This window comes from Pristiophorus japonicus, chromosome 16 (assembly GCF_044704955.1).
Source record: "Pristiophorus japonicus isolate sPriJap1 chromosome 16, sPriJap1.hap1, whole genome shotgun sequence".
NCBI lineage: Eukaryota > Metazoa > Chordata > Chondrichthyes > Pristiophoridae > Pristiophorus > Pristiophorus japonicus.
In genome coordinates this window covers 41,806,693-42,095,050 of record NC_091992.1, presented here as the reverse complement: position 1 = coordinate 42,095,050, position 288,358 = coordinate 41,806,693, and the positions used below count along the sequence as shown (strand labels likewise).

General features: G+C 44.8%; 1 protein-coding gene and 1 pseudogene across 8 annotated transcripts; one reads left to right on the top strand and one right to left on the bottom strand.

Annotated features, from left to right (window-relative positions):
- The first annotated feature begins 46,353 nt into the window (after positions 1–46,353).
- Positions 46,354–54,970, top strand: LOC139226160 (fibrinogen-like protein 1-like protein; annotated as a pseudogene).
- A 30,233-nt stretch (positions 54,971–85,203) lies between these two features.
- mtmr4 (myotubularin related protein 4) lies at positions 85,204–283,705 on the bottom strand. 8 transcript variants are annotated; one of them, XM_070857244.1, is made up of 20 exons: positions 283,628–283,705; positions 228,118–228,193; positions 189,706–189,795; positions 167,696–167,812; positions 162,354–162,386; positions 160,503–160,585; positions 153,732–153,898; positions 153,304–153,400; positions 127,043–127,156; positions 124,301–124,485; positions 122,200–122,328; positions 119,765–119,876; positions 116,308–116,503; positions 113,606–113,791; positions 112,369–112,539; positions 111,978–112,129; positions 103,449–104,955; positions 98,845–98,955; positions 98,117–98,205; positions 85,204–87,243 (listed from the first exon to the last, which is right to left on the bottom strand). In XM_070857244.1, the coding sequence occupies exons 2-20, from the start codon at positions 228,130–228,132 to the stop codon at positions 87,066–87,068; spliced, it is 3,732 nt and encodes a 1,243-aa protein (XP_070713345.1). In that variant the 5' UTR covers positions 228,133–228,193; positions 283,628–283,705; the 3' UTR covers positions 85,204–87,065. The 8 variants fall into 8 exon arrangements, with proteins under 8 accessions (XP_070713345.1, XP_070713346.1, XP_070713347.1 ...); XM_070857245.1 differs by lacking the exon at positions 283,628–283,705 and adding an exon at positions 238,870–239,207; XM_070857246.1 differs by lacking the exon at positions 283,628–283,705 and adding an exon at positions 232,389–232,473.
- Between the last annotated feature and the right edge of the window lie 4,653 nt (positions 283,706–288,358).

The window sequence follows — 288,358 nt, the reverse complement described above, 5'->3', positions numbered from 1 at the left end:
GGGAAAATGTGGCACTCTGTTACAGCGAGCTGTGTGATTTATGGATGCAGGAAGGGAAGGAGTGAAAAGTCTTAAGTGATTCTTGGAGTGCAAAGGGGTGCTGCACACGTGCATGCAAGAAAAGGACTGTGTTTTTAATAATCACTGAGTGGAAATCCAGTACCTGTACAGCAATGCAAGAACATGCAGCGAGAACAAAGAACTTCTTGCATGACGAAGTCGAGACTCTAGTTAATGTCATTGAGGGTAGATGGCAGGAGCTGGACACCAGCAGCAGAGGCCGCACAAAGGTGGCACTCAAAGAAATCAAGAAACGCTGGGACCTGCTTGCAGACGAATACTGCAGTGGTGAATACCAGGAGATCTGGAGCCCAGTGTAAAAAGAAATGGCAGGACCTTGGTCAAGTCGTTAGTGTAAGTAATATCTTCATTTTCTCAATGGAATTGCAATTCTAAATGTGACTAGCTGTATATGTCCCACCCGGCAGAAAGGCACTCTCTCTTAAAAGTTATATTTTCATCATTGCAGAAGAAATTGGCTCACAACAAAAGGGAAAGAACACGAACAGGAGGAGGCCCGCCAAATCTGCACCCACTGACGCCCTTGGAACAGAGGGTCGCTGCCATGATGAGTCGTGCCTGGAGAAAGGCAATCAGTGATGCACAAGCTGGGCCCACTGGGAGAGGGTAAGTCCTGAAAATGCATCGTGACCCTTTAAATCAACCTGCTGCCTCGCCTGCTATGTGCGAGACTCCCCATGTCACCCATCCTGCCCACTCCTGTGCTGCTAACCATTTGACTGTTCGGTTATATTTTGCAGACCATGATGTCAATCCAGAAGATTCAGAGGAAGAGTCGGATGCGTGCGATCAAGACCAAGGTGGTGACGGGGAGGAGGGGCGAATGGATATGTGTTCAGGGAAGAATGTCGATCGTAATATGGATCAGTTCATAGTGCAGGGCCTCACTATCCCAGAGAATACCATGAATTCTCCTACAACATTCCACTCCTTCATCCACCCCCCCATCCTTCCGTGGTGCTTTAAGTTCTGATGCGGTATGTCATCGTCTCCTCACGTACCCATCCACGCTTAGTGATGCAAGTTCTGGTAAGACGTTCCATGGTTTCACATCCTTTGAGGTTGAGAGTCACAGTGGTAGTGGTGGAATGCAGCTTGTAGCACCTAGGGCCCCATTCTCAGAGGTAGAGGGTCACAGTGGTGGAGGTAGAACGCAGTGTGGAACACCCAGGGCCCCAGTGTCCGAAGAAGCGGGTCCCAGTGGTGGTGGTGGTGGTGGTGGTTGTAGAATGCAGCTTGTAGCACCCAGGGCCCCATTATCAGAGGTGGAGGGACACAGTGGTGGTGGTAGAATGCCGCGTGGAATACCCAGGGCCCCATTATCAGAGGAAGCGGGTCCCAGTGGTGGTGGTGGAATGCAGTGTGGAACACCCAGAACCCCTCTGTCCCACCCTGCGCCTCACACTGGAGGGGTGCCACGAGGCAGAGCCGGGGGGGGGAGGAAGGAGAACCCGAGTAGGCTCTCCTGAGATGCAGCGTTCAACAAATGGGCTTGACGTTATTGCATTGGGTGTGGAGGGTAATGACCTTACCCGTTCACTCGAGGACACCATCAGAGGAGTTGGTGATGAGTTGACAGCGCTGTGTGAGCAAATAGCAGTTATGCCACGTGAACTGAGTGCGGGAATGGCACAGCCAGTGCAAATGCTGGCAGAGGCCATCGAAAAGTTAGCAATAAGCGCACACCTCCCTACCAATCAAATGCCCCTCCCACTGCAATCCCAGTATCAGCCTTTGTAGAGATCCAAGCAGGGACCCCCCCTCTCCCCCCCCCCCACCCTCTCTCTTCCCCTATCCACCCTCTCTTCCCCCCCCCCCCAACCCTTCTCTTCCCCTACACCCCACCACCCCTTCTCTTCCCCTACACCCCCCTCCCCATGAGGCAGTGCACATGCACCGAGATGTGGATGAGAGCTGGGTGCAGCCTTTCTTTGCTGCTGGTGTTGATGTAGTAGATTTGATGCCACTGTTGGAAATGTTTACAAATTTAAATTGTGTATTAAGTTTTGTAACTGTACAAGTATATAAGTGATCAAAGTTATCTTATGGTTGTTCAGTAATTCTGTTTACAGATTGAAATTGTTTACTACGTTTTCTAACTTTAGAACTATATAAATGTTTGGGGTTGTTAAGTGATCGGAAAGAGTCAAATCAAAATTGATACAACAGTGATTTTATTGCAGTAAAGTACATTGTAAAGATTTCATTGAGACAGAATCATGACAAGAATGGTTTTATTATTATTGCACTAAAGTAAAGTACATTGTAAGCATAACAATAAAGTTCATTACTTAACATTACAACTGATTCCTGGTCCATTAACATACCAAACACAATCTTTAAGGAACACCTGCAAAAGATATACATTCCTCATCCCTTCAGTCATGCATGCCTCCTGCACCTAGCTATGACCGAGGGGCATGCTGGTGTGGTGTGTCGTGGCTCGGAGATCTCTCCTGCTGCAGTGGGATGGGTGTCCGTGGACTGAGGAAGCCAGTGACTAATTGCACTACAGTATCTGAAACACACAGATTGGTCCTGCTGCTGGCTGCGAGGGGTTGGGTTGGGGACTAGGGGGTGGTGCGGGGAGGGGAAGAGTGCTGTTGGGAGTGCAGGAGTGAGGAGGGACACACGGAGCGAAGAGTTGGGACGTGGGGGGGGGAAAGAGTGCTGCTGGGGGTGTGGGAGACAATGGTGGGTTAGGGTGGCTTACAACATGTTACTCTAACAGTCTGTCCCTGACGGAGGCACAATGCCAAACAGTTAGTTTTACAAATGAGGTGAGTCATTCAAGTAATAGGTGAGTCATTCAACTAGGAGCAACTCCACCCGAAACTTGGGCCCTATGATTCTAGTGTTGTGTGGGCAGATATCCGACATAAAGGCCCTGATCTTATCTCAGAGGTGGGGCGGGAGCAGCATCCATTAAAACTCGAAGTGGGCGGATTGGAGGAGGTTTGGGAATGGGACTCAGATTTGTAACTTTTTACGTCTCTCTCAATCGAGACCCACCCGGTTATATGGGGTTAAAATTTCCCCAATGGGTTTCTTTCCCACAATCTCCTGCTTTGCACCCAGAAGCTGAATGTTCCCTGAGCGCAACAAAGAGGAAAATCTCCCTTCACTTGTTCACACACTGTTCAATTCTGTCCGTTTCTGTTTGCGGTGATTCAGTCACGACTTGCTTTTCAGATTGGATGGAAGCCATTGTTTGTCATCTGCAAAGTGAATCATACTGACAAGCATGTTTCCCTGTGGGACCCCTGCACACATATTGTGATAAGAAGATGGATGCTCATTTGTTATGAGCCAGTGTTTGCATCCTCTGTGGAAAACACTGGACTGAAATCATACTGCATGATATAAGTAATTAATGCATTTACAAGTTCAATCAGGTACTCACAGGGTACAGCACACCAGGGCAGCTTTTCAGGGAGGCTGGGGTGCCACACACTATATCAGGTTCTAGGAATGTGAAGGGCTGCTGCTTTAACTTTGTGTCGAACATCCCTTTGTGTGCACCATGAGCTTCTCACAAGTCAAATGATTTGCTCTGAAACCAACAAAGTGACCAGATTGCAAGTTATCATTGGCATATCATAACAGTCATCATCATCATAGGCAGTCCCTCAAAATCGAGGAAGACTTGCTTCCACTCTAAAAGTGAGTTCTTAGGGGCCAGACTTTCCTTAAAGACCCTCAATGCCCGATTGCCCACTGAGATGCACCGCTATCGTTCGGCGAGAAAAGCTGGCGAGAATTTGCATTTTAAAAGTAAATGTAATTAAGAGTAATCGCCCAGCGAGAAAATGTGCATTACACACTCATTCTCAGCGGTTTTCTCGGCGGGTAAGTGGAAAGTTAGCCAAATGGGCGGTTGTTACTGGAATGGACGGTAAGTAGTAAAATTTAGTCCGAGGCTGCAGTTGGGCCTAGGGAGGGTGGAAAATTTCATTTAAAAAAAATAAACACGTACAAAGCATTCCCAATACAGTTTTAACCCTAATCGCCATGTGAAAATTTAAAAAAAATAATTAAATAACCTTTAACTTACCTTTTTTTGCAGGGTCCCCCATTACCGCCTTCAACCGCCAACATCTCGGCGATCTGGATGTTGACAGTTGAGGCCAAACTTATGCCCTGGCCATTGTTTTCAGCATTGCATGTGGGCGGTTTGATCCCGGCGGGCGACTTCAGATGTGGGTGATAACATTCAAAAACTTACGTGGAAACTCTCGCTGGGCGGAAAACCAGCTGTAACGCCGAGAAAATCGCCGACAATGAAGCCGAAAGTCTGGCCCTAGGTGACTGTACAGTCCAATACGGGAATTACAGACTCTGTCACAGGTGGGACAGATAGTCGTTGAGGGAAAGGGGTGGGTGGGACTGGTTTGCCGCACGCTCTTTCCACTGCCTGCGTTTGATTTCTGCATGCTCTCGGCGACGAGACTCGAGGTGCTCAGCGCCCTCCTGGATGCTCTTCCTCCACTTAGGGCGGTCTTTGGCCAGGGACTCCCAGGTGTCGGTGGGGAAGTTGCACTTTATCAGGGAGGCTTTGAGGGTGTCCTTGAAACGTTTCCTCTGCCCACCTGGGGCTCGCTTACCGTATCGGAGTTCCGAGTAGAGCGCTTGCTTTGGGAAACTTCTGTCGGGCATGGGGACAATGTGGCCCGCCCAACGCATACCATAACAGTACAACAATAATAACAGCACCACCTTCAATCTATACAGTGCCTTTAACATAAAAAATATCCCAAGACACTATGGGATAGAAATTTCCCCCCCCGCCCGAAATGGGGTGCACAATCCCGTTTCAATGTTTTTACCACAGCTGCGGTTCAGGTCAACTCTTTCGGGAAATCCCGCTTTTTTTTTTTTGTTTTGATCCGGAAGTCGGTGTAAATGGGGGTGGTGACTACACCCGAGAGGCAACAACGTGGCGGTGACAGCAAATGAGGGGCGGAAGTTGAGGGTTGGTGCGTATTCATCGCCGCGATGACGTCATCGGGGCACCGTGTCACCACGGCACTCCCCTTCACTTAAAGTGGAGAGCCTCTGCGCTTTTTAAACTTCGGCCTACTGGGCCACCAGTGGGCCCTCCCGTTTCAGGGAAGCCACACCACCACAGTCTCACTGGACCATCAGGAAAAAGTTGTTTTAGGACCGCCGAGTGGGCTGAAGATTTTCAGAGGGGAATGTCACCGTTGGGGCGGGACGGGTAAATTAGCAGTGCACACGGTGATGATCGGCACTAGCGGAGCGTCAAGGTGGGGGATCAGGGCACCGCCGGGAAAACTCGGGAGGGCAATTGGGCTAGCAGCGGCCATTTCACCAAAAGTAGGCGGCCACTCCACTCGGCAGCGTGGCCGCTGATTTTGCGGTGGTAACAGGCCTTAAGGAAAGGGGCAATATAGCCCCCTATCCATTTGGTATATAGTTTCCATGAGTTTATAATTAACAGTGAGGATACTGGTCTGTAGTTATTAGGATCTGACTTTGATCCTTTCCCTGTGGATAGACACAAAGGGCCCGAAATGGCCCCCTGCCTGAAATGGGACGCACACACCGCATTTGACCGTCCGTTACAAATGCAGTGTTAATAAGATAGAAATTGCCCTTTCTCGGGCCCAAAACGGAGCGGAGTGTTAATTGCCGGTGGTAATGGCTGGTTTCAGCAGTTGGCCTGTGGAGTGGCGTTTGGACCACAAAATTCCCCTCTTATCCATTTCCTGCAAACCATCATGCTCACGACCCTGGCCTTCTTAAAGGGCAGGTTTTGCAGCTGTGTCTCCAGTACGTCGTGACCATTCTTTGCACAGGATGGCTGCTGCCCTGGAAGCTCAGAATGCTCTCATGCATTCTGGGCAACAGGGCATGGAGCCTCTGACTGCTTTTGTCTCTGATGGCTTCCAGAGTGTGGCTGCTGTCATGCAGTGTCAGCTGGAGGCTAAGCGACATCTGACTGCTGCCATTGAGGCTGTGTCCACGACGGTCCACCAGGGGACTAAGGGTTCCACCACACCCCACCGACCTGTGCTCCAGCAGCTTGGTGGGGGAGGTGAGGTCCTGTCCCGGGGGAGTGGCTATGGCTCCTCGGACTAGGATACTGATGTTGCCTGTGCGGCTCACAGCAGCCCTGAGCCAATAGATGCCACTGCGCAATTGCTGCCAAGCGTGGCTTTCCCCCAGCCACTTCTGACTGAAGGCACACAGGAGGATGCAGCCCATTCTTCAGCTGGCCAGGGCTGGTCGGGGCATCCGAGAAGAACATCTGCAGCTTCCTCTACACACACACAGCCGCCTTCCCAAAGCCACGAGGCAGCTATAGGGGAGATACTGCAGTGTAAGAGGGGTAATAAGGAGTTGGACAAAGGTGATAATAGATGATGTGAGTGTTTTTGAGACCCATTGTTTGGGTTGTAATAAATCTTTATTTCGTGTTTGGAATTTGTGATTAGGTCTGTCATTTCAGTATGTGGGAATGATTTCAGGTTGGCCCATGGTAATGGCCAGATGCAGGCTTAAGTGGGCATTTGCTTATGTGAAGCGGGCAGCTATGAGACGGCGTTGTGCTTCCTTTGCAGGGTTTCCTTTCCTGCGTGGCTGCCAATCCACTTCCTGCTTCTCCTCCTCCTGAGCCTTCTCCTCCTCCTCATGAGCCTCCTCCTCATGGGCCTCCTCCTCCACCTGCACAGGTGCCACTGCTGCATCGTCCCCTAATGATTGCGCACTCATGATGGCGAGGTTGTGGAGCATGCAGCAGACCACCACAAATCTGGAGACATGCTCAGGCAAGTACTGCAGCACATCCTCTTAGTGGTCAAGGTGACGGAACCTCTGCTTCTGAATGCCTATAGTGTGTTTGATTATTACCTTGGTGGCTGTCAGACTGAGGAAAAGAGTGTTCGAAGACCAGGCCCTCAAATCTACCACCAAGCTCATGATCTACAGGGCTGTAGTAATATCAGCCCTCCTGTATGGATCAGAGGCATGGACGATGTACAGAAGACACCTCAAGTTGCTGGAGATATATCACCAACGATGTCTCCGCAAGATCCTGCAAATCCCCTGGAAGGACAGGCGCACCAACATCAGCGTTCTCGCCCAGGCTAACATCCCCAGCATTAAAGCACTGACCACACTCAATCAACTTCGCTGGGCAGGCCACATAGTTCGCACACCAGACAAGAGACTCCCTAAGCAATTGCTCTATGCAGAGCTCTTTCACGGCAAACGAGCCAAAGGTGGGCAGCGGAAACGTTACAAGGACACCTTCAAAGCCTCCCTGGTAAAGTGCAACATCACCACTGACACCTGGGAGTCCCTGGCTGAAGACCGCCCTAAGTGGAGAAAGTGCATCCAGGAGGGCGCTGAGCTCTTCGAATCTCAACGACGCGAGCGTGAAGAGGTCAGGCGCAGGCAGCGGAAGGAGCGTGCGGCAAATCAGTCCCATCCCCCTTCCCCTGACAAATGTCTGTCCCACCTGTGACAGGGTCTGTGGCTCTCGTATTGGACTGTTCAGCCACCAAAGGACTTGTTATGTATGTAAACTTTACCAATGTGTAAGACTTGCCACCAGGGGGCGCACCTGTGGGATACCTAAGGGACACCTGCACACCCCGGGCAAGCAGGTATAAAAGGCAGTCTACCATGCTGTTTCCTCACTCTGGAGTTACATTAAAGAGACCAAGGTCACAACAGTTTGAACTTACAATATACAGTCTTGTGGAGCTAATTCTGAACATAACAGGACTCACTTTAGGACTGGAAGCAAGTCTTCCTCGATTCCGAGGGACTGCCTATGATGATGATGTCAGACTCTCCTTATAGGCCACCTGCCCATCAGTTCTTGGGTTGAGCAGAGGAGTCATGAGTCAAGTACTCAGCTTGTAGCCCTTGTCACCCAGCAGCCAGCTGCTATGTTCAGTGGGACCAGTGAAAGTGTGTGACACACCGCTCTGGTGCAGTATGGACGTGGGTTGCCAGGTTGCCGGGCATCACATGCATGATCTTGTGGTTGTGGTCTCAAACTAGTTGCACATTGAGGGACAGGAAGTCCTTGCAGTTTCTGAATTACTCAGCAGCCTGGTGTGGTGCCCTGAGAGCTTCATGGTGCAGTCAATCACCCCCTGGATGCATTCTGGCACGCCAACTGCTGCTCCCTGGTCATGGAGAAGGAGATGTAGTCAGCCCTCCTCCCATAAAGAGCATCTGTGACCTCCTGTATCGCTGCGTGGGCTGCAAACTGGGAAATGTTGCAGATGTCCGCAGAGACAGCTTGGAACCAGCCTGTGGCATAGAAGTTGAGGGCTATAGTGACTTTCGATGCCACGCTCAGGACTGTCCTCACCCGTGTCTGTGGCTCCAATTCCGGTTGCAGGTGTTTACAGATCTCAGTGATGTCATCTTTCCGGAATCTAAGTCTGCGAAGGTACTGATCATCACATATCAGTGTATGCAAATTGATGGCGGAAGACCCTTCTGTGATATGCCCTCTCGCCCCCACTTCTGTGTGGCCATCTTGCTATGCAAGGTGGCTCTTTGGCTGCTCCCTGCTGCTGTTCTGCCTCCTCCAGCTCTGCAGGCTGCTGCTGCCCAGCATCTGGCTCCTGTGCAGGCTGCCTCCTGGGCTGCTCACCCATTATCTAGTGGCGGGGTTGACGTACTGGACTCTCCTCCTTGCTGAGGGCCTTCGTGTGGCACCTCTCTTTCTTGCCCTCTGTGGCCATCTCCCTGGCCCTCTCCATGCTGGTCTGCTATGATGCCTGCCATCCTTGCCCATTGCCTTTGTAGCCATTGCCCCGGTGTAGCCTTCTCCTCCGTGCCTCGGTGGCAGGCACAATGCGCAGGAGGCACTGGCCTGCAAGCACTGCCCCCATCTCAAGACCCTCCACAAGCGCAGTGTCCTCGAAGTGGCCTCCCTGCTCTGCAGGTGGAAAGGTGCCTCCAGCACTCAAAGCAGTGCGCACTGTAGCCTTGCACTGCTACTCAAAGAACGCAACAAAGTCGCCGACAATAAATCAAACTAAATTACCAACCCTTTAAGCCTCTCCGGTGGTGTGAATCAGCAACAATGCACCACTCGAAAAATCCAATTCTTGGTACCACCGAGCGGCCGGATGACTTTTGAAGGGCAATGCGGCTTCCAGTCGTGACCTCGGCGGTGCGTGCAGTGATGATGCACCTAGGAGTGCTGTCCATCACCGCCGCGGAAGTGGGGGGCGGAAAGAGGTGCAGTGCTGCACAACGTTGCTAAGCCGAGTCAGGGCAATACCTATTGCGGCGGCCATTTCACGAGAACTCAGCGGCCACTGCACTCCGCAGTGCTGACGGGCCTTTCTCAGAGGGGCAATTTCGGCCCCAATGTTTGCACTGTGTGCAGCTGAACCAGACTGTTCACAAGCTTTGTGTCATATTTGACCCCAAGCTGTGCATCCTAAGACTGCCTACTTCCATCTCCGTAACATCGTCCGACTCCACCCCTGCCTCGGCTCATCTGGTGATCAAACCCTCATCCATGCCTTTGTTACCTCCAGACTTGAATATCCCAATGTACTCCTGGCTGGCCTGCCATCTTCTACCTTCCATAAACTTGAGCTCATCCAAAACTCTGCTGCCTGTGTCCTAACTTGCACCAAGTCCCGTACACCCATCACCCCTAGATTGACCTTGCCCTAGATTGCCATTCGTTGAGCAACACCTCGATTTTAAAATTCTCATCCTTGTTTTCAAACCCCTCCATGGTCTCGCCTCTCACTATCTCTGTAATCTACTCCAGCCCTACAACAATCCAAGATATGTGCTCTCTTCTAATTCTGGACTCTTTCGCATCCCCAATTTTAATTGCTCCACCATTGTTGGCCGTGCCTTCAGCTGCCTGGGCCCTAAGTTCTGGAATTCACTCCCTAAACCTCTCCGCCTCTCTATATCTCTCTCCTCCTTTAAGACACTCCTTAAAACCTTCCTCTTTCACCAAGCTTCCATTCATCAGCCCCAATATCTCCTTATGTTGCTCGGTGTCAATTTTTTTTTGATAACAGTCCCGGGGAGCGCCTTCATATGTTTTACTAACTTAAAGGCACTATATAAATACAAGTTGTTGTTGTTGAATCAGGTAACATCACGGGGGAATTGCTTGCTCTGTTTGCTCAAACTTTCTGTGGTAAAATAGCTAGTCAGCGGGGGTGTGCTGTATTGTTCCTACAAGAGATGGGAATTGATCAATGGCACCTCAGCATCCATGAATAGATATTTAATGCTTGTGAAGCAGATAAAAACCTCACTCATGGTTTCAATAGCAAAACAGTAATTAATCCACTGGGTTACAGCACAAAACTTGTAGGTTGGGGTACAACACTACCAGGGAAAGTCAGGTTTACTAATGCTGTCCTGCAGGTATCTTCTGTCTTCTGTCAGTGTTGCGGGCACAGTTAAGACAATGCTGTGTGTTAGTGTGTGATAGACGCATTGAATTAGTGTGGGAAATATTTGCAAACAGGATCACGAACTTAGAGAAAAGGTATACTGCGGGCCGTCAATATAACATTCAGTTTATACAATCAAAGCTATTCTCAACAGGTAAGAAACCAAACAAATATTGGTGCTCGAAATTCAAGACTTTGAATAATGATTAGCATCAGGGAAAAAGTGTTATTACAGTGTCTGGAAGAGGTGTTCACATTGACTTCCCAAAAAATAATTAAAACAATTAAAATTTGTTACGTCACCATGAGAAATTATTGTGACAATTCAACAAGAAAGCCACAAAAAGTTCCGAGAAACTATATATGCCCTCCACTATTGGTACATCTCGCTGTGATTAAATGGAATCATGGGCCGCCGTCAAAGAATATTATAAACATATTGTGGTTGAAAATCCACAGCAGTAATACTGGGATTGAACCAGTAACTACCCTTCAACACTAATCCTGTTGGAATTTGTGGGGTCAATGGGTGGGCACCTCATTTGTATAGCGCTCGCCAACACCTTCATCACTATGCGTGCACCTCGGGTACCTGCCCGCCCCAGCCTACTGAAAACTCTCATTTCTGCCAGATATCTGGGGAAGGAGGTAGGAAGATAGGATAGGACGATAGGAACAGGAGTCAGCCATTCAGCCCCTTGTGCCAATTCTGCCATTCAGTTAAATCATGGTTACTCTGCACCTCAACTCCATTTACCTGGCTTTGCTCCATATCCCTTGATACTCTTACCTAAGAAAAACCTATTGTCTCAGTCATTTGAATATCAGGCACCAGAACAGTACTTCAGGCAGAATGCACTTCCACTTTCAGAGGTGCTGGCTGCCTTTAACTTGCGTCGTTGCCTCCTGATATGGGCCACCCCACTTGCATGCTTGCTGCCAATGATCATGGCGGGTAGTGCTGGAAATGAACAGGCAGCAAGAATTTTACGAGCTGCCTGTATTTCTGTCAAATGGCGCAGGTCAACGGCGCACCATGAGCCCCGAGCGCAGCAAATACCACACACGTTTTCTCATGATCATTTATCTGGTCATTTATCTACTCTTTGCCATTTGTGGGCCTTGCTGTGAGCACAATGGCCGTTGAGCTTGTTTCCAAAACAAAAAAGAGAAACATTTCCTCCAAATAGATATGTAGCATTGTCATAAAACTACAAGGTGTGTTCCACGATACATAGAGGAAACCAATGAGGGTAAAGCGATGGACTTGATTAAAAATTTCAACATGTTACATTCCTTAAGGGAACATTGTTTGGATAAGAAAGGTTTTACTTTTAGCTTGTTGGTTTTTCAGAGGAATCCAGTAATGAATGGTTTCAAAATTCCTGTCAGGTTCAGAAAGCTCAGCTTTACTTTGTTAATTCTGTTAATTGTAGATATACGAGGAAGAATGGTCAATATATTGCCACAAATTAAATGTTTGTTTTTACCAGCACTGAATTAGAACTCCTTGGGGCAATTCTGACCATTGGTGCCAGTGTAAATGGGTGCTAATGAATCGGCAGCCCGTTTTTAGTTTCCATTGACTGTAATGTCCAGGTCACAGTGGTTTATGCAGTGTATGACTGTCATTGTCATTGCCACTCAACACCCTATTCGATGGTAAGTACAACAAAGAATAATAACAGAAAATTCCATTGCAACCATCAGCCTCAATTTATTCCTCCTTGGCATTTTCCCTTTAGATCGACAGGAGGAAACATTAGTCATTTGATCTCGGATTCTTATAAAGAAGTTGCAGTTTTTTCTGCAGCATTTGCTCCACGTGTTTTCCCACAGTAACAGAAAGCTACATCCTCTTTCAGTTACCATCGGCCTTTAAGACTTGCAGAAGAGCTCCAATTTCCTGTCCCTCCAGCTCTTTGCCCAATCACAATGTGTGGTGCCTGGCCACAGATTGCCTCCTAGATTATGATGAGCCCTGGCAGGAAATGGGGCCACTAGTCACTGGCTCCGGGTGAAACACACTGGCGGTGCCCCAGGAACATGGCCCTCACTATTTTTAATACATTACTCGTGGAATTCCGTGATAAAGGTCAGCCATCCAAAAACTTCAATGGGGGGGTAGGGGGGAAGGGGCGTGCGGGGGTGAGATCTTGGCCCAGAAATGAGGATAATGGAAAGAATGAAAAAAGTTTGAAGTAGCAGGAAATTTATAGTTCGGGATATTGGAGAGCTGGTAAATAATTATGTGGATTGAGGACAGCGAGGGGATTAAGGCGGAAACAGGTGTACTCTTTGTCTGAATGAGGAGAAAAATATAAGGGCTGATTCCATGAGTGGCTTCTCCGGGCAAGGAGTGGTACTCGCAGGGTGTAGTGATGAGCAAATAACGTTCACAGTGTCTGATTTTCATATTGTTAATTTAAATGGATATTGTGGCCCAACCAGCAGTCCCAGTGAGTATTTCTGTTACTATTGTGCTCATCATCATAGACGGCCCCTCGAACGAGGATGACTTGCTTCCACGAGTTCACAGGTGTTTGGATGAAGGACCTGATGTTCCAGTCCTGAACTCCAATTGAGGGGGTGGAAGATGCCTGTGCGTGGATTTTTTTAACATGTGGTGACCGTTGCACACCAGCCACCACACGGGCTTGACAGAGCTAGGCCTTTATCCAGTGGCAATGGTTAACCAGGATGACTGGAGACCTGATCTGCTGCACGGACCTAGCGCGCACACATATCGCAGTGTGCGCTGGCTCGTGCTGCCCCTGGGCCCTCAGCTCTTCTGGCCCCCGTACCCTCATCTGTCGCACCTCCGCCACGATCTCTCACCGCTCCTCCACCATAAACATTCACCGCATCTCGCCACAAACACTCGCCGCTCATCCGTCCCAACCTTCCCACTCCTCTGTACTTGGGTCCTGCCGATGTTCCTGCCCATGCTCCAAAACAGCGACCTCGCTCCAGAGATACGGAGGATCTGTCAAGCCAGAAACTTGACAGATCGGAAAAGCCGGTTTTCAGCACGTGCGCATTGTGAGGACTTAGACAGGCTGGTAGAATGGGCGGACAAAAGACAGATGAAATTTAATGCAGAAAAGGGTGAAGTGATAAATTTTGATAGGAATAATGAGGCAAGCTAAATTGTACTTTTTTAATCGCGATGCAAGAGGAGAGAGACCTGGGGGTGTCTGTGCACAAATCCTTGAAGGTGGCAGGGCAGGATAACAAGGTAGTTAATAAAGTCTAAGGGATCCCAGGCTGTATAAATAGTGGCAGAGAGAACAAAAGCCTGGAAGCTAAACCTATCTTAAACACTAATACAAAAGTAAAATACTTCAGATGCTGGAATCTGAAATAAAAACAGAAAATGCTGGAAATCTCAGTGGGTCAGGCAGCATCTGTGGAGAGACAAACAGAGTTAATGTTTCGGCCGATGACCCTTGGTATATACTATATATAAAACACTAGTTCAGCACAGCTGGAATATTGTTTCCCATTCTGGGCACCGCACTTTAGGAAGATCAAGAAGGTTTTGGAGAGGGTACAGAAGAGATTTACTAGAATCGTTCCAGGGATGCAGGATTACAGTTATGGGAAGAGTAGCACAGTGATTATGTTACTGCACTAATAATCCAGAGGCCTGGACTAATGATCAGAGATGCAAGTTCAAATCCCACCACAGCAGCTGGGGAATTTAAATTCAGTTAATTAATTAAATCTGGAATAAAAAGCTAGTATCAGTAATGGTGACCATGAAACTATCGATTGTCGGAAAAACCCATTTGGTTCACTTATGTCCTTTAGCGAAGGAAATCTGCCTTCCTTACCTGCTCTAGCCTACATGTGACTCCAGACCCACAGCAAAGCAGTTAACACAGAAAATAGGTGCAGGAGTAGGTAATTCGGCCCTTCGAGCCTGCACTGCCATTCAATGAGTTCATGGCTGAACATGCAACTTCATTACCCCATTCCTGCTTTCTCACCATACCCCTTGATCCCCCTAGAAGTAAGGACTACATCTAACTCCTTTTTGAATATATTTAGTGAATTGGCCTCAACAACTTCCCCATTCTACAGGTTCACCACTCTCTGGGTGAAGAAGTTTCTCCTCATCTCGGTCCTAAATGGCTTATCCTTAGACTGTGACCCCTGGTTCTGGACTTCCCCAACATTGGGAACATTCTTCCTGCATCTACCCTGTCTAAACCCGTCAGGATTTTAAACGTTTCTATGAGATCCCCTCTCATTCTTCTGAACACCAGTGAATACAAGCCCAGTTGATCCAGTCTTTCTTGATATGTCAGTCCCGCATCCCGGGAATCAGTCTGGTGAACCTTCGCTGCACTCCCTCAATAGCAAGAATGTCCTTCCTCAAGTTAGGAGACCAAAACTGCCCACAATATTCCAGGTGTGGCCTCACCAAGGCCCTGTACAATTGTAGTAACAGTTGACTCTTAACTGCCATTTGAAATGGCCTAACAAGCCATTCAGTTGTACAAAAAACAATAATATGAATAAAACCGAATGGACCAACCAGCTACCGGCTACGAACACAACAGCTGACCCTGCAAAGTCCTTCTCACGAACATCTGGGGACTTTTGCCAAAATTGTCCCACCGGCAAGACAGATCCACCTGAGGTAGCGGTACTGTCGATAGGGACTGGCCCTGGGAGTCCTCAATGTTGACTCCGGGCCCCATGAAGTTTCATGGCTTCAGATCAATCATGGGCAAGGAAATCTCCTGCTGATTAGCACCTAGTGCCCTCCCTCAGCTGATGAATCAGTACTCCTCCATGTTGAACACCACTTGGAACAGGCACAGAGTAGCAAAGCAACAGAATGTACTCTGGATGGGGACTTCAATGTCCATCACCAAGAGTGGCTCGGTAGCACCACTGCTGACCGAGCTGGCCGAGTCCTGAAAAATATAATTACCAGACTGGGCCTGTTGCAGGTGCTGAGAGAACCAACACGGGGGAAAAACCTACTTGACCTCATGCTCACCAATTTACCTGTCACAGATGCATCTATCCATGACAGCATTGGTAGCAGTGACCACCGCACAGTCATTGTGGAGACGAAATCCCATCTTCACACTGAGTACACCCTCCATCGTGTTGTATGGCACTACCACCATGCTAAATGGGATAGATTCAGATTAGATCTAGCAGCTCACATCCATGAGGTGCTGTGGGCCATCAGCAGCAGCAGAGTTGTATTCCACCACAATCTGCATCAAACCAGGGTGCCAACGCTAGTTCAATGAGGGATGTAGAAGAGCATGCCAGGAGCAGCACCAGGCGTACCTAAAAATGAGGTGCCAACCAGGACCACATGCATGTTGAACAGTGGAAGCAGCATGCTATAGACAGCGCGAAGAAATCTCACAAACAACGGATCAGATCAAAGCTCTGCAGTCCTGCCACATCCAGTCGTGAATGGTGGTGGACCATTAAACAACTAATGGGAGGAGGAGACTCCATGAATATCCTCATCCTCAATGATGGCGAAGCCCAGCACACGAGTGAAAAAGACAAGGCTGAAGCATTTCCAACCATCTTCAGTCAGAAGTGTCGAGTGGATGAACCATATCGGTCTCCTTCTGAAGTCCCCACAATCACAGATATCAGTCTTCAGCCAATTCAATTCACTCCATGTGATATCAAGAAACGACTGAGCGCACTGGAAACAGCAAAGGCTATGGGTCCCAACAACATCCCGGCTGTCGTGCTGAAGACTTGTGCTCCAGAACTAGCCGTGCCTCGAGCCAAGCTGTTCCAGTACAACTACAACACTGGCATCTATCTGACTATGTGGAAAACTACCCAGGTAAGTCCTGTCCACAAAAAGCAGGATAAATCCAATCCGGCCAATTACCGCCCCATCAGCCTACTCTCAATCATCAGCAAACTATCAAGCACAACTTACTCACCAATTACCTGCTCACCGATGCCCAGTTTGGGTTCTGCCAGGACCACTTGGCTCCAGACCTCATTGCAGCATTGGTCCAGACATGGACAAAAGAGCTGAATTCCAGAGGTGAGCTGAGAGTTACTACCCTTGATTGACATCAAGACACCTTTTGACGAAGTGAGGCACCAAGGAGCCCTAGTTAAACGGAAGGCAGTGGGAATCAGGAGGAAAACTCTCCACTGGCTGCCGTCATACTTAGCACAAAAGAAGATGGTTGTGGTGGTTGAAACTCAATCATCAAAGCCCCAAGACATCGCTGCACGAGTCCCTCAGGGCAGTGTCCTAGGCCCAACCATCTTCAGCTGCTTCACCAATAGCCTTCCCTCCATCATAAGGTCAGAACTGGGGATGTTTGCCGATGATTGCACAGTGTTCAGTGCCATTCGCAACTCCTCAGATAATAAAGCAGTCCATGCCCTCATGCTGCAAGACCTGGACGATATTCAGGCATGGGCTGCTAAATGACAAGTAACATTCGTGCCAGGCAATGACTATCTCCAACAAGCGAGAGTCTAACTACCGCCCCTTAGCATTCAACAGCATTACCTAAAATGACTAAAGAGTCTGGTTACTGTAAACTCACTCAGGTACAACCTGATCCATCTTTATCCCAGCCCGAGAGTGCCTGCGTGACAAAGACACCCCGTTTATATACAGGTGACCAAGCACACACACCACATGCGTACAGCTTGATGACCTCCGACCGTGGCGCCCTCTGGTGTCTGATGACCCCAAAGCATTAATACATAACAACATCCCTCTTTTAAAATCTTAACAACAGTCTTTTTACAAGTTAAGAAGTCCTGGGGCTTTCCTCTCACGAGTTGATCGTCTCAGTTCAACTTTCGCTCTGGGCGAGCGTTCTGAGTCCGTTGAGACTGAGGGCTGAGTAGCCGATCTGATGGGAGTAGTCATGACCACATCAGAGACTGAAGGTTCAGAGTCAGTAATGTCAGCAGAGTCCTCTGATGAGTGAACAATGGTTGGTTGGTCACTGACTTGCATCTTCCTCACTCGGTTCCAGTTCATCCGTGTGCCGCAGTTTAACCTGGTCAAAGTGTTTCCTGCATGTTTGTCCATTCTTGAGCACAACAATAAACACTGTTACCCTCCTTGGCTGTAACAGTGCCGGCAATCCACTTTGGACCTTGACATTTTAGGACCTTTGGTAGCGAGCCAATTAAAGGTTAACAGAATATCAATTGAGCCAATACGGTCAAAGAAGTTATTTTCTGTAAACTGATCAGGTATATGAACAGCCATTTTGGCCATACATTCTCAGAAGGACAAAGGCCTGGCTTAAAGCCAAGAGCTGCCAGAATAAAAGTTATGTTAAAACTACAACCGGAGTTCGTATTTCATTGGAAATTAAGAGATCTAACACAGGGTTTTCCAGGAGCAGTTCTCCTATATTCACCTCCCAGAGGAGCAGTGCCTTAGGAGGCTCTGCTTCAGCAAGGAGGTGGTCACTGAGCTGTGCCACCTGCTGCAGTCAGACCTCCAGCCTCAGATCAGGACCAAGCACCTCTCTCAGTGGCAGTTAAGGTCACAGTTAAGCTCTCAATTTCTACACTAGCGGCTCCTTCCAGGCTACAGCAGCGGATATAGAAAACATTTCACAGGTCTCCACCAATTGCTACATTCGGGATGTTACAGACACTCTCTACAGTAGGAGAAGGGAGCACATCCCATTCATCATGACCAGAGAGAAACAGGAGGAACGCTCATGTGGTTTTGCAAGAATATTGGGCTTCTGCATGGTTCAAGGTGCTATTGACCTATTGACTGCACTCGTGGCAGTGTGGGCACCTCATCACAACGTAGAGGGTGTTCCGTAACCGCAAAGGCCATCACTCATTAAACATTCATTTGGTGTGCGACAAGAGGCAGCTCATCCTGGCCGTCATTGCCCGCTATCTTGGCAGCAGCCGTGATGCATTCATCCTGCAGCTGACCAGCGTCCCAGCACTGTTCCAACCACCACATGAAGCTCGCGGCTGGCTGCTCAGGGACAAGGGTTCCGCTGGACTGGGGGGGAACCCAGGGACGATGGCGGCAGTCAGTGCTTGAGTGGCATCAATCTGAGTCTGCATGAGAGCAGACTGAGTTTGGATACCAGCAAGCACTGACTCCATGACAGCACTAAGACACTGCATAGCTTTGGGCTGTGCTGCAATAGCTGCTGCCACCTCACCCATGACACGTGGCATGAGGTCAAGTCTACACGGTCTCTCTACCATCCTTTACAAACTGCTCGAAGGTGGGCTGTGAGACAAGCGCAATGCTTGAGTTGGACTCCATAAAGCTCATAGCAAGTGCATCCACGCTCTTGGGCACCCTTGCCATTGCACCCAGAAGCTTGCTGTGCATCTACCCATTGACCGTCTGGCCAAAGCCTCCACATGAAGGTGCTCATCTTTGTCCTGTTGAGCAGGATTCGCGCACGAACTCACCCTCCGGTTAGATGGCCCCGAGCTTCCCTTGCCCCGTGGCATTGCTGCATGCCGCTAGGTCCCGGAGCTTCACCCACTTCAAAGCCCTCAGGCATGACCTCCTCCAGCGATGTTGGCCCAGTGTCCGAGCCAGCTTGCTCTGCAGACACAGGCAGTGATGCTGTCTCGTCTCCTTCCTCCTCCTCTCCCGCGTCGTTGCCAGTGGGAAGCTGAGAGACAGCCTGCTGTGGCAGTGAAAGCATAAAGGCACAAGAGTGTGGTTATCTTCAGAGAAGGGGGGCAGGAAGGGAGCAAGGAATGGAGACAGCATAAGTGGGAAAGGCTTGTGGTGTGAGGGGGAAGTGGCATGAGAGAAGAGGGGGAGGTGATGAAAATATTATTGGCCCCAGGGGGGGTCGGCCTATCCGATTGCTACAGCACCCAAGTTGTGCCCTAATGATTCGGACCACTCGCTCCTCCAGGTCAGTAGGGGCCAGAGGTTCATGTCACATCCTCCTGTCCGCAGCTGCTCACGTCTGTTATGAGCAAGAGAGTGAGCGAGTGTGCAGCTATGTGCTTGTCAGATGTGCCTACCATAGTTGAATAGCTGTCAATGTGTGCAAGGCATGAGGTGCGGATGTCACTTCCATTAGGTGGGCACAGTTTGTGAAGGAGTGCTGGGATATGGCGGTTTCGACAGTGTGTGCAAATAGTGAGGTTGACATTGTGGCGTGTGGAGGTTTTTGATGAATGTACTCACCCTGACCACCTGAGTGAGGTAGTTGAATTTCTTGCTACATTGAATGGCAGTTCTGTCCACCACACATCTTGCGGAGATGTACTGCGCCACCTCCCTCAAAAGCCGTGGAGAAACATTTGGCAGTGGCCTCCTGCCAGTGTCCGAATACATGGAGGCCGGTCGCGTCTCCACTGCTGCCACCAGAGCCTCCAAGGGCATCGTCGCTGAAGCAGAGAGCTCTCTGGAAAGGCCTCAGCGCTGCCACGATGCTCCTTCAAGGCCCAATGCACAGGCTGCAATGGTGAGATTGAGGCTGTACAGCATCATTGAACCTCCCCTTTAAGAACCAGAAGGCGCCAGTATGTCTGATTAGCGCGCCGGCACTTGATTAGCACTCCGACGTTAGCCCCCCCGCTTGTTAACTGTATCGCCCTAAGAGAAGTGAGCGACGCTTGATTTCGCACTCCACTTCTCTCTTGGGCGCTAATACTGAAGTTCACGGCCGCAGGCAATAATTATCACGAGGCGCTAAACTTACCAACCAGTTGATGTTAACGCCTCAAAATGGTGGATACTGAATTTTTAGCCCTATGTGGTTTTTTTCAAAACTAATTTTCTTTCTCGTAGGTAGGCTTCTCAGATCAGGACTCCTTCCCTGCCAGCCAAGATGTTCCACAGCCTCACGGATAGGAGCTGTTTGTCTGTCCCAGAGTAGCTCCATTCAAAACACGGAGACCACTGCATCCCCACCCATACGATGGTTTTCTGGGGCTGTACAGCCCCTGACTGGCTCTTGGTGCAGACTGAAGCATCCACAAGAATCCACTATGGGACAAAGAAACATCGCAGAAATAACTGAGAATAAGTGGTTTTCGGAAGGAGGAAGAATAAACATGAAACTGAAGCAAACACTGAAATCCACAGTAGGTAGTTACGGTTACAATAACTGTTTTTTGGGGAGGGGATTTACTTGCACCTTAAGCAAGTTTTGTAAAGATAATATTACAAATTTTATAGGTGAGGCCCTGTAGCTTTCAGTATTAATGAGCTGTGTAATATTTTTACCCTGTCTCAGTCATGTGTTCTATAGCTCCACCACGGTTATTGGTGCTGAGCACCTCGAGTCTCAACGGCGAGAACATGCAGAAGCCAAGCGCAAGCAGCGGAAAGAGCCTGTGGCAAACCTGTCCCAACCACCCTTTCCTTCAACGACTGTCTGTCCCACCTGTGACAGAGACTGTAATTCCCATATTGGACTGTTCAGTTACCTAAGATCTCATTTTTAGAGTGGAAGCAAGCGGCAGTTGGCGAGAGGTGGGAGCAGCGTCGGAGCGGCCTATAAAGGCCCAGCGGGAGCTCGAGGGTCAGCGGCAGTTGGCGAGAGGTGGGAGCAGCGTCGGAGCGGCCTATAAAAGGCGTACTTGTGCAGCTACAGCGGGAGAGAAAGCAAAATAGAAGTAGAAAGGAATCAAAAGGTGACGTCACAGCCAATGGGGTAAGTGATTGGCTGGTGATTGGTGAGTAGCTTTTCTTTTTGTTTTTTATATCAATAAGTGAACTGTAACATTGTTATTACCAATTTAAGGGTATCTAAGGGTTAAGGCATGGCAGGAGAGATCGGTCACGTGATATGCTCCTCCTGTGCCATGTGGGAACTCAGGGACACTTCCGGTGTCCCTGACGACTACGTGTGTGAGAAGTGTGTCCGCCTCGAGCTCCTGACGGTCCGCGTTACGGAATTGGAGCTGAGGGTGGAGTCACTCTGGAGCATCCACGATGCTGAGAATGACGTGAGTATCACGTGTAGTAAGTTGGTCTTACCGCAGGAGAAGGGTCCACAACCAGATAGGGAATGGAAGACCAGCAGGAAGAGCAGTGCAAGGAAGGTAGTGCAGGGGTCCCCTGTGGTCATCCCCCTGCAAAACAGATACACCGTTTTGAGTACTGTTGGGGGGGATGACTCATCGGGGGAGGGCAGCAGCAGCCAAGTTCATGGCACCGTGGCTGGCGCTGCTGCACAGGAGGGCAAGAAAAGGAGTGGGAGCGCAATAGTAATAGGGGATTCAATTGTGATGGGAATAGATAGGCGTTTCTGCGGCCGCAACCGAGACTCCAGATGGTATGTTGCCTCCCTGGTGCAAGGGTCAAGGATGTCTCGGAGCGGGTGCAGGACATTCTGAAATGGGAGGGAGAACAGCCAGTTGTCGTGGTGCACACTGGTACCAACGACATAGGTAAAAAAAGGGATGAGGTCCTACGAAACGAATTTAAGGAGCTAGGAGCTAAATTAAAAAGTAGGACCTCAAAAGTAGTAATCTCGGGATTGCTACCAGTGCCACGTGCTAGTCAGAGTAGGAATCGCAGGATAGCGCAGATGAATACGTGGCTTGAGCAGTGGTGCAGCAGGGAGGGATTCAAATTCCTGGGGCATTGGAACCGGTTCTGGGGGAGGTGGGACCAGTACAAACCGGACGGTCTGCACCTGGGCAGGACCGGAACCAATGTCCTAGGGGGAGTATTGCTGTTGGGGAGGAGTTAAACTAATATTGCAGGGGGATGGGAACCAAAGCAGGGAGACAGAGGGAGACAAAAGAGAGGCAGAGGCAGGAGACGGAGGGGAGATGGGGGGGGGGGGGGGTGGGGGGCGGAGAGGCCCGGGGCGGGGAACAGGAAGGGTCACTGTGCGGCAGAATTCTAAAAGGACAAAGGTGTTAAAAAAACAAGCCTGAAGGCTTTGTGTCTTAATGCAAGGAGTATCCGCAATAAGGTGGATGAATTAACTGTGCAAATAGATGTTAACAAATATGATGTGATTGGGATTACGGAGACGTGGCTCCAGGATGATCAGGGCTGGGAACTCAACATCCAGGGGTATTCAACATTCAGGAAGGATAGAATAAAAGGAAAAGGAGGTGGGGTAGCATTGCTGGTTAAAGAGGAGATTAATGCAATAGTTAGGAAAGACATTAGCTTGGATGATGTAGAATCTATATGGGTAGAGCTGCAGAACACCAAAGGGCAAAAAACGTTAGTGGGAGTTGTGTACAGACCTCCAAACAGTAGTAGTGATGTTGGGGAGGGCATCAAACAGGAAATTAGGTGTGCATGCAATAAAGGTGCAGCAGTTATAATGGGTGACTTTAATATGCACATAGATTGGGCTAGCCAAACTGGAAGCAATACGGTGGAGGAGGATTTCCTGGAGTGCATAAGGGATGGTTTTCTAGACCAATATGTCGAGGAACCAACTAGGGGGGAGGCCATCTTAGACTGGGTGTTGTGTAATGAGAGAGGACTAATTAGCAATCTCATTGTGCGAGGCCCCTTGGGGAAGAGTGACCATAATATGGTGGAATTCTGCATTAGGATGGAGAATGATACAGTTAATTCAGAGACCATGGTCCAGAACTTAAAGAAGGGTAACTTTGAAGGTATGAGGCGTGAATTGGCTAGGATAGATTGGCGAATGATACTTAAGGGGTTGACAGTGGATGGGCAATGGCAGACATTTAGAGACTGCATGGATGAACTACAACAATTGTACATCCCTGTCTGGCGTAAAAATAAAAAAGGGAAGGTGGCTCAACCGTGGCTATCTAGGGAAATCAGGGATAGTATTAAAGCCAAGGAAGTGGCATACAAATTGGCCAGAAATAGCAGCGAACCTGGGGACTGGGAGAAATTTAGAACTCAGCAGAGGAGGACAAAGGGTTTGATTAGGGCAGGGAAAATGGAGTACGAGAAGAAGCTTGCAGGGAACATTAAGGCGGATTGCAAAAGTTTCTATAGGTATGTAAAGAGAAAAAGGTTAGTAAAGACAAACGTAGGTCCCCTGCAGTCAGAATCAGGGGAAGTCATAACGGGGAACAAAGAAATGGCAGACCAATTGAACAAGTACTTTGGTTCAGTATTCACTAAGGAGGACACAAACAACCTTCCGGATATAAAAGGGGTCAGAGGGTCTAGTAGGGAGGAGGAACTGAGGGAAATCTTTATTAGTCGGGAAATTGTGTTGGGGAAATTGATGGGATTGAAGGCCGATAAATCCCCAGGGCCTGATGGACTGCATCCCAGAGTACTTAAGGAGGTGGCCTTGGAAATAGCGGATGCATTGACAGTCATTTTCCAACATTCCATTGACTCTGGATCAGTTCCTATTGAGTAGAGGGTAGCCAATGTAACCCCACTTTTTAAAAAAGGAGGGAGAGAGAAAACAGGGAAGTATAGACCGGTCAGCCTGACCTCAGTAGTGGGTAAAATGATGGAATCAATTGTGGGCAGTTTTGGTCTCCTAACTTGAGGAAGGACATTCTTGCTATTGAGGGAGTGCAGCGAAGGTTCACCAGACTGATTCCCGGGATGCGGGACTGACATATCAAGAAAGACTGGATCAACTGGGCTTGTATTCACTGGTGTTCAGATGAATGAGAGGGGACCTCATAGAAACGTTTAAAATCCTGACGGGTTTAGACAGGTTAGATGCAGGAAGAATGTTCCCAATGTTGGGGAAGTCCAGAACCAGGGGTCACAGTCTAAGGATAAGGGGTAAGCCATTTAGGACCAAGATGAGGAGAGACTTCTTCACCCAGAGAGTGGTGAACCTGTGGAATTCTCTGCCACAGAAAGTGGTTGGGGCCAATTCACTAAATATATTCAAACGGGAGTTAGATGAAGTCCTTACTACTCGGGGGATCAAGAGGTATGGCGAGAAAGCAGGAAGGGGGTACTGAAGTTTCATGTTCAGCATGAACTCATTGAATGGCGGTGCAGGCTAGAAGGGCTGAATGGCCTGCCCCTGTACCTATTTTCTATGTTTCTATGTTTCCTAGATTTTGAGGGACTGCCTATGATGATGATGACAGTTACTGTATTTCAACGATGGGTGAACTGTTGCCACGTTTACACTCCATGGGAGTATGATCATTTACAGAAACTGCAGTTTAGGTCCCGGAATACCCGCAAGAATGCTCCAGGATATCTGCTGCTATTTTCAGATGACATTTCTTAGAACATTAATAAATTCTATTGCAATTTTATGAATCCATCCTTATCTATCATACCTTCCTTATTGCCTCAGGAGATCTTTCGTTGTTTTGTTTTTGATCATTGCATGATTGCCATATTTGGTTTTATAGAAGTTGTCATACAATGCGAGATTAATGAGGAAGAGATTTTCTAAAGAATCCACCTTTGCGTGGCTTCTACATAATTATGGTTTGGTCTTTGTGCCAATGATAGCACCATCGGGCCAATTTCCTTCTCCAGTCCCTCACTAGGCACGTAAGTGAAGCGTACCTGAGGAGTTGTGCTCATGATTATTCTGGTCTGGGTCAGTGTATGGTCTGGGAAGCAGCAGCCCGAAGTTCTCAATATCCAAAGATTGACCTGCGAGCAGGGGAAATATTAAAATTAAATGACCACTGACCTGATTTTCTTCTTGGGCTTCTCGAAGGATCGCAGCAGATCGTCCTGTCCGCCGGCCCAGTGATGTTTATTTGGGGGATGCCCGGGGAGTCTCAGGGCAGTGTTGTGGGGCAGATTTCTGACAGAATGGCCCCGATCCTGTCTCGGAGGCAGTGAGGGGGCGGGAGGGCAGTTTTGTGGTCAGGAAACCCGGAGGAACAGCTTTCCCTCAGGTCCAGCTGAATTTAAAGATAGGAGCCGATTACTATTTTTTGACTCTGTTTCCCGGCCGCAGCGGGGTCCATTAAGAGGCTGTCTGGCTGTCAGACGGGTAAGTCTTTGGCACCAGGCCACAGCTGGAGAGCAGGGAGGAGGGAGGGAGGTATCAGAATGCAGGAGAGGAAGATTGGGGGCGAGAGGGGAGATCGGAGACCGGGGTAAGATTGGGTCCAGAGCGGAGTGTGGGGAGAGAATGTACGCCGGGGTTGGGGCAAGATCGGAGGCCAGCGGGTGATCGGAGGCTGGAGCTGGATGGAGAGATCGGAGGCCAGAGGAGCGATCAGAGGCTGGAGATCGGAGGCCAGAGGGTGATCGGAGGCTGGAGCTGGATGGGGAGATCGGAGGCCAGAGGAGCGATCAGAGGCTGGAGATCGGAGGCCAGAGGGTGATCGGAGGCTGGAGCTGGATGGGGAGATCGGAGGCCAGAGGAGCGATCAGAGGCTGGAGATCGGAGGCCAGAGGATGGATCGGCGGCCGGATCCGGGGTCTGAGGCCGAACAGATTGCTCACAAGTTTTATGTCGTATTTGACCCCAAGCTGTGCATCCGACCACATATCTGCCCCATCAGCAAGACTATTAACTTTCACCTCCGTAACATCGTCCGACTCCGCTCAAACCCTCATCCATGCCTTTGTTACCGCTAGACTTGACTATCCCAATGCACTCCTGGCTGGCCTTGCATCTTCTACCTTCCATAAACTTGAGCTCATCCAAAACTCTGCAGCGCATGTCCTAACTTGCACCAAGTCCCGCTCACCCACTACTCCTGTGCTTGCTGACCTACATTGGTTCTGATTGAGCAACACCTCCATTTTAAAATTCTCATCCTTGTTTTCAAATCCCTCCATGGTTTTGCCTCTTGCTATCCCTGTAAGCTCCTCCAGCCTTACAACTAACAGAGATATGTGAGCTCTTCCAATTCTGGATTCTTTCACATCCCCGATTTTAATTGCTCCACCATTGTTGGCGTTGCTAAAACCGATCTCTTTCACCAAGCATTTGGCCATCAGCCCCAATATCTCCTTATGTGACTCAGTGTTAAATTTTGCTTAATAACAGTCCTGTGAAGTGTTTCGGACATTTTACTACATTAAAGGCGCTATATAAATACAAGTTGTTGTTGTTGAAATCAGGTAACATCACGGGGGATTGCTTGCTCTGTTTGCCCAAACTCTCTGTGGTAAAATAGCTGTTGTATTTATGTGGCAAAATTGTCATTCACAAAATTATTCCTTCAAGTGATGGGAATTGATCAATGGCATCTCAACATCCATGAATAGATGAAACAGGTAGAAACCTCACTAATGGTTTCAATAGCAAAGCGGTAATTAATCCACTGGATCACATCACAAAACTTGTAGGTTGGGATACAACTCTCCCAGGTAAAGTCGGGTTTACTAATGCAGTCCTGCAGGCAACTTTTCTCTGTCAGTGTTCTGGACACAGGTAAGAAAATGCCGTGTGTTGGTGTGTGATAGGCACATTGAACTAGTGTTGGAAATATTTGCAAAGTGGATCACGGACTGAAAGAAAAGGTATACTATGTTTCGGCAATGTAACATTCAGCTTATACATGCAAAGCTATTGTCAACAGTTAAGAAAGCACACAGGACCCTGAATAATGATTAGTACAGTGACTAGAAGAGGTGTTTCACATTGACTTCGCAAAGAAACAATTAAAATTCATCACGTCATCATGAGAAATTATTGTGACAGTTCAACAAGAAAGCCACAAAAAATTGAGAAAATGCATATGCTTTCCACAAGTGGTTCATAGAATCATAGACGTTTACAGCACGGAAGAAGATCATTTCAGCCCATCGTGTCCGTGTCGGCCAGTAAGAGGCTATCCAGCCTAATCCCACTTTACAGCTCTTGGTCCGTAACCCTGTAGGTTACGGCACTTCAAGTGCACATCCAAGTGCTTTTTAAATGTAGCGAGTGTTTCTGCCTCTACCATCCTTATAGGCAGTGAGTTCCAGACCCCCACAACTCTCTGGGTGAAGACATTTCCCCTCAAATCCCCTCTAAACCTTCTACCAATTACTTTAAATTTGTGCCCCCTAGGTGTTGACTCCTCTGCTAAGGGAAATAGGCCCTTTTCATCCACTATATCCAGATCCTGGTTCATCTCGCTGTGATTAAATGGAATCCTGGGCTGCAGTCTGAGAATATTATCAAACATAGTGCAGCTTAAAATCCACAGCAGTAATACCAGGAGTGAACCAGCCAGTACCCTTCAACACTGATCCTATTGGAGTTTGTGCGTTCAATGGGTACCACCACGCATTTTGGGTACCTGCCTGTCCTACGCTATTGAAAACTCTTGTGCCTGCCAGGTATCTAGGGTAGGAGGTAGGAAGATAGGGTAGGACAATAAGTATAGGAGGCAGCCATTCAACCCTTGAGCTTGTCCCATCATACAATTAAATCATAGTTACTCTGTACCTCAACTCCATTTACCTGCCTTTGCTCCATATCCCTTGAGACTCTTGTCTAAAAAAAAGCTATCGGCCTCAGTCTTAAAAATGTCAATTGACCCAGCATTCCACAGCCTTTTGGTCAGGAGAACCGGTGAATGTATTGCACTCTTGATCTGGCAGTAATGTCGAAAAAAATTAACTGATCATACCAGAACTTTTAAGGTAAGCATTCTACTCACATCACTCTTACACTCTGCTTAGCTCTGGACCAGCTGTAACCCCAGCTACTTCCCTCCCCTGATGTCCATCACTCTCCTCCAATCAAAGGAAAAGATTAGCGAAAGTAAATGTGGGCTGAGACAGGAGAAATTATAATGGAAATTATAAGGAAATGGCAGAGAAATTAAACAAATACTTTGTTTGTGTCTTTACGGAAGAAGACGTAGAAACCTCCCGGAAATAGAACTAAGGGTCTAGCGAGAATGAGGAACGAAAAGAAATTAGTATTAGTAACAAAAATAGTACTGGAGAAATTAATGGGACTGAATGCCGATAAATCCCCTGGACCTGATGGCCTACAACCTAGGATTTTGAAAGAGGTAATGGGTGGATCGGTTGTCATCTTCCAAAATTCCATCCAAAGGTTCCCGCGGATTGGAAAGTAGCAAATGTAACCCTGCTGTTTAAGAAAGGAGGGAGAGAGAAAACGGGGAACTACAGACCGGTTGGCCTGACATCAGTAGTACAGAAAATGCTGGAATCTATTATTAGGGACGTGGTAACAGGGCACTTAGAAAATAATAATAGGGTTGTGCAGAGTCAACACAGATTTATGAAAGGGAAATCATGTTTGACAAATCTGCTAAGAGTTTTTTGAGGTTGCAACTAGCAGAATAGATATGGGATGAAGTGGGAATTAAAGAGTTAAATACATTTTAGATTAGGAAGGCAAAAACACAATTTGTTGATGTGGTGAAATTAGCAGGTGCAACTGTAGGACAATGGTGCAATTCCTGCTATTCAGAGCTAATGTCGTAGGCCTAGGAAATGGCTTCCTGTTGTTATTCAGAACTAAGAAATAGATTGAGGCAGGATGCAGGATATATATGTTCATACCCAAGGAGAATGTTGAAAAAATTGTCACGCGGTAGAAAGACTGACCAGTGATAAAGTAAATAGTGACTTTGCAAAGAATTCTGGATAAAAGAAGCAGCTCCTGAAGTGTTAGACGAGAACAATGGGAAGGTATCCAGTTAAGGAACTGGTGTAGACCGTGTCTCCCTTGATCAAGCAATTAAACAATTCTTTTCTCCACAACAGGCCTGTGTTGAGGGTCTTTGTCATACTCCACATCAAATGGCGTAGTCTGGCAGGACGCACCCGGGCGAAAGACAGACGAATGTTTGCAGACCATCACGAGTGAGTAAATATTTTAAATACCACTCCTAAATCCGATGTAATCTGCCGCAAAACGTGTCGGTCGCCTGGGGTGTCCGAACTTGTGAGAAAGGTCTGTAATGGTGTAAAAGACTTGAGGGTAGTTAAACGGTCACAATAGTAATTATCAAAGTAGGATCGGCTTCGTAGGTTTGTAATTGCAGACCCTAGGCTCGAGGAAACCAGGTTAAAGGGGACAACGAACCGATGGAAGGGTAGACGTACCAAACATAGATAGTGTGCAAAGATATGCTCGATCAGGGGCTGGAAGGTTCGCTGAGTAGGTATTTTGCCGACGACCATAGAAAATTGATAGTTACTATGTTAAGTGATGGATGGGACCCCAAAGAAAACCCCGCAAAACAGAAATTATGGTGGGAGAAAGGCAAATAAACAGACGGCCAAAACAGATTTGATGGTGGTCAGTCAATGTTTGCAATATAAGGCCATGGCCAGGTCTCAATTAGAGGAATTGCACAAATTAAGAGTAGGAGATAGAGTGGGTAGATCTAAGAAGAATATAACACCGACACAGAAGTTTCAGCTTTTGTGCGGAGGAAGAGAAAGATAAGCTTTGTTGAATGAAAGTGGTTGCGTGGAGGTCTTCTTGACCGTAGAATGTTTGAGGTGGGAGTTAATGAATTTTTCATTTGGCTGAAAGACGGACTTTTAAAAGAGAAATGGTATATCTGTTTGTTTTAGCTCCACCCACCTTTTTCGGGCAGAGAGCTGAAAGTTTTTAACCTTTGTAGTGTTGTCCTAGATGTGGAAAGTTTAAGAAATGTGAAGAAGTTGAATTGTGTACCTAGAACTGAATGACACTTTAAGTTGGAAACACAGATGTGGATTTATTTTGATGATAAGTTACAGAGTTAGGAAATGCACAAAGGGTGGGTTTGTGTAACAAAAGATAAAACTTCAATTAAAAATGTGTGGCTCATTTTAAATCAATTAGAATCGTAAACAAAGTGTTGTCTTTTCAATTTGGTTATTGCAGGCCGAGACGCCCAATTACTTGTGTAAAAAAAAAACACGTAATCATTGATTACATTGGGTTGAAAGATAATAAATTTAGTCTATGAGTGAAATAAAGTAAGGCGAAGAGAAGAGTGTAATGTCTTTTTTTTTTAAAAAGCCTGCGTGGGTTTCTTGAGGCTACAGGCTGGAGAAGCTCTGCCCTCGTTTCCTTTGTGTAGGATCTTATTTTAAATGACGTGAAAGCTTCTAGTTTAGCAAAAGAGATTTAAATAAAAAGATTTGCAGTACAGTATTTGAATTGGGATTTTGAGATGTTCTTCTTGGGTTTGGAAACCTTTGTAAAAGAAATAATATTAAACAATTCAGGGAAAAAAATACTAAAAGTTTGGAAACAATCTAAAAATGCCATTTTCTCTGATGAGAGACAGAAATGCACAGGGACAGAATGAGACCATAGCTTACTATTCAACCCAACAATCACCAGTAGCCATGGGCTTGTCCAGATGCGTGGCTGCACTAGACTGCGCCACATGGGCAGTCAAGGTCAGCGAACCTGTCGTGATGACAGGCGAAATTGTTCGACACACCAAACACACTCTGGTAGAACTATTGAATACTGGAAAGCGCCAGGCTGTCTCCAATGTCCGCTGAGCAAAGTGGGAAGCCATTTTACTGCCCCACGATGAATCAGTAAAGATAGTCAGAGACACCGGGGAAAACCCGGCAGAAGGAATCCTCACTAGCGGGGAGCCCCACGAGTGTAACGCATTAGAATGGAAAGATTCCCCAGGGAATGTAAGTGAGGTAGCTCTCGAAAATCCAGATCTCATATTGTATGTGGACAGATCCCGACGGCCAGCCAAGTACGGGATGGGCGGTATTAAACCAGCATCTTGAGATAGTGATGCAGGGATCGCTGGATGGTGTAGAAGAATTAACTGCAACCACAGTAACCCATATATTAGCGGAAGAGGTAATTCCTAGATGGGGGATTCCCATTCAGATAGATTCGGACCAAGGGACTCATTTTACAGGAAAGGTAATGAAGGAAACTTGTAAAATACTGAACATTAAGCATAAATTCCACATCCCTTACCATCCCCAGAGTTCAGGAATGGTAGAAAGAATGAATAGAACCCTCAAAACCTCCCTGAGTAAAGCAATCCAGGGAACTGGACAGGCATGGCCGGAACTACTGCCCACCCCATATTGATGAGACTGCGTGCTATATCGAATCGCACAACAGGACTCACCTCTTACGCACTAATGACTGGATGAGCAATGAAACTCCCTGAGGGAATAGTTACAGGAGGAGTAGAGTCAGGACCTTTACACCATAGAATTAGGAAGTATGTAATGGAACTGAGTAGGCAGTTGAAAGGTGTGCGACAGGAAGTGCGAGATAAGCAGGAAGAGGAAGACGAGGATAAAGGAACAAAACCCCCAGGGGTAGTACCCCAGATGGGGGCAAGGGTAATGGTTAGGGTATTACCAAAAAAACCTGGATTTGCCCCTTAACAGATCGGACCTTCTGAGGTACTGATTAGCGGAGACACGTGTGTATGCGTAAATATGAAAGGTGAGGCTGATGGAAACATTGGTCCCAGCTGAAAGAATAAGGAGTGGAGCGATGCATTGATCGATGTACTTTTTGGGGGACTAGGATTAATATTTGCAATACTAGGGGTACTTGTCATAATAAAATGGTCCTAGGAAAGGTCACGTGCCCAGAGAAACCGTGCAAACAATCCGATAGAAGTAGAAATGGTAAGAAGCTAACTAAAAGCCTGGAATATCCAGGATGTGTTTTATCAACAGAATGCATATAAACGTGATCACAACCACCCTTATAATTCTACAAGGACAAGGAAGAAACTAGTAGCCCATCACCCGCCCCAGAGGGAAGTACAAGTTGTGACAATCATACAGGAGGGGGAACGATGTTCCTGTGTATGAGGAGAACTCCGAGGTGCCCTCACATAACAAAGGGAGCCAAAGTGGGGTTAGTAATGAAATATACAAAGGAAAAAAATACACTAGAATATGCCAGGAGATAATCACGATATTTCTAAATCTGACCAATCTAATGATTCCCAGTTCCTACGGGTCAAAAACAATAAGCATGTATAAAAATCTGACACTACGGGCCTTAGATGGACCCGAGTCTAAGACCCTGAGGTTTATCAGATTAAAAGGGAAGGTTAGACGAAAAAGTGTGATATTAGAAATGATAGGCGCGGGATATGCGGCGGGCGTAGCCACAGTAAACACTATAGATCTCCAGATGGTAAAAGAGCAGGTTGACACAATCACCCAAACCCTAAGAGGGTTGCTGGAAAGGGGAAATGATAATGAGAAAAGGCAGGCCCAATTGGTAGATGGGGCCGAACAAGAATTGGTACAAGTGGCCCACACACTAAGGGATCATGCCAAGACAATTAACTTAATAAACGCGAGTCAAAAGTAAAATAGCAAAAGCGGACGAAACGCCGCGGTGTGCGCCGAGTATGGAGCATGGATGATAAGTACAGTAGAACATAACTTAGAACAACTACAAAATGGGGAGGTCCCAGATTGGATAACCAATGATGTATTCAGGGAATGGACCTTGAGAAAAAAAGAAACAAACGCCTGTGAAATCAGGCGAAACAGCCATGCATGGATTCCTAAAACTAAATGTATAACTGGTCATCAGAATATAATTGGATTTGTACTGTCAATACCACAATATGATGTGACCAAGGGAAACCTCCTGTATAAAGTTGACAATATAGGAGAAATAAGAAACCAAACACGGCTCAGATACCATAAACTGCACCAATACGTTATTAAGAAGGAAGATGATACCAAGAGTGTGTGCATTAAAGATTGTTATAAGAAAACCAGGTTGTTTTGTGCCAAGAACATCCCAAATTTGATCAGCTGTGGATACAGCCATACAGAAGGATGTGTCCTGAGCATAACCCCGCTAATGCTGGATTTCGAGACAACAGCAACATCACGAAGTAACGGGCAATGGTGTGTCAGCACCACAGCCACTAACATGACTGTGGGAGGAGTAACGCACTGCCCCATCACTACCACTGACTTTTGCTTCATGACCAGAGAAGAGGTTAATATTCAGGGACATATTATATACCCAGAATTAAAAGAAGAAATTATCAGTGGAATGGTGGTAGACACTATAAAGGCGGGGTATGAGGGCTTTGAAGAGCCTCAGGGAAAGTCCATTCCCAAACTAAGTGAGGAACAGACAGCGTTGGAGAAGAGTGTCCGTGAGCAACGACAAAAATACATCATCGTGATTAAAAGATTGTTAAGCTGCAAAAAGACACAAAGAAAGTGTTGGCCAATGGAATTTTGAACTTAATGTTCATGTACACCCTTGGATAAGAATTATATCATTGTGATAGTGCAGATGTTGATTGTACTTATGTTACTGTTTGAATGGTGCTTTAATTGTAGGAGGAGAAGGATGAAAACGCTGGTAAAAGCCGCTCAGAAATCCAAAAGGAAGCCTTTGCTGAAAATAAGTAACGGGGAGACGAACCAAACCAACACAAATACCTGATATGAGTCATGAGTGTCCCAATCCTATCGACTGATCAACAAAATTGGGGTGGGAGACACACAAGATGAGTAAGGTAAAAAGATTGGTCACGGTGGGTTAATAGAATAACTATGTGACCAAAGGGGGGATTGAAGTGGGAATTAAAGAGTTAAACATGTTTTAGATTAGGAAGGCAAAAACACAATTTGCTGATGTGGTGAAATTAACAGGTGCAACTCTAGGACAATGGTACAATTCCTGTTATTCAGAGCTAATGTCGTAGGCCTAGGAAATGGCTTCCTGTTGTTATTCAGAACTAAGAAATAGATTCCTTTTAGTGGCAGGCGGCAGGATGCAGGATATATATGTTCATACCCAAGGAGGATGTTGAAAAAATTGTCACGCGGTAGAAAGACTGACCAGTGATAAAGTAAATAATGACTATGCAAAGAATTCTGGATAAAAGAAGCAGCTCCTGAAGTGTTAGACGAGAACAGTGAGAAGGTATCCAGTTAAGGACTGTGTCTCCCTTGATCAAGCAATTAAACAATTCTTTTCTCCACAACAGGCCTGTGTTGAGTGTCTTTGTCATACTCCACATCATGGGGGAACCAGTGGATGTGATGCATTTGGATTTTCAGAAGGCATTCGATAAGGTGCCACACAAGAGGTTATTAAACAAAATTAGGGCCCATGGCATTGGGGGCTAATATCCTAGCATGGATTGAGGATTGGTTAACGGACAGAAAACAGAGAGTAGGAATAAACAGGTCATGTTCGAGTTGGCAGTCTGTAACTAGTGGGGTGCAGCAAGGATCGGTGCTTGGGCCTCAGCTATTCACAATCAATGATTTGGATGAGGGGACCAATTGTAATACTGTATATCCAAATTTTCTGATGATACAAAGCTAGATGGGAATGCAAGTTGTGAGGAGGATGCAAAGAGACTTCAAGGGAATATAGACAGGCTAAGGGGCCGAATTTGGTCAAGTGCCGCCCAAAGTGTCGCCGAGATACTGGACTGTATATTCGGCGGGGTTTTCATCGCTGAGGTCCCGCGAAGGTCGGCGGGCAGCACATCAACGATGTGCACCGCCAATCTGGGCGGCAGTGGACGGGAGGTCTCATTCTCGGCGGCAGAGGCGCTTGCCGTTCAAGTGCCACCAAAGGTGGAGTCGGGCCCACAGAGGGTCGAAGACCTGAAAATAAAAATCAACAACAAAAAAAAGAAACATCTGAAGACGTTCAGGGGACCCCATCCAGGTAAGTACCTATAACGAAATCATTTAAAAACATCCCACTTACCTTTTTTACAGGATCATGACACTCACCATTCAGGACAGAGCAGCCTTCACGCAGTGGCCAATCGCCGTCCAGCCGCCAACTCCCGCCCACACCAATCTGGTATCTCGGCAGGTGGGAGTCTACTTACACGCATTGGCCGTCCGCTGAAGTCAGCGGGCGCTTCCCGGCGGCTTTCCCCTCCCGCCCGCTCCAGGCCACGTCAAAAGTGGCACTGGATGGTCCGAGCAGAGGAATGTCGGCGGCAGTGGGCTGTACGTTAATCAATTTCGGCCCTTAAATGAGTGGGCAAGAACATGGCAAATGGAATATAATGTGGAGAAATGTGAAGTTATCCACTTTGCTAGGAAAAATAGAAAAACAGAGTATTTTTTAAATGGTGAGAGATTGGGAAATGTTGGTGTTCAGAGGGACCTGTGTGTCCTTATACACGAATCACTGAAAGTTAACATGCAGCTACAAATCAAGAAATTAAGAAAGCAAATGGTGTGTTAGCCTTTATTAGAAGAGGATTTGAGTATTAAATGGGGCCGAAATTCACCCCCGCCGGAAACGGGCGCACCTACCGTTATTGTTGTGTTTTGGCCGCCGCAATGGATGCGGGGTGGAAGTGGAGGCGGGGCAGAGTCTCTGCCGCTGACAGTCATCAGCGCTGACGCGTCGCAACGTCTCTTCCCTTCAGTTAAAAGGAAGAGCTGCTGCAAGCTTTGCACCTTTTTAAGTTAGGTCCACTGGGCCGCCAGGGAGGGTTTCGGTCGAGCCAGTGGCCTGGCACCCAAGAGGAGGTGCTAGGCTGCCTGTTAGCGGCCAGGCCGAATCCGGGGCATAATTGTTGGGCCGACCTGGCAGCCGGCCGACAAAAAAAAAATAAGATGGCGGCCGCGGCAGTGCACCCTTTCCTTTAATGTTGGCCGCACTGCCATTTTACACACCGTGCACCGACAGAAAAAGATGTCGGGGGCACCGACCAGCAGCCGGAAGACTTTCTCAGCTGAATTTCGCTTCCGGGGCGGGACATGGGCGGTGCGCGCTCTGATGATGCACTTAGGAGGCTTCAGCAGTGGTGGGGCGGAAGTGGTGAGAGCGGGGCGGATATGGCAAATGCTGGAAAAAATCAAGGAGAATTTTGCGAGCGTCAGCCAGTCCGCTGCAAGTCAGCGGCCATTCAACACCGCCCCTTGGCCGCCCATTTCCAGAGGCCTTAGCGGGAGCCTGAATTTCTGCCCCAAGGCCTCCTACTACGATTATATAGGGCCTTGGTGCGACCACACCTGGAGTATTGCGTAAAGTTTTGGTCTCCTTACCTAAGGAGGAATATATTTGCTATAGAGGGAGTGCAACAAAGGTTCACCAGATTGATTCCTGGGATGGGGGAGGCCATTGAGGAGAGATTGAGTAGACAAGGACTAGATTCTCTCGAGTTTAGAAGAATGGGAGGTGATCTCATTCTTACAAGGCTTGACAGGGTAGATGCAGGGAGTTTGTTTCCCCTGGCTGGGGAGTCTAGAACCAGGGGTCACAGTCTCAGAATAAGGTGTTGGCCATTTAGGACTGAGATGAGGAGAAATTTCTTTACCCCAGAGGGCTGTGGAGGCTCAGTCGTTGAATATATTCAAGACACAGATTGATAGAGTTTTGAATATTAAGGGAATCAAGAGGTATGGGGATAGTGCAGGAAAGTGGAATGTGATAGATCAGCCATGATCTTATTGAATGGCGGAGCAGGCTTGAGGGGCCAAATGGCCTATTCCTGTTCCTAATTCTTATGTTCTTATGTCCGCAACTCCTTCTGCTGCTTCTGCACAATCTGTGTCTGTGCTCATAGAGATCGCTAGATTTTTGATTTACTACTCCTCTGGCAACTTTCACGCACCATCAACACCATTCCATCCTGACATTTACATCTTCAAACCCCTTCAGCAGGATAGTCACTAACACACTCTTACTTCCTACAGGGCCAGCATCGTTTCAAGTGCTCTCCCCAATATACGAGACTGCCATTGATGTCATGGCCAAAGGGTGAGCCAGAAGTACGGTAAGGTCGGAGAACATGTTCTGCAGGGTGTTCAGCCATCTGACTTTCCTTTACTCTTCTCACTGAACTCTCTCTCTCACACTCTGCATAACCTGGTACTGGTACTGGTCTGAACTGCGATTCATCTCTTCCTGCTCCATTACAAGGCTGAGATCGATAGAGTTTTGGACTTTAAAGTAATTGACAGAGAATTCAAGCTCTGCAGCCCGGCTGCAGTTTCGAAAAACAAAGACCACATTGCATTAAGTCATCAATCAACTTGATATTTTAGGACCTTGGGTAGCGAGCCAATTAAAGGTTAAAAGACTATCAATTGAGCCAATAAGGTCAAAGAAGGCGAGTTCTTTTCTGTAAATTGAACCAGGTATAAGTACAGCCATTTTGGTCAAGTGGTCTCAGAAGGACAAAGGCCTGGCTTAAAGCCAGAAGCGTGTTGCTGCTGCCAGAATAAAATTACATTAAAACTACAACCGGAGTTCGTATTTCATTGGAAATTAAGAGATCTAACAATTTTGGCGTCACGAACACGATCGCTGAGGGAAGAAACTGAATTTTGGACATCGGACCTACATACTGAGGAAAGGACTCCTCTTTATAAAAGTCCTCGGTCAAAAGTCTAAATTCGCCTCTCCTTCTACGCGATTCCGAAAGCCTCCGGTTTGCGAACCCTCCGGTTGGTAGTCGGCTCGAGGTCCCATAGATGTCTAACTTCGGCGGTGTGTTAGTTAATTAATTACCGACCTACTGATCGGCTGGAAAGCCTACGACTCGAGACCCCAGTAAAGAAATCAGTATTATGGCAGCAGGAGATAAGAGCAAAGAATTGCCTACAACTGTTAAAGGCGGGCGGGCAACACCTGAGGTTTCGATAGATGAAATCCTCGAACAGTTGAAAGAATACATAGAGCAACAATTCAATTTATCAAAAACCTGTATTAAGATTGAACAAAAGTACGGAACCTCCAAAGGACAATGGTCCTTGGACGAGATTAAAAGGGTCTGGGGAAAATGACCCGTATGAAAAATAAAGAGCGAACTAGATGGTCCCTAGCCATTATGGGACAGATCCAAAAGTGGAATGAAATTATAATGCGTTCCCAACATGATTGAGAACTGACCAGTACAAAGGACCAATTGCAAGCTGTTTGTGCACAGCTGCGACAGAAAAGACTTGAGCTTGAAAAATCGGAAGCAGAAGTTAAAGATCTTAAAGGTGAAATTAAAGAATAGAAAAAATCATTAGGTCAAGAGACAGTAATAGGAAAAGGAAAATGTATCGGTCAATTCCCAGGGTACCCATGTTTGGATAAATTAAAAGCGCAAACCCGAAGACACGACCAAGGAATAGATACGGATTCTGAATCCTCCGACAATACAGGGTCGGAGGATGAAGAATTAGGGGTGCGCTTTGCCCCATTTAAAAAAAGACGAGTTGTAGTCAAATCAGAAGAGACTGCGGATGAGGGCGGAACCAAAAAAACAAGGAAAAGGGTGTATGCAGAATACTTAGTTCATGATCCGGCAGTCCCAGAGAAAATTGATAAATTGTCCAAGGAATTGCCCAATCCAAAGAAAGGAGGAGTAAAAACGTGGGACCAATTGGACCGCTTAAGAAATATATATCAACTTCATCCCTGGGACGGAGTGCAAATTTTGACCATAATGGTGCCAAAAACACAGGGAAGAAAATTGCACAAGGTAGAAGAAGCTTTGGGGCAGGATGAGCAAGAATTAGACGCAGGGTGGGAGGCGAGTAAACACTGGCTGCAAGCCTTCAGTCCAGCTAAGACAGACTGGGGAAAAATTGCAGCTTGCCAACAGAAAGGAACAGAGGAGGTCCTGGAGTATGACGAGCGGTTTAGATGCACGTGGCTAGAACATTCGGGTATGAATAATATGGATGAGGAAATGGATGAACAAGTGTTTGGACCCCTGAAAGCAGCTTTCGTGGCAGGTCTAAAGCCAGAACTGTCCAAAATGCTTAAGGTAGTGTTACCGGACTGGGAAGGTAGAGGAACTACCTTTGCAGCATTGGTGGATCGATGTAACCAATTAGACAGGGATATGGGAGCTTAAGTCCGAGCTGTACAGGCTATGGGATGGAAATCCTAGGATTCCGATAAACAGTTATTAGGAAAATTACCCGGAAAATATCATTATTTTGGGAAAGAAGGTCACTGGGCCAAGACGTGCAGGGCAAAACAGCAAGGTCGTGGCCGGGGAAGAGGACGCAGCCAGGGATACAATTCAACCAACAAACCAGGCTTGTCACAAGATAATCAACTCATAGAAACATTTAAGCGACTGACAATACAACAACAGAAGGAGTTACTTGGGATAGCAAAAAACGATGAGAGCCCACCCTGGTCCACCTCCTCGCACTAATACAACAAAGGGAAGATGGGCTATATATAACTGTGAGGGTGGGCGATAAGGATGTGAACTGTCTTTTAGACACAGGGGCGGAATTAACATGCTTACCCCTACAATATGGAAACTTTTTGTCGTTGGATGGTAGGGCACGTACAGCCTATGGAGTTGGGGGCCATAAAATGGAAATTAAAAGGACAACACCAGTACTTATAGGGCTGAGTCCACATGAACTACCCACGCCGGTCTGGATAGGTCCAGTAGATCAACCCCTTTTGGGAATGGATGTTCTAATCCAAGTAGATTCATCGTTGCATTTCGAGGATGGTCGGGTGACATGGTCAATTAGAACTTTGAAGAAAGAAGAATTGAAGGAACACCCGATATGGGCTAAAGATAAGAATGATTGTGGCCTATTCCAGATGGAGCCTGCGTCATTTACCGGGACCAAGCCTCCATGCACTAAACAGTATCCCATCAGTCCAACTGCCATCACGGGAATCTGACCGGTTATTCAGCAATTGGAGAAACAAGGGGTGCTTATTAAAACGCATAGCTCCTCCAATAGCCCTGTGTGGCCGGTACAGAAATCTAATGAGACTTAGAGTTTGACTGTCGTTTATAGGAAAGCTAACCAGTGTATTGATCAAAAAGCTCCTTTGGTCGCAGATCCCTCCACCATTTTTAATGCCCTCAAACCGGAACATAAATATTTCTCGGTTATAGATATGGCCAACGGAGTTTGGTTGGTGCCTCTGGCACCAGAGGTTCGACAGTGGTTTGCTTTCACCTGTTACTGTATATAATGTATCGACAAATATTTCTGTATTGTTCATTTAACCATAAATTACTTCCAAAACAATTCAAAACAGAATACAAACACCTTGGACTGTCAGATCTGAAAAACCTCAAATCAAAACAGAAATATCTTCCTTGTTATTGGAATGTTGTTTTCAACAAAGAATTTAGAGTGGACAATTAATTTCTATGACATACCCATCACATTATGAAAAAGTATTTCTGACAACTTAAGTCAATTGTCTCAATTTAACATGAACTAGATTCATCAAGGGTGATTCATGACAAGTGATCAGAGGATGAATGTAATGCCAATTTTATCTGTAAAAAGTCTTCCTCATTTATATACAATGATCGGAATTTTAACTTGAAGGTGGGTGGAGAATGGGGGCTGGAATGCGGTTGGTAAACTCGGGGGAACAGGTTTCCCTCAGGCCCTGCCGAATTTAACGGCAGGGCCTGATTAACATTTTGATCTTGTTTCCAAATTAACAAGCTGGCTGATCAGGCGGGTAGCAGAGAGGATGGAGGGAGGGATTGTGTAGGAAGGGGGTGGGGGTGGGTAGCAGGTAAGAAGGCCTTGGTTTGAGAGGATAGAGATCGGGGGGGGCGGGGGTAGGAAGACAGGGGATTGGGGGGGGCTGGAGACCTGAGGGGGTGGGGGGGAAGCCAAAAAGACTGGGCCTTTCAAGGGGCCGGAGGTCAGGGAGGGGAAGATAAGAAGGCTGGGGATCAGAGGTGGTCGGAGATTGGGGGACGGGATGTAGGAAGGGTGGGGATCGGATGGGGCAGGGGGTCAGAAGGCCGGAGTGGGACCTGGGAGCGAAGAGGGGGTTGGGAGCCTGAGAATGAACATGGAGGCCAGAGGGGGGGACAGGGCCAAGAATCGGAAGGTCGGGGCGGGGTGGTTGGGATCCAGGGGCCGAGAATTAGAGGCCAGAGAGGAGATCGGAGAGTAGGTCGGAAGCCCAGTGCGAGCATCGGAGATCGGAGGCCTCGTCGGGGGTGGGTAGGAGACCTTTGGGGCAGGTTGGGGGATCGGGGGGGGGGGGGGTGATCGGAAGGGCCAGCAGGCTGTCCGTTCATGGGGGGTTGGCGAGGCTGGAACGCTGGATCCAGTAGGTAAGAGGGAACTCACTTAGCTCCTGGATCCAGCAATCCTCACCTTCCTTTAGCTTCCCGAGCCAGACAGTTGAATTTAAAATGGAGGTTCAAAGTGAGCCATGCAGTCTCATTATAATATTTAAAATGCTAATCCGCCTCCTGGGACTAGGCAGGATGGGGTCAGGATTCAGATTTTTAACATTTTAACCTCCCACCTGATCCAACCCATCTGTGTTTGGGGGATTAAAATTCCCACTACTGTGTGTGTAATGGTCCATTTAACACAGACCAGTAAAAACAGCATTTTTAACATTATCTTCAAGGAATACAGAATCATTGAATGGATACAGCACAGAGGAGGCCATTTGGCCTGTCAAGCCCGTGCTAACTCTCTTCAAGAGCACTTCAGCTAATCCCCCCGCCTTTTCCCCGTAGCCCTGCAAATCCTTTTCCTTCAGGAACTTATCCATTTCTCTTTTGAAAGCAAGGATTGAGTCTGCCTCCACCACCCTTTCAGGCATTGCATTTCAGACCCTAACCACTCGCTGCATAAAAAAAGTTTTTCCTCGTGTCACCTTTGGTTCTTTTGCCAATCACCTTAAATCTATGTCCACTGGTTCTCGATCCCTTCCACCAATGGGAACAGTTTCTCTCTATCTACTCTGTCTAGAGCCCTCGTGATTTTGAACACCTCGATCAAATCTCCTCTCAATCTCCTCTGTTCTAAGGAGAATAACCTCAGCTTCTCTAGTCTATCCAAGTAACTGAAGTCCATCATCATTGGAATCATTCTTGTAAATCTTTTCTGCACCCACTCTAAGGCCTTCACATCCTTCCTAAATTACACTGCTCAGAATTGGACACAATACTCCGGTTGAGGCTGAACCAGTGTTTTATAAAGGTTCATCATAACTTCCTTGCTTTTGTACTCTATGCCTCTATTTATGAAGCCCAGGATTCCGTATGCTTTTTTAACCACTTTCTCAACCTGCTTTGCCACCTTCAACGATTTGTACACACATATATCCCCAGGTCTCTCTGTTCATGCACCCCCTTTGGGATTGTACTCTTTAGTTTATATTGCCTCTCTTCGTTCTTCCTCCCAAAATATATCACTTCGCACTTTTCTGCCTTAAATTTCATCTGTTACGTGTCCGGCCATTCCATCAGTCTTCATGAAGTTTATCACTATCCTCCTCATGGTTCACTATACTTCCAAGTTTGTATCATCTGCAAATTTTGAAATTGTGCCCTGTACAGACAAGTCTATGGCCGCGATTTCCCCAACCTCGGCGTGGGTCTCCATTTTGGTCCCAAATCAACCCCACCCCTCCTCTTACTACCCAGTTACTAATTATATGCCTATAGAAGACCTTTGGATTCCCTTTTACCCTTGATCCCTAATCTATTCTCATACTCTCTCTTTGACCCTCTTATTTCCTTTTTCACTTCCCCTCTGAACTTTCAATATTCAGCCTGATTCTCACTCGTATTCTCAACCTGACATACGCCCCCTTTTTCTGCTTCAGCTTACTCTCTATCTCTTTCCTCATCCAGGGAGCTCTGGCTTTGGTTGCCCTATCTTTCCCCATCATGGGATTTAAAGATTTCCCCCTCGACTGTACCCAAAGCGTCTCCTCTTTAAATACAGCTCATTGTTCCATTACAGTTTTGCCTGCCAGTCTTTGATTCCAATTTACCCAGGCCAGATCCATTCTCAACCCACTGAAATTGTATTTCCTACAATTAAGTACTTTTACTCTAGAGTGCTCCTTGTTCATTTCCATAGCTAGTCTAAACCTTATGATGCTGTGATCACTGTTCCCTAAATGTTACCCTACTGACACTTGACCCACCTCATTCCCCAGAACCAGATCCAGCAATGCCTCCTTCTTGTTGGGCCGGAAATGTACTGCTCAAGAAAGCTCTCCTGAACACACTTCAGAAATTCTTTTCTCTCTCTGCACTTTACACTATTATTGTCCTAGGATCTAAACAATAGTATTTACTATCAGATCATTGGCTTACAGCATCATGGCATTCAATAAATTCATCGAGTGCTTCTTGATCTAATGAGGCTACAATAATTTGTATTTCTACTGCATTTTTCATGCGCAGTTAGACATCACAATGAGCATTAGGAGGACAAAACAGTGTTCACTGAGCACTGAAGGAGAGGGATGGAGAAACCAAAGGTACAAAGAGAAGGGTCTTGAGGTTTTTAGAAGCGTGGAAGAGGTTGAGAGTCTCACAATTAACACACAATTGTGAAGCTAACCAGATCACAACAGCAATAGTATTGCAGAATCACAGGTGAACCATTCAAATAAACACATAACTGGTATAAATAACCACATAGGGGTAATCAGGGGAAATTAGAGTCTTCATGGAGGGTATAAGGATTTGGAAAAGGCCTATTTTGTTGATAGAAGTCTGGAGAGTGTTGTAGACAGTGTGAAGGATCAGCAAATGCTCATGAAGCAGAGGATTGAAAATTACTGGAATAATTGTAGACAGAGACAATTAAATACTCGGTGGAACACAATGGTTCATGTACTGCTGGGAACAGCCACCTGTTTAGTTAAGGAGGCCAGTGATAAACTCCACAGAGGTGCATCTTGAAAAGTTTGCCTGTGATGACTCAAGATACAGTGCATGTTAAGTTGCACTTTGTTACAAAGAATAGGCTCAGTGGGCCATGAATATTTCATGTTCTTTCATTGTGCTGTCGAAATGTTTCATTCACTATAGTTTCATTGAGTATTGACAGGATTGGCAGTAGTTACTGACTCCTGACATTCATTCCTTGTTCATGCACACAATACTCTGTGGTCTAACCACTATTATGTGTAAGATCTTCATTATTTCTCTACTCGGCGAGGCGGCTCCGACCTGCAAGGACCATCAGTAGGTCGGACCACTTCAAGGTACAGCGCGAGCTGGTGCAGGAGAGCGACGGCTCTGAAGAGGGCAACTGGATTGGACGTCACCAAGTTCCAGGTCGCTGATTGGAGCGTGGGCAGCTGCAGCAGGAGCGGTGAGGTAGGGGCGCAGGAGCGGTGAGAGATCATGGAGCGATGTGATCGGGGCACAGGAGAGGAGAGGGCCTAGGGGCAGCACAGGTCAGCCCACACTGCAACATGTGTGAACACTAAGTCCGTGCAGCAGAACTAGTCTCCAGTCGTCTTGGTTAATCCTTGTCACTGGACCAAGACCTAGCTCTGTCAAGCCTGTGTGGTGGCTGGTGTGCAACAGCCACCACACATTAAAACAATCCACGCACAGGCATCTTCCACCCTTCAACATGTAGTTTGGGATCTGGAATATTAGGTCCTTCATTGAACCTGTGAACTCATCCCTTTTTGGCGATGAAGTAAGTCATCCTCGATACGACGATGATGACGACTCTTGCACACTATGTCCTTATTTATAAATTCTAAATGTTATTGCCCTTTTTATTGTTTCATCTACTTGTACGTTCAGGGAATTATGACCCCTAGGTCTCTCTGCTCATCCATGTCCTTCAGCATTTTTCCAATTCCTGTTTTATTTCTTCCAAAATGTTTTACCTCTCACTTACCCACATTAAATGGTATCTGCCACTTGTCTGCAAATTCTGCTAACTTGTCTATATCTTCCTGAAGTAATTTACAGTATTCCTGACTGTTTTTTAACTTCAACTTTTGTGTCATTAGCAAATTTTGAGATTGTGTTCCATGTACCCAAATTCAAGTCATCTTTATATAGCTCTGAACCTGGCGTGCACCACTGCCAACCTTTCTGCAATCCAAACACCCTTTATCCCTGAATCACTGTTTATGTCCATCAGTCAACTTTCTATCCATTCTGTTATAATTCCTCATACCCAGAGCTGGATTAAGAACTTTTGTGATCCTGGGCATCTGCACAGACCCCTTGAGCCATTAAAACCTAAACAAATAGTAAAATGAATACAACCATAGAATGTTTACACAGTGTATTAATAATAAAGCATATCACAATAGACTATGCCCCATATTTGCACAGAGCCGCACATATGGCTTGAATTTTTCCTAACAAGTCTATTGTAATACACCTATTCTGTATTCTGAAAAATGTATTTTCAGTATTCTGAAAAATCCGTAGAAAATCTTGTATTCAGAACCACTGCCTTGTTGTTCAGACTCATGCCTTACATTGAGGAACCCTCCCTTCACACTCACCACCCGTGCACTCTCACTCACCGCCCGTATACTCAAACACGCTGTTCGATTCTTGACAGTCTCAATTATTTTCTTTTTTCTCTTGTGTTACATAGGTTAAGACGTTGAGTGATGGAAGAAAATGAGAAACATAACACATCTGGTGCTGGCAATTTGCCCATTTACTTTGTCTTCTTTACAAAGGCAATGGATTAAAAAATATGATGGATGACACAATGCCCATACATTCTATAACAATAAATTAATCTATCTATCTTACTGTGTCAGTACCCTTCTGCCTTACACCCAGATCCATGTTGCTCTATTTCCTGCTTGAGCTTAATTATTGTTGATTCATCTGTTTTAAATGTCAATTAGTTAAGGGAAAAGGAATTATACAGCAAATGATATAAAGTTGTAAAGATCTGGATTATAATCACATCACTCGTTCACTTCCTCCAAGACTCCTTAGATCCAACCAAACCCTCCCCAAACATCTTTATTCCAGAAAGACATTCACCTCAGCCGCTTGTGTGTGATGGCAGAAGATGGCTGGTACCCTGGATTTGGGTCACAGCATAAGCCAGAGAACAAGAGATTAGGAAAAAATAGCAAATATGACTGCAATGCTGAAAGGGTTAATCCTAGTAAAAAAAAAGAGATTGGTAGGTTTTGTCCCGGTGTCAATATCAAATTACCAAATATCTCAAGTGTTTGCACTGGAAAGGCTGCTGAAAATAATGTGTAGGTGTGTCTATGCAAATGCATTGGTTTCAGACCCATAAAATACAGAGGGTTTGGTGCTGAGTTCAATCCGTGCTGTTTGAGACAGGATGGCAACCAAAATGGGCGAGTCCGAGTTTCTGTGTTGATTGCTAAAGAAAAACATTCTTAAAATTGAGTTTTATTTTGTCTCTAGTTTTTTCCTCTGCTCTCACTGTTGACTCTTGCGGGGCACATTTCTACAGGTCGCAGCGATTCCCAATACCTCAGTACCTCACCCAACAGACCATTCTTCACGTGTCAGTCTACACAATGAATGTCAGCAGGCTATTTGATTGTGCAGGGCACCATGGTCAAGCCCAATTCTGTCCTCACCAACATCCCCATATGCAAGCACTTTCCACCAGGAACGCTGCACAGCAATCAGAAACAGGACAATAGGAGATGTAATTGGCCTCAAATGTCCCTGGGTTATAAAGGGAAGAATCAATTGTTCCTGCACCTGTCATCCAACAGCTAAGTGCAAATGTCAGAGGACAGAATTGGGAAGGGCTTTGATGCCTACAGTGAAATGACCGATTGAACTCACTGACTAGGCTCAGACATAAAGGATAACCACTCGGGCAAGATACTAGAGAGTGACTGGTGGTTGTGAGGGTGTATAACACCTTCAGGAGAGCAGAAAGGGAGGGGAGAAGTGGCAGTAATAAAGACCATCAGCTTGTTGTTTCAATTACACAAACTATTGAAGGACGAACACAGGAAAAGTGCTATCACTGTATCTGGACCACCTTCTCTGCTGCTCACAATGAGAACAGCGAAAGCTGCAATATACGAGCATAATGAGCAGATCACCTCATGTTTAAAATCTAAATGTAAGATTTTTTAAAGCTAAAACGAAGAGTTTAATTAATCAAATCTATATATCTAAATCAGCATGTTATGCTATAAACCTATCACTTAACTCCATACTCTCCAACGTTCACTTTCTCAGGCTGCCTCGCGTGTACTTTCACTGTCTCACACTTGCTCTGTCTCCCTCTGTTCTGTCTGTCTCGCACTGTCTCTGACTGACAGTATCTCTCTCTCTCTCTCACATTGGCCCCGATATTTACCGTGGCGCCAGTCTGGAGCGGAGGGGGGAGTTAAAGTTGGGAAAGCCACAATTACAGCTTTCCCCGAGACTGTGGGGTTTGAGTCCAGGCGGGTTTCAATGTGTTTCTGCAGGTTCCCGCCCAATACCCAGCCTGACTGACAGGCGCAGGGCCGCAGTCTCCGGGCAGCGGGGTCTTGTGGAGGCGGGTGGAAATTGAGGGAGGGGGAGAGATGGCGGGGGGGAGAGATTGTGGGAGGGGGAGAGATGGCGGGAAGAGATGGCGGGGGGGGGGGAGATTGTGGGAGGGGGAGAGATGGCGGGGGGGGGGGGGAGAACTGTGGGAGGAGGAGAGATGGCGGGGGGGAGAGATTGTGGGAGGGGGAGAGATGGCGGGGGGGAGAGATGGCGGGGGGGGGGAGATTGTGGGAGGGGGAGAGATGGCGGGGGGGGGGGAGAACTGTGGGAGGAGGAGAGATGGCGGGGGGGGGGAGAACTGTGGGAGGAGGAGAGATGGTGATGGGGGTGGGGAGATGGTGTGGGGAGGGAGGGGGGGGGGGAGACTGGGCTCGGTCGGATCGTGCGCTGGGTGGGAGGGTGGGGGTTTACGGTCCCTCTATCTGACTCTCACACTGTCTCTCTATCTGACTCTCGCACTCTCCCTCTATCTGACTCTCTCACTGTCTCTCTATCTGACTCTCGCACTCTCCCTCTGTCTGATTCTCGTACTCTCCCTCTGTCTGACTCTATCGGACTCTCGCACTCTCCCTCTATCTGACTCTCTCACTCTCCCTCTATCTGACTCTCTCACTCTCCCTCTATCGGACTCTCTCACTGTCTCTCTATCTGACTCTCGCACTCTCCCTCTATCTGATTCTCGCACTCTCCCTCTATCGGACTCTCGCACTCTCCCTCTATCGGACTCTCGCACCGTCTCTACCTCGGACTCTCTGACTTTTACCCTCTCTCTGGTTTCTGGAACTGATTAACGTTTGTTTTGTAAATCTCAGGTTCTGCATTAACGGCAATCATTTTTCTTGCGTTGGGTATTGCAACTTGTGAAGCACAAATCGCGAACGAGTATATGTTAGATGAGCAATACCGGACCGTCAGAGCCCTCACAAGTCCACCTCGATATGGTTAGTATATGGAGTTCTCATTGGTATATGGAGTTCTGGTTAGTATTATGAGATCAGTATTTTCTCCAAATTATGAGCCCTGTTACGAGATAATTCCCAAACTTGGCTGGCCTCACCCAAAAACTGATTGTGAGAATGGACAGATCGAATAGGTCAGAACTACAATGGTAGTAGCCAGACTACTGCATGATGTTGGAATTACACTGCAGGATAACAGCATCGGTAAATGCAATTGTCTGAAAATCCCTATTTCCACTATTTTAGCCAAGGTATAACTAACCTGTTTATTTTAAATATATTAACACTTCCAGTAAAATAGTGGATAGAGACTTTCAGACAAATCCAATAAGTTTTGCTAGTTTATAATACCACAATATAATTTCACTGCTGACACTTCGAGACGTTAGCAGACTGCAACGACTCTTTAAAAGCTGCAGCTGCCATACATGCCAACTAATGTCATACTAAATGGTGCAGGAGAAATTAGTGCTGCGGACAGACCATCACCAGCAAATATATTTTTCTTAAATGTTTGAAAAGTGTCAGTGACCATATCACTTAACTCCTGAATCCAGCGTCCGTACCTAACCTACAACCTGCGATTTGAGACGCCCCCAGAAGGCCTCCAATCATCTCCCAGGCTTCCTCCCCAGGCCTTCCCTCCAAATCACTTCCCCAGGCTTCTCCTCCAATCACCCTCCCCTCCAATCAGCTCCCTAGGCCACCCCTCCAATCACCTCCCCACCAATCGCCTCGCCTCCAATCATTCCCCAGACCTTCCCTCCAATCACCCTCCCTAGGCCTCCCCTCCAATCACCTCCCCAGACCTCTCCTCCAATCACCTCCCCTCCAATCACTCTCCCCAGGCCTCCCCTCCAATCACCTCCCCAGGCCTCCCCTCCAATCATTCCCCAGGCCTTCCCTCCAATCACCCACCCCCCAGGCCCCCTCCAAATCACCTCCCCAATCACCCTCCCCAGGCCTCCCCTCCAATCATCTCCCCTCCAATCATCCACCCAGGCCCCCCTCCAATCACCTCCCTTCCAACCACCCTCCCCAGGCCGATGCCACCACAGGGCCTCCCACACCCCGTCTTCCTCCCGCCCCCGATCCCTTCAAACCCCCCCAAGGGCAGTTCCTGCAGCCACCCCCCAGTGCTGACCCCAGCTCGCCTGCCATCGTCTGGCCCCATTCTCTCTCCTCGAGCCAGCCTGCAATATCCCGGCCCGCGATCACAATTATTGAATGGAGGAGTGGGTGAATCATCGACTCAGTTTGCACTCCCATTTTCTCTATCGCATCTGCTCTGACGATGCCACCTTTCACACTAGTGCCTCTGACATGTCTTCCTTTTTCCTCAACAGAGGATTCCCCTTCGCCGTGGTTAACATGGCCCTTGATCATGTCCGTTCTATTTCCTGCACCTCTGCTCTCACCCCTTCCCCTCCCTCTCAGAACCATGACCAACCGGGTTCCCCTTGTCCTCACCTTTCACTCCACCAGCCTCCACATTCAACGGATCATCCTCCGCCATATCCTCCACCTCGAGCATGATCCCACTACCAATCACATCTTCCCCCTTCCCTTTCAGCATTCCAAAGGGATCTCTCCCTCCGCAACACCCTGGTCCATTCCACAGTCACCCCCAGCACCCCCTCCCCTTTCCACGGCACCTTTCCATGCAAGCGCAGGAGATGCAACACCTGCCCTTTTACCTCCTCCCTTCCCATGATCCAGGGCCCCAAATGCTCCTTCCAGGTAAAAAAGCGATTTACTTGTACTTCTTTCAATTTAGAATACTGTATTCGCTGCTCACAATGTGGTCTCCTCTACCTTGGGGAGACTTAGCGTAGATTGGGTGACTGCTTTGCGGAGCACCTCCATTCAGTCCACAAGTGTGACCCTGAGCTTCTGGTCGCCTGACGTTTTAATTCTCCACTTCATTCCCACTCTGACCTCTTCGTCCTTGGTCTCCTAAACTGTTCCAACAAAGCTCGAGGAACAGCACGTTTAGGCATTTTACAGCCTTCTGGACTCAACATCGAGTTCAACAATTTCAGAGTGCTGCCGCTGCCAAATGTTGGCTCTCTTTCTCCAACCCCCAGCCCCCCACCGCACCGTTGTGGAATATTTTTACAATACTCGACACAAGTCTGATAGAGAGTTCAAACAGTCTTTATTCACAAGCATAGGGAGACCACCTGCTCTCTGTCTGTAGCCAAGCTTCTCCAAATTGATGCAGCATACACAGGATTATTATAAATTCAAATGCCACAATGTAGAATGTCTCCTCCCACCTTCTAGAACATTCCATCTTACAACATTAGTCTTTTACAATCAGGTGTCCACCTTAAATGATGAGGGGTGATGGGGAGCGGTGGGGAAGTGGATCTGAGTCCATGATCGGATCAGCCATGATCTTATTGAATGGTGGAGCAAGCTCGAGGGGTCGTATGGCCTACTCCTGCTCCTATTTCTTATGTTCTTATGTTCTTATTTTAGATAACAGACAGTAGGCAGTTGCGGTTAGCATCAGATAGCAGTTAATCAGTCACTTTTCAGACAATTGTGGTCAGCATACTTGGCCTAACCGTTGGCCCACATGGGTTGCCTCAAGCTATTATACGATCAACATATCTAACAATAACACATTTTGCTTTACTTGTTGTAGCCTTGTTCCCCGTTTTGCCGCACAAGCTATTACTGAATTCTGTTCACACAAGCTATTGCCCAAACTAAAGCAGGCCTATGGTTTCTTGTAGATTATTTCTCAGTCTTTCTTGTGCTCCTCTTTCACCCCCGCCTCCCCACCTCGCCTGAGCCTGTTTCTTTTTTTTCTCCTCGTCTCTAATGGCAGCTGGTCATTATCCTGCCATTCACACCCCATCTTGACTAACTCCTGGCATTACCATTTCAATTTGGCCCATCATCCCGTTTGTCACTCTAATCTCTCCTGTCTTCCACCTTATCACAGACGTTCCCTTTTGTTCTTTCTTCCCCTCCCCCTTTCAGTGCTTATTTAAAAATTTGTTCCTTCCGAACACTCTCCAGTTCTGACGAAAGGTCATCGACCCGAAACGTTAACTCTGCTTTCTCTCCACATATGCTGCCTGACCCGCTGAGATTTACAGCATTTTCTGTTTGGCTGTGGATGGAAAACAGGTTTCCCATTCAACCCGTTCTCTCGGGTTTCCTGAGCACCTTGGAGCCCCCTCCCCCATTCCCAACCCACCTTACCTATTAAAATTCAGCCGTTGGTATCTGTGGAGGAGCGATTTAGGTGCCTATGTACAAAAATCACTAAAAGCTAGTGCACAGGTACAAAAAGTAATCAAAAAGGCTACTGGAATGTTACCCTTTATCTCAAGGGGTTTGGAGTACAAAAGTGAGGAAGTTATGCTTTAGCTGTACAGGGCCTTGGTCAGCCCCCATCTGGGTTAATGTATTCAGTATGTGCACCGAACCTTAGGAAAGATACATTGACCTTGGTAAGGGTACAACCAGATTCACCAGAATTATACCAGGGTTTAAATGGTTAAATTATGATTACAGGTTGCATAAACTTGGTTTGTGTTCACTTGGGTTTAGAAGGTTGAGGGGTGCTGAAATCAAGGTCTTTAAAATAATAAAGGGATTTGATAAGTTAGATACAGAGCAACAATTTCCTCTGGTGGGGGAATCCACAACAAAAGGGCATCATAAAATTAGAGCCAGACCAATAAGGAGTGAAATTAAGATGTATTTCATTAACATAAAGGATAGCAGAAATCTGCAATTCTCTCCCAAAAGGCTGTGGTGCTGAGTCAATTGAAAGTTTCAAGACGGAGAGCAATAGATTGTTGTCAGGTAAGGGTCTCGAGGAATATGAAGCAAAGGCTGGTAAATGAAGTTAAGTTACAGATCGCTGCAGCCACTGGAAGAGATCCCTGGGTTCGGGACAAAAACATCTGCTGTTGTTAAACGCTTGGCCAGGCGTAGGTTTGTCAATATGAGGCCACGATGTTCCCAATTGGCAATGCACAAATTGGCCCCTGGCACTTCACTGACATCATCCACTGGCACCGGCTTCCCCACTGAGCCCAAACTATCACCAGCAAAGCCCACTTGGTTAAGTGGCTGCAGACTGGCACTGAGGTAGACTCTCCCTTTCCACTTTCACCTCCCGCTCTCGGTCACTACCCCCATGCTCTTCCCCTTCCATCCCCATTCACCTCTCCTCATTGTCCCCATTCCACACTCCTCGCTCCCCACTCCTTCGTTCTGCCCATCTTTCAGCTTGTCATTCCTCTTCCCCATTCTACCCCCCCTTAGCCCCGTCCCTTACCTCCCCATCCATTCCCCGCTCCCTGTGTTCTTCCTGTCCTGTCTCAGTTCCTCTCCACCTCTCTCCCTACCTGCGCTTTTCTCTCCCCTATTCTGCCCACAATTCTCCTTCTCTACCATTCTTATCCTCCCCGACCCACCCACCATGATCCTGCCCTTCCTCTCTCCATGTCCTTCACCTCTACTCACTATTCCTCCCCATCAACCCATTTCCCCCTTTCCTCTCCTCCCGTCCCTATTCCACCCACCTCATGTTCTGTCCCCATTCCTCCTCTCCTTCTCCCACACTTCCCCTATTCACTCTCTCCCTCCATCCTGCCTTCAGCTCCTTACTTTGTCCCACCCTTTCCTCTCCTGCCTTACACCTTCTGTTCTTCTACACTCTTTCCCTGCTACTGCCCCTCATCCCCATCCTCTTCCCTCAACCCTTCCCCCTCCTCTTTCATTCTCCTCCCTTTCCCTCACCTCTCTACTTATCATCCTCTTCCTGCACCCCTCTCAGCCCCTTCTTGCACTCCTTTCCTTCTCTTGTCCTTTTCCCTCACTCCTCCATCTCATCCTCTTCTTTTAGCCTCCACTTAACATTCACCCTTCTTCTACTTTCATCCCCTTCCCTCACCCCTCTCCCTCCCCTTCCCTCACCCCTCTCCCTCCCCTTCCCTCACCCCTCTCCCTCCCCTTACCCTTCTCCTTTCCCTCACCCCTCTCCCTCCCCTTCCCCTTTCCTCACCCCTCTCCCTCCCCTTACCCCTCTCCCTCACTCCTCTCCCTCCCCTTCCCTCACTCCTCTCCCTCCCCTTTCCCTCACTCCTCTCCCTCCCCTTTCCCTCACTCCTCTCCCTCCCCTTCCCTCACTCCTCTCCCTCCCCTTCCCTCACCCCTCTACCTCCCCTTTCCTCACCCCTCCCCCTCCCCTTCCCTCACCCCTCCCCTTTCCCTCACTCCTCTCCCTCCCCTTTCCCTCACTCCTCTCCCTCCCCTTTCCCTCACTCCTCTCCCTCCCCTTTCCCTCATCCCTCTCCCTCCCCTTTCCCTCATCCCTCTCCCTCCCCTCATCCCTCTCCCTCCCCTCACCCCTCTCCCTCCCCTCACCCCTCTCCCTCCCCTCACCCCTCTCCCTCCCCTCACCCCTCTCCCTCCCCTTCCCTCACCCTCCCCCTTCCCTCACCCCTATCCCTTCCCTCACCCCTATCCCTCCCCCTTCCCTCACCCCTATCCCTCCCCCTTCCCTCACCCCTCTCCCTCCATCACCCCTCTCCCTCCCCTTACCCCTCTCCCTCCCCTTACCCCTCTCCCTCCCCTTCCCTCACCCCTCTCTCTCACCTTACCCCTCTCCCTCCCCTTCCCTCACCCCTCTCTCTCACCTCACTCTTCTCTTGCTTCCCCCTTTTCTCTCCTCTTATCCTCTTCACTCACCCCTATCCTGCTTTTATCTCCTCCTCTCACCCACTTCCCCTCTTTCGCCCCCATCCCTCGACCCTCTCCCCTTTCGTCATCAAATCACTAAAATCATCTTGCATATTGCAAGTTATCTCAAGGATTGCAGTGGTGTCAGAGGTCGAAGTGGACTTTACGTTATCCAGCCCAGCAGCTGCCCCCCCCATTGTGGTGTATTGTGACATGACTACAGATGGTGGTGGATGGACCTTGATTCAAAGAAACACTCTGCATTCCGAAATTACCTGGGCAGAATACTGGACGGCTTACAAGTATGGTTTTGGCAATATCCTTCGGGATCACTAGCTGGGAAATGAATATATATATAAGATCATAAGTCAGGGATCTTACAAAATAAAGTTCTTGCTGAGGAGTGCAAGTAATGTTCAATGTTATGCTGATTATGACTCATTTTCTATAGGAAGTGAAACAGATGGTTACAAACTGAATCTAGGTAGATACTCAGGAAATGCAGGCAATGCTATGATGAAATATGGGAACAATTACATACATGATAACATGAAGTTTTCAACATTTGACCGAAACCAGGATAGGTCATCGTCAAACTGTGCAAATAACTACAAGGGCGGCTTTTGGTTTAATAAATGTTACAAGGTTAATCTGAATGTAAAAAATTCAATCTATTGGTACCCCTTTTGCTCGGGTAACTGCAAATCTTCTCAGATTATGATCAAACCGAACACTGTGTGTAGGCTGGGGTATAAAGGGAAGTAGCTTAAAGCTGATGAGTCCAGGGTGATCCTTCACCTTGGTGCAGGGAGAGAAGCCCTGAGTGTTTTATATCGACACAGCTCTTACTCTGTCAGTCTGTGCATCACTCTGACCTATCTCGGTGCCTTATCGTCTCTGGCCTGTCTACAAGAAAGCAAAATGATTGGGATAGATTTTTCTTATGGATCAGAACTTTACCTATATTTCTCTGTTGGGGAGGACTCCTGAGAGTGGGTTGCTGAATTTCTGTGTGAAACAGAAAGACTTAGAGTGAAGAGTGACCCAGGCCTGTTACTACACTGCTCACAGAACCAGAATCATTACATAAAACAATGCTCAAAGTTCACTCTCGGATTTATACCAGTCTGGAACTTAGTGTTTCAGAAATTACAGATTTCTTCACTGTATTTCTAACAATATTCAAATGTTCTGTCTTATTTAAAGAAAAGTGTCATTTTCTGATGGTTGTGTGACTGTTTATTTTTGTCACCCTGAATGCCAGCCATTGGCAGGAATCGGAGCCAAGATTTAAAATCAGATGATATGTGAAAATGTAATGAGAGGCACATGACTGACTGTTAACAGAAATTGGTGTTTCATTCTGTATTTTATAATGTTTCAAATGCTTCTGGTTACAATAAAATCTACTGCAATATCCCTCTGATGGTTTGTGTGTAATTTCTGCTGGGCTGGGGTACACGGGTTAACTACTGCAAAATAATAGTCATTAAAAGAGTGCACTTTTCATTTGGCATTAAATTGTCAATCTCGCTCTAAGACAGTTGATGTGAGGAACGGAAACACAAAACACATCACATTGGGCTTTTTGTGACCCAAGTGAGATTAGTCATGTGGTGTCCAATGTGAAAACTGCCCATTCTGTCACACAATGTTTCTATGCAAGCCCACACACAGCACCACACCAAATATTGGACATGTGTTCCTCTGATAATGGGAAAGTAGTAGAGAAGGCACTGCAATGTTACTGGAATAGTTTGCACTTATACAGCACCCTCTACTGAACTGAAATGCCACATGGCCCTTTACAAAGATGAACTGGACACTAAGGTAATATACCAGCAGATTTTGCTTGAGCAAGCAGCCAAGAGAAGGATGGAGTTAAAAACAAAGGAGAGATGTTTCGCCGAAGGTGGTAAGGACATAAGCAATAGGAGCAGGAGTCGGCCATTTGGCCCTTCAAGCCTGCTCCAACATTCAATAAGATCATGGCTGATTTATCTCAACTCCACCTTCCCTCACAATCCCCATATCCTTTGATTCCCTCATCCAAAAATTTATCAATCTCTGTCTTGAATAGACTCAACAACTGAGTAGCCACAGCTCTCTGGGGTAGAGAATTCCAAGGATTCACAACCCTTTGGGAGAAGAAGTTTCTCCTCAGCTCAGTCCTAAGTGGTCGACTCCTTATACTGAGACTGTGACCCCTAGTTCTAGACTCCCCAGCCAGAGGGAACGTCCTCCAAGCATCTACCCTGTCAAGCCGCAAAATAATTTAACATGTTTCAATGAGATCACCTCTTATTCTTCCAAACTCTAGGGAATATAGGCCTAGTCTATTCAATCTCTCCGCATAGGATAATCCCTTCATCCCAGGAATCAGTTTAGTGAACCTTCGTTGCACTCCCTCTAAAACACTTATCTTCCTTAGGTAAGGAAACCAAAACTGGTGTGGACTCAGCAACAACAATGACTTGTATTTATATAGCGCCTTTAACGTAGTGAAATGTCCCAAGGAGCTTCACAGGAGTATTATGGGAAAAAATTTAACACCGAGCCACATAAGGAGAAATTAGTGCAGGTGAACAAAAGCTTGGTCAAAGAAGTAAGTTTTAAGAAGTGTTTTGAAGGAGGAAAGAGAGGCAGAGAGATTTAGTCAGGGAATTCCAGAGCTTAGGTCTAGGCAACAGAAGGCACGCCACCAATAGTTGAATGATTATAATCAGGGATGCTCAGGAGGGCAGAATTAGAAGAGCGCAGACATCTCGGGGGGTTGTAGGGATGGAGGAGATTACAGAGATAGGGAGGGGCTAGGCCATGGAGGGATTTGAAAACAAGGATGAGAATTTTGAAATCAAGTCGTTGCTTAACTGGGAACCAATGTAGGTCAGCGAGCACAGCACCATTGTAGTAAGACTACTTTACTCTTATACTCCAATCCCTTTGTAATAAAAGCTCGCATACCATTTATTGTACTAATTGCTTGCTGTGCCTGCATGTTAACTTTCTGTGATTCCTGTATAGGAACACCCAAAAGCAATACTTGGTTTTGCCAGTGTCGAGCTAGAGAAAGCACTGGCTCATCCACAATTTCAGTTTGGGCAGCCATGGCATAAAGAACAGCAAAACTCATTAAGTTTAGCATGTTGGTGTAATGATAAAAGTTGGGTATTGTTGATGTACACTCAGACGCTGTTCCTATGCTTATAGATTACAGGGGAGAAATTGGGCTCCATATCGTAAATTTCTTTTTTGGTGCTACGTAGCCTCCTAATGGTCAAAACGTGCATGCACATTTCTGTTGGGAAGTGCGCCGGACACCATCTTGGTAAAGGGATTTGCTTACACACAACTAACAACTGCCATTAGCATTAAAAACAGGCAGAATATGACGTCAATCAGTGTGCAATGCTGCCATTTTCGAATGCCACACTTCAGCCTGCTCCCTATATTAATCTGACACAGCTGAACAAGATGTTAACAGCATGAAGGACTTAACACCAGTGCCACTTAAAGGGATCATGAAGTACTTAAAAGTTCATTGCTGGTGCAATTCCACGTGTTCTTGGAGCTTTCGTATAGAATCGTAGAAATTTACAGCACAAGGAGGAGGCCATTCGGTCCATCATATCTGTGCCAGCTGAAAAAGAGCTATCCAGCCTAATCCCACTTGCAGGTTATGGTACTTCAAGGGCATATCCAAGTACTTTTTAAATGCATTGGGGATTCTGCCTCTAGCACCCTTTCAGGCAGTGAGTTCCAGGTCCCCACCACCCTTTGGGTGAAAAATGTTCTCCTCAACTCCCCTCTAATCCTTCTACCAATTACTTTCAATCTATGCCCCCTGGTTATTGACCTCTCTGCTGAAGGAAATATGTCCTTCCTATCCACTCTATCTAGGCCCCTCATAATTTTATACACCTCAAGCCTGAGCCTCCTCTGTTCCAAAAATCAACCCCAGCCTTTCCCCATAGCTAAAATTATTCAGTTCTGGCAACATCCTCGTAAATCTCCTCAGTGCAATCATATCTTTCCAGTAATGTGATGACCAGAACTGCACACAGTACTCCAGCTGAGGCCTAACTAGATTGTATACAGTTCAAGCATAACCTCCCTGCTCTTATATTCTATGCCTCGGCTAATAAAGGAAAATATCCCATATGCCTTCTTAACTATCTTGTCTACCTGCCCTGCTATCTTGAGGGATCTGTGGACATACACTCCAAGGACCCTCGGGTCCTCTACATTTCTTAGTATCCTACCATTTATTGCGTATTCCCTTGCCTTGGTAGCCCTTCACAAATGCATTACCTCACACTTCTCTGGATTGAATTCAATTTGCCACTGCTCTGCCCAGCTGACCAGTCCATTGATATCTTCCTGCAATCTATAGCTTTCTTCTTCACTATCAACCACACAGCCAATTTTTGTATCATCTGCAAACTTTCCCAATCATCTCCCTCCAAAAATTTCTCCAGGATGCCCACTGTTCTCAGCATTGTTGGGCTAATCATCTGTATCTCATCGCCAGTTGTTATGTATGAATAAAGAGCCTGACTGGATACCGTGAGCTCAAGGTAAAGTGTGACCTTAGTCTTTTATTGCAGGTCTCCAGAATGCCTCTCCAGCCTGTGAGACCTCCTTAAGTACCTGTGCTCCCAAGGAATTGTGGGATCCCTTGGGACTCCAGGGGATGAGCCATCTGGTGGCTACACAAGATATATACAGGCTTACATATATAACAGTATCCAATTAAAAACAAGGGCATACAAAGTGGCCAAAACTAGTGGGAGGACAGAAGATTGGGAAGCTTTTAAAAGCCAGCAAAGAATGACTAAAAAAATGATTAAGAAAGGGAAGATAGACTATGAAAGTAAACTAGAACAAAATATAAAAATAGATAGCAAGAGTTTCTATAGGTATATAAAATGGAAAAGAGTGGCTAAAGTAAATGTTGGTCCCTTAGAGGACGAGACCGGGGAATTAGTGATGGGGAACATGGAGATGGCAGAAACTCTGAACAAATATTTTGTATCAGTCTTTATGGTAGAGGACACTAACAATATTCCAACAGTAGATAGTCTAGGGGCTATAGCAGGGGAGGAACTTAACACAATCACAATCACTAAGGAGGTGGTACTCAGTAAGATAATGGGACTAAAGGGGATAAATCCCTTGGACCTGATGGTTTACATCCTAGGATCTTAAGAGAAGTAGCGGCAGAGATAGTGGATGCATTGGTTGTAATTTACCAAAATTCCCTGGATTCTGTGGAGGTCCCAGAAGATTGGAAAACTGCAAATGTAACGCCCCTATTTTAAAAAGCAGGCAGACAAAAAGCAGGAAACTATAGACCAGTTAGCCTAACATCTGTGGTTGGGAAAATGTTGGAGTCCATTATTAAAGAAGCAGTAGCAGGACATTTGGAAAATCAAAATTCGGTCAGGCAGAGTCAGCATGGATTTATGAAAGGGAAGTCATGTTTGACAAATTTGCTGGAGTTCTTTGAGGATGTAACGAGCAGGGTGGATAAGGGGGAACCAGTGGATGTGGTGTATTTTGATTTCTAGAATGCATTCGATAAGGTGCACATAAAAGGTTACTGCACAAGATAAAAGTTCACGGGGTTGGGGGTAATATATTAGCATGGATAGAGGATTGGCTAACTAAAAGAAAACAGAGTCAGGATGAATGGGTAATTTTCCGGTTGGCAAACAGTGACTACCGCAGGGATCGGTGCTAGGTCCTCAACTATTTACAATCTATATTAATGACTTGGAAGAGGGGACTGAGTGTAACGTAGCCAAGTTTGCTGATGATACAAACATGGGAGGAAAAGCAATGTGTGAGGACACACAAAATCTGCAAAAGGACATAGGCAGGCTAAGTGAGTGGGCAAAAATTTGGCAGATGGAGTATAATGTTGAAAAGTGTGAGATTATGCCCTTTGGCAGAAAAAAAAATCAAAGAGCAAGTTATTATTTAAATGGAGAAAAATTGCAAACTGCTGCAGTACAGCAGGATCTGGGGGTCCTTGTGCATGAAACACAAAAGGTTAATATGCAGGTACAGCAAATGATCAGGAAGGCCAATGGAATCTTGGCCTTTATTGCAAAGGGGATGGAGTATAAAAGCAGGGAAGTCTTGCTACAGTTATACAGGGTATTGGTGAGGCCACACTAGAATACTGCAAGCAGTTTTGATTTCCATATTTAAGAAAGGATATACTTGTTTTGGAGGCAGTTCAGCGAAGGTTCACTAGGTTGATTCCGAGGATGAGGGGGTTGACTTATGAGGAAAGGTTGAGTAGGCTGGGCCTCTCCTCATTGGAATTCAGAAGAATGAGAGGTGATCTTATCGAAACGTATAAGATAATGAGAGGGCTTGACATGGTGGATGTAGAGAGGATGTTTCCACTGATAGGGGAGACTAAAACTAGAGGGCATAATCTTAGGATAAGAGGCCGCCCATTTAAAACTGAGATGAGGAATTTCTTTTCAGAGGGTTGTAAACCTGTGGAATTCGCTGCCTCGGAGAGCTGTGGAAGCTGAGTCATTGAATAAATTTAAGACCGAGATAGACAGTTTCTTAACTGATAAGGGAATAAGGGGTTATGGGGAGCAGGTAGGGAAGTGGATCCGAGTCCATGATCGGATCAGCCATGATCTTATTGCATGGCGGAGCAGGCTCGAGGGGCCGAATGGTCTACTCCAGCTCCTATTCTTATGTTCTTATGTAACGTCCCAGACTCCTCCATCACCATCCCTGGGTATGTCCTGTCCCATCGGAAGGACAGACCCAGCAAAGGTGGCGGCACAGTGTGGTAGAGTCAAGGGGATGTATCCAAGGGAGTATGCAAGAAGGCATCAGACCAAACATGGGCAAGGAAACCTCCTGCTGATTACCACTGCCCTCCCTCCCTCAGCCGATTAATCAGTTTTCCTCCATGTTGACCACCACTTGAAAGAAGCCTTGAGGGCACAGAAGTTCGACAACTTCAATGTCCAAGAGAGTGGCTCGGTAGCACCACTACTGACTGAACTGGCCGAGTCCCGAAGGACATAGCTGCCAGACTGGGCTGCGACAGGTGGCGAGAGAACCAACACGAGGGAAAAACCTACTTAACCACGTTCTCACCAAATTACCTATCGTATCTGCATCTTTCGATGATGGCATTAGTAGGAGTGATCACCGCACAGTCTTTGTGGAGACGAAGTCCTGTCTTCACACTGAGGACACTCTCCATCGTGTTGCATCGCAGTAACATCATGCTAAATGGGATAGATTCAGAACAGATGTAGCAGCTCAAAACTGGGTATCCATGAGGCGCTGTGGGCCATCAACAGCAGCAGAATTGTATATCATCGCAATCTGAAACCTCATGGCCCAGCATATCCCTCACTCTACCATTACCATTAAGCCAGGGGACCAGCCCAGGTTCAATGAGGAGTGCAGAAGAACATGTCAGTAGCAGCGCCAGGATTACCAAAAAATAAAGCTCCAATACAGGACTACCAATAGATCAGAGCAAACTGCTGCAGTCCTGTCACATCCAGTCGTGAATGGTGATTGACAATTAAACAATTAATGGAGGAGACTCCATGAACATCCCCATCCTCAATGATGGTGGAGCCCAGCATGAGTGCAAAAGACAACACTGAAGCGTTCTCAACCATCATCAGCCAGAAGTGCTGAGCGGATGATCCATATCGGCCTCCTCCTGAGGTCCTCACAATCACAGAAGCCAATTCGATTCACTCCACGTGACATCTAGAAATGGCTGATCGTACTGGATACAGCAAAGGCTATGGGGCCCGACAACATCCTGGTTCTCGTGTTGAGTTGTGCACCAGAACTAGCCGCGCCTCTAGCCAAGCTGTTCTACCCGATAATATTGAATATTGCCATGGTATGTCCTGTCCACAAAAAGCAGGACAATTCCAATCCAGCCATTTACCGCCCCATCAGTCTACTCTCAATCAGCAAAGTGATGGAAGGTGTCGTCAACAGTGCTATTAAGCGGTACTTAGTCACCAATAACCTGCTCACCAATGCCCAGTTTGGGTTCCGTTAGGTCCATTTTGCTCCAGACCTCATTACAGTCTTGCTCCAAACAAAAGAGCTGAATTCCAGAGACCTTAAGGCAGCATTTGACTGAGTGTAGCTTCAAGCAACCCTAGTAAAATTAAAGTCAATGGGGATCAGGGGGAAAACACCCCACTTGCTGCAGTCATACCTAGCACAAAGGAAGATGGTTGTGGTTGTTGGGAGGTCAATCATCTCAGCCCCAGGATATTGCTGCAGGAGTTCCTCAGGGCAGTGTCCTAGGCCCAACCATTTTCACCTGCTTAAAATCATAGAATGGTTAGAGCATGGAAGCCCATTCGGCCCATCGAGCCCGTGCCGGCTCAGTTAGTCCCACTCCCACTCCCCCGTAGCCCTGCAAATTTTTTTCTTTCAGGTACTTATCCAACTCCCTCTTGAAAGGCATGATTGAGTCTGCCTCCACCACCCTTTCAGGCAGTGCATTCCAGATCCTAACCACTCGCTGCGTAAAAAGGTTTTTCCTCATGTCACCTTTGGTTTTTCTGCCAATCACCTTAAATTTGTGTCCTCTGCTCCTCGACCCTCTGCCAATGGGAACAGTTTCTCTCTATCTACTCTGTGTAGAGCCCTCATGATTTCCATCACTTCCATCATATCTCCTCTCAAACTTCTCTGCTCTAAGAACAACCCCAGTTTCTGCAGTCTATCCGCGTAACTGAAGTCCCTCATCCATGGAATCAGAGTCATACAATACAGCATGGAAGGCGGCAGTTCGGCCCATCGAGTCCATGCCTGCTCTCTGTAGAGCAATCCAGTCAGTCCCATTCCCCTGCTCTATTCCCATAGCCCTGCAAGTTTATTTCCCGCAAGTGCTGATCCAATTTTCTTTTCTAATCATTGATTGTCTCTGCTTCCATCAACTTCGCGACCGCGAGTTCCAGGTCATTACCACTCGCGGTGTGAAAGGGTTGTTCCGCACATTCCCCCTGCAACTCTTGCCCAAAACCTTAAATCTGTGTCCCCTAGTCCTTGTACCATCAGCTAATGGAAACAGCCTTTCTCTGTCTACCTTATCCAAACCCATCATAATCTTGTAATCAGGGCCTTCAAAGGAGCAGCGTGCAGCCCGACCCAGCATTCGGTATGGCAGCCCCGACCTGCAAGGATCAGCAGCAGGTCGGGGCCTTCAAGGTACGGCGCGTGCTGGAGAGCAGAGGCTTTGAAGAGGGCGACTGGATTGGACGTCACCAAGGTCCAGTTCGCTGATTGGAGCATGGGCAGGTACATCAGGAGTGGCGAGATCAGGGTGGAGGAGCGGCAGGAGATCGTGGAGCGTCATGATTGTGGCCCAGCAGAGGCGTGAGTTCTGGACCAAGAAGAGGCGAGGGCCCAGGGGCAGCACGGGCTTATGTGTGCACACTAGATCCGTAGGGCTAGTCTCCAGTTGTCTTGGTTAATCCTTGCCACTGTACCAAGACCGAGCTCTGTCAAGCCCGTGTGGTGGCTGATGTGCAGTGGCCACCACACGTTAAAAAAATTCCATGCACAGACATCTTCCAGCCTTCAACATTTAGTTCAGGACCTAGAATATTCGGTCCTTCATTGAAACACCTGTGAACTCATCCCTTTTTGGCGTGGAAGCAAGTCATCCTCGATACGATGGACCGCCAATGATGATGATGATGAATCTTATACACCTCTATCAAATCTCCCCTCAATCTCCTTTGTTCCAAAGAAAGAAAGACTTACATTTATATAGCGCCCTTCACAACCACCGGACGTCACAAAGCGCTTTTTGAAATGTGGTCACTGTTGTGATGTGGGAAACGCAGCAGCCAATTTGTGCACAGCAAGCTCCTACAACCTTCTGACCCAGAGGCGAGAATGCTACCCATGGAGTCACAGCTGACACTGGAGAACAGTGTGGATACCAAGGAAAACAACCTCAACTTCTCCAACCTAACCGTGTAGCTAAAATTCCTCATCCCTGGAATCATTTTAGTTAATCTCCTCTGCACCCTCTTAAGGACTTTCACAGCCTTCCTAAAGTGTGGTGACCAGAAGTAGACACAATACTCTACTTTTGGCCTAACCAGAGCTTATAAAGGTTTAGCTTTATAAAGGTCCCTGCTTTTGCACTCAATACCTCAAACCCAAAATCGCATATGCTTTGCTAACTACTCTCTCAATACGTCCTGTCATATTCAAAGATCTATGCACCTGAAACCCCAGGTCCCTCTGTCCCTGCACCCTCTTTAGAACTGTGCCATTAAGTGTCAGCTGTGACTCAGTGGGTAGCACCCTCACCTCTGAGTCAGAAGGTTGTGGGTTTAAGTCCCACTCCAGGGACTGGAGCACAAAAAATCTAGGCTGACATTCCAGTGCAGTGCTGAGGAAGCACTGCACTGTTGGAGGTGCCATCTTTCGGATGAGACGTTAAACTGAGGTCCTGTCTGCTCTCTCAAATGGACGTAAAAGATCCCATGGCACTACTTCGAAGAGGAGCAGGGGAGTTATCGCTGGTGTCATGGCCAATATTTATCCCTCAATCAACATAACAAAAACAGATTATCTGATCATTGTCACATTGCTGTTTGTGGGAGCTTGCTTGTGTACAAATTAATTACCGCGTTTCCTGCATTACAACAGTGACTACACTTCCAAAAGTACTTCATTCGCTATAAAGCGCTTTGAGACATCCGGTGGTCATGAAAGGCGCCATATAAATGCAAATATTTCTTTCTTTCTATATTGCCTCTCCCTATCCCTTCTGCCAAAATACATTACCTCACACGTGTCTGTATTAAATTCCGTCTGCCCATTCTGCAGACTCATTTTCTGCACCCTCTCTAAGGCCTTCACATCCTTCCTAAAGTGCGGTGCCCAAAATTGGACACAATATTCCAGTTGAGGCCGAACCAGTGTTTTGCACAGGTTCATCATAATTTCCATAATGTCCGTCCATTCCACCAGCCTGCCTATGTTCTCTTGAAGTCTATCACTATCCTCTTCACTGTTCACTGTACTTCCAAATTTTGTGGCATCTGCAAATATTGAAATTGTGCCCTGTACACCCAAATCCAAATCTATAAGATACATCAAGGAAAGCAGTGGTTCTCGAACCGTTTCCTGGGGAACACCACCATGAACCTTCCTCCAGTCCGAAAAACAACTGTTCACCACTACTCTCTGTTTCCAGTCACTTAGCCAATTCCATTTCCATGCTGCCACTGTCCCATTTATTCCATGGGCTTCAACTTTGCTGGTAAGCCTATTATGTGTCGAACGCCTTTTGGAATCCATGTACACCACATCAACCACATTGCCCTCATCACTGAGGTTAATGATCAGCCATGATTATATTGAATGGTGGTGCAGGCTCGAAGGGCTGAATGGCCTACTCCTGCACCTATTTTCTATGTTTCTATGTTTCTATCACCCCTCTCTGTTACCTCATCAAAAAACTCAATCAAGTTGGTTAAACATGATTTGTCTTTAACAAATCCGTGCTGGCTTTCCTTAATAAATCCACACTTGTCCAAGTCACTGTTAATTTTGTACCTGATTATTGTTTCTAAAAGCTTCCCCACAATGAGATTAAACTGACCGACCTATAATTGCTGGGTTTATCTTTACTCCCTTTTTTGAACAAAGGTGTAACATTTGCAATTCTCCAGTCCTCTGGCAGCACCCCCATGTCTGAGGAGGATTGGAAGATTATGGCCAGTACCTCCACGATTTCTTCTTTCGCTTCCCTCAGTAGCCTAGGATGCATCCCATCTGGAACTGGTGACTTATCTACTTTAAATACAGCCAGCCTTTCTAGTACCTCATCTTTCTCAATTTTTATCCTATCCAGTATCTCTTCTACATCCTCCTTCACTATGTCTATGGCAGCATCTCCTTCCTTGGTAAAGGCAGATGCAAAATACTTATTTAGTACCTCGGCCATACCCTCTGCCTCCAAGCGTAGGTCTCCTTTTTGATTCCTAATTGGCCCCACCCCTCCACTTCCTACCCATTTACTATTTATATGCCTATAGCAGATTTTTGGATTCGCTTTTATGTTGGCTGCCGTTCTATTCTCATACCCTCTCTTTGCCACTCTTATTTTCTTTTTCACTTCTCCTCTGAACTTCCTATATTTAGCCTGATTCTCAGATGTATTCTCGACCTGCCATCTGCCATTCGCACTCTTTTACTGCTTCATTTTACTCTCTATCTCTTTCGTCATCGAGGAAGCTCTGACTTCAGTTGCCCTGCCTTTTCCCCTAGTGGGAATGTACCTCGATTGTACCCAAACTATTTCCTGTGTGAAGGCAGGCCATTTCACTACAGTTTTGCCTGCCAATTTTTGATTACAATTTACCCGGGCCAGATCCGTTCTCATCCCACTCAATTTTGACTTCCTCTAATTAAGTATTTTTACTCTAGATTGCTCCCTGTGCTTTTCCATAGCTAGTCTAAACCTTATGATACTATAATGTTCCCTAAATGTTCACCGACTGACACTTGCTCCATTTATCCTACCTCATTCTCCAGAACCAGATCCAGAAATGCCTCCTTCCTCATTGGGACAGAAACATGCTGATCAAAAAAGTTCTCCCGAACACACCTCTCTGCCCTTTACACTATTACTATCCCAGTCTATATTGGGACAGTTGAAGTCCCCCATTATCACTACTCTATAGTTCTTGCATATCTCTGTAATTTCTCTGAAAATTTGCTCCTCCATATTTTTCCCACTAGTTAGCAGCCTATAGAATACACCAGTAGTGTAATGGCCCCTCTATTATTTCTTAACTCTAGCCATATAGGTTCTGTCCTTGACTCCTCCAGGACATCCTCCCTCTCCAGCATTGTAACATTCTCCTTAGCCAATACTGCCACACCACCTCATATCTTTCCTGAACATCCTACATCCAGGAATATTTAATATCCAATCCTGCCCTGTTTTGAGCAAGGGTCTCCGTTATTGCCACATCAAATTCCCATGTGGCTATTTGCACCTGCAGCTCACCAACCTTCTTTACCAAGCTTCGCACATTCACATACGTACACTGTAAACCTATCTTAGACCATCCTGTGTTCTCTTTTAGTCTGACCCCACCTAATACCTTATTATTTCTTGCTTTAGTGCTATCCATCTCTTCCAATCCTTTCTGCCCTTTGTTCCTCCTTTCTAATGCTACATTCTGGTGCCCATCCCCCTGCCAACTTAGACCCAACAGGACCAGCAAAACTCCCGTCAGCATATTGGTACCGGCTCTGTTGAGGTGCAGCCCATCCGGCCTGTACAGGTCCCATCTCCCCAGAACCGGTCTCAATGCCCCAGGAATCTGAAGCCCACCCTCCTGCACCATCTCTCCAGCTACGCATTCATCTGCTCTATCCTCCTATTTCTATCCTCAATCGCGTGTGGCATCAGGAGTAATCCAGAGATTACTACCTTTGAGGTCCTGCATTTAATCTCTTTCCGAACTCCCCTTCAGGACTTCATCCCTCTTTCTACTTATGTCGTTGGTACCAATATTGACCACGACCTCTGGCTGTTCACCCTCCCCCCTCAGAATGTTCTGCAACCGCTCAGACATCATTTACCCTGGCACCAGGAATGTATTTGGAGCAGATGCAGGACATCTTGAAGGGGGAAGGCAAACAGCCAGTTGTCGTGGTGCATATAGGCACCAACGATATAGGCAAAAAATGGGATGAGGTCCTTCAAGACGAATTTAGGGAGCGAGGAGCTAAATTAAAAAGTAGGACCTCAAAAGTAGTAATCTCAGGATTGCTACCAGTGCCACGTGCTAGTCAGAGTAGGAATCGCAGGATAGCTCAGATGAATATGTGGCTTGAGAAATGGTGCAGCAGGGAGGGATTCAAATTCATGGGACATTGGAACCGGTTCTGGGGGAGGTGGGACCAGTACAAACCGGACGGTCTGCACCTGGGCAGGACCGGAACCAATGTCCTAGGGATAGTGTTTGTTAGTGCTGTTGGGGAGGAGTTAAACTAATATGGCAGGGGGATGGGAACCTATGCAGGGAGACAGAGAGAAGTAGAATGGGGGCAGAGGCAAAAGATAGAAAGAAGAAAAGTAAAAGTGGAGGGCAGAGAAACCCAAGGCAAAAAGCAAAAAGAGCCACATTACAGCAAAATTCTAAACGGGCAAAGGGTGTTAAAAAGACAAGCCTGAAGGCTCTGTGCCTCAATGCGAGGAGCATTTGGAATAAGTTGGACGAATTAACTGCACAGATAGCAGTTAACGCATATGATGTAATTGTGACCAAGGCTGGGAACTCAACATCCAGGGGTATTCAACATTTAGGAAGGAACGACAGAAAGGAAAAGGAGGTGGGGTGGCATTGTTGGTTAAAGAGGAAATTAATGCAATAGTAAGGAAGAACATTATCTTGGATGATATGGAATCAGTATGGGTGGAGCTACGGAATACCAAAGGGCAGAAAACGCTAGTGGGAGTTGTGTACAAACCACCAAACAGTAGTAGTGAGGGTGGAGACAGCATCAAACAAGAAATTAGGGATGCATGCAATAAAGGTACAGCAGTTATCAATGGGCGACTTTAATCTACATATTGATTGGGCTAACCAAACTAGTAGCAATGCAGTGGAGGAGGGTTTCCTGGAGTGTATTAGTGATGGTTTTCTCGACCAATATGTCAAGGAACCAACTAGAGGGCTGGCCATCTAGGCTGGGTGATGTGTAATGAGAAAGGATTAATTAGCAATTTTGTTCTGCGAGGCCCCTTGGGGAAGGGTGACCATAATATGGTAGAATTCTTTATTAAGATGGAGAGTGACACAGTTAATTCAGAGACTAGGGTCCTGAACTTAAGGAAAGGTAACTTCGATGGTATGAGACGTGAATTGGCTAGAATAGACTGGCAAATGATACTTAAAGGGTTGACAGTGGATAGGCAATGGCAAACATTTAAAGATCACATGGATGAACTTCAACAATTGTACATCCCTGTCTGGAGTAAAAATAAAATGGGGAAGGTGGCTCAACCGTGGCTAACAAGGGAAATTAAGATAGTATTAAATCCAAGGAAGAGGCATACAAGTTGGCCAGAAAAAGCAGCAAACCTGAGGACTGGGAGAAATTTAGAATACAGCAGAGGAGGACAAAGGGTTTAATTAGGAGGGGGAAAATAGAGTATGAGAGGAAGCTTGCAGGGAACATAAAAACTGACTGCAAAAGCTTCTATAGATATGTGAAGAGAAAAAGATTAGTGAAAACAAACGTAGGTCCCTTGCAGTCAGATTCAGGTGAATTTATAATGGGGAACAAAGAAATGACGGACCAGTTAAACAAATACTTTGGTTCTGTCTTCACGAAGGAAGACACAAATAACCTTCCGGAGATACTAAGGGACCGAGGGTCTAATGAGAAGGAGGCACTGAAGGAAATCCTTATTAGGCGGGAAATTGCGTTAGGGAAATTGATGGGATTGAAGGCCGATAAATCTCCGGGGCCTGATAGTCTGCATCCCAGGGTACTTAAGGAAGTAGCCCTAGAAATAGTGGATGCATTGGTGATCATTTTCCAACAGTCTATCAACTCTGGATCAGTTCCTATGGGCTGGAGGGTAACTAATGTAACACCACTTTTTAAGAAATGGGTAATTATAGACCGGTTAGCTTGACCTCAGTAGTGGGGAAAATGTTGGAATCAATTATTAAAGATGAAATAGCAGCACATTTGGAAAGTAGTGACGGGATCGGTCCAAGTCAGCATGGATATATGAAAGGGAAATTCTGCTCGACAAATCTTCTAGAATTTTTTGAGGATGTTACTAGTGGAATGGACAAGGGAGAACCAGTGGAGTGGTGTATTTGGACTTTCAAAAGGCTTTTGACAAGGTCCCATACAAGAGATTGGTGTGCAAAATTAAAGCACATGGTATTGGGGGTAATGTACTGACGTGGATAGAGAACTGGTTGGCAGACAGGAAGCAGAGAGTCGGGATAAACTGGTCCTTTTCAGAATGGCAGGCAGTGACTAGTGGGGTGCCGCAGGGCTCAGTGCTGGGATCCCAGCTATTTACAATATACATTAATGATTTGGATGAGGGAATTGAGTGTAATATCTCCAAGTTTGCAGATGACACTAGACTGAGTGGCGGTGCAAGCTGTGAGGAGGACGCTAAAAGGCTGCAGGGTGACTTGGACAGGTTAGGTGAGTGGGCAAATGCATGGCAGATGCAGTATAATGTGGATAAATGTGAGGTTATCCACTTTCGTGGCAAAAACGCGAAGGCAGAATATTATCTGAATGGCGACAGATTAGGAAAAGGGGAGGTGCAACGAGACCTGCATTGAAAGTTGGCATGCAGGTACAGCAGGCGGCGAAGAAGGCAAATAGTATGTTGGCCTTCATAGCTAGGGGATTTGAGTATCAGAGCAGGGAGATCTTACTGCAGTTGTACAGGGCCTTGGTGAGGCCTCACTTGGAATATTGTGTTCAGTTTTGGTCTCCTAATCTGAGGAAGGACGTTCTTGCTATTGAGGGAGTGCAGCGGAGGTTCGCCAGACTGATTCCCGGGATGGCAGGACTGATACATGAGGAGAGACTAGATCGACTGGGCCTGTATTCACTGGAATTTAGAAGGATGAGAGGGGATCTCATATAAAACATATAAAATTCTGACGGGACTGGACAGATTAGATGCAGGAAGAATGTTCCCGATATTGGGGAAGTCCAGAACCAGGGGACATAGCCTAAGGATAAGGGGTAAGCCATTTAGGACTGAGATGAGGAGAAACTTCTTCACTCAGCGAGTTGTTAACCTGTGGAATTCTCTACCGCAGAGAGTTGTTGATGCCAGTTCATTGGATATATTCAAGAGGGAGTTAGATATGGCCCTTACGGCTAAAGGGATCAAGGGGTATGGAGAGAAAGCAGGAAAGGGATATTGAGGTGAATGATCAGCCATGATTTTATTGAATGGTGGTGCAGGCTCGAAGGGCCGAATGGCCTACTCCTGCACCTATTTTTCTATGTTTATATGTAACATACCGTCCTGGAGTCACGTTAGGCCGCAGAAATGGTGTCTGCTCTCCTAACTATCGAATCTCCTACCACTATTGCTTTCCCTATCTTTCTCCTCCCCCCCTGTGCAACTGTGCCTTGGCTCTGGCTGTACTCCGCAGAGGAACCATCACCCCCACCAGTACTCAGAACAGAATACTAGTTGGAGTGTGAGATGTGCTCAGGGGACTCCAGTACTCCCTGCCTGGCCTCCTTTTTTGTCTGGCGGTCACCCATTCCCTCTCTGCCGGTCACCCATTCCCTCTCTGCCTGCACACTCCTTAGCTACGGGGTGACCACCTCCTGAAACATGCTTTCCACATAGTTCTCAGACTCACAGATACACCGCATTGACACCAGCTGCTACTCATGCTTCGAAACCCAGAGCTCGAGCTCCTCCAGGTGACGACACTTCCTGTACATGTGGTTGTCCAAGAGTTCCCACATGTCATGGGATGTGCATTCTGTCAGACTGAGTTGCCCTGCCCTGCCTCTATTTAATAGGCTATGAACTAACTTGGCAGAAATAAACTTAAAACATAAAAAAACAGCACTCACCAGCTACTCACCAATCAGCTCCTTCCCTTGTGCCAACATCACTTGAGGTTTTTTACTCTGATGTCACTCTTTCAAATTCTGCCTATGTTGAGCTGCTCCCAGCTCAGTTCCCGCTGCCCCTGGTCTCAGGCCTGCTCCGTCGCTGTGCTCTTTATCCCAAGCTCAGCTCCCGTTCAACTCTCGCCACGTCTGGTCTCTTCATCATAAAGTCAGAAGTGGGGATGTTCACTGATGATTGTACAGTGTTCAGTTACATTCACAACTCCTCAGATAATGAAGCAGCCCACGCCTGCAGGCTTGGACTGACAAGTGGCAAGTAACAGGCAATGACCATCTCCAACAAGAAAGAGTCAACGGCAGTACCATCACCGAATCCTCCACCATCAGATTCCTGGAGGTCACCATTGATTAGAAAATTAACTGGACCAGCCGCATAAATACTGTGGCTATAAGAGCAGGTCAGAGGCTGTGTATTCTGCATCGAATGTCTCACCTCCTGACTCCCCAACAGCTTTCCACCATCTACAAAGCACAAGTCAGGAGTGTGATGGAATACTCTCCACTGAACTGGATAAGTGCAGCACCAACAACACCCAAGAAGCTCAACACCATCCAGGACAAAGCAGCCCATTTATCCCAACTCTCTGCTTTCTGTTCGCCAGCCAATTCTCGATCCATGCTAATACATTCCCTCTGACTCCGCGTACCTTTATCTTCTGCAGTAACCTTTTGTGTGGCACCTTATCGAATGCCTTTTGGAAATCTAAATACACCATATCCATCGGTACACCTCTATCCACCATGCTCGTTATATCCTCAAAGAATTCCAGTAAATTAGTTAAACATGATTTCCCCTTCATGAATCCATGTTGCATCTGCTTGATTGCACTAATCCTATCTAGATATCCCGCTATTTCTTCCTTAATGATAGCTTCAAGCATTTTCCCCACTACAGATGTTAAACTAACCGGCTTATAGTTACCTGCCTTTTGTCTGTCCCCTTTTTTTAAACAGAGGTGTTACATTAGCTGCTTTCCAATCCGCTGGTACCTCCCCAGAGTCCAGAGAGTTTTGATAGATTATAACGAATGCATCTGCTATAACTTCCGCCATCTCTTTGTAATATCCTGGGATGCATTTCATCCGGACCAGGGGACTTGTCTACCTTGAGTCCCATTAGCCTGTCCAGCACTACCCCCCTAGTGATAGTGATTGTCTCAAGGTCCTCCCTTCCCACATTCCCGTGACCAGCAATTTTTGGCATGGTTTTTGTGTCTTCCACTGTGAAGACCGAAGCAAAATAATTGTTTAAGGTCTCAGCCATTTCCACATTTTCCATTATTAAATCCCCTTTCTCATCTTCTAAGGGACCAACATTTACTTTATTCACTCTTTTCCGTTTTATATATCTGTAAAAGCTTTTACTATCTGTTTTTATGTTTTGCGCAAGTTTACTTTCGTAATCTATCTTTCCTTTCTTTATTGCTTTCTTAGTCATTCTTTGCCGTCGTTTAAAATTTTCCCAATCTTCTAGTTTCTCACTAACCTTGGCCACCTTATATGCATTGGTTTTTAATTTGATACTCTCCTTTATTTCCTTGGTTATCCACGGCTAGTTATCCCTTCTCTTACGGCCCTTCTTTTTCACTGGAATATATTTTTGTTGAGCACTATGAAAGAGCTCCTTAAAAGTCCTCCACTGTTCCTTAATTGTGCCACCGTTTAGTCTGTGTTCCCAGTCTACTTTAGCCAACTTTGCCCTCATCCCACTGTAGTCCCCTTTGTTTAAGCATAGTACGCTCGTTTGAGATACTACTTCCTCACCCTCAATCTGTATTACAAATTCAACCATACTGTGATCACTCATTCCAAGAGGATCTTTTACTAGGAGATCGTTTATTATTCCTGTCTCATTACACAGGACCAGATCTAAGATAGCTTGCTCCCTTGTAGGTTCTGTAGCATACAGTTCTAAGAAACAATCCCGTATGCATTCTATGAATTCCTCCTCAATGCTACCCTGTGCGATTTGATTTGACCAATCAATATGTAGGTTAAAATCCCCCATGATTACTGCCATTCCTTTTTCACATGCCTCCATTATTCTCTTGCTTATTGTCCGCCCCACCGTGAAGTTATTATTTGGGGGCCTATAAACTACGTCCACCAGTGACTTTTTCCCCTTACTATCTCTAATCTCCACCCACAACGATTCAACATTTTATTCATTAGAGCCAATATTGTCTCTCACAATTGCCCTGACATCATCCTTTATTAACAGAGCTACCCCACCTCCTTTCCCTTCTTGTCTATCTTTCCGAATTGTCAGATACCCCGTATGTTTAATTCCCAGTCTTGGCCACCCTGCAACCACGTTTCTGTAATGGCCAGCAAATCATACCCATTTGTATTGATTTGTGCCATCAACTCATTTATTTTATTTCGAATGCTCCGTGCGTTTAGGTAGAGTGTTTTAATACTAGTTTTTAAACCATGATTTTTAGTTTTGACCCCTCCTGCAGCCCCTTTATATTCATACATATTGTCCCTTCCTATCACCTTATGTTGAAGGCGCTATATAAATAAAAGTTATTGTATTATTCTTATTTATGCATATGCATGGGAACTCTCCCCACTGCCTCCACATGACACAGATGTTTCCAAATTACTGATCTTTTGAAGATTGGGCTCCTTATAGATACCTCTGCTGAGGGCAGTTGTTTCGCCCCGCTTATGGAGGAAAACGCTCTCATGTCGGAATCCTTACTCTCACTGTGCTCACTCATCTGGTAATAATCCATTAGACAATCTAATTCATTGTTAGTGGGTCTCACTGTGCTGGAGCTTGCAAGGTAAGATGGCAGCACAGAGTTGGTGAGGACAGGGGAGCAGTTTAGGAGCTGGAAGTGCCTGGGCGGTCATTGGCGTGGATGGCCTTTGATGTGAGAAAAAGACAAGCTTGTTTAGCTGTGTACCCAGTGACATTTCCCCTTGAAGAAAGAGTGGGTGACAGGAAGGGCATTGCACTTCCGGGCAACACATGAAGCTGGAACTACACATGATGAACCTTGTCCAACTTTACCAACCTTCTCTTGTCAGCATGCTCCCAACCAAGTCAACAAAGGCCAAGTGAACCGAGAGAGCGGTTTTGATTGAAGATGTGAGTTTTTGGAGAGATTACCCTTTGCAGAAGCGGGTTTCCCTGACACCCAGGAACTGAGAGAGAGAGTATGATAAGTGAGGGCGCGACTGTTACAGGATGCATACTCGCACCAACTGGGGGGAGGGGTGGTAGATATGGCCAGGACGACTACTAGGGTGGCAGGGCCTAATGTAGCCAGCAGGGAGAACTCCATGGAAGTCAGAACCACAGCCAGCATTAGAATCTTTAAAAATCACCATGTGTCAGACTGAAACCGTGGGGAACAGGTCCCAGTGGATGAAGGCCAGCATGGACAGCACCAACAGCTGGGAACAGGTCAACTGGTTGGAAGCTGGAATCAGCAGAGCCAACAATAGTTGGGCAGCAAGTACATCCAGTGGAGTTGGAGCTGGGCGGGGGTTAAAATATTGGCAGCACTAGTGAAGTAATGGACAACAGCCAGCCAATCATGGTTTAGATATACGTACACTTAACGGTCAATCTCAATTATTGTAAGTCTTTAATCCCAACTCATTCCTTCGCTGCCAACCAGTGGCTTCTTAGATGAACTGCAGGCAGACTCACGATTAAAAAATAGCGAACCAGTATTGGGTTTGGTGTTAACTTTACATGAGACATTTTTTCATTGTAGCTAATACTGTAGCTAACGATTGACACTTAAAATTGATTTTCTTAGTGACAAATGTAGAAATATGAATTTTCAATATATTTGAGATGGAATGCTGCAAGTCACTCAGCATTTTTAAAGACGTGCATTTATATAGAGCCTTTCACGACCTCTGGACGCCCCCAAGTTCATTACAACCAATTATGTACTTTTGAAGAGTAGTCACTATTCTAACGTAGGAAAAACAGAAGGCAGTCTGCGCATAGCAAGCTCCCGCTAACAGCAATTGCATAAATGAGATGAGCTGTTTTGGTGTTGGTTGGACAGCGGCCGAACTGCCCTGCTCTTCTTCAAATAACAGCGTGCATCTTTTACATCCACCCGAGAGGACAGGTGGCGCCCAAATTTTTTTTTACATTTGACATTTTATAGCTTACTCTCATTGGGCGCCCTGGTCTTTTTCCTTTATGCAAATATTCTGCTCATTACGAGAAAGGATGTTAGTGCTGGAGAATGGACACCTTCCGCTTTGACCACGCAGTGTCAGCATCAGTTACTCGAGGTCTATTAAGGCATGGATTAGATTCAGAGTAAAACGCACTCTACATTGTCACAATAAAGCTCTTTGTCGTATCAACTGCCCCAGGTTATGTATACCACAAAATAGACCCAGTGACAACGTAACTCTACTTTGTGCAAACAATGTGCCTCAGCCGCAACCTCAGGACTGTCCCCCTACTGTACCAATGCAATATTTTCCACTTCCTACATTGCCGTCCTGTGCCATTTTTGAGATTGACAATTTAGTGTTGAATGGTGAGATTTTGCACTGTGGGCCTATGCCCATTAGAAACTGGATTGAATCCATCTGAAAGGCTAGGGTCTAAATCGCACTACCAGCTGATCCCCTAGTTTCCAGTTCTCTCTGTTTAGGCTGTGGTAGCATCACCCATGGAGAAAAGAATTACAGTTACATAATGTTAAGCAATTTGTTCCATGACAAGTCATTAATGTTTGCGTATCAGGGCAAGGAACGTTGAATCATCTTATTGGAAAGGTCATTGTTTTCTGCCAGCACTTTGGGGAGTTGTTGCTGAGCATCACAGCCCAGAGATTGATTATCCTCAGACCAACTGACCCGAAACCCATTGTTCTCAGACCAACTGACCCGAGACACATTGTCCTCAGACCAACTGACCCGAGACCCATTGTTCTCAGACCAACTGACCCGAGACACATTGTCTAGAGACTCATCCTGACAATCACTGACTTGAAGTTCATGGTCTTGAGATCTATTACTCGAAGACCAATCATCCCAAGTCCCATTGTCTCCAGTTCAATTGACCTGTGACCAATGGAGATCCATTTACCTAACATTGTCTCGAGACTCATCGTCCTCACCATTCGACCAGAGACCTGTTGTCCTCAGATCAATTGACCCGATCATCATTCAGACCCATTAACTGGAGATTCACTATCCTGAGACTCATTATCCTGAGATCGTCTTCATGTAATCCATTGACCAAAGACCCATCGTCCTCAAATAATTGGCTAGAGACCAATCTGAGATCGGTTTATGTTAATCACTATTAATGGCCTTTGATTTTAAAGGGGCAGCAGATCCATCTGTGACTCAGCTCTGACTATTGCAACTGGAACATTATTTGATCGCTTCATGGAACCCTGGTGCTCGACTGGATTGCAAACTAATTGGGAAGGGACTGAGGGGAAGAGAATTAACAAGGTAACATCCACTTATGGCCCAAAGCACTTTTATGCCTTAACACCTAATACTGGAGCCTACAAAATCAGGGGAGATATTCCAGGTTTGATATCACTGAGCGTTCGCAGAGAGTCTGAGAAAAAAATATTTGCATTAGAAAATAGATTGATACAATTCAAAATGGTAAAATTATGAAAGGAATCCATAAATGTAGGGGAGACCAGAGACCAAGGCTATAAAATATCTTCACACTTCAGATTTGCTGCCTGAAAGAATAGATTGTCCGTTGCTGGCTTTGAGTATGCTGCCATCTAGTGTTTACAAGGGGAAAATTAAATTAATTCCAAATTTGACAACAAGCAGAGGAACAATGATTTGCGGTAGGAAAAAGATGATGGGCCAGAATTTGTTGTACCAGGGCATCTACCCTTAGTTAGACTTTCCCCTGCAACCTTCAGCTCAAAGATTGCTGAATGCCGCGAGGGAAACAGGGCATCTGGGACCCGAGTGAGCAGGGAAACCATCAGGCTATCTGCTTAACCATTGAGAGTTAGGGTTTGGAAAATATACACAGGAAGGACTGAGAAGGAGGGTGAATTAAAGAGGCTGAATTCAAAATCAGGTACAGAAAGAGAAATAAAGAGAGGGAAAGAAAGACTGGATTGAGAGGAAAAAGAGACAGAAAGGAAAATTAAAAAAATAACATTTAACATCTTTTAAATCTCTGGAAAAATTCAAAACCTGAAGGAGTGAGATGCCACATTTTAATAATTCATTTTCGGTGCCAGAGGGGTTAATTGGCAGTCATTAACTTATCACGTTGTTAAAAGGGAACTTATGTTTGAAATGACCAGACCGAACTTTCTGTGGTGAGTTTAATTGACAATTAATGGACAAATACAGCAAGTTCCTAAAAATAAAACGGGGAGGCCTAAGGCAAGTTTTCACGAAGCTAATGGCGGGGCGGCACAACTCGGACAGCAAATGTTGGATATTCACATCTAACCATGCATCTGCTTCTCGCCTGAAGTTGCTGTAACATTTTCCCCAAAATAACATCATCCTGACAGCAAATTCTGGCCCAATGCTTGAATTGCCTTTATTGCTCCTATACTTTAATGTTCCAATGAAATAATCTAGATTATGTTTGGTCCATCGACCACCGATGAGTAATTATATAGGGCCTTGGTGAGACCACACCTGCAGTATTGTGTACCTAAGGAAGGATATACCTGCCATAAAGGGAGTGCAACAAAGGTTCAATAGACTGATTCCTGGGATGGGGGGAATTGTCTTATGAGAGGTTGTGTAGACTAGGCCTATATTCGCTCGAGTTTAGAAGAAATGAGAGGTGATCTCATTGAAACAGACAAAATTCTTACAGGGCTTGACAGGATAGCTGCAGGGAGGATGTTTCATCTGGCTGGAGAGTCTAGAACCAGGGGTCGGCCATTTAGGACCAAGATGAAGAAACATTTCTTCACCTATTGGGTGGTGAATCTTTGGAATTCTGTTCCACAGAGGGCTGTGGAGGCTTAGTTGCTGAGTATATTCAAGCCAGAGATTGATAGATATTTGGATATTAAGGCAATTGAGGGATGTGGGGATAGTGCAGGTAAGTGGAGTTGAGGTAGATCAGCCATGAATGGCAGAGCAGACTTGAGGGGCCGAATGGCCTACTCCTATTTCTCATGTGACTAGTTCCAAAGTGAATTCAGACCACAAATTATTTAGTTAAATGCTGAAAACCCTTACAAGTCAGGCAGTATTCTGTGGCGAGAGGAAGGCAGGGTTAAATGTTGTCAAAATCCATTTGCTGTTTTTATTTCAGATTTCCAGAATGTGTAGTATTCTGCTTTTCATTTCAATCACTGGTTAAGCCTCAGCTGGAGTATTGTGTCCAAATCTAGGCACCACACTTTGAAAAGGATGTCAAGGCCTTGGAGAGGGGCAGAGGAGATTTACCAGAGTGGTACCAGGGACGAGGGACTTGAGTTATGTGGAAAGACTCGAGAAGCTGGGATTGTTCTCCTTAGAGCAGAGAAAATTAAGGGGAGATTTAATAGAGGTAATCAAAATGATAATAGGGTTTTGATAAGATTTTGATAAGGAGAAACTGACTACTAGCAGGAGGGTTGATAAGATACAAATTTAAAATAATTGTCAAAAGAACTAGGATTTTTATTATTTTACACCGAGTTATGATTTGGAATCACTGCCAGATTCAATAGTAACTTTCAAAAGGAAATTAGATATATACTTGAAAAGAAATAAATTGCAACGCTATGAAGCGAAGGGAAGTGGGATTAATTGGCGAGCTTATTCAAAGAGCCAACACAGGCACGATGGGCCAAATGGCAGTCTTCGGTGCTGTATGACTATGATGTGAGGAAGAGGGGTCATTATTCACCACCAGCATCCTGAATCTGGGAGTAAACTAACTAGGAGGTTGTGTTTGACGAGTACTGATCACAATCCTCTACCATACCCCAACAGTAAGGAAAATGGCAGAAGACTCACTCCAAGGTGGTAGCTGTAACACACTTGCCATTTCTGGTCTCAGAACTCATTTATCCCCAGGACAAGTCACCTGAATTATCAGCAGGGGGTGGCCCATGTTGTGGCAGAGGTGAGAAAGAGAAAACAGAAAATACCTAACAATGAATTGCATCAAAGTATTATTCTAAATAGATTGAGTGCTCTAGGTTGCACAACAATGGAACTTATATATTTTAAGAAAAAAGCAACAACTTGCTTTTATATAGTGCCTTTAACATAGTAAAAGGTCCCAAGGTGCATCACAGGGGAGGGTTATCAAACAAAATTCAACACCGAGCCACCTAAGGAGCTATGAGGACAGACGACCAAAATATTGGTCAAAGATAGTATTAAGGAGTGTCTTCAAGGAGGAGAAAGAGGAAGAGAGTCAGGGGTGCTCAGGGAGGAAATTCCAGAGTTTAGGGCCTCGGCAGTTAAAAGCACAGCTCTCAATGGCAGAACAATTAAATCGGGGGATGCGCAAGAGGCCACAATTGGTGGAGTACAGAGATCTCCAAGGGTTGTAGGGCTGGAGCAGGTTACAAAGGGAGGGGTGGGGCCATGAAGTGCTTTGAAAACAAGGATGTGAATTTTAAAGCAGAGTTTGGATGAGCTCAAGTTTATGGAGGGTGGAAAATGGGAGACCAGCTCGGAGTGTATTGGAATAGTCCAGTCTAGAGCGAACAAAGGCATGGCTGAGGGTTTCAACAGCAGATGAGCTGAGGTGGGGCGGAGTCAGACGATGTTATGGAGGTGAAAGACGACAGTCTTGGTGATGGTGTGGTCGCAGGGCCAAATACAACACCAAAGTTGTGAATGCTCTGGTTCAGCTTCAGACAGTTGCAAGGGAGTGGGATGGAGTCGGTGGCTGAGGAATGGGATTTGTGGTGGTTACTGAAGGCAGTGGCTTCGGTCTTCCCAATATTTATTTGGGAAAAATTTTCTGCTAATGCAGTACTGAATGTTGGACAAGCAGTCTGACAATTTAGACAGTGGAGGGGTTGACCTACATTGGCTTCCATTTCAAAAATTCTCATCCTTATTTTCAAATCCCTCATGGCCTCCCAACCCCCCCCCCAAAAGATGTCTGCACTCCTCTAATTCTGCCCTCCTGATTGTAATCGCTCAACCATTGGTGTCCGTGCCTTCTGTTGCCTCGGCCCCAAGCTCTGGAATTCCCTACCTAAACCTCTCCACTTCTCTTTTCTCCTTTAAGGCATTCCTTAAAACATACCTCTTTGACCAAACTTTTGGTCACCTCCGCTAATTTCTACTTATGTGGCTCGGTGTCAAATTTTTAGCGCATAATACTCCTGTGAAGCACCTTGGGACGTTTCACTACGTTAAAGATGCTATATAAATACAAGTTGTTGTGATTGAGAGAGGTGGTGGTGAGGCAGAGCTGGGTGTTGTCATGTACATATGGAACCAACACTTTGTTTACGGATACTGTGGAAGAAAACGATCTATGTCCTATTATAAAGGAAAGGGTTAAGTTCACTTTTTGCTGAGTTTGTAGAATTAGTGGAGCTAGAAAACACCCAAACCTCTCAGATCTTGGAACAAAGAATGTTGTAAATACATGACTGTCTCGTGTTTACATGAGTTTCCAGATACCCTGCTCATCAGAAAACGGACAGGGAGAAACTATGCAAGGACAAGATAAAGTGTGCCTCCTGGAATGACCTTTGTATTTACAGGATGTATGATTAATGCTCATATGAGGTGTTTTAGATAAAGTTCTTGCTTTAATTGCATTTACAAGAATGTATGATTAATGTACTTGTGTGGTGCGTTTTAGATAAAATTCCTGTTTCAACTGTATAGAGAGCGGCTTTTCTTGTAAAACTCAAGAGTTTTGCCTCAGTGCGGACTCTCCGAGATATCGTTAGAAAATAAAATTCTCTCGAAGTGCAACTCTGAAAGTCTCCGCCTGAGTTAATTTAAGCTAAAATTTCCTCGACAGATTCTGTCATCGAAGGGCTGCGTATAGATTTTTTTTTTTTTAAAAAGAGGGGGGCCAGGGATAGATTCTGGGGGACTCCACAGGTAAGTTGTGAGAGTGGGAAGAGAAGCAGGTGATTCTCTGGCTACGACTAGATAAGAATAGAACCAGGCCACTGCAGTCCCATCCAGCTGGACGACGGGAGAGGCGCTGCAGAAAGGTTGAGGGGGGATACTTTACCAGTGTCACATAGGATGTAATTTGTGACTTTGATAAGAGCCATTTCAGTACTATGGCAAGGGTGGAAACCTGATTTTAGGGATTCAAACATGGAGTTCCGGGAAAGATGGGCATGGATTTGGGAGACAACAGCATGTTCAAGGACTTTGGCGAGGAAAGGGAGGGTGGAGATGGGATGGTAGTTTGCAAGGACAGAGGAGTCAAGGGTGTTTTTTTTTGGAGGGACGGGTGGTGACAGAAGATTTGAAGGGGAGGGGAACAGTACCTGAACACTCCTGAATGAGGAGGGGCAGGGAACGTCATTTTAGCAGGCAAAGGATAAGACTGCCCACATTGGGAGAAAGTGAGAGAGAGAATGTGGAATACAAACAGACAGAGGAAATTATAAAAAGCCAGTTGGAAGCAAATCCATAACCTTTTCACACAAGGGATTGTGAGAACATGGAACACACGACGTCTGACAACGATAGATCCAGAATCAATGGAGGGAATGAAAAAAGAAAGAGGCAGATACCCAAGTAGGCTCACTCGGCCCACACCCGTTTCTAAATTATGACTTTTGCTGGGAAGTTACTCGAATTAACAGCATCTGCTTTTAAGTTAACACTGCATAATTTGAATGATCTGATAAATTCCATGTTCCTTAGCACTAAAATCTCACTTTATAGTGTCGCTTACATTGCTTTATTCAAATTATTGGATAATTCAACTTTTTAGTGCAAAGAAACTCCTTTGAGTTCTTAGGACGAGCCTGAAGTGCCTGGGTGGCAAGTGGTCTGTTTGACTCACATACAGATTATGGTCACTGAGAATTCAAAGGCTCTTTAGGCCTAATGAAAAGTTCTGCCTTGCAATTTTGTTCAAAGATCACAGAATGAGTAGAAAAATACAGAAGTTTATCACACCTTGCTGCATAGTGAAAAACCATTATTAAAAATTGATCTTTTGGGAAATTAGGGTGATTGATCAGTCACCATCGTCGAGGTCAGGAGCTCTTTCTGCAGCACAAACCCTTGCAGTATTGCAGCAGACAGCATCTGTACATTACTTTCAAACAGCTTCCTTGCATCCCTCGTCCAGCAACTTTACTGTATTATGAACAAATGCCAAGTGTTCGTGAAGCACTCAAACTGCAGCTTGAAATTCGTGCGTATTGGATATACTGAACAGCTCTTATTTAATCACTTACCCCACAGTGTGTTAAGTTTATTGAAGAATTCTTCCGGCAGCATCAAGTCCCAGTCCAGCAGGGTTAATAATTGATCAGCTTTTACTGCAACATGAAGCCCTGTTGCCTTGGTTTGTACTGAAAAGCATGTGATTTTAGGAACATCTTCGTGACCATGACCATATGTGTTAGTTAGCCAGCCATTGTTTCATGTGCCCTTTGTTCACAGAGCTGTCACAGTTGACTGATTCCAAGGGCAAATGTAGTATTCGGCAGACTGTGTGCATGGCGTGTTTGAGAGTCAATTCCAGCTTAAGGTTAGGAGTATTTTCAAGCTCCATCGTCAGTGCCTTCAAGGAAAAATAATTCTAAGGCGGAATTTTTACTCCCAATTACCAGAAAAATAAATGACTAAATTCAGTTTATGTGCTACAATCCAATTGAAAAAAAAAAGACTCCTCTCTGCATCTTCAAGACAAATTGTTCTAGATTCAAACCCCTTTCCAGAAATATTGGAAGCAGCACGTACATACAGGATACTGCCAGCCCCCTCAGACACTCCAAGACTGAGGAGTAAAAAGGTGTCTATACCGAAGGTGTCTCACTCCCTTTTTCTTCATGTAGCCAATCCATTCTCGATTTCCTTATTAGCCCTACAATGGATTGGTGAACTGTTATGTCAGGAAGTGAGGCCGATTTTGTCTTCACCGTGAACACATTGGGCCAGACTTTGGATGAGCCGAACTCCAGTGTTCAAGTTGACTCTAACACGACGCGTGATTAGTCAGCATCTGACCATGTACTACATACGGATTTGTAATGGAGTTTTGTTGTAATTCCATTATTTGTTACACCCTCACTGTTGCTGTATGTACTAATACAACTGATATTCACATGATTTTTTTTTAATGAAACATCTACAATAAAGATTAAGAAAAGTTGCACTGTGCATAAAACGTGTCTGCTTCTCTAGCTGTGAAAGAAGCACATTCCAATCAGACACTGATACGAGTCAGATTTGAACCTGCAGACGGCTCATGATCAATTTACTGGAAACAGTTTCTCCAAATAAACACTAGCATTCCACCCTACAGAACACTAAGTGCATGGGCCCATTCATCTCAGTACAGCTAAAATTCCATTGGCCTGGTCAAAGTATAGCTGGCTGCAGTCACATCCACTCAACCCACTAAAACAAAGACTCCAATTGGCACCTTCCTAGCATAATCAGTAGAGACGATGCTGGATGAGCTAAATTGTAGCATTTGCAGAATAAATTTTAAAACCACAATCTCGATCTAGATATTATTGTGGTACATAGGAACAGGAGGAGGCCATTCAAGGCCTTCAAGCCAGTTTTGCATTCTATTAGATCATGGCTGATCTATACTTTAACTCCAATAACTTGTTTTTGCTCTTGATCCATGGATATCTCTTAGCTAACATAAATCTACCAATCTCAGTCTTGAAAATTTCAATTGACCAAGCATCCACAGCCTTTGGGAGGGGTGGAGTGTGCTGAAGAGAAATAGAGTTCCAAATTTCCACCACCCTTTGAATGAAAAAGTGCTTCTTGATTTCACTCCTAAATGGCTAAGCTCTAATGTTAAAATTATGCCCCTTGGGCTGGATTCCCCCACCAGAGGAAATAGCTTACCTGTTGAATCCCCGTTTTGAAGTTTCCTGACAATAACAGAGATCCCTTGTCTTAATCAATGTCTTGAAGTGTGACTGAAACGTTGAATCACCAGTGTTGCACAGGTACCAACTAAACTACACCAACCTCTAAGTTGGAAAATTCTAATCTCTTATTAAATGCAATCTCAACAAGTGCATTCATTTACTGTACAAAACACTAGAGACTTGTTCTAGCGCTGTTACAAATCTTATGACACCTCTTCTCCAACATCTCCATCTACATTGTATCAGCCCAATAAATGAAAAGAAAATGGAAAAAAATTAAATCTGCCACAGACTTTTATTATCAGCAGCAAGATTCCTTCCCAGCCAGCTTCATCCTGGGGCCTGTGAAATTCACTACATTTAGTTTGGGAAATGGACAGAAACAAATGCAGTCAGACAAGCAGAAAGGACTTACTGTTGAAGGTCTGTAAAATAAAATTAAAAAGCAGTGTTGATGATCATGAACTCCCTTGTCAATCCGTTGAAGGTTCCCAACTTTTCCATTTCAATGTGAGCTGAGTAAGATGTTAATCACAAATCCTCATTTGTACTTTTTAAACACTGGATAGTGCTTCAAAGATGTGCTTTTAAAATCACTTATGTCTGTCAATTTCTTAGCATTATAAAGAAGGTAAAGAAATGCACAGACCTACAGACTGTCCAGGCTTGCAAAGTTCCTTACATAAAGTGATCTTGTTGTAGTAGCCCATGGTGCCCAATGTACAGACCACCGTGACAGCCCTCTCCAGCAGTGGGGAGAAAGGATTGTTTTAATGTCACAACAGACTTCAACCAACAAACACACATATCAGACTGATAGAAAAATGTCTGTATCCAGGACCCAGCAAGTGCACAGTGAGGGAGAAAAAGAAAATGAAAGGGAGACCCCATAAGGGAGGGACAAAGGAGTGCTAGTAGGAAGAGAGGCACAGAGGTGAAAGAAAACAGACTTATTTTCCCCTTAATAGACTGTAATCCCATGTTTTAATTTACTTGAGATGTACAGTTGGATCTGTATGTAATTTACATAGAACCAGAGCTCTGATAGAAGTGTCAATAATTAGGAAGTTGGGTTAAACCTTTTCACCCAAATAATAATCAAATGTGTAAATAATACCAGGGAAAGACATCAAAGCAAACAGTACAAGTGGACAAGAGACAATTATAAGGATGTTTTGGAGAGAAGGGATAGACTGAAAAGGCAGGTACCGGTGTGGTTGATCTATGAAAAAAGGGACAAGCTTGTTGGGCCTAATGGCTTTTTCCTGTTTGTAAAAAATCTTTTTTTTTTTAAAAAGAGAAAGGGGAGGAAAGAGAAAGAAAAGTGGAAGAATTAATAGACTGAAGAGGGACAACGTGTTTCCCCCAACACAGTAGGCCGTGAAGTCTAATTGGAGTGATATTACTGAGCGCCCCCCCCGCTCCCCATCATCGAGGTTTCACATCTACATCCCCTGCCTTCCATCAACATTTTTTTTTAAAGTAACAAATGAACACAGATTGGAGCCTTATTCAGAAGCGTACATCAGAACCAGAATGATATTATTGTCACACATCTCTCAGAGGAACCCAGAGAAATAAAATTTAGGTTGCCTGTGTCACTTAAACAAGCAACTGCCAATCCCTCAAAAACAGTCTCTTTGCAAACTCGAATACAGATTGAAAGGCTGATGGAATCAAGAGGTCTCACACCTTGTGTTATACAACTAGATTTTACACAATTCTACCTCTATCACATTCGCTACTGAGGCACAGAAGCTGCTCACTCTTGTAATGGCTGTTTAAACAATTGAGAAACAGGACACTACAGTCTCCACTTTATATCTCAGAAGCTCTTTACACAGGAATTAGAATTTCTTTTCAAACCTAAGTAGCTCATTAGTTAGAGAGATGGATTTGTTTCTTTTCTCATTAATATTTTGGTTATTTCGCTCCCCTCCCCCCTCCCGAAGTTCATAGTGCACAGGTCAAGAGCTTGTTGTAGCAGCATTTTCACATCAGTACTTTAAATCTTCCAAACACCTATCCAGCTGGGATTTGCATTTTTTTTCCCTGTGGAACCCAGCAAACCTTCAAGTGTCAAGTTTCCAGGATAACAGAAGCTTCACGGCACAAGTTAGGGAAGGCAGAGTGCCACTTTAACTGGATGCAGTAGCAATGGGCTTCTTCAGCTGCTGATTCATAATCTCCCGGGTACGGCACGCTTGAACCTGATCATAGCAGGAGTTACACACCAGGACAGGGTCATATAGCTGCTGATCTGGAATGGGCAGCTTCAGGTGGCAGCAGTTGGCACAAAACACATTCCCACAGTTCCTAGGAACAAACAAACATAAATGTTAATCCATGAACTTGCCCACACACTGAGGGAAAGGGGACTGTTGGTCAGTGCTATACTGCATACTCAAATCAGCCTTTCTTACAACAGTCCGCTCTCATCTCCTGAAGGTGCTGACATCTGCTGGGAGAGCAAAGGCCTTTCAGTACCTCACCCAAGTCATTATTCTTTATGTATACTATGTCGGCATGATACTTGTAGAGGCAGAGCATGATACTACTTTTACCCAACACAATATGCACACATTTTCCATTTGGGTCACTGGAAAACAATCAGGAATTATTTTTCCTTCTCTAGTCCAATAAATTAGTTTTACACAAAACTAACACCTACAAAATCATAACGGAAAGGGAATTATCCAGACGATAAAACAACTTCACACCGACAAAATACACACACAATGTTAAATTCACATCCCTCAAAACATATACACAATTGTTTTGTACAGCTGAACAACACAATCAGCAGTGCTACTGAGCTGGATGGCAGGGCCAATGTGGTAATCAGCTATAATGCAGTGAGACTCACTGATAGCTAATTGAAAGAATGTTGATTTATATATTGCTGCATCACATCCTCAGGACATCCCAAAGCACTTCAGTCAATAAATTTTTTTTGAAGTGTACTCACTTATGTCAGCAGGTTAAGTCAGGATTAGTGATGAATAATGATACTAGAGGGAGCGATAGTCTTGAGTAACACTACTGGAGTGATTTTAGTGTTGAGAAAGCTATTAAAGTGAATTAGGATTAGTCTTGAGTAACAGTACTGGCGGGAGGGCTAGTGTTCAGCCATGAACTCATTGAATGGCGGTGCAGGCTAGAAGGGCCGAATGGCCTCCTCCTGCACCTATTTTCTATGTTTCTATGTTGACCAATGGCACTGGAGTGGGTACTTCACAACCAATTCATTTTTTTGTGTGTACTCAGTTAAGTAGGCAGATTAAGTCAGATAGAGTAATGATGCTGGAGTGAGAGCAAGTGTTGAGTAAAATTACTTGAGTGCGTGTTAGTGTTGAGTAACATTACTGGAGTGAAGACTGGTATTGAGTAACAGTATTGGAATGAAGGCTAATGGTGACTGAGGGCTCAATTTTCCCCAAGCCTATTTTCTGGTGTATTGCCAGAGTTACGGCCGTTTTTCTAGGCCAGAAATGCACTGGAAATAATTTGCCAAAGTTTCCCTGATGTATAATTTGAATTTGGCGTCCGCAGCGTATCCAGTCGCCTCGGGCCTGCTGTCTGCACCGAAAAACTATGCCACACCTTCTGCGGATGCGCGGGGGGAAAAAAAGTTACATATCTGATGACATTGCAATGGACACGCATGTGCAGTACAGCTCCAAGTTGGCAATCGGCCATTTTTAAAGAGCCAGTTGTGTGTGTGAGAACGTTGAGTGCTGTGAGAGCATTGGAAAAATCGCAGCTGCAGCAGTAAAAGATGCAACGCGATGCAAGGACCAAGAATTTCTTACAGGAAGCAGTGGAATACTGTGAGAGCAGATGGCAGGAGCTGGACACCAGCAGAGGTCACAAAATTCCACCCAAAGAAATGAGGAAACGCTGGAAGCAAGTTGCAGAAGATTACTGTGCAATGGTGACCACCACGAGATTTGGAGGCCAGTGTAAAAAGAACCTTGGTCAAGTAGTTAGTATAAGTAATATTTTCATTTATTCAATGGAATTGCAATTGTAAATATGACCATCTGTATGTCCCACCCAGCAGAAAGACACCCTCCTTAAAATGTTAGTTTTTCATCTTTGCAGAGGAAGATAGTACATAATAAAAGGGAAAGAACTCAAACAGGAGGAGGCCTAGCAAATCTGCACCCAGACACCCTTGAGTTGCTGCTGTGATGGGTGCTGCCTGGAGAAAAGCAATTCCCACGGGACAAGCTGGGCCCACACTCGAGGGAGAGGGCAAGTCCTGCAAGTTCATCATAGAAACATAGAAAATAGGTGCAGGAGTAGGCCATTCAGCCCTTCAAGCCTGCACCACCATTCAATAAGATAATGGCTGATCATTCCCTCAGTATCCCTTTCCTGCTTTCTCTCCATACCCTTTGATCCCCTTAGCCATAAGAGCCATATCTAACTCCCTCTTGAATACATCCAATGAAGTAACAACTCTCTGTGGCAGGGAATTCCACAGGTTAGCAACTCTGAGTGAAGAAATTTCTCATCAGTCCTAAATGGCCTACCCCTTATCCTAAGACTGTGTCCCCTGGTTCTGGACATCCCCAACATCGGGAACATTCTTCCCACATCTAACCTGTGCCATCCCATCAGAATCTTATATGTTTCTATGAGATCCCCTCTCATCCTTCTAAACTCCAATTTATAAAGGCCCAGTTGATCCAGTCTCTCCTCATAGGTCAGTCCTGCCATCCCGGGAATCAGTCTGGTGAACCTTCGCTGCACTCCCAATAGCAAGAACGTCCTTCCTCAGATTAGGAGACCAAAACTGAACACAATATTCCAGGTGAGGCCTCACCAAGGCCCTGTACAACTGCATTAAGACCTCCCTGCTCCTATAATCAAATCCCCTACCTATGAAGGCCAACATACCATTTGCCTTCTTCACCGCCTGCTGTACCTGTATGCCAACTTTCAATGACTGATGAACCATGACACCCAGGTCTCGTTACACCTCCCCTTTTCCTAATCTGCCGCCATTCAGATAATATCATGGTCCTTCAAATCAGCCTGCTGCCTGACCTGCGATGTGTGAGCCCACTCATGCCACCCACCCTGCCCCCTCCTCTGCTGCTAACCATTTGACTGTTCTGTTATATTTTGCATAACTTGAGGCCAACCCTGACGATGCAGAAGATTATTCAGATGCGGACGATCCTGAAAAGGAGAACATCTTCCAATCCAACCCTCCAGACAAAGAACATGGGGGTGAGGAGAGGATGAAGCTCCCACTGTTGTATTGACTTTGGAGGAGGTGCTGCTCATTGAGGTGACAGCCCCTTCCTTGACTAGTGGTTTGAGTGCTGGCGGACATTCCATGGTTCCACACCTTCTGAGGTTGCGGGGCCCAGTGGTGGGATGCAGCGAGGTACACCCATTGGGAGGAGGGGAAGGAGAGCTCCGAGTTGCAGGATCTAACAGATGTGGTTCAGATGATGTCACTGAGTGCGGGGAGCATTGACCATACCCAATCACTCCTGGATGCCATCAGTGGGGTGGGTGATGAGGTAGCGGGACTGTCGGGAGAAGTAACAACAATGACATGAGAAATGGTGTCCGGGACCGGTGGCCATGAGGGATGGAATGTCAGAGGTAGTGCAAACCACATCCCTGACCACGAGGGAAGGAATGTTGCAGGTAGTTCAGACACTGTCAGGGTGCATGAGGGACGGCATTTTGGAGGTAGCTGCTGCAATAAGGGAACACGCCCAGACCTCGCGTCCATTGACAGAATCAACTGTCACTCCCACTCTAATCCCCACACCAGCCTCTGAAGAGCCCAAAGCTGGGCCCTCCAACTTGCCCCCCACCAATAGGTGCGCAGTACCAGAGATCTTAGAAAAAATAAGCTTGGTGCCAAGCCCAGAAACACTGCGTCACCGCCTGTGGGCAGGGGTGGTGGAGAGTCCAAAACCAAGCGCAGCGGGCAGTCTTAGAATAAGGTGAAGGAGAGAGGTGGGTGCAGCCTTTCTTTGCTGTTATTGTGGTTACTGTTGTAACTGTTCTCAAATTAAAAGTTTTTTGTAAGTTATGTAAATTTACAAGTTTAAAAGTTTGTAAGTGATCTTAAAGTAAAGTTTGATACAAGAATAATTTTATTGAAGTTAAGTACAAAAGAACTGTTTGTTAAACTTTTGAATAAAATATATTTTACATTAAAACTGAATCATGTTCCATTAACAACACATTACAGAACAGCTCCAAACAGTAAACATGGTCCTTGTGGAATAGTTGTCGGTGAGCCCTCAGGCATCAGTAAAGTGTTCACAGATGAGCTGCTGGCGCAAGGCTCGAGCAATCGATAAAGGGCCTGCCCTCGTCCGCCGTCATGCTCTGGCCCCAGGCACTTGCATGGCTTCTTCATCCTCGTCGTCCGCCTCCTGCTCGTCATCTGCATCTTCCACATCATCATCATCAGCCACTCTCACCGCAGATGGGTTTGCCACGACCAGGTGCTGCTGCCTCATGATGGCCAAGTTATGCAGCACACAACAGTGAACTGACCGACAATCTCAGGGGAGTTCAGCAAGTAGCATCCGGAATGGTCCAGGCATCGGAAACGTTGTTTAAAGATGCCAATGGTCCTCTCTATGATGCTGTGCGTTGCAGTGTGCGACATGTCTTCACGATCAGCTTCCATCCAGGTTATGCATAGGAGCGACATGAGCCAGGTGGCGAGGCCGTACCCTTTGTCTCCCAGTAGCCAGCTCTGCCCTTCTGGCTGCTGCTGCTGAAACATGGCAGATATAATGTCACGTAGGATGAACGCATCACGAGTGCTCCCAGGGTATCTTGCATTGACTGGCGTGATATGATGCATGTCGTCACCCACGAGCTGCACGTTAATAGAGTGGAAGCCTTTTCTGTTCCTGTACCTCTCCCAATCCTCCAAAGGTGCTCGCAAGGCGACGTGGGTACAATCAATGCAGCCCATACCTTGGGGAAGCCAGCAATCCTGGAGAAACCTACAGCCCTGTCACGCATTGCTTGAAATCATTCCTACACCCATACAGTGCAGCCATCACCTGGCGATTGCAGACATGTGTTGCATGTTGAGAGATGGCGCACACATCCCCAGTTGTGGCTTGAAACATGCCGGAGGCATAGAATGAAAGTGCAGCTGACAAAGCAGTCCTCCTCCTCTAGGTTGCAGGTCTGTTTTGACCAACTCGCAGATCTGTTACAATTTCTTTGCGGAAACGCAGCCTTCTGACACAGGTGGAGGTACGAACGCCTGTCCCGATATACCCGAGGTGGTTATGGCCTCCTGGCCAGCACCCTATGGGCTCTGATGTTCCTGATGTGATGATATCAAATCAATTGTCTCCTACATAGCACCACGATGCAGAAGACTCGCACAAGGTATGGCATTGTCAGTATTGCCCCCATACTTAAATTTAACCTTTGAAAGAAGCTCAAAACGGCAGGAAAGCCGGCAGCACAGATTTGCAGTTCTCTCTCACTCCCCAAGGTCTTGTGACTCTCTCTCACAACCCCCCCACCCCGCCCCCCCTCCACCAACTTAACTGATTGCAGTCTTGTGACTTCTCCCCTCCACCCCCCCACCCCATTGCGGTCTTCAGAAGCCTTCCGATCGGCACCTCGCTCCCCGGGCTCAAAGCCTTCCGGTAACTCCTCCTCCTCGTTACTGTCTCTCTCCTCTCCCCCACGTCTCATTTTCGAGCCAAACCCCGAGCCCAGGTGCGGGGCAGATTCTGCCAGCCAAAGCTACGACCCTCCAGCCCTGCTTCAGGATGTTAGGTGGTGCCGTCTGAGCGAGTAAAAATACTGAGCTAAAAAAAAAGTACTGGAGTGAAATCCAACAAATTTATATTTTTGACATAAAAAAAGTTGAACTTTATTATTGATTTGGAGTGTTCTTGACTCCCTCCAAAACCTTCGATTTAAAAACAATAGCGTTTTTCAGCGCCGATTTGTCAATGTGCGCTGGTTTTCTTAAGTGCTCAGGTTTTTCCGGGAGTGGCTAGATATGCTGACCTAGGAAGAAAAAATGTTAGCCAAACTGTGAAAAATTATAAAAACCGGTAGACGTAAAAAAAAAAACTGGCCTAGAAAAATCGTAACGAAGTCAGTTACGCCGGCGCAGATCGCAGGAGGAAACTTGGAAAAAAAATAAATATGCCAAAAAAATGGCACGCACCAAAAAAACAGCGCAAATGACCGGGGATAATTGAGCCCATAGTATTGGAATGAGAATTAGTGCTGGTTAACAGGACTGGAGTGCGAGTTAGTTAGCCCTCTAGAAGCCAATCTCACTAACGTCATTCTGTCCCATTCACCCCATGCCTTACTTGTGAACAAAGACCTTGCCATCCATCACCTTTTTGTGGATGATTGCACTGACATCAGGACTTTGATGGAAACTTGACTCAAGGGTGGCGACACCGTGCCCCTTACTGAAGCCTCCGTGTCTGACTCTAATTTCCTCCAAATCACACCCTGGTCACTTCCCCCTATTCTTCTTTCACCCCTCGTCTCTTTTAAAATCCTCGTAATCAAATCTCTCTCTCTCTCTCTCTCTCTCTCCTCTCCCCCCCCCCCCACCCCCAGCTCTCTCTCTCCCTCCCCACCCGGCCCCAAATTTCTTACCGAGGTACCTTCACACCTTTCCTTTCAGTCCCTGCAGTGAGCAACTTCATCCTCGGTGATTTCAATCTCCAACTTATTTCACCTTGTCCTCTCTCCTGTCCTCCCTTAACCTTTCCCTCCATATAAACTCTGCTACCCATTTTAACAGCCAACTCTTCAGCCTTGCCATCTCATGTTACCGCTCTATTCCCATCACAGCTGAAACCATCTCCAATCACTTCCTTGTATCGCTCATCACTCAAACCCCTGCCAATCCTATTACCTTCTGTATTCTACGTTATAGAAAGCTCTCCCCCAAGTCAAGTACAACTGCACTTTCAAGCTTCTAAATGTCTGGTCTTGGTACAACACTTTTGCATGTTGATCTGCTCACTAACTCATGAGCCTTCATCGTTGATACTCTCATCCCTAGAAAAAAACACTCCCACTCTGATCACTCCCCCTGGAATAGCCCCCATCTTCGCTTCAAGTTCAAGCTACGTAGACTTGAACATATCTGGCACATAACCTCACACTTTCCAACATTATACTCCATCTGCCAAATTTTTGCCCAGTCACTTAGCTTGTCTATGTCTTTTGCAGATTTTTTGTGTCCTCCTCACACATTGCTTTTCCTCCCATCTTTGTATCGTCAGCAAACTTGGCTACGTTATACTCTGTCCCTTCTTCCAAGTCATTAATATAGATTGTAAATAGTTAGGGTCCCAGCACCGATCTCTGCGGTACCCCACTGATTGCCAACCAGAGAATGAACCATTTATCCCAACTCTCTATTTTCTGTTAGTTAGCCAATCCTCTATCCATGCTAATATATTACCCCCAACCCCGTGAACTTTTATCTTGTGCAATAACCTTTTATGTGGCACTTTGTCAAATGCCTTCTGGAAGTCCAAATACACCACAGCCACTGGTTCCCCTTTATCCAATCTGTTTGTTAGATCTTCGAAGAACTCCAGCAAAGTTGTCAAACATGACTTTCCCTTCATAAATCCATGCTGACGCTGCCTGACCAAATTTTGCTTTTCCAAATGTCCTGCTACTGCTTCTTTAATAATGGACACCAACATTTTCCCAACCACAGATGTTAGGCTAACTGGTCTTCAGTTTCCTGCTTTTTGTCTGCCTCCTTTTTTTAAATAGGGGCGTTACATTTGCAGTTTTCCAATCTGCTGGGACCTCCCCAGAATCCAGGGAATTTTGGTAAATTACAACCAATGCATCCACAATCCCTGCCGCTACTTTTCTTAAGACCCGAGGATGCAAGCCATCAGGTCCAGGGGATTTATCTGCCTTTCGTCCCATTATCTTACTGAGTATCACCTTCTTAGTGATTGTGATTGTGTTAAGTTCCTCCCCGTCCATAGCCCCTAGACTATCCACTGTTGGAATATTGTTAGTGTCCTCTACCTTAAAGACTGATACAAAATATTTGTTCAGAGTTTCTGCCATCTCCATGTTCCCCATTACTAGTTCTCCGGTCTCGTCCTCTAAGGGAGCAACATTTACTTTAGCCACTCTTTTCCATTTTATATACCTATAGAAACCCTTGCTATCTGTTTTTATAGTCTATCTTCCCTTTCTTAATCATTTTTTTAGTCGTTCTTTGCTGGCTTTTACAAGCTCCCCAGTCTTTTGTCCTTCCACTAGTTTTGGCCCCTTTGTATGCCCTTGTTTTTAATTGGATACCGTCCTCAATTTCCCTAGTTAGCCACAGACTGCTATCTTTTCTCTTATAAATAATAATTTAAATATATTCCAGTGTAAGTTATTATTTAAATGGAGAAAGATTGCAAAGTGCCGCAGTACAGCGGGACCTGGGGGTACTTGTGCATGAAACGCAAAGGAAGGCAAATGGTATCTTGGCCTTTATTGCAAAAGGGATGGAGTATAAAAGGAGGGAAGTCTTGCTACAGCTATATAAGGTATTGGTGAGGCCACACCTGGATTACTGCGCGGAGTTTTGGTTTCCATATTTACGAAAGGATATACTTGCTTTGGAGGCAGTTCAGAGAAGGTTCACTAGGTTAATTCCGGGGATGAGGGGATTGACTTATGAGGAAGGTCGAGTAGGTTGGGCCTCTACTCATTGGAATTCAAAAGAATGAGATGTGATTTTATTAAACGTATAAGATTATGGGCCCAAGTTTCCACACGATAAAAAACGGGCGCCCCTCCGAGCTGGGTGCCCGTTTTTCTCGCCGAAAAGGGCACCGGAAAAAAAACACGCGATTCTGGAGCGCCCTGCAGCTCCATGTCTGCTTGGCGCGGCGCCCAGGGGGGCGGAGCCGACACTCGCGCCGATTTTGTAAGTGGGAGGGGGCGGGTACCATTTAAATTAGTTTTTTCCTGCCGGCAACGCTGTGCGTACGCGTTGGAGCGTTCGCGCACGCGCAGTGTGAAGGAAACATTGGCACTCGGCCATTTTTGTAGTTCTTTGTAGCTGTTTGTAGCTGTTTGATTTTTGACCATTTTTTAATAAAAGCACATTGCCATCAGCACTGAGGCTTCTTGCAGCAGTGAGAAGGCTGCAGGAAGCCTCAGAAAGTTGAGGCAGCCTTCCCCCCCCCCCCCCCCGCGAGGCTTACTCCTCCCCCCCCCCCACGGGAACGAACGGCTGCTTCCCCTCCCCGCCCCGCCCCCCCCACGGGAACAAACGGCTGCTCTCTCCCCCCCCCGCGGGAACGAACGGGTTCCCCCTCCCCCCCCCCGGCTGCCTCAACTTGTGAGGCTTCCTGCAGCATTCTCCCTGGCACTTTCACACAGGTAGGAAGATGGTTTATTTAATCTTTTCTTATAAATGTTTATTCAGGTTGGATTCATTTGTATAATATTTGTATAAGTATAAATAAGGATTTATTATAGAATTTAATGACTTCCCTTCTCCCCCCCCCCCCCCCTCCCCTCGTTCCCGATGCCTAATTTGTAACTTGTGCCTGATTTTTTAATGTGTAGACAAGGTTTTTTCAAGCCTACAAAAATCTTCACTTGCTCCATTCTAAGTTAGTTTGGAGTACGTTTTCACTGTGGAAACTTTGAAATCAGGCGTCAGTGGCCGGACACGCCCCCTTTTGAAGAAAAAATTCTGTTCCAAAGTGGAACTGTTCTACCTGACTAGAACTGCAGAAAAAAAAGTGGAGAATTGCGATTTCTAAGATAGTCCGTTCTCCACCAGTTGCTCCTAAAAATCAGGCGCAAATCATGTGGAAACTTGGGCCCAAGAAGTGGGGTTGACAAGGTAGATGCAGAGAGGATGCTTCCACTGATGGGGGAGACTAGAACTAGAGGGCATGATCTTAGAATAAGGGGCCGCCCATTTAAAACTGAGGTGAGGAGAAATTTCTTCTGAGGGTTGTAAATCTGTGGAACTCGCTGCCTCAGAGTTGTGGAAGCTGGGACATTGAATAAATTTAAGACAGAAATAGACAGTTTCTTAAATGATAAGGGGTTATGGGGAGTGGGCGGGGAAGTGGAGCTGAGTCCATGATCAGATCAGCCATGATCTTATTGAATGGCGGAGCAGGCTCGAGGGGCCTTCTGGCCTACTCCTGTTCCTATTTCTTTTGTTCTTATTAACTGGTTTAGCCATCCATCATCAGATCTGGATGGTTCACATCAGGTACTATTGGGCCTTGCTCACCTATGCCTATTCGACAATCATTCTAGAATGCAAAGTTAACCCTGGCTTCTTTTCTCCACTACCAACCAACTGCTTAAACCCTGTTCCCTTGCCCCTTCCCGCCAACAAGTGCAAGGACCTCATGGATTTCTTTTCCATTAAAATTGATACAATCCATTCAGCTACTTATGCTTGATCCTCCCATTCCCCTTGCTTACGAAGCCAAACCACTCCCTAATCTTTCCATGTCAGAGCACGGAAGCCGCATCCTTCTCTAGTTTCTCGCCTAGTTCCCTTCAAATTTATGACCAGCTTTCCCGTAACTTCATGTTTTAATCCCTACAATCAGGTTTGCACAGCTGTCACAGTACTGAAACGGCCCTAATCAAACTCGCAAATGATATCTTGTGTAACTGTGATCGCAGTACACAATCTCTCCTCAACCTTTGCCACGGATAACTACACACCACGCTCCTCCGATGTCCAGCTGAGTGGGACAGCCCTTGCTTTGTTCTATTCTTAGCTATTTAATCATAACCAAAGCATCTAGCACAATGACTACTTTTCCTGCCCCTATACCAATGCCTAGAGGATCTACCCTTGGACACTCTCCTCTTCTACATGTTTCCCCTTGGCAACGCCATCCGGATAAATGTGGGCAGATTCCACATTTACACTGACAACTCCCAGCTCTATCACACCACCTCCTCTCCCAACCCCTCCAATGCTTGTGTGTGGTCAGCCCGCTCGTCTGACATCCAGTCCTGGACGATTGCAATTTCTTCCTGTTAAATACTGGGGAGACAGAAGCCATCGCTTTGGCCTCAAAACACAGAGTTGGTGATGAGTAACAAAGCTGGAGTGAAGATTTGTTGTGAATAATGGTTCTGGGTGAGGATTGGGGCACAGTGCAATGCTCAGATTTCTCACCTGCAGTGGTGTCTCCTTTTGGCTAACCAGAATTCTGAGTCACAGTTAAAGCAATGCGACGCCATGTGATCAGGGACCCACCGTGTCACCTGTAATAAATTAAACAGTTAGAAAATCATCTCATCCGTGATGTATACAAATCTCAACTAACCCAACATCCAATAATCAGCATCTATATCAGCCACTTCAGGGGAGAGGGGAGAGGGGAGAGGGGAGAGGGGAGAGGGGAGAGGGGAGAGGGGAGAGGGGAGAGGGGAGAGGGGAGAGGGGAGAGGGGAGAGGGGAGAGGGGAGAATGAAGGACACACACACCGGCGAGAGGGTGCAGGCGAAACAGCAAGATAGAAAGAGAGCGAGAAGAGAAAGAAAGAGCGCGCGAAACACAAAGACAAACAAAGAGGAAGAAACAGAGGAAGAGAGAGCGAGAGCGGCCGAGCGAGAGGGAGAAAAAAAGAAAGTGCAAGAGCAAAAGAGAAGGAGCGGGAAGGCAGGCGAAAGAGAGCGGGAGAAAATGATGACTGGCTCTGCCTACAGCAGTATAACTACTGATAGAGGGACTCCCTGTTCAAGCCCCAGCCATTTAGTAGTTCACATTTGCAGAACTTAACTAAAAATACAAAAAAAAAATTACAAATCCTAAGGCCCAAAAGAACAGGAATTTTCTTGACCTGCATTTTCCATGTTACTGTTTCTATTGTACAAAGAGTGATGAATAACCTCCACTTCTACCTCAGTCTCCTTTCTATCCACAGGTTCCCAACTTGCTTCCGAGCGCTGGTCGTCACTGTGGACAGACAGAGATTCCTCAATATCACTGTCATCTGACTCTCTCAGGCAGGTCTGCAAATCAGAGTAGGTGAAATATTTACCATACAACAGCACACACTTATCAGCAATAAAAGCAGTGAACCACAGTACGTCATCACTATTAACACCCATACTGTACCAAACTCTACTATTGTATTCACACCATACACTGAATCAAACCATGCTATTTACACAGGGCACTGAACCAAATGCTGACACCATAATTCACCAAATCTGCATCATTTACACGACAACTTGCCCTGAATCCCAGAATGTTGACACCAGATTCCATTTACGAGGCCATAATGTTTTGTGGGATCATGCTGTGTACAAATTGGCTGCTGCGATTCCTACATTAACAGTGACTAAACTCCAAAAGTACTTCAATGGCGGTAAAGCGCTTTGAGACGTCTGGTGGTCGTGAAAGGCGCTATATAAATTCAAGTTTTTCTTTTCAAAGACACAGATGGTAGCTTTAAGAACATAAGAAATTGGAGTGGGAGTAGGTTGTTCGGCCCTTTGAGCCTGCTCCGCCATTCAATAAGATCATAGCTGATCTTCGACCTTAACGTCACCTTCCTGTACTATCCCCATATCCCTTGGCTCCATAAGTATCCAAAAATCTATTGATCTCTTTCTTGAATAGATTTAATGGTTGAGCATCCACAGCCCTCTGGGGTAGAGAATTCCAAAGATTCACAACCCTTTGAGTGAAGACATTTCTCCTCGGCTCAATCCTAAATGACAAACCCCTTATTCGGAGACTATGTCCCCTAGTTCTAGACACCCCAGCCAGAAATAACCTCCCAGCATCTAACCTGTCAAGCCCTTTAAGAATTTTGGGGAATCTAGGCCTAGTCTATTCAAGCTCTCCACCCCATCTCAGGAATCAGTCTAGTGAACTTTCGTTGCACTCCCTCTAATGCAAGTATGTCCTTCCTTAGGTAAGGAGACTAAAACTGTGCACAGTACTCCAGGTGTGGTCTCACCAAGGTCCTATATAATTTGAACAACATTTCTTTACACTTATACTCCAATCCTTTGGTAATAAAGGCTACATACCATTTGATCTCCTAATTGCTTGCTGTACCTGTGTGTTAACTTTGAGATTCGTATACAAGGACCCCTAGCTCCCTCGGAATACTAACCTCTCACCATTTAAAATAATGTCCTCTTTTCTATTTTTATTACCAAAGTGGATAACTTCACATTCTGCACATTGTACTCCATCATGCCACTCACTTAACGTGTTTATATCCCTTTGCATCCTCCTCACAACTTACTTTCTCACCTAGCTTTGTATCGTCAGCAAACGTGTGGTGGGTTAGGACTGCTGCTTGCTCTTCTGGATCTGCCCAACACTGACCCTTTTCACTGAGGATCATTCATGATGCATGTCAGGCTTCGGGTGCAATCCCTGTCACCAAGAGGATGACTGCCAGTGTAAGGGGAGAAAATCCCGACGGGAACTTTGTATCAGAGGAGGCAGCGAGAGACCTTAAAGGGACAAATGCGCCCTGAAGATCAGAGTTCATGGCCGACTCAAGGCCTCGCCGGAGACCGGTGTAGTCAGTAGCTAAGTGCTTGGGGCTAGACTGGAAGTGAGGAAAGAAAGATTTGCATTTATATAGCACCTTTCATGACCACCGGACGTCTCAAAACGCTTTACAGCAAATGAAGTACTTTTGGAGTGTAGTCACTGTTGTAATGAAATGTTGTCTATAAGACCATTTCCCTTCATTGGGGGAAACTTTCCTGCCACATGGCAGCCCCAGGAAGCGACAGAAAGCGAGACGGACAGTAAGAAAATTGCCTGGGAACTTTATCAGTTGCATACAGCGGGCAGGAAAGGAATAGCGTGTGGCGGTCCTGGCAAGACTGGGAGATAGGAATTCCAAGTTGGAATGATGGGCTTCGGTAGCTGAATTTTCTCTCATTCTCTACCGACACTGCCAGATTTGGGGTAAGATCGCAGAGGGGAATCTCCCCCATACGGTAGGGTATGAAGCAATACGCAAACATGTCGGTAAGGAGGAGGCATAAGGAGGGATCACTATACAAACAGACTGCAGTGAGGGGACATGACACGGAGAGAGGGGAGGTTTACACAGGCACACCTGGAGAAGAGGCAGAAATTACAACAATGTAGGAGTCCCATCCAAACAAACACTCTCCTGATTTTAAATAGTCATTTGATTTCGACAATGGGATGTGATCTATATTGTAAAATGGCAATCTCAGGGTATAATCCTATTTAAAATATGGTCACGTTAACAGTAGACATTGCAGGTTGCAGCTCGCAGCTCAGAGCGCATTCTGCGTTATATCTCCAGCTCCCGCACCAAATGTAAAACAGGGGCACTGATCAGACAACTTCAACAATAGGCTTCTGATCCACAGTTACAGGGTTCCACTAACAATGGTCTTACAAGGAAAGGAAGGGCTTGCATTTACAAACTTGTAACATGGGATGTTCCATCTTCTAAACGGACTGCAAAACCCAGCGGCACAGGACATTGCATGTCTTGGGGTGGAGTTAAAAGTGGAAGTGTAGGCTTCCCAATGGCTGAGTGATAAAAGAGCAGCACCTGCTGCAGCACAAAGCCAAACAGACCTGAAGGTCGCAGGTTCAATCTCTAGTCTGTGCTTAGTTAGCTGATCGCAGCTAGCTGCCAGTACAAGTGGCCCCAGTAACCTTGGGATAGGGAAAAGAGGAAAAAAAAAAAAATCAGCCATAGCCCCCACTCCTAGCTGAAATCCAGTGACAATGATGGAAGGGTGTGACACAAATGGCTGTGGTGCATTATCCCTAGTTGACCTCTGGAATTTTGACAGTCAACCACACCATCTTCCTCCAATGACTCTCCTCTGTCAGCCAGCTCAGTGAACCTGAACTCACCTGGTTCCACTCTTACATACGCCAAGATCGTACCTAGAGCATCTCCAGCAATCGCTTCCCTGCACATTCCAATATCTCTGGAGTCTCAAGGATCTATCCTTGGCCTCCTTTTTCTCTTCTGCGTGCTGGCTCTTCTCTTAGCAATATCTTCTAATGACATGGCATTAGCTTCCATATGTACGTTCATGACACTCAGCTCTATCTATCCATCATTTGTCTTGATCCCTTCATTGCTTCTGTGCTGTCAGACCGCTTGCCCAAAATGCTGTCTAGGATAAGCTACAACTTACTCCAGTGAAGCAGCAGGATAGGTTATTTCCTTTGAGCCCTCAACACAAACTCTGCATACTCGCTTTCGATTCCATCCTCCTCTCGATCACTGTCTCAGACCATACTGTTTGTAACTGCAGCATCTGAAGAGACATGAGGTGAGCTTCCATCCTCACATCCTTTCAAAGACCACCTACTTCCACCGCTGTAACCCTGCCCCTACCACAGTCCATCTGGTGCTGAAACCCTTATCTAGGTCACCTCCAGCTTTGACTATTCCAATGCTGGCTCCCAATTTCCACTGAGTGAACTTCAGCTCAACCAAAACTCTGCTGCCTGTATCCCATACACCCGTATCTCTATACTTACATTGGCTCTTGGTCTCGCAATACCTCAAACTTAAAATGTTTAAAGCCCTTCATGGCCTTGTCTCTCACTATCTCTGTAAACTCCTCCAGCACGACAACCCCCTGCCTCTGAACGTGGCATGTTGTGCAATCTGCTCTCTTCACCCCACTATTGATACCTATGCCTTGAGCCAACTAGGCACCACACTCTGAAATTCCCTTTCTAAAGTATCTGCCTTACCACCTCCCTCCCATTTCTTAGCGAGAAATAAAAACCAAGGTTAGACATGGCTGAGATACCCTCAAGATAAACTGTCCAGAAACACTGAACCAGCCTTACAGTGGGAGAATAGCCATTTGGGCACGGTAGTGGTGTGAAGCTGTTACCATGGAAATGTTACCATGGCGTTTTACATTCCAGGAGGAATTCAACTTTAGTTGACATGGGGAGAAAATGGGGGGAAAAAAAGTGGGAAAAATGGACATCATTGCTGAATCATGTGATGTGCTCTTTAAGTGAAAGTCACAATTGCTCATTTCCTAATGGTTTCAAGTGTTGGGCATCAGCCGTGGCCCAGTGGTAGCAAACATGCCCGCATCAGAAGGTTGGGGGTTCAAGCCCCACTCGAGACTTTAGCATGCAAGTCAGGCTAAAAACTTCAGTGCAGTACTGAGAGTGTGCTGCATTGTTCGAGGTGTCGCCTTTTGGATGAGAGATTAAATAGAGGGCCCATCTGTCGTTATCTGTGGACGTAAACATTCCCATGGCACTTTTAGAAGATCAGATAAGTTCTCTGTTCTGGCAAACATTTATCCCTCAACCATCATGAAAGTAGTTTGTAGGATCGTGTGTGCAAATTGCCTGCCGCACATCCTTACATTATAACAGTGCCCATTAACTGTGAACTGCTTTAAGACTTTGAGGGTGTAAAAGGCACTGTATAAATTCAAGTTCCTTTCTAACACTGGGCTAGAACTGCCCTTAGAGGCTAAAGATTCTGTTCACTTACAAAGTCGTCCCCATAGTCAATGTCAAGCTCCGCAGGGGACGTACAGTACTGCTGACTGTCCAGTCTCATCTGGAGTTCATGAACCTGTCGGCGAAGCAACTCGACCTCCTGCTTGTAAGTCGCCTCGATCTGCCGCAACCTCTGCTGAACTGCATCCACGGGAAATGGCAATCCATCATCATCCACATAGCTCGGGGATGTCTCCAAAGTGGTGGGGGCAGTCTGCCGAACCGGCTGAAACTGTCTCCAATGTGATGAGTGAGTGAAAAAACCACAAGTCTTTACGTTTGACCCCAATGAGTAAAGGCTGGAATGGATCTGGTGGGATTGTCGGAGATTTTTAAGTGCTCCTATTTGTTCCTCCTTAAGCAGGTACTGTCCATTCACCGCAGAACTCACTCTCAGGTGCTTATTGTTTAGTCTTTTATAATGACAACCATTGAGCTTGGCTCTCCGGTGGCCTGTATCCCCACTGTAGGCTGATTTTACCAAGCCCTGTACACTGTCCCAGTTGGAGCTCAGCAATGAGAAGTCACTTAACTGACTCTGACAAATGTGTTTTCTGATAGTCCTCACATTCTCGATCGCTGAGCGCCCAACCCTATACTGCTCTGCTTCATTCTGAAGTCCATTTACAAGCAGGGTACCGTTCTTCCCAAAGCTCAGGTCCTTGGGGAGGGTAAAGGCATCTGCTTTTGTCCTCTCCTCAGTCACCGTCTCTGTGGAGCTGTTCATCACAGAAACTTTCTCCTTTAGGTTAAGCATGTCTGCCATGGAATGGAGGTAGGGTTGTAAAGCAGACGGGCTGCCATCACATTCTGGTAACTGGTCAGTGCCCGAGACGATGGTCTTTGCAGGTGGGTTCGGTACAAATTGATCACACTGACCTGGGAGATTTTCATCAATCTTATTTTCTTTCACTTTTGCCCCAGTAAGTTCAACCTTTGTAGTAATCCCAGATGCTTTTTCCTCTTGTTCGCTGCTTGCTATTGCATTAGTGCTAAGGTCATTTAAAGGCTTCTCCTGTTGGGTGTCTTTGGGATGGGTCAATGGTTCAAAGTTTCCATAGTGCTCTACCTTTTCATTCAGATTTCTGGCGTCTGGCGATTCCTCCTCTTCTGCAGCAAGAGATAGGCTACTGACTGGATTTTCCTCTCTAGCCTCCTCTGCTGTTTCTACTGGATCTATCAGGCCATTTATTTGTGGTACAGGAACGGATGTTCCAGCCCCAATTTCAGGGACATCATGTACATCAGGGACATCATGTACATCAGGGACATCATGTACATCAGGGACATCAGGGACATCAGGGACATCAGGGACATCAGGGACATCAGGGACATCAGGGACATCAGGGACAGCTAGCACAGGCATGTTTCTGGGCTCTGGAGTGAGACGTCCTTCCTGACAATGTTGGTTTATGTTGGGATCGCTGGATGTTCTTGTTAGTGGAGCTCCACTGTCACAGGCCAAGGGAAGATTGTCCACAGAGCGGGCTTTTGGTAATCTAGGGGGGAAAAAAACCCACAAAAAGAACTCTGATTATTTCAGGAACAAGAGAATTCACAGTGAAACCTAAAATTAAAACCAAATAGCAACATGATGTTTGGACCCTGTTTCAGCCTCAGACCTAGTGAATCCCCTCTCCCCAATGCTTCTCCACTCAAGGTCACGGAACAATCAGGGAGGATGTGTTGGGACAGAGAGCAGTTGTGCAGCAAGACCTACCTCAATGAACAGAACAAGAGGCTGCAACCTCGGGTCACCGTTAGGAAGGAGTGACTGAATGGAAGGTTAGGCTTGGAGGACGTTAGCCAAGAGACTGCGACCAGAACAGATAGTGAAGCAGAAGAGAATCATAGAAGCCTATGCTGGCCCCATATTGTTAGGAGAATTTGAGACGAGGGCAGCAAGTTATAATAGAAACCTCTCTACACTGAGGGAAGAACTTCCAGGATATCCCACAGAAGGGACAAACCTTATAAAATCTGTATGCAGCAACAGACACAGCTGCACCCATAAAGGGAAGAGCTTTAACACAGGAGAACCAATGAAAGTGCCGACAACAGAGTCTTGTGTCTATTGTGGAAGTCTAATCTAGGAATGAACAAACCTCAAAATAATGGAGAAACTCTGATTCATCATTTGGAGCTTCCAACAGTTTAAATCTGCTCTATAGATGTCTATCACTCCATAGTAACTGTAGCAAGTTTCAATCCAATTCCAAAAGATGGGATGGAGAATATGGAAAGGGAGCATTTGAAATAAAATACATAATTATTTTGCTTCGGTCTTCACAGTGGAAGACACAAAAACCATGCCAAAAATTGCTGGCCACGGGAATGTGGGAAGGGAACCAAATCACTATCACTAGGGAGGTAGTGCTGGACAGGCTAATGGGACTCAAGGTAGACAAGTCCCCTGGTCCTGATGAAATGCATCCCAGGGTATTAAAAGAGATGGCGGAAGTTATAGCAGATGCATTCGTTATAATCTACCAAAACTCTCTGGACTCTGGGGAGGTACCAGCGGATTGGAAAGCCGCTAATGTAACGCCTCTATTTAAAAAAGGGGGCAGACAAAAGTCAGGTAACTATAGGCTGGTTAGTTTAACATCTGTAGTGGGGAAAATGCTTGAAGCTATCATTAAACTAGAAATAGCGGGACATCTAGATAAGAATAGTGCAATCAAGCAGACACAACATGGATTCATGAAGGGGAAATCATGTTTAACTAATTTACTGGAATTCTTTGAGGATATAACGAGCATGGTGGATAGAGGTGTACTGATGGATGTGGTGTATTTAGATTTCCAAAAGGCATTCAATAAGGTGCCACACAAAAGGTTACTACAGAAGAAGGTACGCGGAGTCAGAGGAAATGTATTAGCATGGATCAAGAATTGGCTGGCTAACAGAAAGTCGGGATAAATGGGTCCTTTTCGGGTTGGAAAACGGTGGTTAGTGGTGTGCCACAGGGATCGGTGCTGGGACCACAATGGTTTACAATATACATAGATGACCTGGAAGAGGGGACAGAGTGTAGTGTAACAAAATTTGCAGATGACACAAACATTAGTGGGAAAGCGGTTTGTGTCGAGGACACAGAGAGGCTGCAAAGAGATTTAGATAGGTTAAGCAAATGGGCTAAGGTTTGGCAGATGGAATACAATGTCGGAAAATGTGAAGTCATCCACCTTGGAAAAAAAAAACAGTAAAAGGGATTATTATTTGAATGGGGAGAAATTACAACATGCTGCGGTGCAGAGGGACCTGGGGGTCCTTGTGCATGAATCCCAAAAAGTTAGTTTGCAGGTGCAGCAGGTAATCAGGAAGGCGAATGGAATGTTGCCTTCATTGCGAGAGGGATGGAGTACAAAAGCAGGGAGGTCCTGCTGCAACTGTACAGGGTATTGGGGAGGCCGCACCTGGAGTACTGCGTGCAGTTTTGGTCACCTTACTTTAGGATATACTAGCCTTGGAGGGGGTACAGAGACGATTTCACTAGGCTGATTCCGGAGGTGAGGGGGTTACCTTTTAATAATAGATTGAGTAGACTGGGTCTTTACTCGTTGGGAGTTCAAAGGGAGACCAACTGTTGATAACCAGATGGAAACTTAGGCAGGTAGGGAAAGAAACAACACCAGCACTTTAAAACATGATCAAAAATGGCACATCAGGGGAAGAAGTCGACTGCTACTGTTCACATCGACTGAAAAAGGATCTGCAACAGCTTGCCACCTCTACCTCCACAGGTACATTTTGGCAATTTTACTGTCCCCAGCCACATCGTAATTCTGATCATTCCTCACAGAATTGCATCATAAGACTATCAAGGACAGTTAGTCACAAATTTGCAAACTGATCATTCTGACACCTGACTGGCCCAGAGGCTGCCAAAAAATAGCAAGTCTGAGGATTGGGAGGGTTTTAGAAATGAGCAAAGGATGACCAAGAAATTGATAAAGAGGGAGAAAATAAGAATGTGAGCAAACTAGCAAGAAATATAAAAACAGATTGTAAGAGCTTCGATGGGCCAAAAATTGCAGCCTCGCTGGGTCCGTACGAAGTGCGCACACACCCGACGAGGCCGGGCAAAAGCCTGTTCTCGGGGCGCGATGCATATGCGCCAAGAACCAGCTTCTCCAATCTGTCAAAATTTCTTGAGAGATTCTATACATTCCCAGGAGAAGGACATCCGTGCGGGAGATTGGGCTATGTGCCCAACTCATGCCCAGCAAATGATCTTCAAACTTTTACGATTGGTAAAAAGCAGGCTCATAGCTTACTTTTACCAGCGTAACATTCTTAAAACAGAGAAAAAAATTTAATTTAATCATTCAATTTTATATTTAAAAACCCCGTCCATTAAGGCAAGTTTATTTTGAACCCTAGTAAAACACATTAAAAAAATGCAAATTTTTTTTGTCAAAAATGTAAATACATTTAATTTCAATTAATTTTTAATATACTAGGTGTTTTTTAAATTTATTGTGCTCTGTTTCTTGTTTTTGAGGGTTATTCTCAGATAGTAATAGGAGCTCGTACAAATGGAGTTCCCATTTTTATCAATGAGAATACGAGACAGTGATTCCAGCAGATACGTTGATATGTGGAAGACATCTTCCCATGCGCTGTGCAGTGAATGAAGGCCTCGGACTGAATTCTACGTTCCTCCGGTTCCAACAGGTAGTTTCAGAGATTTTTTTCCGGGTCAGAAGCGTTCGTACAAAGGAAGCCTCTGACTGCAATTTTTGGCCCATCAAGTATGTGAAAAGAGTTGTGAAAGTAAATCTGGGTCTCTTAGAGGCTGAGACAGGAGAAATTATAATGGGGAATAAGGAAATGGCAAGACTTTTAACAAATATTTTGTATATATCTTCACAGTAGAATACTCTAAAAACATTTCAGAAATAGCGGGGTAACAACTAATGAGTGAGGAACTTAAAGTAACTGATGTTTATAAAGAAAACGTACTGTTTCTAAAAGGATGTTTCCACTGATAGGGGAGACTAGAACTAGAGGGCATGATCTAAGAATAAGGGGCCGCCCATTTAAAAAGAGAGATGAGGAGAAATTTCTTCTGAGGGTTGCAAATCTGTGGAATCCACTGCCTCAGAGAGCTGTGGAAGCTGGGACATTGAATAAATTTAAGACAGAAATAAACAGTTTCTTAAACGATAAGGGGATAAGGGCTTATGGGGAGCAGGCAGGGAAGTGGAGCTGAGTCCATGATCAGATCAGCCATGATCTTATTGAATGGCGGAGCAGACTCAAGGGGCCGTATGGCTTACTCCTGTTCCTATTTCTTATGTTCTTACTAGATAAATAAATGGGACTAAAAGCCGACAAATCACCTGAACCTGACAGCCTACATCCTCGGGCTTTAAAAGAGGCGGCTACAGGGATTGCAGATGCATTGGTTTTGATTTTCCAGAAGTCTTAGATTCTAGAACAGTCCCCGCAGATTGGAATGTAGCAATTGTAACCCCACTATTCAAGAAAGGAGCGAGGGAGAAAATAAGCAACTATAGGGCAGCCAGCCCGACATCAGCAGTAGAGAAAATGCTAGAATCTATTAGGGATGTGGTAACAGGGTACTTAGAAAATCATAATATTTTGAATGTAACTAGCAGGGTAGCCAAGGGAAAACTGTGGATGTAATATATTTCTTTCTTTCTGTGCTCGCTGACCTACATTGGCTCCTGGTTAAGCAACGCCTCGTTTTTCAAAATTCTCATCCTTCTTTCCAAATCCCTCCATGGTCTCTCCCTTCCCAATCGCTGTAATCTCCTCCAGCCCCACAACCCCCAGCGATAAGCTGCACTCCTCGAATTCTGCCCTCTTGAGCATCCCTGATTGTAATCGTTCCACCACTGGTGGCCGTGCCTTCTGTTGCCTAGTCCCTAAGCTCTGGAATTCCCTGCCAAACCTCTCTTTCCTCTTTCCAGATGCTCCTTAAAACCTACGTCTTTGATCATCCGCCCTAATTTCTGCTTATGTGGCTCGGTGTCAAACTTTTTGTCTTGTTTTATTCCTGTGAAGCACCTTGGAACGTTTCACTACGTTAATGGGACTATATAAATACAAGTTATTGTTGTTTTTCTTTCTGTATATTTAGATTTTCAAAAGGCATTCAATAAGATGTCACATTAATAAGGTTGTCATACAAGATTAGGGCTCATGGATTGGTGGCAAGATATTAGCATAGATTCAGGATTGGTTGACGGGCAGAAAACAGAGATTAGGGACAAACGTGTCATTTTCAGATTGGCAGGTTGTAACTAGTGGGGTACCGCAAGGATCAGTGCTTGGGCCCCAGCTATTTACAATCTATATTAATGACTTAGATGAGGGGGGACAGAGTGTAATCTATCAGAGTTTGTTAACGATACAAAGCTAGGTGGGAAAGTAAGCTGTGAGGAGGACACAAAGAGGTTCCAAAAGGGATATAGACAGGTTAAGTAATTGGGCAAGAAGGCAGCAGGTGGAATATAATGCGGGTAAATGTAAAATTATCCACTTTGGTAGGAAGAATAGAAAACCAGAATATTTTTAAATGGTGAGACGAGTAAATGTTGGTATTCAGAGGGATTTGGGTGTCCTCGTACAGAAGAATCACAGAAAGTTAACATACAGGTACAGCAAGCAGTAGGAAAACAAATGGTATGTTAGCCTTTACTACAAGGGGGGTTGGAGTATAAGAATAAGGAAGTCTTGCTGCAATTATATAGGGCTTTGGTGAGACCACAACTGGGAGTACTGTATACAGTTTTGGTTTCCTTCTCGAAGGAAAGATATACTTGCCTTGGAGGGGGTGCAACAAAGGTTCACTAGAATGATTCCTGGGATGGGGAGATTGAACTATGAGAGAGCAAGTAAAATGGGCCTATATTCTCTGGAGTTTAGAAGAGATGTGATCTCATTGAAAAGTAGAAAATTCTTAGCGGTAATTGCTGAGAGGCTGTTTCTCCGGGGTGGAAAGTCTACAACTAAGGATCAGTGTCTCGGAATAAGGGTGAGCCATTTAGGACTGAGATGGGGAGAAATTTCTTCACTCAGAGGGTTGTGAATCTTTGGAATTCTCTACCCCAGGGAGCCTTGGATGCTCAGTCGTGGAGTATATCCAAGACTGAGAGAGATAGATTTTGAGACACTTAGGGAATCAAGGAATATTGGGAAAGGGTGGGAAAGTAGAGTTGAGGTAGAAGATCTGCCTTGATATTGAATGGCGGAAGAGTCTCGAGGGGCTGTATGGCCTACTTCTGCTCCTATTTCCTATGTTCTTATATTGGTTGGTTCAGCACACTAAAGCAGCAAGACTTAGAGGTACAGCTCTAATCTGTGAATGATGACAGATCTGCAAAATATAAATGAAACAGGAGCTCACAGTTACAATAGAGCCTACTGAGTGAGTAACCAATTGCCAGCAAAACCTACTCATTTAAGTGGGATCGCTTACTAGTCAACTTTCCCATTTTGTTACTTTAATCTGGTTAACAGAAACAGTCAAAGAGGACACAGAGTCAGGGAGATCAGTGAGGAGGGGCAGAGAAAATGATTGGGAGAGGCAGATGACAGATTAAATTAAAGCCCACCTATCTGTTCATAGTTTCTTAATACTATGTAAAGTCAAGCAGGGAGGGCTCCCAGTGCACTCTCTCCCTCAACGAACATCACCAAAACATATTAAGTGATCATTGCTGTTTGGAAAACAACAGCTGTATTTGCATACATAAAAGTTACTACACGTCATAGAAACACAGAAATTTACAGCACGGAAGGACGCCATCCGGCCCATTGTGTCTGTACCCGGCAAAGAGCTTTCCAGCCGAATTCCACTTTCCAGCTCTTGGTCCGTAGCCTTGTAGGTTACGGCACTTCACGTGCCTATCCAAGTACTTTTTAAATGCAATGAAGGTTTCTGTCTCTACCATCCTTTCAGGCAGCGAGTTCCAGACCCCCACCACCTTTGGGTGAAAAAAATTCTCCTCAAATCCCCTCTAATACTCCTACCACTACTTTAAATCTATGCCCCCTAGTTATTGACCCCTCTGCTAAAAAGGTCCTTCCTATCCAATATCTATCTAGGCCCCTCAATTTTATACACCTCGATTAGGTCTCCCCTCAGCTTCCTCTGTTCCAAAGAAAAAACCCTAGCCTATCCAATCTTTCTTCATAGCTAAAATTCTCTAGTGCAGGCACAACGAGTGGATAGGATGTGAAATGCATTGCCTGAAAGGGTGGTGGATACAGATTCAATAGTAGCCTTGAAAAGGGAATTGGATAATTACTTGAAGGAGAAAAAATATTGCAAGGATATGGGGAAAGAGCCAGGGGAGTGAGACTAACTGCATTGCTCTTCAAAAGACCGGTGCAGACTCAATGGGCCGAAAGGCCTCCTGATCCTATGCAAAATTAAAATTTCACTAGAAGTTAATGCACAAACGCAAGCCGAGTTGGAATGGCTTAATATAGATTATTTGTGTTTCAATACAGCCAACTGGAATATTGAATCCTGTCCACATACCTGTCCAATGACTTTCCAGCTCGTTCCTCTGCTGATCCACCTCGGGAGAGGCAGAGCTCAGCACTGTCAGTGGGTGTACATGGGGAGGAAATAGGCAGATACACAGCTGTCCACACGTGAAGCGCCCGAACATGACATACTGGGTGTAAAACCTGTCAAGTATAAAAATTTATAGCACATTTTAAATGTCGATTTATATTTTTTGTAATCTTTCTTCATAACATCTGCCATAGTGTAACATTTAAGATTACCATTAGCAGACCATACAGTGTAATACTAATCGATACACACTATCTCAGGTTCGATTCCTGGTCTACTCTATGCTGAGGTAACTCTAAACCAGGCTGCATTTAGGGTGGCCTGGGCTCGGGTAGATTTGCACGTTGCTCACCGTTTCATTGCTGGGGATGTACAGGTAGTTCTGGAAGTTTTTGTTGCCAGTTCGTAGCAGTGACCAGACTGAGCACGTGCGCTTGTAGATGTTGCGTGCCTCCCGCTCTCTGCTATTGTTACAGAGGAACGTTCCATACAAACAAGAATATGTATGTTGAACCAGCTTCACCTATGGAGAAATTAGACAGTGGGCTCAGACACAAAATACCAAAACACTGGTTAATATTAATACTGAGAAAAAAATTGAAGTGTCAAGGACCAAGTAATGGGTTTTGCGATCGTGACGATTATAGCAAATACTGAGGGGGTCAAATATTTCCATCGTTTTGAGAACTTAGTAAAGAATTAGGAAACACAGTAAGCAGTGTCTTGGCTGGTATTTGGAGCACAGAAAGAAGAAAGTTCAGAGAAAAACTGACCACAATAATATTGATAAAAGAGACAAGATAGATAGCAACAGAGAAAGAGATTGGAGATTAGTGGTGAGACAGTGATTGTCCATCAGGCAAGCTTTTTCTTGTGTCCTGTCCAGGTGTGAATCATAGAATCATAGAATGGTTACAACCCGGAAGGCAATTTGGCCCGTCGAGCCCGTGCCGGCTCTCTGCAAGAGCACCTCAGCTAGTCCCACTCCCTGCCCTTTCCCTGTAGCCCTGCAATTTTTTTTCCTTCAGATAATTATCCAGCTCGCCTTTGAAAGATAAGATTGAGTCTGCCTCCACCACCCTTTCAGGCAGTGCATTCCAGATCTTAACCACTTGCTGCGTAAAAAGTTTTTTCTTCCGTCGTCTTTGGTTCTTTTGCCAATCACCTTAAATCTGGGTCCTCTGGTTCTCGATCCTGCTGCCAATGGGAACAATCTCCCTCTATCTACTCTGCCAAAACCCCTCATGATTTTGAACACCTCTATTAAATTTCCTCTCAATCTTCTCTGCTCCAAGGAGAACATCCCCAGCTTCTCCAGTCTATCAACGTAACTGAAGTCCCTCATTCCTGGAATCATTGTGAGAGAGAAAGCTGTTGCAAGAGCCTCCCAGATATGGGAGTAATATTCTAGTCTTGAAATTCAGCTTTACAGAGAGTTAAGAGTTATTGTGGGGAGATGAAGCATGGCTATAAGCAACTTATATGGGTATCTTTACAAGTAGGCTGTACAGCTAATTCATGCTAAATAAACACAAGGCATGTTATCACATGTGGATCTTCTGCATGTTGCCGATATTTAGAGCCATTACCAGGAATGCGTCGCTGAACTCGAAGAGACATGGGAACTGCTTCAAAAGCTGATGGACACAGTCCAGCCACTGCAGAAATACTGGACACTGCTCACTCAGGTCATCCAGGTTTTCAGAGTGACCACACCGGTCACCAAACTTATGACCAAAATCCAGCCACTCAGTTTCCACCAGAACCTGGAATCCCTGTAAAATAGAAACAGTAAAACACTGTATACAGTATTCAGAGAGCCAGTGACAACACACAGTAAAATGTCAATATTGTACAGAATAGATTTAAAAATTATAGACTTTGCATCAGTAACTGAAAGAGATGAGACGCCAATGTTCGGAATGGTGACCTTTACCATTTTGATGGAGGGTTTCCACCTAAAACGTCAACCTGCCTTTTCTGTTTCAGATGCTGATGAATCCATTTATTGCTAACGTTTCAAATTAACAGTATTTTCACATTCTATTATCTTTACCTTGACTCAATAACATAAGAAATAGGAGCAGGGGTAGGCCATTTGGCCCTTCGAGCCTGCTCCGCCATTTAATAAGATCTTGGGCTCAGCTCCACTTCCCTGCCCGCTCCCCATAACCCTTCACTCCCTTATCCTAACAACCAGAGGCATCAATATATCAATAGGAGGTGGGTGGGGTGGCTTGACCCATCCACCTCCACGGAGGTGTGTGGGGGGCCTGACCCATCCACCTCCATGGCACGAACCTGGTATTGCAGTACTTCCAGGAACGGTGCAGTAGCTCTAGGCCTTTTGGCTAAGAGCATTGGCGCAGAGTGATCCTTGATGTGTGCAAGACCTCTGGCGTTTGTGATTTGACAAAGAATTGGAAAGATTGGCTACGAATTTAAAAAAAAACAACCAGAGGCATCAAATGTATAACAACAACGTCGAGGATGGGATTCAAACTCACGCATGCAGAGTACAATGGATTAACCGTCCTTTGCCTTAACCTCTCGGCCATCTCATCTCCCCAATGATGGATTAATGTTCTGATGATCACATTCCCATGAAGAAACACACAGAACTTTGAGAGCAGCTTGAACTCATTGAGCAGCGTGCCCACAGGTTGTTATAGTTTGATAATAAATGTTTGACCTTTACATTACTTGTATGCTAGATTGTTAATCCAGAAACCCAACTCAGACACCCTGAATTATTCCTTCAAAGGAATACCTGGGGATGACAACAGCAGTTTTATCCTGGGTGAAGATTATTACCAGTTACAGCACTTCCCATAATTACAAAGCTCTCGGTCCAATTGGTTAGCCACGTGCCTTTCATTTCCACCCACTGATGGGACCGAAGTCTTCTGGTGTCAGTTGTGGCTCAGTGGGTAGCATTCTCACCCGAGTCAGATGGCTGTGGGTTCAAATCCCACTCCAGGGACTTGACCACAAAAAGCTAGGCCGACACTTCAGTGCAGTGCTGAGGGAGTGATGCACTGCTGGAGGTGCCATCTCAGGTGGACGTAAAAAATCCCATGGCACTATTTCTAAGAGTAGGGGAGGTATCGCTGGTGTCCTGGCCAATATTTATCCCTCAATCAACATGAGAGAGAGATTATCTGGTCATTATCGCACTGCTGTTTGTGGGAGTTGCTGTGTGCAAATTGGCTGCCCATTTCCTACAACAGTGACTACACTTCAAAAAAGTACTGTAAAGCGCTTTGAGAAGTCCAGTGATTGTGAAAAGCATTATATAAATGCAAGTCTCTTTCTTTCTTTTCCTGACTGCTGGCTGGAAGCGCCCTTTGTGAAATGAGTTTATGCAATCTTAATCCAGTTCTGAGGCACAGACCCAAAGAACAAAACTTCCCTGAAAAGCACTACTTTGCAAACTCAGAGGCCACAGGTTGGTTGCTATGAGTGGAGAGTGTCACAGTACTAAAGGGTGCTTGATGCAGACATGGAGTACCCTTGATAAACCCAACGTTTACAACAAAAGAAGCTTAAAGGTTGAGAAATGGATTTTATAAAAAAGGGATGTAATTCTATGGCTGGCCTTGATCAGTTTTTCTATTATCAGTTGACTTCCTACTTTTATCCAAGTGTGAAACTCAGCATTTAGCTGATGTTCCCAGCTCCTCCCTCAGGCCCAGCTCAGGCATCAGCAATGAGTTAAAAGTTGGTTTAATGGAAACAAAAAACAGTAGTCTCCAGGACAACGTTTGTAAGGAATTGCACCCTAGCGTATTCTTTCCATTACTTTATTAGATCCATTGAAGAGAAGTTTGCTGTGGTTTAAATTACTTGCCTAGGTTACTCATGGCTTTAAATTTCTGGTTTCATTCCAGCTTTTGGACTTTGTTCTGAATTCTGAAGAAACTGTCATCCAAATATAAGGTGTCGAAGCTCAGTTTGCTAGTTATTGCTCACTCTCAAACACAAACTATTAACAGGAACAAAGCATTGTTCACTTCAGTTGTTAAATGTGCAGCCCTCCTTTACATATTGTCCAATTGTCTTGGTTCAGTGAAGCTAGAGAAGTTCCGAGAATGACCCTAAACACAGTGCCTTCACTTCCAAGAGCTGGGTCTCATTCTCAGACAGAAGGGATGAAGACGGCCTCGCCAATGGGCATTAGACATTCTATGAGTTTGGATGATCTCAAGCCAGTTTCGTGTGGATGTAAATCATAGCTCGAAACATGTAGTAACTTGCACCATAAACGGAGGAACTTGGGTAAAATACATACTTCAATTGTCCTATAATATGGGTCCAATAGGATCTTGGCCAACGCTACTATCTGTGGAGTGCGATCCCAGCCGTCGGAGCAGTGTACAAGGACTGGCCTTCCTTCTCTGTCCACCACATTTGCCACCAGCATAGCTGCCTTCAACATCACAGATAAGTGTTGTAACCACTTGGTGCTCTCCAGGGCTGAAAGCCAACTGTCAACAAAACACAGGGGAACACATCCCATTTAATATGTGCAAAAGAAAATGGGTTAACATAACAAACCACACACACCACACCAGAGAGTGAAGAGTGTCCACTGCGCACAAGACATAGAAAGTTGGTATCTACTGTAAGCAATAAATAGTGAACGGACATGTCTAATAAAAGCAACATAGTTTGAACTGATGCACCTACTGCACACATGGAACCGGTGTTTCTACTGTATGCAGCGAATGTGTTTACTGTACACATCGTGTGCACACACACACACACTATATACTGCACACAACACACACACAAAATCTGCTGCACAGAATGGATACACGCATCTCACGCCAGATACCCATCTCCTGCTCCCGTCTCCCCATTATTAAATTGCTGACCAGCTAACTTCCCTTTTGGCCTCCATGCTAGCTGATATAAATAGTTCCCTCTCCTCAGGTACTGTCTCCCTCTTTTTCAAAGCCACTGTCTTCAGCTCCCCTGCCCCCCTCCTCAAAAAGCCCTCCCTTGACCCATGTTCTTGCAAACTACCTTACCATTTCCAATCTTTTTCTGTGTTGTTGCCTCCTAAATTTGTGCCTGTATTTCCCACAACCTGAGGGATGGGATAAATCTTCATTTGAAAAGACATGGATTAATCAAGGACAGTCAGCATGGATTTGTCAAAGGAATGTCGTGTCTGACCAACTTGATTGAATTTTGAGAGGAGATAACCAGGAGGGTCGATGAGGGCAGTGCATTTGCTGTAGTGTATATGGATTTCAGCAAAGCTTTTGATAAGATCCCACATGGCAGACTGGTCACAAAAGCATAGCCCATGTGATCCAGGGCAAAGTGGCAAGCTGGATCCAAAATTGGCTCGGAGGCAAGAAGCAAAGGGTAATGGTCGACGGGTGTTTTTGTGAGGGCTCAGTGTTGGGTCCCTTGCTTTGTGGTATATATCAATGACTTGGACTTTAAAGTTAGGGACATGATGAAGAAGTTTGCAGATGACACTAAAATAGGTTGATGAAGAAGAAAGCTGCGGATTGCAGGAAGATATCAATGTACTGCTCAGGTAGGCAGAACAGTGGCAAATGGAATTCAATCCAGATAAGTGTAGGTAATGCATTTGGGGAGGTCTAACAAGGCAAGGGAATACACATTAAATGGTAGGTCACTGAGAAGTGGAGGAACAAAGGGACCTTGGAGTGCAGGTCCACAGATCCCTGAAGGTAACAGGCTGGGTAGATAAGGTGTTCAAGGCGGTATATGGAATACTTGCCTTTATAAGTCGAGGCATGGAATACAAGAGCAAGGAGGTTATGCTTGAACTGTATAAAATACTGGTTAGGCCGTAGTTGGAGTACTGCGTGCAGTTCTGGTCACCACATTACAGGAAAGATGTGATTGCACTGGAAAGGGTGCAGAGGAGATTTACAAGAATGTTGCCTGGACTGGAGAATTTTGGTTATGAGGAAAGATTGGAGATGCTGGGTCTGTTTTCTTCGGAACAGAAGAGGCTGAGCGGAGACCTGATTGAGGTGTATAAAATCATGAGAGGCCTGCATAGAGTGGATAGGAAGGACCAGTTTCCCTTGGCAGAGAGGTTAACAACCAGGGGGCATAGATTTAAAGTAACAGAGGGGAGACTTAGAGGAGATAGGAGGGGAAATGTCTTCCCCCAGAGGATGGTGGGGGTCTGGAACACACTGCCTGAAAGGGTGGCAGAAACCCTCACCACATGGAAATGCACTTAAAGTGCCGTAACCGAAAGGGCTACGGACCAAGAGCTGGAAAGTGGGATTAGGCTGGATAGCTCTTGGTCGGCCGGCGCGGACACAATGGACCGAAATGGCCTCCTACCGTGCTGTAAATTTCTATGATTCTATGAACATCCTGTTTGAATTTCTCCAATCAGGTTTCCGCCACAGCACCACTAAGGGACAAATGAAAGTCACAAATGACATTTTCTGTGACTGTGATCATTGTGCATTATGTCTCATCAACCTCTGCAGCCTTCGACAGTCGAACACCATCCTCATCCAATGCCCCTCCTCTATTTTTCAGCTTAGTGTGATTACCCTCACTTGGTATCACTATTGCCTATCTGATCACAGCCAGAATATCTCCAGCAATAGCTTCTCTACCCATTCCTACACTATTACCTCCGGAGTCCCACGAAGATCCATCCTTGGCCTCTTCTCTTGATATCATCTGCAGTCATGAGGTCAGCATCTACATATATGCTCTACTTCACCACCTGCCTTGACCCCCCCTCTGCCTCGGGGTTGTAGGAGCGCTTATCCAACATCCAGTCTTGGATGAGCCACAATTTCCTCCAGTTAAACATTGGGAAGACCAATGCCATCGTCCTCGACCACACAAACTCCGTCCCCCTGTCCCAGACTTTTCACAACTTCAGTACCCTACTCGACCCTGAGCTAAGTTTCTGACCCCATAAATCCTCCATCACAAGGACCACCCACTTCCACCTCCGTAACATCGTCTGCTGCCACCCCTGCCTCAGCCCACCTGCTGCTGAAATCCTCGTCCATACCTTCGTCAGCTCCAGACTCGACTGTTCCAATGCTCTCCTGGCCAGCCTCCCATCCTCCTCCCTCAATAAACTTCAGGTCATCTAAAACTCTGCTGCTTTTATCCCATCTCACACTAAGTCCCACTCACCCATCACCCCTGTCCTCATTGATCTATATTGGCTCCTGGTCACCCAATGAAAATTCTCATCCTGGTGTTTAAATTCCTTCAACGCCTCGTTCTTCCCCATCTCAGGGACTTGCTGCAGCCATGCAACCACACAATACCCTTTCGAACAACCCATTTTTCTAGCCTTTTGTGCAATTCCCTTCCCTTTGCAGCCATGCCTTCAACTGCCGAGGCCCCACACTCTAGAAATTCTTCCTTAAACCCCTCTTCTGCCCTCTCCTCCTTTAAGACCCTCCTAAAAGTCCACCTGTTCAGTCAAGCTTTTAGTCTCTCTCCTTTAGCATAGCGTTCATTTTTTCCTTACATCTCTGTGGGCCATTTTTTCTATATTAAAAGGTGCTATATAAATGCAAGTTTTTGTTGTTGTAGATACACAATACAGCCAGCACACGGTTTGTATAATCAAGGCAGTGTGTGCATGCGAATACGCACATTAGTTAAAGGCGGTATGTTCTGCAGGTGACAAACACAGCAAAGTATTGAGATAGATGGAATTTTAACTCTGCCTCTGAAGCGGTTAAAATTTTATAAGGTGTGGCACTCACTTTCCAGGGTCTGGCATCTGGCTGCAGGCAGCCCGCAGTGAGTGGAAGCTGTTCCTGATTGAGTGAATGTTGGCCATTCCCATGAACATCACTTCGCAGTTTGGATAATATTCTGCAATAAAGAAAGAATCAGTTAATCAGGTTGTAGAAGGCAGCAACATCTGTGATTCTATCCAGGATTAGGAGTCAGAGAACTTTCACACACTGGGTGTAATGGATATCTATGTCTTCAGAAAAGACTTGCAGCCAAACCCTGATGCCTCATTAGGTAACTGAGTCATACAGACTAAAAGATTCCAGTTTACAAAGATAAGTACAGATGAGGGAGGCCATTTGGCCCATCAAGTTCGTTCTTTCATAAATGCCAATGGTCCCCACTGCCATTGCGTCCAAATCCACTTGAATGATTCCACAATTCTACATTGGTGGTAATTCCAAGAATTAATCTGTGTGTGAAGAAGTCCTACCTTATATTAATTATGGTCATGTCTTTAACTAGTTTGTGCTATTTTTACAACCTGGGCTAGGAAGTTGGCATTTGGTTCTAGTTCGTCACAATTTAAGACAAGCAAAATAATTAATCCCATTCACAACATCATTCCAGCTGAGGCCGAAGGTTGCACTGGGCGCAGTGGAGGCGGTGTTGGACTTCGTTGTCGATGCCTGCTATTGTTGATAGGAGGCTCCCGAGCCTGAGGAAGAATGTTTGAAGACCAGGCCCTCAAAACTGCCACCAAGCTCATGGTCTACAGGGCTGTAGTAATACCTGCCCTCCTTTATGGTTCAGAGACATGAACCATGTACAGTAGACACCTCAAGTTGCTGGAGAAACATCACCAACGATGTCTCGCAAGATCCTACAAATCCCCTGGGAGGACAGGCGCACCAACATCAGCGCCCTCATTCAGGCTAACATCCCCAGCATTGAAACACTGACCACACTCGATCAGCTCTGCTGAGCAGGCCACATAGTCCGCATGCCAGACACGAGTCTCCCAAAGCAAGTGCTCTACTCGGAGCTCTTTCATGGCAAATGAGCCGAAGGTGGGTAGCGGAAACATTACAAGGACACCCTCAAAGCCTCCCTGATAAAGTGCAACATCCCCACTGACACCTGGGAGTCCCTGGCCCAAGACCGCCCTAAGTGGAGGAAGTGCATCCGAGAGGGCGCTGAGCACCTTGAGTCTAAATGCAGAAATCAAGCGCAGGCAGCAGAAAGATGGTGCAGCAAACCAGTCCCATCGACCCCTCCCCTCAATGACTATCTGTCCCACCTGTGAGAGTCTTTGGCTCTCGTATTGGACTGTTCAGCCACTAAAGAACTCACTCAGGAGTGGAAGCAAGTCTTCCTCGATTCCGAGGGACTGCCTATAATGATGATGATGACAGCTAAGGAAGCCATGTGGTCCATCATTCATCCAGAATGACCCTAAAGGCTCCTCATTTCAGCATCCAATAGGTTCTTAAATCATTCCAGAGATTTTGCTTCCAATACTCTATCCAGGAGACCATTCTATGATTTGATAATTTTTTGTGTTGAGAAACTTTGATATTAGTCCTAAATTTGCATTCTTTTTACCGATTTAAATCTATGACCCGTAATCCCACTTTCAACATTTAAAGTCATTTTAGAGGATACGAGTCATTGCAACATTACCCAAATGTACCAACTGTGACAAACCTAAAAATTAAGTATTTTTAAATATTAGATTTTTTTCCCCAAATTTCAATCACACCACCTCCCTCAAACTACACTTAAAATCACAAAGCCTATACATATAAAAGTTATGCACTCCAACCTGTATCCTAAGAATCTACATTCTCATTTATGGCACTCGAGGAACAAGAAATCATAGATTCAAACTTACACTCTACCTTATGAGACATGCGCCCCTCTGGGTAGCTAACACGGCCTTTAGGGGAGGAGTCCGGAGAACATGCAGGGGTTGCTTCAGTTTGAAAACCATTTCTTTAGATACTTTAATTGCTGAAAAAGTAACTTTAGAGTTGTTGAAAGTCCTGTAATCTGCAAAGACATGATGCTTTAGGATGCTCCCAGGAAGGGGAGTCTCAGCCTTTGCTATGGTTAGCCCTGGTTTAAAGACTTGATTGGACATGCCACCTACTGAGTGTTAGCCAATCACTGAAAGGTACTCAGTAGAACCCACAGTTTCTTGCATCTTTGTGCCTCCCTGCAGATGGGGAACAAGTTGACAGGAATACTTCTCTATGTAATGAAACACGTGTACAGTAAACTTGCTCTGGCCGATTAACCTTACTGTGCACATGGGTACACAAAAACTCTCCTTCCACAATCCACTCAAGGCTTGTTCAGTATCGACTGACTGGGGCAGAGGATTCGAGATAGCGGTCTTGGGATGCAATTTCACTTCAGGTTCAGGAGCTCAGCCAGTGTGCCATTGTACAATGCATACCTTCACACTCACAACCTCCACCCTTCGCTCGGTTGGCTACAGCTGCTGTGTATGATCTTGCATCCAAAATAAGCAACTTCTGTGGTGTCCCTCCACTTTCTGCTACAGACCCAGAGGTTATGGATGAATCTAGAACAAGGGATTGTTACATTTTAATTCACAACTTTATTGCTTTGAGCAGCTTGATCCTTAATGGATAGCGACATCAGCTACATTAACTCTCAGACAAATAATTTAACCGTAAAAAATATACAGATCTTTGCAAGGAGGTAGAATTGCGGCAGAACAGGACATACATCCTGGAGACATGACGATTTAAATATTTGGGGAAGATGCTTCCCTCCCCCCTGCAGTACTGCACCAGAGGCATCTGTCCCACTGAAGTGGCACACTGGTCTTCATAGGTCAAAGACTTTAAGTCAAAAAGTAATTTCATGGTCCACAGGGAACTAATGGGCAGTAGTCAATCGTTTGGCAATTAATAACCTTTGGGTTCTTTATTGTTGGGGTCTTCAGAAGGCCAAGAATGGAACCGTGCCTGCTCTCAGCAGGGGTGGTTTTCCATAATCTATCCCTGGGTTGAATTTGTGGGATAGCCCTTGAATGCCCCCAAAGCTGGCCGGGCACAGAATGGGGGAAAGCCCAAGAACTATACTTCCACCTGGTGCGCAATTTCTGGGAGTTTTTAATGTGGGCACAAACATGGTGGATCTGGGCTCTGCCTCATTTTGTCGCTTCCGCCAGAAATGCATTGGAGTTCCACCCCCCGACTGGTATTCCGAGCCTTTTGCTCTTTATAGGATCAAGCTGCCTCTGTTTATCTCCTCAATCTTTGTTGTCTATGCACCAGATATAGTTGGTGGCAGGGTGCTAGGAGGAAGGCTCATTTCCAGGTCGCTGACTTTTCAGATCTGACCAAGCATGGCAGATGCCTGCTTCAGCTATCCCTCCCTTCCTGCATCAAAACACCTGGGTTTTGCTCAGTGATGTAGCTGGGACATATCTCTGCACTGTTGCAGACCATGGGCATGAAGCAGTATTCCAGTCAATGGCATTGCTCTCTGGTGAACCAAATTTCTAACCTGCCTTGGCTAGCTCCTTTTGATGCATTTTTTTTTTTAAATAAAAAGATTTCCTATTCCTCTGCACCCTGGGCATCATCTCTAATGCAGCTGCCCATCAAATTTTAAATCAAACAATCCTGTTCTGGGGCCAAAATTTTGAATCGTTGGATTGCAAAACCAGAGGTGCAAGCACAATTGTACTCATTTTGCATCCATGAGCTTGGGAGGTGAAAGATCAAAAAATCAATCAAGATTGTGCTGCTTGTCGCTATCTAGTGGCGCCTGCTGGGAAGTGCATGGGTGAACATCGGTGAGAATAAGGGCCGGATTTTCAGCTTTCGGGGTTTTACGGCGAAAACGATAGCGATGCAATGACCATTTTTAGGCTCAACTTTCGGCCTTTGGATAGCAATGAGGAAGGCGATACACGATTACTCATGGCACAAAATGCGAGTTTCGGCAACTTTAATCTGGGATCGTTTGCAGGGGAAATTCCAAAAACATTTACAAGACCCTTAACGAAGTAATCGCTGCAAAATAACTCTAACTTACCTTTTTTGCAGGTTTTCTGACTTACCGCTGCTGGCAAGGCTGCACAGATAGCTTTGACCTGTTGCGATTCTGGACACAGCGTACAGGGTCGGGAGAATTCCAAAACTTTATCGCAAATGCACATCGGCACATCTCTCCCCACCCGATGGTACTTGGAAGCGCCGCCGCAAACAGGTATCGGAGGATCCCGCCCTGGCTTTGCGACCGGGTTTTCACCGCGGAGGGTCAAGTCGCAGCGAAAACCCGGTTGCAAACCTGCCGGAAATTCAGCCCAAGGGTTTGGCTGTGATGCCCCAACACTTGCATTTCACTATCTAGGCTCATTTATGTTGAATGGACACTTGAACGATGTGCTGGAGAGTATTCATGCTTTAATACCGCATGGATTTGTACTAATGGAAGGGGAGATGGAAGAAATCGGGACAATAAATTGCTCTCGAGCTTCCCAATTAGGTATAAGGGAGCTTTCCGGTCTGCCTTCTCACCAAAGTCTGTGTCGGACAGATCAGTTCCCTCATTCTTGCTCTTTCCACTCATTTTGGTTCCTCTGTCTAAGATGCAGGCTTTAGCAATGGACGTTACCAGATATTCATCATCTGCGTTCCTCCAGCCCCACCAGCTGATTTCCGGCTGACTGCAGCGTGATATCACAGCACCATTCCGCAGATGTCTGGGGAAAACACCACACTATGTTAGTGAGCGCGCACATTGTAACCAGATAACCACATAGCATCGAGTATTTCAGTGCTTTTTCATTCCCAACATTTAAACCGTATTGAGTTCAATTAACTGTCGCACAAACATGTGGAGCGCTCTCTGGGCCACTTAGTAGGGGGACATGGTGCTGCATTATAATGATATACAGGTATCCTGATTGATGACACATCACTCTTCTTGTGGCTGAATGCAAGGAAACTTAACTTTTAAAACCAGAATTTTGAAACTAAGATCTGATTTGAAATTAAAAGCATATAGTTCTGCTTGTGCATTCTGGTGTGGAGCCTCACCTACTAAGGAGTGCATATATGCAGTTCTCAATGTTCTCAATTTATTTCTGAAAACAGAAAACTTATCAAGTGTTTAAAACCTCAGAATTACCAGTCAACACAAACATTTCTTCGACAGCCTTTTGTGTTTACACTCCGTTTTTAGAAAGTCTCTCCAACGCTCCTGAAATCATTTGCGCTCGCTGTAGCATTGTTGCACAATAAGCCTCTGGTGCCGTGCTTAAGTGGCCATTCTTAATGTACGAGCCTAGATGCTGCTATCGAGCGATCAATCACACAAAGCAAGAATGTTCAAAGTAAACTCGTCGCAAAAGCAGTGAACTGCAATTAAAAAAACAGCCAAAACAAGTGTTTTGCCGCTGGCGCACATCACTGAAATGAAATGCCACAGATTAATCCTTTTGAGTACTGAATGTCTTTTGCAACTAGCACATTTGTCAACAGCCAAAAATAATTTTTCGTTACAATGCTAACATATTGACAGGATACTCAACCACAGGACGTCAAAGCCAAGCACACTTTCCAACAGGGGCCACTGGATAATGTTCAGGCGCAGAAAGCTTGATCTAGCCCAATGACACGGAGGCCAAATGTGGTATCAGATTGCTCCTGCAGAGATTAGGGTTTAAATCTGGTCCTTTTAATCGGCGAGACTCAGTACTACATTGAGCAGTGCCTTTCCCCTCAGCGATCATGGAAAGTCTGCCCTCTTGTACATATACCTGCACAGCCCCACTTCAGCATTCTGCCTACATAACACCGTCTGCACTCCAAAAATAATTCATAATGTGATGCGCTTCATGATGTTTCAGTAATGCAATAAAGTATTATTTAAATGCAGTTTATCTTTAATTTTGTGCGTGATCATAACTAACAAACATGACGCCTGTTGGTATTCTCCACAATGCATTTCAAAAACAATCACCTTTTTACAAGCACAATAACGTCATGGGACCATGTGGCTTTGAAGCTCATTTTTAATATTGGCAAATGCTGCAGGATGACTGCAGCTGCAGTTCAAATTACGAGAATGTCTATTTAAAGCCAAGCTGTGGGCAGTTTATAAGCGGTTAGAGGGATCTACCGGACATGGGACAGGTTACTGAAAAAGGTGCCATGTTTAAATTGGCTTATACTATCTGTTTTCCTCGTGATTTATTTCACAACTCCATTACCCTTTAGGTTAACAGAATACTTACCATTTTACTCATAACTTACTAATTTAACTTATGAACCTTGGTATCTGAACCTTCAGGGAAAGGCTGGAATGCAGCAGCAACAGTAACATAGGCTCCTTTCCAGGAGTTTAGCTTGGTGAGGAGAAAAAGAAATATAACCTTAAAGTGCACTTCCAATCTCAGGATTACTTAAAGAAAATTAGACTTTTAAAAAAGTGAAATATTCTGGAGTTTTCCCAGTGTCCTGGTCAATATTCCTCCCTCAAACAGCACCAAGAATAGAACAACAGGTCATGTATTAATTTCCTGTTTCTGGGACCGTGCTGTGCACAATTTGGCTGCCACATTTAAGAATTTGTTGGTTTTGAGGAGCTTTGGATTATCACGAGGACATAAGGCACTATATAAATGCACGTTCTTTCTATTTTAAATCATAGATGTTTCAGCAACGGTTTAGAGCAGATATGCTCACAACACAACCCTAAATGTCACAGAAGCACAAATAATTAACATTCTATGACAACATTATGAAAAAACTTGCATTTATGTAGTGCTTTATTGTGTCTCAAGGAAACATGTCAACATCACATACAACTACTCTTATGAATTATGATCATATAGTTGAACATGGCAGCAGAGTCAGGTCCCACAGCAGCAATGGGATAAATGAGCTGTTAATCTGTTCTGCAGTTGGCGGAGGAAGAAATGTTGGCCAGGACACTTGGAGAAGTCACTGCACTTCAAATAGTTGCAATGGAATATTTGGCTTGTAGATTGGACCCTAAATAGATTCTAACTCCCCGTGAACCATGAATCTCCAAACAAACTATGCTGAATTAATCCCCTCTAGTTTCTACAAGGAAAGAAGTTTTCAGAGATCTTTATTTAATTATCCACTGTACCAGTCATTAAACGGACCGAATTAATAACGTGGTTTATTGCACATGGTCTGAAACTGAGAAATCTATCGTATTTGATAGTTCTCAAGTAGGAGCCTGGCACTGAGAATGAAGAAGTCATAATCAACATTTTAAAACTTCACCTGTAAACAACCACAGGAATCCTTTTCCATGACCTGAAGGTCCCAACACTCTCCAGTTCTTTATCTGTGATCCACACTGGAACTAGCAGCTTTTGGGGGTAACTGGCACACAACCTGGAAAGGCAAATGCAATAAAAAAATGAGTTTTGTCAAAGCCACTTTATATGCTAGAGATAGACAATAAGGGGTTAATATGAAGGCACCAAACAACTTTACAATACAGATATAGGCAACTGGTTAAATTCCTAAACAACTTAATCCAAGACCTTATAATTGAGACACAGGCAGTACTGTGCCTATACATTATATTACACTTACCGTGATTTCCAGAGCCCACGCAAACATTATAATAGACAAGTTACAGTTCTAATGCCCCATATGTGCCGTCCACTACACACACACATTGTAGTCCCAGTACTCCCGTGTACACACTGCAGTCCGTGTCCCACATCCCAGCAAATTCACACACACTGTGGCTCAAAGAGTTCCTTTATATATGCATTATATCTCAGTGGTTCCAGTGCCACTCATGTATATATTACATTATAAACATTGTGGTCCAGGGTCCCTTGTGTAAATACTACATTACACACATTCTATGGTTCTAATGCCGTTCACATTGGTGGCTTTGGTAGGAATGTGATGTCTCCACCAGCCATCCCTTTGAACTGCAGGCCCTTTTTGTGATGGAGTTTAAAGTGATGGGGCAATTTCCAAAAGTAGGAAGACCCTTTCCCTTTCATTATTCCACACTTGATGCTCAAGAACATTTAATAGGAACATAGAAACAGGAATAGGCCATTCAGCCACTTGAGCCTGTTCCGCCATTCAATTAGATCAGGGCAACTCCATTTACCTGCCTTGATCCATATTGCTGAAAACTCTTACCTAACAAAAATCTAGCGATCTCATTGCTACCAGCTGAACAGTGTTTGCACAGTGCAGCCGCCTTTTAGAATCTTGTGGAGAGGGGCACAGGGAACCATAGGGGGCAGGGAGCAGCCAGTGAGTGGCAGAGGGTAGAGCGGGGTGCAGTGAGGAGAATTTGAGCGAGCAGGGTGCAACCAGTGACTGATAGAGCGCGGAGTAACCGGTTTGAGGGAGCAAGGTGTAGAAAGTGACTCGCAGAGCATGCACAGGGAACAGTGGGGAGTTGACCATAGGAACAAGAGTAGGCCATTCAGCCCCTCAAACCTATTCTGCCATTCAATTAGATCATCTACCTGTCCTTGTAACCCTTCATATCCTTGCCTAACAAAAATCCAATTCTCAATTTTGACATTTTCAATTTATCTAGCCTCAACAGCTTTTTAGAGAAGAGTATTCCAAATTTCTACTACCCTTTGTATGAAGTCATGCTTCCCGATATCACCAGAGCTCTAATTTTAAGGTAACGTCCCCTTTTGTTCTGGACTTCCCCCACCACAGGAAATAGTCTCTCTATTCTGTCAAATATTTTAATCATCTTAAACACCTCAATTAGATCACGCTCAAGACTTCTATACTCAAGGGTACACAAGCCTAGTCTTATCATAATTTGATCCTTTTAGCCCCCGGTGTTATGTAACTCAAAAATTTGAAAGCATCAAAATAATGATAATCAAGACAGATGCATAAACTATGTAAGAATGCATTAAAAGGACATTCATTATTGATGTTGAAACGTAGCTCAAGGCTATTCAGTTGCAAACAACTAAATGGTAGTTAATGTCAGTGAATACATTCTGCCACACACATGGGTCTTGGGGAGGAATTTCTGTGGTTATATGCAGGTAAGGGATTCTAATCCTGATCGATACTGACAGACAGTCCATACATCACTTAAATGAAAACTAAGGGCTCAATTTTCCCCAATGCTGTTTTTTTGGCGTATTGCCAGAGTTCTGCACGTTTTTCTTGGCCCTAACTACGACAAAAAAAAAGCAAGTTTCCCCGTTCTATTTTTTGAAATTGGCGCCACGCAGCCTGTCCTGGAGCCTTGCCATGAGGGGTGGGGGGGGGGGGGGGGGGGGGAGGTGGAGCCTAACGTCTGCACTGAAAAACGATGTCGCCCCTTCTGCGATGCTGCCCATCCTGCAGAAGGTATGGAATTGTCAGTATTGCCCCCATGATTATACTACAACTTCGCAAGGAGCTCAAAACAGTAAGCAGGACAAGGTTCTTTGTTCTCTCTCCCCAAGGTCGAAGCCCTAGTTTGGATCACACCCAGATCTGAGCAGGCACAATGATCGGGAACCCCCCCACCCCACCCAACCCCCCAGGCTACATTTGATGCGTAGTGTAGAATTCTCATGCCTTCCGTTTGCCTTCCACAGCCGTTCACACACCCCCCCCCCGGGCCAGTGTCCAGGTGAGGGACCAATTCTGCCGGCCGACACTCCGACCATCGAGCCCAGTTTGGAGACATTCGGTGGTGGCGTGTCAGTTTTTAAAAAAATGAAAACTGAAAGAATTCAATTAAACATCCATTTCCTGTGTTTTAAGTTTGAAAACATTAAGCTTGATGATGCATATTTAATGTGTTCTTGACTCCCTCCAAAACTTCGCATAAAAACAATGGTGTTTTTCTGCACCGATCTTTTAATGGGCGCTGGTTTTTCTTAAGTGCCCAGAAGGTTTTTTTTTTGGAAGTGGTCACATACGCTGTCCTAGGAGAAATTTAAATTGGGCAAACTTACATAATTGTGAAAAATTGCCGCAGACATTAAAAAAAAATGAACCTAAAAAAATCGTAACAGAGTTACGCTGGCGCACAAAGATCGGGGGAAACTTGGATTTTTAAATTTAGACCAAAAAAAGCGTTGCGCGCCATAAAAAAGGCGCAAATCACTGGGGAAAATTGAGCCCTTGGTGTCTGGATCTTCGCATACAAGAGTAAACCACATGAACCGAGTCAAGCAGGCAATCAGCTGTCACATTGGTGTATCCGTTCAAAATATACAAGCACTTTCTAAAATCAATCAATCTTATCCATTTTAACCACAGAAACAAAATATAAACCGAATATATGCCATGGACTCTTCTAACTAGTATGATGTTGCAAGTAGTGTATTTATTGTACTCCATGACTGCCAAGTTATGTAAGCGGTGCAGAAGACACTTTCAACTTGCTAGTGGGGTTAAAAAGTCAATAATATAAATTATGAAAAGCAACCCAATTCCACTTTATAATGGAGGCGCAACTTCAGTTTCAACACTTAAAGCAGGAGTGACAAACAAAATGCTAAACATTGAGTTTCCGGACTACATGTTCCCCTCAACAGAGGTTGCTCCTAGTCACACAAGTGTCTGACATTCTTTTTTAAATTAATTTGTTCAAATGTTACTGAATGTTGGGTCAATTCTTTTAATTCCTTACATAGCATGGAGTCAATATTAAGGACAATCACCTGTACACTTCAAAACAGCAGCAGAAAGGTTTAAATCTTTAATATGATCAATATCTAAAGCAACCCACTGATGGAGCAGCACTATAAACGGAGATGAAACTGCTCACTGTTTATTAGAAGGCTTTAGGATTCAAGGCCTTATCATTGGATCTCATTTGCCAAGACTTTCATATTTTCCCAAATATTTACATGCAATTCCCCAACACCTCCCTCTGTTCCTCTTTTGGTTGTTAGGAATGTTCGGTTAGAATCGCAAACCACCACACCCCAGTCTGGTTAGGTGATATGGATTAAATGTTGACCATAACGCTCACACCTCTCAACCGTTTACATTTAATGGTATATCCCAGCATTACACATCATCGCTGCAAAGTACAAGGGTCCCAAGCAACCAAAACCAGCTGAATTGCTAGTTTTACAAGGCACTGCACTCCCAACCGAAGCACTGACCTGAATTCCAACCTTTCAACAAATTATAGATTGAGGCATGGTTACGCTAATGGCTTCAGATTTCAGCACTGAGTGGATTTAATTTTTAAACACATTCCATTCAGCCATCTCCCTGATTTTAGGAGGTTATGAACACAGCCTTGCTGATGCAGCAGTGCAGAAATACATGTAGTAAAGGTATTTCTGTCATGAACATTCTTCCATTTAGGACTGATGTAAAGACAGTGATGACAGAACTTGGCCTTGGGAATTTAAAAGTATTGAAGATTTGGACAGGTCCTTCAAAATGCCCTTGTTCCTTATATACTTCAAGGTCTTGCTTCACTATCACATTTAATTATAGAAAATGCAGCATATTCCAGTGCAATGCGATCTGTTGCTGCATAATCATTCCAACTTCTCAATTCAACTGGTAGACAAAAGAAATGAGATGAAGGAATATTGATCAGGGTGGGTAAATATGATTTAGACTATTTGCACGCATGATGAGCAAACACTGACTGGTTGGGCCAAATGTTGCAATTTGTATGTACGAGCATCTTAAAACACACAGGTTGGTCCATCTGCAGCTCCATTGCAGCTTTCTTGTACAGAGGCAAAAAATATTTCTTCTGGCAAGTGGGTCAATAACTAGAGATCATGGATTCAAAATCACTGGAAAAAGATCCAGAGCGAAGATGCAGAGAAACGTTTTCAGAGAATTGTCAGGATCGGGAACGCTCTCTGAAAAGGTGGTGGAAGCCGATTCCATAAATCATTTTAAAAATGGAGTTGGACATATACTGGAGGACGAGGAACTTACAGGGTTACAGATAAAAAGCGTGGATATGGGACTAAGCACTGGCACAACCAATGACCACCTTCTGTGCAGCAAGTTCCTATGATTCTACATCAGATAGTATAATAATAGGTGCAATAGGGTACCAACGATATAGGTAAAAAAAAGGGATGAGGTCCTACGAGACGAATTTAAGGAGCTAGGAGCTAAATTAAAAAGTAAGACCTCAAAAGTAGTAATCTTGGGATTGCTACCAGTGCCACGAGCTAGTCAGAGTAGGAATCGCAGGATAGCTCAGATGAATATGTGGCTTGAGCAGTGGTGCAAGCAGGGAGGGATTCAAATTCCTGGGGCATTGGAACCGGTTCTGGGAGAGGTGGGATCAGTACAAACCGGACAGTCTGCACCTGGGCAGGACTGGAACCAATGTCCTAGGGGGAGTGTTTGCCAGTGCTGTTGGGGAGGAGTTAAACTAACATGGCAGGGGGATGGGAACCAATGCAGGGAGACAGAGTGAAACAAAATGGAGACAGAAGCAAAAGACAGAACAGAGATGAGTAAAAGTGGAGGGCAGAGAAACCCAAGGCCAAAAACAAAAAAGCCCACTGTACAGCAAAATTCTAAAGGGTCAAAGTGTAATCGGTGCCTCAATGCGAGGAGTATTCGGAACCCAGGAGAGGGCTCTGAGCTAGTTAGAGTGGGTGAGAGCTCAGATGAACAGGACCCCAAGAAAGAATGCAAAAGGCAGGAAGCAACAGAGCAGAGTAGCACTGGGGTAAGTGTAAACCACAAGGTGATAGGAAGGGACAATATGTATGAATATAAAGGGGCTGCAGGAGGGGTCAAAACTAAAAATCATGGTTTAAAAACTAGTATTAAAACACTTTACCTAAATGCACGCAGCATTCGAAATAAAGTAAATGAGTGGACGGCACAAATCATTACAAATGGGTATGATTTGGTGGCCATTACAGAAACGTGGTTGCAGGGTGGCCAAGACTGGGAATTAAACATACATGGGTATCTGACAATTCGGAAAGATAGACAAGGGAAAGGAGGTGGGGTAGCTCTGTTAATAAAGGATGATGTCAGGGCAGTTGTGAGAGACAATATTGGCTCTAATGAACAAAATGTTGAATCATTGTGGGTGGAGATTAGATATAGTAAGGGGAAAAAGTCACTGGTGGGCATAGTTTATAGGCCCCCAAATAATAACTTTCACGGTGGGGCGGTGAATAAGGAACGGCAGTAATCATGGGGGATTTTAACCTACATATCGATTGGTCAAATCAAATCGCACAGGGTAGCCTTGAGGAGGAATTCATAGAATGCATACGGGATTGTTTCTTAGAACAGTATGTTACAGAACCTACAAGGGAGCAAGCCATCTGAGATTTGGTCCTGTGTAATGAGACAGGAATAATAAACGATCTCCAAGTAAAAGATCCTCTCGGAATGAGTGATCACAGTATGGTTGAATTTGTAATACAGATTGAGGGTGAGGAAGTAGTGTCTCAAACGAGCGTACTATGCTTAAACAAAGGGGACTACAGTGGGATGAGGGCAGAGTTGGCTAAAATAGACTGAAAACACAGACTAAACGATGGCACAATTGAGGAACAGTGGAGGACTTTTAAGGAGCTCTTTCATAGTGCTCAACAAAAATATATTCCAATGAAAAAGAAGGGCGGTAAGAGAAGGGATAACCAGCCTTGGATAATCAAGGAAATAAAGGAGAGCATCAAATTAAAAACCAATGCGTATAAGGTGGCCAAGGTTAGTGGGAAACTAGAAGATTGGGAAAATTTTAAACGACAGCAAAGAATGACTAAGAAAGCAATAAAGAAAAGATAGATTACGAAAATAAACTTGCGCAAAACATAAAAACCAGATAATAAAAGCTTTTACCGATATATAAAATGGAAAAGAGTGACTAAAGTAAATGTTGGTCCCTTAGAAGATGAGAAGGGGGATTTAATAATGGGAAATGTGGAAATGGCTGAGACCTTAAACGATTATTTTGCTTTGGTCTGCACAGTGGAAGACACAAAAACCATGCCAAAAATTGCTGGTCACGGGAATGTGGGAAGGGAGGACCTTGAGATAATCACTATCACTAGGGGGATAGTGCTGGACAGGCTAATGGGACTCAAGGTAGACAAGTCCCCTGGTCCGGATGAAATGCATCCCAGGGTATTAAAAGAGATGGCGGAAGTTATAGCAGATGCATTCGTTATAATCTACCAAAATTCTCTGGACTCTGGGGAGGTACCAGCGGATTGGAAAGCAGCTAATGTAACGACTCTGTTTAAAAAAGAGGGCAGACAAAAGGCAGGTAACTATAGGCTGGTTAGTTTAACATCTGTGTGGGGAAAATGCTTGAAACTATCATTAAGGAAGAAATAGCAGGACATCGAGATAGGAATAGTGCAATCAAGCAGACGCAACATGGATTCATGAAGGCGAAATCATGTTTAACTAATTTACTGGAATTCTTTGATATAATGAGCATGGTGGATAGAGGTGTATTGATGGATGTGGTGTATTTAGATTTCCAAAAGGCATTCAATAAGGTGCCACACAAAAGGTTACTGCAGAAGATAAAGGTACGCGGAGTCAGAGGAAATGTATTAGCATGGATCGAAAATTGGCTGGCTAACAGAAAGTCGGGATAAATGGGTCCTTTTCGGGTTGGAAATCGGTGGTTAGTGGTATGCCACAGGGATCGGTGCTGGGACCACAACTGTTTACAATATACATAGATGACCTGGAAGAGGGGACAGAGTGTAGTGTAACAAAATTTGCAGATGACAAAGATTTGTGGGAAAGCGGTTTGTGGAGAGGACACAGAGAGACTGCAAAGAGATTTAGATAGGTTAAGCGAATGGGCTAAGGTTTGGCAGATGGAATATAATGTCGAAAAATGTGAGGTCATCCACCTTGGGAAAAAAAAAACAGTAAAAGGGAATATTATTTGAATGGTGAGAAATTACAACATGCTACAGTGCAGAGGGACCTGGGGGTCCTTGTGCATGAATCCCAAAAAGTTAGTTTGCAGGTGCAGCAGGTAATCAGGAAGGCGAATGGAATGTTGGCCTTCATTGCGAGAGGGATGGAGTACAAAAGCAGGGAGGTCCTGCTGCAACTGTACAGGGCATTGGTGAGGCCGCACCTGGAATACTGAGTGCAGTTTTGGTCACCTTACTTAAGGAAGGATATACAAGCCTTGGAGGAGGTACAGAGACGATTCACTAGGCTGATTCTGGAGATGAGGGGGTTACCTTATGATGATAGATTGAGTAGACTGGGTCTTTACTCGTTGGGAGTTCAGAAGGATGAGGGGTGATCTTATAGAAACATTTAAAATAATGAAAGGGACAGACAAGATAGAGACAGAGAGGTTGTTTCCATTGGTCGTGGAGACTAGAACTAGGGGGCACAGCCTCAAAATACGGGGGAGCCAATTTAAAACCGAATTGAGAAGGAATTTCTTCTCCCAGAGGGTTGTGAATCTGTGGAATTCTCTGCCCAAGGAAGCAGTTGAGGCTAGCTCATTGAATGTATTCAAATCACAGATAGATAGATTTATAACCAATAAGGGAATTAAGGGTTATGGGGAGCGGACGGGTAAGTGGAGCTGAGTCCACGGCCAGATCAGCCATGATCTTGTTGAATGGCGGAGCAGGCTCGAGGGGCTCGATGGCCTACTCCTGTTCCTAATTCTTGTGTTATGTAACTAGAAACAAGGACAAGATGTCAAGGACAAAGTTCACCCTGGTTTGTGTTAGGGGCACAGAAAGATGTGGCAGTAGATGGATCAAAGTACAACGGACAAGTCAGAGCTCTCTCTCGTAGCAGCTCAATTTCCAAAGAATTATTAACAAGATTTCTAGATGACAGGGTTGTCTGGGTCTGTGCTCTGCAAGCAGGCAGCTATGGGTGAGGTTCTTCTGCTAAAAAGATATATACACTTATGATGTTACAGAATACTGAGGTGCAGCAACGTTTTGGAATCAAGACAGAAGCGTGAGCAACTCGTGTGCTTTTCCAGACAACACCTAGCCACACCTGTATGATATTCGGTAAGATGGGTATGGTGTCATCCAATCTCTCCGGGTTTTAATAGCAAATTAAGTAGTAAGCAAATAATGTTTTTGTATCCTTCCAAACATGGCTACAGCCAACGAAGAACAGGGCCACTATACACAGACACCGCATAACTAAAGAAGTGCAAAGACATTATACAGATAGAATCCAGCTGAGGTAGTTCAGGATCATCACGCACAGATGCTGCACAGTCAGAGAAAGGAAGGGCCACAATATAGATATGGTACAGCTGGAGAAAGGTGGTGCCCTGTACATAGGTACTGCAGAGACAGAGATTTAGGGTGGGTGAGGGGTAAAAACACTATAGATATCGCATAGCCAGAGGAGAGCAGACCAGAACAGAATGGGATCACATTTTATGGATACTGTGCAGCTTAAAGTATGGAGCTACTGCATAAGGATACTATTCAGCCAGAGAAAGGGAGTCATCATGGTACAGATATTGCACTGTAGAATATACAGGTGGCAACAGTCACTAGAACTGAACCACATCTTCCAGCACAACTGTTTCTAAAGATGTACCATATCTGTGTACGGTACCCACTTCTACATCTGTACAGCATTCAAGTAGTAACTCACTTCTAATGCTGTGCAGTATCCATATACACAGCTCCACTTCTACAGCATTTGTGCACAATGCCTCCCCGCTACCTTTGTACAGTTTAGGTGTGCAGTGATGCCTGCTACAGTTGCACTGTATACCTGTTGTCTTTCCTGATGTATTTTAAATATTACATTTTACTTTTGTGCTAGTTAATTTAAAACTTTATCATTTGGATCTGTCCAAGGTAACAACCTTCCAATCTTCCAATTGCACTGTGTAAAATGTTGCCATTTTTCCTCGATTCAACAACCGCCAATCTGAAGCAATCACTGCAAGGCTAGCCTGAAGGCAGCCACTTGATCGAAGTTTCAGGATATAATGGCCAATGAGCAAGATTGTTTATCCCCCTTTAAAACTATGAAAGTTTCTTCCTCCTTCTGCTTTGACACAGATGATCAGTGACCTATGGCAATTGCATTGGCCTGTCTGGCATTTCAGAAATATGTACATGTAATATCACTGGTGTACAAGGGTGCCATGAAATGTGCATACTGTTGCAGAATCTGTTCTTGCTGGCAAGTGTGACTCTCTTGAAATGGTCTGACTTTGGAAAACAGACAGCTGTTTATGTGCTTGTTTGCAGGGATGAGAAGCACAACTATACACATGCATTGAGTGCACCTTCTAATTCTCCCTGTACTGTATGGCATTCATCTCAACTGCAACAAACAGGTTTAACCTCAAAACGTGTGTGCATCTAATGGATATTCAACTGTCATTCAAAGCGAAATTTAGCGAATGACGTAGTCCAAAACCAAATTCGAAATGTTGCTATTTATAAATCATCATTCATTCAAGTAGTATGGAAAATATATTGAGACTCAACAAGAGATGTGCGGGGGTTACTGCAGTGCAAGTATAATATATACAGAAGGAAAGAGAAATGACGTGCATTTATATAGCACCTTTCACAACCTCAGGATATCCTAAAACGCTTTACAGCCGTAACTACTTTTGAAGTACAATCACTATTATAGTGTAGGAAACGAAGCAGCTAAGTTGCACACAGCAAGCTCTTACAAATAGCAATGACCACATTATCTGTTTTTAGGTGTTGGTTGAGGGATTGGCCAGGAATCGAGAGAGAAACCCCCTGCTCTTCTTCGAATAGTACCATGGGTTCTTTTATGTTCACCTGAGAAGGTGGGGCCTCGGTTTAATGTCTCATCTGAAAGATGGCACCTACAACAGTGCAGCATTCCCTCAGTACTGCACTGGAGTGGCAACCTAAGTTCTGTGTTCAAATCTCTGGAGTGGGACTTGAACCCACAACCCTCTGACTCAGATGAGTGTGTGCTACCCACTGAACCACAACCGACACGAGTGCAGTGGCAATGTTCCCTACAATTGCTGTGGTTGACGCAGTTGCTCGGCTTCATGCTGTGAACATCAGTTATTCAGTCCAGTTGCTGTGCAGTTGATAGTCGCTTTTGTTTCTTCATCATTCACATGTACAGCTCAAGTTGAGGCTTTAAGAGCAATCTTCAGTTACTTTTGATAAGTGACCAAACTCTTGTAATTTAGGGGCATTTAAAGGGGGGGAGGGGGTTATCATTTATTACATCATCTTTTTTAACATTTGGCTAAAAGATTTATAATCCTAGTATTTTTGAGCTCCTCAATGAGTGTTTCATCATTTAAAGATTACAAAAGGCACATGGGCAGTTTGTCACTGCATCATTTGTGTCTCTAATGGCAGAATCAGCAGTGATGGCACCTATAACACATTATCCAACAGCAGATGATGTTTGGAGTCACTGGTTGTAATGAAATTTCACAGCAAGATTGATTATGGTTCTATCCCTTAAATCATCTTCAGCTCTCTTAAGTCCTTCATCCGTCCTGTTGATCTGTTTCCAAGCGTGGTCATGAGGTTGATCCAACATTACATACATTCTGGAGTAATACTACAGAAGCAGCAGTGTCACTTAATGCCCAAAGGACAATGTACCCTTAGCATACAAATTTTTTCCATCTCAGCTTCTCTATTTCAGAGATAAAAGTTCAGACAGTTTCCACCCAAAACATTCAGATGCTGACTACACAATGCATGTTCAAAATGTTCCATTTTTATTTATACAAATTGAGCTAAAGTTAACTAATTCACTCACAGCATGCTGCCAACTTTCACTCACTACAGCCCACATCCATCCCATCAAGGCAAGGCAATGGCTGTGTACGCACAATGGACAAGGTCGTAAGCCCTCAGAATGGCCCCGCAAGTTCTGGGTTTCCACATGCGCGAAAAGCTCGGAATTTGCGATCTGTCAAGGTTCACCTTGACACGTCGCCTGCATGCACCTCAAAAACACTTCACTGCCACAGTTGGGCTATTTGCCCAACTACTGCCCAGCAAATGCTCACAAAACCCTTGCGCCTGCTAAAAGCAGGTGGAAGGCCTGCTTTTGCCAGGCATAAGGGTTAAAATAAATGTTAAATTAAAATTGTAAAAATGGTTAAAATATACAAAAACATTTAAAATTAGTTAACGTAAATTTTAGGCTGGATTAAAATGTTTATTTTTCAAAAAAATTTAATTTTTATTTTAATAAGAAATAGGAGCAGGAGTGGGCTATTCAGCCCTTTGAGCAATTCAATCAGATCATGGCTGATCTACCACTTCAACTCCGCATTCCTGCACTATCCCCATATCCCTCGACTCCCTTAATATCCAAAAATCTATCGATTTCTGCCTTGAATGTACTCAACGACTGAGCATCCACAAACCTCTAGGGTAGAGAATTTCAAAGATTCACCACCCTCCAAGTGAAGACATTCTTCCTCATTTCCCTAAATGGCCGACCACTTATTCTGAGACTGTGACCCCGTGTTCGAGACACCCCATCCAGGGGAAACATCTTCCCTGCATCTAACCTGTCAAGCTCTATAAGAATTTTGTATGTTTCAATGAGATTACGTTTAAACGTTTAAAATTCTGACGGGTTTAGACAGGTTAGATGCAGGAAGAATGTTCCCAATGTTGGGGAAGTCCAGAACCAGGGGGCACAGTCGAAGGATAAGGGGTAAGCCATTTAGGACCGAGATGAGGAGAAACTTCTTCACCCAGAGAGTGGTGAACCTATGGAATTCTCTACCACAGAAAGTTGTTGAGGCCAATTCACTAAATATATTCAAAAAGGAGTTAGATGAAGTCCTTACTACTAGGGGGATCAAGGGGTATGGCGAGAAAGCAGGAATGGAGTGTTCATTCAAATTACATGTTCAGCCATGAACTCATTGAATGGCGGTGCAGGCTCGAAGGGCCGAATGGCCTACTCCTGCACCTATTTTCTATGTTTCTATCACCTCTCGTTCTTTCAAACTCGAGAATATAGTCCTAGTCTACTCAATCTCTCCTCACAGGACAATCCCTCCACCCCAGAAATCTATCTGGTGAACCTTTGTTGCACTCCCTCTATGGCAAGTATATACTTCCTTAGGTAAGGAGACCAAAACTGTACACAATACTCCATATGTGGTCTCACCAGTGCTCTGTATAATTGGAGTAAGAGGTCTTTACTCATACTCAAATCATTTTGTAATAAAGGCCAACATACCATTTGCTTTCCTGCTTAATCAAAGGGACTTTTACTTAACCATGAACATGGGAATATTTATTTTTATTAGAATTATGTTCATTATTTATTTATTTGGATATTTCTCATTAACTCACGGCAATTCCGTTCGTAAATGGAACCCCAATAAGCTTATGAGGAATCCCCCTTTCTAATTGGTTGGCCTGGCCTGTGATCCCAGGGAGGCATCCGAACCGCCTGCGCCCTTGGGAATCTGTGGGCCTTTACGCCTGGAGGCCCAGGATCCAAAGAGTCCGAAGCCCGGAAGCCAACAAGTAGGTTTGGATATTTTTCAGGTCGGAGGCATACACCGGAGGTACACCTCCAATCGCAAATCTCAGCCCATCATGTCATTTGCCACCTTCCTGGGACTGGTGCAGGCCTGTCTTTAGTGAACATATTTCATAACTGAGAAGCCAGTAGGGTTAATTCAGCACTCTCTGCAAAGTACAGGTCAGAGAATTGGAATATAGTGTTGTAGCCCTATCTCAGACACATGCTTCTTTCGAGTACAGTGTGCCAACTGCGAGTGCAGAAATAACTACTATTTGCCATGTGAACTAAATGTGGCCTGTGAAGTACTGAATTTGTCCCCAAAAATGGTGTCTACCCACAGCATTTAAATTTATTTACTTTGGTCATATTTTTGATCACAAATGACACATTATGGAGGAAAGGCTAAAATCCAGTTTATTCACAGTGAGGATTTCAAGGTCTACAATTGAAGCTGAATCTTTCTGCGGCAGTTTCACTGGCACTATAAACTGCCTGATACCGGTACCTCACTCAAGTGAGTGTTTAATTATCGGTGATCTTAGACTGTGACCATCAAGCAGATCATTCAACTGTGGAATATACTATAGCCGAGCTTTATCCTTCTCTCATCGGACATCCACAAACATATGCTTTATAGATGACATCACTGAATAGAGATCGGGGATTTCTGCCCGACAATTTTTCCCTGCCATAGCCAAGGAGTGTTGAGACCACATGCAGCATTCCACCTCTGCTGCTCCATCTGAGCTCAACCAATGCAGCACAAACACAGGGTTGTGCCTGGAACCTTGGTGCTCCATTTACTTCCTAGGGCAACGGTAGAACTATCTAAAAATGCCTTAATGCTACCCAGAGAAGGACAGTATTACCAGTCCTGCTTTAACAAAAGAAGCTAAAAAAAAGACTTGCTTTTATATATCACCTTTCGCGATCTCAGGTTCCAACGTGTTCGACAGCAAATGAATTACTTTAGTGTCGTCACTGCTGCAATGAAGGAAACACAGTAGCCAATTTGCACACAGCAAGGTCTCACAAATAGCAATGTGATAATGACCAGATAATCTGTTTTTGTGATGTTGGTTCAGGGTTAAATATTGGCTAGGACACCAGGGAGAACTCCCCTGCATTTCGCTGAAATAGTGCCATATGATAATTTACCTCCTCTTGAGGGGAAGGCGGGGCTTCGATTTATCGTCTCATCCGAAAGATAGTACCTCCAACAGTGCAACATTCCCTCAGTACTGCACTGGAATGTCTGCCTAGATTTTGTACTCAAGTCTCTGGATAGGGACTTGACCCCACAACCTTCTGAATCAGAAGCAAGAGCCACAGCAGACACCTTAAAAAAAACACTGAGCAGGCTGCAGAGTAAAGGTTTAAGACTACATGTTTGACAAGATCTAGATATCAACTTGCTGACAAATCTATTTTGAAAACAAATACTTTGGACCAATCCTTCCATGTAAGGATGTACTTAGTCAGGCCACACTTGGATTAATGTGTCCAGTTTTGATTTCCTCATATGGCGGATGATAGTCTTTGGAAAGGGTGCAGAGGAGAGCCACAAGACTAATTCCTAGTATAAAAGCATCTTAGTTATCAAGATAGGTGAAAAGATTTGGGACTCTACACTTTAGAGAAGCATAGACGGTGAGGTGATCTGATTAAGGTTTATACGCCAATGAAAGGAAGAGATTGTGTTCCAGTTGACCGTTTGTTCTAATTAAGAGGTTAGGGAGGACCTTCAAGCGAGAGCTGGACCTGTTTCTGGCTGGGGCAGAGATCACCTCTGAAGGTGGGTACTGCAGGAAATTCAGGGTCATAGTGATCGCCTGGACTAGTTTCGATTGGCTAGATGGATCAGAGGGGAATATTTCCCAGAATTTATCACCAAAATTGGCCTAGGTTTTTAAACCTGGTTTCTTTCCCCCGCCTCCCCAAGAGATCACATGGTTTTGGGTGGGGTGGAGTGTGTATAAATTGAGATACACAAGGTATTGCAATTGTGTGGGACAGGTTGAATGGACCAGAGGGTCTTTACCTGTCCATATGTTTATAAAATTCGATCAAATCATTTATCATGGCCTGGAGTTCCTGAGGCAGGCAGAATATTTCAATGCAGAGCCCATATTTAAAGAAATTCCTGAAACATACAGATTTCCAAAGCATGCAGCAGGGAATATTTCCTAATCACATCTGAATACAGCAGACATAGTGCATCAGATCCATTATTCATCGCCTGCTGTGCCTGGTTATAACTTACATTTCTGTAGCTCGCAGAGACAGCATCTCAGAGCATTTTAAAAAAAGGTACTCTGAGAGAAAAAGGAGAAAGAATTAAGGGGGGAGGGGGAGCACAAGTAGGAAGATTTAAGGAGGCTTTTGAAAGCAGATATCACAGGGTTTTGGGGGGGGGGGGGGGGGGGGCGGGTTTGTCGAACTGGAGGAGATGAGAAAGATCGGGAGGGGGAGGCCATGGAGGAAAACAAGGATGAGAATTTTGAAATCGAGGCGTTGCTTAACCAGGAGCCAATGTAGGTCAGTGAGCAGGGGGATGATGGTAATGGGACTTGGTGCGAGTTAGGACAGGGGCTGCCGAGTTTATGTAGGGTAGAATGTGGGAGGCCAGCGTTGGCATAATCAAGGTCTAGAGGTAACAAAGGCATGGATGAGGGTTTCAGCAGCGGATGAGCTGAAGCAAAGGTGACGGGCGATGTTAGATGTGGAAATAGGTGGTCTTAGTTATGGCGCAGGTATGTGGTCAGAAGCTCACTTCAGGGTCAAATATGACACCAAAGTTGCAAACAGTCTGGTTCAGCATTAGACAGATGTTAGGTAGGGGGATGGAGGCAGTCGCTAGGGAACAGAGTTTGTGGTGGGGACTGAAAACAATGGCTTCAGTCTTCCCAATATTAATTGGAGAAAATTTCTGCTCATCGAGAACTGGATGTCGGACAAGTAGTCTGACAATTTAAAAGCCTGGGAGGGAGAGAGACACGTTTTGGTGAGGTAGAGCTGGGTGTCGACAGCGTACATGTGGAAACCGACTGCGTTTTCGGATGATGTTGCCAAGGAGCAACATGTAGATCAGAAATAGGATGGCGCCAAGGATAGATCATTCGGGGATACCAGAGGTAACAATGCGGGAGTGGGAAGAGAAGCCACTACAGGTGATTTTTCTGGCTATGATTAGATAAGCAAGATTGGAACCAGGCGAGTGCTATCCCACCCAGCTGGACGATGGTGGAGAGGCATTGGAGAAGGATGGAGTAGTCAACCATGTCAAAGGCTGCAGACAATTCAAGAAGGACGAGGAGAGATAGTTTACCTTTGTCACAGCCACAAAGGATGTCATGTGTGACTTTGATGCGAGCCATTTCGATACTGTGGCAGAAACGGAAAATGATTGGAGGAATTCAAACATGAAGTTGCGGAAAAGATGGGTATGGATTTGGGAGTCGACAGTTCAAGGACCTTAGAGGAAAGGGAGGTTGGATATGGCGCAGTAGATTGCAAGGATGGAGGGGTCAATGGTTGTTATTTTGAGGAGAGGATTGACGACGGTAGATGAGAGGGAGAAGGACAGTACCCGAGGAGAACCGCTAACAATATCAGCTAACATGGGAGCCAGAGAAGGAAGTTGGGTGCTCAGCAGTTTGGTGGGAATAGGATCGAGGAAGTAGGACAAGGGTTTTGGACAAGATGAGATCATCGGAGAGAAACTGCAGAAAGATGAAAGTTCAGGACTAGGGCAGGGGAGAACCTTAGAGGATGTTTGGCCCAGTGGGCTAGGGGAAGGAAGGAAAGTGGCAGAGGCAGTTCAACAGATGGTCTCAATCTTAAAGATAAAGAAGTTCATGAGCTCCTCACATTTATTGTCAGAGGCGAGGGTGGAGGAAACAGTGGAGAGGGATTTAAGAAGACGATTAACAGTGGAGAATAGAAGCTGGGGTTTATCTGATTCTGGAATAGTGAGCAATTTTGGCAGACGAGAGCAGGACCCGACAGTGCTTTATGTGGTCCAGCCAGATCTGGCGGTGAATGGCTGAACCAGTTGTCCGTCAGATCCATTCAAGTCTACGTCCCTTGGACTTCAGGGAGCGAAGAGGAGGGCAGTACCAGGGGGAACGGCCAGAGAGAGAGAGAGAGAGAGAGAGAGAGAGAGAGAGAGAGAGAGAGAGAGAGAGTGAGTGTGTGAGTGTGTGAGTGTGTGAGTGTGTGTGTGTGTGTGTGTGTGTGAGTGAGTGAGTGAGTGAGTGAGTGAGTGAGTGAGTGAGTGAGTGAGTGAGTGAGTGAGTGAGTGAGTGAGTGAGTGAGTGAGTGAGTGAGTGTAATTGTTTTAATAGGGATTAGGTCATCAAAAGTGGTGGTGAGGGTAGGGTAGCTGCAGAAATATTGTGGTGAATGGAGGGCCAAAGGCTGGATATTTGGAATTCTGTAAGTGCAGTTGTAAGAGAGTTGGGAGATAGTAGAGACAGAGTTTTTCAGGGGCGGTGGGGCAAACACATGGTGAGATGGAGGTCTCGTCTCATCAATGTGGTTGCTTTTTTTTTGGAAGAGTTAACAAACCTGGTTGAAATTGTGCGTTTTGATTTTCAAACAGCCTTCAATAAAGTTCTGTATAGAAGGCCGTTAAGTAAGGTGGCATTGGCAGTCAAATTTTAAGATGAATTGTGAAATAGTTGCATTCATGTAAGCAGAGAGTATTAATTATGGCAGCTATGGGGTGAAGTATCGGCCGCCCGCTAGAACGGCGCACATCGGAGAGGGCCGCCTAATTTATAGAACAAAAATTGAGCCGAATATTTACCTCACGACTCTCCAATAGCTGTAGGCCCAATTCCACCTCAGCGCAGCACAGCAGGAGCTGCTGGGGGCAGAGTTACAGCCCTGCGCCGAAAACAGTGCCGGCAGCTGCAGGCGTGCGCAGTGGAGGCTGCGTGCGTGCACAGTAGCTGCCGGCATCCTGTCTCTGGGGTGACGACCCTATCCCAGGCCGAAGGGACGTCGCCCCTATCTCCGGCCGAGTGGCCTGCGCATCTTACCTCGCCGGCGGGGCCCGCCCGCCCGGCCTCTCGCTGGGGCGGGTCCCGCCCGAAGAGTCGGCGGCGGCGTCAGCAGCCTGGCATCATCTCTTCCCCCCCCCCCCCCGCCCCCCCAATCATCATCTCTCTCTTTCCCCCCCCACCCCACCCATCATCATCTCCCTCTCGCTCTCTCTCCCCCCCCCCCCCAGCCCCCTTTCCCCTTCCCCCACCCCATCTTCTCTTCCCCTCTTCTCCCTGGTGCTGCTGGTGAGTAGAAATCATTTTTTTTAATTTAGTGATTTTTAATTTTTAATATTTTAAAAATTTATTTGGATTGATTTATTGGTTTATTTATCATTTATTATTGATGATGGCTCTTTATTTGTAAAAGTGAAGTGTTTGTGTTTGTTAACCCCCCCCCCCCCCCGCCCCCCATTCCCTACACCCGATTTGTAACCTACACCTAATTTTCTAAGTGTAGGCAAGGTTTTTCTGAGCGTACAAAAATCTACACTTACTCCATTCTAAGTTAGTTAGGAGTAAGTTTTCGTTGCCTAAACTTGCAAAACAGGCGTAAGTGACCGGACACGCCCCCTTTTGAAAAAAAAATCTGTTCTAAAATGAAACTGTTCTAACTCACTCGAACTGGAGCAAACTAAAGGCCGAGAATTGCAATTTCTAAGATACTCCATTCTAAACTAGTTGCTCCAAAAAAATAGGAGCAACTCAGGCCGAAACTTGACCCCTATACGTGGGGTCAGGTCACAAGTGAACCGTATTACAACTGCTGCTCTTCGTGATCTGGATCAATAACTTGGATGAAGGTACATTTCTTAAATATGCTAATGACAGGTGTGTGCAAAGTTATGACAGTGGATAAAATAAATAGTCTGCAGGCTGTTTTCGGTACACTGGGAGAATGAGTCCAGTGTGGCAGGTGTTCTTCAATGAACATAAAGCAGGAGTAGGCCATTCAGCCCCTCGAGCTTGCTCCACGATTCAATGAGATCATGGCTGATATTCTACCTCATCTCCACTTTGCTGCACTGTTCCCGTATCCCTCGATTCCTTTAATATTCAAAAATCTATCGATCTCCGTCTTGAATATACTCAAAGACCGAGCCTTCACAGCCCTCTGGGTAGAGAATTCCAAAGATTCACCACCCTCTGAGTGAAGAAGTTCCTCCTCATCTCAGTCCTCAATGACCAATCCCTTATTCTGAGACTGCGACCCTTGGTTCTAGACTCCCCAGCCAGAGGAAACATCCTCCCTGCATCTACCCTGTCTAGCCCTGTAAGAATTTAGTATGTTCTAATGAGATCACCTCTCATTCTTCTAAACTAGAGAATATAGGCCTAGTCTACTCAATCTCTCCTCATAGGACATCCAAGGAATCAGTCTGTTGAACCTTTGTCCCTCTATGGCAGATATATCCTTCCTTAGGTAAGGAGACCAAAACTGTACAGAATACTTCAGGTGTGGTCTCACCAAGACACTATATAATTGCAGTAAGATATCTTTACTCTTATACTCAAATCCTCTTGTAATAAAGGCCAACATATCATTTGCTTTCTTAATTGCTTGCTGTACCAGTGCATTAACTTTCAGTGATTCATGTACAAGGACACCCAGCTCCCTCTGAATACCAACCTCTCACCATTTAAAAGAATGTCCTGCTTTTCTATTTTTCCCACCAAAGTGGATAACTTCACATTATATTCCATTTGCCATGTTCTTGCTCATTCACTTAGCCTATCTATATCCCCTTGAAGCCTCTTTGCATTCTCCTCACAACTTACAAAGCTAGGTGGGAATGTATCATCAGCAAACTTGGATATATTACATTTGGTCCCCTCATCCAAATCATTGATATAGTGAATCGCTGGGGCCCAAGCACCGATCCTTGCGGCACCCCACGAGTTACAGCCTGCCAACCCGAAAATTACCCGTTTATTCCTACTCTCTGTTTTTTGTCTGTTAACCAATCCTCAATCCATGCAAGTATATTACCCCCAATCCCATGCCAAATTTTGTTTGATAACCTCGTGTGGCACCTTATCGAATGTCTTCTGAAAATCCAAACACACCACAACCATTGGTTCCCCCTTATCTATTCTACTACTACTCAAAAGACTCTTGACAGATTTGTCAAACATGATTTCCCTTTCATAAATCCGTGTTGACTCTGCCCAATCCTATTATTATTATTATTTTTTTTTTATATAAAGTGCTCGGTTACCATCTTCTTAATAATAGATTCTAGCATTGACCCTATGACTGACATCATGCTAACTGGTCTGTAGTTACCCGTTTTCCCTCTCCTTCCTTTCTTAATTAGCGGGGTTACATTACCTTCCAATCTGCAGGAACCGTTCTAGAATCTATGGAAATTTGGAAGATGACAACCAATGCATCTACTATCTATCATCACCTCTTTCAAAACCCTAGGATGTAGGCCATTAGGTCGAAGGGATTTATTAGCTTTCAGTCCCATTAAATTTCTCCAGTACTATTTTTTTTTAAACTAATACTAATTTCTTTCAGTTCTTTATTCTCGCTAAACCCTTGGTTCACCACTATTTCTGGGTGTTTTTTGTTTTCTTCTGTGAAGATAAGACACAATGGGGCCGAAATTGCCCACCACTGGAAACGGGGCACACACACCTGGCTTCTAGTGTTTTCACCACTGCAGTAGCCTCGAGTGAAATTTTGCTTTTTCGCTTTTTTTTCCCCCAGTGGATTGGATGTCGCTCATAATGGGGGCAGATATGCGGCGGTGAGCACACGAGAGGGGCGGAAGTTGGGAGGGATGAGGACTGAGATGAGGAGAAACTTCTTCACTCAGAGGGTGGTGAATCTTTGGAAATCTCTACCCCAGAGGGCTGTGGAGGCTCAGTCTTTGAGTTATATGAGTAGCGCTGAAATCATCACAGCACCACGCAGTCACGGCTCTCCCCTTCACTTAAAGGGGAGAGCCTGCACAATTTTAAATTTTCAGTTCACTGGGCCACCAGGGAGAGTTTCGGTTGTGCCAGGCTGCCTGGCCAGACTCAGGGGCATAATTTCGGCCCACCATGGCAATTGGTCGGAAAAAAAACATAGCGGCAGTGCATCCTCGCCTTTAATGGGAGCCACACCGCTATTTTAGAAGGCAACAGCCTTAGTGCACCGCCCGGCGGGAGGAAGATTTTCTCGTTGGAACTTTGCCACCGGGGGAGGGGGGGGGGGGGGGGAGGGGGAAAGAGGAGAACATCGGCGGTGCGCAGCAAGCGGGGGGGGGGGGGGGGGGAAAAGAGTGGGAGAGAGCAGGTCACCGCCAGGATACGACAGAAGAAGTTTGATACTGGCGGCCATTACACACAAAATTGGTGGCCAGTGCCCTCCACAGTGTGGTCGCCGATTTGCGGTGGTAACAGGCCTTAAGGAAAGGGGAAAGGGGAAATTTCAGCCCCAAAGTATTTGTTTAATTTCTCTGCCATTTCCTTATACCCCATTATAATTTCTCTCCTCTCAGCTTGTAAGGGACCCACATTTACCCTTGTTAATCTTTTGCTTTTTACATACCTATAGAAGCGTTTACCACTTGTTTTTATGTCTATCGCCAGTTTACTCTATTTTCCCTTTCTTCATCAATTTCTTATAAATGCAGTGCGTCACATCTGGGTCATGTTATTCCATTCAGGATACCGCTAAGGCTGCAGAGCAGGAGGGGGATCTGGGGATTGTAGTTCATGAAACACTGAAGTTCCCTGAACAGTGTCACAAGGCGATAGAGAGGCATCTATAGCAAAGACAGTTAAATATAAAATTGAAATACAACACTTATCCTATACAAGATACATAGACCTGGAAATCCCAGCCTCCCCAGCTCCGTATGGAGTGTCTACGGACCCGGGTAAGACATCAGAAAAGCCAGTTTTCAGCGCACAACACATGTGCTGAAAAACGGCTTTTCCAATCTGTCAAGTTTCTGGCTTAACAAATCTCACGCATATCGGGAGCGAGGACATTTGCAAGGGCAAGATTGCGGGATTTACACATATCTTGCCCAACAAATGTCCTCAAACCTCTTGCGCCTGATAAAAGCAAGCGCATAGCCTACTTTTACTAGCGCAAGAGTTTTAAAACACAGAAAAACATTATAAAATAAAATTTTAAAAACAAGTTATTTGTTTAAAAACCCTCCCCACTAGTGTAAGTTTATTTTAAACCATAATTAAAATAACTTTTAAAAATCGATATATATTTTAAATACATAAATAACTAATTTAAATTAAGAAAAATATGTTGTGCATTTTTTCTCTCATTATTGGTTGTGTTTTGGGGGGGAGGGGGGGGGGGGGTACTCATTCATAATATTCCCATTATGAATGAGAATATACTACATCTGATTGGCTGCCCAGAGCCATGTGATTCCAGCTCCAGGCCGGCGCACGTCCTGATGTGCACACGCTGCGACGCGCAGTCAGGAGAGGCCCCAGGACCGGGATCTCGCGTGGCCGCAGCAGCTTCAGGTAGGTGGGCAGCTTTTTTCTAAAATCCATTCGAGCGCCGCGAGAAGGAGAAATCGAGATTTCTGGGCCATAGTATTCCAGATGTGGCTGTACCTAGTTTTGGTCCCCGCACATGGAGGGGAACATTGAAGCTCTGGAGAAGGTCCAGAGAATGGCCAACCAAATTTTAACTAGTCTTGGGGCTCTTGGTGATCAGCACAAAATCAGGAAACTATTGTTTTTTTTCACCGAAGAAACGTAGATATGATTGAGGTTTATATATTTCATTGGATAGGTCAATGCAGTCTCCTGTTTGTTGGATAACCTTTGGGGATTGGAGAAGAACATTCAAGTTTTTTCTTAAATTGGCCTGAGATTTTTTTCACCTCACATGAGATTATATCTGGGAGGGGGAGGATTGATGCCTCATGTCTGGATGGGACAGACTGGATGGACTAGTTGGTCTTTATGTCCTTTTTTGTCGGTTATATTTCACATGTTGAATATTGTACAGGCAGTTGGAGAGGGTACTGGCAGTGTTCAAACCAATGGTTTCGCTGGCACATATGTGGAAGTTGCTGCTGCGTATGGATGAGGGTGCCAAGAGGTAGCATGTAAACGATGAAAAAGAGTGAATTGCAGATGGAACCCTGGATGTGATGGTGGACGAGGGCTGGTTGGAGATGGGGAAAAAAAAAAAACTGGAGTCAGGATCTTGGTTGGGAGGAGAAGGGGTGATATCAAAAGAGGAAGAAATAGCCTTGATGTTGGACATGGATTTGATGGGCTGAATGGCTTCCTTCTGTGCCGTAATGACTATGACTCGAAGTCCAGAAGTTCCTAACATTTAGTGTCGGAGGTGTGGAAGGAGGACGTGAAAGCATGAAATCATAGAACAGAGTAGCGATAGGAGTGAAGATGTTTGGCGAGTTCTCCAGGCTGATTTTTATGGATTTTACAGAGGAAGCAACAGTAGTCAAGTAGTGAAGTAGTCAAGCTAAATCTGGTCAGTCAAGGTAGTCTCTCTCATGCACATCCAAGCTTGCAGCCCATAGATTTGAAGCCACAGATGGTCCTCTTTATACTGAGTAAACAGTGGTGATTGGCTGCCAACTGGTGGAGAGGAGTGCTTTGAAGATGGATGAGAGATAAATTGTGAATGAGATGGTGGAGTTGGGGCTTGGTGGATTAGAGCAGGGTTCGGCTGGTATTTTAGAGCATACAGTGAGGAAGTTGGGGGGCATGTTTTTTAAAAACAGAGGAAGTAAGTGAGAATAAGGGGGTATGGGATAGGCAAGAGATGTGTTAGAGGAATTGACAGAAGACTTTGGAGTTCAAGGATATGTGTAGTGACAATGTCAGGAGGGTGGTCAGGTTTGTGGGTGGACGAGTCAAAATGGATCGAATTACATTTGGAGATTTTTAACTATTTTCCGAGGAAGGAATTTGGGGATTAATTTATAAGATGTTGCTGCGATGGAGTTAAATTAAGTTCACGAGGCTGCCAGAAACATACAAGTTACCGCTTTAGACAAAAAAAAAATGTATATCAGCCACTTCAAAATTGTCTAATCTTGCATATCAGATTAGCTTAATTAATAGGATCATCCATCACTTCTTAGATATAGTTGTGATGTGATATAGCTGTGATGCAAGAATGGCTTCGATTCACTGAACACAGCAGGGTCTCAGCTAACCACGCATTGTAGATGCCATGGCACTCACACCAAATGGGGACAGTCCCTCAATCGAGGTGGTAATTTTCATTGGCAGCTCAGCACGCCAATCATTGACAAAGTGTGTGAGGGTTGAGGCAGAGGTTTCAGCTTCCCCCTTACCCACCTTCCGCCCTTCGCCATCACGCTCTCTTTGGGTTTCTGTCTGGCAGAAATGAGACAGAAAAGTCTTGCTTTCTAAGTTAGTGCTAGTCAGCCAGAAATATTGGCTTGTAAAGTGAAGTCGGCACAGGTCAAGGGCAAAGTTTCCATACTTTGTTATTTTGATGTTAAGAGAACCGACAGGAATTGGCTAAAACTCAGTGAAAACTGTATTTGTTCATTCATATATTTCTTGTAAAACAATTTTCTTGGAGCGACTGCTGACACCGAACCCAAAAGAATATCTACTGCTGATCCGAGCTTTGTAACAGAAAGGTTGAGGACGATTGGGAGGGCAAGTAAGTGAGGGGAGGATCTTTATTTTAGATAGTAGAGGTTATGGTCACCGAGAACAAGTTGTTGTTCTGAACAGAGATATTGAGAGGATAGTTAGAAGATTTTAATGAATTAATAACCTGGAATTCCATCCAAGAAGGCAATAGGCCAAGGGAATCTTAGAGAGGTGGGAGGGTGGTAAGTGAATAAAATGGAAAAGCAAAGGATAAAGTGAGATGGGACTTGGAGATGAGTCAGGATGCCACAGTGGCAATTGGATCAAAAGGTGCGGTGGAATGTAAAGCCAGGCAGGAGAAGGAGTCTTCGTTACTAAGCCAAGTTTATGTCAAGCCCAGACTGTTGTGGCACTCCTTCAGTACAAGGTCATGCATTTGTATAGAGATTTTGCAGGATGATGTGGGGAGGGAAAGAGACTGGGAGTTCAGAGTAGCCGCTAATGGGAGACTTACTGGGGGTCCAGATTGGAAACAAGGAGAGAGAGGAGCGGGAGGAGGTTAGAGAAAGATATTCCTCTGCAACCTCTACCACCTAGAAGGACAAAGGCAGCAGGCGCATGGGAACATCACCACCTCCACATTCCCCTCCAAGTTACACACCGTCCTGACTTGGAAATATATTGTCGTTCCTTAATTGGCGCTGGGTCAAAATCCTGGAATCCCTCTCCAACAGCACTGTGGGAGTTCCTTTGTCACACAGACTGCAGCAGTTTAAGAAGTTGGCTCACCACCATCACCTTCTCAAGGGCAATTAGGGCTGGGCAATAAATGCTGGCCTTGTCGGCGACACCCACATCGCATGAACGAATTTTAAAAAAAACATGAGCAAGATAGTGGAGGAAAAACCAACAAAGAAATCAGTTTGGGCGGCTTGCCAGTAACATGTGATATGAGCTAAACGATGCCCCTTTGAGGTCTTTTCAGGAAGGAAGAGATCTTGGAACAGTGGAGGGAAAGGCGTTCAATGGGAAGTAGAGGGGGATGGGATTGGGGAATTGGTTAAGTAGAGAACGATTTGCTTAGCAGGGATGGAGAATGAAAGACACAGACACATGGATGGAAGATGTGAAGGATAGTGAAGCAGGAAAGGGAAAGTTAGGCAGAGGAGCTTGATTCCTAGAAGTACCCATGTGTGCATAAGCAGACTAGAACAAAAGTTTAGAGGAGGTTAGGGCTGTTGTAGTTGGTGTAATCTTCTGGGTAATTAAGTCCCACAATCCTGCAGTACAAGTGTACCTGCTCCATCATCTCACAACCTTGAGTGACCCAGTCACCATCCTGGCTTCTTGTGCTTAGCCCCGTCATGTGCTAATTGGAGTGCAGCAGCCATATCATGAGCCAGTCCAAGTAACCATTCTCATCTTGTTGTTTAGCCCCAAAAATGAACTCACTTGTAATTGCTGTTGACTTCACTAACTCTCCAGACATTTTGCAGATCAAAACGCATTCTTTCCACCTCCATCTCAAACCGGTGGCAGACATGATCTCCTGAAGGAACATAAGGAGTTGACAGTTATGTTGAACTATAATATAACACAGCAAATAAATATTTAAAGACTTGGTTTATTTTGACACTTCCTTTGGCTTCGTAGTTGTTGTTCATAGTTTCCTTCATTAGCCAGGACAGTAGTACAAGCGAGACCACACAACCCACTTCATTTGGCACATATGAACTACTCAATGTGATAGCAAAGACACTAAAATGATTCTTAGATGGCATACAAAGAACTGCCAAAAATCAAACAACAGGCTCTCCCCAGTACATGTCACAGCCCTCCCCGACTCATCAGTCACTGGTTACCATTACTTTGTCACTCACCTGGACGACAGAGGTGCACATGCTGATCTTCCTCATCTGCACAGATTCCCAGGCACCAGGCATGATATGCAAAGGCAAACAAATCCTCCAGTCTGGTCGGGTGTGCAATCACTTTGTTTAATCTCTTCAGCCATTCCTGACATTGCTTAAATGTAGAAAAATGGCACCTGCAGATTAGCACATAGAAGAGTTTAGAGAACAGAGCACACCAAACAGCAACATATTTATGTATTTTACAGAGCAAATGGCCAGATCTATGTGAACACTCCTACTCAACCTTTGTGGAAAACGTTGATTAAGTAATTTGTAAATACATTAGACATCATTCAGTTGTAAATCAAAATAATACAAAGTACAAACACCAATATAGCAGTGTCTGCTTTTAAGAATCATTGCTTGTAGTGATCCCATCGATATAGTGCTGAAATTCAACTTGCAAAATCCATTTATAGCAACAATTATTTTCCATCAGTTGTATTAATGAGCAAGAGTTGTTAGTGCTGAACAATACAGGTTGGTTTTACCCAATAGTACAGGCGGGTTATACTACACAGTACATTGAGTTGTACGGAGTTGTACAAAACAGTACATGTGGGTCAAACAGAAAAGAAAGACTAGCATTTATATAGCACCTTTCACGACTGAAGTACTGTTGAAGTGTGGTCACTGTCGTAATGTGAGAAAAGCGGCACAGCAAGCTCCCACAAACAGCGTGATAATGACCAGATAATCTGTTTTAGTGATGTTGATTGGAGAACCCCCCCCACCCCCCCGCTGCTCTTCCAAAAACTGTTATGGGATCTTTTACATCCACCTGAGAGAACAGACAGGGCCTCGGTTTAACGTCTCATCCGAAAGATAGCACCTCCGTCAGTGGTAGAGAGAGGGGAAACCGAGCAACACGAAAGTATGACGGAGATTTCCGAGCTTCAAGAATCGATTTGCTCGGACCCCAAGCACTGCAAGTGTGCAGTGGATACTCAGCCCTAATTGACCGTACACAATTGGTCTGAGATTTAGTAATTGTAGTGAACAAGTGGTTCCTTCTTCCACGAACAGTCAACATTCATCAAAGGGGTCCTGAACACAATATATGCTTGTAGATAAACATTTGGTCACCACAATTGGTATGCTAGGAGAAAAATAAATGTCCAAAAAATCCATCCCTTTTTGAAGCATCTAACCGTCCCTCCATGGTTGTTAACAATGCCACTTGTCTGTCACTTTCATATGGGGCTACTTTTACAAGTTACATAGAAACATAGAAAATAGGTGCAGGAATAGGCCATTCGGCCCTTCGAGCCTGCACCGCCATTCAATGAGTTCATTGCTGAACATGCAATTTCAGTACCCCATTCCTGCTTTCTCACCATACCCCTTGATCACCCTAGTAGTAAGGACGACATCTAACTCCTTTTTGAATATATTTAGTGAATTGGCCTCAACAACTTTCTGTGGTAGAGAATTCCACAGGTTCACCACTCTCTGGGTGAAGAAGTTTCTCCTCATCTCAGTCCTAAATGGCTTACCCCTTATGCTTAGACTGTGACCCCTGGTTCTGGACTTCCCCAACATTGGGAACATTCTTCCTGCATCTAACCTGTCTAAACACATCAGAATTTTAAACGTTTCTATGAGATCCCCCCTCATTCTTCTGAACTCCAGTGAATACAAACCCAGTTGATCCAGTCTTTCTTGATATGTCAGTCCGGCCATCCCGGGAATCAGTCTGGTGAACTTTGGCTGCACTCCCTCAATAGCAAGAATGTCCTTCCTCAAGTTAGGAGACCAAAACTGTACACAATACTCCAGGTGTGGCCTCACCAAGGCCCTGTACAACTGTAGTAACACCTCCCCTGTACTCAAATCCCCTTGCTATGAAGGACAACATGCCATTTGCTTTCTTAACCGCTTGCTGTACCTGCATGCCAACTTTCAATGACTGATGTACCATGACACCCAGGTCTCGTTGCTCCTCCGCTTTTTCTAATCTGTCACCATTCAGATAATAGTCTGTCTCTCTGTTTTTACCACCAAAGTGGATAACCTCACATTTATCCACATTATACTTCATCTGCCATGCATTTGCCCACTCACCTAACCTATCCAAGTCACTCTGCAGCCTCATAGCATCCTCCTCGCAGCTCACACTGCCACCCAACTTGGTGTCATCCGCAAATTTGGAGATACTACATTTAATCCCCTCGTCTAAATCATTAATGTACAATGTAAACAGCTGGGGCCCCAGCACAGAACCTTGCGGTACCCCACTAGTCACTGCCTGCCATTCTGAAAAGTACCCATTTACTCCTACTCTTTGCTTCCTGTCTGACAACCAGTTCTCAATCCACGTCAGCACACTACCCCCAATCCCATGTGCTTTAACTTTGCACATTAATCTCTTGTGTGGGACCTTGTCGAAAGCCTTCTGAAAATCCAAATACACCACATCAACTGGTTCTTCCTTGTCCACTTTACTGGAAACATTCTCAAAAAATTCCAGAAGATTTGTCAAGCATGATTTCCCTTTCACAAATCCATGCTGACTTGGACCTATCATGTCACCTCTTTCCAAGTGCGCTGCTATGACATCCTTAATGATTGATTCCATCATTTACACTACTGAGGTCAGGCTGACCGGTCTATAATTCCCTGTTTTCTCTCCCTCCTTTTTTAAAAAGTGGGGTTACATTGGCGCCCCTTCACTCCATAGGAACTGATCCAGCGTCTATGGAATGTTGGAAAATGACTGTCAATGTATCCGCTATTTCCAAGGGCACCTCCTTAAGTACTCTGGGATGTAAAACCATCAGGCCTTGGGGTTTTATCGGTCTTCAATCCCATTAATTTCCCCAACACAATTTCCCGACTAATAAGGATTTCCCTCAGTTCCTCCTTCTTGCTAGACCCTCTGACCCCTTTTATATCCGGAAGGTTGTTTGTGTCCTCCTTAGTGAATACCGATCCAAAGTACTTGTGCAATTGGTTTGCCATTTCTTTGTTCCCAGTTATGACTTCCCCTGATTCTGACTGCAGGGGACCTACGTTTGTCTTTACTAACCTTTTTCTCTTTACATATCTATAGAAGCTTTTGCAGTCCGTCTTAATGTTCCCTGCAAGCTTCGTCTTGTACTCTATTTTCCCTGCACTAATCAAACCCCTTGTCCTCCTCTGCTGAGTTCTAAATTTCTCCCAGTTCAAAGGTTCGCTGCTATTTCTGGCCAATTTGTATGCCACTTCCTTGGCTTTAATACTATCCCTGATTTCCCTTGATAGCCACGGTTGAGCCACCTTCCCTTTTTTATTTTTACGCCAGACAGGGATGTACAATTGTTGTAGTTCATCCATGCGGTCTCTAAATGTCTGCCATTGCCCATCCACTGTCAATCCCTTAAGTATCATTCGCCAATATATCCTAGCCAATTCACGCCTCATACCTTCAAAGTTACCCTTAAGTTCTGGACCATGGTCTCTGAATTAACTGTTTCATTCTCCATCCTAATGTAGAATTCCACCATATTATGGTCACTCTTCCCCAAGGGGCCTCGCACAACGAGATTGTTAATTAATCTTCTCTCATTACACAACACCCAGTCTAAGATGGCCTCCCCCCTAGTTGGTTCCTGGGGGCAGGTTAGATGTTAGTTGGTTCTTTTTCCAAAGAATAGTGGACCAGGCTGCCAGTTCATGCGGTGAACACTTATTCGCTGTATACATTCGAGAGACAACTGGATCCATTTCTGGCTGGGGTGACGATCACATCGTATGTAGGTATCCTGTAATGTCAGAATAAATGTGGCCTCTTGGACTGGTTTTGATCACCTAAAGGAGGCAGAGAAATTTTCGATATTGTTCCTTAATTGGCCTGAGTTTTAAAATCTGTTTTTTCACCTCTTCCACAAAATTGCATGCCTCCGGTAGGGTAGGGAGTGTCTGTATCATGATGCATAAGGCATCATGATTGTATGGAACAAGCTAGATAGACCAGCTGTCTCACCTGCCTGACATATTTGGTTGTTCATTTGAATGTCAGGTGAGACATTTGCACTCTAATCTCTTAGCCAGAGAAATAGGGTGATGTGTAATTTAACTTGCGACATCGGTCACAAACTTGTCATATTTACCAGAAGGATTACGGTATCCAGACATTCACGCAGAGGTCATATATAATCACAGCTAACTCTTCAATAACAAGCCATTTTACTTGAAGGAAATGCTTTAGAAACACATTCCATCACCACCCAAGAATCTATTTATCTGCTTCAGGCAAGACTTGGTTATCATTTACAGGAAATCAAATCGTTAATCAATGAAACAAGCCTCCAGGTCCCCCCTATCCAGGAGACCCACTGCTGCTTGCTCCACAGTTTATCATCTGCTTAGTGTTAACCACATACAAATTCTTGACCAAAGCTGGAGATTGTGTCGTGGCCAGTCAAATGTGGGTAGATTGTTCATGCACAACCTTCACCCATATGCTGGGTAAGACACAGTGTACATATGGAACGTCCCAAGTGATGAAAATATCCTAGTCCATGTGTTGCATTGCTTCTCAGAAGGAAATGTTACATAGGAAACGTTGAACATATTTTGTTAGCAAAGGCAGATGACCAGAAAGGCAATATGCAGCTACAGGAACTATTTTGATGTGGCCATCCAATAAAGCTCATATGATCGGAACTCCACTGCTAAAGCTGAACAAATTTTCCCAAAGGCCATTTGCTGCAAGGTTAGCAGATATACCCACTGTTCTTTTTTTCTTCTGCTGTTGCGTGTGGTTGCATCTTCAGCCGACAGGCTATTTGGCATTATATAATAGCTTGCATTTATATGATGCCTTCAACGTAGAATAACGCTCCAAAGCACAGATGCATAATCAAAAAAACACCGATCCAAGGAAGGATATGTCAGGAGGGGAGACCAAAACCTAGATCAAAGAGGTGGATTCAAGGAAGGCCTTAAAGGAGGAGGGGGAGGTGGACGCACAGAGGGGTTAAGGAGGCAATTCCAGTGCGGCCTAGGCACCTTAAGGTACAACCACCAATGCTGAGAAGGGAGGAGGGAGGGACAGAGGGGTCGGAGTTGGAGGGTTACGTAGAGAGGAACAAGGAGCAAATGTGTTTCAACAAGACAAGGAGGATAGACAAGTGGGACTTGGTGTGGGATAGGTTACAAGCAGTTGGAAGCTTCCGCAGGGTGAAGCAATGGGAGGCTGGCCTCCCATTTGAATAATTAAATCTGAGGTGAGAGAGACATGGATAAGGATTTCCAATGGCAGATGGGCTGTGTTAGGGGTGGAGACAACATTGGTGAGAATGGTGATTAAAAAGTGCAAAGAACATCTTAAAACTATGTACAGCAGCTGACAGGAGATAGGTATGAATGTGATGGAGGATATGTGGTCAGAAGCTCAGCTCTGGAACAAATAGGATGCTGAGGCTATGAACATTCTGCACCTTTAAATTCAAAGTCACAAATGAGCTAATAATTCAATTTTTTTTTTTAAAAAGCACTAAATTCCAACTTTACTATGTTGTTTTATGTTTCTTAATTCAAATTATTGGATCACTTAGTAGTTTGTAGCACAAAACCTGACTGGATTATCAGTGGACTGCACTCCTCAATCAAAATGCGTGTTGCGTATTCCACCTAAGATGTTCCACTGACGCCGGAGAGAACTCCTGGAATCAAAGTTCTTCCCTTTCTTGGATTGCAAACAAAGCCCAAATAAAATAAGACATCCCTGAATTTAAGGACCACAATCGTGAAAAGCATTCCACAAGTCTAATTATATCTCCTTCTGCCTGTCTACTTAAAATGAATGGGAAAAACATGGAAAGAGACAATAGTATAAATCAGGGACGAAGCTGTAAGGCAAGTTGAATGCCGATGATTAACTGTTTCACATCATCTGGAGACAAGCACAGGCATCACAAAACCTCAAGCATTTTCTCCATGAACCAGCTCAGACTCTGCAAGCACGGAGAGAGATTCAAAAGGGAAAAATTAGATCCACTGATGCTGGGGACTGACTGTAGCAAGTAAAACACATCCCTTCCCAGCATTTCTTGCAAATACTCAAGAAAAGAAAACCTGAATCCTAGAACACTGAGCTGAGCGAGCTCAAGAACAATAATTCGTTTTTCTTCATTTATCAGATGCGTGTCCCACCTGTTATCTGTATTATCAAGTAGGAAATCTTTAACAAAATCTGTCCCTCTAGCAAAGCATAGACATTTGCCATCACAGTGAAGCTTTCTGTTTTGAAGGAATGCTTACCACGACCAGCAACTTGCAAGCAAGTTCAAATCAATGGATGGGAATTTTTAGGGAAGGGGAGTGCACAGTGCTTACAACGGTTTAGTCTCCCCTCTCCACGTCCGCAGAAGCCTCATTAAACAATTTCTAAATACACCCAGATTACACCTCATTCCCTCTCTCCTTCCACAATCCTGTTTTTGTCTGGTACACCATGTTTACCAGTAGAATCTCAATAGCATCCCAGCCATAGGATTCAATCTGATTGAAAGATAATCAATGTTCGTTGCCACTGGTTTCAGAGCGAGAGCTCAGGATTATAAATGGTGAAGGCTTGAATTTGTGTAGCCACGGTTAGAGATTGTAACCTGGAACAGATTATGCTTCTTTAAGTTCCGAATTCTGCATGATCTGGTGAAGGTCTGACAATCTGAAGGGACATTTGCTTTATGCTCATTTTTAATGCTCTGGCACTACCGTCTGGGTTCCAGATCACTGAACATGACAACATACCTGACCACTTTGGAATCTTTGCAGACGATGTGAAGCTGGAACATGTCCCGACTCTCAACACCTTCAATAAGCCGTACAGGCACCTGTAACAACAAGACAAATGTACGTCGATCACCTGTAATCAACTCTGCCAAGAAACATCACTTTTAAGAGCAGCCCTAACCAGTAATTATACAGAAATACTATAGCAACGAATATCACTGCATTTGAATAGTGTTACTTCGAACAGTTTCTGGTGGAATAATTTGGTTTATTTGGCAGCGTAGTCATTATATAGTAAGACCACATGGAACACCTTGCAAATGATGTGGCAGTAAACTTTGAACTCCCAATGTTCTACTGAAAATGATACCACATTTCTAACAGTAAAGCAAGAACCAAATTAAGCTGCAATTCAGTTTGTTTGCCAATATCAATGGCAAGTTTCTAAATACAACAAATTTTCAAGAGCTTACCTTTTCAGGTTTTCCAAAGTCACACGTGTGAATGCAAATTTTCAAATCCTTTCTCCCAACACTGCAAATGGGCATTCAACAGATAAATGTAGCCACCTACAAACTGCTTGCTGACCAGAGCCCTTCTCTTTCCTACAGAGCTGCTAGTAGTGTGGTAATTTCCCTAGCATTTAAGTAGTACCGTGCTTCTCCAACAAGGTGAGAAGGCTAGATGTTGGGATGGATAAAGAAGGTTGCCCAAACATAAATATGATAAAACCTCCATGTCTTGCAGAACACTTCAAAGAGGCTGCAATAATAGGGGCACGCAAGGAGAATGCTAGCTCTGGAGATAAGCCAAGTATCATTGCAGGCAGATTTTATTTGTGCTCCGCTGAGTAAAGTTGCTATGATCTGAAACTTACCAATAACTCCAGTTGACACCATTGTATTCTTTACCTGAACTGTGTCCAGGGAAAAGTACATTAAGCTCTAGCCACCTAAACACTATTAATTTCTTGCAATTAAAATCAGAAAATGTATAGCAAGTCTGACAAAGGGCCTCAAACAAAAACGCAAACCTGTCTTTCAGATGTTGACAGAACTGCAGTGTACTTCCAGCATTTCCTGTTTTTATTTCAGATTTCCAGCATTTGCAGTTTTTCCTGTCATCTCTGTAGAAATTGATTTCTTTCTCTTACAACATAGATAATAATGACACTTCTGAAGGCATCAAAATAATGTCAACTCTTGTGATAAGACACCCAAGCATGAAACTGACATAGTATGAATTATTAAACATTATATCTTTAAAAACACCATTTAAGCCAAGCACCGACATTGAAAGTGGGTTACTGTGCAACACACGGATTCATGCAGGTTAGGTTGATACTTAATGCTGTGGTGCTCTAAATTCTGCTGAATTTTGTCCATAATGATAAAACACGACTGCTGCTCTGGCTTCCTAATGGCCAACTTTACCCAACGTTCTGCTCAACAGCTCCAGGCACACACTGGGATCAGACCGCTCCTAATGACTATCCATCTCATGAGTTGCATCTAATGAGTATCAGCAAACTGCCTAGTTAGTGCCAACCTGCGAGTATGTGAATGCAAGAGTGTGAGGGAGTGAAGATGTGAGGGGGGCAATGTTGGAAGCACCGAGCTCACATTTGTATATTTACTAGCCCAGCAACTGTATGACACATCTGTCTGTTCATCCAATATGGGGATATGGATAAGTTTCTTTAAGTTGTGTTGGACACACTTTACTCCTATTTACGTACTTTGTGACGCAGCATTGTAGTGAAACCGTAAAAGACCACCTCTTTGACTAAGACTATATGCACACAAGCTGTGCTGGATACACTGTTGTATGCCTAACCAGCAGTGAAGTACACACACACACGGTACTTACTGAGATGTCACCGTCCACACCCTGCAGAAAGGTCTAAAACAGGACAAAAGGAAAGAGAAGGGGAAAATGAAATCAAAATAACAGATGTGAGAAAGGCAGGAACCGTATACACTGAAAACACTTGCTGCGTTCTAATGTCAAGGCACAGCTGGCAACAGACAACCTAATCAGAACTAGAGCAAGCGAAGGATACCAACCAACATCCATTACTTGGTGCCAAGTCTACTGTACAGCACCCTCAACCCACAACCTAGAGCCCAGAGGCTGCATGCCAATGTATGCTTATTGCAACAGAATAAGAAAATCAAGAGTAATGCTACTCCCTTTTTATTTCAGTAAAGAATCACATTTTCCTCTTTATCCCTGCAAAGTATATATAAAATATAGATATAGCTGTTGTTACTTTGACTTCATTCATACTGAGAAATAAAGAAAGAACTTGCATTTATATAGTGCCTTTCACAACACTGGGTTGTGCCTCAAATGTGTCAAAGCACTTTACAGCCGATGAAGTATTTTGCAGTCACTGTTGTAATGCAGGAAACATGGTAGCCAATTTGCACATAGCATTCTCCCAAAATCAGGAATGAAATAAATGACCAGATCTTTTTTCGGTGTCGTTTGAGGGATAAATATTGACCAGGACACCGGAAGAACTCACCTGTTGTTCTTTGAATAGTGCGGTGGCATCTTATGCATCCAGACAGTTGAACATCTCATCCGAAAGACATCACCTCAACTAGCACAGTATTGAGGGAGCACCTCACTGTCTCTAGTTTCGCTTCTATCCTCCGCTCATGCCTTCTCCAAGCTCTAGTCCACGAGACCCACCTCCTGCTCTCGACCCTATTCCCAGTAAACTGCTGACTACCCAACTTCCCTTCCTGGCCCCCATGCCAGCTGACATGGTTAACTGTTACCTCTCCTCTGGTACTGTCCCCCTCTCTCTCTCTCTCAAATCTGCAGTAATCATCCCACTCCTTAAAAAACCCATCTTGACTCCTCAGTCCTTGCAAAGTACCAACCGATCTCCAACCTCCTGTTCCTCTCCAAAGTCCTTGAACATGTTGCTACCCAAATCTGTGCCCATCTTTTCCACAACTCCATGTTTGAACCTTTCCAATCAGGTTTCCACCCCCGCTACAGCACTCTTACGTTATCAAATGATACCCTGTGACTGTGGTGCACTAAATTTATTCATTCTTCCCGACCTGTCTGCAGTTTTTGACACTGACCACACCATCCTCCTCCCAATGCCTCTCCTCCATTGCCCAGCTGATTGCCACTGCCCTTGCCTGGTCCCATTCTTATTTAGTATATTGTATTCGCTGCTCACTATGCGGTCTCAACATTGGGGAGACCAAACGCAGATTGGGTGACTGCTTTGCAGAATATCTCCGTTCAGTCCATAAGCGTGACCCTGTGCTTCCGGTCGCCTGTCACTTTAATTCTCCGCTCCACTCCCACTCCGATCTCTCCATCCTCAGCCTATTACATTGTTCCAATGAAGCACATTGCAAGCTCTAGGAACAGCACCTCATCTTTTGTTTAGGCTCTTTACAGCCTTCTGAACTCAACATCGAGTTCAACAATTTCAGACTATAACCTCTGCCCCTATATTTTTTCCTTTTTTCCTCTTTCCCGCGACAGCTGTTGATTCTGCCATCTCCATTTACCCCCTATTGAGACTCATCCTTTGTTTCTTAACTTGTTCTATTACCATCTCCTTTTGCCTTGAACCATTGTTCCTTGCCTCTCAATCTCTTCTGCCTTCCAAACTATCACAGACCTTTCCTTTTGTTCTTTCCTCCCCTCCCCCTTTTCCCACCCTACACTTGCTTAAAAACCTGTTAAATCGGTTACTTTTTCCAGTTCTGACAAAGGGTTTTTAATGGGTTGCAGTTTTGGTTTCCATATTTACGAAAAGATATACTTGCTTTGGAGGCAATGCAGAAAAGGTTCACTAGGTTGATTCCGGAGATGAGGGGGTTGACTTATGAGGAAAGGTCGAGTAGGCTGGGCCTCTATTCATTGGAATTCAGAAGAATGAGGGGTGATTTTATCGAAACGTCTAAGATTGAGGGGGCTTGACAAGGTGGATGCAGAGAGGATGTTTCCACTGATTTGGGGGAGGGGGGGGGGGGGGGGGGGGGGAAGAGACTAGAACTAGAGGGCATGATCTTAGAATAAGGGGCATGAGGAGAAATTTCTTCTGAGGGTTGTAAATCTGTGGAATTCGCTGCCTGAGAGAGCTGTGGAAGCTGGGACATTGAATAAATTTAAGACAGAAATAGACAGTTTCTTAAACGATAAGGGGTTATGGGGAGCGGGCAGTGAAGTGGAGCTGAGTCCATGATCAGATCAGGCAGGATCTTATTGAATGGCGGAGCAGGCTCGAGGGGTCGTATGGCAGCCTCCTGCTCCTACTTATTGTGTTCCCATGTCACCGACCTGAAACGTTAACTCTGTTTCTCTCTCCACAGATACTGCTTGACCTGCTGAGTATTTTCAGCATTTTCTTCCATTCTATTCTATTCTTATCTATCCAGTCATAGCCAAAGAATCTCCTGAAATGCCTCATCTTCACTCCCCACCCTGCCCCCTCCCATCCCCCCGCCCCAAAGGATCTATCCTTGGCTCCCTCCTATTTCTCATCTACATGCTGCCCTTCACCAACATCTTCTGAAAACATGTCAAATTCCACATGTACATTGACTGCACACAACTCTCCCTTACCACCACCACTCGATCCCTCCACCGCATCTGAATGGTTATGCTGCTTATCCGACCGACATCCAGTACTGAATGACCAAAAATGTCCTCCAATTAAATAATGGGAAGGCCGAAGTCATTGTCTTAAGCACCCGCCAAACACCATTTCCTAGCCACATATTCCATCCTTCTCCCTGACCACTTCCTCGAGACTGAAACAGACTGTTCGCAACCTCTGCTTCCTATTTGATCCTGAGCTGAGCTTCCAACACCATATTTTCTCCATCACTTAGACCACTAACTTCCATCTCCGTAATATTGCCCATCTCCATCCTTGTCTCAGCCCATCTATTGCTGAAACCCTCATCCATGCTGTTTTACCTCCAGGAGTCGACTATTCCAATACTCTCTGGCTGTCCTCCCATCTTTCGCCCTCCAAAATTGTACTGTCCATATTCTAACTCGCACCAAGTCCTATTCACCCATCACCCCTGTGCTCGCTGATGTATATTAGTTCCTGATCCAGCAATGCCTCAATTTAAAATCCTTGTTTTCAAATCCCTCCATGGCCTCGCCCCTCCCCCAGCCCTCCGTGAACTCTGCATTTTGGCCTTGTGCAGCCCAAATTTCCTTTGCCCCACCACTAACACAGCTATGTCTTCAGCTGGCTTGGTCTTAAACTCTGGAATTCCCTGCTTAAACCTCTCCTCCTTTAAGATGTTCTTAATACTTAACTCTTTGACCAAGCTTTGGGTCACCTGTCCCAATATCTCTATGTGGCCCGGTGTCAAATGTTCACCTATAATGCTCCTGTGAAGGACCGTGGGACATTTTACTATGTTAAAGGCACCATATAAATGCAAGTTGTTGTTCTTGTCAACCTAGATTATATGCTCAAGTCTCAAGTGGGGCTTGAATGCACAACCTTCTGATTCAGAGGCGAGAGTGATCCCACTGAGCCAAGGCTGACACCCAAGTAGCTCGAGTCATCTTGTCAGCATGAATAACTGGACTCCCTACACCAGAGGCACACTCAGTGGGTGCAGTTACACTGCCGCTATATGAAACCAAACCAATACCAATCTGGAGCGAGATGCTACTCTATGCCAGTAACAAATTGGTTATCTGTATCAATTAAAGAATAAATCAGCAACTGCAGACATCAGTTTACAGTGATGAGGTATCAATATCTTAACAATTAAAAACAATTCCTGTAAGTTAAAATGGTGGCTGTGTTTCATCAAAGACTTCCTGGTCTTCTATTGAATATTCTGTTCCTCTACCTGCCAATTCAAAAACTGGCAAATAGAACAGTTACAAAAGCAAATGTTTTAGTACCAACTAAAATAGTTATATAAAAATATGTTGCCTGCCCATTTTCAGTTATGTGATTGCTGTGTGGCAACAATTGATCACTTGGTTACTATGACCAAGTCTATGATGTGCGAGCATGTTATTCTGCAACCAGCTTCGCCACTCCATCCCAGACCACCAACTGCTGAAAAATCAAGGCCATCTAGTGTACCTCGGGCCCATTTAAGGCTAAACAAATGACATTGTGTTGACTAGTTCAAAAAAGTCAATGTATTCAGTATAGGCATCAGTATAAGCAGCCTCACTTTAAAACACTGATTACCATTGATACAGCTGATTCTAGTGAATAGATAACCAAAACTTGGTTTAGTTTTCTAAATACCTTTTAGTTTGTCAACTTGGTCCCCATCATATAAACCTATATAAATGTTTGCGCATAGCTTTGTAATGAGGAGAAAGTGGAATTATAGGTGTGTGTTTAATTGGAAAATTAACCGATGTAAACAAATAAATGTGGTGTAACGTTTAATCAAAAGGAAATTTTTGGTGCGTTACAAATGAACTACCCCAGGAAGGGAGCAGTGTGCCAGACCCTCGGAAGGTAGAGTGGGATCGGCACCATGGGAGCAGCAGTGATGTCAGGGTATGGGAGCGACAAATTCTGTGCTTAGCAAAAGATCAGAGTGGACTCTGCTTCTTTGCCTTTTTGGGTGAGTGGGAGAAAACAGAAACAGACAGGAAGGGAAAGGGTGAGCAGCATATGGAAAGAGACAAGTATGCAAGTCATATAGAAGGGCCTGGAGTAAAGGAAGACCAAAGCAAAGGACAGGGGGCAGAACACAAACTAGAGGGAGAGACACGCAGACCGATAGATACAGGAAAATACATTATTTTCATCCATGACAATGCCACAGGAGATCACCTCATTAGATGGATTACTGAACTATAACCTGATCTAAATGAAATGATAAATTTAATACAATTTACATGTAGGAATTAGTCCACTTAAATGATCTGGCTTGCCTTCTTCAAAGAAGGAATTCCCCTTCCCTTCCTACCCTTCGGCCCTCCTTTCTCCCTATCCCTTGACCTCCTGTAAAATGGTTGCATTAAGAAATGCTCCATGAAGAAGAATCTGATCCCTTTTCTTGCAAATGAATGAACAGAAGGGCGGTGACTGCAGGCAGAAAACTAACAGCTCAATTTGACAATAGGTGCAGTAATTCCATCTGATCCACTTACTCAAAATTCTGGCAGGTTAAGTTGTTACAAGGTTATGACAGATTTAGGATGGCATCCAATAAAGTACTGCTTACATTGATTAAAGAATCTTTGTATTTAATGTGCAGCCTATAATTAGAGATAGCGATTACAGCATCATCTGCACGGCCCAAGTATTCCACACCTTCACCCTGGAGTACCGGAAAAGGAACCTGTAAATGACAACAACAGAAAGTTAAAACCGCACAACTCATTCACTGCAACATATTTTTATTTAATACGGAGATAAGAACCAAGGCTATTGCAGGATCACAGCTGCATTGTTTGGTGGAACCAGCAAAAACTCTACCTGCTCACGCATTCCACAAAACTGCCCTGCTCTGCACCAAACTTGCTCCTCGCGACCGGTCCGAACTCCGAACTGATGCCACTTCTTTACTTATTAATTGGATATTGACACTTACTGCAGGCAAGACTTCCTGATCTTGTGACTGTTTCTTAAACTCCCACTTGCAGTGAACGGCAGAATCAGAGTCACATGCTGACAGCATCTAAACGCTTGGATACAATGGAGTGCTCAAAAAGCTGTAACTGCACTGATTTATGCAAGACAATGACTGATCAGTACCTTGATAGGTAAACTTTCTATTATAAATAAAATATTTACTAAAAGATAATTTGTTGATTCATCACTCATTACTTCAATTAGCACTGATTTTCTTCAATTATGCTGTTCTACACACTCAAAAGAAATGAGACAGAGGTTTTCATGGCATGTAAGTACTATTTGAAATAGAGAAAGATACAGGGGCAGTGGGGAGACTGAGGAAGTGGATGTTTTACTATGTTAAATGCAAGTTATTGTAGTATAGAATCACCACAGACCCGATAGGCCGAATGGTTTCCTTCTATGGGTGTACTCACTGGTCAACTTTACACAAGTGTACCTGAAAGAAAGCAGTTTCCTTCCCTTTAATCCTGCTTTGTTCCAACTGAGAATGTGAAGAAAAAATGTTCAAGCTGGCTAAAATCCTGGCAGACCCATTCACAAGTTATATGTCTGCTAATCTTAGAATCTACAGCACAGGAAGATATTCGACTCATCGTGTCTGTGCTTCCTGTGCTGCAAAATGTATCGTGGGAAAATACCAGCAAGCTGTTGGGAACACTTGCCGAGTATTCTGCGATCCACGCCATTGCTAAACACTTTTCTTCTAAACGAGAGCAACCATGATCAACTTCAAGTTGAGAATTTTGTTCACGTTTGCAGTGTCGCTTTCATGAGGAAAATGGATCTTCAGAAAACTTCTAAACAGATCAATTTCTATAATGAGGTCCATATACATTTTCCAAACATTTCAGTATGAAAAGAAGTGCTAAAGTACAGTTGTTGAAGCTCAGTAGCCAGAAGGTAGTTAAGATTTTCACTCCTTGAACAGGTTTTCAGATGAGTACAAGTTCATGGATTAGAGGATGCCGTAGGGTATTCCATGATCAATCATGTCCAACATAGCAATTAATACTTTGTCTGCACTTCGAGAAAGAAAAAAATAAAGAACTTGTGTTTGCATAGCACATTTCACTTCCTCAGGAATTGCTTTCCAGCCAGTAATTGTTTAGGGAGAGGCACAGAGCGAGAGCGAGAGCAGAGAGGGGGGGGGGGGCACGCGAGCACGGACGGGCCGCGGGTGGAGGGGGTCAGGAGAGAGGGAGAGGGGAGGCTTTATTGCCTGCCCAGGTAACCAAGAAACTTGGCTGCCGGTTTACACTCCTGTAATTCGTGGGTGCCTCCAGAGCCAGCTCTACACAATTATCTTTTGCCTGGCAGATATGCCTGGGAGCAAATATAATGCACCAGAAATAGGACACGATTTCTCACCCCATGATTAATTTCCCAATTTGAAACTGGGCTCTATGAAGGAGGTGAACAGCAGAGGTCGAAGAGATGGGAGAAACACTTGACAAAAGTCAAGTTATGGGGCCCAAGTTTCCACACGATAAAAAACGGGCGCCCCTCCGAGCTGGGCGCCTGTTTATCGCGCCTAAAAAAAGAATCGCGATTCTGGAGCGTTCTGCAGCTCCTTGTCTGCCTGGTGCGGTGCCCAGGGGGGCACAGCCTACACTCGCGCCGATTTTGTAAGTGGGAGGGGGCGGGTACTATTTAAATTAGTTTTTTTCCTGCCGGCAACGCTGCGCGTGCGCGTTGGAGCGTTCGCGCACGCGCAGTGTGAAAAAAACATTGGCACTCGCCCATTTTTGTAGTTCTTTGTAGCCGTTTAATTTTTGAACATTTTTTTAATAAAAGCACATTGCCATCAGCACTTGCAGCCTTCTCACTGTCTCCCCCCCCCCCCCCCCACCCCCCGCGGGAAAAAACGGGCGCCCCCCCCCGCGGGAAAGAACGGGCGCCTCCTCTCTCTCCCCCCCCCCCCCCCACCGCGGGAAAGAGCGGGCGCCTCCTTCCTCCCCCCCCCCGCGGGAAGAACGGGCGCCTCCTCTCCTCTCCTCCACCCCCCACGGGAAAGAACGGGCGCCTCCTCCTCCCTGCCACCCACCCCCCGCGGAAGAACGGGCGCCTCAGGCTGACTGCAGCATTCTCCGTGACTTCACATAGGTAGGAAGATGGTTTATTTAATCTTTTCTTGGCTTATGTTTATTCAGGTTGGATTTATTTGTATAATATTTGTAGAAGTATAAATAAGGATTTATTGTAGAATTTAATGAGTTCCCTTCCCCCCCGCCTCCCCCCACCTCGTTCTGGACGCCCAATTTGTAACCTGCGCCTGATTTTTTAATGTGTAGAACAGGTTTTTTCAGTTCTACAAAAATCTTCACTTGCTCCATTCTAACTTAGTTTGGAGTACGTTTTCACTGTGGAAACTTTGAAATCAGGCGTCAGTGGCCGGACACGCCCCCTTTTGAAGAAAAAATTCTGTTCCAAAGTAGAACTGTTCTACCTGACTAGAACTGCAGAAAAAAAAATGTGGAGAATTACGATTTCTAAGATAGTCCGTTCTCCACCAGTTGCTCCTAAAAATCAGGCGCAAATCATGTGGAAACTTGGGCCCATGGTGTGGCAGGCAAGGTAAATGCAACAACATGGCTTCCAACAAATAACAACTTTGTTCATAATCATCCCTCAGTTTTATAAATAAAAGAAAAACTAGCATTTATATAGCACCTTTCACAACCACCAGACATCTCAAAGCGCTTTACAGCCAATTAAGTACTTTTGGAGTGTAGTCACTGTTGTAATGTGGGAAACGCGGCATCCAACTTGCTCACAGCAAACTCCCACAAACGGCAATGTGATAATGGCCAGATAATCGGTTTTTGTTATGTTGGTTGAGGGATAAATATTGGCCAGTACATCAGGGATAACTCCCCTGCTCTTCTTCAAAATAGTGCCTATGGGATTTTTTATGTCCACCTGAGGTGTCAGACAGGGCCTTGGTTTAATGTTTCATCTGAAAGGCGGCAAATTCAGCCGTGCAGCACTCCCTCAACACTGAAATGTCAACCTATATTTATGTGCTCAAGTCCCTGGACTGGGACTTGAACCCACAACCTTCTGACTCAGAGGAGTGTGCGCTACCCACAGCTGACAGAGATGAGGTTTGTCCGAGGAATTCAGAGGTGTCTCCCATCAATCTGTGCAGGAGATAATAAATCACACAATTAGTTTGTGACCAAGTAAACCCAAGGGCCATGTCAAACCATCACAGCAGCCTTTTATTAGCCCATTCTTGAGTACCTGTACAACAATCCCTCCTTACCTTTAAGCAACTTTCACCATATTTTATTACCTGCACGCAGGGGTTATCTATAGGAGTCGATTAAACATTTCAGAACATCCTTGAAAACTCCCATATTACATGAAAACCTGATCATTTTTATTGAGGGAACATAAACTTTCAAAACCAACACCGTTCATCATTTTAAGAGATAATTTGTTAGTCGATAACAGCAACTAAAAGGTCTGTCATCAGAAAATGTACCGTTTTGCTGTTGTAGCATAGACAAGCTTAATAATTGCTTAGTTCCATTTCAAGCTCCTGTTCTAATCTTCCTGCTGAGTCTGATCCTGATGCACAGATCTGACAGCAGCTCAGTAATGATTTGTTTTGCCTGCAATGCTGCATTTCGGTTTCTGGAAGTTTCAATGCTTTTTGCAATCTTATGCCACCAGACAGGCATCTTCCGAACTCGAGTTGCTGCTCAGCTAAGTTCCCACAGTCCCTGTCATTTGTATTAAAGTATTGTCATCTTCCTTATCAAACCCGATGCATCATCTGGTGAAGACGCTCCAGTCCCATACAGGGAGCATTCACATGACAACGAAGACATGTCCATGCCACTGGCTCATCTTTCACATGGTCATCTCATCACATTTACAAGATACAACTCAACTATGTACATCTAACAAGATCGGAGTGCTTCTTTTATGCATCTCTATATGGATGCCATGTCTTGCAGAATGAAAGCGAGCTTAAGAGCCCCCAGCTGCTGTAAATCCTGATCATGGTTGAGATGGTCAGGTAATGCAAGTGTTAAGTGTTCAATTTAGACCAAGCCCCCGTAACTCGCCCGACAGTCTAGTACTGTCTTCGTTCAGCCATCTTGTTGCAGATTTCTCCACAAACTGATTTAAGTCAGCCAGCCTTTCATATTTAACAGTTGCTACTGGACATGTGGCAGGGTACTTGGCCACCCATCCAAATTAAATTGAGAGTCCCAGTAATAAAAAGGGGCGATCACACCGCTGGGAGTGTATTGTAGACCCCGCCATCCCCCAGTCAGAGGGAGATAGAAGTCCAAATATGTAGGTAAATTTCTGAGAACTGCAAAAACTATATGGCAGTAATAGTAGGGGATTTCAACTACCCTAATATTAACTGGGATAAAATGAGAGAAAGGTATAAAAGGAGCGGAACGGAATTCCTAAAATGCATTCAGGAGAACTTTTTTAGCCAGTATGTAGCAAGCGCCAGAAGGGAGGGGGTGGCTCTGGATTTAGGGAGTGAATCTGGGCAGATGGAAGGGGCATCAGTGGGAGAGCACTTTGGTGCTGGTGATCATAATTCAGTTAGATTTAGGCTAGTTATAGAAAAGGACAAAGATAGACCAAGAATAAAACTTCTCAATTAGAGAAAAGCCAATTTTACTAAGCGGAGATGTGATTTAGCCAAAGTAGACTGGGAGCAGCTACCTAAAGGTAGATCAGTGTCAGAGCAGTGAGAGGCATTTAAGGAGGTCATCCAGAGGGTTCAGAGCAAGTATGTTCCCTTAAAAAAGGGTGGGACCAACAAATCCAGAGCCCCAGGATGTCCTGGGGCATACAGGGTAGGATAAAGAAAAAAAGGGAGGCTTATGACAGACATAGAGGGCTCAATATTGCAGAAACCCTAGGAGTATAGAAAGTGCAGGGGTGAAATTAAAAAGGGAAATTAAGGAAGCAAAGAGAGCATAAAACAAATTTGGCAAGCAAAATCAAGGAAAGCCCAATGTTTTAGAAATGTATTAAGAGCAAGAGGATAACTAAAGAAAGAGTAGGGCCTATTAGAGACCATAAAGGTAATCTGTGTATGGAGGCACAAGACGTGGGTATGGTTCTTAATGAATACTGTGTGTCTGTTTTCACAAAAGAGGGGGGTGATGTAGGCATTGCAATCAGGGAGGAGGAGTGTGAAATATTAGATGAAATAAACATAGGAAGTATTAAGGGGTTTAGCATTTTTGAAAGTGGATAAATTCCCAGGCCCAGATGAAGTGTATCCCAGGCTCTTAAGAGAAGCGAGAGAGGAAATACCATCATTTTCCAATCCTCTCTGGCTACAGGTGTGGTGCCGGAGGACTGGAGGTTGTACCTTTGTTTAAAAAAGGAGAAAAAAGGATAGACCAAGTAATTCCAGGCCAGTCAGACTAACCTCGGTGGTGGGAAAATTATTGGAAAAATATGAGGGTCAGGATAAATCTTCATTTAGAAAGACACAGATTAACATAGAAAATAGGTGCAGGAGTAGGCCATTCAGTCCTTCGAGCCTGCACCACCATTCAATAAGATCATGGCTGATCATTCCTTCAGTATCCCTTTCCTGCTTTCTCTCCATACCCCTTGATCCCCTGAGCCGCAAGGGCCATATCTAACTCCCTCTTGAATATATCCAATGAACTAGCATCAACAACTCTCTGCGACAGGGAATTCCACAGGTTAACAACTCTACGAGTGAAGAAGTTTCTCCTCATCTCAGTCCTAAATGGCCCACCCCTTATCCCAAGACTGTGTCCCCTGGTTCTGGACTTCCCCAACATGGGAACATTCTACCCACATCTAATCTGTCCAGTCCCGTCAGAATCTTATACGTTTCTATGAGATCCCCTCTCATCCTTCTAAACTCGTGTATAAAGGCCCAGTTGATCCAGTCTCTCCTCATATGTCAGTCCTGCCATCCTTGGAATCAGTCTGGTGAACCTGCGCTGCACTCCTTCAAGAGCAAGAATGTCCTTCCTCAGATTAGGAGACCAAAACTGAACACAATATTCCAGGTGAGGCCTCACCAAGGCCCTGTATAACTGCAGTAAGACCTCCCTGCTCCTATACTCAAATCCTCTAGCTATGAAGGCCAACATACCATTGCCTTCTTCACTGCCTGCTGTACCTGTATGCCAACTTTCAATGACTGATGAACCATGACACCCAGGTCTCATTGCACCTTCCCTTTTCCTAATCTGCCACCATTCAGATAATATTCTGTCTTCGTGTTTTTGCCCCCAAAGTGGATAACCTCACATTTATCCACATTATACTGCATCTGCCATGCATTTGCCCACTCACCTAACCTGTTCAAGTCACTCTGCAGCCTCTTAGTGTCCCCCTCACAGCTCACACCACCACCCAGTTTAGTGTCACCTGGAAACTTGAAGATATTACACTCAATTCCTTCATCCAAATCATTGATGTATATTGTAAAGAGCTGGGATCCCAGTACTGAGCCCTGCAGCACCCCACTAGTCACTGCCTGCCATTCTGAAAAGGACCAGTTTATCCCGACTCTGCTTCCTGTCTGCCAACCAGTTCCCTATCCATGTCAGTATATTACCCCCAATACCATGTGCTTTGATTTTGCACACCAATCTCTTGTGTGGGACCTTGTCAAAAGCCTTTTGAAAGTCCAAATACACCACATCCACTGGTTCTCCCTTGTCCACTCTACTAGTTACATCCTCAAAAAATTCCAGAAGATTTGTCAAACATGATTTCCCCTTAATAAATCCATGCTGACTTGGACCGATCCTGTCACTGCTTTCCAAATGCGCTGCTATTTCATCTTTAATAATTAATTCCAACATTTTCCCCACTGCTGATGTCAGGCTAATTACCCGCTTTTTCTCTCCCTCCCTTTTTAAAAAGTGGTGTTATATTAGCTACCCTCCAGTCCATAGGAACTGATCCAGTCGGTAGACTGTTGGAAAATGATCGCCAATGCATTCACTATTTCTAGGGCCACTTCCTTAAGTACTCTGGGATGCAGACTATCAGGCCTGGGGATTTATCGGCCTTCAATCCCATCAATTTCCCAAGGACAGTCAGCATAGATTTGTGAAGGGATGAAGGGACTTGGATGAAGGTACCGAGTGTAATGTAGCCAAGTTTGCTGATGATACAAAGATGGGTGGGAAAGCAAATTGTGTGGACACAAAAAATCTGCACAGGCTACGTGAGGGGGAAAAATTTGGCAGATGGAGTATAACGTGGGAAAATGTGAGGTTATCCACTTCGGCAGAAAAAATAGAAAAGCAAATTATAATTTAAATGGAGAAAAATTGCAAAGTGCTGCAGTCCAGAGGGGGCCTGGGGGTCCTTGTGCATGAAACACAAATAGTATGCAGGTACAGCAAGTAATCAGGAAGGCAAATGGATTATTGGCCTTTATTGCAAGGGGGATAGAATCTAAAAGCAGAGAAGTCCTGCTACAACTGTACAGAGTATTGATGAGGCCACACCTAGAGTACTGCGTACAGTTTTGGTCTCTGTATTTGTGGAAGGATGAACTTGCATTGGTGGCTGTTCAAAGAAGGTTCACTAGGTTGATTCTAGAGATGAGGGGGTTGACTGACGAAAATAGTTTGAGTAGGTTGGGCCTATACTCATTGGAGTTCAGAAGAATGAGAGGAGATCTTATCGAAACATAAGATAATGAGGGGACTCGACAAGGTGGATGCAGGGAGGATATTTCCACTCATAGGGGAAACTAAGACTAGGGGGCATTCTCTTAGAATAAGGGGCCACCCATTTAAAACTGAGATGAAGAGGAATCTCCTCTGAGGGTTATAATTCTCGGCCCCAGAGAGCCATGATGGCTGGGTCATTGAATATATTTAAGGCGGAGATGGACAGATTTTTGAGCGATAAGGGATTTGAGGGTTATGGGGAGCGGGCAGGGAAGTGGAGCTGAGTCTATGATCAGATCAGCCATGATCTTATTAAATGGCGGAGCAGGCTCAAGGGGCTAAATGGCCTACTACTGCTCCTATTTCTTATGTCTGACATGACAGTGAGCCAGTGATCTACACTGCGTCAGATATTATGTCAGACAGTGAACCAGTGGCCTCCCGACCTGCAAGAGAACACCTCCGCAGGTCAGGGCATAAAAGAGCTGGAGCGGCGAGCTCTGCAACATCGTGGCAACTGACCTGCGAGAGAACAAGAGCTGGAGCATACCACTACAACTTCCAGCGCGAGCTGACACAAATGGGTGATGTCATCAGGACCCAGGTCACTGGAACGTGGGCTGGAGCATCGGCGGGGCCCTGGTAAAGCAGAGGAGCGGTAAGGTCGTGGCGGAGGTGCGGCGAGTGATCGAGGCGGAGGAGCGTTGAGGGATCATGGCTGAGATTTGGTGGGTGATCATGGCGGAGGTTCGGCGAATGTTTGATACGGAGGGAGATCGTGGCGGAGGTTCGACGAATGTTTGGTACGGAGGTACGGCGGGAGATCGTGGCGGAGATGCAGCGAGTGTTTTTGTGGCGGAGGAGCGGTGAGGGATCGTGGCGGAGGTGCGGCGAGTGTTTTTGTGGTGGAGGAGCGGCGAGGAATCGTGGCGGAGGTGCGGCAAATGAGGGTACGGGGCACAGAAGAGCCGAGGGCCCAGGGGTAGCACGGGCCAGCCCACACTGCGATATGCGTGCGCATAGGTCCATGCAGCAGAGGTCTCCAGTCATCCTGGTTAACTCTTGCCACTGTCAAGCCCGTGTGGTGGCTGGTGAGCAACGGTCACCACACGTTAAAAAAATCCACGCACAGGCATCTTCCACCCCCTCAATTGGTGTTCACAAATGGAACATCAGGTCCTTCATTGAAACATCTGTGAACTACAGTACATGGACGACATATGCGTCTGTGCACAGAGTCTGAACTCCAAGTCATAATCAACATTTCACTGAGGCGTACGAAAGCATGGGCCTTACACTAAACATCCGTAAGACAAAGGTCCTCCACCAGCCTGACCCCGCCACACAGCATTACCCCACCCAGTCATCAAGATTCTTGGCGCGGCCCTGGACAACGTGGACCACTTTCCATACCTCGGGAGCCTATTATCAACAAGGGCAGACATCGACGACAAGATTCAACACCGCCTCCAGTGTGCCAGCGCAGCCTCCAGCCGTCTGAGGAAAAGAGTGTTCGAAGATAATCAGGCCCTCAAATCTGCCACAAGCTCACGGTTTACAGGGCTATAGTGATACCCGCCCTCCTGAATGGTTCAGAGATGTGGACCATATACAGTAGAGACATCAAGTTGCTGGAGAAATACCATCAACGATGACTTCACAAGATCCTGCAAATTCCCTGGGAGGACAGATGCGCCAATGTTAACACCCTCAACCAGGCCAACATCCCCAGCATTGAAACACTGACTACATTCTACCAGCTCCGCTAGGCGGGCCACATTGTTCGCATGCCTGACAAGACTCCCAAAGCAAGCGCTCTATTCTGAACTCTTGCACAGCAAGCGAGGCCAAGGTGGAAAAGTTTCAAGGACACCCTCAAAGCCTCCTTGATAAAATGCAACATCCCCATTGACACCTGGGAATCCGTGGCCAAAGACCACCCTAAGTGGAGGATGTGTATCCAGGAGGGCGCTCAGCACCTCGAGTCTCATCATCGAGAGCATGCAGAAATTAAGTGCAGGCAGTGGAAGGAGCATGCGGCAAACCAGTCTGACCCACCCTTTCCTTCAACGACTGTCTATCCCACCTGTGACAGAGACTGTAATTCCCATATTGGACTGTACAGTCACCCAATAACTCATTGAGAGTGGAAGCAAGTCTTCCTCGATTTTGAGGGACTGCCTATGATGAGAGTACTGCATGCAGTTCTGGTCACCACATTACAGAAAATATGTGATTGCACTAGAGGAGAGTTACAAGGAAGTTGCCTAGACAGGAGAATTCTAGCTATGAAGAAAGATTGGACAGGCTGGGGTTGTTTTCTTTGGAACAGAGGTGGCTGAAGGGAGACCTTATTGAGGTGTACAAAATTTATGAAGGGCCTAGATCGAGTGGATAGGAAAGACCTATTTCCCTTAGCAGAGGGGTCAACAACCAGGAGGCATAGATTTAAAGTAATTGGTAGGAGGTTCAGAGGGGATTCGAGAGGGAATGTTTTCACCTCGAGGGTGGTGGGGGTCTGGAACGCACTGCCTGAAAGGGTGGTAGAGGCAGAAACCCTCTCCACATTTAAAAAGTACTTGGATATGCACTTGAATGCCTTAACCTACAAGGCTATAGAACAAGAGCTGGAAGTGAGATTTGGCTGGATAGCTCTTTGTCGGCCGGCATGGTCACAATGGGCCGAATGGCCTCCTTCCGCGCTGTAAATTTCTATGACTTTATATTTCCAATATCTGGATAATTAAAGAGCTCTACAGAGGATCATATTTTCCATGCACGCAGGTACTGTCTATTCAGAATGATTTTTCCAATGATAAACATGGAAGGAGTGTATCAAATTAAAAACCAATGCGTATAAGGTGGCCAAAGTTAGTGGGAAACTAGAAGATTGGGAAAATTTTAAACGACAGCAAAGAATGACTAAGAAAGCAATAAAGAAAGGAAAGATAGATTACGAAAGTAAACTTGCGCAAAACATAAAAACAGATAGTAAAAACTTTTACAGATATATAAAATGGAAGAGAGTGACTAAAGTAAATGTTGGTCCCTTAGATGATGAGAAAGGGGATTTAATAATGGGAAATGTGGAAATGGCTGAGACCTTAAACAATTATTTTGCTTCGGTCTTCATAGTGGAAGACACAAAAACCATGCCAAAAATTGCTGGTCACAGGAATGTGGGAAGGGAGGACCTTGAGATAATCACTATCACTACGGGGGGTAGTGCTGGACAGGCTAATGGGACTCAAGGTAGACAAGTTAACTGGTCCTGATGAAATGCATCCCAGGGTATTAAAAGGGATGGCGGAAGTTATAGCAGATGCATTCGTTATAATCTACCAAAATTCTCTGGACTCTGGGGAGTTACCAGCGGATTGGAAAGCAGCTAATGTAACGCCTCTGTTTAAAAAAAGGGGGCAGACAAAAGGCAGGTAACTATAGGCTGGTTAGTTTAACATCTGTAGTGGGGAAAATGCTTGCAGCTATCATTAAGGAAGAAATAGCAGGACATCTAGATAGGAATAGTGCAATCAAGCAGACGCAACATGGATTCATGAAGGCGAAATCATGTTTAACTAATTTACTGGAATTCTTTGAGGATATAACAAGCATGGTGGATAGAGGTGTACCGATGGATGTGGTGTATTTAGATTTCCCAAAGGCATTCGATAAGGTGCCACACAAAAGGTTACTGCAGAAGATAAAGTTACGCAGAGTCAGAGGGAATATATTAGCATGGATCGAGAATTGGCTGGCGAACAGAAAGCAGAGAGTCGGGATAAATGGGTCCTTTTCTGGTTGGAAATCGGTGGTTATTGGTGTGCCACAGGGATCGGTGCTGGGACCACAACTGTTTACAATATACATAGATGACCTGGAAGAGGGGACAGAGTGTAGTGTAACAAAATTTGCAGATGACACAAAGATTAGTGGGAAAGCGGGTTGTGTAGAGGACACAGAGAGGCTGCAAAGAGATTTAGATAGGTTAAGCAAATGGGCTACGGTTTGGCAGATGGAATACAATGTCGAAAAATGTGAGGTCATCCACCTTGGGGAAAAGAAAACAGTAAAAAAAAAGGGAATATTATTTGAATGGTGAGAAATTACAACATGCTGCGGTGCAGAGGGACCTGGGGGTCCTTGTGCATGAATCCCAAAAAGTTAGTTTGCAAGTGCAGCAGGTAATCAGGAAGGCGAATGGAATGTTGGCCTTCATTGCGAGAGGGATGGAGTACAAAAGCAGGGAGGTCCTGCTGCAACTGTACAGGGTATTGGTGAGGCCGCACCTGGAGTACTGCATGCAGTTTTGGTCACCTTACTTAAGGAAGGATATACTAGCTTTGGAGGGGGTACAGAGACGATTCACTAGGCTGATTCTAAAGATGAGGGGTTACCTTATGATGATAGATTGAGTAGACTGGGTCTTTACTCGTTGGAGTTCAGAAGGATGAGGGGTAATCTTATAGAAACATTCAAAATAATGAAAGGGGAGACGAGAACTAGGGGGCACAGCCTCAAAATACGGGGGAGCCAATTTAAAACCGAGTCGAGAAGGAATTTCTTCTCCCAGAGGGTTGTGAATCTATGGAATTCTCTGCCCAGGGAAGCAGTTGAGGCTAGCTCATTGAATGCATTCAAATCACAGATAGATAGATTTTTAACCAATAAGGGAATTAAGGGTTATGGGGAGCGGGCGGGTAAGTGGAGCTGAGTCCACAGCCAGATCAGCCATGATCTTGTTGAATGGCGGAGCAGGCTCGAGGGGCTAGATGGTCTACTCCTGTTCCTAATTCTTATGTTCTTATGTTCTTATGAAAATGATCTCATTCATTGTGGAATGGCCATTGATACAGATCTAGCTGAACCAAAGATGATTTATGTGATGGAGGGGTGCCATCTGGCCCAGCAAAGCTAGCGACCTTGACTATACAGATTATATTATGTTGCTGTCGAGACAGAGGCATATTTCAAGTCAAACACGGTAGGGGGGGGGGGGGGGGAGGGAGTTAAGTTACAACCGAGTGATGAGCAATAATGATAAAGGTCTCAGATTATGCAAGTAACTTTCTCATTCCTTAACTTTCTTCAGCTCCTGCTTTCACGTTTGCACACCCTGAAACTCAACTCCAAAAACTGCCAGTTATAAGTCTCCAGGAGAATTCAACTCAACTGGTATTTACAGCTCTCCTTCCCACAGCGTTAATACATAATGCAGTGTTCGTGTCAGATCACTTTTTCTGTTCAGCTTCAAAACGCACCTCATCAAATGCATTTATTAATATAAAAGATGGAGTATGAACCAACCATCTTCCAGTGATTGGGGTCGTTTTGTGATAAGTTTTCTTTATTCTAAAAACAGCTCAGGTAGAAATCCTCAATTCAAGTATCCCACGCAGGAAGAGGACAAAGCTACACAATCTCCTTCCTTCAAGAAACTCCTTGGAACAAGATACAATGTCACTGCATCATTGTGAGCCCAGGTACAAGTTAGTCAGCTCTTAATCAGCATCAATGGTGAAAATCAAACAAAAATCAATCACATTGCCCGTTAGAAGGATGATATGCAGACTCATCACCCAGAATCTACACCAGCAAAGATTCCTGTCAATACAAATATGAATTTCAATCAAGTCCAAAACACACACCTTCCTAATCACCAACGTGTACTATTCAGTCAGGGGGAACTTCAACCACACCTCATGTGAACCTTGAAAACCAGTTGGAAGGTAACCCCAATCAAGAACAGTGAGTGTTTGAGTCTTTCAATCAACATTTATGCAAGCAATTTCTGAAGCCAATCTGCACTCCTCCTTGCATTGGTACCAAGACTCACTGAAGTCGTCTTCTCGTCATTCCCAACAACTTTGGAACTTTATCTCCCTCAGTTTTCTTCTCTCCTTACATGTCTGCAGGCTTTTAAAACTCAAGCTTAGCATTGCCCAAACACGAGTACTTGTTCACTCACTAAGTTTGATGCGGTCCTGCACTTCGTTTTCTCCATTTATAAAAATCACAACTTCTGAAATATATTGTGAGGACAGTATCTACTCTGCTCCAAATGGTAGCCCGCTACTAAGTAGTGTACAGAATATTCAATCGAGAACAAAATGTTCAGTTACTGGATAAATTCATTGAACTGCTTTTATACATTACATTGTTCACTACCTCACTTCAATACAGCTGCCAATGGGCTGCAATGTTGCTGCAGTTTAGCCAGTTCCCTTCATTGAGTTTGGTTCACTAATATTTACCAGAAAGTACTACCAGTGGAGATACAAACTTCACAACACCTCTACACACTACATTTCGAATAAACTGAATAGAACCTTTATTAACAAGAACATAAGAAATCAAAGTAGGAATAGGCCATACGGCCCCTCGAGCCTGCTCCGCCATTCAATACGATCATGGACTCAGCTCCACTTCCCTGCCCGCTCCCCATACCCCTTATTGTTCAAGAAACTGTCTATTTCTGTCTTAAATTTATTCAATGTCCCAGCTTCCACAGCTCTCTGAGGCAGCAAATTCCACAGATCCACAACCCTCAGAAGAAATTTCTCCTCAATGTATGTTTTAATTAAGGATGAGCCCCAATTTTACCTTGTTACTATATTGCATCAATCTGTATTGCTAAAGAAATGTTTCTGAACCTGCATAAATCCAGGTCGTGTCAGTTTGACAGGAATTCCAAGTCAGTCTAGCACCCCTCCAGTTTAGCTCATTATTTCAGCCACATGTAGCACTTCAAGCATCTGCTATGTTCAGCAGCATTTCTCAGTATTGTGTTAAAATCTCTTTTACATTAGCACTGCTTATCCATTTGTTCCCAGTACAATTCCCTTTTACTCACTGCCACCATTCTGTGCAGGTGTTTAACTGCACAATGTATCTGCAATAAGAGGTTAGTGTAGCTTTTTAAAAATGAGGAATACTGAATGAAGGGAGATAAATAACTAGTCTGTAACTTTAAATATCAAAACTAGTCATTTTAAAATGTAAAAATACTTCTGCACTTTGCCTTTTAAACCTCGCTGTTCTTTAAAAATGAGCCACGGCCTAGTTCCAATGAAATGGGTTACAGGAGTACAGTAAATCACGTTAGACATGCCTACCTAAACACTTCATTCTTTTGTCCACACTTCTCTTTTTTTTTTAATTTAATACAGAGGGTTCAAATCTGGCCCTGACCAGAACCTCTCAGACGTTTACTTCCAGCCTACTCCGTGTCTTGGGGAAATTCTGTCAGAAAAACTAATGATCCATGAGCTGCTGGCAGATGTGTGCTACACCTCTCCACAGGAAGACGGTTTTAATCTGGTCTTTAATTAAAGCATGGGAATTCCAACTGCTTTGATTATTTACAGCAAGGAAACAGTCAAGGTCAACAGCAGTACTTTCTAGTTCTAATCTACAAGTTAGAACACATCATTTTATAAGCACAGCATGTCTGCAATTTTACCATTACAGCTACTTAACTGGTTCAAGGTCAGTTATTTTACCAAAATCAAATTATTAACCGACAGTTGCTTGAATTTCAATACAGTGCTTGATGCAAGACTTGGTGTATTGTTACCAATGCACTATAGAACAAACAGCCGTCAATGCGGTTTACATTATTTGCTGATTAAGGTATCACACATGACTCAAATCATTCCCTTTTCCCCAGTAACAGACCAATATCCACTAGTACTTGACCCGAGCATTATATACACAACCCAATTTTAGGACAAAGTCCATCATTGTATTGCTGGGTGTTATTCTGCAATTCATGCAAACACACAAAAATCTTACAAGATTAAAAAAAAATTGTATTTATATAGCGCCTTTCACAACTTCAGGATGTCCCAAAGCACTATACTGCCACTGAAGTACTTTAAGTGTAGTCACTGCTGTAATGCAAGAAATCACACTTTACGGAAATCCCAGGAGCAACAGTGCTATACATTTATTCTCAAATTATTGCACTGCTTCCGATACAGGCCTGGTCCTTCGGTGTTGAAATTGACCAATGGATATTCCAGGTAGATTAGACAACAAAACTAAATCTTGCTCATGAATTTCTGATTCTGGCTACAAACTTTCATCAATGTTGAGTAAGGGCTGTGCAAGCCACCATTGGCAAAGTGAATTTTTGATCTGTATAAGCAGGCGGAATCAAAATAGCGAACCTGATGAAAGTGCCAGTGGTGGAGTTCATTTGCTTTTTAGGTGATGCTCTCAACGAGGGCTAACTATCCCCAACAGTGCTACTGTGTAGTTAATGCTCAGGGTTGCCCATCATGTTGTGCTTGCACCAGGAGGCACCTCTATAATGTAAAGGGAGCAGCCAAATGGTTTACACAATGGTATCTCTTTTGAAAGGTAAAACTCAACTACTCCTTTTTCAGTAGAAGTAGGTAAATGACACAAAGGCTGGAGAACAGTTTGATGGCCGATTCTCCTCTCCACCCCCCCCGGCCAAACAAGGGAAAGGACAAAGAATAATGGCAGAATGCTCAGTAAAGTGATTTCACTCCTGCCCTAGTCACTGGAAAAGGCACTGTTACCAATCGCAGTGACTTTAACGTAACTACACACTTGCAGTTGTTTGAATTTGGGGCCAGCTACTGTTGAAATGGGAGGTTTGTAGAGCTACAGAAGCTGCAGCTGAAGTGAAGAAGTGTCTCAGGAAGCAGATCTGCAATACGAATAGAGCAACTATCCAATCTTCTGCCATAGTTGGTGTAGCATACAATGTATATGTACAGGAAGGAACATGAAGACACTCAAGAGTTCAGACAGAAAAACATTCAATACTGATCGAATCTATTGTGAAAACTTCCGCCAATGGAAAAGCTCAAAGCACATAAACACTTACTTGGTAATTAGCAGGCCTGACCCAGCCAGTTCAGCACTGCACATCAGAGACTACACACAGGTCAATGTTCCCTGAAAGCTGTGCTTTGCTCAGCCTGCTCCTTTTAATGCACGGTCCTTTTAAAGTTCTGCCCCTGCGCGGTATTTACAATGGAAAAGCCGCTGCACGGCCTGTGTGGGACCTTTCCCATTACTGCGCGGCCGTGCAGCTTACAGTGAACATTGCTACAGGATGTTACAATTTGATCTGAGCACCCTTCTCATTCTCCACAGGTTTATCCTACTGCATCCCAGCCCGTGGTTTCAAATCTCTCTGATTCATGGTTCCACAGGCACCAGTCATCCTCTGGCATCTAGCCCACTTGGCTATTCCTCATGGGGAGCTAAAATAGAGGCGATTAAGTGGGAGAAACAACTTATTCGGCTTCTTTAACAAAGCCCTTCAAGCATCTTCAAAGCCATGTGGATTTGTCACATCTGCTCTGTGACTTTAAGACTTGTGTATTTCTGTGGCTTAACATCCTTCGTACACACCGATATCTTCCAACAATATAAATCATTGTTGTTAATACTTACCGATCAGAATAACATGTACTATAGGGACTGTTCTAGTGAAGAGCTAGCATGGACACAATGGCCATAATGACCTCTTTCTGTGCTGCAAGCTTCAATTGTTCTATAACTGTAGAGTAACTGGTGTTGCTTGCCCCGAGGGATTTTCACTAAAACTACACGCCTTCCTGAAATAGCAATTCTGCTTTACACAACACTATGTACAGAGCCATCAGCCTAACAAACTACCAAACGCACCATCACTTCGCATGGTAAACTCTTAGAGGACAGACACACACACAATGTCTGTTGAGTGGCTCCCTGCATATGGCTGAAGGAGCATAGCGGTTCTATAAAAGATTCACACTGTGCTTCAAGATCCAAATAGTACACAAAGGCGATTGATTCCTAAATAACAGTCATGGAAATGTTTATGTAACACTCAACGACCTAAAAATTATTTAGGTTGTTGAGTGCTACATATATGAACTGCATCAACTAAGTAGGATGTGCGGTTCTGGTCACCATATTACAGGAAGGATCTCCTGACATCCAACTGATACCTGGCATTAGATTCCTGAACTACAAAATGAGACTACAGAAGCTGAGTTTGTTTACATTAGCGAAGACTTGGTGGGGTGAGGGGTGGGGGGCGGGGGGGGGAGAAAGAGAACAGAGGGGATCTTTATTGATATATTCAGGTTCCTGAGGGATAATGAACAAGTTGAGATCCAACAGGGGCACCAGGGAGAGACTGGTGAGGAGAGGGGTTAGAGGGGCCTGGATGGAATTCAGAATAAGGGAAACTGGATGGATCAGCTACAACAGTGATGTCTAATCTAAAACCGTCTCATCTAGCAGAGAGGAGCAGCCAGAGTATGGGCAGTGGTCAAATTCAGCTTTCCTCATTTTTTGCTTTAGTGGGATCCATCCAACTCTCACTGTAAAGGTCAGGGCAACTACCCATCCAGCCAACTCCACTCTACAATCTGAAACTTGTAACCAAATACCACGATAAATGATGTGTGCTGGTAATTAGATTAAATGAACTCGGAACTGAATCCAAGATTTTAGCAACTGCAAAAAACACACTTTTTTCAGTCAGCTTTTTAGATTTCTTGCTGGAACTTCTGCCCAACTCAATACCGAAAGTTGTATGAATGCAATGGTCACCTTATGATCAAAGCTTCAGAGTAGCTTGACAGACATCCTGTTGAAGATGCAGGATATTGTGGAGTTCCTCACTATCACATCCAAATCAATTTAGCTTTGACTGTAATAAACAGCATTTTGCTTCTTTGGCCACTGCAGCAGAGAAAAATTAATCGCATCTTCCCATAATTCGCTATTTAAAAATAAGCCTTCTGCCGCCACATCAGTCCGGTCGAGAGAATGCCGCATTGCTGATACTAATACCTTCTTCCTGTGCTGATGCCATACACATCTCTGGTTCACTACAAAACTTTTCAACAAACATGATTGGCAACAAGGAAAACAGCAAATGGAAGTCAGCCATGCCGACAACAGGCAGGGCTGGGGTGGTGAGAGAGTGTTTTCCTACATTACAATAGTGACTACACTTCAAAAAGTATTTAATTGTCTGTAAAGCGCTTTGGGATGTCCTAAAGCACTATATAAATGTAAGTCTTTGTTTTCACTAAGCAGCTTAAACAGCACTAGTCAAACAGTCTCCTGGACCAATGCAGAAATGTTTCCTGGTGATGTCTTGGGAGTCAAAATGAAAGTAGTCACCATAAAATGGCTATTTTTAAAAACTTTTAAAACTTGCAATTTTGAACCAAAATTCATATATACACAGATTAAAGCAGTTTTCAGTCATCAATTAAAGTCACACAATCACAGAACAAAACGAATTGTAAGAAGGTTTAAAATCAACATTCTCTTCCGTTCTGGGGTACAGTTTCATGAGCCAGAAATCCTTCAGTAGCTTACCCAGGTGTGAGTTTAGATAGATATTCGCATGTGCACGCTCGCCAGCAACAGTTAATGAAAAGCAATGAAGTGTCACAACCCCGAGCTGATTTTTCCGCTCCTAGTTCATTGGCAGACCCTGTGGCACAGATTTCGCTGGAGCAAGGAATCTCACAGCATGCCTTTAGACTTGTTCATGCATGTTTAGTTTTTTAATTGCCCACAAAGTTGTGGGAAGTATGAGGGAATAGGACTCCTGGGACCTTGGACAGTATCTCCTTTGCCAATGAGATGAAAGGATTGAGAAATAAACACAGAGGAAGGACTGAGAAGGAGCATGAAAGAGAGTGGATTAATTCATATCAAATCAGACACAGAAGGAGATATAAAAAAAAAATGGAGAGGTTGGATTAAAAGATGGAAAAAGAGAGACCGAAAGGATTTTTTAAAAACATTAACAATTCACAACCTGAAGGAATGAGACTCCACATTTGTAATTGTTCACTTTCAGCCAGAGGTTAATTGGAAGTCATTAACAATTATCAGATTGTTGAAAGGGTACTTACTGTTGATTACTCGGTTTGACTTTCTGTGGCGGGTTTAATGGGCAATTCCTGTGCAACTGCAGCAACTTCATGAAACTCACGGGGAGGATCAGTGCCAGCTGCCATTTGTGAACCTATCGGCAGAGTGGTGCTAATCGGCCAGCAACTTGTGGCGATTCACAAATCATAGGTGTCCCTTCCTCGCCATAAGTTGCTGGCCAATTTGCACATTAATAAGGGCTTGCGTCGTTCAGACGCAGTTATTTCTTCATCAAAATCTGGGTCGATATGTGGCATCCCAATTGTTGCCCTGACTGAAATGTGCTAGTTCAGGATAAAATGAATGGTTTAGTGCTTCATTGGCCAATGCCTTACTTATTTCAGCCCTACACCAGACAAGGGGGCCCCAGCTGTACCACAGAGGAAGACCAAACACATAGTTCAGTGCTGCACTGCACAGGAGCAGCTATAATCTTAGAAATTACAACACAGAAGGCTGCTATTCTGTCCTGTCTCTCTCTGCTAATTCTTCAACTGGAGCTATCTACACTAAACCCTGCCTTGTCCCTATATCTGTTGTAATATTTAAAATTGTTTTTTTTCTAATTACAAAGAAGTGCTAATGCAAAAATATAAAGTTAGACAACTGCAGTTGTATTACAACAAAATGCTTGAAATACATTGGCCTAGAAATTGCTGTCTGAGGCGTACCTCCGGAGTACCCCTCCGAGACCCGCGCACCTTCGGAGTAAGCCTCTGACCCACAAAATAATTCTGAAAGTGCCTCCTGCGAAGAGCTGCGGTCTCAGGCCTCCATGCAGATGGTAGCGTGGTTCAGAAGCACCCCTGGGATCATGTGGGCCCAGTCCTCCAGTGACAAAGGAGAATTCCATTGCAATCATTTACAAAGGGGACTCCCTAATGATATGTAATGGAATGCCCACATAATCATACAATGTACAGAATTTGAATAATTAAAACAGAATTTTAATTAATGTACTGAATTATAAATGTAGTCGTAAGTTCCTTCATCGCACTAACCTCAATAAAAATGTAATTTTTTTGATAAATAATTTTAAACATCTTAATCAAGGTCAATATTTGCATAAACTCATTTTAAAAAGTGTATGTGCACAATTTTGGATTTTTAAATTTTGTTAAGCCTTAATATATATATATAACATACACACACCTTTATGCTGATGCAAGCAGGTCCTACACCTGCTTTTACCAGCTGTGGGCAATTGCTAGACAAACAGCCCAACTCTGCACCAGCAATTTTCAGATGGATCAGATGATCTTGACAGATCGCAAGTTCCAGAGTTTGTGCTTAAAAATGGATTACAACGGCGTACTCAGAGCACGCCGTCATGGAGACTGCAATTTCAGGGCCGTTAGTTGTTTTCAGACAATTTAGAGTAGCAATGAAGGCTATTTAGAACTTGGGAATTAGAATCCATTCCACCTCAAAGCACCAAATGTAATGGCAATTCTGTGCCCAACACACAGCCTCAGCATGAACAACAGGCAGTTTTACGCTCAGCGCAGTCACTAATGTTAAGTGTATAAAATATTCAGACCAGATCCACTTGAACTGTGAAAAACACTCAGCAGTACTGGTTAAACAATACCAGAGTGAAGTACACTAATTATAAATCTGTCACTTATGATAGAGTGGAGTAAGTTAGGAGTGACCAACAAATTGTATTGACAGGATTTTTCCTGTAGTGTGTTGGAACAGGTATCCTCGAGAAGCTTACGACAATATTGACATCATTTTTTGGTGTGCAAAATTAGAGGGATGTGTAATGTGTGCAATGTAAAGCATATTGTGCCATGCTTTAGGGAAGGGGACCTAGGCACAGTATGTCAACCTAGCCCCATCAGACAAGGGTAAAGGGGCACATTGGTGTGCTGGGCATAACTGAGTGGGGTGGGAAATGGGGCAGGGAAGCTAGGCAGGCTGTGCCACACCGTATGGCTAGACACACTCTGCTGGGGACAGAGGAATTCTCATTCGTGAGCAGTATTGTTGCAGACAGTACCTGCAGGTCCTCCTCCTCCTTCACCAGCTCTTTCCGCGGGAATAGGTCCTTGGCCTGGATGTACTCCAAACTGGGTGGCCCCTCCTCACCCTGTCAACAAAAACAGGCATGGGTCAGTAAGGTGGATATTGAGCTCAGAACATGCATAGCATGCTTAGAATTGAGGAAACTACTACAATAGGTACAATACGTGAACCCATGGAGCAGACCCCGCGGAGGTAAAAAAAAGGCTCATTGAGCCCATTTTGAACAAGGACCCATAGCTAAAGCCTCCCCTCTTCTGGAGATTATAGCATTTCATAAAAAAGGGTTTGGCTTCAAACTGTTGCAATTAATGATCAGTCCACTTCATCCCAACACCCAAAGTCACGGTCATGGCAGCAGGATCACAAACTAAACAAAGGGAATTTAAACCCTAATTGCAACTCAGGACGGTATATTGGACTCGGTATCCATTTCCTTCTGCCAATCAGAAGCACACTCACCATTACAGAAGTTCATTGTGTAACAATGTTGCTGCTGTTCTGCAATGAGTCTCAGCCCTTCCGGTCTGATAATTCTAAGAAAAGGTTAGCTCTCTCACAAGGGGCCACTTAATGACAATGAGGAATAGGATTCCGATCGGATTGCTCCACTCCTTAGCCTACAGTAGAGATAAATGGGTCATTTTCCTGTCAGCAGACTGTAACTGGTGAAGTGCCGCAAGGATCAGAGCTTGCGCCTCAGCTATTTACAATCTATATTAATGACTCAGATGAAGGGACCGAGTGCAATGTATTCAAGTTTGCTGATGATATAAAGCTAGGTGGGCAAGTAAGCTGTGAGGAGGATACAAAGCCAGCAAAAGGATACAGACAGGTTGAGCGAGTGGATAATATGGTGGCAGATGCGAGGAAGTGAGAGGTTATTCACTTTGGTGGGAAGAATAGAAAAATAGAATATTTTTTAAACGGTGAGAAACTATTCTATGTTAGTGTTTGGAGAAATTTAGATGCCCTTGTACAGAAAACACAAAGTTAGCACACAAGTAGGAAGCCAAATGGCATGGTGGCCTTTATTGCAAGGGGGTTGGAGTACAAGAGTAAGGAAGTCTTACAGCAATTGTACAGAGCTTTGGTGAGACCACACCTGGAATATTGTGCACAGTTCTGGTCTCCTTATCTGAGAAAGAACATACATGCCTTAGAGGCGATGCAACAAAGGTTCACACAACATTGATCCCTGGGGTGAAAGGGTTGTCCTATGAGGAGAGATTGAGCCTTATGCTCTCTGGAGTTTAGAAGAATGAGAGTTGATCTCATTGAAATATAGAAGATTCTGAGGGGGATTGACAGGATAGATGACGAGAGGTTGTTTCCCCTGGCTGGAGAGTCTAGAACTATGGGGCCGAGATGAGGAGGAATTTCTTCACTGAGGGTTATGAATCTTTGGAATTCTCTACCCCAAAGGGCTGTGGATGCTCAGTCGTGAAGTATATTCAAGGCTGAAATAGCTAGATTTTTGGACTCCAGGGGAATCAAGGGATATGGGGATCAGGCAGGAAGGTAGGGTTGAGGTTGAAGATCAGCCATGATCTTAGTGAATGGCAGAGCAGGCTCGAGGTGGCGTATGGCCTACTCCAGCTCCTAATTCTTATGCTGTTCTTATACAGGTGCTGAGGCGAATTGTAGCAATCCTAGTGACACCCCAACCCAGATCAGCAAACTTGCCACAAAACTGGAGATCGAACCGAAGACTTCTGGTCTGCATGGCTGGAGACTAACGACACTGAGTATTGCATTTACTCACTAGCCACAGGTTATAATCAGGATTTTAAAAATAGCAAGCTGGATTTGAACTTGATTTAGAAATAATCAGAAAAAGGATAGACTATGGATTCGGGATACATTAGCAAGAACATATACCTCAATATGCTCACTCATTCCTTTCTGGTAAAGCACATGCAATACCTCTGTGAAACAAAGGTGTCACATTGAATAACCCACCACACTGCACACTTTTTAAAACATTTAGTAATTGGCAGAGCTTCAGTTTATAAAAATAACTGGTCGATACATCTAGTTCGGTGCATCATGAACAAGCCTGCAAAATAAGACAGACGTTAGCATCCCTGTCCAGTTCCCATATTAGAAACGAGGATACTCGAGGATTTATTTCCAGAAACCTCAGCAGGATTAACAAAGTTCTCTCTCAATCTGACCGATCTTCCTTTGGAAGCGCTGATGTAATCTCCCCAGAGGAATCAACACAGTAACTGCACCAAAGTATTGATTATTTGAGGATAGATGGATGTAATGAACTGTGCTACTCGTGCACCCGCTCTAAATACTGAACTCAATATCATGGGAATGTGTTGCCAGCATCTAAATAGGACGACATTCAGCAGACCACTGTTCGATTGTAAAGGTAGCTGAGGACCGCTAAATTCAGCAATACATTGCAACTTTGTTGCCAGTATTTAATCAGCAAGGGGTAAAAAGATAAGTAGGCTCCCGAGGCTCATGCTAAAACTTAGGGTGCAGTCAGACAGGTGCCTAACTAAGTGCACTGCCCCACAGCATTTCTGCTGACAAAATATTTGGTGCAATTCTCATGTGAATGTTCAGGGGTTGCAATTGAGAAACCTGAGAAAGATTAAGACCCACAATGCAGTACATCATTCACATTAGGAGAGAAGACAGGATTGGACATGTATTTAGTCAACTAGGAAATGCTCTGTATTTCCTTTCACCTTTGAAATATCATTGTAAATGGTTCCTCAGACTTCCAAGTGCTGAACTGCACAGGCAGACACAGGAAAGGTGGAAGCCCCGGTCTACAAGAACACCGTCTTTCTCCAACACGCTACGGTGTGCCCCTCTCATAGGGTATCCATGGATAATATTCAATTTGCTGAATGTAGAGAACACAAATAATCAGGAATCGTTGCACTTGAACCAACAACTTTGTGCAGATCAGGAAATCCAGCTAAGCAGAGCACTTGACTTAATGAATGCACAGGTTTACATGAGGTCCCCGTTGATACGGAGGTGGTTAGAGGGTGAAATTTTAACCTGCACATGAAAATGGTTCATTCCAAAATTTTTGGGAGTCAAACCCATGTCTCTGGTCAGTGCATGCTCACACTACCCTGCACACTTGATCACCCGAGGGAAAGTCATTCAATAAATCCAACATTTGTACTTTGCAACCCTAGAGGGCTATCCTCCACATGTATCTCTTTGCCCCTCCCTTCCCCGGCGTTAACAGAAACCCACCGTATACTATGGATTATCTATCGATACCCAATCATATTTCAACCAGATATTAATCTAGTGTCTGCTTGTACATTCATTGCTTCGGGTATGTATTCCACATGTCAAGCACTCTTGGAAAAACTTGGGGAAAAAAATCTCCCAAATTTTAAGCTTGATATTGACTCTTAATTCATTCAGAATACACCAAGGAGTTAAAAACCAGCTTCACCCACAGAAATCATGTCCCAGCTTCAAGGAGAGGTTATCTGGGATATATAAATAATATAGATAACTCCTCGATGAGAAAAGGGAGAAAGAATCACTACACAAGCAGGTTGATAACAATTATCGTGGTTGCAAACTGTTGATTATTTTCTATTATATACGAAAAGTTAACAAAGTTTAACTACTGTCAGAATATAAATGAGCTGTGTTATTGATTCACTTGCTTATTTACTATTCAGTAATTAATTTGGCAGTTAAAGATTAAAATAAAATCTAGAGTAGGGTCATTCTGTAGCTTTGTGGAGATGAGGATGATCTTGTGGAGACATGGGATAGAACCGGTAGCTAAAGCAATCTTAAGATGGATTTTCTCTTCATTACTCAGGCAGGTCATTAAATTGGTCTAGAAATCAAGGCAAGTGTGAAGCAAGAGCTCACCTCCAGGAGTGATCAGGGACAAAGGATCAAAATATATACAGTCAAAATGGTAAAGACCCAACTGTAGGTCAGTGGTGATAGCATAGTTGGGTAATTGAATTCACACACAAACCAAGAAAAATTTTAAATAAGCAGACAGATTACATTAGTTTAAAGAAAAAATGACCACAAGAGCTCATGGACGCAGACAAGAGCGATAAAATGGCCTCATTTAACTGGGAAGGAAAACGCAAACATATCTGCGTACCAACTGGAAGCATATGAGACTCGAGGGGAACTGCTGCAGATATGAGGAAGACCTTAGCAGATCAGAGATGGAGAAGGAGAGACAGAATTAACATGGGTGAGAGGAGAAGGGGACACAGCCTCAAAAGGAGGTGGAGATATTGAGAAACAGCACCAATGATCGCTTGAACTGGTAGGAAAATTAATAAGTCCAATAAGTGAGGGAAAAGTTTCTTTCACCCATAATTCTGCTGGGAATATTTTCATTATAACCAATTTTTGACATCAAATTTTCAAGATTAAAGATTTAAAATTTTTTTTAAATATTGATAATTTTACTAGAACTTTTGAATCATTATGAAACCAATCAATTATGTTACTGGACGAGCAATCCAGAGGCCTGAACTAATGATCTGGAGACCAAGAGATCAAATCCCACCACGGTAGCTGGGGAATTTAAATTCAGTTAATTAAATAAATCTGGAATAAAAAGCTAGTGTCAGTAATGGTGACCATGGAACTACCAGATTGTCATCAGAAACCCATCTGGTTCACCAATGTCCTTTAGGGAAGGAAATCCGTCGTCAGTTGACTATATGTGACTCCACACCCACAGCAATGTGGTTGATTCTTAACTGCCCTATGAAATGGCTTAGCAAGCTATAAAATGTGGTTCTTCTCAAGGACAATAAATCTGGCCTTGCCGGTGACGCCCACATCCCATGATCGAATAAAAAACACACAAAAACAAACAAGTTTGCACCAAACAGCTGATTCCATCACTTCGAGATAAAGCACCGACTTTGTTTTGCGTCGATCCAATGCAAACCACGAAACTAAAAATCTGCTATTCTTAATCTTATGATCTAACCTGAAGTATAAGTATGAGAAACTGCAGGAATTAAAAATATTTTAAAATTCTGGCTACAAGGGTAAGGGGCACCAGGATGAAACATTAGAAAGGAGAAACAAGATGCACAGAGGACTGGGAGTGACAATAGCGTTAGAATAAAGAATTGGTCAGAAATAGGAGCAGCAATCAGACATGGGACAAATGCAAAGCAGTCTAAAATGGATTTGAGGTGTGTGCATGCAAATGCACGGAGTGTGGTGAATAAGATTGATGAGCTGCAGGCACAAGTCGCCATATGGGACTACAATATAGTAGCAATAATGAAGACCTGGCTCAAAGAAGGAAGATTGGGAACTTAATATTCCTGGCTACAAGGTATTCAGGAAAGATAGGGAAGGAACAAAAAGTGGATGGAAGCAGTATTGATCAAATAAACCACAGGTTGAACCTCCCTTATCCTGAACCCTCAGGACCTGGCCTGTTCTGGATAAGGGATTTTTCTGGACAAGGGATGGTCACGTTAAATTAGATGTTACAGGTACTGAGCAAGGGTATAGCGGGGCTGGCTGGCTTGGGCTGGGGGTGTGGCAGAGAGATCATGGGCGAGGGGGGGGGGGGCGGGGGGTGGATCGCAGGGTCAGGTCAGCGATTGCGGGAGTTGGCAGCGAGGAAGGACTTCAATTTGTTCATGTCGGAGTTCTGCGCATGCGCCACCCGGTGGTCGGGAATGGTTCTAGACAAGGGAGGTTCAACCTGTATTATAGGAGAGATGATGCAGTTGTGGGGCCAAAGACAGTCCAAGTGGTTAGAATTAAGGAATAATAAAAGGAGCTAATACACTACTGAGTGCATACTCTAGGCCACCAAATAATGGGAAGGAGATGGAGGAGCAAATTTACAGGCAAATCAGAAAGATGCAAGAACTACAGAGTAGTGATAATGGGGTACTTCAATTTTGCTAATATAGTCTGAGATAGTAACAGTGTAAAGGGCAAAGTGCAAGAGGAATTTTTGAAATGTGTACAAGAGAACTTTCTTGATCGGTATGTTTCCAGCCCAACGAGAAAGTAAGCAGTGCTGGATGTTGTTCTGGGGAATGAAGCAGGGCAAGTGGAGCATGTTTCAGTGAGAGCACTTTTGGGGAAACAGTGACCAGGTTTACAATAGTTAGGGAAAAGGATAAAGGTACAATCGAGCATAAAAATAGTGAACTGTAGGAGGGCTAACTTCAATGAGTTAAAAAGATATCTGGTCCAGGTGGTTTGGAGTCAAAAATTGGCAGGCAAAACTGTAATTGAACAATGGGAGGCCTTCAAAGAGGAGATGGTTTGTGCAGAGTAGCCACATTCCTATGACGGGAAAGGAAGGGCATCCAAAGCTTCCTGGGTGACTAAATATAGAGGTTAAAATGAGACAGAAAAAAAAGAGGCTTGTGACAATTGTAAGGTTCATAATACAGTAGAGAACCAAGCTGAATATAGAATGTAGAGAGGATATCTAAAAAAGGGAATGAGAAGCAAAGAGAAAGTATAATAGACTAGCTGCCAACATAAAAAGATACCTAAAAGTCTTTTATAAACACAAATAGTAAAAGTGCAGTCAAAGGGAGGGTGGAGCTGATTAGGGACCAAAAAGCTGATCTTGTGATGGCAGAGGGCATGGCTATGGTTCTAAATGAGTACTTTGCATCTGTATTCACTGGAGAGGATGCTGCAGCAAAGGAGGAGGTAGTGTCGATATTGGAGAGCATAAAAATAGAGTTAAAAGGTTAGCAGTCCTCAAAATAAAGAAGTCACCTGGTCCAGATAGAATGCATCCCCTGTTACTGAGGGGTGGAAATTTCAGGAGGTTCTGGCCACAATCTTCAATCCTCCTTCGATATGGGGGTGGTGCCAGAGGACTGGAGAACTGCAAAGGTTACACCCCTGCTTTTAAAAAAAAAGGAGGGGGTGGGGGGGGGGGGGGGGAATAAACCCAGCAACTGTAGGCCAGTCAGCCTAAAGTCGGTGGTCGGGAAACTTTTAGAGACAATAATCCGAGACAAAATTAATTGGCATTTGGAAAATAAATGAAAGTCAGCACGGATTTGTTAAAGGCAAATCGTGTTTGACTAACTTGATCGAGTTCTTTGATGAAGTAACAGGGAGGGTTGATGAGGGTAGCGCGGTTGCTATTGTGTATATGGACTTTCAAAAGGTGTTTGACAAAGTACTACGCAACAGATTTGCTAGAAAATGAGAGGCCATGGGATAAAAGGGACAGTGACAGCATGGATACAAAATTGGCTAAGAAGCAGGAAACAGGAGTGGTGAACAGTTGTTTCTCAGACTGGCGGGAAGTGCAAGACTGGTGATCTGCAGGGATTGGTATTAGGACCACTGCTCTTTTTGAAATATAAACATGACCTGGACTTGGGTATACAGGGCATAATTTCAAAGTTTGCAGATGATACGAAACTGAAATGTAGTAAACAATGAGGAGGATAGCAACAGATTTCAGGAGGACATAGACACTGGTAAAATAGGCAGACACATGCCAGATGAAATTTAACAGAAATGTGAAGTGATAAATTTTGGTCGGAAGAATGAGGCAATATAAACTAAATTGTACCATTTTTAAGGGGGTGCAGGAACAGAGACCTGGGGGTATAAATACATAAATCTTTGAAGGTGGCAGGTCAAGTTGAGAAGGCTGTTTAAAAAGCATACGTGATTCTTGGCTTTATTAATACAAAAGCAAGAAAGTTATGCTAAACCTTTACACAACAATGGTTAGGCCTCAGCTGGAGAGGCGTGTTTAATTGTGGGCACCACACTTGGGGATGATGTCAAGGCTTAGAGAGGGTGCAGAAGAGATTTACTAGAATGGTACCAAGGGTGAGGGACTTCAGTTATGGAGACTGGGGTTGTTCGCCTTAGAGCAGAGAAGGTCAAGTGGAGATTTGATAGAGGTGTTTAAAATCATGAACGGTTTTGATGGAATAAATGAGAAACTATTTCCAGTGGCAGACAGATCAGTTACTAGAGGACACAGATTTAAGGTGTTTGACAAAAGAACCAGAGGCGATATGGGGAAGCTTTTCATTTAAAAAAAAAATCACAGCGAGTTGTTGTGATCTGGAATGCACTGCCTTGAAAGGGTGCTGGAAGCAGATTCAACAGTAAGATTCAAAAGAGAATTGGATACATACTTGAAGGGGAAAGAGCAGGGGAGTGTGATTAACTGGATAGCTCTGCCAAAGAGCTAGTACAGGCACAATGAGTTGAATGGCCTCCTTCTGTGCTGTATAATTATATGATTATATGAAGAGGAGACAGTAACCAATTACAGTAGTTTACGTCACTGTTAAGAGATGAATTTCTGGAAGCAGATCCACATGATCCAAGGATATAGTTGCTTGATCAGGAGAGCAAGACCCTGAAATAGTCAGGCAAACAAGTGTCAGCATCCGGGCAACCAAATGGACAGTCAGATTACGCAACAGGCAGCCAGAGGAAAACACGTCCAGCTGAGTTTGCATCCACAACACGAGAGTCAGAAGCAGGTTACAGAATGAGACCAGAGTAGTGTGTAACATTTTGGTTTGGACCTGTATGGTCTGTTTTTGGGATACCACTGTAATGTTACATTCAGTTTAAAACTCCCATGGCCACACAGCAGCATTCTTTTCTCAACACGAAGCAAGCTGCCTGCTTCTAGTCCCAGCAAGTGTGATTTGGAATGTTAATTAGTAAACAGAGATTATGGTGGACAATCTCAAGCATTTTATGCCACTGTGATAAAATGATGTCTTTGTCATTTAAATGGCCGCACATTCTCTTATTCCATACTTGCTTAGGTAAAGCAGCTATTTGGATACCTTGTTCTCTCATCCAAAAGAAAGCATTTAAAAGTGGCAAACTTTCAAAGTAGCTCGATGACTAAACTCCCCCTCCCCCTCACTAACAAGAACATTTTGTCTTCTCTCTCAACAGAATGGGCATGCGAACTTGAGCAGCTTGCAACAGAAAGACAAGGGCAGTTCGCTTGGGATATAGCTGGATAAAAGATATTTTGCCTACAACATCGAGCGAGTTGTGTCTTGTTATTGTACCTGGAACAAGCAATTATTGGGAATTAACTAATTTTATTACCAAAACTCTATTCTGGATATCCAAGTCTATAACATTTCAATAAGTGTTTTTCAGTCTGCCTTCTGGAAAGATAGGAGAATATACATGGCGGCATGTGCGATGTTATAGCAAGGATTCTATATTACGATCCCATGCCACACTATGCTTTAATTCAATATTGGGCACTAAAAGGTAGCACTCCAGATCATATAGAATGAGAAGTCTGTTTATGTGAGTGACTGGTGTCACTGTACCCAAGAGAATATTTACTACACAATTCTAATATTTAGGACAGGGTCACATCATAGATCTCCAGTACTCCAAAATAACAAAGTGGGAGTAATTGGTGGGTCAGCTAAGGGGCCAGATCCATATCTGGAAGATTAAACCCAGTTGTAGGAATATCATATTCTTTACATCATATACAATGACACCTGATGCAAGGAGTAGGGCAGTATTCCCATGTTAAGTCTTAGTGAATGGGTAACCTAATGTGATACTGGGTGTGCTTCAACACCAGTATGATCACATGATGCAGAATGACCAGTATCCAGAGGGAGACACATTCTGTGGTCTCAATAGAGCATTTGATGTACTACTGGCCAAAGTCTGATGAGAACACTACTCATTGAAAGTAAAGAGGGTTGTTCTGCTGCTGATTTGAATGATGGAGATACTGATGCGAGACGGCGCGAGAGAGAAAGCTTGAACGATGATTCGGAACCAGGCATAGAGCTGAACCAGTAAAAGAAAGCTGGGGATGGGGGGGGGGGGAAAAGAGGAGGTGTGGTCATAGTTTCTTGCAAGATATTTTGCATAGCAACCATCAACCAGGGCAATCTAGGTATTCTAGGTCACCAAGAACTGGCAGAGGTTCAGCAGATGAAGGTTACAATAGAACATACATGTACTCAAGCCACTGAAGCATCAGGCAGATAAAGCTTGAACTAACAGGATGGTACAACAGACGATATGCATTATATATACCCAGTATATACTCCTTCACGGCAAAGTGCCAAAGGTGGGCAAAAGAAACGTTACAAAGATAGCCTCAAAGCCTCCCTGGTAAAGTGCAACATCCCTACTGACACCTGGAAGTCCCTGGCCAAAGACCGCCCAAAGTGGAGGAAGAGCATCCGGGAGGGCGCTGAGCCTCATCGCCGAGAACATGCAGAAATCAAGCGCAGGCAGCAGAAAGAGCGTGCGGCAAACCAGTCCCGTCCTCACTTTCCCTCCACGACTATATCTGTCCCACCTGTGACAGGGACTGTGGCTCTCGTATTGGACTGTTCAGATACCTAAGGACTCATTTTAAGAGTGGAAGCAAGTCTTCCTCGATTCCGAGGGACTGCCTAGGATGATGATGATAGTGGATGCTGTGCACAGCATATGTCAAGTATAGTGGATGCTGTGTATAGTATATGCCCACTACATTGGATTGTGTGTACTGTACATGCCAAATAGTGGATTTTGTTTCTGTATATAACTAGTACAGTTACATAAGAATATAAGAAAAAGGAGGTGTAGGCCATTTGGCCCCTCGAGCCTGCTCTGCCATGCAATAGGATCATGGCTGATCTGATCTTAGCCTCAACTCCCCTTCCCTGCCCACTCCCCATTACCCTAGACTCCCTTATCATTCAAAAATCTGTCTATCTCCACCTTTAACTATATTTATGATCCAGCCTCCACAGTTCTCTGGGGTAGAGAATTCCAAAGATTCACGACCCTCAGAAGAAATTCCTCCTCATTTCTGTTTTAAATGGGCAACCAGTTATACTGAAACTATGCCATCTAGTTCTAGATTCCTCCCCCTCGCCACCCACCGCCCCCATCCCCGAGGTGAAACATCATCTCTGCATCTACCCAGTCAAGCCCCCCTCAGAATCTTGTACATTTCAATAAGATCACCACTCATTCTTCAAAACTCCAATGAGTATAGGCCCAACCTTTCTTCATAAGGCAACCCCCCTTCATCTCAGGAATCAAACTAGTGAATCTTCTCTGAACTGCCTCCAATGCAATATACCCCTCCTTAAATAATGAGCTCAAAATTGTACACAATAATCCAGCTGTGGTCTCACCAACACCCTGTACAGTTGTAGCAGGACTTCCTTATTTTTATACTCTATCCCCCTTGTAATAAAGGCCAACATTCCATTTGCCTTCCTAATTACTTGCTGTACCTGCATACTAACTTTGTGTTCCATGTACAAGGGCCCCCTGATCCCTCTGTATCGCAGCATTTTGCAATTTCTCGCCATTTAAATAATTATTTGTTTTATTGTTCCTACCAAAGTGGATAACCTCACATTATATTCCATCTGCCAAATTTTTGCCCACTTAGCCTATCTATATCCCTTTGCAGATTCTTTGCGGCCTCCGCACAACTTGCTTTCCCACCTATCAGCAAATTTGGCTACATTACATACGTCCCTTCATACAAGTCATGAATATAGATGGTAAATAGTTGAGGCCCCAGCACTGATCCCTATGGCACCCCACTAGTTACAGTTATCAACCTGAAAATGACCCATTTATCCCGATTCTCTGTTTTCTGTTAGCCTATCCTCTATCCATGCTAATATATTACCCCCAAGCCTGTGAGCTCTTATCTTGTGCAGTAACCATTTATGTGGCACCTTATCGAATGCTTTCTAGAAATCCAAATACACCACATCCACTGGTTCCCCCTTATCCACCCTGCTCGTTACATCCTCAAAGAACTCCGGCAAATGTGTCAAATGTGATTTCCCTTTCCTAAAACCATGCGGACTCTGCTTGACTATTAGGATTTTCTAAATGTCCTGCTACTACTTCCTTAATAATGGACATGTTAAGCTAACTGGTCCATAGTTTCCTGCTTTCATTCTCCATCCTTTCTTAAAGGGACATTACATTTGCAGTTTTCCAATCCACTGGGATCGCTCCAGAATCCAGGGAATTTTGGTAGATTACAACCAATGCATTCACTATCTCTGCAGCCACTTCATTTAAGGCCCGAGGATGTATAGACATCGGATGTAATATATAACTGCTGCACCTCTTGATTGAGTGTGATGCTTAATTTCTTTGAATTGGCTGACCTTGAGGTTACAGCTGGAATCTGTCTGGGTGCATGCTGCAATATTCACTCAGTTGCTGTTGTAATTAAATATCCTGTGGGAATCTCCAAGGCAGCTTCTGTACATCTTGTGGTGGTTCTTTTTTTCTTGTTTCGATAAGAATATGAATATATCCCATCAAATGAATTCCACTGGCTTCAGGGAGTCTGCTCAATCTCATGTAATCACACGGAGCATTTGGAAAAGAGACAAGCTCGCACTCCGATTGACTGGGGCATGGAATCACATTCACACAATCTAGGTACCATTACCTTCACTTTTACATCATTTGCTTTATCTCTCAACAATGCTGACGTACATTTAATACAGTTACATTAGACCCTGCCTGCTGATTCCTAATTCGCAACACATCATTCCAGATCTCTGACCTCAAATCTCGATGGTGTCCCACAGCTCATTAATCTGGGCCTTCTCATCAATCTCGACTGTTCAGTAGTCCATTGATCCAAAACCTCTCCTGCTAATTCCTACTGTGGCTCATTGGCCATCAATCCAAACTCGCTCCTGCTAATCCCTACACTATTCCACAGCCCATCAAACTGGACCCTCTCCTGTACTCTATATTGCAGCAATCTGGGCCTTACACCACCAATTTCTATTGTGTTTTACATCTCGTTAATGCAGACCCCCTCCCTTCAATCCTACTGTGCTCTACAGTTTATCAATCCAGACCTTCTCTTGCTAATCGCCACAATATTCTACAGCCCATCAACCCGGACTCGCTTGCATCAACCCTGGTCTAAGACTTGATCATCAAAAATAATCCGAGTGACACTACTGAGCAGACATTTAGTTCTAACTGGAAACACCCAAGGAAAGCATCACCACTGGGTTGGATCCAGAACATGTATTCAAGCACAATAGATGTGCAAAAGATTCTAAAAAAGACGGTGGTAAATCTCACTGCATTTACATGAACTGGGCTAGAAAAGACTGGACCCAGTAAGGGCTGGGTGCTTTTACATAATAACTTCAAGTGATACAACTGTATAAGTCACAACAGCTGTCCCCTCCCAAGATGTCAGAGCTCCAGACGGAAGCGACAGCATCATTTTTACAGTTTCTAGAGACATCCTATCCTCATCACTGGCTCTGGGTACAACAGTATTGCTAACCATCCACCAAGGTCAGCAAACACATCTCAAATATTTACAATTCACAAATACCAGCCTTTCTTTGCATTCCTCTTGAAGCATCAAGTATGGTATTGTTTTAATTATAATCCTGAAAATACGACAAGAGCCAAAAAATAATCTTAAACCACAAATGCAAAATGCAAAAATGGGTTAAGACAATATTCAAGAATGAAGCAGCTGTTTAAAAACAGAATAATCTTAATAACTAAAAATCAGAATTAAACACACATTCCTTATTAATGCAGAGCCAACATATCAACATGATCACCTGAAAGCAGCGGCTGCCTCGGCCCTGTGGAACAGAATATGCTTAGTCACCAGCCGGCCTCTCCTTCCTAATAACAGCAATTGGTTCAATGAGATTTGCTTCCCCTGCTCTCCCTGACACACCGCATATCAAGAATTATCCAGCAATCCAGGGCTGCACAGGCCTCAAAGCTGAGAGAAGAAAAAACAGCAGAGACTCACAAAGCAATTCAGCATGGAACAGCTGACGTGAGCAGCCAGACTCATGTTCAGTGGAGGCCAGTCTGATCCTGCAGTACATGGAGCCTAGACAGAAGTACAGAGGGTGTATCCGGCCCCGGCACAGACCCCTTCATCGCTGCAGCTCTATCAAATAGAAAATGATGAACACACACTGCCTGGAAAGTGAATAATGTAACGGGAGCGTTTCCCAGACTTGGTCCAATCAGCTCACTCCCTGCAGCAGGTGCACATTGCTGTACTACTGCACGGGGGAGGGGGTGAAAGGGGGCTGTAGCTCCGCCTACACAGCATCACTCAGTGCTGTGTAACCTGTACTGCATCAGAGGCAGCTCCCACTGCAGAGAGCTACAGTCAGCTATTGTACAGGGCACAAGCTCCAAGAAAAGTAGCTCTGTATCCATTTGGATTGGAGCAGTTTAAATTTATCTTCTCAATTTGAAAATATTTCATTGGAAGATTCAAACCCTTTCGACAGGAGCTTCAAAATAGGATCAGTTTCCAATTTATAGCGAGTGTGTATGGTTGAATTTACACAGTACGGCAGTTATCAGAAACCACTGACTGTAGGATGTGTAGCACCACAATCAAAACCTGCACCAAGTACTAAAAGTCTCTTCATTTGGGCTCTCGGCCCAAAAGTTATTTGGTTTGTTTTTGTTTGGATACCTGACACAATCCATGGAATGGTCAGTATCGAACATTCGTGCAATGGCAGATTTGTGACCCCGATCACTATTTTCACACAGCTTGCCATCTCCCTCCCGTGGCAAAAATTAAGCCTTCCTTTAATTACCCTATTGTGGCCTGGGTGCTTGCACAATGAAATAAGATATTGGGTGGTGGAGAAGGACAAGACAAAAAGACTGGGGGAGGGGGTTTGAAGACAATGTCAGGTGGAAGGAAAGGGGTGGGTAAAGGTGCTAAAAAGACCGACAGGCCAAGACTCTTATGGAGTAAGGAGAAAGAAGCTATACACAAATCCAGATGGAAATCAAGGCGTGGGGGAGGGGTAGAGATCCAGACAGACAAAAAATAGAAGGGGTTGGAGCAGAGGCAGAGTTAGAGTCAGGCCAACCTCATTCAGGTTGTTAAAAATTCACCCCACAACAGCTTCAAGACAGAGAGAAATGTCAAAAATAGCTATTTTCACAAGCAGATTGGTAGAAATGATTAGAAATACAAGAAATGCTACTGTGATTTTAACAGCGCTAGACATTAACAACCAATCAACCTGATGACTGGCTATGCTGCTGCTGTAGAAAGCTGCCGGGCAGAGATTTGCATTCTACAATAGCCGATAATGATACCATCTCAAACAATACAGATTTGTCTATTTTATTGTTAAATTTGCAATGTTTGTCCCCCATTCTGCATGCTTCCCTGGCCTGGAGATGCCTATAAAAAAATTAGAACAATTGAAACAGCAGCTCATCAATCACCAGCAGCCATCTGTCTTCGTCTCCCTGCCCCGCCCACTGGTGACTCACAGGCTCAGTATAGTTATGCTGTATGCAATGACTCAAAATAACGATCGAGTTATACTGTGCAATGCTAGCCATAGACTGGGTTTTTTGCCTGCTATTTCCCACCAGTCACTACCTGGGAAAACCTACAATCGGCTATCTGGAGGATCAGTGGGTTCTCAGAGGTACAATACTCTCCAGTTATTTTACTTCACACTTACAATTCAAAGCCCATTCCTGTTCCCCATACCATACACTAATTAGCTCCAAGTTCACTACAATTACTAGGGTTAAAGCAGTTGTAAGAAATCATTCAAAAGGAGCCTAAATGGAATATTCTGTACCCCTTGTGAAGTGGCTTACCACTTTGGACAGTCAGTCGGAGATTAAAATTCACTAGGGAGATAGAATTGTGAACACAAAACCCCTGATTAAACACATTAGTTAGAACACCAATGGGCCATGTCATGGGGTCGCCTGTGTCAAGTTTCATCTAAATCTGCTCCTACCGAAATTACAAATCTGCATCAGCAACACTGATTAAAAGATGGAGGAAAGGCTGGTGAGCCATTTCTGTACAATGCAATCCCACATGTTCCTTGTTTTAAAATAGACTTTAAGTTGGTATTTATTTTCCATTAGCTGTCTTCAGTTAATAACCTACTTCTCATCCCAGGGCACTCGCAACAGAAATAAGCAAACCACCCTTGCATTGTCAATGGAGCAGTACAGGACACAAGATATCAAATGTCAGGTCTCCAAGAAGAAGAAACGTACCTTGTTGAAAGTGGTTAGCAGGCAGAATACACCAAAAAAAGAGACACGAGAATGGTTCAGTAAAACTGGTCCTTTTCACCTTTATTTGGTATTTAAGATAATTTGAAAGACTGCTGCACTGTAGTGATTTGCTGAGACGTCAGGATTAGTGGTCAATACTTTTCTGAAGAATTCAATCCCAAGTGCACATTCCAGTAAGTTATAGCACTGTAGGGATGGTGCTACAGTCACAAAGGAAATCAATTGCATCAGTCGTATGAACAGCAATGCATGGTGCCAATGTCTACAGGCAGAGTAGAGCAGAGGCAGGCTCAAGGATCAGGTCAGCAGCCTTGGGGTTCACAGCCTGCTGCACTGGGCAAAACATCCAACAGAACTTGCACCCAGACAGTCCCAGCCAATTAACAACAGAAGCAGATTCAGAGCCTAGTGTCATTCTCATGCATAATGGTGATGGACTGGAGCACAGGAAGCTGAATGTTGTTGACAGTGACATCTTAATTCTGTGCTGCCAATAGGGATATTTGGAATGAGAGAACCCATCGATTTTGGAAAAAGTGCCTTAATCAATAAAATCCTACAGTGATCATACCCTCAAATATTCATCTGACAAATATATCTGTGTTTAGAAGTTTAAAATTTTTCATGATGGTTATAAGTTCTTTATGAAAGAAGTTTTACATGCCCATGTCAGACATCTGACCCACCAATAACCAGCCTGCATATAGAGTTGAGATGGCTGAAACTACAACTTTCATCCCATGCTCATTTCAAGTGCATTTTTGACAACTAAAATGATGGTCTTGTCTTAACTGAACATCCCTGTTTGGCACAGAGTGTGTTTCCAATGACAATGATCTGACTTTTTAATTGTAAAGACAATAAAAATGTGCATTAAATATAATTGAATAAATGTACACTTGCTTCAGAATGTATCAAAATGAGTAGACATGCCAGATCAATATTGTTATCATGATCCTGGGCAGTGTACAAATGCTTTGCAGAGCAGGCTTCCCCATGTTCTAATCTCGACTTCTATTCTGTTAACTGCATCCATTATTCCTCTGCTGTTCTGCCAATAATAATGTTACCCTCTTCTCTGCAATTTATTGCTTTTTATCCTCTGCCATTCTGCCAATTACTTTCCCTCCTAGGTCACTGAAAGATTTGGCTCCAAATCACTGTACTAACACTAGTATGCAGGTGAAGATTAAGTCCATACATACCTGGAAAGAGCAGCGAAAAGCCACAAATTCGAAGTGTACAGCCACTCACATGAACAGCAAGGAGTGAGAAAGTCATTAAGAAAAATGTAGAATAGATGAGTGAAGGATATGAACATCTGAAATAGGAACAGGAGAAGGCCATTTGGCCCCTCGAGCCTGCTCCACCATTCCAAAAGATCATGGCTGACCTGATCATGGAATCGGTTCCACTTCCCTGCCCGCTCCCCATAATCCTTTATTCCCTTATCGCTCAAAATTCTATCTCCACCTTAAATATATTCAATGACACAGCCTCCACAGCTCTCTGAGGCAGAGAATTCCACAGATTTACAACCCTCCAATAAGAAATTCCTCCTCATCTCCATTTTAAATTATTCTGAGACTATGCCCCCGAGTTTTAGTCCCTTCCCGTCCACCCGAGTGGAAATATCCTCTCTGCATCCACCTTGTCGAGCCCCCTCATTACTGTATATGTTTCGATAAGATCACCTCTCATTCTTCAAAGCTCCAATGAGTACAGGCCCAACCTATCTTAAGTCAAACCCCTCATCTCTGGAATCAACCTAGTGAACCTTCTCTGAACACCCTCCAATGCAAGTACATCTTTCCTGAAGTACAGAGACCAAAACTGTACGCAGTACTCGAGGTGTGACCTCACCAATACCCTGTACAGTTGCAGTAGGACTTCTCTGCTTATATACTCGATTCCCCCTTGCAATAAAGGCCAACATTCCATTTGCCTTCCTGGTAACTTGCTGTACCTGCATACTCACTTTTTGTGTTTCATGCACAAGGACCCCAGGTCCCTCTCTACTGCAGCACTTTGCAATTTTTCTCCATTTAAATTATAATTTGCTGCTCTATTTTTTCTGACAAAGTGGATAACCTCACATTTTCCCACATTATACTCCATCGAGCGTCGAGAGAGGTGGGAGTCGGCGAGAGGCGGGAGTCGGCGAGAGGCAGCGGCCTATAAAGGCTCAGCAGTCGGGCAGTCCAGGGAGCGTCGAGAGAGGCGGGAGTCGGCGAGAGGCAGCGGCCTATAAAGGCTCAGCAGTCGGGCAGTCCGGGGAGCGTCGAGAGAGGCGGGAGTCGGCGAGAGGCAGCGGCCTATAAAGGCTCAGCAGTCGGGCAGTCCAGGGAGCGTCGAGAGAGGCGGGAGTCGGCAAGAGGCAGCAGCCTATAAAGGCTCAGCAGTCGGGCAGTCCAGGGAGCGTCGAGAGAGGCGGGAGTCGGCGAGAGGCAGCGGCCTATAAAGGCTCAGCAGTCGGGCAGTCCGGGGAGCGTCGAGAGAGGCGTGGCTTGTACAGCTCCAGCTGGGAGAGAAAGCAAAAAAGTAGAAAGAAATCAAAAGGTGACGTCACAGCCAAGGGGGTAAGTGATTGGCTGGTGATTAGTGAGTAGCTTTTCTTTTTCTTTCTTTTTTATATCAGTCAGTAACTTTTAACATTGTTGTTGCCAATTTAAGTGTATCTAAGGGTTAAGTCATGGCAGGGGAGCTCGGACACGTGATATGCTCCTCCTGTACCATGTGGGAACTCGGACACTTCCGGTGTCCTTGACGACGACATCTGCAGGAAGTGTATCCGCCTCCAGCTCCTGACGGACCGCGTTGAGGAATTGGAGCCGAGGGTGGATTCACTCTGGAGCATCCACGATGCTGAGAATGACGTGAGTAGCACGTGTAGCAAGTTGGTCTTACCGCAGGAGAAGGGTCCACAGCCAGCTAGGGAATGGAAGACCAGCAGGAAGAGTAGTGCAAGGAAGATAGGGCAGGGGTCCCCTGTGGTCATCCCCCTGCAAAACAGATACACTGCTTTGAGTACTGTTGAGGGGGTTGACTCATCAGGGGAGGGCAGCAGCAGCCAAGTTCATGGCACCGTGGCTGGTTCTGTTGCACAGGAGAGCAGGAAAAAGAGTGGGAGAGCGATAGTGATAGGGGATTCAATTGTAAGGGGAATAGATAGGTGTTTCTGCGGCCGCAACCGAGACTCCAGGATGGTATGTTGCCTCCCTGGTGCAAGGGTCAAGGATGTCTCGGAGCGGGTGCAGGACATTCTGAAAAGGGAGGGAGAACAGCCAGTTGTCGTAGTGCACATTGGAACGAACGACATAGGTAAAAAAAAAAGGATGAGGTCCTACGAAACGAATTTAAGGAGCTAGGACTTAAATTAAAAAGTAGGACCTCAAAAGTAGTAATCTCGGGATTGCTACCAGTGCCACCTGCTAGTCAGAGTAGGAATCGCAGGATAGCGCAGATGAATACGTGGCTTGAGCAGTGGTGCAGCAGGGAGGGATTCAAATTCCTGGGGCATTGGAACCGGTTCTGGGGGAGGTGGGACCAGTACAAAATCGGACGGTCTGCACCTGGGCAGGACCGGAACCAATGTCCGAGGGGGAGTGTTTGCTAGTGCTGTTGGGGAGGAGTTAAACTAATATGGCAGGGGGATGGGAACCAATGCAGGGAGACAGAGGGAAACAAAAAGGAGACAAAAGCAAAAGACAGAAAGGAGATGAGGAAAAGTGGAGGGCAGAGAAACCCAAGGCAAAGAACAAAAAGGGCCACTGTACAGCAAAATTCTAAAAGGACAAAGGGTGTTAAAAAAACAAGCCTGAAGGCTGTGTGTCTTAATGGAAGGAGTATCCGTAATAAGGTGGATGAATTAACTGTGCAAATAGATGTTAACAAATATGATGTGATTGGGATTAGAGATGTGGCTCCAGGATGATCAGGGCTGGGAACTCAACATCCAGGGGTATTCAACATTCAGGAAGGATAGAATAAAAGGAAAAGGAGGTGGGGTAGCAAGGAGGAGATTAATGCAATAGTTAGGAAGGACATTAGCTTGGATGATGTGGAATCTATATGGGTAGAGCTGCAGAACACCAAAGGGCAAAAAACGTTAGTGGGAGTTGTGCACAGACCTCCAAACAGTAGTAGTGATGTTGGGGAGGGCATCAAACAGGAAATTAGGGGTGCATGCAATAAAAGATGCAGCAGTTATAATGGGTGACTTTAATATGCACATAGATTGGGCTAACCAAACTGGAAGCAATACAGTGGAGGAGGATTTCCTGGAGTGCATAAGGGATGGTTTTCTAGACCAATATGTCGAGGAACCAACTAGGGGGGAGAGGCCATCTTAGACTGGGTGTTGTGTAGAGAGAGGATTAATTAGCAATCTCGTTGTGCGAGGCCCTTTGGGGAAGAGTGACCATAATATGGTGGATTTCTGCATTAGGATGGAGAATGAAACAGTTAATTCAGAGACCATGGTCCAGAACTTAAAGGCGGCTAACTTTGAAGGTATGAGGCGTGAATTGGCTAGGATAGATTGGCGAATGATACTTAAGGGGTTGACTGTGGATGGGCAATGGCAGACATTTAGAGACCGCATGGATGAACTACAACAATTGTACATTCCTGTCTGGCGTAAAAATAAAAAAGGGAAGGTGGCTCAACCGTGGCTATCAAGGGAAATCAGGGATAGTATTAAAGCCAAGAAAGTGGCATACAAATTGGCCAGAAATAGCAGCGAACCCAGGGACTGGGAGAAATTTAGAACGCAGCAGAGGAGGACAAAGGGCTTGATTAGGGCAGGGAAAATAAGAGTACGAGAAGAAACTTGCAGGGAACATTAAGACGGATTGCAAAAGTTTCTATAGATATGTAAAGAGAAAAAGGTTAGTAAAGACAAACGTAGGTCCCCTGCAGTCAGAATCAGGGGAAGTCATAACGGGGAACAAAGAAATGGCAGACCAATTGAACAAGTACTTTGGTTCGGTATTCACTGAGGAGGACATAAACAACCTTCCGGATATAAAAGGAGTCAGAGGGTCTAGTAAGGAGGAGGAACTGAGGGAAATTCTTATTAGTCGGGAAATTGTGTTGGGGAAATTGATGGGATTGAAGGCAGATAAATCTCCAGGGCCTGATGGACTGCATCCCAGAGTACTTAAGGAGGTGGCCTTGGAAATAGCGGATGCATTGAGTCATTTTCCAACATTCCATTGACTCTGGATCAGTTCCTATCGCGTGGAGGGTAGCCAATGTAACCCCACTTTTTTAAAAAAGGAGGGAGAGAGAAAACAGGGAATTATAGACCAGTCAGCCTGACCTCAGTAGTGGGTAAAATGATGGAATCAATTATTAAGGATGTCATAGCAGCGCATTTGGAAAGAAGTGACATGATTGGTCCAAGTCAGCATGGATTTGTGAAAGGGAAATCATGCTTGACAAATCTTCTGGAATTTTGAGAGGATGTTTTTAGTAGAGTGGACAAAGTTGATGTGGTATATTTGGACTTTCAGAAGGCTTTCGACAAGGTCCCACACAAGAGATTAATGTGCAAAGTTAAAACACATGGGATTGGGGGTAGTGTGCTGACGTGGAGTGAGAACTGGTTGTCAAGACAGGAAGCAAAGAGTAGGAGTAAATGGGTACTTTTCAGAATGGCAGGCAGTGACTCGTGGGGTACTGCAAGGTTCTGTGCTGGGGCCCCAGCTGTTTACATTGTACATTAATGATTTAGACGAGGGGATTAAATGTAGTATCTCCAAATTTGCGGATGACACTAAGTTGGGTGGCAGTGTGAGCTGCGAGGAGGATGCTATGAGGCTAGAGTGACTTGGATAGGTTAGGTGAGTGGGCAAATATGCATGGCAGATGACGTATAATGTGGATAAATGTGAGGTTATCCACTTTGGTGGTAAAAACAGAGACACAGACTTTTATCTGAATGGTGACAGATTAGGAAAAGGGAGGTGCAACGAGACCTGGGTGTCATGGTACATCAGTCATTGAAGGTTGGCATGCAGGTACAGCAGGCGGTTAAGAAAGCAAATGGCATGTTGGCCTTCATATCGAGGGGATTTGAGTACAGGGGCAGGGAGGTGATGCTACAGTTGTACAGGGCCTTGGTGAGGTCACACCTGGAGTATTGTGTACAGTTTTGGTCTCCTAACTTGAGGAAGGACATTCTTGCTATTGAGGGAGTGCAGCGAAGGTTCACCAGACTGATTCCCGGGATGGCGGGACTGACCTATCAAGAAAGACTGGATCAACTGGGCTTGTATTCACTCGAGTTTAGAAGAATAAGAGGAGACCTCATAGAAACGTTTAAAATTCTGACAGGTTTAGACAGGTTAGATGCAGGAAGAATGTTCCCAATGTTGGGGAAGTCCAGAACCAGGGGTCACAGTCTAAGGATAAGGGGTAAGCCATTTAGGACCGAGATGAGGAGAAACTTCTTCACCCAGAGAGTGGTGAACCTGTGCAATTCTCTACCACAGAAAGTTGTTGAGGCCAATTCACTAAATATATTCAAAAAGGAGTTAGATGAAGTCCTTACTACTAGGGGGATCAAGGGGTATGGCGAGAAAGCAGAAATGGGGTACTGAAGTTGCATGCTCAGCCATGAACTCATTGAATGGTGGTGCAGGCTAGAAGGGCCGAATGGCCTACTGCTGCACTATTTTCTATGCCAAATTTTTGCCTACTCACTTAACCTGTCTATATCCTTTTGCAGATTGTTTGTGTCCACCTCACAATTTGCTTTCCCGCTCATCTTTGTATCATCAGCAAACTTGCTACATTATACTTGGTCCCTTCATCCAAGTCATTAATATAGATTGTAAATAGTTGAGGACCCAGCACCGATCCCTGCAGCACCCCACTAGTCAATGTTTGCCAACTGGAAAAGAACCCATTTATCCCGACTCTCTGTTTTCTGTTAATTAGCCAATCCTCTATCCATGCTAATATATTACCAGAAACCAGTGAACTTTTATCTTGTGCAGTCACCTTTTATGTGGCACCTTATCGAATGCCTTCTGGAAATCCAAATACACCACATCCACTGGTTGCCCCTTATCCACCTTGCTCGTTACATACTCAAAGAACTCCAGCAAATTTGTCAAACATGATTTCCCTTTCATAAAACAATGCTGACTCTGCTTGATTTGTAAAAGCATGATTCAATGTCCTGCTACTGCTTCCTTAATAATGGACTTCAGCATTTTCCCCAACAACAGATATTAGGCTAACCGGTCTTTCGTTTCCTGCTTTCTTTCTGCCTCCTTTTTTAAAATAGGGGCGTTACATTTTCTGTTTTCCAATCCGCTGTGGCCTCCCTAGAATCCAGGGAACTTTGGTCGATTACAACCAATGCATCCACTATCTCTGCAGCCACTTCTTTTAAATCTCTGGGATGCAAGCCATCAGGTCCAGGGAACTTGTACATAAGAACATAAGAATTAGGAACAGGAGTAGGCCATCTAGCCCCTCGAGCCTGCTCCGCCATTCAACAAGATCATGGCTGATCTGGCCATGGACTGAGCTCCACTTACCCGCCCGCTCCCCATAATCCTTAATTCCCTTATTAGTTAAAAATCTATCTATCTGTGACTTGAATACATTCAATGAGCTAGCCTCAACTGCTTCCTTGGGCAGAGAATTCCACAGATTCACAACCCTCTGGGAGAAGAAATTCCTTCTCAACTCGGTTTTAAATTGGCTCCCCCGTATTTTGAGGCTGTGCCCCCTAGTTCTAGTCTCCCCGACCAGTGGATACAACCTCTCTGCCTCTATCTTGTCTATCCCTTTCATTATTTTAAATGTTTCTATAAGATCACCCCTCATCCTTCTGAACTCCAATGAGTAAAGACCCAGTCTACTCAATCTATCATCATAAGGTAACCCCCTCATCTCCAGAATCAACCTAGTGAATCGTCTCTGTACCACCTCCAAAGCCAGTATATCCTTCCTTAAGTAAGGCGACCAAAACTGCACGCAGTACTCCAGGTGCGGCCTCACCAATACCCTATACAGTTGCAGAAGGACCTCCTTGCTTTTGTACTCCATCCCTCTCACAATGAAGGCCAACATTCCATTCGCCTTCCTGATTACCTGCTGCACTGCAAACTAACTTTTTGGGATTAATGCACAAGGACCCCCAGATCCCTCTGCACCGCAGCATGTTGTAATTTCTCCCCATTCAAATAGTATTCCCTTTTTTTGTTTTTTTTCCCCCAAGGTGGATGACCTCACACTTTCCGACATTGTATTCCATCTGCCAAACCTTCGCCCATTCGCTTAACCTATCTAAATCTCTGCAGCCTCTGTGTCCTCTACACAACCTGCTTTCCCACTAATCTTTGTGTCATCTGCAAATTTTGTTACACTACACTCTGTCCTCTCTTCCAGGTCATCTATGTATATTGTAAACAGTTGTGGTCCCAGCACCGATCCCTGTGGCACACCAATAACCACCGATTTCCAACCCGAAAAGGATCCATTTATCCCGACTCTCTGCTTTGTTAGCCAGCCAATTCTCTATCCATGCTAATACATTTCCACTGACCCCACGTACCTTTATCTTCTGCAGTAACCTTTTGTGTGGCACCTTATCGAATGCCTTTTGGAAATCTAAATACACCACATCCATCGGTACACCTCTATCCACCATGCTCGTTATATCCTCAAAGAATTCCAGTAAATTAGTTAAACATGATTTCCCCTTCATGAATCCATGTTGCTTCTGTTTGATTATTTTACCGATTACTACTTCTTTAGTGATAGTGATTGCATTAAGTTCCTCCCTCCCTATAGCCCCTTGATTATCCATTATTGGGATGTTTTTAGTGTCTTCTACCATGAAGACTGATACAAAATATTTGTTCAAAGTCTCTGCCATTTCCCCGTTCCTCATTAATTCCCCAGTCTCATCCTCAATGGGACTAACATTTATTTTAGCCACTCTTCCTTTTTTATATACCTGTAGAAACTCTTACTATCTGTTTTTATATTTCATGCTAGTTTACTTTCATAATCTATCTTCCCTCTCTTCATTAAGCAGCTTGTAGGCCACAGAGAAAAGTAATGAGCAATAAATCCAGTGACAGTGTGGTATATAATACAGCTCAAATTATTAGCTGGGACTAAGAGGTGCAGTCATTTAGACGATGGCCTTTTACTCCTAGGACCTGAATTTGATGAGTCAGTTTGCTGGCTAAAAGGGTCCTACTTTGTAATGCATTGGAGAACTGAAAAAAAAAGTGTCACATTGGTGCAGTAAAGATTAGTTATGAGGTTGGCAGTTTGGCGCAACATTTGATAGGTACAGAATAAAACCCTGCTCTAACTGCTATAACTGACATGTAAATGGTTGATAAGTGTTAATCATGGCTCAGTGGGTAGCACTCTCGCCCGAGTCAGAAGGTTGTGGGTTCAAGTCCCACTCAGAGATTGGAGCACAAAAATGTAGGATGACACTCCAGTGCAGTACACTCCAGGGGCGTGCTGCACGGTCAGAGGTGGTCTTTCGGATGAGACGTTAAACCGAGGCCCCGTCTGCTCTCGCAGGTGGATGCAAAAGATCCTGTGGCACTATTTCTTAGAAGAGCAGAGGAGTTATCCCCAGTGTCCAAGTCAATATTTACCCTTCAATCAGCATCTAAAACAGATTATCTGGTCATTATCACATTGCTGTTTGTGGGAGCTTGCTGCATGCAATTTGGCTACCCCATTTCCTACATTACAACAGTGACTGCAGTTCAAAAAGTACTTGGAGTATTCCATTCTCCAGCACATACTACACCTGGAGCACTAAAGCTAGAAAAAAATGTCACAATTAGCATCAGTTGAAAACAGATTCACCCAGCATCACTCCATTTAGTTCTAGTAACTGTGTATTTTGTCTAATTTCACACGATCATATCACTATAGGAGATTAGAGTCATGGTGATACAATCCATCCTTGTTGTACATCTTTTCCTATCTCAAACTGTATTTTCACGGTTTTATCTGATCACTGCACTAATCTTGAACTAAGCTCATCAAAGAACAACCGGATGGTTATGAAATAGCTTGACATGGCCGATGAATCAAAAGCATGAGAAGAAAGGAGCCACTACATGCATAGAATGCTTAAATGGCTAAATTTCTTGAATTAAATGGTCAATTAGGCTTGCACTTTCAATTCGAGGCAGTGAGTTAAAGCTCTGTTCCAAGAAGGTTTCGCTGTCTGAGCAAGACCATCGGGTTGCATCAATCAGAAGTAGACGAAGGTAGCAGTGTGCACATTGGTTAAACATGTGTCTGAATGTGAACACTAGCTGAATCTGTAGTGGGGAAAATGCTTAAAACTATTAAGGAAGAAATAGTGGGACATCTGGATAGGAATAGTGCAATCAAGCAGACGCAACATGGATTCATGAAAGGGAAATCATGTTTAACTAACTTACTGGAATTCTTTGAGGATATAACGAGCATGGTGGATAGAGGTGTACCGATGGATGTGGTGTATTTAGATTTCCAAAAGGCATTCGATAAGGTGCCACACAAAAGGTTACTGCAGAAGATAAAGGTACGCGGAGTCAGAGGAAATGTATTAGCATGGATAGAGAATTGGCTGGCGAACAGAAAGCAGAGAGTCGGGATAAAGGGGTCCTTTTCCGGTTGGAAATCAGTGGTTAGTGGTGTGCCACAGGGATCAGTGCTGGGACCACAACTGTTTACAATATACATAGATGACCTAGAGGAGGGGACAGAGTGTAGTGCAACAAAATTTGCAGATGACACTAAGATTAGTGGGAAAGCGGGTTGTGTCGAGGACTCAGAGAGGCTGCAAGGAGATTTGTATAGGTTAAGCGAATGGGCTACGGTTTGGCAGATGGAATACAATGTCGGAAAGTGTGAGGTCATCCACCTTGGGGAAAAAAAACAGTAGAAGGGAATATTATTTGAATGGGGAGAAATTACAACATGCTGTGGTGCAGAGGGACCTGGGGGTCCTTGTGCATGAATCCCAAAAGGTTAGTTTGCAGGTGCAGCAGGTAATCAGGAAGGCAAATGGAATGTTGGCCTTCATTGCGAAAGGGATGGAGTACAAAAGCAGGGAGGTGTTGCTGCAACTGTATAAGGTATTGGTAAGGCCGCACCTGGAGTACTGCGTGCAGTTTTGGTCACCTTACTTAAGGAAGGATATACTAGCTTTGGAAGGGGTACAGAGACGATTCACTAGGCTGATTTGAGAAATGAGGGGGTTAACTTATGATAGATTGAGTAGACTGGGTCTTTACTCGTTGGAGTTCAGAAGGATGAGGGGTGATCTTATAGAAACATTTAAAATCATGAAAGGGATAGACAAGATAGAGAGAGGTTGTTTCCACTGGTCGGGGAGACTAGAACTAGGGGGCACAGCCTCAAAATACGGAGGAGCCAATTTAAAACCGAGTTGAGAAAGAATTTCTTCTCCCAGAGGGTTGTGAATCTGTGGAATTCTCTGCCCAAGGAAGCAGTTGAGGCTGGCTCATTGAATGTTTTCAAGTCAAAGATAGATAGATTTTTAAGCAATAAGGGAATTAAGGGCTACGGGGAGAGGGCGGGTAAGTGGAGCTGAGTCCACGGCCAGATCAGCCATGATCTTATTGAATGGCGGAGCAGGCTCGAGGGGCTAGATGGCCTACTCCTGTTCCTAATTCTTATGTTCTTATGTTCTTGTGAATAAAAAGGAATATCCTTCTTGAATTAGCAGATATGTCCAAACCACCTGGCTGTGAAGAGAATGACTGCACCTCTCTCATTCAGACAATATTATTAACCAAGTCAATTCACTATGTTTAGTAATAGTGGGAGCCTGTACTATGTAAGTAGTCTTTATTTGCTGCTTGCATCCCTTATTGCAGCATGTTCCACGCACCTGCTATGCATAAGAATTAGAGCCAATCAACTTTTAAGCCTTAAAATGTGGTTCGCAGCAACAATTCATAGCTTCAGTTTATTCCAGAGTACAGGGAATGCACTCCACAACAACTTTTATTTATATAGTAGTAACATAGTAAAACCCAAGACACTTCACAGCAGTGTTAAGATGAAACAAATAAATTTGACACCGAGCCACATAAGAAGAAATTACAGCAGATGACCAAAAGCTTGGTCAAAGAGGTAGGTTTTAAGGAATCTTAAAAAGAGGAAAAAGAGAGGTAGAGAGATGGAGAGGTTTAAGGAGGGAGTTCTAGAGTTTAGGGCCCAGGAAGATATGGCCACCGATGGTTGAGCAGTTATAATCAGGGATATTCAAGAGGGCAGAATTTGAGGAATGCAGGCATTTCTGGGGGTTGTGAGGCTAAAAGAGATTACAGAGATACGGAGGGGCGAGGCATTTGTAAATAAGAATGAAAATTTTGAAATCGAGGCGTTCTTAACTGGGAGCCAATGTAAGTCAGCGAGCACAGGGATGACAGGTGATCAGGACTTTGTGCGAGTTAGGACATGGGCTGCCAAGTTTTGGATGACCTCAAGTTTACGCAGGGTAGAATGTGGGAGGCCAACCAGGAGTGCGTTGGAGTAGTCAAGTCTAGAGGTAACAAAGGGATGGATGAGGGTTTCAGCAGCAGATGAGCTGAAGCAATGGCAGAGGCGGGCAATGTAACGGAGGTGGAAATAGGCGGTTTTAGTTATGCCGCGAATGTGTGGGCGAAAGCTCATTTCAGGGTCAAATATGATGCCTAGGTTGCGAACAGTCTCGTTTAGCCTCAGACAGATGATAGGGAGGAGAATGGAGTCAGTAACTAGGGAAGGCAGTTTGTGGCAGGGACCAAAGGTAATGGCTGCAGTCTTCCCAATATTTCTTCTCTTCACTGCCAATGAAAACAAAAAACAAAGTTATTTATTCAGTGTCAATGACATAACAAAGCTATTAAAATTAGTAGTTTATTTTGTCAACATTTCCATCTCCATTATTTCCTAATTGATAATGAGTGCGGAGCTTCCAATTGCCCTGCATTTAGTGTGCACTGAAACTTACATATTTCTGCCTGATCACATGATTTGGCCATTTAAGAGTCCTACAGATGTACAGGCCCTTCTGTATACTGTTCATGGAACTGGCACAGGTACAGACAGGTAAGTAAACACAAATATGGCTTTCCTTAGTCCGCTCAATGCCTGCTCCAAACCCATTTATGAACAGTGCAGTTTTATTTGTAAAGGTGTGGTCTCACTGGACAATGTTCTTCTATTGTTTTTAAATCAAGTGTTTTTTCCCACACTGGATTTTGATTATTCAGCCCTGGCTTTGCTCCCACTCCAATTTTGATTCTGTTTAAATGTAGCTTTGCCCTAGCTCCACTCACATTCAATTTTTAAATGGATGTGAGGCAACAGAATGAGAACTAGCAAAGATAATACACGATTACTTTTTGATCCAATGTGTTCATGATCCCACAAGGAGTAACACGAATCTCGGCCCGCTTCCTACAAGTAATCAGAATAGTATCCATAAATAGTTGTGGTACTTCCAGAGACTAGTGACTATATGATACCAAACTACAAGGTGCAGTGGAATCAGAGGAGGCAGCTCAGAAATTACAATATGCAAGTGGGCAGAATGGCAGCTGAAATTTACAACAACAACTTCTATTTATATAGCGCCTTTAGCGTCGTGAAATGTCTCAAGGCGCTTCACAGGAGTGTTGCAATAAAAATGACACCGAGCCGCATATGTAGAAATTAGCACAGGTGACCAAAAGCTTAGTCAAAGAGGTATGTTTTAAGGAGCAACTTGAAGGAGGGAAGAGAGGTGGAGAGGCAGAGGGGTATAGACAGGGAGTTCCAGAGCTTGGAGCCGAGGCAACAGAAGGCACCAATGGCTGAATGATTATCAGGGATATTCAGGAGGGAAGAATTAATGCGCCGGGGGGGTTGTGGGGCTGGAGGAGATTAGAGATAGGGAGGAGCGAGTCCAAGGAGGGATTTGAAAATAAGGATGAGAATTTTGAAATCGAGGCGTTGTTTAACCGGAAGCCAATGTAGGTCAGCGAGCACAGGGGTGATGAGTGAGCGGGACTTGGTGCGAGTTAGGACACAGGCAGCAGAGTTTTGGATCACCTCTAGTTTATATAGAATGTAGGAGGCCAGCCAGGAATGTATTGGAATAATAAAGTCTAGAGGTAACAAAGGCATGGATGAGGGTTTCAACAGCAGGTGAGCTGAAGCAAGGGCGGAGATGGGCGAGGTTACGGAGTTGGAAATAGGCACTGTGGAAGAAAATGATCTAAGCCCTATTTTTAAGGAAAGGGTTAAGTTCACTTCTTGCTGAGTTAATTAAATTAGTGGAGCTAGAAAAGAAAACACCCAAACCTCTCAGATCTTGGAACAAAGAATGTTGTAAATACATGACTGTCTAGTGTTTACATGAGTTTCCAGATACCCTGCTTATCAGAAAACGGACAGGGAGAAACTATGGAAGGACAAGATAAAAGTCTGCCTCCTGAAATGACCTTTGTATTTACAGGATGTATGATTAATGCTCATATGAGGTGTTTTAGATAAAGTTCTTGCTTTGATTGCATTTACAAGAATGTATGATTAATGTACTTGTGTGGTGTGTTTTAGATTCCTGTTTCAACTGTATAAAGATAGAGCGAGTTTTCCTGTAAAAGTCAGAGTTTTGCCTCAGTGCGGGCTGAGCGGACTCAGATATCTTGTTAGGAAATAAAATTCTCTCGAAGCACGGCTCTGAAAGCCTCCGCCTGAGTTAATTTAAGCTAAAATTTCCTCAACAGGCACTCTTAGTTATGCTGCAGATATGTGGACAGAAACACATTTCAGGGTCAAATATGACACCAAGGTTACAAGCAGTGTGGTTCAGCATCAGACAGATCTTAGGGAGAGGCTAGGGAACAGAGTATGTGGCAGAGACCAAAACAATGACTTCGATCTACCCAATATTCATTTGGACAAAATTTCTGCTCATCCAGAACTGGATGCCGGACAAGCAGTCTGACAATTTAGAGACCGTGGAGGTGTCTAGAGAAGTGGTATTGAGGTAGAGCTGGGTGTCATCAGCGTACATGTGGAAATTGACATGGTGTTTTCAGATGATGTCGCCAAGGGGCAACATGTAATTGAGAAATAGGAGAAGACCAAGGATCGATCCTTGGGGGACACCAGAGGCAACGATGCGGGGGCAGGAAGAGAAGCTGTTGTAGTGTTTCTCCAACTACGATTACATAGTTAAGAATGGAACCAGGCAAGTGCAGTCCTACCCAGCTGGACGATAGAGTGGTTAACCATGTCAAAGGCTGCAGACAAGTCAAGAAGGACGAGGATGGATAGTTTGCCTGTGTCACGGTCACAAAGGATGACATTTGTGACTTTGATGAGTCATTTCGGTACTGTGGCATGTGCGGAAACCAGATTGGAGGGATTCCAATTTAAAGCAGAAAAATATAAAGTACTGCACATACGATGCTAAAATGGGCAATATATGCACTGCATGAATGCTGTCGTCATAGCAAAGCACAAAGTTGAAAAAGAGCGAAAAAGTTAGGAAGAATGAGGATTAAGCTTTTGTGGAAACATTTTTCATCTCATCTTTAGTAAAGCTTAATATAATTTTTAACAACTTTTATTTATATAGTGCCTTTAACGTAGTAAAACGTCCCAAGGCACTTCACAGCAGTGTTACAAGACAGAACAGATAAATTTGACACCGAGCCACAAGAAGAAATTAAGGCAGATGACTAAAAACTTGCTTAAAGAGGTAGGGTTTAAGGAACGTCTTAAAGGAGGCAGAGGTTTAGGGGGGGGGGGGGGGGGGGGGGGGGGGGGAGTTCTAGAGCTTGGGGCCCAAATAGCTGAAGGCACAGCCACCAATGGTTGAGCAGTTGTAATGAGGGATGTTCAAGAGGGCAGAATTTGAGGAACACAGACACCTTGTGGGGTTGTGAGGCTGAAAAAGATTAGAGATAGGGAGGGACAAGGCCATGGACTGATTTGTAAACAAAGATAAGATTTTTGAAATCGAGGAGTTGTTTAACCGGGAGCCAATGTAGGTCAGAAAGCACGGAGGTGATCGGTGGTCGTGACTTGGTGCGAGTTAGTACACGGGCTGCTGAGTTTTGGATGACCTCAAGTTTACATAGTGTAGAATGTGGGAGGCCAGCCAGGAGTGAGTTGGAGTAGTCAAGTCGAGAGGTAACAAAGGCAGGAATGAGGGTTCCAGCAGCAGAAGAGCTGAGGCAGGGGTGGAGGCGGGCAATGTTACGGAGGTGAAAAAAGGCGGTTTTAGTTATGCCGCAGATGTGTGGCTGGAAACTCATTTCAGAGTCAAATGTGACACCTAACCTAGGTTGCAAACAGTCTTGTTGACCCTCAGATTGATGCTAGGGAGAGTGATGGAGTTTAATGAATTAGAGATGGAGTGTGACAAAGTTAATTCGGAAACTAGGGTCCTGAATTTAAGGAAAGGTAACTTCGACGGCATGAGGCGTGAATTGGCTAGAATAGACTGGCAAACAATACTAAAAGGGTTTGACGGTGGATAGGCAATGGCAAACATTTAAAGATCACATGGATGAACCTCAGCAAATGTACATCGCTGTCTGGAATAAAAATAAAACTGGGAAGGTGGCTCAACCATGGCTAACAAAGGAAATTGAGGATAGTGTTAAAGCCAAGGAAGCAGCATATAAATTGGCCAGAAAAAGCAGCAAACCTGAGGACTGGGAGAAATTTAGAATTCAACAGAGGAGGACTAAGGGTTTAATTAAGAAGGGGAAAATAGAGTACAAGCGGAAGCTTGCAGGGAATATAAAAACTGACTGCAAAAGCTTTGATAAATGTGTGAAGAGAAAAAGATTAGTAAAGACAAACGTAGGTCCCTTGCAGTCAGATTCAGGTGAAATTATAATGGGGAACAAAGAAATGGCAGACCAATTGAACCAATACTTCGGTTGTGTCTTCACGAAGGAAGATTCAAATAACCTTCCGAAGGTACTAAGGGACAGTGGGTCTTGTGAGAAGGAGGAACTGAAGGATATCCTTATTAGGCGGGAATTTGTGTTAGGGAAATTGATGGGATTGAAGGCAGATAGATCCCCGGGGCCTGATAGTCTGCATCCCAGAGTGCTCAAGGAAGTGGCCCTAGAAATAGTGGATGCATTGGTGATCATTTTCCAACAGTCTATCGACTCTGGATCAGTTCCCATGGACTGGAGGGTAGCTAACGTAACACCGCTTTTTAAAAAAGGGAGAGAGAAAACGGGTAATTATAGACCGGTTGGCTTGACATCGGTGGTGGGGAAGGTGTTGGAATCTATCATGAAGGACGAAATAGCAGCGCATTTGGAAAGCGGTGACAGGATCGGATCAAGTCAGCATGGATTTATGAAAGGGAAATCATGCTTGACGAATCATCTGGAATTTTTTTGAGGATGTAACTAGCAGAATGGACAAGGGAGAACCAGTGGATGTGGTGTATTTGGACTTTCAGAAGGCTTTTGACATGGTACCGCACAAGAGATTGTTGTGCAAAGTCAAAGCACATGGTATTGGGGGTAATATACTGATGTGGATAGGGAACTGGTTGGCAGACAGGAAGCAGAGAGTCGGGATAAACGGGTCCTTTTCAGAATGGCAGGCAGTGACTAGTGGAGTGCCGCAGGGCTCAGTGCTGGGACCCCAGCTCTTTACAATATACATTAACGATTTGGATGAAGGAAGAGAGTGTAATATCTCCAAGTTTGCAGATGACACTAAACTGGGTGGCGGTATGAGCTGTGAGGAGGACGCCAAGAGGCTGCAGGGTGACTTGAACAGGTTAGGTGAGTGGGCAAATGCATGGCAGATGCAGTATAATGTGGATAAATGTGAGGTTATCCATTTTGGGGGCAAAAACACGAAGGCAGATTATCTGAATGGCGGCAGACTAGGAAAAGGGGAGGTGCAACGAGACCTGGGTGTCATGGTTCATCAGTCACTGAAAGTGAGCACGCAGGTACAGCAGGCGGTGAAGGCGGCAAATGGTATGTTGGCCTTCATAGCTAGGGGATTATAATAAAGAAGCAGGGAGGTCTTACTGCAGTTGTACAGGGCCTTAGTGAGGCCTCACCTGGAATATTGTGTTCAGTTTTGGTCTCCTCGTCTGAGAAAGGACGTTCTTGCTATTGCGGGAGTGCAGCGAAGGTTCACCAGACCGATTCCAGAGATGGCTGGGCTGTCATGAGGAGAGACTGGATCAACTGGGCCTTTATTCACTGGTGTTCAGAAGGATGAGAGGGGATCTCATAGAAACATAAGATTCTGACGGGACTGGACAGGTTAGATGTGGGAAGAACGTTCCCAATGTTGGGTAAGTCCAGAACCTGAGGACATAGTCTTAGGATAAGGGGTAGGCCATTTAGGACTGAGATGAGGAGAAACCTCTTCACTCAGAGTTGTTAACCTGTGGCATTCCCTGCCGCAGAGAGTTGTTGCCAGTTCACTGGATATATTCAAGAGGGAGTTAGGTGAAGGGGATCAAGGGGTATGGAGAGAAAGCAGAAAGGGGTACTGAAGGAATGATCAGCCATGATCTTATTAAATGGCGGTGCAGGCTCGAAGGGCCGAATGGCCTACTCCTGCACCTATTTTTCTTTGTTTCTAACCAGCCTATGTATCTCCACATGAAAGCACAAAACGAGTTAATTTTGCATAAAGTACTTTGTTCACTTCCAGATGCAGCAATTTCCTGCTGCTTCTGCCTTTTTATTGTGACACTGGCTCTCATCTTTGTATGCTGTTTTACATTTCTGCCCTTGGCTCAATTTTAAGATATGAAATTGTTCTCAGATTTCAGGTGCTCTACTGCTTTCCAATTTTTGAGTATTTACATTTCTACAATATGTCACAGATCTTCCGACATCCATTCCTCTCATCGATTACAACTGCATCTCCAAGCGCTTCATTTCTCAAACGTTAATAAATCATTGTGTAGCCATTCTCTCAATTGAACACGATTTGTAAGTCCCGTAAGTGCCTCAAATTGAATTCCCATGCCAAGCTGGGAATGTTTGATGATCAGTTTGGATTGTAATTTTGTAGAGTCAGAGATTCGTACATCTCTCCATTGATAAATGGAGAAGTATTTATTGCTCCAAAAAAGCATGGATCAGAAATATATAATGAAGGAATTAAATTAACAAAGGAACAATAACATGTCAATGTCCAGATAATGTGGTGAAGCAATTAAAATGTTAGAATATATAGAGTCAGAACACCAGATTACAAGTCTATGGAAGTTGTACAGATGTACTGGTCAGACGGCATTGTGATCAGTTTGTCATCATATCACAGATCTTATACACTGGAGAGTATACAAGGGAACAATATGGCTGGTCCCAGTATAAAGGGAATCAGCACTGAGCAAGATTAGAGAAGTTTAGGCTCTATAGTCTAGAAAGAATATGGTAAAACAAACCCCATATATTAACAAAATATTAAATGATAGGTAAACTAAAGACAAATCATCATTTCAAAGTAAGCCAGGAAAGTAGGACCAACTCGAAATTTGTGACCGTAAATTTAAAACCGATATTATGGGAAATGTCTTTATTCAAAGGATGATTAAAGGCTTGGACAGTAAATGCCAGACAGGTAGCAGGTGAAAAAACATTAGAACTGTTGAAGATAAAACTGGATGCTCTGATGACTGAGTTAGGGCACTAGAGGGATGAAGGGTTGTGTTATGTAATGATGTGTGTATCGTCCCAGTACCTTAAATGTAATGCAAGTACTATGCCACACCACAGAGGGCGCTGCAGTGGGAAACCCTGGTAGTACCTGTAACAAGGACTATATAAGGCTGACCACCACACCTGGGAGGCACTCTGGAGCTGAACAATAAAGGACGAAGGTCACAGCAGTTAGACTTACACCAGACCGTGTGGAGTCAGTGATTTGTGTGCTACATACACCACTGGTTGAATGGCCTTTTCCCCGTCTTCTTGTGTTCTAAATAGTCCAATAACATTGTTCTCTCTCATGCTCTGCTGCTGTTCTACTTTGATGCTGACTGTATATAATCTCTTCCCTTGGCTTCAGTCCTGCTCCATTTAAGAATTATTTTTTTTTTAAGCTCGCTCTGCTCCAGGTCAGACTCCTCCACCAGGTGTGAAGACTTTTTGCATCAGTTTTGCTCTAGCTTTTATATCAAATTAACAGTAAAACAAGACTTTCACAGTTTTGTGTATCAGATTACCAAACCTGCTTTAGATTATGTCTGAGCTTTTGTGGCCTAAAACAGGGGTTTTCAACTTTTTTTGCTTCGTAGTCTCTCTTTCCCCTCCTCCCCCACCCCCCCACCAATCACTTGTTATAAAAATTCTGTATGTTTTCTGTTTAAAAATCCTCAGTGCCGCTCCCACTTACCTTGTTACTGCTGCTGCTATTCTGGCACGATAGAAAATACTGGTGCCCACGCCCATCCCATTCCCTCTTTCCCTTCACATGATCTCCAATCAACTGACCCCCAGTCTCCCCCTTTCCCCGCAAACCCCAACTCCCTCACCGACTGTTCCTGGAATATCAGCCAGTCACTGTTTTCTGCTTGATTGTCAGTCAGCCTCCCCACTCCACTCCAATATTTTCATAACTAATAAACAAAAAGGTACAATGAAATTGAAAAATGTAATTTTTACTGCCCTTATGATTTTTTTTCCAGATTGCTCGCGCCAGTGTCCAGATTAATGTTTTAATCCTGCCGACTCCAGGACAATCCTGGATGGTTGAAATCCTAGCTGGAGGTCAACATTGGGGTATGATCAGGTCTGCCTGTGGTGCCCTCGTTGGTGGAGCAAGACTGTTAACACTCAAGGTAAAGGCTCGCAGGTGAAGGATGAATGAGGTTAGGCATCAAAGGGCAGCCAGCGCTCTTGTAACTATACTACAGTGAGTCAACACTGGTTAAAAATCCGTCAGCTAACCGGGAGTTTCCGTTTTTACACAGGTGGTGGTACGGGTGCATTTGGACACGTTTGGTCATGAGTCGAGATGTTGAATCGGTTGGACACATATGTCGTTCCAGAGGTGCTCTGCCGGCTGTATTACAACTTTTTGGCCAGCAGGTCAGTCTTCCTGTATATACAGCGGGACCTGGCGAGAAGAGAGCTGGAGCCGGGGAGTCTGTGCTCAGCAACCTCCGTGTCTTTCCATTCTCAGCGCCAGCTGCCGCCCTCCTCACAGACGTTTGGGAGGGGGTTGGGAAAAACAGAGGTCCGTGTCGGGGTCGGAACCACCAGTTTGCTCGGCTCAATCCCACCTTTACACAAGTGTATTTTTCTTTTTTTTAATTCCGGAGGTTATTTATGGCGGACCTCCTGAAACACACTCGCAAACCTCTAGGGGGCACGGACCCATGGCCTAAAGCACCTACTAACCCTTCTCCCCAATATGAGGATGCCTTGCTCCATCTGCACTCGCCCTCAACCTCATAAGGGCCCAGAAATTCCGACGTCCCGGGCCCGTCTGAAGTTTTTACGGACCCGGGAAGGCATCGGAAAAGCCCGTTTTCAGCATGCAATGCGCATGCACTGAAAACCGGCTTTTCCGATCTGTCAAGCAAGCTTGACAGATCCTAGACAGATCGGGAGCGAGGACACTGGTAAGATTGCAGGATTCACCCATATCTTGCCCAGCAAATGTCCTCAAAACTCTTGCGCCTGATAAAAGCAGGCACATAGCCTACTTTTACAGGCGTAAGAGTTTTAAAACACACAAAACACAAAAAATAAAATTAAAAAACATTATTTTTAAAAACCCTGTCCAATACATTACATTTATTTTTAACCAGAATTAAAACTTTAAAAATTGGCAAATGTGTTTTCTTTAAAAACATCTACAACAACTTTAATTTCTATTAGTGTATTTGAGGATTTTTAAAAAATGTGTTCTGTTGTATGTGTGTTTTGGGGTGTTTCGCATTCATAGTAATAGAAGATTCAGACTTACGAATCTCCTGTTACTATGAATGAGAAAATATTTACCTGTGACTCCTGTGGATGTCCCAACGTGAACGCGTTGCGACGCACAGTCATGAGAGGCCTCCGGACCGGGATCTCGAGCGGGCCTAGCAGCTTCAGGTAAGTGCACACTGTGTCCATTCTTTAGTGCTTTGCCCGCGGGAAGACCGAGAGAAATTTCTGGGTCAACATTTACTTAGGTTAGTCACTCTGCTTGTCAGAATGATGTCGTTCTGACACTTGTTTGAGATGTGAATCCATAGGTTTCTAGCCTTAATACAAGGACCGAAACTGAAGAAACCAAAAATACAACATCTATAACTTACTGTCTCTGTTCCCATGATCTTTATCAGTCACCTCTAGTCAGGAAAGCTGTGGTTGCTTGTTCACTCCTAATGGCACCTATGTGAATGAAAACAAAGTCATGTTAGCATTTTTTCCTCAGCCCTACAACCAGGACGGGTCTAAATACAGCCACTCAACAGATCTAAACCTTTCCTCTTGTACCAGATCTGTAGGTTATCTATTTTAAAATACGAATCGATATAAAATTAGAATTAAATGCATGTATTGAACCACAGAACATCTGTTTGATCACATCACTCTGAACAAAGAAGTTTGCAACAATGCAATTTAGTCAGAGCTGCAAGCCAACACTGTTCAAAAAACGTAAAACTGTTGGCTGCAATTTACCAGTAGCTTCCTCAACAGCCCCCCGAGCTCCAGCCTGCATAAACTCAACTCATCGACTGCCCACATCATGGGCCCAAGTTTGTCCCCTCTGCTAGTACAGGTGCGCCGACTTTGTAGAACAGAAACGGTGCCAATTTCTTGCCTCCATATTCTCCCGTGGCGTAGCGCATCGGAACGCGCAATGGGAAGAGCCAGGTCCCGGTTGCTGAAAACAGTGCCGGGACCTCTGCACATGCATACTGGAGTCTGCGCGCATGTGCAGTAGCTCCTGGCAGGCTATTTCTGCAAACGCGCGCTGCAGGCTGTGTGGGAGGGGCCCGAAGCACGCCGCCCCTAGCCCTGGCCGAATGGGCTCCCTCATTGGCGGCTGGAGTGTGCTCTGCAGGCTGTGTCAACTCTGACCTGATTGTAAAACTCTGAAGAGTTTCTGGGGGTCTGGATTTGTAACTCTCGACCAGATGAACCGGGAATTCATGCGGGTGTTTGATGCCATGCCGGACATCAGTCTAGACGTGCCAAACTCTTACAGGACTCTGAAGGGGTTTGTGGACCATTTATATCAGCAAGTGGTCATCACCAAAGTCCTTCAAGATCAGTGCCCCAAACGCGAAGCCAGGCCCTGAGCAAGGACGGAAGTAACTGCGTTACGCAGGCAGCCCAGTAAGCGGCCCAGACAGCAGGAACCGATGTGCCTGAGCGGAAGGAACGTCCACCATATCTCAGGCGAACAAGATCCTCAGGATACTGAAGTCCAAGGGGCTGGCTCCAGACCTCCCAGAGGATTTGTACATTTGATCAAGAGGGTACTTCCACCTCCTCTTTCCCCCCCCCCCACCCCCAACAGCCCTGGCCGAATGGTCTCCCTCACCGGCGGCCCACTGCCTTCCCGGGCCATGTTTTGGTAGGACTTCTATTTTTTTTTATGTGTTATTAATTGATTGCTTATTACTTTGGTCTTGGTGCTTGAGGTGCAGGGTTCCTTCTATTTTTTTTATTTGTTAATGAATTGCTTATTACTTTTTGTGCTTTGCTTGGTGGTGCTTGAAATGTAGTTACTTGCGCCAATTCCTTAACTCTAGCTAAGGTTTTTCTGTGCGGACAAAAGTGGCAACATACACTGGCCTAAGTTAGTTTGGAGTCAACTATTTGCTGGCCAAACGCCTAAAACAGGGGTAAGTGGCTGGGAACGCCCCCTTTTGAAAAAAAAACTTTAAAAAAACCTAACTCACTCACTGTCGCAAATTAAATGGCCAGAAAGAGCAACTCCTGGGGAAACTTCAGCCCCATATCTGGCAAAGTCCTGCTCATTTAGTATCCCTGGTCTTGTAGTTCTCCAGTAGCTTCCTGTCACTCAGTGTATCAACTTCAAAATCGTCATTAAAAACCCCACCCGAACCCCTCTCTTCCCTCCCTCTGCAACACCTTCCAGCCTTCAAATTTTGTCTGCACCCTCTGTTCTTCCACCTTTAGCATGCTGCGCATTCACTCCCCAAATCTACCACCTTTGCCAGAGCCTTTAAACATCATGCCCACAGTCCAGAACTTTTCCTAAACTGCTCCCTCATCACATCTCTCTCCACTATCAAAAGCCTTACTAAAATCTACCTCTTTCACTGCGCCTTCAGCCTCCTCCCAGATCTGCACTCTTACTCCGGCTCAGTTCGGTGAAGTGCCGTGAGAAGTTTCGCTACATTAAGGATGTGTATAAATGCAAGTTGCTGTTGGCTTTGGCATATTATTTTTCCTTCCTTGGTCGCTTAAAGGTGTTAATGCTTGCTGTAGTTCCGGGGGGGCAAAAGAGGCGAGGGCCCAGGGGCAGCACGGGCCAGCCCACACTGCTATGTGTGCGCACTAGATCCGTGCAGCAGAGCTGGTCTCCAGTCGTCTTGGTTAATCCTTGCCACTGGACCAAGACCTAGCTCTGTCAAGTCCGTGTGGTGGCTGGTGTACAACGGCCACCACACATTAAAAAAAATCCACGCACAGGTATCTTCCATCCATGTGGTAGCTCGGGACCTGGAATATTAGGTCCTTTTTTGAAACACCTGTGAACTCATCCCTTTTTGGTGTGGAAGCAAGTCATCCTTGATACGAGGGAACGCCTATGATAATGACAGCTCTAAGGGTGTCGACAGTGTTCTTCGTACCTCAACCAAGTGGCCATTAGGTATATGAGGTTGTGCGGCACTGCATCAAAAGGCCAGACCCTTCACAGTAACTCAAACAAGCTTGTACACTGCAAATCAAATTCTCTGGCATCAATAGAGCAAGCTGTTTTCCTTCATCCTAGAACACTACACTCAACTTAATTATAAATCACAAGCTAAAATCTCAGCCGCAAATAACGGCATTTAGTTATTCCTGGGAGTCGGTGGTAACAGGAAGACTGATGCCCCACGGTGAATTTGATCCAAGAAAGAGATTATTTTATCACAGCTATGGAGATTTCTTTGCATTCTCCTAATCAAAAATATGGATAAACAGATTGAGGGATTCGGGTGGGGGGGAGGGGAAGAGAAAGAGACATTAAAATGTCTCTGGGACTCTGAATTGTGCATGAAGGATAACTAATTGGATAGGGTGCCCCTTGTCCAGAAATGGTTCAAGCTGAGTTGTCAGCATATCTTGTATGACTGAGGTGCATATGCAGTCCAGTGGCACAGCAATAAGTTTGAAACATATTCAACAGTTGCCAAGCTAGAAGCAGTATAGCGCCATCGGGTCTATACTTAAACATTACAGACCCTCATTATTTTCCAACCATGCATCACAGTTGCAATGCTACAATTAATTTCCACAATAAGAACCTTTGTAACTCGTCCAGAACCCAACTTTCCAAATAATTATCTTTTGTTGCAAATAACCTGCTCAATTGAAACCTCTCTTTAAAACAAACTCAGGCCACAGGCTCCTGCATAGTACTGCTTAGCTCTATGAGCACACCCTGTGCTGTTTAAAGTTCAATCCCAGTCAACTATAAATTTGAATCAATCATTCTACTTAGTTATAAGCACCCAAAAGGTCTCCTTTGTGGGAACACTGCAGGCATGTACACTGGTGTATAGAGAGTACCACAACCCATGCTCCCAAAACCCTCCCCCCAAAAAAATCCTTGTACCGTCGTCTGCATGCAGCCAATCCAAGGTGACATCAGCAGCAATAAGCTGGCATTACCACGTGGCAGTGCACGTGTACACACAAGTACAACCATTGTTTAATGAGATCACTACTCATTTAAAGAAAGGACACCCTGTAGAGTCTGGCCAATTCCTGTGTGGAATTAGTAAATACACACACTAAACACTTAGTTGAAACATGCTGCCATTAATAATGCTTCATATCAGTACTACTACAAGCTTGAATTCTTATTACTTAATGCACATCTGATAAATTTAACAGCATCTGCAAATTTTAGATCAATAATCCTGAGGAGTGCAGAGCTATATTGAAATTAACAGCTCTAGACTATAACTGACAAAATAAAGGTTTTGCAGCTTATTTTCCCTTTTATATTTCTTACTATCCATGCTGTACAGGCCAGTTTATGTAACGGATTCTTTATTGGTATTCATGTCACTTTAACCCACTGCCGTCTCCGATATAACGATTCCCATTAATAAGGGCTGAAAATGAAGTCATTAGCCTTAAACCAGCCTATTCTTACCAAAGCACAAGGAGAAACGGCACTTAAGCCAATATGCATTTTCCCTTCATTTATCTCCTCAAATTGCTCCCACCACTACCAATGCTAGGTCTCTTACAGCTCAAGACAATATAACCCAAACATTTCACTAACCAATTGCTATCCTTTATTAAAATCTTAGTGACAATGTGACTGTCCTGATTTCTTTCTAGGTTTGGATGCAGAATCTTTGAGCAAGCAATGGTTTTATAAAACACAAACTTTTGGGATTCAATTTGATTCCTTAAGTGCCAGCAATGCCTGGATCCAATGTCGAGGTTAGAGTAGAGCGCCATGGTGCGGAGACCTGCAACACAACAGACAACATACCAGCTTCACCATTACATTAACGATTCTAAACAACTACAAACAAACTCTCCTATTCACTCATGCCCTCATCATCTCTACATCAGGAGGGGTTATCTGCTCATAGAATCACCCACTTTCTACTGTCATCTGAACTCCAACAGGAGATTTAGTGTTCACCTTATTTTCTAACTCAACTGTCAAGATTCAGATTCTTGTACAATTCAAGTCAAAGATTTCTCTGTCATTGAAACATAATTCCGAGCTGTCTATCTGATTTCATGACAGGGTTGATGAACCCATTTCACCTTTTTGTCAATTGAGCACTCGAAGGGACGGGCCAAGTCTATCAGGCAGAACATTAAGTTAGAAATGAGTTGAAGAAAAGATGTTGTAAATTGTGAAGTCATGATTAAATGACAGCAAACTTGGATTTTTTTTTTTTAAAAACGTGAACATTGCAGAAGGAACAAAGAAGAGTGTTACAAAGTTCCCCAGTTCAGACTTCAGAGATCCTGAGAAATTAGATAATTGGAAGACTGAGGAGACTTGAATACAGTAAATATACAGGGAGAAGTGTGTATTGGACAATGCATTTACAGCTTAGGAGGAACCAGAGAGGAAAGACTTTGCTAATCATCATGGTTATTCATCCAATGAAGTTAAGGCTGTATTTCTCAGGAGCAGCATTAACAGAGCACTGAGTGCTTTGATTATATAGTGAGACGTGGGGTTTGCATCCCAGTGGAGGGGGGAAGAGAGAGGGAGAAATCGAGCAGACAGTGGGTTTTGTGAGCTGATTCAACACTATCTTAGCTATTTGCTACAGCAATACTAACTGATGCCTGGGAGCAGGTTTCCTGCCCACCATGTTGTGAATGCGATATGGACCAAGACAACTGGGGGAAAATTGAAAGAGCTGCATTACTCCATACTGCACAAGTATGCACCAAATTAGCAGTTTGTCAGATCAGTCACAGATTTCAGGATACAAGGAGAGTAATTTTTTTTTGTCATTGGTCTATTGCGTCACCTACGGCTCATTGGGTAGCACACTTGCTGATGAGTCAGAAGGTTGTGGGTTCAAGTCCCACTCCAGGAACTTGAGCACAAATCTAGAATGACATTCCAGTGCAGTGTTGAGGGAGTGCTGCACTATCAGAGGTACCATCTTTCGGATGAAATATTAAACCGAGGTCCCATTTGCTCTCTCAAGTGGATGCAAAAGATCCCTTGGCACTATTTCTAAGAAGAGCAGGAGAGTTATCCCCAGAGTCCTGGCCAATATTTATCCCTCAATCAACGTTAAAAAAAAGATTATCTGGTCATTATTACATTGCTGTTTGAGAGAGTTTGTTGTGTGCAAATTGACTGCATTAAAACAGTGACTACACTCCAAAAGTACTTAACTGGCTGTAAAGCGCTTTGAGACATCCAGTGGTCATGAAAGGCGCTATATAAATCCAAGTCTTTCTTTTCCTTTTTATAAAAATGTTCACTTTATCATGTCATATTTCATAATGATTAAGATTTTATTTTCATCTGATTGCTGGTTATAACATGCAAATTACAAAATCATTGCCTCTGCATGGCAGGGATGTGTTGTGACTCCTCCAGTCCTGTACAGATTTCTAACTGACCAGTGGTGTCATTATAGAGTATACCTTTTCAAAATGCACTGGTAAGAATGAAAACAGCAGTTTTCTTTCTGTTTCTATCTCCGAGGTAACAGTTAGTCCTCAATCTTCATTGGGTTTTTCCTCTAATCTTCTGTCTTTTTCTCATTTCTCCTACAGTCATCCTGCCCTGTTTGCATACGATTCCCGAGAAGCCAGCAATCCTCCAGTGCCTGGCACAAGTATTCATTTTTTGTGAGCTCAGCGTCTGAGCTATATGGCTATTCATCCATCATAGCTATCTCAGAGCCTGTCCTCACCCAAAATCCACACTTCCCTAGATAATGATCAGAAGTGTGAGCCCCAGCTTTCCTAGCCTTGGGCTGAAGCATAAAATCCCTTTTAACTTTTATGATGAATAAAGAGTTGTTCCAGTTATACAATTCACCCCACAACAAACATCAAACTCTTCATTCATCTCACTGCTACTTGTGGAACCTTGCTGCGTATAAATTGGCTGTCACATTTGCCAACCAACTACACTTTTAAAAATAATTTGTTAGCAATTCAGGATGTCCTGAGGATGTAAATGGAACCAAATAAATGCAAGCCCTTCTTTAACAGTAGATTCCTTAGTGTCAACATTCAAACAGTGTGGAGCAGCAAGTTAATACGCATGGTCAGACCAATGCAAATCGACGGAGGTTAGTGAAGCTTAAAATTATACTGGTTACACAGCACATGGGCTTTACTTCTAATGTAGTGATCAGTTTGAGACCTCTAGCTTTAGGGAGCAGCTCATAGTCAGCAAGTCTCCAGTTACACTACAAACTGCCTCTGGCTGTAAATGTAACCCCTGCCATGAGAGCTTTGTACATTTGCATTTACAATGATAGATTTTGCAATGCAAAGTACAGAACATTAAGATAGGAAACATAGTACTTCACGAGTAATGTCAAAATAATGAAGGAAAAAATTGAAAGCAAACCAGTGCATTGAGGTAGACCCAATGCTTAACATGCCCCAACACTGCACAAGAGCAATCATAAAGCAAATCTGAACTACTGAGCCCAAAAAGTCATGTTCAAACCTCAAGTGCTCTGGTCAGACTACACCTTGAGTACTGCGTCTAGCTCAGGTCATAGATACATATTCAATTCCTGCCAGTGTATCAGGCACAAGCTAAGAGACTGATCCCAGCATTAGAGAACTGAATTATGAGGAAGGACTGGATAAACTCAAGACTTTTCACCCATTAAAGGAAGTCACTGAAAGAGCGACAAGACAACAAATGGTATAAAAAGGTAAATCCGGAATGCTACCTCTAACTAATCTGTACTGTAGGACAAGGGGACACCGGTTCAAACCATTTGTAAAATATGAATTCAGGACTGAGATCAGGAAGTTCTTCACATGAAGAGTGATCAACACATGGAATGATTTTCTGGGTAGTCAAAGCAAAAATCTGGAATTATTTAAGCAACAGTACAATTGTGTCATGGTGAACCATAGGCCAAGATCCTAACAGAGGCTAATGAGCTTTCTAAGCTGCATCTATTTAGACAGGTGCGCTCACCTTCTCAAAAATAAAACACTCTGCTTATGTTTATAACATGCCAGAAGCGCCAACAGACATGGTTTTAACACAACACAAGATTATAAGCCACGCAGTGTCAAGTCCAAGTGGTATGAGGCAACCTCCCTGATTGGCCACATACCACAGTGCTTCAGTCAAATTGGCACCTGTTAGTGTTGTCCTCTTCAATGATGGTGACACTATAACTGCACCCTAAAACTTTGATGACCATACTTCAAAATGGACATAGATTATGCAGAGAACAAGAAAGATTCTCAGTGTAAAAGAGGAGCAATAAGGAAAGATTAGAGAAGCTTAATCACTACACTTTAAAAAGATTAATGAGGACCTTAAAAAATATTTAAAATGCACAACGGGACCGATAAGGCAAACCCAATGTTAGATCTCTTAATTTCCAATGAAATACGAACTCCGATGGTAGTTTTAACTTTTTAATCTTGGCAGAGAGCAACAAACTGCTTGGCTTCAAGCCAGGTCTTTGTTCTTACTGAGACATGGTCAAAATGGCTGTATTTTATACTTGGATCAATTTACAGAAAAGAACTCGCCTTCTTTGACCTTATTGGCTCAATCAATATTCTTTTAAAGTTTTAATTGGCTCGCTACCCAAGGTCCGAAAATGGTGATTGATGAGTTAATGCAACATGCTGAGCAGCACGTAGCAGCCTTGAGACTTGGGGGTCTGTGAATTTTCAGTCTGTCTAAATGAGCCTGTTTGAATACTCTATCACCCAAAATGTTACTTCAAGTTAAGTCAGGACAGAGGATGCAGAATTTTAAAATGAGTAAAAATCAACTTTATGAAGTATATTAGTGTGCAGCTGCTTAGCTCACTGATAAATGGTTGGAATAATCCATTCGGAGCATTCAAATGCAACTGGATGCTGTGCTGGGTGAACTGGAGTACTGAGCGATTAGATTCAATGGCATAATTGGACTTTTCTGGCTGAAGATTATTTCTTGCGTTTCTGTGTATGCTGGAGTGGTGCTTTTATCCATGAACTTTGACAACTTGAATTTCTTTTTTACATCGATAAATCAGATAATCAGAAATTCAGATCCCAGTCTTGAATTATTCCATTTGACATATTTAATAGTCAGGACAATGGAACACCAGCGATAGAGTGCTTCGCGTCAGTGAATGAAAATGTACACTTCCTATGGAACAGCATAATAACAGAATATAATCCCAGAGCATCACATAGCATTCTGCATCAAGAGGCCCATTGTAGAGTGACTTGAGACACCCCATGGCACAAAACCTAACCCTTTGCAATGTGTGTCTGTTAAACAGGAACAAAGTTTTTGGGACACACTACCTAAAACTTCTGACTGAGCATCCCCAAGAGTGGTCACAATCAAAATCAGCAACAATTGGGGCTGCAGCCCCGCATACTGCAAGGTCAAGGTGACAGGATTCTAGTGGTGCACCTGGGCTCATCATTAAGTGGTTAAACATGATTCAGAACAATCTTGTCACTGACCGATGCACACACTCTGTGGTTGATGCAAAAGATGATCAGCAGCACAGTCCGAGTACACCTAGCTCAACTAGATCCTACAGTGAAGACCTAGATGGTGGGAAGCAAAAGTTCAGAGATTTCATTTGAACTAATCCTGCCCACAATGTCAAGTTACTTCATGCCACAGACCGTGCCCTTGTCAAATGTTTTGCCACCCGAGTGCCCCATGACTAATGATTAGCTGAATAAACTGTACCAGCAGTGCATGGACCATGGAAACATAACAGCTATATGATTCCTTTTCACTACAAGCTTGCCAAGGTGCTCCAGATCATTTTGTACGGTCAGCTTTGTTACTCACCACTCTAAAGAAATGTTTTAAAAATTAAGTATCTTGCCAAAGGTCAACTACTTGAATACATGAAAAGATGAATAAAGACCACACAACCCAGACTAAAAATACAGGGAGTGTTCACTAATTATCAAATCCACTTTATAGATTTTCAATCTATGGTTCCCAGATCTAGAGTCCACAAGGTCATCAGAACTCTGTCTGCATACCAGGCATAGCAAACTACAGCAGCATCCTGTGAATTCAGTATTTTACATTTTTCTGTAGCAGTGGACCTCCCATGTCATTGTTCAGGTAGTCTGGAGCTTGGTTACGTTAACTGCTAACTTGCCTTGTACCTTTCAGGTGCCCAATTTAGTCGTCCTTATGGGGAAGTGGTCTAAATATGCGCAGGAAATTAACTGTTGCCGTTTGTGAATCTCTAAAGTCAGAGGCAAATTGCTAGCATCACACAGAATATATATATAAATGTTTTATATATTTGCATGTATAAAGTAGTTCAAAAACCGATGTATATTTTTGTGCTAACACCAACACAAGAGGATGTTTACTTTGCACCTCAAAATTATGGTCAGACCAGGACAGTGGGGAACACCCTTTATATGCAAGTTGGGGGGTCACATCAACAGGGGTTTGCACACTACAGTAGTTTGGAACAGCGCATGTACAGCTGTGCTACTCTTCTGGTTCAGAACTTGCTCACACTCTACCTGTATCGACCCCAATCCAGTGCCAGTTGAAACCAAAATCTGTGTTTGGAAAAGTTGAGCAATTTTTACATTCTCTTATCATTTGTACTAAACATTTCCAATCCATGTTGACTTTCACCAGTTTGCTGACTGCTGGAAAATGATCACTTCGCTAGAACGTGTGTAAAAAAAAAATAATAATTTAAATATGTTGACCTTGTCAGGCTTTCAAAATGAAATTGAAGCACTGATGGCCACCAGGAGGACCTCCTGTAAGTACTGATAACTTTTTAATATTTAAGTCAGTAATACTCCACGGATTTAATAGATGTGTCCTCTCCTATATACCCAACACATGAAAGACACATGCTACAAAGTTTCACAACTGTTCGCAACTTGCCGGCAGAAGTGAATCTATTCTGCCGCGTATTTATATGGATTATAAATCTCCGCGTGCGCACTACAGGATGCGTATGTCCCGTACAATCTGAAATATCGAGCAATCAGAAATGCTGGCTTTGCTTTCATTTCCCCGACTGCTGTGCACGGCCACTAACTGCAGCAACTGCAAGGCACTCGTGGACTGAGATCATGCACCAACTACAAAATGTTGATATGTACTTTACATTTACACATTGTACAAAGTAAATGCAGCTCTGATCAGTTTTTTTTTTACTCACCAAACAAATCGGTTTCAGTGAAATTGTTGAAGTTTAACCCGCTCACAGTGCTACTCTCAACCCACATGCCCAACCCACAAACGCGGGCAGGCGTAGCTTGGAATTGCAGGACGTGTCAACTCCCAGATTTCAGTACGTGTCCCATATGTGCAGACAGAACGTAAGAGACGTGGCCAGCTCGCAACCTCAACAACTCACCGGGAATGTGCTGAATAATTGGAACACGGTGCAGCCTAGCACTGCCGTGCTACACTAACAGATCTACCCCCTCATCGCGGAGGCAGTCCCCTCTTCGGGGCCAGTACCCGGTGGAAGGGGCACTTGAAGTTTCAGGGTGTCACCACATGTTAGTGGATAATTGGGTTTGTTCTCGGAACCCTGTAAACTTCTCAAACTTCACACTCCGCAACTTTCAGGCGCCGCCGCCCCTCCCTACTGCTGATAGGCTCAAACACGAAGATGCGGCTTCTGATTGGTCAGGAAAGCATCAATCTTCCTTCCGAGCGCAGTTCCATTGGCTGGATAAGGAGGGGGTCACACCCACTCACATTCCATGCTCGAGGAACCGAGCCGCACGTAGTCTGGGGTCCAAGAGGCAAAGGACATCCGTCAATCCAATCTCATCCCCATCGGGAGGCCTTTGTACATTGAACAGCAAACTGCCTCACTGCTCACACCGAGTGCCACAAACCCGACCGTCTCCTTCCCATCTGCAACCCCTTCTATGAAAATCGCCGAGACAGCGATAATGCGAAAGTCAAGTGTTCGGTTAATTGGGGGCTGCCCACTTCCATCACAATCATCGACATTACAGGCCTGTGGCAACTCTGCAACTGCAGCCATTTAATCTACCCTTTTGCAGATATCTATTCAATATGAAAGTGCCTCAATCAATAGCCGCTTGTGGTAGAGCATTTCCAAGCTCGCACAACAAAAAACCTATCCATCCCTTTCATTCTATTCTATCGTGCAATTCAAATATTTCCGATGTATCCTTTTGTAATCTCACAGATGAAAGGGAGAGACATTGCTGCATCTACTTATGAGCAACAAAATAGATCAAGTAGATGAGTTAAATGTGGTTGAGGACGTCGGGATTATGTTCATTATTAAGGTTTAATGTCGAAATAGTACAAAAAACAAGTGTGCCGAAGGAAAGAGAGGAAGGAGTACCAGGAATGAATCTCAAAAATAAGAAAAGTTAAGTATGCTATAAATATATTCGTAAAATCATCATAGGCAGTCCCTCGGAATCGAGGAAGACTTGCTTCCACTCCTAAAGTGAGTTCTTTGGTGGCTGAACAGTCAGACGAGAGCCACAGACCCAGTCACACGTGAGACAGATATTCGTCGGAGGAAGGGTGGCACTGATTTACACACTCTCCTTCTGCTGCCTGCGCGTGACCTCCTCAAAGAGCTCAACGCCCTCCTGGAGAGAAAGCAGGAAAGGGGTATTGAGGGAATGATCAGCCATGATCTTATTGAATGGTGGTGCAGGCTCGAAGGGCCGAATGGCCTACTCCTGCACCCTATTTTCCATGTTTCTATGCACTTTCTCCACCTCGGGCGGTCTTCGACCAGGGTCTCCCAAGTGATGTTGCACTTCACCAGTGAGGCTTTGAGGGTGTCTTTGTAACGTTTCCGCTGCCCACCTTTGGCTCGTTTGCCATGAAGGAGCTCCGCGCAGAGCAATTGCTTAGGAAGTCTTGTGTCTGACATGCGAACTAAGTGGCCTGCCCAGCGAAGCTGATCAAGTGTGGTTAGTGCTTCAATGCTGGGGTTGTTAGCCTGGGCGAGGACACTGATGTTGGTGCGTCTGTCCTCCCAGGGGATTTGCAGGATCTTGCAGAGACATCGTCGGTGATATATCTCCAGCGACTTGGTATCTTCTGTGCATCATCCATGCCTCTGATCCATACAGGAGGGCGGGTATTACTACAGCCCTGTAGACCACGAGCTTGGTGGTAGGTTTGAGGGCCTGGTCTTCGAACAGTTTTCCTCAGGCGGCCGAAGGCTGCACTGGCGCAATGGAGGCTGTGTTGAATCTCCGCATCAATGTCTGCCTTTGTTGACAAGAGGCTCCCGAGGTATGGGAGGTGGTCCATGCTGTCGAGGCCTTGCCATGAATCTTGATGACTCGGTAAAAAGGGAATTGTTAAATGTCAAATGTGACGCCCCCGAGAGAAGAGGATAGCGAGAGAATATTGGAGGAGGATGATCCTGAACTGGTAAAAAGCAAAATGAGATAAATTATAATAAATATAAAGATTAGAGAAGATAAGTGATATTCAAGGATCGTTGGGGACGGGAACGGGGAAAGAGTAGTAGAAATTATATTTCAGGATGCTATTGAGAGGGTATGTGTACCGGAGGACTGGGGCATCAATGCAATACCCATTTTGACAAAGGGAAACGGACCTAATCTGGGTAATTATATAATACAATATATTATAATTGGCTAATTATAGGCCAGTTAGTTTAACATCTGTGGTGGAGAAAATGGTGTAATCTTCATAGATGAATTTCCTAAATATCTAGATTGAGAAAATAATTAGAAGCAGTCAGCACTGATTTCAGAAAGGACAACGGTGCTCGATGAAGCTGACAAGAGTTCCTTGAAGTGACACACAAGGTGTTGCACATGGGATTTTCAGAAAACCTTTAACAAGGTACCATTGGAGAAGATGAAGTTGGATGGAATTAGAGGAAGGTTCACAATTTGGTGTAAAAACTGGTTAGAAAGGGTTAAACAGTAGAAATTAAGGGCGGATTCGGAGAGTGGTTGAAGTAAGTAGGAGTGCCACACAGGGTTCTGTTCTGAGACCACTTCCATTCAATGTGTACATCAAGGTTTTGGATGTAGGATTAGTGGCAGTGATGCCCACCTTTACAGATGACAGATCAGGGGCATAAGGAAGCTGCAACAGATAAGAAGTTGGTGGAATAGACAAAAACGTGGCAGATGGAATTCAATGGCAGTAAATAGGAGGTGGTACATTTTGGTTATAAAAACTTATACTTTGAATGCATGAAAACTGGGTGATGTGAAAGTACAGAGGAATTTGGGGTTTGTGTTTACAATACATTAAAAGCAGCACCTCAAATGAACAAGACCATTAAAAATAAGTTAATGGAATACTGGGTTTTATGACAAGAGGTATAGAATACAAGTCAAGATATACTTTTGAATCTATATTAAGACCTCACTTAAGAGTACAGTGTGCAGTTGTGGGCTCCACAGTCGAGGAAGGATGTTAAGTTAAGAGAGGTTACAGCACTGATTCATTTGGATCCTGGCTGATATGATAAAATGGCTTGAAAAATTGGGCCAGTTTTCATTATATGTTTATGTAATGCCCCACCCACAGGCAGGGGCAGACACAGCTTAGAATCTCGGGACATGGAAGCTTCCAGTACAACGGCAGAGACATCAAACAAATATTTTGTATCTGTCTGCACAGAAGATAAAAAGTGTACCAAAAATAGTGGGGAACCAAGGGTGAGGAATAAGAGTGAGGAACTTAAACTAATTAATGTCAGTAGAGAAAAAGTACTTGAGAAACTAATGGAACCAAAAGTCGACAAATCCCCTGGACCTGATGGCCTACATCCAAGGGTTCGAAAAGAGGTGGCTGCAGAGATAGTGGAGACCTTGGTTTTGATCTTCCAAAATTCCCTAGATTCTAGAATGGTCCCAGCGGATTGGAAGGTAGCAAATGTAACCCTGCTATTCAAAAAAGGAGGGGCGGGGGGGGGGGGGGGGGGGAGAAGAGAAAACAGGGAACTATAAGCCAGTAAGCCTGACATCAACAGTCAGGAAAATGCTGGAATCCATTATTAAGGAAGTGGTAACGGGGCATCTAGAAAATCATGTTTAGGCAGAGTCAACAGGGTTTTATGAAATCATAATCAACAAACAGGGATGTGAATCTTTGGCATTCTCTATCCTAAAGGGCTGTGGATGCCTAGTCATTGAGCATATTCAAAGCTGAGATATAGATTTTTGGACTCTAGGGGAATCAAGGGATACGAGGTCGAAGATCAGCCATGATCTTATTGAATGGCGGAGCAGGCTCCTGCTTCTAATTCTGATGTCATATTCTTAACGTATCCCACATGTACAGATACTGCAAATATACACAAAAACAGAAGTGAAAGAGCAACGCAGATCAGAAGCCATCCAACTGTACCAACTTTCCCAAGTTGGACACGTTCAATAGAAAACCAGATGAAGACGTAATTAATATTTATGCACTTCCATCAACCCACCTAGAATCGTAGAATAGTTACAGCACAGGAGGCGGCCATTTGGCCTGTCGAGCCCGTGCCAGCTCTTCAGCTAGTCCCACTCCTCCACACTATCCCCATAGTCCTTCAGATTTTTTTCTCAGGTATTTATCCAATTCCCTTTTGAAAGCCATGATAGAGTCTGCCTCCACCACCCTTTCAGGCAGTACATTGCAGATCCTAACCACTCGCTGCCTAAAAAAAGTATTTCCTCATGTCGTCTTTGTTTTTTTTGCCAATCACCTTAAATCTTTGTCCTCTGGTTCTCGACCCTTCTACCAATGGGAACAGTGTCTCTCCATCTACTCTGTCTAGATCCCTCATGATTTTGAGCACCTCTATTGAATCTTCCCTCAACCTGTTCTGTTCTAAGAACAACTCCAGCTTCTCCAGTCTATCCACGTAACTGAAGTCCCTCATCCCTGGAACTATTTTTGTAATTCTTTTCTGCACCCTCTCCAAGGCCTTCACATCCTTCCTAAAGTGCGGTGCCCAGAATTGGACACACTACTCCAGTTGAGGCCGAACCAGTGTTTTATACAGGTTCATCGTAACTTCCTTGCTTTTGTACTCTATACCTCTATTTATGAAGCCCAGGATCCCGTATGCTTTCTTAACCACTTTCTCAACCTTCCCTGCCACCTTCAATGATTTGTGCACATATACCCCCAGGTCGCTCTGTTCATGCACCCCCTTTAATTTATATTGTCTCTCCTCACTTTTCCCTAACAAAATATATCACTTCGCACCTGTGTGTGTTAAATTTCATCTGCCACGTGTTCGCCCATTTCACCAGCCTGTCTATGTCTTCTTGAAGTCTATCACTATCCTCCTCACTGTTTGCTGTACTTCCAAGTTTTGTGTCATCTGCAAATTTTAAAATTGTTCCCTGTACACCCAAGTCCAAATCATTAAAATACAATAGATCACCTGTGGAAAGCAGCACTAAAGAAAGTTCAAACTTCCTCAACCCAAATACATCAAGCTGAATATACAAGGATAATAAAATAAAACGGAGAAATGCTAGAAACAAACAGCAGGTCTTCCAGGCCCTGTAGAAAGAAAAGACAGGTTAACAGAAAGGCAAACAAGCTCTTAATGGAACTGAACAAAGCAATGCTGAAAGTGGTTTATTAGAAAGCTGGGAAAAGGTACGAGTTATCTCACTGAAATGATCTTCATACATAATCAACTAGTTTTGACCAGCTCTCTAGTGAATCTGTTTGGACATTTTACCAGTTAGTCTTTCTTTGTTTATGCTCTCCACTTTGTTCAGTTCCATTAAACAGCTTCTCTTTCAGTTTCCAGCTCTGGTTAAGGGAATACACCTGAAATGTCAAACGTCTTTTCTATTTCTAGATACGGTTATAAATCTGGGTCGGTTATACATACCTTTAAGTTCAGTGGTATCAATTTGCTCTGTAAGCGGTTGGAGCAATGTACTTTTTATGGGAGTTGGTTTACACTGCCCTATATCTACTTGTACAATAGAATGAGCAAAGCCTTGGTGACAAGACTGGATACAAATCACTAACCTGTTTTATTTAACAGCAAGTGAACATAAAGAGCAAAAATTATGATTAGATTCACTAAGTTTGATTTGTACAACCACTTGTTTTTGTACACATTTTTCCCCTAAGCTTGTGCAAATACATTTTGGGGAGGATTATAACTGTTGCGACCAGGGGAAGAACAACTTGCCTTTATATAATGCCTTTAACATAGTAAAATGTCCCACTGCGCATTATTGAACAAATCTCGACACTGAGTCATATAAGGAGATATTAGGACAAATGACCGAAAGCTTGGTCAAAGAAATAAGCTTTAAGGAGTTTCTTAAAGAGCAGCAATGTGGCGGGGTTTAGGGAAGGAATCCCAGAGCTTAGGGCCCAGATAGCTGACGGCACAGCCACCAATGGTGGAGGGATGAAAATCGGGGATGCTCAAAAAGTCAGAATTGGAGGATTGCAAGGAACGCAGAGGATTGTCGGGCTGGAGGACATTACCAAGATTAATGGGGGGGGGGGGGGTAAGCCTGAGAATTTAAAAATTGAGGCATTAACAGTTAAAATTGAGCCATTTGCTTTAAAAGTCCATTCAAATATAAATCTTTTCCAAATTCTTTATTCGGAAAAATGGTTAAAAATCTTGAAAAATGAAACAATTGATCATAAACCACAAGAGAGAAGACTGGGGAGTTTGTGTCCTGAAATTACTTTTTTATATTTATAGTTTTAATCACCAGATATGTATATACAGGTGCAGTGTCCAGAATCCTCGGGACCGAGGCCATTCCGGATTCCGTGTTTTTCCGGACTTTGGAATGTCTTTGACGTCACGAATCCAGAACCACCCGAACCCAGGTTTGGATATTTACGGATTTCGGAACGTCAGAAAGGTGGTGGAGTGGGGCTCGCCCTGGAGCTGGTCGGGCCCTGCCAAGGAGGCCCCGAGGTAAGGGCAGTGGCAGCGAGGTAAGGGCAGTGAGGTGAGGGGCAGTGAGGCGAGGTCAGGCAGTGGCAAGACTGAGAGGTTGGCAGGTCCGGATTCCAGACAACCCTACCACCAATCGGTCTGGAACTTGGACGCTGCACCTGTATTCACCTTCCTTTCGGTGAGATACCAAAGTTGATTCTCTCCTCCTCCCTTTCTGTAGGAAAATCCCCAGAAGCTGTCTGGATTAGCTGTCCCTCTCCTGTTCTGTAGGTAGGTTCAAGGAGCCTACGTATCTTATGCTCTGCATTTTTGTGAGGCAGCTCCTCACGTCTGCTGAGTTTCTCACTGGAATAATCCAACTGATATCATGACTGCCTTCCAACATATATACTTTGGCATATGTTTATGCTCTTGGTATAAAAAGAGAGGTTTGAGTTAAGCATTAGAAACACTTCTGATTATACTCAGTTCAATCACCATAATGCAGCACCCAGTCTACAAAGCATAATTGCCAGGGTTGAACCCCTAGGATATTGGGGGGGGGGGGGGGGTTTGTCCTCTGAGGAGAGATTGAGTAGACTAGGCCTATATTCTCTAGAGTTTAAATGAATGAGAGGCGATCTCATTGAAACATTCAAAATTCTTACAAGGCTTGACAGGGGAGATGCAGAGAGGATGTTTCCTCTGGGCGGGGAGTCTAGAACCAGGGTCACAGTCTCAGAATAAGAGGTCAGCCATTTAGGACTGAGATGAGGAGAAATTTCTTCACTCAAAGGGTGGGGTATCTTTGGAATTCTCTACCCCGGAGGGCTGTGGTTGGTCAATCGTTGAGTACATTCAAGACAGAGAATGATAGATTTTTGAATATTGAGGGTATCTAGGGATTATGGGGACAGTGCAGGAAAGTGGAGTTGAGGTAGAAGATCAGCCTGATCTCATTGAATGGCGAAGCAGGCTCAAGAGGCCCAATGGCCTACTCCTGTTCCCAATTCTTATGTTCTTAACCCATGCAGCAGCGGTTACATTTACACCAGGCCTCCAAATCACACTGTGGGAGCCAGATTTAAATATGTTAATGAAGTGCCCTGCCTCTCCAAGACAGGACACTCGCACGCCACGCTACCCGTCACTATTAAAATGGCAGTAGGCATGTAGGTGTCACATTTTGCATTTTTAAGGGATTTGTATTGAGGCCAATGTTTAAATTGGTTAAATTTACAGATTATATTAAACACAGCTTTAGTCTGACGAAGTAGCCAAGGAACTACAGAAAAATCGAAATAAAATTCTCTAGTGAGCAAAACTATGGCAGATGAAATTGAATAAATGCAATAGAGGCCCAGCACCAATCCCATGGCATTCATTCACTCAGCCCAACATCAGTCCTCTAACTAGTACCCACTGCTTCCTCTCTGTCAATCCCTTATCCATTCCAAGTTTTCCCTCGAATACCCACAGCCTTAAGCTTTGATAGTAGCCTTTCATTCTTAAGTCGTCTAGTCACACACCATCCAAGTTTTCGAATGTGCATTTTGGAGGTCACTTCCTCAAAAAAATTCAAAGGTTGCTCAGGCAAAATCTCCCCTTCTGAAACCACGCTGACTACCATACACTAAAATAGCTCATCATTTATATAATCCTCAAGACTGTTTTGATCCATTCCATTATTCTGCCGGTTATTGACACAAGATGATGGTTTACGTAGTTATCTGGAATTGCTTTGTTGCCTGTTTTGAGAATATTTAAATAGGTACCATGTTGGCTTGTTTACAATCTAGTGGGACTGTCCCAGTGTTCACAGATTCTCTCATGATGACATTCAGCATTTTGTAGATTTTATTTCGAATCTTAATTAGCACCTTTGGGTATATTGTGTCCATCCCATATCATTTATTGTTTTTCAGCACATTTTAGGATCTCCTTGCGAGTTATGTCAAAGTTATGAAATATAGTGAAGATAGCTGCATCAAATCAAAATCACAGAAAAAAAGTTAATAGGCAAGGCTTTCATTAATATTTTTAGGAGTGTTAAATTCAAGAGCTGGCGGAGGACGTGTGTTATTCTGATGGTCAAGCAAATCAAGGTGAATCCCATTTATTTAAACTCTCAGAAGATTTGTTAAAACATTAAAGAAGAATACGGTTCAATTAATTAGTTGGTAATTAGCTGGACTGAAAACTGGCTTGGCAGTAGGAAGCGGGTGGTGAAGATAAATGAACAAGGCTATGTCAGGTGAGGGCAGGCAAATGGAGTTCTGCAAGGATCTGCCAGTTATATGAATCAGAAATATGGAGGAGAAAACTTGTAGTTAAAAAAAATGGAGGGGTACTCAAGCAAGGAAACGGTTAGTATTAAAGGCAAAATACTGCGGATGCTGGAAATCTGATAAACAGAAAATGCTGAAAATGCTCAGCAAGTCAGATAGTATCTGTGGGGAGAGAAACAGAATTAATGTTTCAGGTTGATGACCATTCATCAGAACTGGAAAATGTTACAGGTTTAACAGGTTTTAAGCAAGTTCAGAGGCAGGAAAAGGCGAGAGGGGTGGAAAGAACAAGTAAGGTCTGCAATAGGGTGGATTAAATGACAAAAGGGATGATGGTGCAAAGATACAGGAGCTGGTAATGGGACAAGTAAAGAAACAAAAGATGGGTGGAGAGGAGCAGTAAATGACAACAGCAGAAATCACCAGCACCTTCTGTCCAAAGAAATGGGAGCAGTGGTTATGAATTCTAGTCAGGAAGGTTAAAGTATTGGTTGAGCTATGCTCTTCCTTAGAGCATTATAGGGAACGAATGGAGTACATCAGAATGTGTTATAGTGCATTAGGCTGCAATTGTTAACTATGGGGTAATTAGAGTGTTATAGGGAAGGGATGTGTGTGTTCGTGAGATGTACTGCAAGTGCTACACAGAAAAGGGTCGAGTGCCACAATGAGGATCGTTGAGAGTTGCAAGCTGGAGCACTGCAAGTAGTACAGGCACGAGCACAAGATAAAAGTTCACGGGGTTAGGGGTAATATATTAGCATGGATAGAGGATTGGCTAACTAACAGAAAGTCAGGATAAATGGTTCATTCTCAGGTTGGCAATCAGTAACTAGTGGGGTGCCGCAGGGATCAGTGCTGGGGCTTCAACTATTTACAATCTATATTAACGACTTGAAAGAAGGGACGGAGTGTAACGTAGCCAAGTTTGCTGACGATACAAAGATGGGAGGAACAGCAATGTGTGAGGAGGACACAAAAGATCTGAAAAAGGATATAGACAGGCTCAGTGAGTGGGCAAAAGTTTGGCAGATGCAGTATAATGTTCGAAAGCATGAAGTCATACACTTTGGCAGGAAAAAAAAAAATCAAAGAGCAAGTTATTATTTAAGTGATGAAAGATTGCAAAGTGCCACAGTACAGCAGGACCTAGGGGTACTTGTGCATGAAACACAAAAGGATAGTATGCAAGTGACCAGGAAGGCCAATGGTATCTTGGCCTTTATTGCAAAGGAGATAGAATATAAAAGCAAGGAAGTCTTGCTGCAGCTATACAAGGTATTGATGAGGCCACACCTGGAATACTGTGTGCAGTTTTGGTTTCCATATTTACGAAAGGATATACTTGCTTTGGAGGCTGTTCACTAGATTGATTCCGGGGATGAGGGGGTTGACTTATGAGGAAAGTTTGAGTAGGTTGGGCCTCTACTCATTGGAATTCAGAAGAATGAGAGGTGATCTTATCAAAACGTATAAGATTATGAGGGTGCTTGACAAGGTGGATGCAGAGAGGATGTTTCCACTGATGGGGGTGACTAGAACTAGAGGGCATGATCTTAGAATAAGGGGCCGCCCATTTAAAACAGAGATGAGGAAGAATTTCTTCTCTCAGAGGGTTATAAATCTGTGAAATTTGCTGCCTCAGAGAACTGTGGAAGCTGGGACATTGAATAAATTTAAGACAGAGACAGTTTCTTGAGAGCTAAGGGGATAAGGAGTTATGGGGAGTGGGCGGGGAAGTAGAGCTGAGTCCATGATCAGATCAACCATGATCTTATTGAATGGCGGAGCAGGCTCGAGGGGCCGTATGGCCTACTCCTGTTCCTATTTCTTATGTTTTCATGAGCACTGCGTTAATGGAGAGCATTTCACACCTTACAGGAAAGAGCACTGCTAGTGAGGAGCGCTGCAGATGCTACAGGGAGGAGTGCTGTTGGAGAAAATTGCACACCCCATAGGGACGAGCGGTGTTAGTGAAGAGTGCTGCGAATGGTATGCGAAAGACTGCTGCAAATGCTACATGGAGGAGCGCCGCAAATGCTAGTGAAGACCGTTGCAAGTGTTTGAGTACCTGCTGTAATTTTAAATATAAAACGAATATATGTAACTATTTGACAAAAGCAAAATCCTTCACTGATTGCGGAACCTGACGACTGTGTTGTGTTTGGTTGAAACATAGCACTCAAGTAGCAACATGCTGTTACTTTTGCTCAATACATATTTTCTAGGGGTGTGTTTCTTGTGCAGCAAGATCCTATCGACATTGGACTTTTGTAAAATTAATCCCACAAGTACATTATCTTGGCCAGTTAGGCTTCAAAAACTTCAACTCAATGCTCAAACATTTATCAAATACAGGGAGCAATAGCAAGATGGTCCATAACCTAAAATACATTCAGTCATGGTGTGCCATTTGGAGAGGTTTCCAAACCTTTGATTGTGTATGCTGGAGGCTCGAACATTGTACATCGTGAATTCTGTACAAACTTATACTTTTCACAACAAGTACTGTCCAGTTTAAAAACCAAAGTGGTCTGCCTCTGACACAGGGTGGCCAGAATACCTGGACTCAGTCAGAACCTTGTTCAGCCGGAATTTTGTGGGGGGAAGGGGTGGGTGAGCAAAGAGAGTTAAACAAATTAATTTAATATGAACTGGACATAAACACATAATTCCACTTTAATTGCATCTCTAAAAACTTTAACAGCAAGACTTAAAAAAAAAAATTATCTTCAAATTCATTCCACAGTCGCAGCCCTCAAACATATGGTTTGGGGCATATAATAGATGCCCCCACTGCCACTTCCCACCTACAGAATACAAATTGCAAACGGACCATTAGATCACAGCATCTAAATCTGCACATTACATCTTGATCCACACCACAAAAAAAATTCAGCCACTTTGGAATGTCGTCGTGAGCCATTTGAGTCTTGATCTGCTGTCAAGTCAGCAGCACACTGTTACGGACATGGTGTTTTCTGACCAAATAACTAAAAATTTGGACCATATCTACACTGTCAATAGAGTTAAAGGGAACAATACCGAAAGGAGGTTGAACCAGGACGACAGTAGAGTGTATTTCAGAACGTGTCAGTTCAGCATTCCACACTTTCCATCATTTCCAATCCCCTCCTGCAATCATGTGGTGGGACTTCATTAATCGCCATCACTTGAATCGTGGTAGCATTGACATGAACAAAATTACAAAATGACGATGGACTCCCTTGCCCATCAGCTTGATGGGCTACAAAATCTAACACACGATACTCAAAGTAGAGAAAACTACATCTGAAATTTCAGGTGGCGCAACAGTCAAGAAACAAGTAACAATATGCAGACAGTATACTCAAAAGCCCATACACTTATTGCTGTGAAATCTGGACATAATACTCTGGCTGCATCAGGAAAACTGGTCTGGAGAACCAAAGTACATTCTGAAGAGAGAAGAAACTTCTTTAGAGTTGTGAGGCTGTGGAACTCACTTTCAGTGATTGACAATAATACCACTGCATTGCCAGTGGATACATCAAAGACACTCATTTCAAAAGTGAAAATCTACATTAAAAAAACCTATGGCATTGGTGAGCATTCCTTGCAGTACACCTTTATTTATGCTCCATTATCATACAACTCCCAAGTTACTTCAATGAATGGCAGCAAACAGGAATTCAGTACCACAGAATAAAACAGGTAATTTGTACATGGAGCAGATACACTCCATACCAAGCTTGCTCGAGTAGAGCACTATGCAGCAGGACTCCATTGAATGCCATTTAGCTAGCTATTAAATTCTCCTGGGTACTTCATTGGCTGTATAGCACTTTGAGACATCCGGTGGTCGTGAAAGGCGCTATATAAATGCAAGTTTTTCTTTAGACGAAAACTGCAGCCAATTTGCACACAGCAAGTTCCACAAACAGCACAGGTAAAAGGCCAAATAATCTGTTTTGGTGGTGTGGGTTGAAGGATAGATGTTGGCCAGGAAACCAGAAAAACTCCCCTGCTCTTATTCAAATAATGCCATAGGATCTTTTATGTTCACCCAATAGGGTAGTTGGTTTAATGTCTCATCTGAAAGATAGCACTTCCAACAGTGCAGCACCCCTCCGTACTAGTGCCAGTTTAGACTATACAAGTCTCGGGAGCAGGAGACAAGAGTGCTACAACTGAGCCAAAGCTTGACACTATAAAAGATGTTGTTGAAATTAGCATCCAGCAATGACATCTGAAGAACATTAAAAAAATCTTGCATCTTATTGCTTCATCGCGACTCCCAAAAGGCATACTTGTCCAAAATTTTATAACCACTATGTTGCAAGAATCTTAAGGGTTTCTCCAAAGAAAACGGCACAGAAACAAAGATTTTGCATTCAAGATAGTTTTCTAGATCAGTATATCAAGGAAGCAACTTGGGAACAGGCTATTTTAGATCTAGTATTGTGCATTGAGACAGGGTTAATTAATAACCTTGTAATAAAGAAGCCTCTGGGGAAGGGTGATCATAATATAGTAGAATATCGAGTTTGAGTGTGATTTAGTTAAGCACGAAACTGCGGTCTTAAATCTGAACAAAGTAAACTACAAAGTTAAGAAGGATGAGATGGCTACAGAAAATTGGGAAACTAGATTAAAAGATATGACTGTAGATAAACAATGGCAAACATTTAAAGAATTAATTCAAAATTCGCAACAAATATACATTCCCGCAAGGAATAAAAACCCCTTGGGGGAAAAAAAGTCAAACTGTGACTAACAAGAGAAGTTAAAGATAGTATTAGATTAAAGGAGGAGACTTATAATGTTGCCAAAAAGAGAGTAGCAAGCCTGAGGATTGGAGGATTTTAGAATTCAGCAAAGGATGGCCAAGAAATTGATAAAGATGAAATAGAATGAGTAAACTAGCAAGAGTCATTAAGAAAAGATTGTAAAAGCTTCTATATGTAAAAAGGAAGAGATTAGCAATAGTAAACACGAATCCCTTACAGGCAGGGACAATAGAAATTATAATGGGGAATAAGGATATGACAGAGACAGTAAACAAATGCTTGGTATCTGTCCCCCAGCCTGAGAGCACCATCGGAGCAGGCCAGGGAGCGAAAGGAGCAGCGTGGTGGCATACCACTCCAGGGAGCAGCGCGTGCTTGAGCAGGAGAGCAACAGCAATGAAGAGGGACGTCTCCAAGATCCCAGGTCGGTGATTGGAGCGTGGGCAGGTACAGCAGGAGTAGCAAGAGATTGCAGAGGGATGTGATCGGGGCCCAGGAGAGGGAGGAGTTCGGGGACCAGAAGTGGAGGGCCCAGGGGCAGCACGGGCCAACCCACACTGCGATATGTGCGCGCACTAGGTCCATGCAGCAGAGCAGGTCTCCAGTTGTCTTGGCTAATCCATGCCACTGGACCAAGACCTAGCTCTTGTCAAGCCCGTGTGGTGGCTGGTGTGCAACGGCCACCACACGTTAAAAAAATCCACGCACAGGCATCTTCCACCCTTCAAGATCTAGTTCGAGACCTGGAATTTTAGGTTCTTCATTGAAACACCGGTGAGCTTTTTGACGTGGAAGTAAGTCATCCTCGACACGCAGGACTGCCTATGATGATGATGATGATGATGGAGACACAAAAAACATTCCGGAAATAGTGGGGAGCAAAGAGTCTCGTGAGAATGAGGCACTTAAGAGCAATTAGTATTAATAAATAGTGTCAGCCGTGTCTCAATGCCAAGTCAGAAGGCTGTGGATTTAAGTCCCACTCCAGAGACTGGAGCACAAAAATCTAGGCTGACACTCCAGGGGAGTACTGCACCATCAGAGGTGATGACTTTCGGATAATACGTTAAACCGAGGCCCCGTCCGCTCTCAGGTGGAAGTAAAAGATCCCATGGCACTATTTCGAAGAAGAGCAGGGGAGTTATTCCCAGTGTCCTGGCCAATATTTATTCCTCAATCAATATCACCAAAACAGATTATCTGGTCATTATCACATTGCTGTTTGTGGGAACTTGCTGTGCACAAATTGGCTTCCATGTTTTCTACAAAATTCCCTGGATTCTGGAGAGGTCCCAGCAGATTGGAAAACTGCAAATATAACACCCCTATTTAAAAAAGGAAGGCAGACAAATAGCAGGAAACTATATAGACCAATTAGCCTAACATCTGTGGTTGGGGAAATGTTGGAGTCCACTATTAAAGAAGCAATAGCAGGACATTTGGAAAGCAAAATTCAGTCAGGCAGAGTCAGCAAGGATTTATGAAGGGGAAGTCATGTTTGACAAATTTACTGGAATTCTTCGAGAATATAATGAACAGGGTGGATAAAGGGGAACCAGTGGATGTGGTGCATTTGGACTTCCAGAAAGCATTTGACAAGTTGCCACATAAAAGGTTACTGCACAAGATAAAAGTTCACGGGGTTGGGGGTAATGTATTGGCATGGATAGAGGATTGGCTGACTAACAGAAAACAGAGAGTTGGGATAAATGGTTCATTCTCTGATTGGCAACTAGTAACTAGTGGGGTGCTGCAGGGATCGGTCCTGGAACCCCAACTATTTACATTCTATATTAATGCCTTGGAAGAAGGGACTGAGTGTAACGTAGCCAAGTTTGCTGATGATACAAAGATGGGAGGAAAAGCAATGCGTGAGGAGGACACAAAATATCTGCAAAAGGACATAAGACAGGCTAAGTGAGTGGGCAAAAATTTGGCAGATAGAGTATATAATGTTGGAAAGTGTGAGGTCATGTACTTTGGCAGAAAAAAATCAAAGAGCAAGTTATTATTTAAATGGAGAAAGATTGCATAGTGCTGCAGTACAACAGGACCTGGGGTACTTGTGCATGAAACACAAAGGATAGTATGCAGGTACAGCAAGTGATCAGGAAGGCCAATGGAATCTTGGCCTTTATTGCAAAGGGGATGGAGTATAAAAGCAGGGAAGCCTTGCTACAGCTATACAGTATTGGTGAGGCCACACCTGGAATGCTGCATGTAGTTTTGGTTTCCATATTTACGAAAGGATATACTTGCTTTGGAAGCAGTTCAGAGAAGGTTCACCAGGTTGATTCCAGAGATGAGGGGGTTGACTTATGAGGAAAGGTTGAGCCTCTACGCATTGGAATTCAGATGAATGAGAGGTGATCTTATCTAAATGTATAAGATTATGAGGGGGCTTGAAAAGGTGAATGGAGAGAGGATGTTTCCACTGATGGGGGAAACTAGAACTAGAGGGCATGATCTTAGAATAAGCGGCCACCTATTTAAAACTGAGGTGAGAAGGAATTTCTTCTCAGAGGGTTATAAATTTGTGGAATTCGCTGCCCCAGAGAGCTGTGGAAGGAACATTGAAGAAAGTTAAGACAGAAATAGACAGTTTCTTCAACAATAAGGGGATAAGGGGTTATGGGGAATGGGTGGGAAAGTGGAGCTGATCATCCATGATCTTATTGAATGGCGGAGCAGGATCGAGGGGCCGTATGGCTTGTTCCTGTTCCTACCGTATGGCTTGTTCCTGTTCCTATTTCTTATGTTCTTAAAATACAGTGACTACACTTCCAAAAAGTACTTCATTGGCTATAAACCGCGTTGGGGCTTCTGAGGTAGTGAGAGACGTTATAAAAATGCAAGTCCTTTTTAAAAAAAAAAAATTGGCAAGTTATTGATTATCGGGGAATTTCAACCAAGCCCAATCTGGTTTCATCCAACATTTGCACGTGCATTTTCCAGGTGTCAAAGGATACTTTGCAGGAAAACGAGTCAGAGCTGATTCTCCCCTCCCTTACCCTACGCTATATAAATACAGGTCTTTCTTTTCTTTTTATAAATAGTATTGGAGAAATTAATGGGACTAAAAGGCAAAAAATTCCTGCATCTGATGGCCGATAGTGTAGTGTTTTAAAAGAGGTGGCTAGAGATACCGGATGCATTGGTTTTGATCTTCCAGAATTCTCTAGATTTTAGAATGGTCCCTGCAGATTGGAAAGTAGCAAACACAAGCCTCTATTCAAGAAAGGAGGGAGCGGGGAAACAAGGCTCTATAGATCAGTTAGTCTGACATCAGTAGTCGGCAAAATCTTATTAGGGTAATGGTAACAGGGCACTTCGGAAATCATATGAGTTAACAGATTTATGAAAGGGAAATAGTGAGAGACAAATCTGGAGTTTTTTTTAAGCTTGCAACTAGCAGGATAAATAAGGGGGAAACCAGAGGATGTAGCGTATTTGGATTTTCAAAAAGCATTTGTTAAGGTGCCACACAAGAGTTTATTACACAAAATTAGAACTCATGGGATTGGGGGTAATACATTAAGCATGGACTGAGGATTTGTTAATGGACAAAAAAAACAGTAGGAATAAACAGGTCATTTTCAGATTGGCAGGCTGTAACTAGTGGGGTACCGCAAGGATTAGTGCTTGGGCCTCAGCTATTTACAATCTAGATCAATGACTCAGATGAAGGGGCCAAGTGTAATATATCCAAGTTTGCTGATGATACAAAGCTAGGTGGGAATGTAAGTTGCGAGGAAGATGCAAAGAGGCTTCAAGGGGATATAGTGAGTGGGTAAAAATATGACAGATGCAATATGATAGAGAAATTTGAAGTTATCCACTTTAGTAGGAAAAATAGAAAAACAGAATTTTAAAAAAATAAGCGATGAGATTGGGAAATGTTGGTGTTCGGAGGGACCTGGAGGTCTTTGTACATGAATCACAAAGTTAACATGCGGGTTCAGCAAGCAATTAGGAAAGCAAATGGTATGTTAGCCTTTATTACAATGGGATTGGAGTAAACGAATAAAGAAGTCTTGCTCCAATTATATTGGGCCTGGGCAAGAGCACACCCGTGTACAGTTTTGGTTTCCTTGACAAAGGTAAGATATACTTGCCTTGCAACAAAGGTTCTCTAGACTGATTCCGAGATGAGAGATTGAGTCGACTAGGCCTATATGCCATATAGAGTTTAGAAGAATGAGATATGAACTCACTGAAACATAAAATTCTTAAGGGTCTTGGCAGTAGATGCTGGGAGGATGTTTCCCTAGATGGGGAATCTCAGAAAAGGGGTCAGCCAGTTAGGACTGAGACGAAAAGGGTTGTGAATCTTTGGAATTCTCTACCCCAGGGAGCTGTGGATGTTCAGTCATTGAGTATATTCAAGAGAGAGGTTGATAGATTTAAGGGAATCAAAGGATATGGGGATGGGCGGGAAGGTGGAGTTGAGGCAGATCAGCCATGATCTTATTGAATGGTGGAGCATGCTCAAAGGGCCAAATGGCCTTCTCCTATTTCTTATGTTATTATACACATCCACACAAACTGCACCTTGCACAACAACTGGACAGAGTCCTCTGCACATTTGACTGTCAGCCAACGACCGCAGAGTATAATCAGGATTCCACTGCACGCAGAATGTGTCAATCTTGCATACCACAGTATTTCCAGCCATACCAGTCAAGCTCAATTCAGTCTGTTCTACTCTACCAATAGACAACACAAGACTAAAATATTAGCTTTGCCAAGCATGCATGCTCTGATCATGAAGGCACAGCTATACTGGTGAGGTCATTTAGTGCGAATGTCTGATGAATGAATCCTGAAGAGGAATTTTTATGGTGTATTGGCAACTGGGAAGCGATCTCCTGGTGGACAGGAAGAAATATATGAGGACTGCTTAAAAGCGATTCAAGTAGTTCAAAGTAGACATCCATACGTGGGAACAACTTGTTCAAGTTGGCAAAAACCCATCCACAAAGGCCTATTTAAAGTCAGACTTCAATTCGAGATCAGTTTTTACAATACTTCTCCAAGCTATATTTACTTCATATTAACACTCAATCCTATCATTTTAACTGACTGTGTACACATTTTATGAATGCACAGGCCCATAGAGCTTTTTTGATTTAAAATCAATTTAAATAAAGCTCGTGGTGTTTGTTCTCGAATTTTGAATCTGGCACAGCCAGATGAAATTTCCAGGATCACTCCAAAACCCAAGGTACAACCATTCTGCCAGACAGCAGCAACGCTTCCTACCGTCTCAAAACTGAAAGCTGCTCCTTCTCCTTTCTGACAAGTATATTTGAGGGTGCACTTTTACACATTTAAAACAATAAACTTGCGTTGTGCAAATCTACCAATGGGCGACCCAACTGGATACTAGAGCAAAGCAAGAGTCCCTCTCAGCGAGTCTAATTCCGCATCACTCCAATATTAGGTCCAACCCAGACTCCAGATTCAGCTGGCTTTACACGAGAACTGTGGTGCTGGCACAAAGCAGAACTATTCACACCATTGCTAGTTGCAGTGTAAATGCATTCTAAAACCAGAGATTTAACCAAATTAAATCATAGACTGCAATGTGTGTTTGTTTATGCACGTTTGCATTTCTAATCCAAACTCGAGAACAACAGGAGAATCAGCAAGAACTCTGCAGCCCATTCTTGGAGATTCATCAGGCACCTTCACTTTCTCCCAGCACCAAACTTGCCGGCCAGGTGGAAAAAGCAAAACAGTGGCCCTCCTATATAGACAGGCAAGGAGAGAGATCCCAACCAGATTTTTTTTTGGAAGCGTGAAAGCTTACATCGCAAGCATCAGTCCCAGTAGAGGTGCGCGGGAACGTTGGTCCAGGAGCTGTAAATGGCAATAGCACAATCACTACCAACAGCTGCTGTCGGAAGAAAATGGTCTGAAATTGCTGAACTCATGTCGAGTCCGGAAGGCTGTAAAGTGCCTAATCGAATGATGAGGTGCTGTTCAGAGTTTCATGTATTTGCAAGCTACAAATCCCTATGACTTATTTTGCTTTTTTATCACTACAATGGTCAGTGCTCCCGTGAACTTCTTTAGCTCCACATAGACTGCCTTACAAACCTACTCTTCCATTTCCCTGAATCCACATGGCCGTGACACTGCCGTATGAGGCTCGCAATACGCAACACTTTATATCTGCATACTGCCTCTAGTGAAGCAAGCCATCCCAAGGTGCTTCAGCTCGGAAAATGAACTGTGCGGCAGTAAAGGAATTAGGCAAGGTGACTAAAGAGAGTTATTGATGAAAAGATAGATTTGTAAAGACGGGGAGACAAAATAGGAAGCCAAAGTAGTTTGGAAACGGAGTTCCAGAGAGTAGAACCTCAATGATTAAAAAGCTCTGTATTGAGTAAAGAACACTAGGGGTGCGTGCGTTGGGGTCGATCCACAGTAGTGCAGAAGCAGGGGACATTAAAGATTAAACACAAATTCCGACGTCTTCAAGAGCTGATACTGTATACCTTCAAGAAGTCATAGACTTCCTGATGTTTTTCATTTCAATAATGTACCTTATAATCTCTACAAGCACAATACACACAGCATACAGATCTCAAACATTTTGAATAAGTACCACTGCAACCTTTAAAGTCAGGATACACTTTATATTATACGGTATAATAAAATTCTTCCATTGATCACACCATCATTCCTCCAAAAGAATGCTGTAAACATGCAAGCTTCCACACTTCAAACAGCCAGCACAGGCTTGTCCAAGCAATCTGCATTAGGCTGTATTAACAGGAAACTCTAGGGCTGAACTCCAAGAACATTCCAGAGATACCGGAGTGTTCTTGAAATATGAAAGCAACCAGAGTACCCAATCCCTATCCCTCAATTGTTTACCAACATTTCAGTGCAGATGTAAGAGTTTGAAGGCAGCCAATGTAACTATTTACTGTCTATAGTAAGTAGACATGGCAGAAAAATGAAAAACATCACTTTTAGATCCAGTTCGTGGATTCACTCAATATCCTTAATTTCAAAATATTAACACGGGAGAACTAGGTATTCTTTCCCCAGTTTCTCTGCGATCTCCCCTCGTGACCTTTCAGAGTTCATCGTGTCCATGAGACCCACTTCCTGCTCCCTTGACCCGATTCCCACCAAACTGAACACCCAACTTCCTTTTCTGGCTCCTCTGTTAGCTGACATTGTAAACGCTTCTCTCCCCTCAGGTACTGTCCTCCTCTCCCTCAAATCTGCCATCATCACCCCTCTACTCAAAGAAACAACAACCTTTGACTCCTCAGTCCTTGCAAACTACTGCCCCATCTCCAACCTCCCTTTCGTCTCCAAAGTCCTTGAATGTGTTGTCGTCTCCCAAATCTGTGCCCATCTTTCCCGCAATTCCATGTTTGAATCCCTCCAATTCAGTTTCCGCACATGCCACAGTATCAAAACGGCTCTGTCAAAAATGACATCCTTTGTAACTGTGCCAAAGGCAAACTATCCCTCCTCATCCTTATTGACTTGTCTGCAGCATTTGACACTGTTGGCCTCTCCACCGCTGTCCAGCAGAGGTTGGGGAGACGGCACTAGCCTGGTTCCATTCTTATCTAATCGTTGCCAAAGCATCACCTGCAATGGCTTCTCTTCCTGCTCCCGCATCGTTACTTCTGGTGTCCCCCAAGGATCTATCCTTGGCCCCTCCTATTTCTCATCTACATGCTGCCCCTTGGCGACATCATCTGAAAACACAGCTTTCAGTTTCCTCATGTACGGTGACAACTTCCAGCTCTACCTCACCACTTCTCTCGACCCCTCCATGGTCTCCAAATTGTCAGACTGCTCATCAGACTTCCAGTCTTGGATGAGCAGAGATTTTCTCCAATTGAACATTGGGAACACCGATGCCATTGTTTTCGGTTCCAGCCATATTTGACTCTGAAATGAGCTTTCAGCCACATATCCGCAACATAACTAAGACCACCTATTTCCACCTCCGTAACATTGCCCGTTTCAGCTCATCCACTGCTGAAGCCCTTACCCATGCCTTTGTTAGACTTGACTATTTCAATGCACTCCTGGCTGGCCTGTCACATTCTATCACACTTAAACTAGAGGTGATCTAAAATTCGGCAGCCCGTGACCTAACTCGCACCAAGTCCCACTCACCCATCACCCCTGTGCCCGCTGACCTACACTAGCTCCTGGTTAAGCAATGCCTCAATTTCAAAGTTCACGTCCTTGTTTTCAAATCCCTTCGTGGCCTCACCCCTCCTTATCTCTAATTTCCTCCCCAGGCCGAAAGGACCCTGCACCAACCTTAGGGCTTCGCTGACTCGCTGACCTCAGGGCCTTGGCGATTTGCCAACTCCCCAGGGCAATATAGGAGACCACATCCTTACTCTACAACAGACCCAGAAATAACACGGAGGATTGGGCTGTCGGGACTCCGGGGTTGCTGTCGAGGCTGGCTCTGAGCTGGCCGAAGGGACTCCATGGCCAACGTTTAACCGGCCGAAGGGACTTTGGGTGCGGTCCAGGACAAGAGGGCTGGTGGCGCCCATGGAGCAGTGCCCGGAGAGTAAGCTGACTTACACTTTAGACTTTTAATCAACTTTTAATCTATTTTTTTTTTTTTACTTTTAATCAACCCAAGTAACTTTTTAAACAATTTGGAAAAACTTTTAAACAACTTGGAAACCTTAGAGAAACTTAATAACTTTCGAAAAACTTTAAAACATCCCTCGGAACTCCGGCGGACAGCTGGGCCACCTACCATCAATGGCGCTCTACTCGGCACCGAGCCTGTGGCCAACATCTCGCCGTAGGCAATAAGGCTCATACAGCAGTGCCTGGTCTCCAGTCGTCTTGGACCCCCTTGCCACTGGACCAAGACCTTGCTCAGCTAAGCCCGTGTGGTTGTCGATGTGCAACAACCACCCCACGTTAAAAGAACTCACGCTCAGGCATCTTCCACTTCGCCAATATGAAGTTCGGGACCTGGAACGTCAGGACCCTCATGGACAACTCCAACAGCAACAGGCCGGAATGCCGCACCACCATAGTTACCCGGCGGGCAGGGGAAGGCCAGCTCAAGGAACAAGGTGGAGGTTACACCTTCTTCTGGAAAGGGAAACCAGAGGAAGAACACCGCCTTCACGGAGTCAGCTTCACCATCAAAAATGAGCTGGTCAACCGCCTCAAAGACTCCCCGTGAGGTTAACGAACGCCTCATGACTCTTCGCCTTACTCTATCCCAGAACCAATGCGCCACAGTCATCGGTGCGTATGCCCCAACATTCGATGTAACGGATCAGGCTAAAGAGGGTTTTTATTCCAACCTCGAGACATCCCTGTCCCACGTCCCCATGGGTGACAAATTGATCCTAGGTGACTTTAATGCCAGGTTCGGCAAAGACACAGCCCTCTGGGCAGGTGTGATTGGCAGAGTGGGGGTAAGGGAAAGGCCAACTCCAGTAGTACCCTGCTCCTGACCAAATGTCTAGAACATGAACTGGTTATCACCAACACCCTGTTCTGCCAGAGGGATAAATAGAAGGCATCATGGCAACACCCTCGCTCTAAACACTGGCACCTGCTTGACTATGTCATCGTCCAAGCCAGGGATTGCAAGGATGTGCGCATCACCTGCACAATGACAGGAGCTGACAACTGCTGGACAGACCACCGCCTAATCAGATCCATCATCAACATTATTACCCCAAAGCAGAGGGGGCAGCAGAAGCAGTGCCACAAAAAAGTTAATGTCGGGGCACTTAAAGACCCAGCTAAGAAAGCCCTATACAGCCAGCACCTCACAGCTAATCTGGTGTGCCTTGATGACCCAGAGATGCTGAATGTCCACAGCACTTGGTCTGCCCTCCAGGCCTCTATAACCAGTGCCTGTGAAGAGACACTTGGTCACTCAATCAGAAAACACCAGTACTGGTTTGATGAGAATGATCAGGAGATCCAAGAACTAATAGATCACAAGCGCAGAGCATTTCTGAGCCTCAAGTAACAACCCAACTCGGGAGTAGCAAAGCAACGTTACAGACAGCTCAAGGCTGAGGTCCAACAAAAAACCCAGGACCTAAAGAACAGGTGGTGGATGGAAAAAACACAGGAGATACAACAACTGGCCGACAGCCACGATATGCGAGGATTCTTCATTACAGTTAAGGCCACCTACGGTCCAAACTCCACGGCCCACTCCACTCCTGGCCAAGAACGGGGAAACACTCATCAAGGACACCAAGGCTGTCAGGGCCTGCTGGAAGGAGCACTTCAAAGATCTCTCAACCGAGACTCTGATTTGACTCGAGTGTTCTCGACTCCATCCCGCAATATGCGACCCGCCACCACCTCGGTGAAACCCCAACGTTGCACGAGATAGGCAAAGCCATAAAACAGCTCGGAGATCTGTTGACACGGATACATGGCCTCATCTCTCTCATCTGGAGGGAGGAGAGCATGCCGGGAGATCTCAGAGATGCAATGATCGTGACCATCTTTAAAAAATGGGACAAGTCTGACTACGGCAACTACAGAGGAATCTCCCTATCAACCACTGGGAAAGTTGTCGCTAGAGTTCTCCTCAACCGTCTTCTCCCTGTGGCTGAGCAGCTCCTCCCGGAATCACAGTGCGAATTTCGTCCCATGCAGGGCAAAACGGACATGATCTGTGCAGCGCGACAGTTGCAGGAAAAATGCAGGAACTGCCAGCCCTTATACATGGCCTGTTTCGATCTTACAAAGGTCTTTGACACGGTCAACCGTGAGGGTCTATGGAGCATCCTCCTCAGTTTCAGATGCCCTCAAATATTTGAACATCCTTCGCCTGCTCCACGACGACATGCAGGCCGTGATCCTTACCAACGGATCCATTACAGATCCAATCCACGTCCGGACCAGGGTCAAACAGGGCTGTGTCATCGCTCCAACCCTCTTCTCAATCTTCCTCGCTGCCATGCTCCACCTCACAGTCAATAAGCTCCCCGCTGGAATGAAACTAAACTACAGAACCAGTGGGAAGCTGTTTAACCTACGCCACCTCCAGGCCAGATCCAAGATCACCCCGACCTCTGTCGTTGAGCTACAGTACGCGGAGGACGCCTGTGTCTGCGCACATTCTGAGGCTGAACACCAGGATATAGTCAATGTATTCACCAAGGCGTATGAAAGCATGGGCCTTACGCTTAACATCCGTAAGACAAAGGTCCTCCACCAGCCTGTCCTCACCGCATAGCACTGCCCTCCCCACCCCCAGTCATTAAGATTCACGGCGCGGCCCTCGACAACATGGACCATTTCCCATACCTCTGGAGCCTCGTCAAAAGCAGACATTGATGCGGAAATTCAACACCACCTCCAGTGTGCCAGTGCAGCCTTCGGCCACTTGAGGAAAAGAGTATTCGAAGACCAGGCCCTCAAATCTACCACCAAGCTCAGTCTACAGGGCTGTAGTAATACCCACCCTCCTGTATGGATCAGAGGCATAGACAAAATATAGAAGGCACCTCAAGTTGTTGGAGATATATCACCAACAATGTCTCCGCAAGATCCTGCAAATCCCCTGGGAGGACAAGCGCACTAACATCAGTGTCCTCGTCCAGGCTAACATCCCCAGCATTGAAGCACTGACCACACTCGATCAGCTTCGCTGGGTGGGCCACATGGTTCGCATGCCAGACACAAGACTCCCTAAGCAAATGCTTTATACGGAGCTCCTGCACAACAAACGAGTCAAAGGTGGGCAGCGGAAACGTTATAAGGACACCCTCAAAGCCTCCCTGGTAAAGTGCGACATCACCACTCACACCTGGGAGTTCCTGGCCAAAGACTGCCCTAGGTGGAAAAAGTGCATCCAGGAGGACGTTCAGCTCTTCAAATCTCAACGCCAAGAGCGTGAAGAGGTCAAGCGCAGGCAGCGGAAGGAGCGTGCGGCAAACCAGTTCCACACACCCCTTCCCTCGGCGAATAGAGGCAGAGAGGTTGTAATTAGAGGCAGAGAGGTTGTTTCCACTGGTCAGGGAGACTAGAACTAGGGGGCACAGCTTCAAAATACAGGGGAGCCAATTTAAAACCAAGTTGAGAAGGAATTTCTTCTCCCAGAGGGTTGTGAATCTGTGGAATTCTCTGCCCAGGGAAGCAGTTGAGGCTAGCTCATTGAATGTATTCAAATCACAGATATAGATTTTTAACCAATAAGGGAATTAAGGGTTATGGGGAGCGGGCGGGTAAGTGGAGCAGAGTCCACGGCCAGATCAGCCATGATCTTGAGGGGCTAGATGGCCTATTCCTGTTCCTAATTCTTATGTTCTTATGTTATGTTATGTCTGTCCCACCTTTGACAGAGTCTGTGGCTCTCGGATTGGACTGTACAGCCACCAGAGAACTCACTTCAGGAGTGGAAGCAAGTCTTCCTCGATTCAGAGGGACTGCCTATGATGATGATGAATCTCCGCCAGCCCCAGAAGTGTCTGCGCTCCTCTAATTCTGCCCTCGAGTATCCCAGATTATAACTGCTCAACCATTGGTGGCCGTGCCTGCTGTTGCCAAGGCCCTAAGCTCTGGAATTCTTTACCTAAACCTCTCCACTTCTCTTTCCTCCTTCAAGACATTCCTCAATTCTTTGACCAAGCTTTTGGTCACCTGTCCTAATTTCTCTTTATGCGGCTCAGTGTCAATTTTGTTTGTCTCCGAATACTCCTGTGAAGCGTCTTGGGACATTGCTCTACTTTAAAAAGGTGCTATATAAATACAAGTTGTTTTTGTTGAAGCCTCAACATTTGTTTGTAGACATATGCAGCAGCCAATTTGTGCACAACAATGTCCCACAAACAGCAATGAGATGCATAACTAGATAATCTTTTTAGACAGTTAGCCAAAACACCAGTAGACCTTCCTAACACTGTTCCCAGAACAGGCAGAGTTTCAGTTTAATATTTCATCCAATTGACAACACCTCCAACAATGCAGCACTGACCCGGTATGCACTGAAGTGTCAGCCTACATTATGTGCACAAGTCTGAGAGTGGAGTTTGAACCCACATGACAGGACACAGGACAGGTTCGAAGTTGATGCAGTCTCCCTCTATTCTGTGCCCAATGTTCTTTAACCAGAAGAAGAGGTTTCTGTACCATTTGATATTTCTATTTCCCACAAATCTATCATTGTGGTGTATTTGAAGTTGCGTTTCTGCTGAGTTCAGAAGTTTTCTCCGGGTTCGGAGTTCAAAGTGCGTTGTCCTGTCTCAGCTAGTGCTGGGCAGCTACAGACAAACTGAAGACAGCCAAAACAAATGACTGTAGCTTCTCACCACTCACCCCTTGCTCTCTTGCTGGTCACAGTAAATAATTAAGCACAGAAACAAAAGTTGAGGCAATTTCTACTCATAAGCAGACATTAAAGAAAATACCCGACTTCCACATCTTCAAATCAGGCCTATGATTACCCCAAGACAGATGACAATTCAGGGTTAAAGTCATTAACCTTCACATTTGTTTGCTTAATTCTGCAGAAATCTATTTTGTTTAAATATTGATTACTGATATCAGTCGAGGAAGTGGTTTATCGGAATTGTGAGGGGGCTGGATTACAATCACTGTAGATACAAACACAAGTGCTTCAGCAAACATAAATTCTAGTGGTACATCAGACATTAAACAGGTCTGCAGCACCCATGGCACAGAATTCAACCTATAAAGACAAAACAACATGCTCATTAACCGTGTAAGAGCTACATTAGCACCGTTAAAAGAAAAACTTGCATTTGTACAACACTTCATCACATGTCTCAGAAATGACCCAAAGTGCTTCACAAACAATGGGTTACTTTGAAGTTCACAATCTGTTATGTCGGCAAACCATTTTCTGCGCAACAAAATCTCACAACCACCACCAAGACAAATCAATAAATCTGTGTTTGTTGAGGGAGTAATGCTGGCCAGGGCATGAAAGAACTGCCTGCTTTTGCATCGCTATCAAGCATGTATCCAAATGATGATATCTCACACAAGTATTGCATTGGAGATTCAAGCCCGACTGCATCCGCATTTGGAGTTTCAACCCACAACCCAGCAAGAATGCCGACAGCTAGGACGCTCAAAAGTCACAAACACAAAACTTGCACATGCACAATTACTACAAAGTTGTACTGTGATCCTAATTTGGACTGTGGGCCTTCTCTGGGGAAATCCATTCAGGTCAGAAAAGTAGAATGTGAGCTGTCAGCATGCTTGCAGCCAGAAGCAAAATGGCAGGCCGAACGCCAAGAGCTGCATGCAGCAGCCACATACCTTTGCTGCTGACGACGCTATATTGCGACAATGGAGTGCAAAAACCCCTTCGGAAGGACAGTGGTTTTAAAATCAATTCTCATTCTACAGCAGGGGTGTCGAACTCAATTTACATGGTGGGACTGATTGACACTTTGCGTGGGCCACATGCAGCAAGTTATTTGGACAAGCTGCGCTAGAATTCGGTACGGGGTGTGCCCAATTTTTGGGCTTAAAACGGGTTCAATGTTTCCCAATTTCTGGACGTGAGGTCCTACACACAAATCTGCACCACCGCCTTGTTAGTCCTCACGGTTTTGAAATCAGCACTGATTAATTTAAATATGCAATGCATGTTCCTGCACATGTTACAGGACCCTTCTGCAAAATGCATGAAACACTGGGTGGGATCAAGTGCCCAGCAAGCTCAGAATAGTTTTTTTCCAGTGACTTTTATTTCCCCTTCTATGGGGCATGGAGTCCCAACTCCACAACACTACTATAGGCCGGTGTCGGACCAGCCGCATCTCCTCCATGTATTGGAGCTAGTGATGGTCCCAGAGCCCAGCGAGAATGATCAGTTTACGCCCCCTTATTCCCCAGATGCCCATCAGTGGAACAATCTCTCATCGTTTATCCACAGTAAGGTCCCCAGGTTTCACTCTCCACTTTACTGGCTTCTCCTCTCAGCACCCCTCCCACTCACCACATTGCTGCTGCTCCAGATGATGTTGGGGGCCCCCTCCCCCACCCATTCGTCTCCCCCACTGTCCAAACCCCTGCCCTGCCCCCAAGATGGCTTCTCTCCCCCTACCTAATCTCACATCCCTAATCCGCATTTCTTTGGATTCCCTCTTACCCCAAATCCTAGCCTCCTTCCCACCTTGAGCTATTTGAGCCTTGTACGTCATACTCTCTCTCCCCTTTACCTTGCAATTATTACTGAGCGAGTAGCAGCTCACTGTACAGTACTTGCAATGGGGGAGGGGGGGGGGGGGGGGGGGGAGGGGGTCACTGTTGCAGCATGAAGTTTAAAAGCTACAGTTCTTCCAGGCGGTGAGAAGCAGCACCCGGGAGATTCGGGTCCCATTTCAGGACACATGGCAACACCAACAGTAACGAACACGAACAGGACACCATGGGTCTGATTAAAGTGTATTGTGGGCCGTATGTCTGACACCCCTCAGTTGGGCTTTCAAGGGATATAGATCGAAGGCGAGTGATTCAGAATATGCCAACAGGAACCGGTCTTGCAACTCCCAGTGCAGGGCCTAAAAAGGCAATCAGGACAGAGAAGCGGCTGTAAAATGTCAGACAGGATTTATTTTCATTCTTTGCTATTTCTTTATTCTGGTCAGCCTTTTCAAAAACATCCACCAACTCCCTGACTGCACCACTCAGTGCAAACCTATTTCACTCTTCAGATATCATTGGCTGCTTGGCCCTAATCAGAAGACAGATCCCAACTGCTGCACTCAGCTACCTCACTTCACATGTGTCTTAGAGACACACACTGATTAATTTAAATATGCAATGCATGTTCCTGCACATGTTACAGGACCCTTCGGCACCGGGGGAGGGGGAGGAAGCGAGAGGGGCAGCCACAGGGCCCAATCAAATCCCCACACACCATCCACGCAAGCATTTTTCACTGGAATTTCTACTTATGCGGCTCAGTGCCAAATCATATCCCTGTGAAGCACCTTGGGACGTTTTACTTTGTTAAAGGCGCTATATAAATACACGTTGTTGTTGTTGGAAAGTGAGCGGGAACAATTTTTTGCCCTTTAAGACCACAAAGGCAGAGCATAACTGCAAAAAAGTCTACGATGTCTCAGACCCCTGCCCACACGGAGTTGAGGTACAGATCAGCCATGATCTGACACAATGGCAGAACAGGCTTGAAAGGGCTTAAATTGCCTACTCTTGTTCCTACATCTTAATGATTGAGGGATCAGTATGTGTCATGGCAGAACTCTCCCGTTTTTTGTGAAATAGTGCCATGGGATATTTTACATTCGCCCGAGTGTGTAGACAGGGCCTCGGTTTAACATCACATACAATAGTATAGCACTCAGTCAGTACTGCACTGATGTGTCAGCCTGGATTATGTACTCAAGTCTCTGGTGAGAAGCTTAAACTCAAAAAAAAGGCAAGAGTGCTACCCCAGAGACCTTGCTTCTGCATTGGCCAGAAAGTAACTTTGACATGAGGTAGGTAGAATACCCTCTTTCCCCTCCCCTCACCCCTCTCCACCACCCACCTGCCAGCCAAAGCTTGGCATCAATTCAGGATAGCAATCACTATCCACAAGGAATTATTTTTGGTCTGGGCATTCAAACGTAGTCAGGTGCCTTATTCGCCTGCAATACATTACAGTGGCACACCACACCTCGTGACAATCACAAAAAGCCACAATGATCTGATTTACAAGTAATTCCCTTGCGGCAAAAATGCAACTGAAAACAGTCAACAAACTGATTATATTGCAGATTATTACACACATTGTAGGACTAGGCCTTCTGATGTGTGAGTTTTATGCTTCCTGAATGATGATAACTAGGTGGTTGGTTCACCATCACATTCTGTCAGTACTTACAAACGCACAAAACCTGTACAGGTTGAACCTCCCTTATCTGGAGCCACCCCTCGTCCAGAACCATTCCCGGCCACCAGGTGGCGCATGCGCAGAACTCCGACATGAACAAATTGGAGTCTTTGCAGACTCCCGCAATCGCTGGCCTGACCTCGCCCCCCCGACCCATCCATCTCTCTGCCGCACTCCCAGCCCAAGCCAGCCAGCCCGATATCCCCTTGCTCAGTACCTGTACCATCCAATTTAACGTGACCACCACCTCGTCCGGAAAAATCCCTTATCCAGAACAGGCCAGGTCCCGAGGATTCCGGATAAGGGAGGCTCAACCTGTACTGCCATATTGTACCCCCCTCTTTTTCCTTTTGCAAGGCAAAGTAATTTCCCATTCATCGATGACACTTTACATAAGTGAAGTGAATCAACAGTCCCATAAATGTGGCACTGTCTAATCACTCTGACAGGCCAAGAGCAGCTGTATGGAGTGTGCAGCATTACCACCAGTTCCAGCAGTCACTGGGGATTACAGCAGCCTTTCCTTACCAGAAACGATTACACAAACAAGTCAGTCAGTCTTATCTATTCGATCCTGAACAGCAGGAAAATTAGATTCACCGATTGTGCAGCTGAAGCAATGGCTCCAGATGTCACACTTCACACAAACATTCTCCTCCCCTTACGTTCCTCACTGAGGTGCCGATTTGTTCTGGACGTGTTTTCAATGGTCCAAGCAATGCTCGAGCCTGGAGTGACTGTGGGAGTGTTACAGTTCACTTGACCTCCACAGATACAGACTTTTCATGGGTGGTCGCTGAATAGTCATGAGTGGGAACACTCCTACGCACAGAGACTTGGAGGCCAATTGTAACGCCTTCAGCTGAGATCAGATAAATTAGCAGAGTGCGGATTGACCTGCGCCCCTCCTGGTCTACACAATTTAGTATCACTTCAGGCAATACATTTACCCACAAAGCTCAAGGCTTCAATTCTTTCTGCTACTCCAGGAAAATTAAAATCCTGGCATATTCTCAGGTACATGGAGAAACTCCTTCAGTACTTGCGGAGCTCAAAGACCAGGCTACTTTGTGATGACCGCCAAGTGAAGCCTTTGAGCGAGTCTTATTTTTACCTGATTAATGAATGTTTTAAATCAATGTCTTTCTCGGCCAAAGCAGTTCTTTACAACATTCATGCAGTCATACGTGTGTGTAATAGCAGAGTTGTCAGGAAGCACAACATGGCACCACATGTCAACACATTGATGATAATAATGCCATCTGCTTTCACTCCCAGAGGCAATCTTTATCCTCAGTAGTCAGTGGTGGTGATGGTTCAGGTTGTTTACAGCAATAACTGCTAAGGAGTAGGGCAAGCAACCTAGTGAAACAAAATTATACTTGCAGGAGAGAGCATCTTTCTCACTCACCCACCCACCCAACCAACGGTACTGAAGTTAATTGTGACACCCTACCCCTGCTCCAAATGAGGTCAGTAAACTTAAAGCTCTTTCTGATACATAGCAACTAAACAGCCACATTATTTTACATTACTTTCAATCAGAAAACCATTAGTGTATGTAGCTCTAGTACAGGTAATTGCAATTTCTTGATATGGCCGTGTAACGACCAATCAACTCTCAGTATGCATAATTACACCTTCAACATTGTGCTCAGGGCACAAAGGGTGTCAGATCTTTTATGTAAAATTCTAACAACTCGAATGCTTTTTATTATAAACTCATCTCAACTCACTTCTTCAAAAAGGGACCCGAACCCAAGGTACAAAGAATAAAAGACCGTCACACCCCTCAAAACACAGTCCCTAATTTTGCCAGTCGTCTGCAACAAGTCCTCACCTGGGGCCTGAAGTATTTACTTTCATTACTCCAAGTGGCACTGCTACGCAAACTCCAGCCCAAGTCTAGGATCCAAAGTATTCACACTGATTCAAACGTTTTATAAATTGGGTAGTAACATAAATGGAACCTGCGCAAAGTACAGCTGTCCAATGAAATTGAACCTGGTAACTGCTGAAAGCATAAAATGACCTGAAAGCTAATGCACGAAGACACCAAACAAGTCACAAATTTTCTAAAGTCTAATATATACTTCAGTAGCCATGCTCTATCAACAGCAATAAATAGTTTCAAACTCTTAAGAGGGTTTCTATTGAAGGTTTTTGAGGCAGCACCAGTGTCATGGAGCAGAGTGACACCAGGGCCTGAACGACCGACCACACACACATGCACACAGAAGGACCTCTGCTCTTCAGTCTGTGGAAGGTGCTGAAACAGAGGCAAGGCCTTTTTCATAAGAGTAAGGCAGTGAGCCAGTTATTCCCCTCTGCTCTTGTACAGCCTCCTAACAGATCAAGAATGGTACTGGCAGAAACATTAGAGCAGCTGGATGCCTGCCCTCAGTCGAAAACTGATACTTGATACAGGGGCCTAAATGGATTTTAAAAATATATACAGAATTGAACTTACAAGACTCCTTTCATCAATTCCTGGTCTGTACTAAGTCAGCTCATCTCCGTCTTGGTGGCAGGTTAGGGACACTATAATTAGTCTCTGTATCCCTGGGTTAAGGAAAGAAAAACAAATTCAGACATGGTTCCCTCTCCCGAGTTCTATCCAGTGACTGGTGCTGGGAAACTCGTGTGGACAAAGAACATCTTATCTTGCAGCTATAACAGAGTCCTGAATGGTGCGTGCCTTGTAGGTGCCAAGGTAAAAGATATAATGGAACAGGTGAAAACTTCTGAAAAAAAGAAGGAAAGCAGTCAGTCCTGGTTCACACAGGAACCAAGTGGTATAAATTTTACATAATGTCAAGAGTAGTAATCGCCAGATCACCCCGGTGTCCCATACGGGACAAATTCGGGAGAAATAGATTAGACAGGTCCATGTGGCTAGAAAGATGGTGTAGAAGAGGTGTTTTTCAGATTTCTGGAACATTGTGACAAGTACTGGGCAGGTGGAACAGGATTCATCCAACAGGTACAGATGTCCTTTCAGAGAGGATAAATAAGGTAGTGGGGGATGATCTATACTAGTAAGGCCGAGAGGGACAAACATAGAAAGAGGGAAAATAAAGAGTGGTGGAGGTAGAAAGGTTACGGTAAGAGTAGCAGCTGGTAGATTGTGACTCAACTGCAGACACTGCTGTAGAAGGCAAGTGTGGGAGTATAAGGATACGACCATGCGTTTATTTACCCATCAAAAAAAACTTGCACTTATATCGTGGCTTTCATGACCCCAAGACGTCCCAAAGTGCTTTACAGCTAGAGAAGTACTTGTGTAGTCACTGTTGAAACTTAGGAAATGGGCAGTCATTTTGCACACCACAAGGTCCCACAAACAGCAATAAGGTAAAGGCCAAATATTCTCAGGGGTTTTTTTGTGATGTTGGTTGAAGGATAAATATCCCGTTTTTCAATATAGTGCCATGATCTTTTTGGTCCACCTAAAAAGGCAGACTGGGCCTCAATTTAATGTCTCATCCAAAAGACAGCTCCACCAACAGTGCAACGTTCCTTCAGTACTGCGCTGAAATGTTAGCCTAGATTATGTGCTCAAGTCTATGGAGTGGCACTTGAACCCACAACCCTCTGACTCAGGGGCGAGAGTGCTACCCACTGAGCCAAGGCTGACACCAGTCAGAGAACACATCAGCAAAATGGGCACAATGTGGTTTAGGCTTAGGATGGAAAACAGAATGAAAAAGAGAACGAGTACAATAGGAACAGTGAACTTTAGAAAATGACATTTTGAGATGAGGGGTGAGCTAAGGACTGCTACAGGGAAAAGCTTAAAAGAAAAGCGGACGACACGTAGAAATACTATACAGAAAATACCAAACATGATGCATGGTACTAGAAATAAAGGAGGGAGAGAGGCAAAAGACCGACGCGGCAACAATGGAAGTAATGGGGGGGGGGGGGGGGGGGAAAGAGATTGTTCCTAAAAGCTACATGCTAATAAGGTGAATCGAGATGAATATAAAAACAAGACAAAAAAGGAAGATAAAAAATGTTCAGCAACTTGCAGCCGGTATGTGGTTGGATCAGATTGCTCGCAAGGGTGATTTCCACTGCATCCGAGCTGCTCACATAAATCTAACAAGCAGTTTTAGAGAAGCATATCTTGGTCAAAAACTGCACTTGATGTGAGCCCTAAAAATAATTTTTTCAATATATGAAAGAATTGCAAAATCCTAGGCAATGTCTAAACACTACACTGTAATGAATGATTACTTCCTACAAGTATTCACAAGGAAAGTCATGAGCAAAATGTCCTCCGAGAAAAATCAATGATTCAATAGAAGCGAGAAGAAAGAAAAAAATAAAAATCACTGAGAATGGGTATTTATCCCAGAGTGCTGAGAGAGAGCAGGGAGGAGATTTGTGATGCACTAACAACCATCATGAAGGAATCATTGAACACTGGCAAGATACTACTTGATCGAAAATGGACAACGTGTTTTCCATATTCAAAAGGGGGACAAAACAGACAGGCAACTACAAATTAGTCTTACTTCCATTCCATGTAAAATGGAACTGATCAAAGGAGGAAACTTGGGGATTTTCTGTACAAAAATAACCTCGTAAACAGCTGTCAACATAGATCCGTCAAGCCCGTGTGGTGGCTGGTGTGCACCGGCCACACAATGTTAAAAGAATTCACGCACAGGCATCTTCCACTGTTTACCTGAATACTCATTTTTAGTGTGGAAGCAAGTCATTCTCGACCCCGAGGGACCGCCTACGATGATGATGATAAGGGGAAGATCCTTCTGGCTGTCCTTGACATCTTTACAGAAGTGACATCCGAAGTGCAGAGTGTACAGTCTTAAAGCATGGTGTAGCTAGACTTCCAAAAGGCTATTAGTCGAACTCAAAGTTGTGGGAATTTAGGGGAATCCCCACAAAATGAATAGGAAATTGCATGACGTGCAGAAAACAAATCCTCATTAGGGAAGTTATGTTGGGGTGGGGAGTACGAAGTTGGTGCCCATGGCTCAGCGTTGAGCCCATGACTGCTCATTTATATAAATGCCATGGATTCAAAAACTCAATGCAAGGTGATCAAATCTACAGATGTCTTCAAACTAGGATGGTAGTGGCATCAGAGGAGGTAGCTCACAAGCCATAGTAGTTGGGCAAAATATGTAAGTAGCCGCAAGTAGCCAGAATGGCAGTTGAAATTTAATGCAGACAAATGTAAAGTACTGCAAACAGAAAAGAAAAATAGTTCCATGAATGGTGTTGAACTAGATAAGGATGAAGCTGAATGAGATCTAGGAATCTTGCTAGACTCAACACTAAAACATCCAACCAATGCCGAGCAGCAATCAACAAAGCCAATAGTATATTAACAATATAACCAATGCAGTAGTATGGAAGACAGCAGTCTGAATACTGCATCTAGTTCACAACAACAACTTGCATTTATATAGCTCCAGTAATGTAGGAAAATGTCCCAAGGTGCTTCACAGAAGCATAAATCAGACAAAAATTGATATGGAGACATTAAAGTGCTCGAGGCAGTGCAGAGAAGAGCCACAGGCTAATGAGGATCAGCATTATGAGGAAATACTGAAGAAATGAATGCTTTACAGTCTGGAGCAGGGCTGGCTGAGAGGTACACAAGAGAGTTGAGAGCATGGAAAGAAATCGGAATATTACTTTAAATTAAATTGTAAAAGTAGGGATAACGGTTCAAAGATAAAGTTAGGACTGATATCAAGAATTTCTTCGTCACCTGGAGAGCAATGCACATATGAAACAGACTCCCTAAAAAAAGAGTAGAGGCAAAAACCCTGAAAAGGCATCCAAAAAACAATTCAATGCTGCAATGAGGGCAGGGAAGAGATCTTTCGATAAGGATAAATTTAGATGGCCAAATGGCCTCCCTCGTCAGTAAAAGTGCCCACATTCCAGATCTGGCTCCAACATTCCCTATCAGGATAACCAATCTTCATCACAGAAAAACAGAACATGGATAAAGGGGAGAAAACAAAAGCATTTCTAGTTAAAGACAGTCACATTGCCAGAAGTAACAATACCAGCAATAGGAATAAACACTCAGTGAATCATCAGACACTTCCCTAATGAGGATTTGTTTTCAGCTGCTTAAAAATAAATCTTTATACTGAAAATGAAACCTTCACCCTCAGTAGCAGAATATTGAGGAAAATGAAACTTGTCCTCAACCAATGAACTGGACATTAGTCACATGCTTATTGAATTACCTCAGCATAAATTAACTCACTCATCAAAAGAGACGCAAATTGCAAGAGATCCAGAATTCTGAAAACTAGCCTCTCCCAACTGATCTTTCTGATTCTTTAGCAAGTTAACATTTCTGAAAGGGGAGAAAAAGTTTTGATGCCGCACTGCATAACTTAGCTCTTCCACCAGTGTCTTTAATTTGAACTTTCCCTCCTGAAGCACCGACTCTTGCTGGGAGTTCTGAGTGCGCCGGCCTGCATCGTCCATTTCACTCGAGAACATTCTGCGGGGGTAAGATACTGAACCTGGACAGCAAGTGTCAACAAGATATTCAATAATTGATAACGTAACACACAAGCCTAACCCTGTCCTCACCTAATGATCACGCATACACACTTTTTAGCAAGTCACTGGAGTGGGAGCATTTAGGAGTGGGAACCTTGGATGATTTCCCCCTGTCTAGCCCAAAGACCAATTACATCACCCCCACTGTTTTCTCATTAAGATCAGGTAACAGACCAAGAATTAAACCTGGGATCATCTTGCCTGAATGGATCATTGCCACACCATCATTTACACACTGAACAATCAAGTGAGCTCATTCTATTCATAACTTACTGACTGGCCTTTCTGTACTACCGACAACATTTAACATGAGCTGCACAAGACTTGAGAAAATAGCACTAGCTCCATTGACAGAAACATGCAGGTTGCTAACGAGTAAGAAAATGACAAATCCATTGGAGGATTTTCAGGCACTGCATCTTTGAATGAGAAAGAGATGCCTGCAGCTACAAACACTAAAAACAGTATCACACAGCTCAGAGAAGTCACAGAACCAGAGATCAGATGCATAAAAGGGGCACCGAGTGAATCGGCCATCATGCTGTTGCACCTTTTCCTTCCCTTCCGATCCTTAGACCACCTAGCTTCTGCAGCTGACCCGCTTTCAAACCACTTACGGTGCCACTTGCTCAAGAAAACAGACCATTAGCAATTCTCCCTTTTATCCAGCCTGTCCCATATCAACACCACCAAGATTGGGCACTCAATGCAACAAGCTGCACTCCAATTCTCTGTGGAACTGCATGCTGGTGCTCAAAAACACTCATTAGATCGACCTTTGCCCTGATTGCTATTTCGTTCTGGTTAATGGATACAAATTTAAATCAGGGAACGGGTGCATATAGATAAATAAATCATCTATAGGTTTGACCCTCATTCTATGCTGAAATCAGCTGGGGCCAACAGTTGCAGCATGACAATTGGCTTCAGCACCCAGGGTTATGGAAAGACAAATCAGCCATGATTCCTGCTCCGATTGCTATCCAGTAACCCTTACTGGAAGTGCATACATGATCTTCGGGTGAGAACAAGATCAGGCTCAGCTGTGAGGCTCCCCCAGTCAAATTGCCTGTCTAAATTCACTAGCTCACAAATGAATAATAACTACTCGGGCAAAGCCCTGATGGGCACTCAGTGACTGGAACCATACCACAGCGACACGTCACAGCATAGGAGAGATGGGGAGAAAATTGGTACGACTATTGTTGGGGTATGGTTCCACAGGAGCCGGCAGCCCCCTCAGCACCTTGCTCAAGATGCTATTCTTCATGTGGAAGTCCGAGTGAGTACCAGTGGGCTATTCCACTGTGGAGAGCATCGCACTGGATTACAGTACTGTCTTCACTCGATGTCCACATGCACATTTTCCAGCAGGGGGTAGGGGACAGTGATCAGGTTCAAGAACCCAAGTTGACCTTTCCCCATGCTAATCATAGATAATAGTAATACCCCAACTGAATGCTCAGCACAGATCAGGAAACAGAACTAGGACCTGGCAATCTGAATGACTTATACCCAGCAGTGCCTTGCCTTGAAGCAGGCCGTCAGGAAAATCAAGGAGAGAAGTCCAAAACTCTGCCATCCAGCTTCGAGAAGGCAGCCTGTTACTGGTATAGAGCTACAAAAATTACACGCTAGTAAGTGATTACAGAAAAAGCTGCCACAAATCCCTAGCTATACCTCAGTTTGAAAATCTGTAATCTGGAAGAAATAATTCACATCAAAGTCTGAATTTCTTCAATTTCAGCAGGAATCAGCCCCGAGCCTTAGGTTAATCTTTCCAGTTTCTGCAGGTTAATTTTTAATATCAGTGAACTTTGGATTCTTGACATCTAATTGTTCCTATTTTCACTTTAGGTGTAAGTACACACCAACAGTGCACACTACTTTATTGCCTCCCCTACCATATGGTGGATTGCCAGTCCCAGCTGATGCCAATTCGCCTGCATTGAACATGTAGGAATACAATACATGCAGATTTAAGGGAGTCACGTCATCAGTGAGCACTAAATAGTTCTCCCCATTAGATATTAACAGAGCAGCCGCCAGAGCTCAACCATCTCTGTACTTTATTCAATGGCCTTCCTTCCATTATCAGAAGTGAGATTGTTCATTGATGATTGTAGCATACAGCTCGATTTGCAATTCCTCAGATAACAAAGCAGTCCGTGCCTACATGCAGCAAGACCTGGATAACATCCAGGCTTGAGCTGATAAAAGGCAAGTAACATTTGTGCCACACAAGTGCCAAGCAACGACCATCTTCAACAAGCGAGAGTCTAACTATCTCTCCTTGACATTCAATGGCTTTACAATTGTCAAGTCCCCCCACCATCAATATGCTGGGTCACCAGAAAATCAACTGGTCCTACCCCATAAATGCCATGTCTACTAGAATAGATCAGAGGTTGAGTATTCTACGGCGAGTGGTTACTTCCTTACTCCCCAAAGCCTCTCTACTACTTACAAAAGGTACAAGTCAGGAGTGTGATGGAATACTCTCCACTTGCCTGGATGGGTGCAGCGGCAACACTCAAAGCACAACATCATCCAGGACAAAGCAGTCCTTTGATCGACACTTCACTCACAAGCACAAACATCTACCACCGGTATACCATTGCTGTAATATCTGCAGAATGCGCTGCAGCAACTCGTCAATGCTGCTTTGGCAGCACTTCTCAAACCTAAGATTTCCACCACCTAGGACAGGGGCAGTAGGTGCATGGGAAGCCCATCACCTCCAAATTACACACCACCCTAGCTTTGACATATAATTGTCGCTCCTTCATTGTTACTGTTTCAAAATCCTAGAACTCCTGAGCACTGTGGGAGTACCTGCACCACACGGAATACAACGGTTCAAGAAGGTGGCCCACCACCACCTTCCCAAGAACAACTCTGAGTGGGCAATTAAATGGCGGCCTTGCCAGCGACTCCCACAGCCCACCAATAAAAATAAAATATTTATAGACCCCGTGCAATGTACAGTAATACTCCCAGATCCTGCATATTGCAGTCATCTTCCCAGATTCCATGGCATTGTACATGTTCCTGTGTAAGGAACACCAATTCTCAGACCCCCACCGATTTTATTTCCCAGAACCTGTAAGATGTACATTAAAACCCCAGCTTATTATACATTACCATATGAATTATACATTGAAACTCCCAGACCCTGTGCACTGTATTATATTCAGACTTCTTGTATTGTACATATAAACGGTCACAGGTTGTACATGAATACTCAAGAGTTCTAATTACATTAATTCTAACTTTCCCTAATGCTGTGTTTACTACGCATTATATTATCCTTCATACCCAGTGTATTAAATGAGTACACACAATACCCACACATTGTACACTGCAACATCACTTGCCCCACACACCATTATTGGACCATATTTTTTAAATTGTGTTTTAAACAGGTTATCCTCTATCCACAGGTATTAAACATCTCTCGCATCACAGGTGTTATCCCCTATTCTCATCCATGGATTATTCACATGCCCACGCATCCTGGGTGCTTTCTCTCTCCGTCCACCCACAGACCCCATCTGAGTTAGTTACTCCCCCACACTGCACACATATACTCCCTCCTTCCACCCCCCCCAGACATATACTCCCTCCCTCCACCTCCCCACACATATACTCCCTCCCTCCACCCCCCCCCCACACAAACTCCTTCCCTCCACCCCCCACACACACATACTCCCTCCCTCCACCCCCCCCACACATATACTCCCTCCCTCCACCCCCCCCCACACATATACTCCCTCCCTCCACCCCCCCCACACACATATACTCCCTCCCTCCACCCCCACACACATATACTCCCTCCCTCCACCCCTCCCCCACACACATATACTCCCTCCCTCCACCCCTCCCCCACACACATATACTCCCTCCCTCCACCCCCCCACACACATACTCTCTCCCTCCACCCCCCCACACACACATACTCCCTCCCTCCACCCCCCCACACACACACATATATACTCCCTCCCCCCCACACACACACATATACTCCCTCCACCCCCCCCCACACACACACATATACTCCCTCCACCCACACATATACTCCCTTCACCCCCCCCCACACACATATACTCCCTTCACCCCCCACACACACATATATACTCCCTCCACCCCCCCCACACACACACGTATATACTCCCTCCACCCCCCCCCCCCCACACACACATATATACTCCCTCCCTCCACCCCCCCCCCACACACATATATACTCCCTCCCTCCACCCCCCCACACATATACTCCCTCCCTCCACCCCCCCCCACACATACTGCCTCCCTCCACCCCCCCACACACACATACTCCCTCCCTCCACCCCCCCACACACATACTCCCTCCCTCCACCCCCCCACACACACATACTCCCTCCCTCCACCCCCCCACACACACATACTCCCTCCCTCCACCCCCCCCACACCCACACACACACATATATACTCCCTCCCCCCCACACACACATATATACTCCCTCCACCCCCCCCCCCACACACACATATACTCCCTCCACCCACACATATACTCCCTCCACCCACACATATACTCCCTCCACCCACACATATACTCCCTCCACCCACACATATACTCCCTCCACCCACACATATACTCCCTCCACCCACACATATACTCCCTTCACCCCCCCCCCCCACACACATATACTCCCTCCGCCCCCCCCCCACACACATATACTCCCTCCACCCCCCCCCACACACACATATATACTCCCTCCACCCCCCCCCACGCACACATATATACTCCTCCAACCCCCCCCCCCACACACACATATATACTCCCTTCACCCCCCCCACACACATATATACTCCCTCCACCCCCCCCACACACATATATACTCCCTCCACCCCCCCCACACCCCCCCCACACACATATATACTCCCTCCACCCCCCCCACACACATATATACTCCCTCCACCCCCCCCACACACATATACTCCCTCCACCCCCCCCCACACACATATACTCCCTCCACCCCCCCCACACACACATATACTCCCTCCACCCCACCCCCACACACATACATATACTCCCTCCACCCCCCCCACACACACATACATATACTCCCTCCACCCCCCCCACACACACATACATATATACTCCCTCCACCCCCCCCCACACACACACACATATATACTCCCTCCACCCCCCCCACACACACATATACTCCCTCTCTCCACCCCCCCCACACACATATACTCCCTCTCTCCACCCCCACACATACTCCCTCTCTCCACCCCCACATATACTCCCTCTCTCCACCCCCACACATACTCCCTCTCTCCACCCCCACACATACTCCCTCCCTCCCCCACACACACACACACCCTCCACCCCCACACACACACCCTCCACCCCCACACACACACACACACCCTCCACCCCCACACACACACACCCTCCACCCCCACACACACACACACTCCACCCCCACACACACACACACACACACACTCCACCCCCACACCCTCCACCCCCCCACACACACACACACACACACACTCCACCCCCACACCCTCCACCCCCCCACACACACACACACACACCCTCCACCCCCACACACACACACACACATACTCCACCCCCACACCCTCCACCCCCCCACACACACACACACACACTCCACCCCCACACCCTCCACCCCCACACACACACACACACACACACCCTCCACACACACACATACTCCACCCCCACACACATACTCCACCCCCACACACACACACATACTCCACCCCCACACACACATACTCCACCCCCACACACACACACATACTCCACCCCCACACACACACACATACTCCCCCCCCACACACACATACTCCCTCCCCCACACACACACACATACTCCCTCCCCCACACACACACACATACTCCCTCCCCCACACACACACACATACTCCCTCCCCCACACACACACACATACTCCCTCCCCCACACACACACACATACTCCCTCCCCCACACACACACACATACTCCCTCCCCCCCACACACACACACATACTCCCTCCCCCACACACACACACATACTCCCTCCCCCACACACACACACATACTCCCTCCCCCACACACACACACACATACTCCCTCCCCCACACACACACATACTCCCTCCCCCACACACACATACTCCCTCCCCCACACACACATACTCCCTCCCCCACACACACATACTCCCTCCCCCACACACACATACTCCCTCCCCCACACACACACATACTCCCTCCCCCACACACACATACTCCCTCCCCCACACACACATACTCCCTCCCCCACACACACATACTCCCTCCCCCACACACACACTCCCTCCCCCACACACACATACTCCCTCCCCCACACACACATACTCCCTCCCCCACACACACATACTCCCTCCCCCACACACACATACTCCCTCCCCCACACACACATACTCCCTCCCCCACACACACATACTCCCTCCCTCCACCCACACTCCCTCCCTCCACCCACACACACACACACCCTCCCTCCCTCCACCCACACACACACACACTCCCTCCCTCCCTCCACCCACACACACTCCCTCCCTCCACACACACACACACTCCCTCCCTCCACCCACACACACTCCCTCCCTCCACCCACACACACACACTCCCTCCCTCCACCCACACACACACTCCCTCCCTCCACCCACACACACACACACTCCCTCCCTCCACCCACACACTCCCTCCCTCCACCCACACACACTCCCTCCCTCCACCCACACACACTCCCTCCCTCCACCCACACACACACACACTCCCTCCCTCCACCCACACACACACACACACTCCCTCCCTCCACCCACACACACACACACACTCCCTCCCTCCCTCCACCCACACACACACACTCCCTCCCTCCACCCACACACACACACTCCCTCCCTCCACCCACACACACACACTCCCTCCCTCCACCCACACACACACACTCCCTCCCTCCACCCACACACACACTCCCTCCCTCCACCCACACACACACACTCCCTCCCTCCCTCCACCCACACACTCCCTCCCTCCACCCACACACACACTCCCTCCCTCCACCCACACACACCCTCCCTCCACCCACACACACCCTCCCTCCACCCACACACCCTCCCTCCACCCACACACACACACTCCCTCCCTCCACCCACACACACACTCCCTCCCTCCACCCACCCACACACACACACACTCCCTCCCTCCACACACACACACACACACTCCCTCCCTCCACACACACACACTTCCCTCCACACACACACACATATACATACATACTCCCTCCACCCCCACACACACATATACTCCCTCCCTCCCTCCACTCCACACACATATACTCCCTCCCTCCACTCCACACACACACGTACACTCCCTCCTTGTACTCGCACACACGTATACTCCTCCCTCCACCCCCACACATATATATATATACACCCTCCCACCTCCTACCTCCTCACATTTACTCCTTCCTCTCCCCCCCGCCCCGACACACTGCCCCATTTCCATAGCTCTATTACTCACAGTTTCCTCCTTCCCCTCAGGCCCCGCTTCGTTCCCCTCAGCAACACAACATGGCGATGGGCGCCAACCCTCCAATCGGCACCGACCCTCGGAGCAGTGGCGCTTTCCGCCAATCACAACCCGCGCTGACACACCTTCTTCGAATATTAAACCAATCACAGATCATCTGCCGCCAATGAGAACATGCGTAATCCAGTTGGCCAATCAAACAGTATCTGCTCCATGTTAACCAATAAAAAGTGCCACAGATGCCGGCTCGCTCATGATTGGTGAGCCTCCATTGGCCAATCGACGATTATGTGTTTCAGTCGTTACTCAATCAGAATGCACAGCGCGGCAATCTGCAACCAATCAGGTACGGCGAGAGCTCCATCTGGCGGAGGTTGAAAGGGTTGGTCATTGCTCTGACTGGGCCCTTAAATAATAGCCTTCTCTGGTTACTTGTTCCTATTTATTTTCTTCATACACGACTCCCTATGTTTAGTTTGCTCCAGTTGTTTCCCCTGAGAGGGAAGGCACACACAGAGCAACTAAGGTTACCAATCCTCTACAATTATCCTGGAGCTCCAGGAAGTAAAGATTAATCTGCTGGATAAATTCCATAAGGCTATCTATCTAGGTAGCTGTTGCACAACTGAGCTGGAATTTGGGCCCAGCTCCAGCGAAGACAATCCCATTAATTAATTAAACAGAAGTGCATATACAAAAGCAAAGTAATGCGGATGCTCACGATGTGGTCTCCTCAACATTGGGGAACGCAGATTGGGTGACCACTTTGCGGAACACCTACGTGCAGTCTGTAAGCGTGACACCAAGCTTCTGGTCGCCTGTCAATTTAATTCTCCACTCCACTCCCACTCTGACCTCTCCGTTCTCAGCCTCCCACACTGTTCCAATGAAGCTCAATGCAAGCTCGAGGAAAAGCACCTCATCTTTCATTTAGGCAATTTGCAGCCTTCTGGACTCAACATCGAGTTCAACAATTCAACAATAACCTCTGCCCCTATTTTGCTCCCTTTCCTCTTAAAAAAAAATTAAACCACACCAATCCCCCTAATCTTATATATTGTTATTTCTCCCATGGCAGCTGATAATTATTCCGTCATTCACACCCTATCTAGACTCATCTTTTTCTAACTTGTGCCATTCCCATCTCAAATTGGTCTATCATCCCTTTTGTCTCTCAAATCTCTCCTGTCTTCCACCCTGTTGTGTATGCAATAACTCAATAGACTGAATACTGTAAACTCCAAACAGGTACAAACCTGGCTTTACTTTATTAGGGCCCAAAGTGATTACATTACAAGATGGCTGGCCTTTTATACTTGGGCCGCACACACATTCGCACAGCCCAATGACCTCCGACAGTGGCGCCACCTGGTGGCTAGTAAACCCAAGCATACATACATGACAATATCCCCCTTTAAGACATTAGTAACGGTCTTTTTACAAATTGAGACTGTCCGGGGCTTTCCGCTCCCGAGTTGAATGTCTCAGTTCAATTCCAACCTTGGGCGAGCGTTCTAAGTCTGTTATGACTGGGGGCCGGGTAGCCGATCTGATGGGAGTGGCAATGATCACGTCAGGGATTGAAGGTCCAGATTCATTGATCATGTCAGTGACTGAAAGTCCAGATTCATTGATGACAGCGGAGTCCTCTGATGACTGAGGGTAGGTTGGTTGGTCACTAATTGTGCCTTCCTCAGACTGTTCCGGTTCATCCGTGTGCCGCAGCTTTATCTGATCGACATATTTCCTGCATGTCTGCCCATTCTTGAGCTTAACGATAAACACTCGGTTATCCTCCTCGGCCGTATCAGTACCGGCGATCCATTTGGGACCTTGACCATAATTCAATAGATACACAGGACCATTGATAGAAATGTCGTGTGACACAGTAGGCAATCATGATACCCTTGCTGACTTTGACATCTGTATTTGACACGATTATTCAAGTCAGGGTGGACAAGAGAATGCCTGGTCTTGAGACCTCTCCATCAATAGTTCAGCAGGTAATCGTATGGGGTCTTGTCCTGTAACTAAGCAATATGCGTGACAAGTGAGTTTGTAGTGAACCTTGAGTTATATGTTTCATACTCTGCTTGATGGTTTGGACCGCACACTCTGCTTGTCCATTGGATGCAGGTTTGAATGGTGCTGACCTCACATGTTTGATACCATTGAGTTTCATGAACTCTTGAAACTCCATACTGGTGAAGCAAGTTGTCGCTTACAACGATGTCATGCAGACCATGCGTAGCAAACATGACACGAAGGCTCTCAATGGTAGCTATGGATGTGCTGGATGACATGATTGTACACTCTATACACTTGGAATAAACATCCACCACAACTAAGAACATCTTTCCCAGGAAGGGACCTGCAAAGTCGATGTGGATCCTGGACCATTGTTTAGATGGCCATGACCACAGACTCAGCAGCGATTCCACTGGTGCTTTACTAAGCTGCATGCAAGTGTTGCACTGATGCACACATGATTCCAGATCAGAGTCAATTCCAGGCCACTATATATGAGACCTAGCAATGGCTTTCATCATGACAATATCGGGATGCGTGCTATGTAGATCATGCACAAATTTTTCTCTGCCTTTCTTGAGCATAACAACACAATCTGATTGAATGGGTAGTTCGTCTTTGCGACGGATGTAAGGTTTGGTCTCCTCACACATTTGCTTGGGTATGGCAGACCAATCACCACTAAGGATACAACGTTTCACAACTGATAATATCGGGTCCTGGCTGATCCAAGTCTTAACTTGTTGGGCCATAGCAGGGGTTCCTTCACTTTCAAAAGCATCCATGATTAACAGTAGGTCTGCCGATTGTGGCGTTTCCACCTCCGGTGTGGACAACGGCAGATGACTCAATGCATCGGCATAATTCTCAGTGCCAGGTCTATGGCAAATGACATAATCATAGGCAGATAATGTCAGTGCCCATCTCTGGATGCGGGACAATGCATTGGTATTGATACCTTTGTTTTCTGAAAACAATGAAATGAGTGGCTTGTGATCTGTTTCCGGTTCAAACCGAAAACCAAACAGGTACTGATGCATCTTTTTAACCCCATACGCACAGGCTAGTGCTTTCTCTACCATGCTGTAGGCTCTTTCCACCTTTGACAAATTTTTTGAAGCATATGCAACAATTTGTAATTTGCCCGACTCATTAGCTTGTTGGAGAATGTAACCAACTCCATATGACGAAGCATCACAGGCCAATGCTATACACTTACACGGATCATAATGTACCAGCAGCTTGTTCGAGCAAAGCAGATTAGTAGCTTTCCCAAAAGCTCTATCTTGAGACACATCCCAAACCCAGTTGTCGCCTTTTCTTAGCAGCATGTGCAGTGGCTCTAATAAGGTGCTCAATCTAGGTAAGAAATTACCGAAGTAGTTGAGTAGACCAAGGAATGAAGGCACATTCTGAGGCTTGGGTGCATTTTTGATGGCCTTGGTTTTCGAGTCCGTAGGCCTGATACCGTCAGTGACAATTTTCTTCCCCAGGAATTCAACTTCTGGTTCCATGAAGACACACTTCGAACGTTTCAGTCTGAGTTCCACTTTGTCCAGATGATGTAGAACCTCTTCCAGGTTGTTCAGATGTTCGGCGGAGTCACAACATGTGACCAGTATGGCATCTTGGAACATGACGGTTCTGGGGACGGACTTCAGTAGACTCTCCATGTTCCTCTGAAATATGGGTGTAGCCGAGTGAATTCCAAAAGGGCACCTGTTGTAGATAAACAGTCCTTTATGAGTGTTGATGCACGTAAGTTTCTTCGACGTGTCGACCAGCTCCTGTGTCATGTAAGCCGATGTTAGATCCAGTTTTGTGAACAACTTCCCCCCGGCTAGTGTTGCAAACAGGCCATCAGACTTCGGTAACGGGTATTGATTCCGTTTCGAAACTCGGTTGATCGTAACCTTGTAGTCTCCACAGATTCTGACTGTGCCATCACTTTTCAACACGGGAACAATGGGGCTGGCCCATTCGTTAAATTCAACCGGTGATATGATCCCTTCACGCTGGAGTCTGTCCAGTTCGATTTTGACTTTCTCCCTCGTCATGTACGAAACTGCCCGAGCTTTATGATGGACGGGTCTGCACCTTGGTTCCCGTGAAATTGCCGAAATCGCTGGTTCAAACAGCGAGGGGAACTTGCTCAGCACTTGAGCACATGGAATATCCTCCTCCGACGTCAACGCTCTGATCTCGTTTCAGTTCCATTTGATTTTTTTCTAACCAGTTCCTGCCGAACAGTGTTGGACCATTGCCTGGAACAATCCATAATGGTAAATCGTGAACTGCACCACCCAACGACACCTTGATTACCGCACTGCCAATCACTGTTATGAGTTCTTTAGTGTACTTACACAACTTGGCATTGACTGGACTTAGCTTAGGCCTCACAGCCTTAGTATCCCACAGCCTTTCGAATGTCCTCTGGCTCATTATTGAGTGACTCGCACCCGTGTCCAATTCCATTGGTACTGGCACACCATTAAGTTTTACATTAATCATTATCGGTTAGCTCTTTGTTAGGAATGAATATAGTCCATACACATCCTCCTCTGGTATCTTGGATTGCATATCCGGATCTGCGCTAGACTGGTCATCATCCTCAACGTGGTGTGTCATAGCACGCTTGCTCAGTTGCGGACACGTGCGCTGGAGATTCCCCACTCGCGAACAGCCTTTACAAAT

Coding starts and splice junctions, on each gene's coding strand:
- mtmr4 (XM_070857243.1), bottom strand. CDS start 203,568: ATGAGTCTGGCTGCTCACGTCAGCTGTTCCATGCTGAATTGCTTT. Junction 119,877..122,199: donor TGGAGGTTGTGAGTGTGAAG/GTATGCATTGTA, acceptor TCTTTATTGCAG/AATATTATCCAAACTGCGAA. Junction 98,956..103,448: donor TTGACTATGGGGACGACTTT/GTAAGTGAACAG, acceptor TCTGATTTGCAG/ACCTGCCTGAGAGAGTCAGA.